The 288,358-nt window shown below is 46.8% G+C and overlaps 3 protein-coding genes and 3 long non-coding RNA genes across 8 annotated transcripts; 3 read left to right on the forward strand and 3 right to left on the reverse strand.

Moving 5' to 3' along the window:
• Window positions 1–16,453: 16,453 nt before the first annotated feature.
• Window positions 16,454–17,509, reverse strand: LOC139706485 (sperm motility kinase 2B-like). The gene has a single exon (XM_071614768.1). The coding sequence runs from the start codon at window positions 17,507–17,509 to the stop codon at window positions 16,454–16,456; it is 1,056 nt and encodes a 351-aa protein (XP_071470869.1).
• Window positions 17,510–31,587: 14,078 nt separating this feature from the next.
• Sel1l3 (SEL1L family member 3) lies at window positions 31,588–131,127 on the reverse strand. 2 transcript variants are annotated; one of them, XM_071614199.1, is made up of 25 exons: window positions 130,870–130,943; window positions 128,746–128,905; window positions 118,352–118,922; window positions 106,852–106,978; window positions 105,118–105,239; window positions 104,356–104,471; window positions 101,478–101,536; window positions 94,666–94,798; window positions 92,791–92,923; window positions 91,136–91,276; window positions 79,499–79,710; window positions 77,596–77,775; window positions 70,098–70,217; window positions 68,207–68,347; window positions 64,084–64,146; window positions 60,778–60,954; window positions 58,433–58,560; window positions 55,706–55,789; window positions 48,361–48,451; window positions 48,144–48,228; window positions 46,871–46,980; window positions 42,983–43,110; window positions 42,310–42,412; window positions 42,159–42,231; window positions 31,588–32,732 (listed from the first exon to the last, which is right to left on the reverse strand). In XM_071614199.1, the coding sequence occupies exons 2-25, from the start codon at window positions 128,767–128,769 to the stop codon at window positions 32,593–32,595; spliced, it is 3,261 nt and encodes a 1,086-aa protein (XP_071470300.1). In that variant the 5' UTR covers window positions 128,770–128,905; window positions 130,870–130,943; the 3' UTR covers window positions 31,588–32,592. The 2 variants fall into 2 exon arrangements, with proteins under 2 accessions (XP_071470300.1, XP_027794804.2); XM_027939003.3 differs by lacking the exon at window positions 128,746–128,905 and having other exon boundaries at window positions 130,870–131,127.
• LOC114095685 (uncharacterized) lies at window positions 129,978–153,798 on the forward strand. Its single transcript, XR_003583300.3, has 3 exons — window positions 129,978–130,272; window positions 152,473–152,528; window positions 153,679–153,798. It is a non-coding gene; the product is annotated as an uncharacterized lncRNA (long non-coding RNA).
• Window positions 147,281–153,878, reverse strand: LOC114095680 (uncharacterized). Its single transcript, XR_003583299.3, has 2 exons — window positions 153,793–153,878; window positions 147,281–149,194 (listed from the first exon to the last, which is right to left on the reverse strand). It is a non-coding gene; the product is annotated as an uncharacterized lncRNA (long non-coding RNA).
• Window positions 153,879–171,415: 17,537 nt separating this feature from the next.
• Window positions 171,416–173,319, forward strand: LOC139706494 (uncharacterized). Its single transcript, XR_011708119.1, has 3 exons — window positions 171,416–171,812; window positions 171,961–172,137; window positions 172,368–173,319. It is a non-coding gene; the product is annotated as an uncharacterized lncRNA (long non-coding RNA).
• Window positions 173,320–176,347: 3,028 nt separating this feature from the next.
• On the forward strand, window positions 176,348–184,669 carry Smim20 (small integral membrane protein 20). 2 transcript variants are annotated; one of them, XR_011707960.1, is made up of 4 exons: window positions 176,348–176,536; window positions 178,735–178,859; window positions 183,184–183,240; window positions 184,019–184,050. XR_011707960.1 is itself a non-coding variant. In XM_027938997.2 (3 exons), the coding sequence occupies exons 1-3, from the start codon at window positions 176,428–176,430 to the stop codon at window positions 184,054–184,056; spliced, it is 204 nt and encodes a 67-aa protein (XP_027794798.1). In that variant the 5' UTR covers window positions 176,348–176,427; the 3' UTR covers window positions 184,057–184,669. The 2 variants fall into 2 exon arrangements, 1 of the variants encoding a protein (XP_027794798.1); XM_027938997.2 differs by lacking the exon at window positions 178,735–178,859 and having other exon boundaries at window positions 184,019–184,669.
• The last annotated feature ends 103,689 nt before the right edge of the window (window positions 184,670–288,358 follow it).

Below are 288,358 nucleotides of genomic sequence, written 5' to 3' on the forward strand. Positions count from 1 at the left end.
CGGTCCCAATCTGGTACTTGGGATTAATGTATCATGAAAGCAATGAAGTGTGCAGATGAGGCCAATTAGGAAGTCAGCGGTGTTAGGAACGCCAGTCAGCAGGGTTTGCACCCCGTGGGGCTTTCCGGTTTGTCCTGCTGTTGTCCCTCCTGCTTCCCCTTTAGTCCCTGCTCTACTCCAGCCCAGAGGGAGTGCAAGCCATGGGGGAGTCTTAGGAGGAAGCCAAATGTGGCTTTGAATTCTAGATCTGCCACTGACCATTGGTGAGAAACAGGTTGAGTTGTTTAACATCTGTGAGCCTCAGTTTGCCCACTGCAAAATGGGGACTATAAACCCACCCAGAAGTGGAATGTTAAGTGGGGGTAGTGGTTACAGAGCATCAAGCAGGTTGTAGAGCCACTGATGCTAGTCACACCAGTGAGTTTAGCAAGTCTTTTTTCTTCTTTTCAAACGAAGGGCTGATGATTTTTATAAACTTAATAGGAATGAAGGAGGAGGTAACTGCATTGGAACTTTTTGAAAAGATTTCTAGTGGGTTCTCTGGGCAAGAATTCATAATAACGATGACAGATGACTTAGGGAGCATTTGCTGTGTGTGCAAACCTGGTCTAAATACTTACTCAGGGTCCCCACCAGCTCTGTGAGGCGAATCCACACAGATTTAAAAATGAGCAGAAATACCAAGGTCACTTAGAGCACATGTTCACCTTTTTATCTCTCTTGGAATGTTCCTTTGTTTGTTAAAGAGTGGTTTTATGCCTCTCCTGATTTCTTAATAATGTACTGAAGTGAAATTCCCATAACACGGAATTAGATATCTTAAAGCAGACAGTTCAGCAGCATTTATATATTCACACTTCAACCCAACCACCACCTCTAGTCCCCAGACATACCCATTATTCCAAGTGGATCCCTACCTAGTAGGCAGTTTCTCTCTCTCACACTCTCCCCTCCCCAGACCCTGGTGACCACCCATCTGTGTTCTGTTTCTATGGGTTTATCTACTCAGGGTATTGCATACAAACAAAATCATATGATATGTGACTTTTCTCCTTTTTTTAGATTCATCCAAGTCCTAAGCTGCATCAGAGCTCTACTGTGCATGTAAAGCATGACTTCTCCATTCATGGGTTGATGACGATAGGACTCTTTCCCCTCTTGGCTATGAATGCTGCTGTGAACAACTGTGCACATGTACTTTTTTTACCTGTTCTCAATTTTTTTCTTTTTCTTGGTACTGGGTATTGAATCTGGGGGTGCTTTACCCCTGAGCTACATTCCCTGTCCTTTTTATTTTGATACATCTTGCTAAGTTGCTGAGGCTGGCCTTGAATTTGCAATCCTCCTGTCTCAGCCTCCTGAGTTTCTGGGATCACAGGTATGTCTCACCCCGCCTGGTCCCCATGTGATTTTGATCTCTCTGGAACAGGTATAAAGACACATGAAGAAAAGCCAGTCATTTCAAGCCTTGGACTAGGAATGAGGGGAGATGTTAGGATGGGTGACTCAGCATGCCAAAGGGAGGGAAGAAAACTTCTACAACTATATCTCTTCCTGTTAAGTGGGAGGACTGCTCTCTGTTTATGATTTTATCAAAGATAAGTTGAGTGGCCCTTTGAAATAATTTATTTGTAAAGCCCAGTGGGAAGAGCAAATGGTACAAACCATGTGGCAACATCTAGAGCCCGTCGGAGCTTAGTGCAGGTTACGTATCTATGCACAAAACTCATCTTTGTATAGGGAAGCAAAATGATTTCCCATCATTTGAATAATTTACCTCCTCTGTTGATTTTTCTGATATCCTGAATGTGAAAACCTTGTCCAGGTTGGTAATTTTAATGTAGAATTTTCTGGTTTTCGAGACATGTTCACAGTCTGTTGTAATAAAAAAGACTTGACCTGAAATAAGACTCCACTCTAATTCAAGGTGGTCAGTGACCTTGAAATAGTGAATAATGCACTTGAGAGGAACTCCACGTTTATAATACGTCAACCACACCAGACTTGCTGCTGGATGAAGAGAAGAGGATTACTGTTTTCTAAGCATTTACCACTGGATGCAAAACCTTTGTTTTCTCATTTAATCCTTGCAAATGCCTGTGAAGTAGGTTTTTTTTTTTTCTTTCTTTCTTTAAGATATTCTTATTTCTATGTTACAGATATGGAAACTGAGATACATCGAAGTTAAGGCTCTTGTTCTAGACAGAGTTCTAAGAAGTGTAAGAGCCAGGACTACATTATTTTCAAGTCTACATATCATCTTTTAGAGTCAAAATATCAGCAGAAACACAGGTTAGTTCAATTGTAACAAACAAAAATGAAAACAGGCCCCCAAATGACCCAACTAATTCACATGGAACGTTCTCTTGCCTACATATATTTAAACTAATTAAGCTGAACAGTGTATGAGTCTCTGGTGGACTTGAACAGAACTAATATCATTTCACAGCTTTATGTATTTATTCATTTGTTATTTAGTTAACTAGTTAGGTAGGTTAAATTGTATGAGATGATTTTTTTTTAAGTACTAGGGATTATACCCAGGGGTGCTTAACCACTGGGCCACCTTCCCAGCCCTTTCTATTTTGAGACAGGGTCTTGCTAAATTTGTTAGGGCCTTGTCAAGTTGCGGAGGCTAGCTTTGAACTTCTGATCCTCCTGCCTCAGTATCCTGAGCTGCTGGGATTCTAAGCGTGTCCCATTGTGCCCAGCCCAAGATGATATTTTGATACTCATATACATAGTGAAATTATTATAGAAAAGCAAATAACATAGCCCGCCCCCCCCCCCCACCCCATGATTGCCTGCTTTGGTATGTGGTAAGAGCACCTAAAATCTACACTCTGAGCCAGTTTTCATATACAACATTGCCAGCTCCTTGAGTCGCTTACTCAAATTGCTGATTGTAGAGGGAGTTTCATTTTCTCCTTCCCCCCGGAGGTTTCCAGAGCAGGTTCCAGGGTGACGTGACAGTTCTAGGGTGCAGAGGGCTCCCAGGATTGCCGTTCCCTTGAGGCAGCTTCCGGAGTTAGAGCAAGAGAAGAGAGTGTTTCTGTTCCCTGAGAATCCAAGGCCAGCCACCTGCGGTGTCCTAGACTATCACTTCACCCCTGGAGGCCAGAGAGACTGAGAATCTGGCTGGAAATCCAAGCATCTTAAGGGAGAGGTCTGGCCAGGTCCAGCCTGAGGCCCCCTGCAAGCCAGCCACCATATTCCATTCCCAGGCACCTACCACCCAAGCCTGAGAATTTATCCCAAAGGAATTAATATGGACATAGTAAAGATTTGATTACAAGAGTTTACCCCCTTGAGATTGATTATAAGAACCAAAGGTCAGAGAGAGCATAAAGATCTGTAGTGATGCAAATAAATAAGCAAAATGGGGGAAAATCCATATAATTAAATAAAATTCATCCATTAAAAATATAAAGGAAGAAAAAAAAAATAAAAAATATAAAGGAAAGGTAATTTTTTCAGCATAGAAAGTCATTCTGTTTAAGTGCAAAGAAAGAACAAAGTCCAAAATATTACAAAGCAGTATCATTTGTCTGTTAAACCCATCCCCAGTCCTCTCCCAGTACCCATCTCCAAAGGCTGAAAGTACAAACCCTGTTAACCATGGAAAACCCCTGCTATAGGTGATTATGGAGATTTTTGTTCTTTCCTGTTCTCTCCAGATTCTCGGTAAACTACATGTTAATTTTGTAAATGGTGTGAAATTTTTTTAAAAAAACAAAATTTAAAATAGAGCTAGAGTTTCATGTTTGAAGAACATAAAATGAGAAGGCTTCAGTTGAATTTGCTTCCAGGGATGAGATTTTAAATGTATGTTGAGGCCACAGCCCTGATCCACCTGCACAGCTGAGTGCAGATTAGGCCATGGTGCTGAGTTTCTGGGGAGCCCCCCTCCCGGTTCCTCAGGAACACCACCATTCGTGGCATCAGGCCCCTACGATTGGCATGTTGGGGAAGATTCTAATGCTGTGCACGGGACTCCTGTGTTTGGAGTCCTGCATGTTAGCTACGGCTAGGCTCCTTGACTGTCCTCAAGGCCCCTCCGTAGCCAGGAGGGAGTTCTACCTGCACTCCACAGTTACCTCTTCAGACAGAGGAGCTCTGACAGTGTCTAAAAGGCATTTATCAAGATGAGACACTTTTTTATGTTTCATTTGTATTCATACTTGGCATTACAGGGCTGGCCTTGGTTTGGGGGCATTAAACCACCTATTCCTGGAAATGCAGGGAGGAGACTCTGCTAGCTCTTGAGGACATGGGGACCCCAACCAGTCAGCTTGGGTTTGGAGGCAGGTAGGGAGCTTGCTTACATCACACTCTGCATCCGGCCTGCAGATAAACTCGGGCAGCTGCTCATCTCTCTACGACTCTGTTTCTGCATTTAAAAGCAGAAAAAATAATCCTCACTGCACAGGGTTGCTGTGAGCTTTCAGTAGGATGTAAAAACATGTGGGCCTCTTTGTGTCACAGATTCCATGGTCTTTCAGTGTCTACCCACCTCCTGACTTCTCTCCAGAGGACCCCTTGTGAGTGTGTGTATGGTGTTTTAGGATCTTTTAAAAACCATTCTGCAAAGGCAGAGCAGTGAGCTTCCATCCCAGCTCTGCCACTACCAACTGGATGACCCTGGGCAAGATGAATAACTTCTCAGTGCCTCAGTTTCTTCATCTCCAAAATGGGAGTGGTAATAGGACCACTTAGTAGGACTGTTTTGAGTTAGAACAGGTACAGTTCTCAGTGCCAGGCTCTGTAAGTGGTAGCTACTTGTACCAGTCTCCCCCTCCATGAAAATGGAACTTGATATCTAAAGAGTCCCAAAATTAATCTATAAATTCATTGATTTTAAAATTATTTTGGAAGAAGAAAGGCAAGCAGAGTAATTAGGACAAATTTGGAGAACAAAGAGGAGCGATTTGTCTTGCCAGACAAATATCAAGATGACATCAGACCAGGGAAGACCTAGAAAAGCAGATAGCTCAAACCACAAAATAAAATATAAATATGACCATTTGCATGAGAAAAATGTCAGTATAGATGAAAGACCGGTGAACCATCTGGGAAAAAATGAACACTTCATACCACGGACAGAGCTCTAATTTCATTAATAAATAACTTAATGAAGTGCCAATAATTTGATGGGAACAGGCAGACCACGGAGAAGTATGAAAGAGGACTCTTAAAAATCTAAGTTAAATTTTTGTGGCTTAAGTTCACTAATAGTAACAAAAATGTAAAGTAAAGCCACGTTGAGATCCCATTTTCCATCTATGAGATTATAAAAATCCAGATGTCTGACTGATGTCAGTGTCCATGGAAAAGGAAATAGACCTGTGGTCAAAAATCAAAGTTACTCAGTTTGTAACAGCAAAAGGTAGGAAACTGCTAATTATTCACCAGCAAGGAACTGGTTAAATATGAATTACAGTACCTTTATATTATGGAGTTTATGGAGCTGTTAAAAAATTTGAAAACTCTGATGTCTGAGTGGAATAACCTCCAGGATACACAGTAAAGGAGAAAACCCCTCAAGATATGTATAGTGTCTACAGTATGCTAATATTTGGGTTAAAAAAGTAAAAATGTTTATTTATATTTTCCTTCTGTGTGCATAAGATAATTCTGGAAGGGTACCAAGGTATGTACAGTGTTTACAGTATGATAACATTTGGGTTTAAAAAAAAATTTATATTTTATGTCTATAAGCAAGATATGATAATGTAATTGTGCATAAGATAATTCTGGAAGGATATTAGGGGCAACTGGGTGACTTAGAGGAGTCAGGAGAGACTTTGATGTGTGCTTTTGGTACCTCCTGAATTTTGAGCTATATGCATGTATTATCTTTTGAAAGAAGGAGTAATATATTTAAACTTAGCAAATTACATTGAAATTAAAAATTTCAATACCATAAGAGAAATTATTAGAAAGGTAAACAAGTAAATAACATAATGGGAGAATATATTTCCAACACACATAACTTGAGAAAATATCAGCGCCCAGAGTTCCCAGTCAAAAAGCAAACCAATCCCATAGGAAAATGGGCAGAAAGTACCATGAAAGCAGCCACAGGACACTCTGCTGCTTCTAACAACCAGGAAGCCATGGGCTGAAATGAGCTGCCATTTACCCCATCAGATTGTAAAGTAGATAAAATTCTGACAATACCGGCTGGCTGCTGAGGAGATGAGGAGATGGGAGAACAGCCAGACCTCCTGGGGGAGTGGGCGTGGCTTTCACCACCCTGGAGAGCTCTAGGGCCACGTGGTGGAAAACAAGCATGCTCTCTGACAGCCTGCACTTTTTAGTGTATTCTAGGAAACTTCTAGAACATACGCATAAAGAGGACACATATAGAAAATACTCACCAACACATAACCAAATCCAACAGAGAATGGATAAATAATGTTATTTAATCACACTGAATTAGAAATACTGAACAGAAATAAAGGTGGCCTCTAGGTAGAGAGGGAGGAATTATGGGATATTTTTGGTTTGTAATTCTTAAAAAATTGATCATTAAAAAAATAAAAAGAAAAAAAGCCCCTTTTTATTTCAAAACTGGTTGATGGGTACCCTAGTATCTTCCACACTTTTTAATGTTTGAAATAGTTTATGAAAATTAAATGATCACAGTAGGAACTTAACATAGAAAGCTCAAGAGCAAAGATTATTTTTCCAGGATTTCCTTCCCAACTTCACCATCTTGTAAGTACTGGGACGCAGGGAAGGTTACAAATCTCTTTAAGATGGATTTTCCTCAGATGCAAAAGGATAATAATTATACAGTAGAATCTAGAAGATGAAGTAAGATGAAGAACAAAGTTGATGGATGAATGACCTGTGCACAGTGAGGGAAAAGTAAGCATCGCCAGCATTAGCCTCATCAGTCTGAGAGGGAAGCCTTTCCTGAGTTAGCTTCCAGATCTTGACTGTTCAGGTGAGATTTTGGTCTCAGGTTTGCATGAAGAGTAACTCAGAATAAGGTTATAAGTTTAGAATTCTTCCTTTCTTCCCTCCTACCTTCCTTCCTACCTTGTCTGCTTTTAATAAGCCGAGTTCTGGCAAGGAGCTGCTAATTAAGTCTTCCAGGATACAGTGCTGATTAATCTAGCCATACCTGCTGATAGAAGATGCTCCGACATAATGAAGAGCTGTCAAATTCTCCCATCACTGTGGGGCCACAGTAATGTGCTCAGCTCTTCGGGGCTTGTTTCTGTGGAATCTGCCAGGATATTCCCAGTGGTACATACCACAGGTTTCTTGGTAGGAAGGTAGGAGAAAATGCACCTGACCAGTTCTTCTACAAATTATGGACTGGGGGTACAGCTCGGTGGTAGGACACACACATTTTCCATGCATGAGGTTCTTGTTTTGATTGATCTTCAGGATTGCAAGAAAGAAAAAAACAATACCATTGCCATTACAATTACTCACTGTGTACCTTCTCTCAGCCAGCACGATCAGTGCTAGGGTGACCCAGAAGTGCCCTTGATGAAATAACTCAAAAATTCTACTGGGGACACAAAGCAAACACCAAAGAACTAAGACCTGAATAATGTGGCAAAAGTATGTAACTAATTGCTTTGTTGGGCAGTAAAGACAACAAGCCAGAGGAATTCCTAAGGGGGGGCCACAATGGAAGCAGCTCCAGCTTTGGTATCAGACAATGGAAGCGTTAAACCAGCCCCTCTCCTCTCCGAGGGAGGTGTGGCCCATGACTTGACTTGGCTGCATTCTTGTGCTTTGGCCAAGGGACCTTTAGTGGAAGTGACAGGAACAAAGCCTTCAAATGTGTGGCTGAGTTGTGCCTTTGATCCTTCTGGCCATGAGATTGTTGAGAAAGAAAAACTTTTCCTCCATCTTTTTAGATTCATTCCTGGAGGTCTGTAAATTTAAAGGTAACAAAAGAGATGTACAGAAGAAAAGGCATATAATTTTTATCAGTATGTTACATGCATGGAAGTTTATAGAAAAAAAAGTGAAATTTAAGTGGTCAGCCTTGGGGCCTTACGTACCACCTTAACAAAGGAAAGGGGGCTTGGGCTTGCAGGAGGGCTGAATCATGGGGAAGTGACTGGGAAATAAACAGGGTAAGGTTGTTTCTGCAGAGTGACCAGGAGCTGGCTTTCCACCTCTGGTCCTAGAGTCTCTCCTCTTTCTGGTATGGGAGAGGTAGACCCTTTCTCAAGGGAAATTTATGCCCTGATTTTAGGCAGAAAATGGAAGGAAGAATCCTCTTCTGCACCCACGACTCTCAGAAATTCTTACACCCAAGTGGCACATTTTTTTTGGGCAGGGGGTGGGTACCCAGGATAGAGACACTCAGCCACTGAGCCACATCCCCAGCTCTATTTTTATTTTATTTAGAGACAGGATCTCACCGAGTGGCCTAGCACACCGCTTTTGCTGAGGCTACAGGCATGCACCCAGGTGGCACATTTTTACCTGACATATTTAGGATGAACGTGCCCTAGCTGCCTGCTGATCTCAGAATAAAGGACACACAGAGCATGGCTGGACACAGCCCAGCCTGGACCGGAGCCTTGCTGAGTGCAGCCAGATCCACTGAACCACAGCCAACCTGCAGGTGTCTGGTGAGAAAGACATGTTCTAGCTATGTGCCTCTGAGATTTGGTGGGGCTTGGCACTTGCATTGTTGTGCTGAAACTTTATTCATCTATAAAATGGGGATGTGTCTCTCTTTTAACTTATGAGAATTAAATGAAATGTAAACCTAATATCGCTCAACACTCAGAATATAACTGTGGGCACATTAATATTGTCACATGATTTGTAGCAGTCCTTAGGTAGGATAGAAAAAAATAAAAATAGGTAGAAAGGAGACATAAAGAAAGGACAAGAAAATAAAACTTAGTCAGAAGTCCCACCTGCTTTTCCAGGTCTGTCACTTCCTAAGCCAGTCTCTCTCCTAGGTCTGTTAACTCCCAAATTCCTGGGAAATCTGTAAATCTACTTGTGCACTGTCAATTATCCTCACCTACCAATAAATTGATGAAGTCAAGAGAGATATGATATTTTGAGATAATTCAGGGGATCCAGTACTATCTACTGATCAGATAATGAAGACAAGGTCAGCCTGAGGATCTGAAGATTGACCAGCTTACCAGAAACCATCTTGAGATCACCAGACTAGTGTAGTTCCTACTCACCTTCCCATACCCACCCCTCACCGAGTTTCCCTTAAAGGAAGAACTGGGAACCCGAAAACTGTCTCTCTCACTCTCCAGATGGCCCCACCCTCCCTTGAATGAGAACCTACCTTCCTGAGTAACCGAATGTCTACACTTCTGTTTTGTGCCGAGATCCTTATGCCAAGAAACCCCTCTCTGGGAACTCCTCGGACCCTTCTTTGGAGGAACCTCTTCTCCCATGACAATTCCCCTAGGCATGAGGAACTTGCCTTCCCAGAAGAGAGTCCCAATGTTGCTCAGCCTTATGGGGTGCTCCCCAGTGCCGTCGCCAGCTGCTGGGCCTCACACGTCCTGGAGTGTCACTCAAAATTTGGGTCAGCACCTTTTGATGGACTTGGGCTGGTCATCTGGGGGAACTACCATGGAGAGTCATCAACCGACAGCGGATGACTTGAGCTTCAGGATGCAGGAGAGCCCCATTCACTTGGTTACTTAATACCTACCATGTACCTATTATGGCCAAGCAGGGCACAGGGTCCACCGAGCCAGGTTCTGGACTTAGGAGAAATTCCTCTACTAAGGAGAAAGAGGAGTACAGAGGAAGGAGAAATTCCTCTACTAAGGAGAAAGAGGAGTACAGATATTAGGTTCCTCATTCGCACTCAGTAGTGAACTCCATAGCTGGTCAGGCCCCTGGAGTCAGAATCAAGGGAACACCTCCTTCAGTCTTGAAGAGTTTCCAGAATGGCAGGCTTGAGGAAAGATCCTGGGAGAGTGACAAGAGCTCACCAGACCGGTTCTCTGGAAGCCCTCGGGGCTGGAGCTGGCCTGGGCCCAGGGCCCTGGGATCCTCTCCTCTGCACCTCTGTGGGTCCTTCCCAGAAGTGGTCCTCAGCTCTGTCAGGCCTGTCTGTGAATGCTGGGTCCCAGCCATGAACAGGGGCGCAGATATTTTCCCAGAGGGTTTTCTAGTCTCCAGGTAAATCCATTTACAAATAGCTTCTGGGGTACCCTGGGTGCTCCCAGGGCACAGATGGGGTCTTGCTAGGACTTTCGCTTACAGAAATTAGTGTAGACAGCCCTCAGAGGGTGGGCCACAGCAGCCCTCTCTTCCACGCCCCGAGGGAGAGAAAACTTGAGGTGCGTATTGGAACATTTGGATTGAAAAGGGGAAGGGCCAGAAGTCTCTGTGCCCGTCTTGAGGGGGCAAAACCCAACTGTTGTACTTCAGGACCTGGGGTGGCGAGCAAGACCAGGAAGTGAGCCTGGGTGCCGCCTCGGAGCTGCATGATCCCGTCCCTGGATCCCTGCGTGGGGTGATTTCCACAAATGTTAATTGATGTTTTCATTTAAACCAGTTATTGATGTTTTGGTTGCTGCATTTCTACTTGGGGGTAAAGCAGGACCCTCATGTATAACTGATCATGTTGGGAGACACTCCTGTCTTCCAGGCTTGTCCCCAATGAGCTCGCCCGTGGTCCTGCCCAGACGGCTCTGTTCCTCGTCAGAGCTTTGAGCCTCCAAGTCCACGGGCTGCTAGTGCCAGCCTCACCAGCAAGTCACACTGGCCGCAGGTGCAGACCGGAGCCTGGGGTGCATCCCACAGTAGGCAGTTGGGGTCAGAGGGAGAGAAAGGGACAATTCAAAACAGCCCCAATGGGCAGGGCCTCGCTGGCCCACACCCGCCTTATCCTGTGGCATCCCGCAGGATGGTCTTCCTGCTTGACTGAGCAGCTCAGCCATGGAGGGGGTGCAAAGTGTGGGCCAGGCCAGTCGCTGAAGATGAAGATGAAGAGAAACTGGAGGATGGAGCTCCCCTGACGGCCAGCTGGCTCTGGTCTGTCCCTGGTTCACTCATGTCGCTGCCATACGAAGAGGGGAATGAACTTTGTGTTCCCAGCGTCTCAGACTCACCCCCCAGGAATGACCTCGGCTTCTCTAGGTGACTCGCTGAGGCTGTTTGAGATACCAGAGGGCCACTTCCGGCCTCTTCACACCCAGAGGACGATCCAGCACTCGGCTGGCCACAGCCTCGAGCTTTTTCTTTGCAGTGTTTCCAGAAGGCAGGGCCAGGCCTGTGGGGAGGCTGCCTTTTGTGAGCTCACGCACGGCTGGTTTTGGTGTGTTCTAATCACTGGGCCACAACCGGCTCCCCTGCTGATAAGAGCCCTCTACCCCACTGGTCCCTAAAATACCTTGTACCCCTCTCACCTCCATGTCTTGCTCAGGCAGCCCTCCCCATCTGACATGTCCCTGGCCCAAATCCTGCCACCTGTCAAGATAGCCCTTACCCGACACTGTCCTGCACTCAGGGCTGCCTCTCATGGCCACTCACCTGCTGCCATGGAACACGTGCCCTGCTGTCTGATGGTGTGCTACCTTGAGGGTGGGCCTGCAGATTGATTAGCACAGCACTCAGCCGTGCATCTGGAATGCATTTTCCTTTTTTCGAGGTACTGGGGATTGAACCCAGGGGTGACCTACCACTGAAGTACACCCCCAGCCCTTTTTAAAAAAATTGGTCTAATTAGTCATACAAAACAGTAGAATGCATTTTGACACTTCATACATAGTGGAGTACAACTTCTCAGCCTTCTGGTTGTACATGATGTAGAATCACACCACTCCATACAGTCATATATGCACACAGGGTACTAATGCTTGATTCATACTACTATCTTTCCTACCCCTGACCCCCTCCCCTCCTTTCACTCCCCTCTGCATAATCCAAACTGACTCTATTCTTCCCTAGCCCCACTCCCCACTGTGAATTAGTATCCTCATATAGAGAAAACATTCAGCATTTGGATTTGGTTTTGGCTTATTTCACTTAGCAATGATATTCTCCAGTTCCATCCATTTACCAGCAAATGCCAAGATTTCATTCTTCTTTAAGGCTGAGTAATATTCCATTGAGTATCTATACTACATTTTCTTTATCCATTCACCTGTTTAAGGGCACCTAGGTTGGTTCCATAGTTTAGCTATTGTGAACTGATGTGGCTGTCACTGTGGTAAGTGATTTTAAGTCCTTTGGGTATAAACTAAGTAGCGGAATAACTGAGTCAAATGGGTCCATTCCAACTTTTCTGAGGAATCTCCATCCTGCTTTCCAGAGTGACTGCACCAACTTTCAGTGCCATCAGCAGTGTATGAGTGTGCCTTTTCCCCACATCCTCACTGGCATTATTGCTTGTACTCTTGATTATTGCCATTCTGACAGCGACCAACATACACATAGGGAGCATATCACCTGGAGAGGAAGGGGCCTTGGAGTGGTGCATCCATACACCCGGGAAGCCAAGGACTGCTGACCACGCCCAGAGTCAGGGGAGTGCAGGAGACAGAGGCCCCCACAGCCTGCAGGAGGAACCCACCCTGCGACGTGTTGATTTCAGACATAGAGACTCCAGAACGTTGGAAAAATAAATGTGTATTGCTTCAAGCTTCCAGTTTGGGATGCTTTCATGGCTGTCCCAAGAAAGGAGTCCATCCTTCACCACCATGGATACTGCCTTTCTCCTCACCCCTCGCCCCTTCCCTCTCCGCAGTGCTCTTTCCAGGATTCCACACAGGTCCCTGCCTTAAGGTCCCTACGCCCACTGCACCCTTTTACTGGAATGACCTTCCGCCGCCTGTTCACATGAGCCGTCCTTACCGTGACACTCCTGTGATGGGAAGTATTGAAGAACATGTTGACTCCTGGGACACTCTGTCTTTTGGGAAATGAGCAAATGCCATCCAATATAAAAGCAACACCTGAAATCTCAATAAATACTCCAACACATCACCCAGGAGTGTCTGTCCCCCATAGCTATCTGGCCTGGTCCCAGTCACCCTCACTCCTTCAGGTGATCTGTTGCTCTGCTAACGCCAGAAGTTGTCCGAAACTGAAAACTGCAATATGTCCATCAGAAACATCCTTGGCCTCAGAATTTGTAAAGAGAAGCCAAAAACGAACATCCAGAAAATACAAAGCTCTTAAGAAACCCACAGACTTATTGGGGGCTGTGGCAGGAGTGAGAGCAGGAAGAAGACAATGGAGCAAGTCAAGAAGAACACGATGACAGGGAAATGAGATCAAAACCTCCATACCATAGGGTGACTACTCCATACCACAGGGTGACTACTACCCCAACAAAACACAAAAACAAACAAAATACCCAGGAAATAACATGCTGGTGAGGAGGTGGAGAAATGAGAACCCTTAGGCAGCTGGTAGGGATATAAAATGGTCCGACTGCTCTGGAAAACTGTGGTGATTCCTCAAAACATCAAACACAGAATCACTGTATGACCCAGGCATTCCACTCTTGGGTATATACCAAAAATAACTGGAAGCAGGGTCTGATGTTTGTACACCACATTTAAAGTAGCATTATCCTTAACAGTGAAAAGTAATCCAAGTGTTCATGGACGCATGAACAGATACCAAAATGTGGTCTATATTGTGCATAAATAGAATAATATACAACCATTTCTAAGGCAAGCAACCTGACATCCTGGATAAACCTTGAAGACATTAAGTGAAATAAGCTAATCAAAAAAAGACGAATTCTGGATGATTCCACTTACATGAGGCCCCTAGAGTAGCTTAATCCATAGGGGCAGAAGACTCAGGTTGTTTCATTGGTATGTTTTAGATTTGCAAGATGAAGAGAGTTCTGGAGATTGGTTGTACCATAATGGGAGTGTACTTCACCATGGAATTGTACACTTAAAAGTGCTTGCGATGGTAAATTTCATGTTATGCATATTTTGCCACAGTTATGTTTTTAATTTAAAAAGAAGCAGAAGAAACACAAGGTCTAATATAAATCTGGGAATCCCTTGGCCACCACGGAGCTGGTGTGGTCAGTGACCATAGCAGCAGTGTCACATGGGACCACTTGGGCCTGTCCCTTATGCACACTCTAGAGGAGGTGGGTCCAGAAGAAGGGAGGTTTAAATGAGGTGACCCCCTCCAAGCTGATGCCCCTTCATAGCTCAAGAGCTGCTCTAGGCTAGAGATGCCCTGTTTTCAATTGAGGGATAAACCATGGCCTTTGTCAGTTGTTTTTTTTTTCCTTTTTCCTTTAGCACTGCATTGAATAGGTCCTACACACATATTGTCCCAAATTCAAAACGTACGAGACACGTATGCAGGGTAAGTTTCTGTCTTTCTCCAGCCTAGCCGCCAGTTTCTCTCCTCTCTGGTTTCTTTCCTATTCTAGAGGAAGGTGATTCACACACATGTCCCTTTTATATGCTCCAAATGGTCTATGGCCATTGTCCTGGCTCTTGCTTTACTTCTAAAGATATGATCCTGGAGATCAGTACACACCAGTGGGGAGACGGCCTCACCCCCTCACCTCTCCTCACCCTCCTCGCTCTCTCACCCCTCCTCCTGCTCTGTCTCTCTCCTCCAGCTCCTCTTCCTCTGCCTCTCTTCCCCTTGTAGAGAAATTTACTTATTAACTCAAGGAAGGGGCACATACAGAGGCTTGGCCCGAGACTTTCTGAATGGCCAGCTTTTTACACGGCTACCACATACCCTCTGCTAGGGTGTGAATGTACCTCAAAGTTCATGTACAGGACACTTAATCCCCTAATCTCTGTCCTGATGATATTTGGAAATGAGACTTTTAGGAGGTGGCTATGACTAGGTGATCAGGAATTGATGAGGTCATGAGAGAGGGGCCCCAGATGGCTTAGTGGCTTTGTAAGAAGAGGCAGAGATCTGAGCTGGCAGGCCCCTGTCCCTCATCATCTGATGCCATTTGCACCAAGAGGTCCTCACCAGGTGCCAGCCACTGCCTCTTGGTCTCTCCACTCCCAAAACTGTGAGCTAAAGAAATTTGTGTTCTTTATAGATCATCAGGTCTGTGGCATCAAGGCACAGCAGCAGACGGCAGGGTAAGACACACTTGCATTGTTTATTTAAACATTTAAACAAACATTAGGCCCTGAGTACAATGGGCACCATCAACCCACAGCTCAGGCAGATTTATGTTTTCCTACTTAAAAACTTCTGGATTCTGTTCTTGACTGATACTTTTTATATCCTCTAGAAAATCAATTTTATTATACAATTTGTGAGAAACAAACTTGTTAAGAACAGTTTCTGCTCTCACAAAAGTCACGGTGAGGAAGGCCAGGGGAGAGCGGGTGGGGGGGTGAATGTCCAGGGAAGAGCCCCTGCAGTCCCCAGGGCCTTCCCAGAGGCGTCTTCTCCAGCACCTGCCACCCACCGCTCACGGAGCTCAAGAAGGGGCCTTAGGACAGGAAAGAGATCCTGCCTGGCCACATCACCCAGCTAAAACGGGATCAAGTCCAGAGTGGCTCAAGGAGAATCTGTCTAAACTGGGCAAGACAAGGGAGTCCCATCTACACTGGCTCAAGGCCAATGTCCACAAGGAAGCCCACCAGTCTTCACCTCCAGGGAGCAGCCGAGGGGGCCCAGTGGTCCAGGCCTGGGCGGGACGGCTGCTGGGCTCCTGCTTCTGCCCTGAGGCCTCTTAGTTTTGGCTTTTTCTTTTCAAATTTTCTCTTCTGTTTTAAAACCTGTCTTCTTACAACAAAGCAAAACAAAAGAGCCTTTGGGACATCAGTTTTATTATACAGTGGGGGAGGAACAGACATATGAAGAACCCTCGCTGCTGTCCCAGAAGCCTGGGAGGAAGACTGGGCAGAGCAGGGCAGGGGGAAGTGTCCCAGGGAAGAGTCTCTGGTGTCTGTGGTAGGAGGGGGCAGAGGAGAGTGGTGGTGACGGCCGACCGGCTCTTGGCTGGAGTCCGAGGGGAGGCCCAGGCCAGTGGGCGTCCCTCACTGCTGCAGCGACGGGTGCCGACTCTGTGAGGTCAGTTTGCCAGAGATCGGGGTCTTCTGGTTGTCCCTTGGTCTGTGTGCCTCCTCAGGGCGCGTCCACTGGGGCCACTCTGTTTTGGAACCTAGGGCGCCTGTGGCCTCCCTGTCCGCGGAACCAGGGCACACAGCAGCACAGTTGCTGGAGGCAGGTGGCGATCCTCCTGGTGACCCCCTCCAGCCCCTGCTGCTGTCAGAGGATTGGCCTGAGGAGGGCGCCTGGGAGAAGGAGCTGGGGCCTTCTGCAAGGTACCTGCAGAGGACCCTCCATGGGCTGGGCCTGGGGTCCTGGGGCCTGTAGGGCACAGGGTGACACCGGGAGGTTGGGCTGGGAGGGGCTGTGCCCACGTGGAAGAAGTGCAGAGGGATGGCGGGCACGCTGGCACTGGCAGGCTGGCTGGCGCACCTCCTGTGGCGCAGGCCGGGACCTGAGGGAGGCCCCACTAGCCTTCTGCGCACAGGCCTCGCCTGGAGCGACCACCCCGCCGCCACTGGGTTCTCTGGTGCCGGAGGATAAAGTAGGTGGCCACGGCCTGGTCGTATTTCCACTGGTCCAGGGACACCCAGGCGTGGTAGGGGTCGTAACCCATGTCGAACATGATGGTCATGGTGGGGTCAGGGTGTCTGGGGAGCGGGTTGCTGCGAGGACTGGGCGAGGGCTCCCTGCCCTGGCTCAGCAACAGGTGCCCCATTACCTGCTCCAGGGTGGCCCCCTGCCAGCGGTCCAGCCTCAGCATCTGCCGGAGGAGGCTGCAGGCGTCCTGGGAAAGGTATCTGGGAAGGTAGTAGCTGGCCTGCATGAGGACGTCCTGCAGGCGCTTGGCAGCCCTCGCCTTAAATGGGCGTCTCCCTGTGAGCATGAGAAACAGGGTGACCCCCAGGCTCCAGGCGTCCGCCGGGGGACCCTCGTATTCTTGGTGCTGTATGATTTCAGGGGCATGGTATGGGACAGTGCCCCAGAAGCCATTGAGCTTCTGCCCAGGCGTGAAGGAGGCGCCCAGGCCGAAGTCGATGAGTTTGACGCTGCCAGCCCTGATGTCCACCACCATGTTGTCGGGCTTCAGGTCCAGGTGCACGATGCCCCTGTCGTGGCAGTGGCGCACGGCGCGCAGGATCTGCCTGAACACTGGGTGGGCCTGATCCTCCTGCAGGCCACCGACCTCTGGGATGCAGTGCCACAGGTCTCCCCCATCTGCATGCTCCATGACCATGTAGACGGTGCGCGCGGTCTCAGTCACCTGGAAGAGCTGGATCACGTTGTGGTGATCCAGGGCCATCAACCTCTCTGGTTCGCAGAGGACGGGCACGTTCCCCTCTGTCTTGGGCACCACTTTCACCACCACCTCTGCCCCGGTGAGGAGATGGCGGGCCAGTAACACCTGGCTGAAGCCCCCCTGCCCAAGCTCCCTCACCACCTGGTAATGGTCGGTGAGGGCCACCTCGTAGAAGAAGCTGGGCCCCCGTGGTCCTACACTATTCTCACTACTCTGACTCTGCATCCTAAAGCCGGAACACCAACTCAAATAAAAATAACAGACCCAAACAAAAGAATAAACCAACAACCAAAAGACAAAACAAACAGAATCCCCCCCAAAAACAACAACAAAAACTAGCAAAACACCGCAACCACCAACCACCAACCTCCAAACGCGCTAACCATCTGGGAGTCCGACAGGTCACCACCAAGAGCTTCCTGTACTTATGGACAAAAAACCCAGCCACAGCCCCCCTCTTATATGGCCCGTGTTTGAAAGCCCATCACGGTGGCTCCTTGTGAGATCTAAGCAAGAGATGATTTTTCTTCTTGCTTTTTAGAAAAATGTTTCTAATTAGTTTTACATTACAGTGGACACACTGCCCACAAACGGAGCACAACTTCTCATCCTCGGCTGTACGCGGTGCAGAGTCGCAGTGGTAGCGCAATCGTAAGTATGTAGGGTAAAAGTGTCTGTCTCCATCCACCGTCCTTCCCATCCGCACACCTCCCCCCTCTCTCAGTCCTCTCTGCCCAATCCAAAGTTCCTTCTTCTTCCCTACCTCACTTCCTCATTAGGGATCAGCAACCGCTGGCTGGTCAGAGAGAACATTCAGTCTTTTCTTTTTCTGGGATTGGCTTATTTCGCTTAGCATGATTTCCTCCAGTTCCATTTACATGAAAATGCATGATTTCATTCTTTACAGCTGAGTAATATCCTGTTGTGTACATTATCCATTCATCTGTTTAAGGGCAGCTAGGTTGGCTCCATAGTCTAGCTAATTGTGAATTGAGCTGCTTTGAACGTTGATGTGGCTGTGTCACTGTAGTATGCTGCTGATTTTAAGTCCTTTGGGTATAAACCGAGGAGTGGCATAGCTGGTTAAATGGTGGTTCATTCCAAGTGTTCTGAGGAATCTCCAGGCTGCTTTTCACAGTGGTTGCACCAATTTGAAGTCCCACCAGCAATGTATGAGTGTATTTTTTCCCTACATACTCTCCAACATTTATTATTGCTTGTGTTCTTGATAACTGCCATTCTGTCTAGAGTGAGATGAAATCGTAAGAGTAGTTTTGATTTGTATTTCTCTAATTGCTAGAGATGACGAACATTTTTAAAATACCTTTTTTGATGGATTATATTTCTTATTCTGTGAAGTATCTATTCAGTGCCTCAGCCCATTTATTGATTGGGGTATTTGTTTTTTTGGTGCTAAGTTTTTTGAGTTCTTTATATATACTGGAGGTTAGTGCTATATTTGAGGTTCATATGGTAAAGATTTTCTCCCATTCTGTGGGCTCTCTCTTCAGTTTATTGTTTGCTAAGAAGCTTTTTAATTTGAATCCATCCCATTTGTTGATTCTTGATTTTCCTTCCAGTGCTTCAGGAGTCTTGTTAAGGAAGTGAGGTCCTAGGCTGTCATGGTGAAGATTTGGGCCTACTTTTTCTTCTATTAGGCACAAGGTCTCTGTTCTAGAGCCTAAGTCTTTGATCCACTTTGAGTTGAGTTTCATGCAGGGTGAGAGAGGTTCAATTTCACTTTGCTACATATGGATTTCCAGTTTTCCCAGCACCATTTGTTGAAGAGGCTCTTTTCTCCAATGAATGTTTTTGGCACCTTTTTCTAGTAAGATAACTGTATTGATGTGGGCTTGTCTCTGTGTCTTTTAATCTATTTCTGTGACTATGGCTCTGTAGTATAGTTTAAGATCTGGTATTGTGATGCCTCCTGCTTCTCTCTTCTTGCTAAGGATTGCTTTTGCTATTTTGGGTCTCTTCTTTTTACAAATGAATTTCATGACTGCTTTTTCTAGTTTTATGAAGAATGTCATTAGGATTTTAATAGGATTTGCATTAAATCTGTATAGCATTTTTGGTAGTATGACCATTTTGAAAATATTAATTCTGCTTATCCAAGAACATGGGGACCCTTTCCATCTAAGGTCCTCTTTCATTTCTTTCTTTAGTGTTCTGCAGTTTTCATTGTAGAGATCCTTTACCTCTTCTGATTGATTGATTCCCAAGCATTTTATTTTGTTTGAGGCTATTGTAAAGGGTGTAGTTTTCCTAATTTCTCTTTTAGTGGATTTATCACTAATGTATAGGAAATCCTTTGATTTATCCCAGTCTTTTTTGATGTTTAACTTTGAGACCGTCTTGCTGCATTGCTAAGGTTGGCCTGGAACCTGCCATTTCTCCTGCCTCAGGTTCCCTAGTGGGGTTACAGGCCTGCACCGCCCAGCCCAGCTAGGACTCAACTTTTTTGGAAAAAATAAGAATGCAACCATAAAAGGCAAAATACTAAGCCAACTGCAGCAAAGTAACTGGCCAGCCTGCCCCCCACCCAGCATCCCTTCCATTAGTTCTTCCCAGAGTTGCAGCTGGGATTCAGGTGTGTGCCACTGTGCCCAGCTTGCCACGTGTTCTCTTTATTTTCCTATTTTCCTTGCAATCCAGCCTTTCTTTTAAGCCTGGGTTCTCCGGGTATCCATGGGCTGGGTTGGGGGGAGTGGGCTGGGGAATCGACTTGGTCCATGGCATAAACCAATTCCCTGCCTGTGGATGCTCCTTCCCTATGACAATGCCTACTCTCAGAATCCTTCACCACGCCCACGATTCCCCACCTCCAGGTACAGCTAATGTATGAATACGGAGATTGAATTTCCAATACACGAACATGTTTAGCCCGGGCCTGGGCAGGAAAATCAGCCAGTCTGGCACATTCCAGTGGCGAGGACAAATGTCTTTATGCCCAGGGCTCCTCTGTGTTTAAGCATCAGTCTTCCTGGGGGCTGAGAGTGGGGAGAAGGTGTTGAGAGGAATTAAAACAAAAAACAACCGTTGGGCTCAGTGGCCCACGCCTGTAATCCCAGAGACTATGGAGGCTGAGGCAGGAGGATCACAAGTTCAAGGCCAGCCTCAGTAACTTAGTAAGAACAGGATGTAGCTCGATGCAGTACTGCAAAAACAAAAACAAAAAAGCCCTGGCATCTGCTTTTGTCCTCTAAATTCTTTTTCTGTTCTCTCCCCAGCCCCTCCTTCAGACCAGAATCAGTGGGTTCTCCTCCTGCTTTCCCTAGTCTAGTCTCTCAGCCCAGTTCAAGCTGTCGTAAGTGGAAGGGACCAGCTCTACCGAATGTAGAAGAGCTTGTGCTGCCATCCTCCACTCTGTTCCTTGTAGGAAAGCCACTCCCTCCAGCCAACTGGCGCTAAGCTCAGTGTGCTGCTAATGAATACTGATGTCTGCTCTCCTGGGCTCTCTGTGACAGCCTTCGGGGCTTTCCCTGAGGAAGAAGGTTGCACAGGGATGTGAACTGTAAGGAAAATTAAAATACATGGCTTTACTGTTTGCCAATCTCATGCCCCGTTTTATCTTGTTTAACACTGTGCTTTTATGTAACCTTTTGTATTTGTTGGTCTTTTCAAGTGAATAAAATGCTCATCTTATCTGCCCTGGATTTCTAGAAACGACTGTATTCAGAGTAAACGTACACAAGATGATTAAAAATCAAATTACTGGATATCTTCACTGAGGTGTAACTGATCTGTAGGAACTGCCTGGCTTAAAGAACACCATCTGATGGGTTTGACGTATGCACACACCAGCGAAGCCATCATCACAGTCTGATAATGACCGTGTTCATCGCTACTGAAGGTTAAAGGCCTCCCCCACCCCACCCCCGCCATCTGATGGGCTCAGCCCCCCACCCCCACCCCCGCCATCTGATGGGCTCAGCTCCCCCCCCCCCCCAGCTTTCTGATGCTGTAGATGGGTTTGCATTTTGTATTACTTAAACGGACTCTTTCGACATGTACTCTTCTCTGGTGTGGCATCTCGTCGCCCACCGTGATGACTCGTCCACGTTATGTGTTGTCTTGGTCCATTTTCTTTCCTTTCCCCTCCCTCCCTGGTTCCTGGGAATAAATCCCGGAGCCCCGCACATGATACACAAGGGCTCTGCCGTTGAGCCGTATCCCCAGCCTGCTCATATAACAAAACACCCGAGGCTGGATACTTCATAGAAAAGAGACTGATTTAACTCACAGTTCTGAAGCTCAAGAGTATGGCACCGGCATCGGCCCAGCTCCGGGGAGGGCCTCATCACAGTGGCAAGAGCTCTGGGGAGACTAGCAAGCAGGATGAAGGGAGATTCAGGAGCACCGGCCACGCGCCCTCAGAACAGCTTCTTCTCGCAAAAAGCTAAGCCAGTCTCGCGAGACCTGCATGACTCCCTTCTGAGGGCGGAGCTTCCATGACCTAATCACCTTCCGGTTCCGCCAACTCAACGCTAGCACAGTGGAGACCTTGCCTGCTGCCGGTGAACCTCTGGGACAGACCATATGCGAACCACAGCACCTGTGTATTGACGGTTGATTCTTTTTTACTGCCGAGTAGCATTCCATTGCATCAATATGCAATTGATTTATGCTGCTCTTTGTTGATGGACATTTGAGCTTTTTACAAAGGACGCTGCTATGAACTTTGGTGTACAAGTGGACGTATATTTTCATTTTTCTTGGCAAAATATCCAGCAGTGGAACGTCTAGATTATATGGGAAGTAAACTCACCAGATTTAGCAAGTAAAAATACAGGTTACTAAATTAAATTTTAATTTTACACAAACAACCAGTAGCTTATAAGAATACATATCTCTTGTGGGGCTGGGGTTGTAACTCAGTGGTAGAGCACTTGCCTGGCACGTGTGAGGCACTGGGTTTAATCCTCAGCACCACATAAAAATTAAAAAAATAAAGGCATTGTGTCCATCTGCAACTAAAAAGTATTTTTTTAAAAATGTGTCTTGTGCAATATTTAAGACTGATTGAAAAATGAGACACTGTCTGAAATTTCAATTTAACTGGGAGTCTTTTTTTTTTTAAATTTAGCATATAAATAAAAATAAATTAGAAAGCATATGCCTGAGTTTTAAAGAATCTGCCAAATTGTGTTTTCCATAGTGTTGGTACCACTCACATTTCCACCAGCAGCTAAGGTGAGATCAGCAGCCTCACAGCACTGCTTGGGATGGTCTGTCCTCTTGGCTTTGTGTAATGGTCTCTCAATGTGGTTTTAATCTGCGTCTCCACAGTGACTAATGATGTTAAGCACAGTTTTGATCTGCTTATTTACTATCCCTAAGCTTGGTGAAGAGACTGGTCAGTTCCTTTTCCATTTAAAAATGTTTTTGGAATGGGCTTTTGATCTTTGATTATTGGATTGTAAGTGTTCTTTGTGTTTTCTGTTTATAAGTTCTCTGACCTGTGTATGTTTTACAGATATAGTCTCGGGGCTTGGGTCTTTATTTTTGTAGCACTGTTTTTTTTTGAAAAGCAAGAGTTTTCCATTTTGATCAAGTCCAATGTATTGATATTTCTCTTTTCTCGTTCATGGTGTTTTGTGTCCCATTCAAAAAGTCCTTGCCAAGTTCAAAGGAATAGTTTCTCCTAGAAGTTGTATGATTTTAGCCTGAACATTTAAGTCCATGATCCTCATGTGTGTGATTCTATTTTGTGTATCTGTATGTTTATATTTATGCCAACACCACACTGTCTTAATAATTCTAACTCTCTAGTTAAAGTCCTGAAATCAAATAGTGTCAGTTTTCCAACTTTATTCCCCCATCCCAACATTGCTTTAGCTGTTCCAGGTTCTTTGCATTTCCTTATAAATTGTCGACTTCGGCTGGCAATTTCTACAGAAAGCAAAAATCCTGCTGGGATTTCGACTGGAGTTACATTAAATCTATGAAATCAATTTGGAGATTACTTACATCTTGAAAATATTAAGTCTTTTGATCCATGAAAACAGAACATCTCTCCATTTTATTTATGGTTTTACCGTTTGTCCTCAGTACTGAATATAGGTCTTACAAATCTTTTGGGGAATTTTCTCCCTAGCTCTTATTTCCTGATGTCTTGTAAATATTTTTATTAAAATTTTACATGTTAGTGATTTATTGCTAGTTTATCGAAACATGTTAACTTTGGGAACGGCAACCTTTTAAGATCATTTGATTTTTTATGTTTTTTTTTAAAAAAATATTCCTTAGGATTTAAATTTTTAAAAAATTTGACACAGGATTTCTAGTACAATACTGACTAAAAGTGGTGAGAAGAGGTCATCCTTGCTTTGTTCCTGCTATGTTTGGATCCTAATGACCCCCAAAGGCCGTGTGCTGTAGGTTTGGTCACCAGCCTCTGGCTCTTTTGGGAAATGGAGGAACCATTAAGAGGTGGAGCCTAGTGGAAGGAAGCTAGGGCACTGGGAGCATGCACTTGAAGGGGATGTGGGACCCCAGCCACCATGAGGTAAACAGGCCTTCTCCATCATGGGCACCCTCCATGATGAGTGTGCCACCACACGCCCAAAAGCAACAGGGCCACCTGACCATGGACTGAAACCTTTGAAACTGTGAGCCCAAATGAACTTTTGCTCCATGTAAATTGATTTTTCTCAGGTATTTTGTCACAGTAATGTAAAGCTGACTAACACAGTTCCAAATCCTAGGGAAAAAGCATTCAGTCTTTTGCCATCGAATATAATGTAGCCATAGGTTTTCTTGTAGATACGCTTTATCAGACTGAGAAAGTTCTCTTCCTTTCCTTATTTCTTGTATATTTTTATCATAAAGGAATATTGGATTTTGTCAAAGGCTTTTTCTGCATTTATTGAGATGATCACATTTTATCCTTTGTTTGACTGTTATCATGATGAAATATATTGACTGACTTCAAATGTTAAGTAATTTTGTATTCCTGTGATAAGCTATTCTTGATTATAATGTTTTATCATTTTAGTTAATTGCTTGTCTCAATTTGCTAATATTTAGTTAAAGATTTTGTGTCAATGAAGGCTATCAATCTAAGTTTAGGATTCTTTTCTTGTAATACTTAGTCTGATTTTGATAATAAGGTAATGTTGGCCTTATAATTTCAGAAGTATTTTCTTCTATTTTTCTGAAAGTTAGCAGTACATTTTCCTGAAATGTCTGATAGAATTCAGCACTGAAGCTATCTGGGCTCAAAATTTTCTTTTTATGATTTTTAAATTATGAATTCAATTTCCTTAAACCTGTAGACTTTTCAAGTTACCTATTCTTAAGTTAACTTTAGCAGTTTTATGTCTTTCAAGAAATTTTCCATTTTATTTAATTTGTCAAAATTATTGGCATCAAGTTTCCATAATGTTCTCTTATTACCCTTTTAATGCCTGTATGATTTGTAACAATGTCTTCCTTTTATTCCTGCTACTGGTAATTTTGTGTCTTTTCTACTAAGAGTTTTATCAAATTTGATTTTTTCTCCCCAAAGAACTAATATTTGGTTTCATTGATTTTCTGGTTTTAATTTTACAGATTTCTTCTCTTTATTATTTCTTTCCTTCTGCTTACTTCAAGTGTGGTTCCATTTTTTTCCTCATGGCCTGGAAGACCACTGGTTAGAGATCTACCTAACTTTGTTATAAACGTTCACGTTATGAAGTCCCACAAATATTGATATATTGTTTTTATTATCATTTAGTTAAAAATATATTTTTCTTTCCCTTTGTGATTTCTTCTTTGTTCAGTGGATTGTTTAGCAGTGAGTTCTTTATTATAGTGGTTTTGGTTTTGTTATTTCTAATGTATTTTCACTGTTGTCAGATAACATATTCTGTAAGATCTCTATATTTTGAAACATCATGAGGCTTGCTTTACGGGTCTGGATAGGGTCTACCTTGGTGAACATTCTTGTGCTTCTACAAAGAATGTTTATTTTATAATTTTGGGGCATAGTATTTCATAAATGTTAATTTGATTAAGGGGGTTGATAGTGTCACTGAGATCTTCTGTATACTTACTGCTTTTAGTTCGTTCTATTGCTGAGAGAAATGTATTAAAGCCTCCAACTATAACCACAGATTTGTCTCTCTGTTCTAATTTATATCAGGTTTTGCTTCAGACATTTTTCATTATGTATATGCGTATGTATGTATATATATGAAATTTTCTTCATATACTGATCTTCATGCCTCTTGTTGATAAAGGCATCTAACTTTCTTATTCACTGTGTCTTTTAATAATATGTTACTCTTAGACAACTGTATTATATGCTCAGCCTCTAAGAGCAACATACCACAGACTGGGGTTTTAAAACAGCAGGAATGTCTTTCTCACAGTTGCAGAGGCTGGACAGTCCCAGGTCAAAGTGGGTGTTATTCTAAAGTTCTGTCGGTGGGACCTTAGGTGGCTGCCATCTTGTGAGCTTGCGTGGCCTCTTGTGTCTCCTCTTCCAAGGGCGCTGATCTCATTGTGAGGCGCCACCCTCATGACCTCATCTAACCCTAATTACCTCCCAGAGGCCCTGATTCTAAGTCCCATCACGTTGGAGGTTAGGCTTCAACATATGAACAGGGTGGGGAGACATAAACATCTCGTCCATAACAAAAATACTACACATTTTCAAAGGCTTGCTTTTTGGATTTTTCTGAGTACCAAATCCAGTTAAGCTCATCAGATCTGATCTTTTCTCACCAGATTGTTCTCTGCCTGTCTGTTGGTTCATCAAGCACCATCTTCCTGACATGAGAGCTTTTGTATCCTGTGAAGAACTCTTCAGCATAACTCATTTAGGAGAAACGAAGCCTTCCTCATTCTGCTAAAGTCACAGTGAAAGTCCAAAAGCCAGAGAGTCTGTGGCACACCAACGTCCTTGCTTCCCAGAATAGTCAGGCTGCCTGATGTGACTGACACAGCATGGGAGACTGGGCTTCCCGTGTGTCTTGTCTTCTTGGCTGCCTTGACCGGCTCAGCACTGCATGCAGACATGTTGATCATTTGAGATAGTTTTGTCCAAAACGGTAACATAGGGTAAACTTGGCTTACACCTGCAGAGTCTCTCTCCCTGCTTTACGGTTAAAACACCTGCCAGTCATCATGCCCAGAATTGCCGTCCATGACAGAAAGGACAAGAGCTGGCGCTTGAGTTCCTGGAAGAACGTGAATATTCCTCCCTTTATCACCCTCTCCCTTTCCCTCATCATCCCTCTCCTGTATCTGTGACCCTTCAACCTTCTGGAACCGAAAAGCTGATTTGTGAGCAAAGCTCCCTCTTCTCCACTCTTGGGCCATTAAATAAAGCCTTTTTTTCCTCTCCAACATTCGTCTCTCAGATACTGATTTTTTGTGGGATGAGCCTCCAAACTTGGGCTCAGTAGCACTTGGTTACCTCACTAACACTCTCAGTTTGACATGCGATTTAGGTCTGTGGTTCTGAACCAGGACAATTTTGCTTCCCCCAATCCCACTCCAGGGGGCATTTGGCAATGCCTGGAGATTTTTTTGGTTGTCACAATTTAGGGGGTGCTACTAAAGTACTCAGTAGAGAGGGGCCAGGGATGTTGCTAAACATTCCGTGATGCTCAGGGTAGCTTCCCACAACCAAGAATGGTCCAGCCCAATAGCTCTGAGGTTAAGGAACCCAGGTTTACAGCTTGTGTGTGTGCTGAAGAGAAAAGCATGTACGTGCGTGTGTGTGCATATGTGGGTGTGCATACGTGTGTACGTGTGTTGTACAGACATACTGTGTTAGCTTTTTCACTGCCATGACTGAAAAATCCAACCAGCACAAATGTACAGGAGGAAAAGTTTATTTGAGGGCTCACAGTTTCAGAGGTCTTAGTCCATAGAAGGCTGGCTCCATTCCTTAGGGCTTGAGGTGAGGCAGGACATCATGTCGGAAGAGTGTGGTGGAGGGAAGCAGTTCACATGATGATCAGAAGGCAGAGAGAAGTCTTCACCTTGCAGATACAAATATATACCCCAAAGCCAGGTCCAATGCCCACCTCCTCCACACCCCACCTGCCTTCAGTTACCACTCAGTTAATCCCATCAGGGGATTAATGTACTGATTGGGTCAAGGCTCTCACAACCCAACCATTTCTCCTCTGAACCTTCTTACATTGTCTCAGGTGAGCTTTGGGGGGACACCTCACATCTAAACCATAACATATACATACAAATGAATCTCTGTGTATGTGTGTGTGTGTGTGTGTGTGTGTGTGTATTTGCTCATGCGGGTATGAGTATGTGTGTGTACACACATGCATTTGGTATTCTTTCAGGGTTTGGTCTTTAAACAGACCAAAATTAAATTAAATTCAGTTTCTCACTTTTTTCACTGCCAGCATATTTTTAATATCTCCGTTTTTATAAATATGGTCTCTCACTTTCTGCCTGGTGCATCACTTACCCCTGGGCCTCAGGGGCCCAGGTGACTCCGTCTCCTTGCCCTCTCAAACGCTGCTGGGATGTCATCCTCCCTACACGGATCTCTTAGTGGGTCTATGAAGACTGGGAGGCCTCTGTTTGGGGCTGGGCTTCCCAGGTCATGACACCTTCCTAAGGTAGTTTCTGCACAACCCATGAGGTACGAGAGGTTCTGTGTCCACTTATTCTTAACGTGTTCTCTGTATTTCTGTGATACGGTGGGCGTGAACTGCTCTTTTGATTTTAATACTTCCTTGACTTCAAGTTAGGTGAAGCAGGCCTTCATCCTCTTTAAGTCATGGTGTCTTTCTGTGAATTGCTCAACCATGTGCTTGGAATCGTCTTTTCTCCTGGGTTTTCCACTTGCTGCACAGCTGATTGATGAGCAGTCTTTGTTCTTTGTTGGATGTTTTGTAGAGATGCCTCAGTCACCTACCCAACGACGCTGTTGGGTTCTTTCTTGAATAGAAATCCCTCATTTACAAAGAAGGGAGCTCCACTTATATTTGCATATTGTTTAAGAAATTCTTTTCTCACTTAAAATGCGTAAAACATTCTCTTAAATTCTCTACAACTAGCCTTGTAGTTCTACCATCACAGCTACGTTTTTATCCACTAGCCCTTTATATCTATAACAAGAGAGAGAATTTCAATCTTAATTTTCAAAATGTAATTGGCCAATTTGCTAACTATATGCTAAATATTCTTACCCCCAATTAATTTGTGATTCCATTTATTGTACAAAATTCCCATCTGCTCCTAGGTTCTGTATCCTTTTCCCTTAATCTAGTCTTGCACTACTGCCCTGCTATTTCTGTTACTGTGACTTTGTACTATAACAATGTGTGGCAGGACAATTCCTTTCCCTCATTTTCCTTCAAACTTTACATTGCTGTCTATGGACTTCTATTCTTTCATATAAATTCAAAAATCACTTTGTGAATTCCTCACATATTCACAAAATCAGGACTTTGGTTGGAGACCCATAAATTTATGAGTGAATTCTGAGGAAATTGTATACAGACTTGTATGTTGTTATTCTATCTATGAACATGGTATATTATTTTATTTATATCTTCTATGTTCTGTAGTAGAATTTCAAGATTTTCTTGGTAAAGCTCTGAGTTCATTGTTTAATTACTAGACCCTTTATAGTTGTAGATGAAACCTTATTTACATTTAATATTGCTTAATATTTCATTTTCTAATCAAGTTATTGCTGGTGTCGGAAAAGACTATTGTTTTTTTTAATTTATTTTTTATTTTGTGGGTGCTTTACCACTGAGTACATCTCCAGTCCTTTTGTACTTTGAGACTGGGTCTTGCTAAATCCCTCAGGTGGGCCTCAAACTTGTGCTCCTCCTGCCTCAGCCTCCAAGTCCCTGGGATTTCAGTGCACCACTCACCTTGCTATTGATCGTTTTAAACAGATGTTTTGTCCTGAAACTTTGTTGAAAACTTTATCAAGATTCTGAATGACCCACAGCTTGGCATCTTCCTCTCCCAAAGAGTGGAAGGGAAGACCACCACTTCTCCAGCTCTCCGAGGATTGGCAGCGATCAAACAATCCATGAATCTGGAGGTCTCTCTGAGACTTGCTGAAACGAAGTCATTGGTTTGAAGAGAAGGAAGTCCATGGGCTGTAACTTGAAATGCTTGCATGAAGGGCATAAGTGGCCTAGGTGTAAGGCAACAGGAAGTGGTGGGGCCTGGGGCAAGCCAGAAAGCACCGGCTCTATCCAAAAGGGAAGGATCTCTTCAGCCTCACCTACTTCTTGCCACCCAGTAGCAAAAGCCCAGGTTTTTCACACCTTTACATTTTTAAGGAGAACCTCATATGATGGATTATAACATGTTGGCAACTAATTAAAACTTTAAAAGTTACCAGGTGGGCCCCCCCAAAAAATCATATCTATGGGTTACATTTGTTTCCCGATCGACTGGCCCACAGCCTCTGGTTCAAGGATGCACGGAGTGGAGGGACAATAGGGCAGTAACCTAATGTCACCTTTGAACCTGGCCTTTCCGTTCCCTCTTTCCTTTCCACCCACTCTGCGCTGTGTTTTCTGGGCAGGTTTCTACTCCAGCCACTGGGACACCAGCTTTGGGGAACTGAGCCTAGAACTTAGGAGAGAAGGGGACGGTCAAGGCAGGAGAAGGTGTGGGTTAGACCCAGAAATTCAATCTTGAGGGGTCCCCAGAGAACAGAAGTGTAAGAGGGGTCTGAATTGACAATTAGTCCTCCAGCTTCACGGAGGTGGCTGGCCCTGGAGCTCTGTCGGCATTTCCAGCCTCCAGTGGACAACTGGAGCAGGCCGGGCTGGCTCCATGTGTCCACGGTCTGCACTTGAACCATCCTCTCCTCTTGTTCTAGGTGGGACAATAGACTGATTGTCCCCAGTCCCTTAGAATGTGACGGTATTTGGAGATGGAGTCTTTAGAGAAGTGATGAAGGTAAAATGAGGTCCAGTGTCTGGACACTAATCCAACGGCACTGGGGAAGGATCTATTCATTATTAGAAGAGATTTGGGCCCACGCAGGAAAGACCATATGAAGACACTGAAGAAGACCATCTGCAAGCCAGGGAGAGGACGAAGGAAGAACCACTCCTGCCAACACCTTGATCTTGGACTTCTGTTGCCCAGAAGTGTGATAAAATGAATTTCTGTTGTTTGAGCCCCTCTGTAAGTAGGGCTTTGTTACGGAAGCCCTCCCGAATGAATGCACTTGGGTTTCTTGGAAACTGGAGTACAGAGTTGGGTGTGAGGACTGTGGGGAAATCCTGTAAGTGAGGAGGGTACAACTGGGCACAGTGAGAAGTTGGGTTCAGTGAGATAGAGTTCTGGAGTTGTTCTGAATTGAGGCATGGGGACAGTTTTCCCATAGGAATCATTCTCATGAAGGGAGAGGGTATGATCTTACTCCCAGTGTCTGGAGACACTCTTGGCTGTCACAACTGGGGGAGGAGGAAGGAGCGAGGGAAGAGGGGAGTATGTGCTACTGGCCTACAGTGGGTTGAGGGCAGGATGCTGCTTAACATCCTGTCCTACAACACAGAGCCACTCGTCTCAAGTGTCAAGAGTGCTGAGACTGAAAAACTCCCGTATCAGCAGCCATGGGCTGCTCTTGCAAGGACGTACCCCTGGCAGATCCCACAGCTAAGGGAGATGCCCAGCGAGCAACCTAGGTTCCCAGTAGCTGGGGAGTGGTGTGTTTGCCTTGAAGAGTGGTTCTGAGCAGGGCAAAGAGCCCACTGTCTGGCCCCTGAGATTTCTTTTTCTAACAAATGTAACAACCAACCATGTTCAGGGTACACACATGATCTCTGTTAAGCCTCATGTGAAGCCCAAGAGGTGATAAGATACTCCTACTCCCATTTTATAGTACAAGAATCCGTGACCCAGAGAGTAATCATTCCCCGAGGTTACTGAGCCAGAAGGTTTCAGAACCGGAATTTGCACTCCGGACAGCTAGACTCCAAAGTCTGGCTCTTTTGCAAATCTCAAAGGCAGCCTTTGTAAAACAGAGCAATTAACACAGCAGAAACAGGGCCAAATGCAGGCTTAACCTAGATTAACATAAAGCCCAGCCTCAGAGCAGCCAGAGGTCCCTGAACAATATGTGACACTGCAAACATCACGGGGCTAGACCTTGAGCTCAGGGTTCCTGGAAAGAAGTTTCCTGCCACCTTTATATCCACAAATGATAATGGGTTACCAGAAATGATCTCTCATAAGGAGGACTTTTTCTTTCTTCTCTCTCTCTTTTTTTAATCCCACTCAGGGAGAAAGCATGAACTTAGCACTTTGTATGATAACCGCAGAAACTATAAAAAAAGGGCACTTTCCAGTAGTCGATTGTATAAAAATAATTTTATTTACTACTGTAAATAAAGTAGTGCAAAGAGTAGTTTAACCCCACAATATTGCATTACTGATTTATTTTTACTACCTTAACAGCATACAGTATAATGACACTCTGCTCTTCCTTGCCCTCTCACACACACACACACACACACACACACACACACACACACCCACGCACACCCCTATACAGACTCAGGCAGGCATCAGGGGTGGGGATGAGACTATGAGCTACAGGCTTGGTTTCTGCATATTCCGTTGCGGCCGGTCTATTCTAATGGGTAATTCGTGGAGAAGACTACACTTAAATACTAAGAATTTTCTGGATGATATTTTATGGATTGCAATTGAAACATAAAAGATATCCAACAATGTCATCAAGTGGTTTGGAAGCACTATGACCCTAGAAAAATTCAAGGAGAAAAATGTAAACCAATTTACAAAGCCATTATCTTCCCTGCACTTCCAGCCATAAACTAGTTCTTTCAAGGTGCCTTATAACCTCTGGGTTTTGGAAGTCAAAGATTAAATTGGACTTTGAGGAGCAGGCTCCGGCAAACATGGGCACTGAAACATTATCTACCTTGTGCAAAACTCAGTTTTCTGTTCTCTGATAAAAGAGAATGAATAAAGGACGAAGACTCTTCAAAATGCCTCTCTGTGTCAAAGAATCCAGATGAGCCACAAGCAAAACTGTGACTCCCCAAACACACGATCACGAGAACAGAAGTTTATGGGGTCCAGTGAACCTCCCCAGATGTCCCTCTGACCAAGATGTTCCTTGGATTTCTTTGAGAACTTTTGGTATGACCACTGTCTGCTCTGGGTACTTCCTTGTAATTTAAGTTTTTTTAAAAAAACACACCAAGTGCAAAATTTGCATACAGTGGACAAGATTTTTAAGGTGTTTATCAGGGTAATGCTCTGGCCCTAGCCTCCCAATACCGGCTGTCGAAGGGATCATTGCTCTAGTGGAGAGACCTGGAGTGCACAGTTCACCCACGTGGCTCTGGGTTATTAGTGACTGTGGACTGGTCCTGGTCAGAGGCGTCAGCAGCGGAAGACACAGCTGGAGTTGCAGTGGAAGAGGTGGGGCCTGGGGGGGCCCGGGCTGGTGCTGGAGGAGAACCACTGGCTGCAGAGACACATGCACAACAGGGCTGAATATTCAGAACAGAACCTTTAGGACACCCAACCACACCCAGACTCTAGCAAGCCCAGGAGATGCTTCTAGCCCAGTGCCGCTGACACTAAGCTGAAGGCAACCTTGGAGTCATTCCCTAGGTTCTTGGGACTTTGGTGTCCCCTGCTGTAAAATGGTAGACTGGAATGGATGCGCAAAGATCTCTGATGGTTCTGGCGGCCTGGGAGTCTAAGTTACTGCATTTATGCCAGAACTAACAGGGCACAGGGCTTCTGGCCCATGTTCCATCCCCACCATGATGCAGACGCAGTGCCAGTCATACATCATAGCAAGCAATGAGAAAGGGGGGTCGTTTGACTCACACTCTTATTCCGTTTGGATGATGTGCCAAACTCAAAGCTCGTTATTTAAATCCATGCGCATAAGGCTTGGGTCTAATGACTTAGCAGTCTGCAATCCTGAGGAGGCTGGGCCTCTACCAGTCCTAGTGAAGCTTACGGTTTTATACTTGATGTCTGCAGTTTCTGAATGACAGTGATTCTGCCCCGAGAGGACAGCTGACAGTGCCTGGAGACATTTTTGGTTGTCATTCGCCTGGGGTGGGGTGGTACGGCTAGCAGATAGTGGACAGAGGCCATCCAACCCAAATGTCAACGGTGTTGGGCCTGATAAACCCTGCCTTAGGTGCTGAACCCGAGAAGAGCCCCCTGTTAAGACTGTGGGCCCTGGAACCTGTCTGCTTTGCTCTTTAACAGCTGTATGACCTTGGACAAGTTACCCACCCCCCACTGCCAACCCCACCTGACAGTACCCCTACCTTCTGGAGCTTTTTCAGGGCTGAATGAGTTAATGCTTACAGAGTGCTTGGAACAGTGCCTGGCACATGCTACGACTAAACCTGGTCACCGGGCCAGTGTATTAACCTGTCTTGATTTCAGGTGTGTGGCTTCCAGGACTGATAAGAGCTGGTGCATTTCTTTCTGGGATGCCTACCCCCCCCCCCACTTTTTTTGAGACCTCAATAGCCTGAGACAATGCATACAACAGTTTGCCTTTAAGCAGTGATATTAATTAAGCTCAGCAATATTTTTTTAGTCTTGTGCAGGTTTTAGTAAGTAGGAACACATGTCCACCCTGAAATGTATAGATTTTAAAAAGATGTCACCACATACTGACAATCTGACTTCTAGATAAAACCCTTCAAGAGTCCATGCCCAAGTAGCTAGGGTCATCTCCCAAGGAGGAGGGTGAGGAAGGGGCCCCTGAGCCCCTGGCTCTGTACAGGACTTCTGTAAGGGCTTCTCCCTGGCTCCCCTCCCAATAGCTGCAGACTCTGTGGATGCAGAGATGTCCTGAAAGAATACGACAGTGGCAGGGGGACCCCAGGGTGTTGAAGAATGCCGTGACATTTCTAGGGTCATTAAAACCATCACTCTGGCTGGTGATGTGGTGACTGCAATCTGGTGATGAGATGTAAAGACCATTTCGCTGCAATCAGGAGACCTGGTCTTGGGCAAGTCTCATTTATCTGCCACTAGATAATAATAGGTGACCTTAGCATAGGTACAGAATGGCAAATGTTTCTCTCTAAAGTGCTTGAATTTTGTGGGCCTGGCTTTCCCCACCTGTGAATCAGGGGCTTTGAGCAGATGGTGCCCAGACCCCCTCTGACCCTAGGACCAACCTGCCTGATGATCTCTGAGGAAGTTAACACGGCACTAAAGCAAGTATTTTTAACTCAGGGACTGTGTAAATCACCATGGTAACAAGATAAATCAGCAATCAGTTTTCCAATTAAAACAAAAAATGCCAACGTGTAAATGTAGAAGGAACGCCTAATCAACTCGGCCACCACTTACACCTTCTGGTAAGAGCACAAAAGAAATGCCGGTGCTTCCACAGTCAATTTATTACCGTGGAGTTAGGGATCTCGCTCCCCTCAGTGGGGGTAGCTGCACAAGCCCCCCCATAGCCCATCCTATTTGTAAAGTGGCCCCTTTGTCTCTGCCCACCTGGAATGTGTGCTAATTTCGTTACTGGACTTGGAGTCAAGGCAACCAGGAAAATAAGCGTGCTGTTTAAAAAATTACAGAGTATATTCCAGAGCCAAAGAGAAGTGATTTGTGGATGACTGGCTGCCTGGGGGACCATTTCCTGCACATTAGTGAGAATAATCAGGAGCTGGCCCCACTGCAGCCGTGGCCACAGGCAGCTGTTGCCTGCTTTTGTATGGCTCTGGGTCTAAAAATGGTTTTTACATTTTTAAACGGATGAGCGAAAATTCAAAGCAGAGGAATATTTTGTGACATGGGAAAAAATATATGAAATGCAAATGTGTCCACGGGAAAGTTTTATCAGAAACCTGGCTGGAATGGCTTCTTCTGAGCGCTAGTGGCAGGATTGAGCTGTGACAGGGACACCCCTGAAAGCTGAAAATGTTTCTTACCTGACCCTTTATGGAAAAAAGATTGCTAACCCCTGTTCTAGAACATGGTCAGAAAAACATCTACAGGCCAGCTGACCAGATGTGGGCATAAAAGAACACAGGGGAACACAGTGTGTTAACTCTGAAATGGCAGAACCTTCCCAAGAGGAGGTGCAAGGGAGAGGAGCTTGAAATCTTACGCTAAGATCTGGCTACTTCACTTGGCCGTGGGCTCAGCAGGGCCCTGTGCAGGTGTAAGATCACTGGTCACCTAAAATATAAGGTTCTTTTTTTAAAGCACTGAAACAAAGGCACTGGCTCATCCATCGAGAGCACTGAAACCTTTCTTCCGAGTGGAGGTGCTTTGGAGTATCAAGGCGGGTACTTTGCGGAACCTCACCATGAAGTCTCCCCAGCTCAGGCTTCTGTTTTTCTCATGGGCACCAGGTTGTGGCATTTTACTTTAAGTAGCAATATCATTAACTGGAAGTTTAGAGAACAGGAAAAGGGTAGGGAAAGGCTTAGTTAATCTTGCTTATATTAGCTTACTCTTTTTTATTTTTTTGGTACTGAGGATTGAACTCAGGGGCGCTCAACCACTGACTGAGCCACATCCCCAGCTGTTTACATTTTTAAATTTTGAGATACAGTTTTGCTAAGTTCCTTAGGGTCTTGCTAAGTTGCTGAGGCTGGTTTTGAACTTGTGATCCTCCTGCCTCAGCCTCCCAAGCCACTGGAATTATAGGCGTGCACCACTGTACCTGGCTCATCTGAACTCTTTTTAAGAGAATATCAGGCTAACCACTTGGCTGGATAGGAGGTGTTGGCTTACATGAGAAAGACACCAACCGGACTGGCCTGGCCTTAGGTTCCTGGTGGTACCTCAGAGCTGGTGGATCCATAAAGTTTATGCTGCTATTACAGGCTGGGTATCCCTAATCAGAAATGCTCAAAACCGGAAGTGTTTCAGGCTGCAGATCTTTCTGGATCTTGGAATACTTGCACATACATGACATATCTTGGGGTGTGACTCAAGTCTAAGGATGAAATTCATGCATGTTCATAAAACCCTATTCACAGCCTGAAGGTCATCGTGGAGGATATTTTCAGGGCACCTGTGTTTTGACTGCGACCCATCACAGAAGGCACATGTGGAACTTTCCCTTTGGGGCGTTATGTCAGTGCTCAAGAAGTTTCCGATTCTGGAGGCTTTCAGATTCTGGATGTCTTGGATGGGGACTCTCAATGGCCTTTAAGGAGGCAGGAGTCTGTCTTTGAAAGGTGGTTCCTGTTTTATCCCTCTGCCATCCCTTTGCCTTCCTTTGAGCAGCCCGTGGGCTCCAGGTCTTTTGCTTGGGGGGAGGTTTGGGGCAGGCAGAGGTGAACCAGGCTCTAGACATACTTCACTTTGGGATTTTTTTGTTTTGATTTTTAAAGCCTGCTCCATTAGGGCAATTATGCTTGGCGTCCTTGACAGGGAGGGAGAGGGAGAGTGCTTTTGAGAGGAAGCGGGGCAGGGAAAAGAGCTTTCTGGAGTCTGGAAAGGGGCTGGGCCTGTCTGTGGCTGGACCACAGCAGGCCCTCTCCTGGCCCCTGCAGCAGGACTCAGAGCAAAGGCTGATAGGGCCAGACTTCAGCAAGGACTGGAGCTGCCAGGTGACCCATCCAAGGGACATCCAAAGGACCTAGAGGGACAGAGTAGGCCTGGGGCCATGTGTGTTCTGCGCTTAGGCCAAGGGCAATCAAGTGCCCCTTGGGCTGTCCAAAACCAGGGACCTTTGCACTACTCCGTGAGGCCTTAGTCTCTGGAAAGAGAGAGCTCAGGGGAATGGAAGCCGGCCGTCAGCGAGGTCCCTTGAAGGGGCCTTGAAGTGCAGTATTTGTGGAGTGCCTCTTGCTGCTCTTGATGGATGAGCCAGTGCCTTTGTTTCAGTGCCTTAAAAAAAGAACCTTATGGAGCCCGACCCCACAGTATGTAGATCGTAGCCAACTTTTTCTTCTATCAGACGGCATGTCTCTGATTTGATATCAAGCTCCTTGATCCATTTTGAATTCACTTTTGTGCATGGCGAGAGAAAGGGATTCAGTTTCATTTTGTTGCATATGGATTTCCAGTTTTCCCAGCACCATTTGTTGAAGATGCTATCCTTCCTCCATTGCATGCTTTTAGCCCCTTTATCAAATATAAGATAGTTGTAGTTTTGTGGATTGGTTTCTGTGTCCTCTATTCTGTACCATTGGTCCACCCGCCTGTTTTGGTACCAGTACCATGCTGTTTTTGTTACTATTGCTCTGTAGTATACTTTGAAGTCTGGTATCGCTATACCGCCTGATTCACACTTCCTGCTTAGCATTGTTTTTGCTATTCTGGGTCGTTTATTTTTCCATATGAATTTCATGATTGCTTTCTCTATTTCTACAAGAAATGCCATTGGGATTTTGATTGGCATTGTATTAAACCTATAGAGAACTTTTGGTAATATCGCCATTTTGATGATGTTAGTTCTGCCTATCCTTGAACAGGGTATATTTTTCCATCTTCTAAGATCTTCTATTTCTCTCTTTATAACTAGAATCAACAAATGGGACTTACTCAAACTAAAAAGTTTTTTCTCAGCAAAAGAAACAATAAGAGAGGTAAATAGAGAGCCTACATCCTGGGAATAAATCTTTACTCCTCACACTTCAGATAGAGCCCTAATATCCAGAGTATACAAAGAACTCAAAAAATTAGACAATAAGAGAACAAACAACCCAATCAACAAATGGGCCAAGGACCTGAACAGACACTTCTCAGAGGAGGACATACAATCAATCAACAAGTACATGAAAAAATGCTCACCATCTCTAGCAGTCAGAGAAATGCAAATCAAAACCACCCTAAGATACCATCTCACTCCAGTTAGATTGGCAGCCATTATGAAGTCAAACAACAACACGTGCTGGCGAGGATGTGGGGAAAAGGGTACACTTGTACATTGCTGGTGGGACTGCAAATTGGTGCAGCCAATTTGGAAAGCAGTATGGAGATTTCTTGGAAAGCTGGGAATGGAGCCACCATTTGACCCAGCTATTCCCCTTCTCGGTCTATTCCCTAAAGACCTAAAAAGAGCATGCTACAGGGACACTGCTACATCGATGTTCATAGCAGCACAATTCACAATAGCAAGACTGTGGAACCAACCTAGATGCCCTTCAATAGATGAATGGATAAAAAAAAATGTGGCATTTATACACAATGGAGTATTACTCTGCATTAAAAAATGACAAAATCATAGAATTTACAGGGAAATGGATGGCATTAGAGCAGATTATGCTAAGTGAAGCTAGCCAATCCCTAAAAAACAAATGCCAAATGTCTTCTTTGATATAAGGAGAGTAACTAAGAACAGAGTAGGGTCGAAGAGCATGAGAAGAAGATTAACATTAAACAGGGATGAGAGGTGGGAGGGAAAGGGAGAGAGAAGGGAAATTGCATGGAAATGGAAGGAGACCCTCAGGGTTATACAAAAGTACATACAAGAGGAAGTGAGGGGAAAGGGGAAAATAATACAAGGGGGAGAAATGAATGTCAGTAGAGGGGGCAGAGAGAGAAGAGGGGAGGGGAGGGGAGGGGAGGGGGGATAGTAGAGGATAGGAAAGGCAGCAGAACACAACAGACACTAGTATGGCAATATGTAAATCAATGGATGTGTAACTGATGTGATTCTGCAATCTGTATATGGGGTAAAAATGGGAGCTCATAACCCACTTGAATCAAAGTGTGAAATATGATATATCAAGAACTATGTAATGTTTTGAACAGCCAACAATAAAAAATTTTAAAAAAAAAAAGAACCTTATATTTTAGAAAGAGTCACACAGCACAGAAAAAAGCATGCAGCTCTGGCAATGCTCTGCTACTGAGGCCACCCAAACTCCTGAAGTGCAGGCGCTACCTGGTTCAGCATGCTTCAATCCCAGGTGAAACACCTGGGGGACATTCCCAGGGGCTCCCAGCTAATGTCCGTGGAATCCTCAGTGTCGCCAGACTTGGTCCTCTCAGCTACGACAGGCGGCAGGTGCACTGCTCTGCGTGCTGTTTGACAGAAGAGGAACCTGAGGTGCAAGAGGCTCCCTCCCTCGGCCAGAACCGCAGCCTGATCCTCACAGCACAGGGGCTGCTCACTGCTGTCCTGCACCGCCAGCCTTCTGAACGCAGGACAGTTCCATATGACAAAGGCTGTGGCGTGCTGGCTGTATATTCCAGAGCTGGCAACCCCAGCAGGAGAGTGAAGGGGGTTGGAGCTGGACACAGAATGGACGGCGAAAGCCTCCATGATGAATTGTTAATTTTTAAAAACAATTAACTGGAAAAAAGGCAAATCATGACAAAGATGACTGTCTTCTGGCAGCAGTCCTGAGCCTTCTGCTGTCACAGGTTCAGCACTGTGCTTACCCTCCGTCCCCACCCTACGGCTTTGGCCAGCACCCGCTGCTGTCCTCCCCTCCCGTGGGGCAGGTCCTGGGCCCTTGGGTGCCATCAGCTCCCTGGAGAGACACTAGCAGCAGAAGCTTTGGCCCCTATCAGCCCAGCAGCTGCCCCTCCTCCCTCCTGTGTCTCTGTTACCTGCCACATCACTCCCAAGGTCACCTGCTCTGCTGTGCTGATGAAGAACCTCCCTATTTCACAACGACTGACACTTAGCATAAGTGCAAGTCACAGCAGGAAGGTACCCAGGCCCTCACTCCGTGGTGACTTCTGTCGGGGTGGCAGGTGCCCCTGTGGGGCCCCCTTCTGTAAATGAGAGATTTTTTCCTTTGACTTCTGCCCTTACTGGCCAAAGTCCAGGCTGTGGAACAGCCATGTGGGCATCGCCCTGGAGCAGGTTAGAAACGCCCCCAGACCCCAATCAGAACCTGCCTTTAATACAATCCTTGTGAGATTCCTGTGCACATAAAACTAAGGAGCTAGAATTTACATACGGAAAAGGTTATTTTATTAGAATTGATTTCTTTGGATTTCTTTATATTCCTGTTGTGGCATTCTATTGGTGTAGGTTAATTATCAGGATTTCACTTCAAGTGGAAAAGTATTCCAGAATATCCTTATGTGAGGGAGCAGTGGGTTCAAGACAGTCGATAATCATTGTTTTAAAGTATTGTGATTCTGAAAAATTGTCAGCCAGTCTGTGGCCCTACATTTCTCTCGCCTTTATTTGGTCTTTGGGAAACTATTTCACCTCTTGGGCCTCAGTTTCCTCATCTGTCTAATGAAGGGCAAAGAGTGAAATGGTTTTCAAGATCTTCTCTCGTTTGGTCAAGAGGAAAGGAAGCAAGCGCCAGAAGAGGCAAACGAAAGAGTTGAAAAAAGCCAGGAAAATGTGTGAAAGAAGCGAGAAGACGCTGGCAGGGCCTGGAGGGACTGGGTGACCCGAGTGCGGAGACGGGAGAGGGGCCGCCTCTGACGGCAGCAATCCCCGCCGCCCATGAATTTTCATGGCCACCAGCTGGCACAGAATCATAAAGACGATTTCAGCGCCTCTGATGGAGCCACATTCGTAATCATCAGCACAATATTTCCACGGAGTCAAAATGACAAAGATAATTTGAAATGGAAAACAGACAAGATGCAAAATAAATGTCTTCTACCTGGTGACAAATGTCGGGGTGGGGGGGGGGAATGTGCGTCGGGGTGACTTATCGCCCAGCAGTGGAGGAGGCAGCCAGCCTGGGAGGACCTGGAAGGGCTTCCTGTGACTCCTCAGGCAAAGCAGGGAGGTGATCAGGGACAGCAGCTCCCTTCTCACCAGGGACAGCAGGGGCCTTGTTCCTTTCGCTGTTCATCGTTTGCTACACAAATAACGGCTAGGCCGAGGCTCCCGGGCCTTTCTCACCCTAGTTGACCCATTTGTGAATGTCACTGTTGGCCTTTGTGAGTCACCATGTCCTTCTGGAACCATCCAAGATGGCGGGAAGCTGGAGTTCTCACCAAGAGGTGTCTGTAGGTTTGAGTACCTGGGAGGTGGGAGCTGCTTGGCAGGACAGGGTGGGTCCCCCAACTCAGCCTACAGTGCGACAGGGGAAAATGAGTAGCTCACCCTTATCCAGAGGGCCATGGATGCCAGAGAATGAAAGAGCAGGCTTTTAACTATGCGTGTCTTTCCAGCAGTGTGGTGCATTCAGCCCCTCCCCACACCCACGGCAGAATCTGCATTTAGTATTATTCCTGCAGGATTCTTGCACCCATTAAAATTCAGAAGCACTAGGCTAAAATTTTACATATGGAAATGGATACTATTTTATTATAATTTTAAACATTTCCCTTTATATTGCTATTAGGGCATCTTCTCATTTCACTTTTCTTTTTCACGTTTTATATCTCTGGAAGTAGCAAGTATTAGATGAATGAGGAATTGGGAGATGAGTTAGGTTAAGTAACTCACCAGAAGTCACACAGCTAATGAGTAGCCAAGTCTGGACTTTAAGCCCAAATAGAAGTGACTGGGACACCGCTCCCCTAACTACCAACTCAACTTGTACTGGCTCAGAAAAGTAACAGTGATTCAGTGGAAACACAGCTAAGTGACGTCCTCCTCGGCCCCTCCCTCCGTGTCCCCGTGGCTGGGGAGGTTTGTGCGCTGTGTATTTGCTTGTCTCCTCACGCCTTTGCTTATTGGACTGGAACAAAAGGGAAGGCCTAATGCAGGAGGGGCTTTTGAGTTGGGTTTGCAGAGGTACAATTTTGCTAGACGATGTATTTTCAACAGGAGAGGATATTTTGGTTACATTTCTTTAGCTTTTTAAAAAATCCTTACTTTGAAAAATCTATTAGTTTTGTGACCTCCTGGAAGCCAGGGACTATGACATGCTCCTGGGGGTCCCTGTGCTGTGCATGCCCAAGCTGAAGACGGGCCATGGCACTGTGAGGGTGTGGGAGGGAGTGCCCCCCCCCCCCCTCTGGGACGGAGTCCCCCCCTTTCCACCCCTCGGTGGCTTTGAGAAGGCTTTACCCGAGACATCCCGGAAGTGCTGCACTGTCCCAGCGATCACCACGGACAGCAGGAAGGTTCCCAGAAAGTAGATCTGCAGACACCAGAAGCACACCTCAGATGACTGACCCAGGCAGGGGCCACAGGGCAGGGCTGTGGGGATGGTACCTACCAGGGCAGAGTGCAGGACAGCGCCCCAGATAAGCCGCAGGTGGAGGTACCCCCAGGCCAGGGAGCAGGGGCTGAAGGACTCCTCGCTGCTGTGGCTCCAGCACCTGCCGACAAAGCCAGGCCTCCCGTCAGGTGGGCGACTTGGGGGCCCTTCCCACGACTGCCTCTCCAGAGCTCACACCCGCACGCCTCTGCTCTTGCACACTCGAGCACACTTGCAGTGAGGGGCGTGGAAGCAAAGGCACTTCAGTACTCTGAGCCTCACCTGGATTTCTGAGATCCTCGCAGAAATCTGAGGAAAAGGTCACCTGCACCTTCGTTATGAAGGATCACATGGAGCATGGGGCCTGTTAGAACAGCATTTCTGTCCGAGTGTCTGTCCAAAGTCCAGAGACAGGAATGCCTCCCTATCTTTCAGAAAAGCGCGGGCTAATCAGATGTGTGGCTTTTTTTTTTTTTTTTTCATGGAAAACCTTGGTCAGCACTTGAACTTCAGATCAAGCACATTGTATATCATGAGCCTCAGAGACTTTGGCTAACTGTTCACTACTAGAAGCAAATCCTGGGCCCTTTCTCTAACAATTGACATCACAAAATAAGAACTGAGTCAAGAAACAACTCCCACCTCCTTGGGTCCCCCAGATGCCATGGCATAAGGGCACCTCTGAACTCACCGTTCGTATAGTTCCCGGAGAATGGAGATGTTACTAGAATGGAGTGATGGGTCAATTTCCAAGAAATCCAAAATATGGTGTGGGATGATAGCACCTTCCTCAATTAGCAGGGCCAGGTTAAAAAATCCCTAAAGGTAAGGCACAAACCAGACCCATCAGCTCCTCGTAATAAAACCCAGACACACACCCTTCATCAGCATGTAAACTTTTAAAACCTCTACATATTTTTTCCCAGCCCCTATAGCCAGATGGTTTAGTCATCTTCATTGATGAATTGTTTCCCTAAATATATGCATCTCAGAAATTTATTTGCAGGAGAACCGGGAGACTTTCAAAGGATGCTGCGTCCCATCTGCTCAGCAGCCAGTCAACCGGGAGGTCTGTCCTTTCCTGTTCACACTCTCAAAACAGAACGCACTGAAAAACCACAGCACCGCGTCGGAGGCGATGTCCATCACGGACGGTGGCCTCGGTCACCATCAAATCTGACAAAATATTTCTGTGGCTGCACACTACCTGTGACTGACATTCTAAGGTCAAGCGTGTCAGAGTCACAGATGGCACTTGCCTCAGCTCTCCTGGGTCAGCGTGGAAAACCTCATGATTTCTGTTGGCACAGACCTTCCTGGCCTCTTCCTTGGTACCTTACTCTTGACCCTCAGGGTGGGCCCGCCTTAATGGACTGTGCAGATCCTGGTTCAGGATCCCGACAGTGGAAATGTGTCACACAGATGGGTGCGAGATGCCAGCTGGAGGTCACTGGCCATCATGAGCTGAGCATGCGGCCAGACCACAAAGCCAGCAAAACATGAGTGGGGCCCACCACGAGGAGCCTTTCAAATGGAGCTGGACTGTGGCCCTTCGAGGAATCCATGGTCATGTATGAATGGCTCCCATCCTCCCTCTGTCTTGCCCTTCAGCTGCCAAGACCACAATCTAAATGAAAATCACGAACTGCCAAGTCGTACAACCGGGACTCCGGAGAGCATCCTGCATGGCCACCATGAAAACATAAAATAGTCACATTTTCTGAGTGCTTGCTGTATGCGAGGCCTCACTCCCTTTTGTGTATGTTCACTTAATCCTCACAACAAGGAGTGGAGATGGACACTACTATCCTCTGTTTTACAGATTGAGAAGCTGAGGCACAGAGAGGTTAAAGAACTTGCCCTTGTTCACACAGCTGGAAAGTGGCAGAGCTGAGATTCAAATATAAGCACATGGTGGGGTCCAGGTTCTCTAACCTCCACCATGTTGTCAAATAACCTCTAAATGGATTTAAATGTTAAGTATCTTCAAGACGTAGACACACACACACACAGCAGCAGCAGCAGCAGCAGAGCACAGGATATTCTCTTCTCTTTGAAAAGAAGATACTCTTAAAACTTGAGGTATTAGCAGAAAAATGACTTTGTAACATTTTAAAGGTTCTTCTAATCAGTGGAAACATATTATGAGAATAAGTGGTAAAATAGTCTGGGGAATATTTGTATGCAATGTAATAGCTTTAAGGTTCATTATCTACTAAGCAAATAAATAAAGAACTAATTATGGCTTGAAGAAGAAAAAAGAATGAAGACTCCAGTAGATAAAGACTAAGAATAGAGAATTCACCTAAGATGTGAAGACCAAACAACCATCAGCAAGTACAGGTAAAGGTGTCTGTCCTCTCTAGTCATTAAATAAATGCCATCCAAAACAACAAGGAAACATTAAATTGCAGTTGTCCCATTTGCAAAACTCAATCGTCCAGGGCCGACAGGATTTCAGGCAAGGCATCCATCAGAAAACAGCCTCAGAAAGCAGCTCAGCGGCGCCATCGCGGAGCCGTAGAGGCATTGGGACCGTGTGCCTTGGTAATGCCGTCTCAGAATGTAACTAAATTATTCAAGTGAAAAGTCATGAAAGTGCTCAGGCCAGCATTAGCGTGGCCGCTGCCCCCTGGCAAGCAGCCTCCACGTCTCCCTGGGTTGACTCTGAGCCCCACGAAGGCAGGAGGTTGATTTTCACCTCGTGCCCTGCCACTAAGCATTGCCTCAGACGTGGCGGGACGGGACACAGAAGGGCTGAATCAGTGGGCAAGCTAGAGACGGCAAGCAGCAGCGCCCGGCAGCAGGGGAAGCCCTGCAGCTCAGCAGAATGTGGGGCCCCTGAGAGCCGCGAGCAGAGAGACTAAGAAAACCACAGGGCGGTCCGAGTGGCGCGCACACTAGAGGTCACCTTGCAGGTGCATGTGCCAGTGAGCAGGGACCAGAAGTGACACAAGGACATGAAGAAGGAAAAGCCTCTGCCACGTAATGAAGGATCTTTTGATTTTTTTTTCTTTATACGTTATCCCTTATTGTTTTTGTATCATTGTCTTCCTAAAAAAATGATCATCAAAAATGAAAAACAAATTATCCAGGCTTCATTTAAAATGATGGCCGACATCATCTAAGGGAGTTTGTTTCTGTACAAATCCCTGTAGCAGAAACTTCGACTTCATTCCAGAAGAAATAGCAGATCACGCTCCAGTTAGCATCCTGGGTGTTGGGGCTCAGCACCTCACTTATTCCTCACCTCCGAGGAGGGGATGCTGTTATCTTCCCAGTCCACAGACGAGAAATGGAGTCTCAGAGATTTAGTGACTCCCCATACACAAGCAGCTGGAGAGATGAGTGGAGAGATGTAGGATCTTAACCTGGGGACCAACCCCTCCGATGTAATATCCCCACTAAGAAAAAAGAAGGGAGGGGGAAGCCAAGGTGAGGATGAGTCTCTTACTTCCGCTCTGTGATCAGACTCCAGAGCACAGTCGGAAACTATTCCAGTTTCCACTGCAAAAAAACCTGCCCTGGGATCCTCAGGGAGATCCCAATTAGCAAACGGAGAGAGAACGAGGTAAGTCCTAATAGTGGTTGCCGGCACCATCTGTTAAAATTCATAGGCAAAAATTTTGAGGACAAGCAGGATATCTGCATAGTCTCAAACTATCTCCCCAAGATATTTATAAATTAAAAATGAAACAACGTGAACTTTACAGTGGAGAAACCTAACAGAAACCAGAGACGCTTAACCTCACCAGGGACGAGAGTCACTGACACCACACAGCCCTGATGTGACACGCCAAGGACACGTGACATCTCTACCGTTCCTGCCCCAAACACTCAACCTCAGCGGGTTCATGAAAAAACAGAAATGTCCAACCACTTGATGAGAATGAAAGATGAGAAAGCAACTAGGTGTAATGTGGGACCTTGCACTGAATCCCAGAACAGAAAATGGGTATCAGTGGACAAACGTGAAATCCAAATAGTCTGAAGGGTGGGTACGGATATTGACAGTGGCATGGTGGCCATGCAGAATGTTAACGTTAAAAGAAGCTGGGCGGAGGTGTATGGGGATGCTCTGAATCTCTTTTGTAACTTTTCTATAAGCCTAAAGTGATTTTAAAATAAGAAGTTTCAAAAAAAAGTCATTGAGAAAAAGTCCTGTCACTTAAATATTGAGCTCAATCGCACATGGAAAGCACGTCCTGTAACAGCCACTCTTTTAGATCCTTGAGTTTCTGTCTGTGAGTTATTTTGACAGAATTCAGTAGAAAACACCTCAGGATTGGAGCTAGAGACCCAGGTTTAGGCTCTGGCTGTTCTATTTTCTACGTGATTATCTGGCCTGGAACAATTCATTACCTTGCTGTGGCTCTAACTATGACATAGGTATAAAATCTCCAGGTCCATAGGATTGCTTGGGGACACAGTAGGCGCTCAATCAAGGTCCCCCAGGTCCTCATGGAGTTGTCTGAAGGACGTGTGAACGTGCATGGACAAAGACCAAATCATGCTGTGGAAGTACACAGAGAAGACTGCTAGGTCTCTGGGCCTTCAGAGCAGGCTTCGCTGTTTTTACCTGGGAGTCTCCCTCCAGCGCGGCCTGGGCGTACATCTGCACAGACAATTCAAGGTCTTGTGACTGGTTTTGGTGGCCATAGTAGTACAGGTCTCCCATTTTCAAATATGCTGCAGAACGCAAAACATATCCACTTGTCAAGCAGTTTTATTTTAGGCTAACATTGTCAATTACTGGGCCATTCACTCAACGGAGTGTATCCTATTAAAATTTGAATGCAGAATATTTTTAGGTTTCCTTACTGTGTCAGGAAAAAACAAAAAAGGTTTTCTTTTCTTTCTTTCTTTCTTTTTTTGTTTTTTTTTTTTTTCCTGGAGCACCCTATCTAGACACTTTCCATACTCTAGGTAGCTCCCCTGAGCAGGTCTGTTTGAGACTCTCTGACAGCGAACTCAGCCCAGCGGCCAAGGTTGTCCCTGGCCCTCTATTCCACATCTGAAATGCTGCTGCTGTGTTTGATGTGTCTCATATCTCTTTGCTTTGCGTTAGCCGCATGTTTCATGTTTACTTTGAGGAAACACATTTGAGAGCATAGGTGTCAGTCAATATCCAATCAGAAAATCCAGAATCCACCTTGGGTAGCCCAAAGAGGGATTTTTATCATGGGAAAGTAGATGCCTGGGTACCGGAAGAGACAGAAGGCAAGTGGGAGATGGAAGGAAGCTACTGTCACCCCCCAGGATGGGGAAGTGGGGGTGGCTGTGAGGTTCCCAGAGCTTCCCAGTCCCCTGGGAGCTGGACCAGAGAGGGCGGAGTTACTAGGCAGGGGCTGGAACCATGGGACATGTGGCCACTGCCAGACAACTGGTGCAAAACAGAGAGATGGGAAGAGAGAGCTGGGCTTCCCCCCTCCTCCCACTCTGCAGCCTTCCCTGGTGCCCACCACTGGTGATGCCCATCAGAAGCTCCTGGGACAAGAGCCTGGCACTGCATTCCTGGTGGCCACCCCCCTCCCACAGACAGCAGAGCAGAGCACAGGGCTGGGAACACATCTGAGGGCAAAAAGCAAATGACAGGCCAGGGCGTCCCTTTATAGTAGGATGGCTTTTGTGTTCTCTTGGTTTGGAGGTGGGTCTGGTGAGTGGGACAAGGTGCTTGAGTGCCCTGCAGGGGCTAAGAGCAGGTTAGCCAGGGCCTTAATAGCAGAGATTTTTCACTTTCATTCCTAATTGTTTAGAAATATCACACTTCACACCAAGCTGTTAGATGTTCCCTGTTACTAAAGATTAAAAGCCTCTAACGCTTAGGTTAGCACCGTTTTTTCTATACATACCAAATGAAGGAGCATCGATTTGAAAAACAGAGAAATTATAGTATCTCCAAACACAATTAACACCCAAGTATCTCCTGGCCAGGTCCTAAGAGGTAAAGGAGAGAGAAAAAGTTAATTCATTAATATTTTGGCCAAGTGACTAATTTTGCCTTGGTAAAGCTTAATTCATTATCTTTAACCTTACAGCTTCTGCTTGCAGAAGAATCCATTTACTTACCGGCCTTTCCTCACAGATGTGTGCTAAATTTGTCTGTGACACTTCAATTCCAGTTTCTGCTGCTAAAACATAATACAGCAAAGCTTCATGCCTAAAAATAGATGATTAATAATAAATTTCATATAGTGGCTCTTACTAATATTCAGAGAGCTTTATATTCAAACATAAGAGGGCACAAAATAAGCAGTTTTTTAAAACCACAAAATCATGAGTTTTTTTTTTTCTTTTTAAATAAATACTGTTGTTAAAAATACTGCATGCACTGATTTATTTCCTATCTTAAAGGCTGAGCTCCCAGATAAGGCTGGGGACCTAGTTGGTACAACAGCTACCTCTACTGGCCGAGAGGCGTGCGGAACGCTGGCTGAGGACTTGTCCATTAGTCTTTGGTCCTTGAATCTTTCCTTCCTCGCTTAGAGGAGATGAGTGGTATTAAGAAAAAACCCTGGGCTTTACAGTCCCCTGTTTTGTGAAAGGCTTTACAGGACTTAGGATTCGGAACAAGCTTAATTAAAGCTGAGCTTGTGTTGTGCATTAGAAGTTTGGCAAAGAAGAAGCAGTTTACAAGGGATTGATGACAGTGGCCAAAACACATGAAAAATAAATGCCCGACAGCCGTAGCGACTGAGCAAGTGCAAAACAACGAGAGACCACTTTTCATCGGTTGAAAGTCGGGCACAGGATTCACTGATGGCACAATGACAAGGACCCGGGGAAATGCACGCACTCCCGTGCCCGCGCTGGAGGGCCAGTGGTTGCAGTGAGTCTGGGGTCAAGGAAGGAAGTCTGAGAATTCACACACCATTTGTGCCTACTGCTCTCCCTTGGGGGTTTATTCCAAAGAAACCAGATATGTGCAAGGATCCCGTTGCCAAGGGGTTTGTGATAGGGCTGATGGCCAAAAGCTGCTACATCAAAGCAAACTCGAAACAAATACCTGAAAGTCACAGACTAGGATCAGTGAACCTCGTGCAGCCACATTCAGATGTGGCCAATAAAGACAATGTCATGGAAGAGTATTGAAAATACTTGTGCAAAACCTTGTAATTAGCATCCCAAAAAGGCAGAATATAAAATTGCATCCCACTTTTGCAAAACACAAATGGAATTAAATATGCACATGTGCATACACCTGTAAATACATATATGTAGAAGAATAAATTCTAAAAACCATCTAACAAATGTTAACAATACTTATCTCTTCATGGTTAGAATGCAGTAATTTCTATTTCTTCCTTTTATCTATCTGATTTCCTCAATTTTCTATGTTACCCAGTTTGTGCATAAAATTTGATTTTCACAATAAGTAGTTATTTCTAAAGCTTGTTTTTCATTTTAAGTAGTTGACACAAATGATGCTTTCTTAATTTGAGCCCCACCCAGAATCTGGTTTAGGGAAGGATGGGCGAGAGAAAATGAGGTAACAGATTCTGAAATCACCTTTCTACAGTGCTCAAAGCACCTACTGGGAGACCATTTCATGGAGACATACAGAGGTGGCTGGGAATCAAATTAGGACAGGCAGACCTTCCGTGAGACAGGCTGCAGGTCATGGGACACATGGCTTCTGAATGAGTCAGTTCCCAGTCTCTGAGATACCTAAGGTGGCTGACCAATTAGCTGTGACTCGTGCTAACAGAGACAAGGTCACCTAAGCAGTGTCCCCTGCTCAGGCAGTCAGATCACAAGGCCACACTGCAGGTGCAAACACCACTGAAAAGATGCCTAGGGACTTTGTTAAACAGGCTGCAAAAATCATTTTGGGGCATCAGAATCCTCAGAGCTCACCTGACACCAAAGAGGCACCACCGGGAGGTCCTGCAGAAGGTCCCTATCCTTTTATAACAGAACCCTGTTCCCAAGATCTCAAAACCTCAAGTTTCTTCACATACACATGAATGCCCACTAGTGTCTCAGTCTCTACCAGGGATGCTTGAGGAAAGGAGATGGGGCAGACCTGTCCCCCAAAGTCCAGTACTGGGCCAATGCCCTGAGCTGCCATGACTAGCTAGTATGTGGCTCAGATTACTGAAGTGTCACATAATGAGTTCTTGGACAGCAGAAAAACAGCCAAACTGGCTGCTAGAACTGAGGGGTGGGGTGGGAGCTGGTGGTTGACACTGTCAGAAGGCTCACTTGAGAAGCTTCATAAGACAATCTCTTGCCTCTCAAGTAACCTTGGCAGTAGGGGAGGGAGAGGTTTTATAGGAAGACTTCTATTGTTCAATTATTACATAGACTGGGAGGAAATACTGTAGAATTCTCAAGCTTTTCCATCAAAGGAGAAACTAAATCCATCCAAATGTGATGTCTAAAAACATTGCTGTCAACTCCTCCTGGCTGCATCAATCACCCAGGCCTGTGCATGCTGATGTCACCACCACCCACTTTTATATAGTGAAAGAGTAGGCTCTAAAAGGGGGATTGACGCTTCCCAGGCCAGACTCCCCAGCTTGTTAAAACTTTGAGACATGACACTGATGCGGAGGCCCGACCCACATGCAGCCTCCAGACACTACTTAACTGTGTTTCAACAGAAACCACCTGAAAGTATTAATTACAGATATTTCTACACTTATATTCTGGAACAAACATTTACTCAGCACTTGATAATTGCAGGAAGCCCAAAGACAGACCTCAAAACACTCCTGTCCTTCCAATAATTTCTTCAAGCTTTAGGAAGAAGACCCAAGCTTCAAGTTTTATTTCCAATGCACTCAAGTGAATTGTCTTCCAGACAGACAATTTTGTGAAAGATGGGGACTAAATGCAAGAAAGGAGGGGATTTATAGGAATGAATTGAGAGGCACATTTGCTTCCCTCTCATTTTCAGACCTTGGACAGACATTCCTAGCACTTTTATAATGATAGGTCTTAATAATCAATTCTTCGACCCCTTGCTGTGAATTGTGAATTTGAATGCCTCTGAGCAGTTGCTGGAACAATTATGTTATTTCCTCTGTGCTCTTTTCTTCTAATGCCTCAGGCAGTTCAGATGGGAAAGAGTAAAAAAGAAAAGTCCTGGGGTCTCGGTGGAATTCACTGCAAAAAGGTGAATCTCTTTCAACCGGAACTTTGCATGTCTACTTCTCTCGCCTCAAGTCCACTAGAAGCTGCTAACCTCTGGGGTTAAGTATTTTGGGTACATTTAAGACAAAGCACAATAAAACAGTAGCTCGCAGATAAAACACACATAAGGCGGAGAGAAATGAAACATGACAGCCGGCCTTTCCCTGCTAACGGCGGCGGCTGGTGTCCGAGGACAGCCTCAGGCATGACAACATCATCTTCTGTCTTACGCTGATCCAGCAAAAAGCCCCTTTTTCCATCACGCTCCTCTTTACGCTCCCCCACATAAATCTTGGAACAATACAGGAAGGCAGAAGCTCATCAAACTGACACATGTAATTTGAAAATAACGTCCAGAATAAATTCACTCACACAAAAATGAAGAAGGGAGATGGGCCGGAGACATTGATGGATGATTTTGTTCTATTAAGGGAAAATAGATGGTACCCCCAAAGCCACACTGTGGTGTGAGAAGGCCAGCAAACGCCTATTTCCTATTTAAGCCCTGGGCAGGGGCTGGAGACTGGAGGTGCAGGAAGCAATCAGGATGCGCTTTGCCCCAAACGTATTTTGACAAAGATCTTCTCATTGTAATGGATACTAGATGTTTTTTCTTGTTGATACTAAGAAGTCTTGAAGCCAGGCTGAGATTTACCTTTAACCATTCTTAGCATCAGCACCAGGATTGGCAAGGATATGGAGAAACAGAAATCTATAGATGGTGAGCAGGACAGCGACTTGGTAAAACCACTTTGGAAAACAGTTGTCTCATAATGCTGTCCAGGTGCCATTCATTGACACCCAGAGGCCCCACTCCTGAGTTGATAGGTAAGAGCAACTCTTCCCTGCAGGTCAGAGAAGAAATTAAGAAATGTTTGTGGCCGTGTGGCACAACAAGAACACAAGAAGGGGGTAGGGAGGGAAGAACAGAAGTTCACTGGATTAGAAAAGTCCTGGGGTCTCAGTGGAATTCACTGCAAAATGGTGAATGAAGGGAAGGGAGTGGGGATGGAAATGGGAGAGACAGTAGAATAAACCGGACACAATTTTTCTATGTTCATGGATGACTGCATGTCAGAGGCAACTCCACATCATGTTCAACCACAAGAATGGGGAGTTACACTCCATGAATGTGTGATATGTCGAACAAACTCTACTGTCACGTATAACTAAAAAGAAAAAAAAAATTAAAAAGTGAGAAAAAAAAACCAGTAACAGCAGCAAAAGGGAAATAACACAAATATGCATTAATATAAAATTAATAAATAGCAGCATATTATAGCAGTGAATATGAATGACCCACAGGTACAGGCATCAAAATGTATGAATCTTAGAAGTGTAATGTTAAGTCTAAAAAAAGTTGAAGATTATATATGATATGATTTTAATAATATAAAGGTCAGAAATAAGCCAAACTAAATCCATTGCACAGGAATATATCCATATATAGCAAAACTATACAGAAACCAAGAGGTGGATGAGTAAGACTCAGGCAATGGTGACTTCTGGGGGTTAATCTGGGAGGGGCACGCAAGGGCCTCAACAGTGCTGGCAATGTTCGATGTTCGCCCCGCTAAGTAGGGTGAAAAGTTAACAGGGGTCCCTTTTATTGTTGTGCTCTTGTGTGTCACATTATTACATACCACATATTATTTCATATGTGTCAACTATTACCTAAGAAAAAACCCTCAAGTGGCAATGCCACATCTTTTGGCTCCAATGTTCAGCGCCTTTTACCTGGGTCTGAGCCAGCCCCTTTCAGGGTCTCCCTTCCTATCGCCATCACACTCAGCTGTTTGGTTTAAACATCTTCGAGATGGGCTTTGTCAGTGACTACCCTCCACAACACTACCAATGGCTCCCTGCTGCTTCCTAGACCAAGTAAAAAGTGTATCACCTGCCATTCAAAATCCCACCCAGTAGCATTTCTTTGGTTTTGCCCTGTAGGTTCTCAGTCTCACCCCCATGGCAAACTGGATGGCTTGAATTTTTCTACACTTCCTCAGGCTGTTCCTACCTCTTTGCTTTTGCTTCTGCAATGCCCTTGCCATTAGCGCTGTTCCCTGTGTGGCTAAGAGGAAACTCTATTCATCCCTCAAGGCCCTGTTATCCCTACTGCATTGTCAAGCTGACCTAGGGCTCCCCAGTGAGAGAGCAGCCTTCCTCCTTCCATTCCCAGGGCTCCCACCTCCTGCTCCTGGCCCCTGAGTTGGCTTGTTCTGACTGTTTGCTTCCATTCCTCCACTCGTTCAGTAGTTTCTGAGCACTCCCCGGCGTTTCCATGTGCGAGGCCCTGGGACACAAATCACGGACAACGGACAATAAAATGACTGTGATCCCAGGACTGGGCAGGATTCCTAGGTAGAGGAAGTAGCAGGTGCAAAGGGTCCGAGGCTAGACCTAATTCGGGCCATGTGACAAAATGTGCATGGAGAAGAGGGACAGCAAGCGTCCCCAACCCCGACTGGTGACATCCCCTGCATGTGAGTGTGCACAGCAGAACCTACTGAACTGAATCAAAAACACACACAGTGCAAAACACACGTAGTAAGTTTTCCTTCCCCGCTACCAAGGGACGGGGTGGGACGCCCACATTGAAGCTGAGAAGTCTAAGGCAGAAGTCAAGCCACAGGGGCATTTTCATTCAACTAACCCTTCATGGCAAAATTTCAGCTGTCTAGTGAAGGGCTTTCTGTTAAATGCCAAAGTAGGCAAGAAAGCCAAGCTACTCACCAGGTTTTTTTACTCATTCTTTTTCTGGGGGGAAAAAAAGTGTCAGATACCTTTGTGTGGCAAGGGGGCATGTAGGTGTGAATGTGTGTGTGTGTGTGTGTGTGTGTGTGTGTACAGACCTGCTCCCCTTTTTGGAAAACCCCACATAAAAACCGAGGGGTATCTTGAAGCATTTGGTTCCCCCTCGGAAGCTTATGGGGAGCGGAGAGCATGAGCCTCCTGCGGAGGCTGGAGAGAATGAGTTACAGTCAAGTATCTGGAGTTTTATGAACTGAAGTTCCCCCGGGAAGCAAGACACCACAGAAACTCCAGGAAAACAGGAAGGTACAGTTACAGTCGGGAAGAGGTAATTTCCTTCAAAGAAATTCCTTTCTGTTTGTGCAAAGTGAGGCCACAGATAATAAACTTTCACAGGATGATAATAACAAACATTTGTATTTGGTGATTTTTTTCCCCTCTGGGCTCATTTCCCTGCACTCTCTAATTTAAGACGCTTGCTTACGGAGATGCCATCTGATGCGTGCGTGACCAGCTATGGACCCAAGGAGGAAATGGCACCTTTGGGGGAATATTTTAATTTTTAATTACAGCTTGGATCCGCGTGTGATCAATGGTAGGTCTCACCTAATGTCTTGGAGGCAGTGGACCGAGGGCTATCTGCTGATTTGCATGTCCTTTTTAGTTATTACAGAAATACCCGGATCATTTAGGCAATAAAACAGCCAAGCAAATGTGGCCCAAAGGAAAATGAGGATACAGTGTGAGAACCGACAGTGTGGAAACGGGTAAGTCTGTAAGTCCTCGTCCTCAGTGTCTCATCACTCACAGGGCAGGTGAGACATGCCAGCTCCTTGAGAAGCCTAGGAGGGGACATCTGTTTGGTTGACACCGGATACCGGTGAGCGGCTTTGGCATCCCCAGCTCCTGGTCATGGCTGAAGATAGTCAACTATCTATGAAAGGAGGTGGCCTGAGCCGGTTTTTTTGTTTGGGTACTGGGCATTGAATCCAGGATCACTCTACCACCGGATGACACCCCAGCCCTTTTGATTTTTTATTTTGAGATAGAGCCTTGCCTGGTTGCTCAGTCTGGCCTTAAACTTGCTATTCTCCTACCTCAGCCTCTCAGTTGCTGGGATTATAGGTGTGTCCCATGAATCAGGTAGAAATCCTGAACTTTCTGTGGCCTGACAGAGAGAAGAAGATCTCACCTAAGGTCCCTCATGTGTTGTCCCTAGACTCTAAAGCCAAGAGGAACAAACTCGAAGGAAAGAGAAGTCAATGTATTTGTGTGTCTTTCAACTTGATGAACGTGGCCACCCCTCCAGAGAACTAATTTTTGTGTATAATTGAACATGGAAATGCTATGTTTTCCAATCAACAGCCAATCAGTCCGTGATACTCAGAATACCATTACTGGAAGCTGTGATTTCCCTGCAAATTGCTCTTTCAGTTACATTTTAAGATTCCATCTCCTAAGACTCTAATGACAGACTGAAAGTTCAGGGCTGAGGAAGTTCACTTTCAGGTGGGTCCAAGCTTACCATGAGCCCTCCAGGTAGGCGTTGAGGCCTTTGCGAATGACATGGCCCAGGTAGCCATTTTTCTCAGCTACGTGCTTCGCCCATCTGAAAAGGAACGGGAAGAAAAAAATATGCAAACTGTGGCAAATTAAATAATCACTTTTTTCTTCATATGATCTCAATAAATCCCACTTGGGGAATATTTTGCTTGTTAGAATTTTTATAAAGCAACAAACCAGAACTGAATGTTAAGAAGGTGAAGAAAATGTGTTTTGAGAGCTTTTCACTCAGTGCCCCTTCTTATGAACGCTCAGTAGCTTGTCTTTTATGGAAACAAAGACATGCAATATACATAATGAAAAATGCCTACCGAGATGAAAAAATAATCTCCACCAAGACTTCTAGTAGTCTTTCCATGAATATATGTTTTTCTTACTCTGTTCTTGTCCCCTAATGTATCCTAGAGGGGTATATTAATAATGAACCAATCTGGACTAAAATCACTAAAAGAATAGCAGAAGAATGCAGAACTAACAAGCTCATAGGAGGGGGAAGAGAATAATATTTAAACAGACTTGATTAATACATAGGAAAGAGAAAAAAAAGACACAAAGAAAGAAAACTAGGTGGGACAAATAGGAAGTAATAACAAAATGGTAGATTTTAAAAACGAATATATCCAGAACTACATTACATGTAAATGAACTAAATACACCAATTAAAAGCTAAAATTGTGAAATAATGTTCAAAACCCCAATTATGTGCTACTTACAAAAGATATACTTTTAAAGTAAAGGACAAAATAGAAAGCAATAGTGGGAAAAAGGTACATAACACTCTTAACAATAAAACCTGGTGTAACTTCATGAAAAACAGAAAAGAAAGAGAAGGAGAGAGAGAGATGAAGGAAGAACCATCAACCGAGACAAAGAAATTATAAATGAGGAAGCGGTCAACCAGAAAGGCAAAACAATCAGCATCTGTGTGGCCCAGGAAAGTAAAGTGTCTCCATGTGAGGCCAAACCAACAGAACTAGACACAGACACAGCTATCCACACCTGGGGAATTTTAATGCAACCCTTTTCAATAACCGATATGGCAAAACATAAAACGTCAGAAAGGACATGGAAGAGCTGAACAATAGAATTAATGAACTTGCGGTACTGATACGTAGGTAGACATTGCACCAACTCGTTTAGAAATCACAGCTCTTTTTTTCAAGAGACGGGAAAGCATCTACCAAAATTGACCATATCCTGGTCAGCAAGCAAGCCTCAGCAAATGTCAAAGGATTGAAGACATCCAGCTATGTTCTCAGACCACAACGGGAATTAAACTGAAAATCAATAACAAAAGGATAATGAGAAAGTTCATGAAACATGAGTGTTCCACACCAGATAGCCTTCATGACAATGATAAAGAGCTCCGAGACCATTCAAGGTAAGTTCTATGCTGCGCTGAGGTCAGGATGGGTTTGACTCCATGCTGTGCAAACAGCCTTCTGGAGAGCCAGTCTGTGGGTGTCAAGTGGCCTGAGGAGAGGTGAACAATTTTTTTTTTCTATAAAAGGCAAGATCACAGGTAATCACTGCTGCATATTCATTTTTCTTTGCTTTACAACCCTCCTCAACTATAAAAAGCATTCTTTGCTCTCAGAGCCAAACAATGGGTACAGAGCCACACTGCAGCTGCTGGCCCTCGTTTGCCAATCTCTAGACAACATTTTAGATATGCAAGACCTCAAAAATGCCTCCTGCTCACCATCGTGCAGGAAGCTACCATAGGATGTATCCTTCCAAAATGTAGGTGCAGAGCAAGAAGAAAGGGGCTCAGCAGAGAGAACATAAACCCCCCCAACAGAGATGGAAGGGAAGGAAACCCCCACAACAGTGATGAAGGTGCTCTGGGGTGATAGCCGTGTCCTGAACAAAGACTCCAGGAGAGACGTGGGCAAGAAGAGTAACTGAATAGAATACAGGGCGACATAGAGAGAGGAGACTGACATCTGGAAGAGATCGAGGTGGAGATCAACTACCTACAAAGTGATGAGAATATACAGCTAAGCAAATAAACAGCAATAAGAAACAATTACTGTTGTATAGAATAGAAAAGTTTTGCAAGAAAAAAAAAGCAACTGTAATATTCTGCATGGTTCAGCCACTGACGGCATTTACATGGATGTAATGATGTGAACTCTGATGCTGAGCTGACCACCAACATATGCTCATTGGGAAGATGAGAGCCGGCAGGACGTGTGAGCGTGTGGGACAGTGGGAGGTGGCAGAGGCACAGAGGGCTGCAGCCTTGTCTCTCCCCGGGGCATCACTAGACAAAGCCCCTGTACCAAGGCACAGTGGAATCTGCCTGCTGTTTAGAGAGAAGCAAGTAGAGAAGGAATAAAAGATTGAAAGTGATTTACTCCAGGGAGCAGGAAACAGAGGTTGGGGTGGGGTGGGGTAAGGTGGGAGTAGCGAGCAGGATTCCCTGCCTTTCCTTGTCAAATTTTTTTCTTATTTCTAATTTAGAAATTTTTAAATTTTGGTCTTATTAATTAATTTGGCGCTTTAACCTATATGCATGTATAATTAATAAAAATAAATTTAAAAATGCAAAAAAGGGAGGGAGGGAGAGGGGAAGGGAAAAGAAAAGAAAGAAAGAAAAAGAAGAGAAAAGGAAGTCCATCTTCTCAGGGTCGGTGAGTGGAGGACATGGATTTTCCGTCACGGGTGACACTTGACAGATTCTTACACAACCGCTTTCTCCGGGTCCCTCGGGAAGGTGTCCAGGTTGCCTGTGATATAGTAGAGAGAACACCACAAGGTCCCTTCGATGTGTCCCCCTTGTGCAGCCTTATGGAAATATTCACCAGCTAAAGTCTGCAGAGAGAGACAAACAGACGTCACTGTCATTAGCGAAAGGTCCCCTGGCAGCGCTGGTCTCACCAAAGCCAAGGTGGTGCAGTGCTTGAAGTCCGATATTATCACTGGCTTGAAACTTCTGATACTTGAGAAAACCAGGTCAAGCAATAGTTCCAGGAAGACAGCTCATCACCGAAGCCAGCCTCCGGGATGTATGACCTCGCCAAAAGCTATTCTGTTGATTAAGTTTAGCCAGGAGGGACAACGACAGGTGAAGGAGGGTACCATTGCCTTCTCATTTGATCCTCACATAACCCCTGTGCGCTCCACCAAGACTGTATCAGGAGTCACACCAGGTGAAAATTCAAACATTTGCTTTCCTAACCTTGCTCAATACCTTTCTTCAAACTCCTGTTCGAAAACTGCACTTCCAGTAGGAAGGTGAGAATTAGAAAATGACAATAAAAAATCGTCACTCACAGATGTGTGGGAGGCTCACCAGACATTTGCAATGCATAAAAATATCAGCCTCGTGGGCAATCAGACGGAGGCGGAGGGAAAAAAGAAAACAAACACTTAGATGGGGGTTCAAGCTTCCCCTGATTAACATGATTTTTTGGAGGCAGTTTGCTATTATTTTTAAAAGCATGGGCTCGCGAGGCAGGCCGACTGGGGTTCAAATCCCAGCTCTGCTCTTGATGAGCTCTGTGGCCTTGGGCTTCTCAGTTATTCTCTCCAAACATCATTTTCTGCAATTGTAAAATGTGGCTGCTGATTGTCCCTAGCGGGAAAGTTTGGAGTGAGAATTAAATAGAACACCATAGTCGCAAGGCTTAGCCCCCGGTGCTTCACGGAGAATAAGCTTCCAATCCGCTCTCCTGACCCCGCCAGTTCTGGTAACCCCAGTCTCGCCCATTCCCACCAATGCTACCTCCCTTCTCCCATCTCAATAAATGCCAAACACCTCCCCGCCTCTCATGCCCCACACCCCGCCCACCAGCAAACCCTGTCCCCTGGCCCTTCAGAATATCTGTAGACGCCTTCCCTGACGCGACCCTGTACTGGCCGCTGCCCCCTCTCACTGGGACTCAACTGCTCCCACCCTGCCCTGTCTTCAGTATCTGCTGGGACCCAGGAGGAGGCTCTTCAATCGCAGCCTGGCATGTCCCTCCAAGACTGTCAGCAGTTCCAGCAAAAGCTGAGTCAGGTGGCCTGGTCAGCGCGCGCTTGGCCTTTCTCCATCTGTCCTGCTTTCTGCTCCTGCTGTCCTGGCTTCCCTGCGGTTCCTCTCGCACACCAAGCCTACTTCTCTCTCGGGGCCTTTGTCCTGTGACCTCCTTCTGGAATGTTCTCCCTGATAGCCCCAGGTCTCCTTTGGGAGGCGGTCACTTCACCAGAGAGGCCTTCCCTGGTCTCCCTTAAAACACAGTTTCCCTCAGGGTCCTCCCTCTGGCTCTCCTTCTCTGTTTTATTCTTTCCCATAATACTTTCTCCACTTGCCCCTTTTGTTAGATATTTTATTTTCTTTCCCTCCTACTGAAAGCGAAACTTCACGTGAGCAGGGACTGTTTTGCCTGCTCTGTGTCCTTACTGCCCGGAAACGTGCCTGGTGTAGGTGGGTGGCCAATAAACGCAGTGGGATACGGTGGAGCTGGGGGGATTGTCGCCACATGGATATGATTTTAACACAGGGGCTCCATTTCCCACAGAGTCCAGGCCCCGGCTCGACTACACACACGACTCCAAGTTACTCAACCCTCAGTTGCCTCCTCCATAAAATGGACACGATCAGAGAAGACATTTCAGGGGCCTGGACGGTGCCACGTGGGGCACAGAGGAAGGGCTGAGAGGCACCAAGGACGCCAGGGCTTTCGTTATCATGAGGTCTGGCCTCACACGGGCACCCCACCTGGACTTGGGCTTCTAGTAGGATCAGTCCCAGCTTTCACCCTCAGCCTGGGTCACTTCCTCCTCTCGCCCTGCTCCAGCCGCCTTCCTCCGTGGACCCTGCGCTGGCCTTCCCTGTGTTTCCTCTCCACGTGCCACATGTGGCACCTGGCTAAACGCCTGCCTTTGCTCTTCACTCTCTTCCTCAGGGCACTCTGAGCTCCTGGAGAACAGGGCCTGCCTTCCCCTCCCGGTGCCTAGTCCAAGTTTGGCCCAGAGGACGCCTTCCATCCACACATCAGGGCAGGGGGACTGTCCAGCTGCAGTGCTGGTCTCCAGTCTGCTCACCAGATTCCTCCCAGAAACTCCTGGGAAAATGCCATCCAAATACAGGACTCCAAGATTATACGACGCGTCTGGGTTCCCCATTTCTTCTGCTTTTAACCAGTACTTTGCTGCTTTGGCGTAATTTTTCTTGAATTTGTGGTAATACCATCCCAGGCCATTGACTGCCTGATGCAATCCCTAAATTTTTAGAACAGGAAAGAAATTACTTTTTTTTTTTTTTAAAATAAAATGAAATCTAAAGAGATGCAGAAGCAACTGCTGTGAAACATTCTGCCCAACTTTGAGCAAAACCTTCTCTTTCTCTTTTTTGGGGGCAGATGGCATTAAAGAAAAGCTAAGCGCAAGAAAACATGAGTCCGCCTGAGAGACTTCCCAGGTGGGTTCTGCCGGGCTGCTGCCGGGATTTCAGCCTTCCAGCTCAGCAGTGAGGCTGGCCCCCAAATCACCGCTCAGCGCCTGGGACCCTGAGGCCACGCCCTTGTCTACACTAGCCTCCACTGCCCGGCAGGGTCAGCAGTGCCCTTGAAATTCCTGAGCACCCGACTGTGGCGGGAGACCTGGAACCTGCAGCTGGGAAGGTTTCTAGGTGATCCGCCTGCCCATTCCTCGGCCCTGACACCAACAGCCCCTTGGAGGGACGCAGCTGCTACAGCCCACGTGCAGAGCACTGGTGTTTTGTGACTGCTGGGCTTCCCCATTTCTGGTTGGGCTGAAGCAGAAGGGGTGGGTAGAGAAGGAGGAGGGCCTCAGACCCTGCTGAACTCAGGAGCTGGCGCTGGGGAGGGGCCACTCTAGCCTGGAGCCCTCGTACCTACTGAATGCATCCCATCAAGCACGGGCTGTGCTACACTGCCATGGGAGCCCAGGGGCCTGGTAGGGCCTCCAGCCCACCCAGGAGACCCCTGTGTGCACACCTGGCCAGAGAGTGCACACCTGGCCAGAGAGTGCACACCTGGCCAGAGAGTGCTCTCGTTCCTCTTTCCCACCTGACCCACGAAACCATGAAAACCAACAGCAAAAAACGATGTGAGGGTCAGACAGTGGCCTCGCAGCAGTGGACTTGTGAAGTCAGAGTCTAAGTTGGAACCACATCTCTTTTGACTCCCCTTTCCCCAGTGAAGACCAGGTGTCTCTAAAGAGCAGGTGATAGGGTTCTTGCCTGCAGCCTGGTCAGTCAGCAGGGGCCTAGAAGGCCATGCCTTCCAGTGTTTATGTTGTAACCTGGGGGTCAGGAAGTTCTGGAGAACAAACTAGCAGAGCCCAATGGAGTGGAAGCTCCCTGAGGGCTGGACTTCAGTTTTTATCCCAGGCACAGAGCAGGCACTCAGTACATACCTGCTGAATGAATGGGAGCGCTTTGAATGCCAATGAGAATCAAAAGGGATTCCAAACTCTATGCCCTTAGGAATGGAGAGTGGGGTTTGGACCCATAGGCTACCAAAGTACCCACCCTGAGAGTGCCACTTGGGAATTTCAGGGCCATTGACCCAATCATGGAAGCATTCTTCTTGAGCCTGTGATGAGGTAAGCTCCCAGTAAATACTGCAGAATGTGTTTATGAAGTAGTAGACCAGGTCATAAGTGACAAGAATCTGCTTTGGGATATACCTACAGAAGGGACCCATGGAAATGACTTTTGCAGTTCTTAACTCAAGTGGCCTTAGCTATATTCAGAGATACCTGCCACTGACCAAAAACTTTTCCAAACTGCTCCTCTAGGAATTGGTTTGGGGTTTAGGGGTCCAGAAGAAATTCTGTTTTATTGCTTAGTACTTAGACTTTGCCTAAGTGCATTTACTCGGTTGGATCAACAAGATCTGCCTCTGTGTGACTTCTAATTCCAAAAATCAACTATATGCAACCTTTACCACAGTCCCTGACAAATAGTAGGGCCTTAAGAAATCCTTGCTGAATGAATGAATGAGAATCACAAAGCACTTTGAAGAACATGACTATGCCAGACCTCAAAACTACATTTCCCCAATAAGTTCTGCAAAAAAAAAAAAATCTATTCAAAATAAAGCAGATTAGACTTTAATTCACCACTAGAGACCTGAAGACATGCAAATTTCACACCTGTGAAACCCATCACTATCCCACTTTAGAATATTCTGGAACCAGTACTCTAAATGACCACCATTACGCTCCTGTTCTATTTCTGCCCTATCCTTTCTGTCAGGTCAGGAGCAGGTGTGCACACTGGCAAGTCCCTCTTCTTGGGCCATGTGCCCTCTGAACAACTCCCATTCTGAGGAGAGTCTCTGCAGTGTCTTATTTTGGGCTCCACTTTCCTGCTCTGGGGAACAGGACATTCTGGCCCCGCCCAGGGAAAAGTAAACAGGGATAGAAAGTCAATAAGGTTGCTTCAGGAGTCTTCATAGATAAGGCCATCATTTGCAGCCTTGGGAACAGAGGCACATCCAAGACTCACAAGGGTATAAAGTGTCCTGTCAATGCCAGGTGCAATGGCTCATGCCTATAATCCCAGTAATTTCGGAGGCTGAGGCAGGAAGGTCATAAGTTTAACTCCAGCTTTAGCAACTTAGCAAGAGACCCTAACTCAAAAGAAGAAACAGAAAAAGGGCTGGGGATGCAGCTCGGTAGTAGAGCAACCCGGGGATCAATTCCCAGCACTGAAAAAAAAATCCAATTAAGATGTAGAATTAGAGTGGTTTCTACAAATCTATTAGTTTGCAAATCTGTATGCAGGCTCATGTGAGTGTATGCGTGTGAGTATGCATGCATTGTGTGTGTGTGTGTATGCGTGTGTGTGCGCGCGCGCCTCCTCTCAAGAGCTTTCATAACCTCCTTTCTGTAGTGCTACATAGAATCTGGCTGGTAGCATTAGAGTGAAAAATAGGGACAAAAGCAAAATAATTCCTAAACCTGCTAATAACCTTGGTAAACAGTCCCCTTATCAAAGCCCAAGAAGCCAATGGGAATTGGACAGGACGGGGTTAACCTCCTAAAGAATTATAGACTTTTGGTTTTCCTAATTCATTGGCAGTTTACACCATTCAATTTCAAGGAGCCCCCGCTGCTTGTTATCAGGGCAGCTCATGATTATAATTTTAGCCTTCAAACAAAATCAGCCTGAATTCTATTGACTGGAAGGTGAATTCAGCTTTTGAATCCGACTGTCCCCATTGTGGCTGGATTCTGTTAAGTGCAGCAACTCAAAAATGATGAACTGCTGCAGCCCGGACCCTGGCCACCCCACCTCCAGTAGGATGAGCTGCCTTTTCCCTCAGCCTCTGAACGCAGGGGTGCAGGGTGCACTGCTCCTCCCACAGCTGCCCGAGGTACCTTGAAAGCTGCTTTCTTCATCAGCTCCAAGGCGAGCCGTCTGTTCTTTTTCACTCCTTGACCCTAAACATTGATAAACAGCAATAATCATTCAGGAAAATCAACTATGTGCACTGACAAGCATCACATAAAATACTTACAAATAAACCCCCATCCTAATTAAGAACTCCACCTTAAACATTTCTATGCTCAGCACCGATACGTCTCCATTGCCACCAACACCGCCATCGTCATCATTAGGATTTTGCTCATATTTGTGGAACAGAGGCAGCAAACCTCAACCTTAGCATCGGTACAAAAATCCCCCTTGATCCCCGTGTGAATCATTTTCTCGACACGCCCGGGGTCCTGTCGGGAGAAGCCAGGAATCGGGTTAACTGTGTTTGGTTTCCTGGATGCTTTCCTCCGGGATTATCTAGTATGCCAGCCAGACAAAGCACGTTATCTGGGTTGGACAGTCAAGAGTTGTTGGGCAGTTGCTGGTAGCCTCCTTGGTCCTGGCTCCAGACCCCAGGGTGTGACGCTGTGGCTTCAGAAGCAGCTTGAGAACCTGCTGCGAAGGAGATAGGACCCTGTGAAATTGGTTGCCTCAGAGGCAAACGACAGACACTAACAAGGTTCTTCCAGCAAAATCATGATTTTCCAGAAGAGTTGGTTTATCCTTCTGCAGAGACATGGTCTCTGAGGCTCTTGTTACAAGAAAGGAACTCCGTGGCCCAGGCTGAGGTGTCTGCAAGACCACGTGCAAAGTGGTGGGTCTGAGAGGTCTCTGGGGACACAGGTCTGACAGTGAAGACGCCGGGCACGGGGAGCCAGGTGGCAACGCTGCTGCTCCAAACTCACGGAGAAGTCCAACACCCTCAATCCTCCAGGGGCCTCATGGGGTCTATTACTGTTTGGACCTGGAATGATCTCCCAAAGCTCAAGTGTTGAAAGTCTGAGCCCTAATGCAAACGGTTCAGAGGTGGGGGCTTTCAGGCAATGACTGGATCCTGAAGATTCAATTAATAGGATGATGGATTAATCCACGGATAGCAGAAAGGACGACTGGGAGATGGCATCTAGTTGAAGAAGTAGGTCACCCGAGGCGCGCCATCCTTCTTCCCTCCCTCTGTCTCTCTCTCATCTTTCTGCTTCCCACCTGCCCTGTGCTGAGCGGCATTCCCCCACCATGCCCTTCTGCCATGTTTCTGAGATGGTGTCAGCTGACCATGGATTGAGACCTAGGGAACTGTAAGCCAAAATAAAGCTCTCCTCCTCTAAGTTGTTTTAGTCAGGTATTTTGGTCACAGCCATGCAAAACTGACGAACACAGGGTCCTTCTGGACTCAGACAAAGTCAACAGGGTCACGTGTGAGGTGAACGTGAGAGGCTTTTGCAGGAATGCAGCTATTAGCTCTGTTGAAATGCTTAAGTTCTCGAGCAAATGGAGGCGGCACTAAAAAGTGCTCCTGGGTTGACTAACATGGGCCACCAGAGTCCTGTCATCATGGCAGCCCACCAGAGATGACACTGTCATTCCCACCCAAGAAGCCTCTAAGAGTCACACACTGTGTGAGGCCCAGAGCCAGGGTTTGGACCCGGGCAAGTGAACTTCTGAGTCCAGGCTTGTAACCGTTACTCTTATTTTCTCCTGTACATTTCAGCTCTGTGGTGAGAAAATACAGTGATTCATAATCTCCTGCAGGATACAGGAAACACATAAGGTAGGCTGGACTCTGTATTTTCCAGGACCCCAAATAACATTATGAATGGAACTAAAGGTGAAATTATATGTACCAAGTTTCGACTAGACTTTAACTTACCTACTTAATAAAACTGATGGGCTGAAGCAAAGGAGATGATGGAAATATTTTTCAGAAGTGCACCATTACTTCACTTAATTACAGAAGAAGAGGAAAGAGAAGGACACAGAAGGACGTTTGGAATAACTGGATAGGGAATGGGATAACCTTTTTTTGGACTGCTGGAAGAGTATCAGAAAGGCCAGAATCACAGAATGGCAGAACCTGGTTGAGCTCAAAGCTTATCTTCTTCAATTTTCTGTTTCGAAGGAATAAAAATGGGGCCCAGAGATGCTGGCTTGTGCAAATCTATAAAGTCACAGCCACAATCGCAACCCAGACATTTCAGTTTCTCAGGCAGGATGTTTCCCGTGTACTTGCTATTTAATCAGAAGTGGGATGGCTTCTTGTACAAAGCACTGTGCACAAATCTGAGTAGTATTGGAAATTGTTAAATGTGGGAAATGTCAAGTCCTGGCACAGAGTGAGTCTCAGTAATTATCTACTGGAGGCATCGAAGTAGGACTGTTGCTACAGTCAAAGTCAAGGCTTCATCCTCCTGTGGATACAAATGGGATGCACCTGACTGCCTTGGACTCTCCACAGCTACCATCCTGGTGCCATCTTTGCACACAATGACTTAGGTGCCCCCACACTGCCAAATGTGTCAAGGACACAGCTGTCCTTTACATTTGGAAAACCCATTTTCCACTGGGTTCTTTCACATGGAATACACTGGGAAAAGCCTCTTAGCGAGGTGAAAATCTTCCCTGAGATGCTGATAAAGGGCTTCCTGCCTCCCACCCAGAGATAACTTAGCTAGGATGCAAGAAAACAAAACAACGAAAAAGCTTTCAGGTTTGGGAAATCGGAACCGAGAAAACATGTCACCAGCAGAATCATTTATTTATGTACGTGCCTTTCCTGCTCAATAGCTCCTAGAACAGAAAAAATGTCTGATGCATGCCTTTATCATTTCACAATTTGCACAGTGACCAGTCCCAACTCTGTGGGCAGGTATCTCTCCTCTGTCCTCTGCCCTCCCCTCCAGTGTATGCACCCCCTGGGGCCAGGGATGTGACTCATGCACCCATATGTCCCTCCACCTCGTGCAGAGTCTGGCACTTTGTCAGCCCTGAGTAGATGCCTGCTGAATAAACACATGGATGCATTGGCATATGGCGAAGATTCAAACAATTTCTATGTTGATTTGATGCCTGGAAAGAGAAGGTCCAGGCTCTCAATTTGGAAACCATAACAACCAATAGCATTTCAGGCTTTGATGGGGTTTAGAGGGTAGAAATGTAGCAAAAGTCATGGTTGTTAATCAGTAAGTGTCCACAGCTGTGGTTCTGGAGATGTGCCTCGCCATGTGAATACACGTCCTTGTTCGAAGACACTGGCTTTTAGGGGCAGCTGCATTCTTTGGGCATGGAAATAAGGACCAGGGGTTTCCTTACTACAGCCAAAGTGTTCTGTTTTTCCAAGGTGGGTGAATTTATGACTTTATTTGGGGGTGAAGAGCACAGATTGGGAAGCCAGTCTGCCTGGATCCTTATCCCAGTCCAAAATGTTCATCTGGGCAACCTTGGGTAAGTGACAAAATCTTCCTGTGCCTCTGTTTCCACAAATATAAACTATGATCATAATACACTAAGGCTCCCTTATACACTGTCTGTGAAGATTAAAGGCATTAATTCACCTAAGCGCAATCAATGAGTGTGAACGATTATTCTTTTGTATAAGGTACACACATTTCACAGTTCTCCAAGCTCACTGATCATGTTATCACATTCAATCCATGACCGTGACCTCGTCTCATGAGATGAGATGGTTCCAAGGACATCCATGCTTGCCGAGGTGGGACTGTAACATCTCTGTCGGTCTCCTGGATTCTTCCCAGGCCCTTCTCCTTACTCTTCCACGGGTTCAAAACCAAGATCTTTGTTTTCTTTGGTGGGATTGGTGAGATGGGGCCCCAACCCACACTTTGTTGAAGCAGCAGTTCACTGAGAACGCTGGTGGCCAAGTGCAGCACCCGCTGTCTGGCAGCCCTGCACCAACCCATAAAACGGGGGGGTCTCCCTGGGAAGGCCACAGCTTTTGAAAAGTACAGAGAATCCAGGTGACACATGTAAGATTAACAGTAAAAAATGCAGCCAGCGAAATGCTGTGCCCCTGCCTCTTTCGCCAGTATCCCTCTCCATCAGGAGTGAGGCCGGGGCCGGGGCTAACTGCTTCCACCACAGACTCCAGGTTTGCCTGCTCGACCCTGGAAACTGCTCAGGAAGACGGGCAGTACGACCGCACAATTCCAGGACAGTCTAAGTGGTTCTTACCTTGAACAACACAATGGCATAGTCGTAGATCAACGCGGGATCCTCAGTCTCCAGGGCTCCCTTGGCGTACCACTCGATGGCGGCTTCGGGATTCTTGGTCACACCTTGCTGCCCCCAGAACAGCATCTGGGCCAATCGTTGCTTAAAGACAATAGCAATTTACAACAGTGCATTTCCTGTTTAAATCCTAATGTAAGAGTTAAAAGTGGGGGCAAACCTAGTTTAAAATGTTTTATGTGAAGAACGAGGAATCAGAGAGACACACTCTGTCTTCCAGTGATGGGGGCAGGGCGGGGGGAGAGCCTGAAGGTGGATTTGTATTAATTCAGCCCCCAACAGTGGTGCCTGTGTGTGTGTGTGTGTGTGTGTGTGTGTGTGTGTTTACTGCTGTGTGTGTGTTTGCTGGCACCCAGGGCCAGAGCTGGACAGAACTTGACCCACATTTCACAACTCTCTTTTTCTTGTCTAATACCCACTCCTTTGGGAGGTTCTGCTATCTTTCTGGACCAGTGATCACCATGGAGATGTCTACAAATCTCCACTGCTCCGCGATCCCTCTAGAGCACTGAGCACAGCTCCCGTCCTGTCATCTGTGGATGGATCCACCATCAGAGTCAAGGCTGGGAGCTGTGGAGCAGCGAGACCCTCAAGATCTTTTTAATCTTTCTCCCTGCACCCCCGCCCCTCGTAGAAGTTCACAGAAACTTCTCTGCCAAGAGTTTCTGAAGCAAAGAAGAAAGAAGTATCCCTTGTGAGGGAGGCGATGTCAGTGGAATTTCCAAAATCACACACTGGACTTCTCAGAACTGGGAAGATGCAGCTCAAGGCCAGATGCCAAAGACAGGGGCTGGGTCTGCGGGCAGCCTGGCCCCATGGCTCCCTTCCTGCCTTGGCTCCCTCCTGCTCCGCCTGTCATCTCCTTCTCTTCCCTTTCCCCCCCAGATACTTTCATCTTTCAGCGAAGTATCTGCCGACCTGCTGGGGGATCTGTAGGAGGGCGGGAGGCCCATTCCACAGGAGGCCCTGAGCAGGTGGCTTTGTTAATATCTTTCATTCTCTTTTTTCTTTCCTTTCCCCCTTGCTGCTCCTCTGTCTGCTTAGCAGCCAGGGAGGCTGCTGGGCTCTGGGTGCACTCAGCAAAGGCTGGATCCCTTGGGTAGGAAGGAGGCTCCCTCCCCGTGCAGTCACCTGGCCAGGCTTCTGGGGGGGGTGGGGACAGCACTCTTCACAGTGAAATCTAAGCAAGGAATGAGACAGAGGACCCTGCCCCAGTGTGCTGCCCTTCCTCGCACATCTCACAAGTCCATTTAAAGAACATGAGATGTTTGAGAGACAAGGTCGATCCGTTTGGCTTGACACACCGTAATGATTTTCTATTGTTCTTCCAGCTGAATACATGGCCTTCTTTTCAAAGCCCATCTAGTTTCTCCTGAACCCAAGATGCTTCCTTGTTTTCTATCTGATGCATCCAAAATATCTGAAAGGAACCTGCAGGGCTGCTCACAAAGACTGTGGTGCTCTCCTTCTGGGTGGCCACTAGGACGGTACTCTGTCCCACCTGACGTCAGGAGCAGCCATGTGACTTGCTTTGCCAGTGAAACATCAGTCGTGACCTGTGCCACTTCTAAGCAGAGGCCTTAGGAGCCAGCCTGGGACACACCATGGCGTGGCCCTGCTGCAACGGCTTTGGAAGCATATGTGGAAAAGCCTTGGTCAGCCTGGGCTCCAAGGGACTGTGAGAGCAGAGCCCTGGCCAGGCCCCGCTGGACAAGAAATCCTGTGTTGTGAGCCAGAGATACACTGGGTTGTTTCAAGTCCCGGAGGTTTGAGAGGTTTTGATGGCCTGATCCACCTCGGCCAGTGGGATGTCTGAGACGGGGGAGCGTTTTACCTGGGCTGCTGCGTTGCCTCGCGAGGCTTCGTGCTTCAGCCACATGAAGACGTCCCCATCTTCTTTGGTTTGCACCTTGAGTATTTCATCATCTTTTAGTCTAATGGTTTCAACATATGCCTAAAAGGAAGGAAGGAAAGAATAAGGGAAGGAAGGAAGGGAGGGAGGGAGGGAGGAAGGAAGGAAAGACGGACAGGCAGACAAACCCATATGCTATGGGCATGCAAAAGACCTGAGGGTAGTTTTAAGGCAGCAGTCAGTTGCTCCAGCACAAACTACGTGAATAACCGAAACAGGAGGCGGCCCACCATGCCCCAAGACCACATTCTTTTTAAACAAACGTATTCTGTCTCACTTCGCCACACGCGTGTGTGCTCCTATCAAAGTGTTTGCACTGAGAGGCCGGATTTTTTTCCGCTTCCACTTCTAATATTCAAGCTTGTTTGGCAGTCCATCTGGTAGCACAGATTTCAGAGCCAGAAATCACACACACACACACACACACACACAGCCTCAAAAAAGGTAGATCAATATTTTCTGAATATGACCTTAGTTTTTAATCCCAAAGTATTACTCTCCTGCATGACGAACCCTTTTTATTTTCAGGCTCAGCTTCAAGTATCTTTGGGCTATTTCCCAAAATCTGAAAATCTACTCTGAAAAGAAGAAGGCATGTTAATTCTCAGAATTGGAGAAAGAATGTTCTGGAGGCTCTACAGATGGACCCAAAGGGAGAGTTCACGAAGTGTTTTGAATTTGCACACAGCCTTTGAAGAAAATAAGATTCATCTTGATGCATGAATTTTGGCTGTTCATTAGAAGTCTGGTCCCATTGTTCCAGGCTCCCCCCCACCCCCCGCCCCCCTCAGGATGACCCTGGGCCAGTGCCAGGGGGGGATCCTGAAGAGCACTTCCATGCCCAGCACTTGCCGCAGGCAGGTGCCCAGGGGCCCAGGCCTGGTTTCCCTTCTGACTTCGTTGGTAGTTTAGGAAATACGCAGAGTCCCTGACTCTGGGCCACAGCCCCAGTCCTTCTGTGTCTCCCAGCGGCTCCTGCACTGTGCCTGTGGAGGCAGGTCTCCTTCAGGGCATCAGAGCTCTATCTGGCTTACTCTTTGCCAAGTGACCAGTGTGTGCAGAGGGTGCAGCCTGAGTGCCCTTCAGCTAAAGCTCCAAGGGACACTCTGTTCTCTGCGATGAGCCTGAAATCAGGCAAAAGCTCGAGGAATTCCCTAATAAGGGATTCTCAATGGGAGGGTTTTCGTTCATCTGGAGAACTTGGGTGTTCTGATTTTTCGATTTCTTTTTCTTCTTGTTTTATTTCCTCCTCCTCCTCCTCCTCCTCCTCCTCCTCCTCCTTGCCATAGGACTTGAATGAAAGAAATAACACGGGAAGACACTGGTTCTGCCCTACAGGGAGGCTCATACCCTCAGGTCTTCCTGCCCATCTCTGGCATTGATGACGTATATCAGAACCTGCCTTACGGCCTGCTTGGCACTGTGCCGACTACTTGCCCAGGTGGATGCATCGAATCTTTGTAACCTGGTAAGACAGTCACTCTGGATGTCCCCATCTCACACATGTGGACACTGAAGCCCAGGGAGGTTAACTAACTTGCCTGAGATCATATATTCAGTTCTTAGATTTAGGAGTTTGGATCCACGTTGCCCCACACTCTGCACCTGGCCTTGGTATTCTGTAAGGAAGAAGCAAGTGGCGGCTTTCACTGTCTCCCAGGTACCTAAGGAACTCCACTGAACTGGGCTGTGGGAGTCTGGGAAGAGACCGTGTCTCCAGGGGGCCCCAGAAGCCATGCGTCACTGTGAAGAAGGAACACGTTTGTCTTTTGTATCCCTGACCCAGCCCTTGCACTCTTCTGGGTGGTGCCATTGGGCTTTGCAGCAAGGTAGGGCCATTAGGAGCACTCTTAAACATGTGACATAGGGGACTTGAATTCTAACTCACCACCAACTACTGAAGACCTGGGCCAGTTGCTTTATTTATCTGATACTCATGTTCTGCACCCATAAAATGTAGCTTAGCATGGCACCTGCTATGTCAAAAGCACTCAGCCTACTAACCATTAAGTTTTACACTGCAAACAGAAAGACTTGGCTTCAAATCAAGGCTCCACAAATTATTTGTGGTGTGACATTGGGAAAGTTTTTTAGTATCTCTGCATCTCAGTTGCCTCTTCCATAAAATGGGAATAATATATTGAGCTTATAGGTTAGCATGAAGATTGAGTGAGAAAGTTCATGTGTGAGCTCAGCCGCTCCCGGGTGCAGGGCCTGCTCTTACTAACCAGAAACATCATTTTTAGGGCCTTGTTCACTCTAAAGTGAGAAGCGCTGACAGCAGTTAAGAATGTCAGCCTTCCTATTGGTATTTGCAGTTTTGTACAGCTCAAAGCCTTATTTTGTGGGGATGAAGATCTACATAGGGAATTTTGTGCTTAGAAAATGGAAGGAATAGAACTTGGGGAGAGAGTGGAAGGTTCTTTTGTGGCCATTTATAAAATCAATGTCTCCAGAATGAGCACGGAGGTTCACATCTTATATTGCAGGGTTGAAACCTGCTGCCACGTCCCCGGAGGCCCAAAGTCTGGAAACTCTGCAATCCTCAGACCACCCTGGGCCACACGCCGGAGCAGGCGCCAGGCTGTCCTGGAGATGCTGGTGCTCAGGGCTTTACCGCCTTGCCCTCTCTCAGCCTGCAGGCTGCCATCACTGATTTCAGGAAAATCCAGACGGGGGAGGGTAAAGGAAGGGAGCAGAGAGGGAGGGAGAAAGGAGAGAGAGACAGGGGAGAGAGAGAGGGAGGAGGAAGAGGGAAGACAGGAAGACAGAAGAGGCCAGGAAGATGAAAACCCTCCAGATGTGGAGCTGGAGAGGCTCTCAGCAGCCTCATGTTTTCCAGAAGCATCTGCCTTCTGCAGGCTTGTGAAATATAATGGCTCTGCCGGCACTCCCAGGAGCACTGAGCAGCTGGCAAGAGGAACGGGCGGTTTCATAGCCTCCACTTAACCTGCCTGCCTCTGCTACCTCCCTTCAGAGCCCATCAGAACTGCCACAAAGAACCTGCCTTTTGAAGAGCTGAAAATCAGCTGCATGTTGGACTCCCAGTAGGACCGTGTGTTTTCTTTGTTGAAATTTAACATTTTAGTACTTTTAAAGTAAAGATGGGGAAGTATCAACTGTAACTGAAAAGAGACAGAGAAACAAGATTCCCCAAATGTGGGATGTCAAGAGACGCAGGGTTTAAAGCCACGTGCTGTGGGCACCCACCGTCTGTGATGAAGCCCTTGTCACATCTGAAGGCGCTGGCATCAACAAGACACAGTTGTCACTAGCTATTCATCCCTGGATGAGCTCTGCCCTCACACCCCTTCCATCATTCCATCAAGGTAAACACTGAGAGCCAACTGCACGTCCATCAGCGTGTGGCTCTAGGGTCACCAAGGAGAACAGACAAGGTCCCTACCTTGAGAGCTTATGGTCTGAGAGGGAGCCATCTCTGTAACCCTGGGCACAGGAGCCATGACAGACATGGGCTGGGCTCTGTGGTGACATTGCAAAAGGAAGATCCAGGGAGGAAGAGGTGACAGGTGTGCCACTATAAAGGGGGAGGTCCCCAGGGGAAACAGGGCGTGGAGAGAGGAGGAGCCGGGCAAGGCCAGGGGGCAGGAGCACCACAGTGTGGCCAAGATTTGCTATTGCCAGAGCTGGGGCCAAGCCAGGGTGGTTAAGAGCTGAGGATATGGAAGAAGAGGGTGGAGGCATGTCGATGTGCTCTGTGACCAGCTAGCTGGACTTGGTTCTCCGGGGTCAGCGCTTCTGAACCCTGGCTACACGCTGCACCCACCTGAGGAGCTTTAAATACAAATACTTGCAATCATCCCTCAGGAGCCAAAGGGGGTTTGTTTTGCATATAACCTAGGCACATCCCCCACATAGTTTCAATCATCTCTCTATTACTTTTCATACTTCATACATTGAAAATGCTATGAAAATGGCCATTAGACTGGCTCGTTTAGGGAATAATGACAAGGGGAAAAGTCTGCACATGGTCAGTACAGACACAGTTTGGTTTTTTCTTTTTTTCTTTCCAAATATTTTCAGTCTGTGGTTGGTTGAAGCCGAGGGTATGGAACCTATAGCTATGGAGGGTTGGGGGGTCACCAGCACTCCTGGGCCCTGCCCCTGTTGCTGCATTGAGACCCTGGGGTGGAGCCTATGCACAGGTGTTCTCTGAACCCCTGCTGATTCTGACACTCAGCCAGGTAGAGAACATCCTCAGTCCCTTGTGAGAACAGTGGGAAGGGTCAAGATGACCGGAAGACCAGAGAGGAGGCGTGTTCTCTCCTGTGGTTGCCACACACTGGGTGATTTACCAACAAAAACTTATTTTCCCACAGCTCTAGAGCCTGGAAGCCCAAGATCAAGGTGTTGGCAGGTCTGATTTCTTCCAAGGAGGCTCTCTGTGGTTTGCATATGGCTGTCTTTTCTCAGTGACCCAGCACAGCTGTCCCTCTGCACTGTCTGTGTCCTAATATCGTCCTAAAAGGACATCATTCCTATGCAATTAGGGCTCATCCTAATGGCCTCATCTAAAAGCATCACCTCTTTAAATATCTTATCTTTAAGCATAATTCCATTTGCGGATGCTGGGGATTGGAACCTCAGCATACGGATTTTTTTTTTTTTTTTTGTGGTTCTGGGGATAGAACCCAGGGCCTAGCAAATGCTAGACAAGTGCTCTACCACTGAGCTACATCCCCAGCCATCATATGGGTTTTGAGGGGACACAATTCAACACATAGGAGATGGTGGCTGTTGTAGCAGCTCAGTGGAGAGAGGATGAAGGACAAAATCAGGCTGTGGCAGCAGGGATGGAGACAGGGAGGAGAGAGAAACTGGCATGTAGAGCTGTTGGGGGTTGTTGACGGACAGGATGATGGGGCATCAGAGACGATGCCCCAGTTTCAAGTATAGACCATGGTGCCACCAGAGGAGGTGCTGCAAGGGGTGGGAAGGAGGAGGAGGAGGAGGCTTCCTTTGTGACGCCTCTGACTGCAGACAGGGACATGTAAGAAAAGCCTCAGCTGGAGACGAAGGGTGGAGTGTCATCAGCACTCAGACAGTCGGTATAGAGAACCCCTGTCCCCCCACCACCCAGAAAATGCAGAGGGAACAGGAAGCCACCATCAAGCCTGGAGGGAAAGCAACTTCTAAGGAGTGGGCAGAATAGGAGGAACTCATTCACGACGTGAGCCACAAAAGCAAACAAACAGAAACACTAGCCATGTTCTTTCTGTTTAATCTGAAGCCGAGTCCCACTAAATCATAAAGAAGTGACATGGAGCGAGAGCCCTAATAAAGAAGATGAAATGATGTGAACCACACATTACATAAAAGAGAAAATGAAACAAGAATCAAGGAGGGAGTTATTGACAGATCCTTGGTTTGTTAATTAGAGGTCTGGCTTTCTATAGCTCCTCATTTGCTACATTATGCTGGTGAATTAATAGATGTCTCAACAAAAGGACATTTAAATCAATGTATGACACCTGCTTAAATTCTCAAGAAGCCATTAATTACACATTCTTAAGAAAATGAGCTATGACACAACTCTTCTAAGTGTATAATTCCTATCTGAGATCCTTAATCATACGACTTTTCAGCTGCAAGATGGATCTTTTCTCTGGTTCTAACCAATTAAACATTTTCTTTCATAATCATAACATTTCATATGCCAAATCTTCAAAAGAAAAGGAGCTTGTTAGCAACATACCATTTCCCGTTGCTAATTTATGCTGAATTAGAATTCTTTAAAGTATAATATAAAAAAAAGTATAACATGAGACATATAGGGCACTATTAACACATCCTGGCTCTATGGAAAGACAAAGGAAATGTTATTTTTGGAGCCTGGTTTTGTAAAAATGTCTTTTTTCAGGGTGATTCTTTTAAGATACTTTATTAATAAGTTAATTCTTATTGAATGGAGGTCAAATTTTGCACATGGTTTGTGTACACTGAAAGAATATTCAGTACAAATAATAAGGGGGTGTGAGTTTATTCAGCAGGAATCATTTTCTAAAGGAATTAAAATGTCTCCATAGACGGGCTTTGGTGGTTATAGCTTCACTCATGTTTAATGTTCACTGACAGCACATATCTTTGAGTTGTTTATTTCATAACCGTACAGTGGCCTCTATGGATTTCTTTTACGAAAACCATCCATTCCCAAATATCAAAGCATGCATTTTTTGCACTTTGGGTTTCTGGTACAACCCAGCAGCGCAGCTGGGGACCCAGTGTTCTGATTCTCAGTTACCCACTAGCCCAAGATTCGCCATCCTGACCCTCAGGCCTGCTCACCAAGCAGGGGAAAAGCAAGTTATGACACAGATCACAGCCAAATCCTGCCACACGGTTATGTACCGTCCCTGCCTGCACAAGCCCAGGCACCCCGTTCTGTTTCATATTCCTGTGGCAGAGTAGAGTAATTGCAAGGACTGTCTAGGCAAAGTCAAAAATATTTACTATCTGGCTCTTTAGAGGAAAAAAAAAAAAAAAAAAAATATATATATATATATATATATATATATATATATATATATATATATATATATATCACACTTCCCAACTCGAGCAGCTCATGTGCTGTGACCCTGAAGCCAACCTCCTGTCTGCTGTCCCATGACGCAGGCTGGTGTCATCAGGCCCGAGCTCTCCTTTTGTCCCTTACTACTTTGAGCCTGTTAGGTCTGGAGACGATCCCTCTGTCAGTCTAATCTAACACGTGGCTTTGTTTGGTTTTGGCAGATGTGAGCCACTGATTTCTTTGCCCAATGAGTCAATAAGATTTGGAAGCCTGCAAAATGAGGGGCTGGAGTTGGTGCCCCCTCCTCTAGTCCTTAGTCCAGGATAGGACAAAGTCATCAAACATCACCTGCTGTTGACGGTCACCCAGGAGCACGGGGCCAACGAGGTTCATGTGATGGAGACAGACATTTCTCAAGTGTGTAGCACTGGGAGCCTGGCTGGGTGTGGCACTGACGTCTGTGTATCGTAGTCCCTGCTTGCTCACTGCATTATTGATAAGCACCCCAGGAGATTAGTGCCTCTCACAGTTGGACTCAGTCCTTCCTAACATCTCCAGACCTTGCCATTGCACACAGTTTTGGGAGAAAGACAAGAGGCTTATGCTCCTAATGCACTTTTTTTGTTTGTTTTTGCAAAATCCAAATCTGTCCAGGGCCAAATCTCCCCTGCACATACCAATCTACCCACTCATGGAAAGTTTCCTGTGTACGGACGTGGACTGTACATCCTGAGAACAGAGTCAGAAAATGTAAAATAGAGAGGGCAAGAAAGCTTCTCTCTTCATTTGATCATGCTCGCTCACCCTCTGAGACAAGAAAAAACCCTTTATAGATAGTTCAGAAACACTGGTAAACAGCTCCCTCACATTTCCACCCATCCCAGGTACCTGGTCTCCTTGCAGCGTGTGCTGGTCAAGGGGTGTCTTCGTGGCAATATTGCTGTAGTAGGCATACGACAGTTCCCAGTCCAGGGGGTAGCTGTCAATACCCTGGTAGTGCTTGTACCCAAGATTCATTGCAGACAGTCTCTCGCTGCCCTGGCCTCCAACCAAGCTATACAGCATGCCCTGTTAGGGAAATTGGCAAAGTGTTCACAAGATTGAGGACAGGCTTGTAAAATCCTAATGCTGAAAGGTCATCCAGCTCAATCCCTATATATGATCCTGCCACTTCAGAAATTGTGAACTTGCCTTTGAAAAAAGTCCGTCTCTAGTAAATCAACTAACCCAGACCTCTTATGGCTTACAAATCCACAGCTGTCATCCTTCCTAACATCTAGTATCTTAAAATGAGAAATGGGGACCTTCCTGAATTCCTTCAGGACTTTCTTGCCTCTCAGCCAACTGGTCTAAAGACCCCTGTGCTGCTTCAGCTGCATTCCCTGTGAACACGTGCTCTGAATGTGGGCACACACCCCAGCCCCCACTCTCAGAGTGTCTTTATAGGCTGGCTGGTCCAACAAGGTCATTTCCTATTTGAGGAGATAGAGACCTAGCAAGGTAGAGCACCCAGCCACTGAGTGGCACAGAGAAAGCTAGAATTTTCTACATTCGTCCACCTTTGTGGGGACGGCTTCAGGGACTCAGGGAAACATTCTATTGATCAGGAGCATCTATAAACCAGAGGCATTGCAAACGAGTCATTGAAAAGGAACAAGGAGCCGTCTGAGTGTGTGTAAGAGGATGGGTTTCCCCAAATCAGGGACAATCACGTGTGCCAACATGAAGATTAAAGGTGACCAGGGAGCATTTAGCGCTCTTTCTTAATTTCTCTCTCTCTCTCTCTCTCTCTCTCCTTTTTTGAGATCTCTCTGTATTGCTGAGGCTGGCCTCAAACTCTATCCTCCTGTTTCAGCCTCCTGAGTAGCTGGGACTATTGGTGTGTCCTGGACTCAGTCACATATTTTTGCGATGATGGATTTTATCTGTCAATTTGTCCAAGCAATAGGGTCCCAGTTTATAGGTTATTTCTGGGTGTGTCTGAGGGTGTTTCCAGTGCGGTGGACTGAGCACAGCAGATGGCCTCCCAGTGTGGGTGGTCCTCATCCAATCCCTTGAGATCCTAAATAAAACCAAAAGGCAGAGGAAGAGGAATTGTCTCTTTTTGCTTCCTGCCTGTCTGTGTGAGCTGGGACATTGGGCTTTTCCTGTCCTTGAACTGGAATTTACACCATCAGCATCCCTAGTCCGCTCTGGCCTTCAGGCTTGGGCTGGAAATATACCACCAGCCAATATGAGCCAATTCTTCATAATAAATCCTTCCTATATATATAATCCCATTGGTTCTGTTTCTCTGGAGAACCCTGACTAATACACTTATGAAAATGTGACTTTAAATGTTAGGCAAGTTGCATAATCAATTTGGATTCCAAAACCCCAAACAAAACTGTCTGGGATGGCATTTATTTTGATGGTAGAAAGCTGGATGTGACAATGCTTTGCTTAGAGACCTAAATGACTTCTCTTAGCAGAGAAGGAATATGGGATAATGGTCTCACCCTCAGAGTAGTCACGCTCATGGGGGAAGAGGACACTGTTTTTTGAAGGAATGGGATTCTGGAAAGCACGGATCAGTGTGCTCCCAGCGCCGTGTGCAGAATGACACAGAGGGCTCTTTTCCACTCCCTGAAAGCAGGGCATCCTGTGTTTACGCAGCCCCACGACCCTTCTCCTGGGCGTAAAGGTCTTTAAAGCACTCCAAGGAGGTGCGACACGTCCGGTTCTGGCCAGGGTGCTGTTCTGCAGACACAACACAGGTGGCCGATGCTCCTGGAACCCACGAGATGCTCACCTGCAGCTGGTCCCGAGGCACACTTAATCCAGTTTCATAGAAGACTGCGAGGTAGTAGGATGCTTTATGGTATCCGCAGCAGCTGGAATCCATCAGAAAGGGGGCGACCGAGCTAATTTGGTGAAGACCATCAGAGCTGGAGAGCCTCTTTACAGCCTTCTCGAATATCCTCCTACCGATTTCTAACACAGACTCGCTCTGGCTCCTTGGCCCTGTAAATAACACAATTCACAGCACACGGAATTAATTACCATGGGATCAACAGGGCTTTAGAAAGAAGAGAGAAAAACCAATTAAATCACCTGAGTTATCGATACGGCGGGTTCCACAGTATCTTGAAATATACCACCTTCCAGGGAGGTAGATGAAACCCTTTAGGGATGCCCGGGCGTCATTCTGTAAATAGCTTTTTCTTTGGCACTAAATGACAGCCTAGTCTCCTGGGGAAAGGATGGGCCTCACAGAGCTCAGCGAGTGCCTCAAGAGGGTAATTTACCCGGTGTAATTCACCACCCAATCAGGACTACTGCAACTTCCACAGAGACGCTTTCGTTCTAAGACTCTCTGAAGAAGAATGTGTTTTATCCCAGAAATAGTTCTTAGGTATTGCTCTAAAAATCTGAGCCAATGAACCTGATTTTGACACCTCCTGCCTGCCTTTGGCCTCCTGTTCCTCTTGTGGGTCTCTGAACACAAAACAACGGGCAACTTTCATGGGGGGACTTCTAGCCTGCCAGCAGAGAGGTGTGTCCTGTGTCCTGTGCAGATTGTCACTGGATCCCTACAACCTTAGGAGGTCTGTGCTATTATTAGCCTCCTGGGTTTTCTCTGGAACAAGGCTCCCAAGAACACTGAGGCCTAGAGAAGTGAACGTGACCATTTGTATATGGGACTTGGGCATATAAGACACTTGTTACTTGGTCTAGTAACTTGTCTAAAGTTACCAAGGGATTGAGGTTGAGCCCACCCTTGAACCCAGCTTTGCAGGTCACTAAGGCCTGAATTCTCAGTCAATCTGCTGCATTCACCCCCTGACAGGCAGGCAGCAACTTGTCACTGTGAATAGACACATGTCACTCAACTGCCCTGAGCCATGATGCTTCATTTTATAGAATTCTCCCCTAAATCTACAAGCAGACCAGCATCTAAGCCCAAATGAGCAAGTCTGAAGGTCCTATAATGTAACTGTTAGAGTCTTCTAAAATCAATCCACATTAATCAGCCAACAAATATGCCCTTTCTAGGACAGGTAAGGCGCTGTTCCAGATGCCATGTTACAAAGGTAACACAGGATTGCACAGATGTTATGTACGTATAACTTAGGACTTAATTACATGTAAATAATGTCAACCTGAATGTGAAGCTAAATGTCAAGACTAAAATTTCACCTTCCTAAGAACTGTTACATTCAACATTCTTATTTTCTTCATCCTATCCAAAATAAAAGTTATTAAAAAGCAAGTTTCAGAAGGCAGCAAGAGACCCCCCTCTTCTCAGCCCTCCATCAGGGAACGGGCAGAGGTGTCCACATGGGAAGGCTTGGCATGGGGTTTATTTCTGGGCAACTCACTTGCAGAGGTCTATGCTCAAAGCAGAGGTCAGAATCAGCAAGGTCCAGGGTGACACTGTGAAAGCTGATACATTGTTTACGAGCTGGTGCTGGTCCCTGTGGGCAGGGTGGGCTGGCTGTCCCTGAGAGGGGACAATGTACCTGCACTGGCAGTCCCTCGAGCTGTGGTGTCTCCCCTCCACCGCTGTGCTTTGTCTCCCTTGATCCCAAGCACCCAGAACATAAAAGGCTGAAAAAAAATTATCTTACTGAACAAACAGTCGACCCATTTCCTACATCTTTTTTTAAATAGCTGCTTTTTGCGAGAAAAATCAAACCATGCAGATTTGTATAAAATAAAAACAGAAGTGCCCTCTTCCCCAATCTTTCTTTAACAGTGAAGATAAAAGCTTGGTATGTATGCTTTGAGACATTTCCTTTTAGCATATACAATAATTCATACGTACATTCATTTACATACATTCATATACATTTTCTTTCCCAAAATGGCATATTATGCTATTATGAATTCCAACTCGCAACTTTTTTAAAAAAAACGAACTCTACATTATTATTATACAGTTGTCAGAAGCTCATTTTTTCTAATGTCTCAATAGAACAGTCATCCCGTGCTCGCCACGGGTGACTGCTTCAGGACTTCTGCAGGTACTAAAATTCTTGGGGGCCCAAGTCCCACATACAAAGTGGTCTAGTGTCTGCCTTTAACCTACAACCTCTTCCTGTACATTTTTAATCATTTTAGGATTACTTATAATGCCTAATACAATGTAATTGCTATGTAAATACTGGTTACTCTGTATTGTTTAAGGACTAATGACAAGGAAGAAATGTCCGTGTTTATTATTATTCTTTCCTGAGGCCCTTTTTCCCACCCACTCAATGCTGGAGGATAGAACCCAGGGCCTTATGCATGCATGTTAGGCAAGTGCTTTGCCACCAAGCTACTTCCCCAGCCTTCTATTCTTATTTTTGTGGGTGCATGGATCAAGCTGCAGATGCCGAACCCACAGGCACAGAGGGGCAACTGTCTTGCATTTGGAGCTGTACCATTTCCCAAGCAGTTGTCTATTTTTAGACTCTTGGGCTGCTTCCAGTGGTCTTGCTCTGAGCAACAGCATGGCGGTGGACATCCTCGTTCGCCTGCGTTCGCCTGTTGGGATATATCTGAATGATAACAGCCTTTCCCATCAGGAGTCTGGGGATTGTTTTGGATTTTCTTTGTGTAGTTGAGGTAGGAATCCCACCCTCCTCGACCATTAGCCGCCTTCTCCTCTGGATTCAATATGCACCGTAGCGTTCAGACAGGGTTGCAGCATAAATTCTACTGCTACTTATTCATATATTTACTTTTAAATATGTTCTCATTTCAGGTGCCCCTCTGTGCACAATCTCAGCAAAGCAGCATTAACATTTTGTTAACGATTCATTCCTGCCTCACCTGCTTTGCCAAATGCCTACCTAAGAAGATGGGTTTTGCCTGAGTACACACAGATCTGAGCTTTGTGGGCTCAGAGGAGGGAAGAGACTCTAAACAAATGAAGCTCCACATAAAACACTTGCCCTGCTGACCCCTGGCTTGGAATTCCAGAAATCATTAACAGGGCTGCCCAGGAACCTGGGATCCCTGGAAAATAAGGAACCAAATCAAATCCTTCACAGCGCTCAGCGAAAAACTTTGCGGACTGAAACATGGGCAGATTGTAAGGGCTCCATTATTTCTTTTGTATATTATAATTCTTAACTCCCCCCAAAATATTGCAATCACTTTTTGTCTGCATAAGAATCTAAACAACTTTCTGCACCAGTGACTATAATAGAAACTAATAATTCTAAGGTAAAATTGCTCATTTCACACATTTGTTAAAGTTTAAGTTCCAACTGTTGCCGAAAATCAAAGCTGTGATGTCTTTGGTGATATTGTGAAACTGGCGATTTTAAAGTCAGTTTAATGAAACTGTTAATTTCACCCATCTGGTTTAGCATATGCATTTTTTTTTTAGCGGATCTGCAACTAAAACATGCCTTGTTTATACAGATTAATGGGGGTAACGAAGAAACAAACAAACCACATAGGAGCCATTTCCCCATGCTCTGTCTCCCTGTACTAGAAGCTAAGGGACAAAAGTCACAGCCACCTTGAATTCACCTCTAGTATTTTCCCAGGGGCATAGCATCATTTATTTTGCCTTTTTTTTTCTTTTTGACAATAATGGCATAAGGTCCCCATTTGTGTGCTCATCATTAGAAGAGGCAAGAAGCAAACTATGAGAAGGTGGCCACTTGCCGAGGGCCCCGGTGCTGGAGCCAGCATCTGATTGAGAATTCAGAAGGAGAAAGGCACCCTCGTTTCCTGTGAGAGGGGACAGGGACATCAATAGGAAAGTCATTTTTAGTTTCAAGCTTCCGAAAGGCACACTGCATCCAAAGTAGAAGTTCGAAAGACAGAAAAAAAGGAAAAGGAGAGAATGTCACTAAGCCATTAGAAGGAGTGTTCATCAAGTTTACTGATTGAAACACACAGCGCGTCCCTGGTTTGCATTCTGATTCAGTGAGCCCCAGGGGCTCCCCAAGCTTTAGGGGCTGGTTTATCTCTCTCTCTGGTACCTTTCAGCACTGTGTAAACTTCCTGATCTCATACGAGTAATCTCCCTCTGTCCCTCTCTCCTTGTCCTCCTTCCTTCCTCCATCTCTCTCTCTCTCCTTCAGGTTATTCTCTGGGTTGGAAAATCAGAGCTCATTCTTTGTGTTGCCCCTCCCCCACCCCCCGTGTATTTTTTAAAAACTAAAAAATTTATGCTTTAAAAAAATAATAAAGATGCTGGTTCTTCAACAAACACAAGTGAAACTACTCTTAAAAGAAAACAGTGTCCTGGTGTTATTCCACAACATCATTGCATTTTGACCACATCCATGCTTGCATTATAGGGTCTCCAAATAAACGCTGCGGTCCTTGGCAAAAAATGAAATGGAAAACAAAGTAGCGTTTTGCTAGTGAAGCCGGTAACTACTGGGCACCTCATGTGGGGACACCTCTTCCCTACATCAGCACTCCAAAGCCTGGGGCAGGAGGCAGCAGTGGCCCCAAAAGAACCAGGCAGATGGTGTCCTCCCTGGGAAAAGAGCCCAGCCTCAGGCCTGGCCTCCTCCCAGAGAACCATTTATTGGCAGATCTTGGACTTCCTGTAGCCACAGGCACCAGCTCCAAGGTACCCAGGAACGAGGGCAGATGTCCCCAGAGACATGCTGTCCATCTCGCCTGTCTTCCTCCCCCATCTCTCCCTGCTTCATGTCATCTGCTTAGAACCCTGGACCCCGCCTGCCTGCCTGCACCTGAGCCTGAGTCCTTCCCGCCTGCTCCCTGTGCTCAGGTCTCCAGCTCCCTCGCCATTGCCTTTCCTGCAACCTCCCTCCAGCCTCGCTTTCCAGGATGTGAGCTGAAAGGGGTTTTGAATTCAAACAGTTCAGTTTTGACAAGAAAGGTGTGACAGGAGAGGGAAAGAAGTAGCCAGCACAACTCTTAAATAATGAAGAAGCATGCATACTAAACACGCCTGTACCAGCACTAGAAAAACCCAAAGGCTCCTAGGGCGATTCCTATGCCCTGGCAGGAGCCATTTTACTAGAGAATCAGAAGCTCCCCAGGAAACATCGCACAGGTTGACTGATCCAAACGCCCCTGGAAGTCCTGATCAGGGGTCTCTTGTTGGATGACACCCCAGAGCCTGGACAGATGAACGTGAGGACAGAGCCGCACAGGAGAATTCCCCGTTCCAAGCTAAGATATCAGGATGCAAAGCACCGGCTCTGGAACCTCAGGGGCCCGAAGGTCTCAGGACCCATCTATATGCACTGCTGCTGGGAGCCCAAGGAGCACAGCCATCTTTAATTCAGAGGCTTGCCAACGCTGGGAGGTGAGGAGCACGTCCTGTTACACCTCAGAGTGGGAGCACCATGGGAACAGCTGTGTTCTCTACCAGGTTGGTACATCAGCTGTCAACCTGTAACGTCTTCCCCTCTGCACCCCTGGCACTTGGCAGAGAGAGCTGTGTGGGGGCTGCCTCTGCTGTTCACTGCAGCTGCCGTGGGGCCTACCTCGGTGCTGGGAGAACCCAAAACATGGCTCCCAGATCGAGTTTGTATGTACCACGGGCTCTTCTACCCCGGACACCTGTCTATCTCAGACACGGATTATAGACAACAGGAAAGCCAAAACCATGAGGGCCACATTTCTGGAATTCTTTTAAAAATGGGTGTGCAAAGATCGGAGAAAGAGTCTGCTACTTTGGTTGACAATGGAAAGCTGGCAGCGCTGGGAAACAGACAGGACAGCAGCTCCCCAAAGGGAACGGGCTCAGGAAAGGTGGAAGAAATGGGGGAAAGGCAGGAAGGAGAGTAGCCCAGTGTGCTCTATCAGTCTGGACTGGAGTTGATTTAGACCTTGAATCTGTGTCTCCTGGAAGGCACATTCTTCATCCTTCAGTGACTCACTGGCCCAGCGAAGACGTTTGGAGCACAGCACTGAGGTTCCCTGTGCCTTGGGGAGTGCACTGCAGCTCCACAAAGGTTTACCGAGGTGAGAGTCTTCGAAAAACCCTAGAAAATCTAGAAACGGTTCCAGATTTGAGGACTCTAAGTTCTAGTGTGGAATCAGACCCATCAACCATCATGTGGGAAGATGGTTACTTTAAAGGGATACATACAAAACATCAAGGGGGGCAAGGGCAGAGCAGCTGGGGGCCTGGGAGACAGAGAGAAAACGTGGGGGGGTACCCGAGTTGGGACAGGAAGGCAGCATACCAGGTGAGCAAGCAGAGCCATGGGAGGGTGCGGTGGCTCTCTGAAGAGGATGTGGGCCCAGAGTGCTGTGCAGGGTCACACGGAAGAAGGATGGATTCCATGAGCTGCTAATGTACGCCCAGCACCTTTGCAGGTGGAGAATTAAAAGGACAACCTGGACACCTCCACCTGCCGTGCTGCCCTCAACGGGTCTGCAGCTGAGTAGGTGACAGCGACACGCAGACTCCAACAGTTCTAGTCGAGGCAGAGTCTCCTCAGGCCCACAGGGGACTTTCCCTCCAGGAAGCTCTTTCATAGACACGAATCACCTCTAAAAGCCTTCCATTCATAATTCCCATGAACCTACTATGAAACTGTTGCACAAAAATGGAAGACACATCACACCTATGAGGATGGAAGACAACAAGTGCTGGTGAGGATGTGGAGAAACCAGAAGCCTGGAGAACCGCTGGAGGGAACAGAAAATGCTGGAACGACTACAGAACAGTACGGAGGTTTCTCAAACAGATTTGCCACACGATGCAGCCCCTCTGCTTCTAGATGCATCCCCCCAAAAACTGAGAGCAAAACGTCTTTGAAGAGAGACATTTGTACTCCCCTGTTCAGGGCAGCATTAGTCCCAATAGCCAAGAGGTGGATGCAACCCAAGCGTCCATCCTAGAAGAATGAGTGAACGAAACGTGCCACATGCCCAGAATGGAACATCGCTGGGTGTGAAAAGCGAAGGGAATTCTGATATGCGATACCATGGGCGAGGACGTTGTGCTAAGTGAAACAAGCCTGCCACTGAAACATAAAAACGGTGCCACTCTACTTACGGGAGCTACGGAACGTTGTTAGACTTATGGGAACAGAGAGTGGGATGGTGGTTTTCAGGGCATGGGGGGAGGAATGGTAGAATTCCAGTTTTCCAAGAATCAAAGAATTAGAGACGCATGGCAAGGCAGTGTGGACACACTTAATGCTACTGCACTGGATTTAAAAAGGTAACTTGAGTGTATTTACCACCATCAAAACTTCAACACGCAACTACCGCCCTCAGGAGCAGAGGTGTAAATACCTGGCGATTCTCCCAGTTTTGGGGGGATCCAGGTATTCTGGGAGCACCTGGGAGGCGCTATCCCTACTGCTCTCGCTGGCTGGGGGGTGGAGGCCATTCTCCATGCTTGTTAATGAAGCTGAAGCCGGGCCACTCCACCCCTGCGGTCCTTTGAAGTATGCTGTTGGCTTACACAGAGAGCAGATGATCCAACTAAAATCACACAGTGTGGGGGGAAATCGCTCTAAGTCTGCCGCGTGCGTGTGTGTAGCAGCCTGGAACTGGAGTGTCGGCCATGTATATGGGGAGATGCTGCCAAGAAAGAGATGATTCCCTCCTAAAGAATCAGAAATAACAGACCATCATCTCCTACCATCCTATCTGTTAAAAAATCCGGGAAGAATAATCTCACAAATTAATTCCCCTGGGGGAATCAAGGGAGCTGATGTTTTCTTTATATTTGGCCTAACTCACTCTAGCTCAAAGCATGGATTTTGTTGCATCTTGGCTCATAGGGGGCACTCAGTCAATACTTCTTTGGTGAATGAATGAATGAAATATTGGGAGTGACTTAAGAGCCCACTTAGATGTTTGTCTTTCTATTCTGCTCCTACAGCAAAAATTCTAGGCACTGCACACCGATGCTCCTGTCTGTTCTCAGAACTTGTCTCAGGTATGAAAATGCAATGTGAATGCATTAGTCTGTTTGGTGTTACTATAACCAAATACCTAAGGAAGGCTAACTTCATAAGGAAAGAGGTTTGGTTTAGTTCAGAGCTCTGGTGGTTCAAGGCATGGTACTGGCATCAGATGGGTTGGAATATGAGAGAGAGGGATAGCACATCACCAACAGGAAGCCAGAGAATGGGTCAGGAGTTAGACTTACTCGTAACTTACTTTCTCAAGAGCTCAGGGGTCCCATGGCAATGACCTTAATACCTTCCAAGGTCAGTCTCTGCAATGACCTTAGGACCTCCGACTGGGCCCCACCTCTTAAAGCTTTCCTCATCTCCCACAAGGCCATGCTAGAAACCAGGCTTCTGACACATGCACCTTAGAGGACAAACCACATTCCAACTATGGCAAAAGGATGTTCTAGTAAAGTCTATTAATCAGCAGGACAGGACAGGTCAGGACAGCAGCAGAGAACAGGACCTAAACTAGAGTGGTCTGAGGCAGGCCAGGGCCAGCCCGACACTATGCCCTTGGAAGGAAGGATCTTTGAGAGACCAGGAGCAGACGGTCATGCCTGTCTTACTATTATTCTTTTATAAAATGTATGTTAAAAATGTAAACCCATTTTTACCCTCAACTTGTAAAATCAGATTTTCTACCTATTTTTCAGTCTTGTTAGGAAGCTGGGTACAATGTATGACACCAATCTCTCCTGGGTTAGCTGGAAGATGCTCTTATAGCCCCAAGCAGTGTCACTGTGCTAGTGAGAGAGATGAATGAGAAGGAGCGTGGGCCTGGCCTCTGCAGGAGGCACCCCAGTCCTTCCAACGTGACCCAGAAAGGCAGGCACTGAGGGAAGAATGGGGCCTCCTCCGCTCCCCTGCCCCCTGCTCCCAGGCCACCAGGGCAAGGCTGAGACAAGCCGGTGGCTGCACGGCCCAGGGAGGCGGAGGCCTTGGCAGGGGAGGGAGACACAGCAGGGCCAGGGGGTATGGACACTCCTTGATGCTGTTCTAATTTGGCCCCAGAAGCACCTAACTGACGGGTCTGGCACACACGGTGGATCCTACAGTGGTCACCCAGCATCGGGGCTCCAAAGCCAAACCCAGCCTGACTGGATGCAGCACCTACATCAGGAAGTCTTGTGGCTAGAGAGCTCCGGATTTGAGTTTTTACCCAGATTCCATATCCAGGCCTCCATGGAGAATAAAATAGCCCTCACTTCTCATAAACAAAACTTTGAGCTGTAAAAAAATTAATGTGAAAACATTTTTATTGAGAGTATTTTCTTTAAAAAGAATGTATTGTGAAAATGATTCACTCCCATTCCCAACAAGCAACACTATATTTAAAAATGATCAGAAATCTCATAAAAACAATTTGGAGGTGGATGTGGTCATAGCTCATTTAGCTTCAATTAGTCAACGTTCAACAAGCACCTCGACTCCCGTGGGTCTGTCTTGGGGAAAGAGCAGGGGCAGCCCATCCAGGCGACCAGGAAAACCTGGACTCACCTCTGCCCAGTGACCATAGCAATGACACTGACACTGCGGTTCTCAGCCAGAGGTGCTTTGGCCTCCTTGGGGGCATCTGGATTTGGCAATGTCTGGGGACACTTTTGGAGATGAGGGGATGATGGGGGAAACCCTATGGAAGCCAGAAACACAGCTGCATACCCTACAATGCACACGAGAGGCCCCCAAACAAAGAATCCTCTGGTGCAAAATGTCTAGTCGGTAGCACTGAGTTTGAGAAGCGCTGCCTCTGAGGGGCCTCCTGTGTGCTGGGACTGTCCCCAGCATTTTAGTCAGATATCAACTCACTGAACCCAACACCAGGAGACACAGGCTACTACCACCCATTTTGCAGATGATGACACTGAGATTCAGAGAAATTAAGTCCCTTGCCAAGAGCACACGATTAGTGAGTATTGGAACCATGGCTGGAGGCCACGCTGTCACAGGATGTAACACAGCCTCTCAGCTCCTTGTCCTCCCTGCCCACATCCCTGCAGCCATAGATCCTTGGGGGCCACTCTCTTCAGGTCCTTTAGCTCTGTCTCCGTCACTCTGTCCCACCCAAGCCTGCGTCCTCTCTTCCTGGACCACGGCCATCCTCTCCCCACTTCTGGCCCACACTCCTCTAGCTCACCTCTCTCTCCCCCACTGCCACCAGAGTGACCTCTAAAAGCCCCATCTGATACATCTGCCCACTGCTTGAACACCTCTGGTCACCTACCAGGAAAAGCCAAAACCCTTCAGGCTGGTGTCCCTCTCCAGGGCTCCTTGGGCCTCCCCAGCCCTTCCTGCTGCGTTCAACTTGCTGTGCTGCCCTCCCCTCTCTGCTGTCTTTGGTCTCCAACACCCACTCCGGAAGACACCTATGACCTTTCAAGAATCAGTCCCAAGGTCGCCTTCTCCAGGAAGCCTTCCTGGGATACCTGGGCCCTCCTGGGTAGAAATGACCACTCCCTTCTTTGTGCCTTTATTAACATGTGTTATACTTTCCCTTTGCTTTCAAGTCTGTCCCTCGAGGGCGGGGACCTTGTGTCATTTCACTTATCTCTGAAGGTGGCCAAGTAACCAGGGAGTCGCTCAGTAAGTCTTGAAAGAATGAAATAAAAATCCCTTACAGCTCAAAATTTTCCAGGACAGCAGAGTTGATATCTGCAAAGAAAAACTATGCCACTGGACACGGTCATTCTTAGGAGGCTGGTTTCTAGATCACCTTCACTCAGGAACATCTTGGTGACCCCTTACCACCAGGACAGTTACCCTTCACCCTTGGTCTCCCCTTCCCCTGGCTGAGCCTCTCAAGCTTCATCTCCTCTTCCTAACAGCCACGGTTTTAAGTTCCCTTGTGACCCTACAGTGTGTGTTTAATTAACTGAGCAAACCAAAATAGCTATGGGCCTAAAGAGAACCTTTGCAGCATTTAGAAAGGATTTGTAAATTCCTGAGATGATGCTTAAAGTGGAGTTCAAATCAGAAGTCCCAAATCTAAATGCCTAAGGGCCCAGGCAGTCAGACCCCTGAATGTAGGAGGCAGGAGGGGAGAAATAGAGAAAAGGGGCACAGGATGGTCCGACCAGGCCCTGGCCACGCCCCACCTCCAGGATCATGGCCTATAGGAGTGAAGAGTGAGGATTACCAGATCTTTGAATGTTTCCATAAAAAGCTAGAAATGTGCATTTTTTTCCTACAAGTTTTTAGATACTGATAATCAATTTTTTTTTTTTAATCCGCAAAAAGGTACTTTGCAAACTAACTCCATGTGGGAGCCGGCTCCAGCCGCCGGCTGTGTGCATTTGTGGCCTTGGCTTTAAAGAATTGCTCAGGCAATTCCTAAATTTAAGTTTTTGTGTGTGGAGTTGGAAATATGCACAGATATATTGAGAGTTGTGGACATACAAGGGCAGAATTTAAATTTGAAATTAAACTAGAACACTAGGGTTAAAAATAACATTGAGGCATAAATCACCAAAGAGGTTGAGAGAAACAGAAAAACAGGGAGCCTCTCTAGCCAGCAGCCCAAACTCAGGCAAAAGCTCCATTACCGGCCAACAAATTCATCTCCAGCAAGGCCTGGAACAAACTGGGGTGCTTGTCTTTCAGCTCCTTCTCCCAGGGGAAGGCTCTGCACATCGAGGGTCTCCCGTACCGGCGCCTGAGGTCCAGGTAGGAGTTGTGGAGGTCACCTGCAACAGAAGCACAAGAGACCACACCCGTCAGAGAGGCCAAGCCTTCGCCCTCTAAGACCTGGGAGCCAGGAATAAGAGGTCAGACCTAACATTCCCGGATGTTGGCTGGATCCTTTAGGGATTTGAAATTGGACACCCTTCCTTTGCTTAGGGTCAATATTCAGAGCTGAGTCCAAGGGAAACGTGCCAGAGCCTCTGATGGCTGTTGAATAATTCTACGGAATGAGCAGCTGGCCTCTGGCTGGGCCTCCGGAGGCCAATATCTAGGCCATTTTTGTTGGCGTATGAGTTGGAGAGCAAAGCCCAAGGACCCCCCCCCCCCCCCCCACCCCGCCCCGCCCGGGAGGTGAGGCAGTTGAAGATGTTAAGAAAACCTCCTTAATGCCACCCAACAGACAGGCACGACAGTCTGGCTGTCCGATTCACAGTATCTCTCCTGATATCACGGAAGTTGCCCAGATCAGTTTCTCTCCTGTTTGCCACATTACCAGGCCCCTGGATCTCGCCTCTCTGCTGACCGCGTCACATTTTCTAGACAGCTGAGCGGTGAGCCCAGCTGTGGGGCCAGAAGAGCCTCTTCCTGAACGGAGCTGCAGTTCTACCCTTGCACACTTACCTGTGGGTGTCCCTAAGCCTGTGTAAACTCAATGGGACTAGGGGACTGGGCTGTGATGGACACATGTGACCCTCCACCCCCAGGGCCTGGAATGGGATATTCTGCTCTAGGGATGGTGAGACACGTAGGCAGGACTGAAATACTCAATTCCTGTTTGCTGATGGCAGAGACTCACAGGAATTTCTCTTCCAGAAGGAACATATGTGACTAACTCTAGTGCCACCATATCGAACAGGAAGATCTACAGCACAGAGAAACGTGTCAGTGCCAAATCCAAGCTGGAACACTAGAGACAGGACTGGACCACGTTTTGTGACTGATCAGCATCCCGGGTGAGTGGAGGGGGTCTGTGCACATATGACCACGCACGAAAGCTGTCTATTTCAAATTCATTCCTTCTGTCGAAAATTTCCCATATTACCCGGAGTTAGTTGTAAGGATTTAAAAAAAATAATAATAAAACAGAGCCCCAAACAACAAAGTCAATGTTCAAATATATGAAAGCTATTATTCAGATATTAATAGCCTAAGACAAAAGTGCACTGATGAGAAAACATTTCTAATGGTTAATTTATTTTCCAATTCGTTCTTATTTTTTTCAGCCTGGTATCATGGATAGGGATAATGCCACACAAGGCTCAAAACACTCTCATTTGTATTCTTAAATAAGATTAGGTGTGGAGGCAGTTGTGAGCCATGCTTTGGTCTTTCTGGAATCCAGGTCGAATGCAGACTCTCACCCTCCTCCCTCTATGGAGGCTCAAATGTGCACTTGTCCCCACTGGTATTGGAGCCAGGTCATACGTGCTGTATTTTAGCCCCGTCCGGGAGAAGCTCCCTGTGTTAATCTAAATGCACAAAGCTTAAGGCAGCCCTCCTGACCCTCAGTACTCACATGCCTCTTCTCTGTCACCCCCGGACTGTGCGGCAGATGTATACACAGATATGATTTCTTGAACCTCGGCACACCGTTCATAATATAACTTGATTTGTTCAGCAAGTTGCTTCTCGAGGAGGGGATTAAAGATCTAAGAGAAGTCAAGAAAACCAAATGAACAGCTATTGTCATCAAATACTCATTGACCGAGGTCCGTGAGGATGTGTTCAGGCTGACTTCATCTCCCATTGACGCCACCGGCCGGCTTGCTTGTGCAGTATCCTCAACTCTGGATTTGTAAACCAAGGTTCTTAGTATTAGTTCAAGGCCATGCCAGTTCTGGCTTCTTTGGGGCTCATGTTTCCCTCTGCAGAGCTTTTTAAATGTAGGGTTTCCTAGAGACCAGGCTCCGCCCCCTTCCCCCCAACCCGTAGCCTAGAACATCCCATTTCTCCCCACCTGCAATTCTCACCTAGGGCTGTGGGTTCTACCCATGCCATGCCAGCTGCCTGGGACCCCCTCTCTCATCTCCTGCATGGCTCAGCCTCCAAGAGCTGGATGCAAGTCTGTGTCATGGGGACAGGCTTCCCTGCCAGCCCTCCCCACCACGGTCACTGGTGGGCAGAGGCACAGCCCCTGCCTCAGGGCGCCCAGAGCTGTGCTCACAATGAATGAAACCAGTCTTGAGTTCTTTTAGGACTTACCAATCGAAGCTCCAGAAAGGGAGCTTGTCAGGATCGGGCGACTTACCTGAACTCAGTGTGTTTCAAAAACGCAGGTTTGGACCCAGTCGAGGGCCATAAAATGATGTTAGTGCTTTGTAACCAGTCGTTGGATAGTGTTTTGTTTTTATAAAGTAAAATACAAAATATCAGAGTACATTGAACAGAGCAAGGGTAAGAACCCTTAGTCGAATTTTTGTCTCAGTTTTGTGTGTGAATATATATACTCTCTTATGTATGTGGTATTAATGATACTAAATCAACTACCTTCAAAAACAATTGAAAGCTGCTCTCTGAATCCCCCTTGCTTGCCATAGTACTCAGCCCAGAGCCTGTTACATCACAGGTAGGCAGTATTTATTGTACAGTGAATAAACAAATTTCCCTTCTTCATTTTCATAGAGATCCCTCAATAGCAGCTCTGTGACATACCCATGGGCGGTACGGCTTTCCATTTTCCTAATTAGGATCTTGTCTAGTGAGTCCTGCTTTCTCCAGAACAAACTCTCTGCAGGCAAGGGATGGAGAGAATGTTCCTCTCAGGTATCACGTGGGGGCTCCTGATCTCTTCCACACTGCCAAGACGCTAACTGTTATGAGGGCTCTGCATAGGAAGCCCTTGACCCTCGGCCTAGCTGGGGGTCTCCTTTGTGGTGGGTTTGGATGTGAGAGCCTGGTGCAGGAGACTCCACTGGGAACGCAAAGCCCTCTTCCCTCTGTACAACCAGAGCCAACAGCCCCTGGACCCCCCGCAAGCCCACGCCTGTGCTTCTGCAGAGAGCAACTCGTGGTACCAGGATTTTAATTTGCTGGTGCCTCTCGTCTTCTGATACTTTAAATAATAGCGTGTAAGAGAAGCTTTACCAAATAACTAAGAATCTCTCCTTTCATTAGCTTAATCACTGGATAGGCAACAGCCTGATAAAAATCTACTCTATAATTAAGCTAGTAGTTATTAAAACAGAGGAAGTAAATGGTTTCCATTTTATGAGTGCTAAATGAACCAAACATTAACAGAAATCTATTATCGCATTGGCTGGGGTGGGGGGAACCTAATATTAATTATGCTTGATGTCCAGCTGGGGTAAATCTTTTGTTTACACTGGGTCCTGTGTTCCTGAAGGCACACCTACTACCCAGCCCACTGCAAACTTCTAGGTGCGGGGCTCACCTGTGCTGGCTGCAGACTGTGGAGGCGATAGTACTTCAGGGGTCCAAAGAATCCTTCGATGCCAGCCACGTACCTGCTCCCTCCAATAATGAAGTACCCAGCTGTGTCATTGTAATGGAAATCCTCTCGGAAGCTGGAGAAGAACAGAAAGGACTGAGAGAGCCCTGGACAGGAACCAGGTTATTTAAAGAGACTTTCATTGACCCTCCTTAACTTAACCCAAATTGCCACAAGCCTGTCACTTCGGGTTTCAGCAGACAAGACCACCTGGGGTCAGGAAGGCTTGGGCTACATCCCAATTCTGCTACTTACCAGGTATGTGACTGGTCCAGTCACCTAACCTCTCTGAGACTGTTTTCTTTTATAAAATGATAGTGCCTGATCTATTGGATTGTCAGATTAGGTAAAGATGTCAGTGTCTACCAGAGTGCCCCACCTGCGGTACAGTACATGACTGTTGGTATTGGCGATATGGTTTGCAATCAATGGAATTATTTGAAATTGTTGCTCTTAAATGGAAATATTTTGCTCTGCCAGGGGGGAGAAACTTGTGGAATAAATAGAAGCTGGTTTGCGGGAAAAGTAAAGTGCAGACATTGATGAGCATAGAAGCAAAACTGGGTTAGGAGGAGGAGGAGGCCACGGCAAGGTCAAAGGCTTGGCCAAGGACAAGAATTCAGCCCAGGTGATGTGTTACAGGTCCGCCTTGCCCTGAAGGGTCTGAAGCATCAGAGACACAATGAAGGAAGACAGGGGTGGCAGCATTGCTTATATTGCTCATACTGGGAAACCCCAGGTGTCCATCACTGGCCCTTCCAACCAGGGAGCTTTATTTACAATGCAGCTTACAAAAGGTACAAGAGGACCTGAGAGATCTCCAAAATACACTGAGGGGGGAAAAAGTGACAGTGTGGTATGTACCTACAAAAGAGAGTAGATTTTTTTTTTTTTTTTTTGTATTAAATCTGTACTTGTAGACAAGAAACCATTAAAAGTCTATGAGGAGAGGGGGTGGGGTGTATGGGAGCAAGACATTTAACTGTATTTTCATATAAATGTTAGGTTTTTTTTTGTTTGTTTTAATGTCCTTAACCATTTGACATTTAACTGTATTTTCATATAAATATTAGGGTTTTTTTGTTTGTTTTAATGTCCTTAACCATTTGCATTTATTACCTATTTGACAATTAAAGCAGGAATGATAGGCCGAGGTGTGACCGGAGCATATGTGAACCGTGGGGGTGGGATGAGAGTCAAGAGAGGACAGGGCCAAGGAGCACAGAGGGCAGGTGTGGGCACCAGGGAGACAGCAGAATGCCAGGCAGACTGCCAGGAGCCAGGGAGCAGAGGACTGGGCCACAGCGCCAGCTACCCACAGAGGGATCAAGAAGCCGGCCACCCAGGGTCATTCCAGGACAGGAGATGGACTGCCTGCCTCTCAGCAAAGAAGCAACTCCTAGCAGGTGCATCTGGCTGGAGAGGAAGCAGGATGGGGTGAAGCAACCGGCGAGCTCCCCAGACATCCACTGACAACAGCAGGAGCGAGCTCTCGGAAATTAATTAGCTTTATGCAAACACAACCCAAATGGAAAAGAAGGGCTTTATCTCCTGGTATTTGTCCTTTTGGAATCTCGGCCTTGAAGGACTGTGAGGAGATGAAGGTCTCTTCCCCCTTTTTTCAGGAGAGAACACGAAGTTATCAACTCTGAGACTGGGAATTGACCCTGTTTTCCAAGACCTTGGTAAGACTTGAATATTTCAACAGTTCCCGTGAGACTACACCCGGCACTCGACAGCTGGAAGCAATGTTTCTTGAAGTTTTCTAAGTGACCTCTGTTTCACCAACTCACAAGCCTACCTGAGGTCCCCACTCCTGTCAAACCTACCAACTAATGCCCACGACAGCTGGATGCTCCCTTACTAGACACCATTCTCCGGAGCCTTCATGTTTTAAAAATGGGAATAGTAGTAATACCTACCTATGTGGTTGTTGTGAGGGATAAATGAACTACAGGTTGCATGACCCTTACCCAGAATTCTTGGGAATGAAAATGTTTCAGATTTTGGAGTTTTTTGGGTTTTGGAATAATTACATAGACTATACCAGTTAAGCATCCTTCACCTGAAAATCTAAAATGCAAAATGGTCTCACAGAGGAAATTTTTTGAGCATCTAAAATGTTAAAAAATCTGGTGTGATGCTTTTTGATGCATTTTGGGTTTCTGATGTTCAGATTAGGAGGAATTTGCTCAACCTTGAATACAGGAACAAAACATTTAGAACAGTGAACATAGCAGGCACCCACACTACCAGCCACAGTTATTACAGTTGACCTTGTCCTCTGCTGGACTTCTGCTCCTTTTGAGCTGCATTTTTAGTACGAAATGTGGACTCTCAAGCCAGTCAATGGCAAATCTGTGGTCCTAATCATTTACTATTGACTTCAATCTGGTATCCAATAAAACAGGAGCGAAGAAGAAAGGGTGGTTCCTTTTATTAAAACTAAGTTGAATGTTTTGGTAGAGTCTGTAGATAGGGGTTACACAAAGCTTGGTGAAAGAAGCGGAAGAATTGAGAAGGGTTTGGGTCTCATTATTTCACAAGTATCTGTTTCTTTTCATTTGGAAGAAATAGATATTAGGCATTGTCTATGCCAAAAAGACTCACAATTTTCCGGTCAAAGGAAAGGCCCTATTTAGAAAAATAAGCAAAAGAACACACACTTATTTAGTACTCCCCCAGTATCTATGGGGGACACATTCAACAATTTCTAGTAAATGACTGAAACCTCGGATAGTACGGAAATGTATATATGCTGTGTTATTGCCCTCACATCCTATATACCTAGGATGAAGTTCCATTTATAAGTTAGACACTACAAAAGATTAATAATAAATGATAAAATAAGTACAGTAACATATACTTTTGTAATAGAAGTCATGTGAATGTGGTCACTCCCTCTCAAAATACCTTACTTCTGTATTTATGTTACCTACCTTTCTTGTGATGATGTAAAATGATATTTAAAGGAAGCACTTTATGCCTTCTCTTTGGCATTTCTGAATTGCGAATATCACTACTGTTGTGTTCTGGGGCCCTTATTAAGTAAAATAGGTGTTAACTTGAACACAAGCACTTCAATACCTTGACAGTTTATCTGAAAACCAAATACTAGGTGGGTAGCATATACCCATGGAAACATGGACAAAGGGGTAATTTATGTCCTAGGAGGGACAAAGCAGGAATTCATCATGCAACTCAGAATGGCATGCAACTTATAACTTATAAAATGTTTATTTCTGCATTTTTCCACTTAATATTTTAACTGACTACAGTTGATTATGGGTAAATGAAACATGGGAAGCAAAATCTTGGATAAGGGAGGCTACCGCATTTTTTTTTTTTTAGACTAACATGTTTATGGTAACAATCCTTTTATGGATCTTTGCTTTAACTGAGTTTTTCAACTAATAAAGAATTACTTGGTCATTGTGGCACTGGAATGTAATTCTTAAATTGTCATTATTATCAACCATCAGGAGATCTGTCTGGCTTGGTCTCCATCTACATCCCTATATTGATGTTTCCACATCTTTCTCCTCTGAAATTCTCAGTGTCTGCACAAAGATTGCAAGAGATTTCTTGTACTGTGCATTGTTTGATGGTCATCAATTTCACTGACATAATAGCTGAGCTAGACTGTTCCAAAGCCCAAACCAGTCTCTTTCGAAAACCTCAGACATGCTGGCAAACTATCTTTACTCTTATCTGGACACTGAGTGCCCTGGTTTATTACTGCGGAGGACCAGTGGCCTGAAAGAATTGCTGATATTGTTAGATGGGCCTTACTCAGAGGCAGGAAAGAGATGGGCTAGAGGGTTCTTGGGTAGGGGAACTTGGAGCATTGAAGTAGCTGTCCTCTCACCCCTGAGAGTAATTCTCATCTGAAGTATCACTTCCCAAGTACCCTGTCTAAATTCTGACCCCCTCGTTATCCTCTCAGCTAGCCCTATTTGTTTCCTTCCAAGCATCCACTACAACTTGTACTTTTAAATTAATTTGTAAACTTATTTATTTAATCTCACTCTCCCCTGCTAGATTTCCTTTAGCTCCCTGAAGGCAGGGACTCTGTTCTTTTTGTTTATTGCTGCATTTCCAGAACTGAGCACTGTGTCTGGCACATAGTATATGCTCAATAAATCTGTGTTGAATGAAGGAAACACTCCAGAGGCCTGAGGCCGTTGCCTGTCACCCAGTGTCACTGATGGCCCTCATCCAAATTGTACTCCTGAGCGCTTCATCCATAGTCTTCCTACACCACCTTCATGGGACAATAGCCAGCATTGTTTACGTCACAAGGACGAACGGGAGGGCTAAAGGTCTTCCTCAGAACACCTGTGGGCAGGAAGCTGAGCTATCTCATCTTCTGTCCAGGCCCTGGCCAACCCTGAAAGCAAGTTTTCCCGCAAGGACAAGATCCCCAACGTATAACCAGAGGAACCCCAGGAGAGACATGCATGTCCTGGGGGCCTGCTCCCCTCCAGCTGCTCTGGACACCTGGGGGCACGATCAGGGCTGAGGAGGTAGAGGTGTAGCCTGCTCAGGTCTGGACACTGCTAGTATTATGATGTCAGGGTTAGTTTGATGCTTTAACTGGGATGTTGCCCTGTCGTGCATTGAAAACCAGTCCTGATCCCTGTAATCCTTCATGATCAGATTGGCCCTTTACTTAAAATTTTGATATTTGGTTCATTATGGCTTCTTGGCTTTCATTCTGATTTTTTAAAAAATATTGTATTAAAGGGTTGTTTTGCCATGATAACTGTCGAGTTACGTTGTGATCCTCCTCAAAGTCTGAAGTCCTGTACCTTACTTGGCAATAGGGTCATTGCAGATGCAACTAGTTCAAATGAGGTCACGCTGGACGCGGGTGGCCCCTGATCCTTGCGACTGGTATCTACTGAAGGGGAACATTTGGACATAGACATGCGCATGGGGAGAGCACCATGTGAAGGCTGGCGTTACACTGCTGCAAGCCGAGGAGCTACCAGAAGCTGGGAGAACGGTCTAGAGCAGATTGCTCCCTCGCACCTTTGGGGGGGACGTGGCCTCACTGCACCTGTGATTGGACCTCCAGCCTCTGCAGCTGAGAAGACAAAGCTCTGCTGTTAAACCCGCTCCCTCTGGGCACCTGGCTCTGAAGGCCTTGGTGCTGAGCGCTTAGGGACTCCCTACCACCCTGTGCTCCAGGCTCATCCCTCACCAGCCTCACCCTGGCCCAGCCCAGATCACACCTTGATCTGTCTATGTTTCACCCACGTCCACCTCCACATTTCTGGGATTTGGGAGGAAAGAAAGTCTTCCATGGAAAATGAAAAGGAACCTGTGAAAGTCAAGCGGTTTCCTACAGCTGGAGTGGGTGATGGGGGGAAAGAGGCTGGTATTTTAGATTTCACACCCTGAAACAGAACCCCTGAACTTCTAGGATCTTCTTCACAGAACGTTGCACTAGGAGAGATTCCCAAAGGAGCTACAGAACCTCAGTTCCTCCAGAGAGAACCCTCCTGTCCTGTGTATTCTTACACTCACCATAGAAGCCCCACCGCCATCTACAGTAACAAGAAACCTGCCATCTGTGGACTGCCTCCTGTGACACAAGCCCACCGTGACGCGCCTAAGACTTCCGCCCTTCTTCACCTCGCTGTCTATGCTTCCCTGCAACTATCAAAACCCTCTCAGACCCTCTGTTTGCAGGCAAAGGTATAACTCTCCTTTAGCCTTTCTATAAATCCCTAATCCTTTAATCCAGCATGAAAATAAGAATTGTCCTAGGAGCCCAGAGTCTAAAGGAACATGTTTGACTTAAATCTAAACAGGAATGGTTTGAAAAAGAGTGTACCCTCTCTACCTCTCTCTGCTTTCACTTCTTTAATCATCAGTTTCCAAAAGAATTGGGGCTGTATGGGGCTGGGGACCAGGAGCCTGTCTGGAGAGGTATCCTCCGTAGGCTACAGAGAGACAACCAAGCACTAGAGTCGTACAGCATTTCCCCACCCCACAAGTACCCGGCTGTCCTGACACATATTTCAAAATTATATATTACAAAACTGGTAATTTTTATCTCTGATCTTTACGCTTATTCTTCAACACTGAATTATACATATATTCTGTAGCTTTGATGGGGTATCCCAAATTCCTACTGAGGTTCGCCTTGCTCTGACACTATAAAACCTACTATTATATGCAGATCTAGAGGCAAATTAAAAAATCATGAAACACAAAGCAAAGGACTGAACTCTCAGTTTCTGTAACTCTTGCAGAGAATGGTTACATAAGGATGAAAAGTTACACCAATATCAATTGTTGCATACATTTCAAATCTAGATTATGAACATAAATATAAAGACTGCCTGCTTTTATGTTTTGCAGTAAGCCAACGTCACCAGCCATGCTCAATAAGTAACAATAATACTTTGATTTATCATTTTTTTTTCAGAATCCTTCGTAGGAGATAATTTTCAAAGAAAATGAATTATGAAGTGCCGTGAAAGGAAGAATTTACAATGAGATCTGGAAGAAGGACTAGTTTCTCTTGCTTAGAAAAAATAAAATGTTGCAGGAAAATGAGGAGAGTTTGTGCCTGAGAAAAGAATAAAGAAGTACAAAGGCTAGCTACAAGGCAGAGGGGTCCATGCTTGGAAAGCTGAATGGGGAGGGGACATGGGAACAGCACTAGGGTCGAGGCCTGAGGTATAAAGATTCCTTAACCCTTATGCAGCCAGAGTTTGAATAAAGGGAAAAATTGCACTTACCTAATTGTCTGATTATGGTAACCAGTCAACTCTGGTCCAATGCTGGTGGTTACTACTATCTAAGTTAGGAGAGAGAGAGAGAGAGAAGAGTCAGTCATACCTTAACACCCCACAGTACAAACACACTCCCTGGCAAAATTCCTCATAGAATGTGCTGGACAGTCTTTGACCTGATCGATTTCTGCAAAAATAAACAGTTTACTAGTCCTGTGCATGTTTTACAACTTGGTAGATTCAGCTTCCCCAAATGACTTGATGTGGTTAAATATATCTACAATGCAGTTTCTTCCACTGGATCATTCAGATGCTTCCAGACTCCAAGACAAAGTTTCATTTAATGTGTTTGCATATACAAGCTTGTCGCATAAAAAGACAAATGTGTTTGGCAAAAGAAGGAGTTTTTGGAATTTCACTCTGACTCTGTGAGAGCCTTAGGGGAAAAGCAAGGTGGGTGCCGTGTTCTTCATACCCAGCTCTTCCTCCTCCCTTTCCCTGGGCACCAGGGATCGGTGGGGACAGGGCTTTGTTTCACATGGTTCTTCTTGTGTGCTGGACTACACAGGGAGCCCCTGGACCTAGGGACCACTTGGACTCCCTTAATGTCCCACAGAAAGCGTTTAGCAGATTCATGGTGGCCTCTCTGGGTCCTCAAGACGTGGACACCACACCATGTCTACTGAAGACAAACTCAATGAAAACCAACTCGGCCCAAAGTGGGTTCAGAAAAGAAAATGACTCAAACCAGTCATTTCCCTGAACCAACCATTTCCTGGAGATGATCATGACAGTCCCAACCCAGAGGGGGACTCTGTGTGGGAATCATTAAGCATCGCTAGGTCCTATGTGTATCAGGAAGGCAGATGGGAAAGGAAGACAGAAAAATGGGCAAAAGTCTACAAATGCGGAAAACAACTGTTTTTTTTTTTTCTTTTTCTTTTCACCTTTCTGGCCCTCCTAAGTCTTCTCTCCTGCTTTAGCTCATCATGCCTTGTGCCATTAAATTTGTGTCTTTAAATAAAGGACGGCTTTTATTCTTATCTGTTTGAAAATCTTCCACAGCGGCCCCCTGCCCCATTGCCAGTTAAAGTCCAAATCCTCTGATATTCAAGATTCTGCACGTTTTAACCCCAAAGACTTTCCCTCTCCTTCTATTAGTTTTCTATAATGTGCAAATTTCTACTCCAGTTGCAATAGTTTGAATGTGTTCCTCAAATGTTCACGTGTCCTAAACTTAATCCCCAAATTCCTATGTCGATGGTATTTGGAGGTGGGGACTTAGGGAGGTGATTAGCATGAGGAGTTGTGAGGGTGGGTCCCGCATGATGGAATTAGTGGCCCTAAAAGAAGGGGACCAGAAACCCAAGCTTGCTTGCTCTAGCTCTCTGGCTGTGAGATATCCTCGCTGTGTGATTCCACAGCAAAAAGCCCTCACCAGATGCCAACAACTTGATATTGGACTTGGCAACCTCCAGAACCGTGAGAAATAAGCCTCTTTTCTTTAGAGATGACCCCAGCTTAGGTAATCTGTTGTAGCAACACAAAACAGACTAAGACCCCAAACAGGTTTATCTCTTAGCTCCAACGATATGCTTCAGCGTCCCCTCCTCTCTTTTCTGTCTACATTCTGCCCATACAGAGAAACTTTTTTCAGGAAGCCTGCATTGAGCATCCCAGTATGAAACACTGTCTCCCTTCTGGAAATCAATCTGAGTCATTTGGCAATTAAGCTTGCCTTCTGACTTCTCCTCACGTGCTTCATGTTACTTCCATAAATAGTCTATAAGCAACTGGAGCCTGGTGCCTTACATACAGCAGGTGCAAAATAAGATCTATGTATTTGCTCTGACGTGTGATGCCTGTATCAGTGACACATGGCACGGAGCTGACCTTCTCCTCGGCAGAAAGCAGCAGCCACGCCACAATACCATCATAAGACTCCAGTGCAGGGAGCGAAGACGCGGGCCACAGCTATGTCACCTCACATTTCTAAGGAAACAAACAAATAGACAAAAGCTGCCCTCTAATGTTTTACAGAGTCTTCTCATGGAGGCAGCAAGAACTGACCTGATTTATTTTCTTTTCAGAAAAAGGAAATGTGATAAACCTAAACACCAAAGAAAGAAGGTGTATTGTCTAATGCAGGAGACAACAGAACGCCTTTGTTACAGGAAAATCACAAATCAATAAGAAAAGCTGATGAGAAAATCAAGTAACCAGAAAAGGTAACACCCTGGCATCTTGTGTATGGAGCAGTGGAATTGTCTTCAATTATAACAGATTTGCCATAATCCATAAAAGCTGTATTATGAGAGGGTGGAATGGTTATGTGCAATGTTTTATGTGCAAAGTAGATAAAGACCCTCCATCCCACCAGAATTATCACTTATGTTTGTTGGTTATTATGAGTGTGTTTAATGCCAAACATAAGCAATTGTTTCAACTGCCAAGAACAGTCAAACCAGATCTTAGCTGAACCAGCCAATAAATTTCCTTTTTTGAAAAAAAAAAAAGTTGTAGATCTGATAACACAGCCTGAACATGGCCGATGCTGTTTTAACATTTATCTCCACAAAGCCCATCTCCCTAGGGGAAAAGGACCGAATTGCTCAGATAATTGTGGCTGTAGAGCTGGCTATATTATTTACTCATTCACAATATAGTCGAAAGAAAGCACTTTAAAAGTTAATTAAATGGGATGAGATTCTTATGATTTAAACTTGCATCTATTAAAGTTTGATTTAGCAAGTGCATAGTTGCAAAGAGTCTATCATTTCGTACAAATTTGCTTACAGATTTTGTTGCTGTCTGGCATTATACTAATGCTTGACTTGGAGTGAAAATGCTGATGGGATTCATGGCGGAGCCTCTACCCTCATACCTGGCCTCCATTAAAAGAGATATCCAGCCGAAACCACTCCCTCAGAGGTAGGGTGAATTTAGTTTTTACAGCAAGGTCTTCTCCTTTGACAAGATGCATTTGAATATGCAAATGACCTAAGAGGAAAATCAAAACTCATGAAAATGACCCAAAAAAACATCTAGAAGTGAATGACAAAGATGTACCTTTTTCAACAACATTCCTAAGAAGCTAAAACTAAATCCCCTTCCTTTTTTTTTTTTTAAACAAAAATGAAGCAAAACCAAAACGCATTTTTTTTTTTAAATAAATGAGACATTTGCTTTAAGCTTCTAGGAAAAAGAAGTTTAAAGTTCGCATTTGGTTTCCTGTGGCCTTTCTTGTATAAACAGTGCCCGGTATCTGTTTCTTCCAAATGAAAATAAAATAAGACATTTGTAAAAACTATCTGAGCCCAACACCCATCCAGATTTCAATCTATTTTCTCAACTGTTTCTAGCTATCTTACTTCCCCCACCCATTTTTAGTAACTCCTCTTTACCGAGTCTACCCCCAAATAATCAACTCGTTTTTTGTAGAAAGAACAGTATTAACATATTTAAGTAAATGGCATCCCGACAAGGCCCATACAATTGCCATCGCCTGGTCGGAGAACAAGCACATCTCACACTTGTTGAGCAACCACTTGGACAATATCATCCTCATTCTAGACAGATATATCTGCCAGTAGACAGAACGTCAGAAAAAGACGATATCACTTTAAAGGTTCTGCTTTATACTTACCGTCTTCAGTAAGAAACACAGAAGGTGTGCCGTACATCTCATTAGAATCAACAAAATACAGAATCCCACAGAGATTGGCCTTGCAGTAATGGAGTAAATAAAGCCACATTGAAACAGTAAACCTAAAGGAGTGAGGAGAGAAAAAAAAATTGTGCAGATTGATATCATCCAAGAACAGGTAATTATAGTTAACAACGACCAAGTAAATTGCTTTCTTTCCAACGAAGGGATGGATTTGCTTTAGTGTTCATCATGGGAGATCAGTTCGCAAAGCCTGAGTTTTGAGACAAAGGAGGTAGTTATAGTAACTGCGGAGACGGGAGTTAAGCCTCATTGTACAAAACCACAGACAGTCTTCCTTGCACCAAAACCAGCTTCGCTGCCTCTTAGATGAGAATCTGACCTGCCTGCCACTTGAATTCTTGATTATGGCTTATAAAGTCAGATGTGGGACAAAAATATGGATTTTAATAAGAGGTGATTTGATAAGAAGCTATTCTAATACCTATGATTAAAAGAAAAAAAAAACATAATTAGGGCTTTTTGAGCAATTTTGCTTCTTTCAAAGATAAAAGCCCCAAGGTAGAAAAACATACTAATCTGTAAATGGCATTACCACGGGGTAACTGGGACACATACAGACTACCTTAATGATCACATTAGGCTGCTCCGAGACCCGGTTCTGGCTGACCAATATGAAACAACTAATCTAATTACTCTATTTCTGGACTGAGGCTACTTAGGTGAGAAAATATTGTACAAATTTTGTGCATCTGTGATTTGTGGAGTGAGGATGATATAACAGTATCCAACTTAACTAGGGCACATTCAGCTAAATGTGTGATCCATCAATCATTCAGAAAAAAAATTTGCTGGACACCTGTCTATGCTATGCATTGAACTGGAGGCCAGTAGTTCCAAGAGAAGGAGCTGGGAGTAACCACATTTCACCCGGGAAACCGACTCAAGGTCACACAAATACATCAGGTTCTCTCCACTTACCCCCCTAACCAATTCACAGTGTGGGTTAAAGTGGCAGCAGCCCCAGGTGTTTTATCCATATCCAAACAAGTCCTTTAGAATATTCTGGGCTTTATAATCTGGCCTCAAAACCAGTGGCATGAAATGCAAACAGATGGTGTCACGAAGCTCCCTCCTGACCCACCCAGCTAGCAAGCTCATGAAGACAAGTTATTACAAGGAAGCTTAGCAAGAGCACATGCTTGGTAAAGCGACTCAAGATCTTTCTACAGCCAGCAGCACGGGAAGAATTAAATCACTCTGCTAAATCCATCTGATCTGGGGAGAACCAGGAACCGTTTTCAGCATCTTCAATTCAGCAAAAGGAAAAAATATATATGTGTAGATTTTGCTGAAATCGATGGAGGATACGGAAACTGGGAGACTGCAAGCAGCTCTCCCAACCCTCCAAGAAAGAAAAGGCAAAGCCTGGCTGCATCTGCGTGGCCTTGGATGGCTGCAGCTGAAACCTCCCAAGGCCTTGGGTCCAACACCTTCAGCTTACTCCCGCCATTCCTGGATCTGTATATAAAGACCAAGGCAAATGGGTGGCTCCTAGTGCAAGAGTAATACGAGCCTGTTTCCAGGTCCACAAATCTGTCTAAACCCTGTAGATCCCAACATCTGTGGATCTAAGGAGCCCTTCCCAGAGCCTGCCCTGCTCTGCAGATAAAAACCCATCAAGAGGCCAGCCCCTGGGCTGCCCTCCCTTACACGGGGTAGTCCACGCGCTGGCGTCGGGCGGCCTCCAGCTCTCGGTTCCGGAACCTCAGGAGCTTCTTCACAATGCCCGTGTTTTCTCCACTGGAGGCATAGAGATAGCCAAGGAGGGCCACCACATCTGCAAACAGCAAAACAGTCGCTTCCGATTATCTCCGGCAAAGCTATCCCACCCAAGCCACCCTCCTCCTGGCGCCCTCCGCCAGGCTCCAGCCAACACTTAAATGTGATTCCTACAACTATCAGCAAACGCATATGATCACTGGATACTGCCGGGCACCGCGCTGGGCACCTGACCGAGACTGTCTCCCCCAGTCTTCAATCACAACCCTGCGGAGCTGGTTCCATCCTAACATCCACTCTACAGATGGGACACCCAAGGCTAAGTTTGCAAAGTTCAGAAGTGGTAGAGCCAAATGGCAGGTTTCAAACTCAGGTTTCTATGTTCTTAACCCTTTTACACACTGCCCTCTTCATGCCAGGGAAAGCATTTTGAAATCGTTTTTGTGTTACAATGAGAAAGATTCCATAGTGCTCACGATGGTGCAGACACTGAAGCATGCTTTCATGCACTAAACCCTCATTCTTATGCCCAGTCTACAGATAGGCAAATGGAGGCACAGTCAGTTGCCATATGGCAACTGTGAGAGAATGTCATGCAACGCACTGAGCATGGTGTGGGATGATCTCACTGAGTCTCACAACTAACTATGAGGTGGGTCCTTTTACTGTCCCCATTCAACATACCACCAACTGAGCCCTAGAGAAGGTTAAAGAATAAGAGGTGGAGTTGGGATTCCACTCAAGCAATTTGGTTTCAGAATTCGTGTTCTTTAAACTGCACTTTTTTGTTGTTGCTTTGTTTATTTTGTCTTTGGCTTTCCACATACACGCAACACATTACCCTACACAAAAATCACCAACCACTCCCCGTAAAACGGGGTGTGAAAAAAAAAATTTATTTCACAAACGTGGGAGACTTCTTCTCTGTAGTTCTAGAAAATAGGGATGTCCATAACACATCTTGAAGGGGAAAATGAGTTTCAGTTCTATATTTAATATCCACTGCTTTAAAGAGGCTAAGTATAAATTTCCTGTTTTCCATACATCCCCCACCAAAGAAAAGAGAATTCCCTTAACTCAACCTAGGAAGAAGGATGCTTTTCTCTTTCTAAAATGCTCCTTAGTTGAAATACCCCTGGTTAGATGGTGGACACAATCTATGCTCCTGAGTTTCATGGGGAGAGAAGAACTGGCTTCTTTGAGAATCATCAAATATCAACATTGGCACAAATTTGGGGGGCCTCAGTCTGGAGTGCTGGACCTTCAAGCACTCCTCATTGCCCAAAAGGAAACACAGAATTCCACTAAGTAGAGAGGTACTTTGGGTTTAATATAATTTGGAAATCTTAAGAGCAGCATGTGGACTCTCAGGCCCTTGTACAAATGTAATACGATGAAATGAGCCAATTTCCCCCAAATGTCCATCAATCTACCTAGAGACACATTTGGAAACCCAAAATGATGGACATAGTTCCAACAGAAACAGTGGAGCCTTTTAATTTTCTTGTTTTAAACTTGAGCTCAATTCGGTAACATTGAACTGGCTGGTCTGTTGTGAGGGATTAGAAATGGAAATATTGCAAAGATGTCTTTGAAATCTGAGGGAAAAAAATTCACCAAAGAGGTCGACAGGAGCTCAGCCTTGGTTTGTTCTCCATTCTTTCAAGTGGAGCAGAAGAGATCAGATGGCCATCCCAGACCCCAGGAAGGCTTCTGCCGGTGACTGCTGTTCTCTAGTACATAGTAGGAATATTTATCCAAGCAAGTGAGGCTCAGTTCTTCCCAGCCTCACACTAGTAAAAATAAACTCGGTGAAGCAGGATTCCAAAGTGTAAGGAGTTAGAAGCAAATACTAGCGAGCCCTTCTCTCATCCACGGATCCCAGCCTGAGGGGTCCTTTAAAGCACTCAAGACAAAAGACAAAATTATAGAAGGGAAAATCTCAGAGACCTGAAATAATTTTATAAAAACACATGCTGCTTGTACCCAGCAAAACCAAAGTAATGGTCATTTTCTTGTAAAGTCTGTAACTTTGATGGTTCTGCGATGGGAGCTCTGCTATAGTTCTCCCTCAGTTTAATGCTGTCTTCCATTATGATCAGAAGCAAGGAACAAGGATGAATTAGGGAGCAGGAAGGACTTCAGAATTCCTTTAGCCCAGGAAAACATATATTCTTATTGTCTAATCACTGACTGCAGCTGCTGGGAGGGCCCAACAGATGCTCTTTAACTTAGGATGTCAATAAATATCAACGGCAAAAAATGCATTTCCTACACCTACCCTACCGTAAGTAGGTTAGCCTGGAGTAAGTAAGGCTCAGAACACTTGTATTAGCCTACAGTAGGGCAAAATTATCTAACCCAAAGCCCATTTTGTAATAAAGTGTTGAATATCTCATGTGACTTATTGAATACTGTGTAGAAAGTGAGAGACGGAATGGTTGGGAGGGTATGCTTTTCCATTGTTGTACAGTCAAAAGCTCCTAAATGGAATGATCATAAATCAGAGACTATCTGTGATTGATTAGTGATGTCTGCACGGAAGCAGAACAGGGAGTATCAGCACCAGTGCCATCACCATTAAAGAATGCATAGGTTGGAAAACTTAAAGAAAAAGATTTAATAGCTTGCTTTTTTTTTTTTTTTCCTTTCGTGTATTCCATGAGAGCAGGGACCTTACTTTGTTCACTGTTTCATTCCCATAGTCCAGAACAGTGCTCAGCATTTGATAGGGACTCCATAAATATTTGGTGGATGGATGAATGAACCTAACCATGACCTGGTCAGGATTAAGCCGGTTTCCCTTTTCCTCAACACTTCCCATAATTCCATCGTGTTCACCACGCTGCCTAAGCCACACAACAGTCCCTCTCCTTTCAATCCTTCTCCCAAATCCAGGTCTTTGACTTTTCTTGCATGAGGAGGTTGGTTGGGGGTAGGGGGAGTTGTTAAGACATAAACGTAAAAATAAAATGCCAGGAAAACAACGCGTTTTGAACTCTTCCCCATGACTGTTTTTGTCTTAGTTCCTCAGATTTTGGAGCGGGTGAAGACCCTGGGTGTTCTATGGTACAAAGCCCTTCATTTGGAGATGAGAACACTGTCCGAGTCTTATTCTGCTTAGGTAACAAGAGGCCTGGCTGGGGCTCACACCTGGTTTCCCCAAGAACAGACCAGTGGTCTTTTTATTAACCACACTGCCCCTCGTTGCACCCCAGAGAAGTGTGGCTGAAGTCCAGCTCACCTGGCCCTCCCCGCGTGCTGCCTGGCTGCACTGAGACATTTCCCCACTGCTTCAGGAAGCACTGCTGTCCTCAGCTCCCAAGGACCCACCTTCAGGTGAGAGCCAGCTCAGTGGGCCCTCCAATGCCCCTGCAGCAGCACTGGGGCCAGCGCCCAGGAGGCAGACTGGGCCCCTCTCCCTACTGGCTGGTAAATGCTTTGAATCCCACCGCTGGAGAGGGTGTGTCTGGGGGATCCTGTAGCCTACTCCCTGGTGCAGTGGGGGGAAGGTCCTGTCTCCATGGAGCGAAGCCCGTCCCAGAACGTCTACACCACAAGGGCCCCGCTGACTCCTCAGCCCGCAAGCCGAGAAGTGAGACGAGCCCCTCTGCCAGCAATCACCGAGACTCAAAATGACTGCGAGGGGCCTGGGGAAAAAGAAAGTATGATTTTTAGTCTAAGAAGTAAAGCCCGAGCACAGTAACTCAATAACACTTTCCAAACACAGGACACACAGAGGCTGGGCCGGGCAGGTGTTTTGTTTTCCTTAAGGCCAAAGACTAAGGATAAAAAAGCTATATATTTTTTTAAACAGAAATGATTTAAGTCAGAACTTCACCCAAAGAGAACACTGGGCCGTGAAGTGGTTACTTTGGAAGTCTGTGGAATATTCATTAGCAGGAGTCTTTGAAAATGAAATAAATTCTGCTTCTAGTCATTTATCTCCAAACCTGCTTAGATGCATGCACAAAGATACAGGCACAAAGATGTGCAGTAAAAAGCTTGGCTGTTGAAAGCAGAGGATTCAAAATGACCTGCAGGACCATCAACAGAAGGTGGGTAAGTAAGTTGTGCATGCTTAGCATCTGCTGAAAAGCACGGGGCCGAGCAACACGTGCAGAAAACCCTCCGAGTGCCCGGCACAGGTTCCGGATCCTCTCTTGTGCATGAAGACAGGGGCTAAACTTACTGCTTCTATGTGCAGAGAATATTTCTGGAAGGAGACAAGAAGCTGTTGTACTGAGTTTGCTTCTGGGCAAAGCACCAGGAGACTGGGGGATGGGGGTGGAACATCTTCTTCCCTCTAAACCTTTTACACGATTTAAATTTTTTTACCTGGTACATGTATTACTTTTGTGGCTCAGAAAGAACAGGACAAAAGCCCTGAACATTCCCGCCCGGGCAGGCAGAAGGCACCGACCGATTCTGCGGCCTCCCTACCCTGGGCTCAGCCCCATCAGCTGCAGAGACAACGTCCAGTGGGTGAAGGAAGAGGATGATTCACATCGATAAAAATTCAACTTTAAAAAAAGTATTCCTTCTAATTTAGAACCTGGGTTAGGACGGTATTAGCATATTTCAGAGAGGCGGCATAGCAAAGTCGAAAGCATCAAGAAGTTTAGGCCCTAGTTAAATAAACTCCTTGAGTCCCGTTTTCCCCTTCATAGACGAGAGGATGACAATAATACCGTCTTTCCCAGGGGACTAGCCTGAGAAGTTAGCGCAACAATGTGCACGGGAAGAGTGTTTTGAAAACTGTAAAGGGCAATGCAGATGCTAGGCAGTAATTAGTGTTATTACTGAAAAACTCAGAATACTGTGATTAACTGGAAAAAAAAAAGAACTAGGTCTGTGATGGTTTTATTATTTTTTTTTTTGAAAGTACCAAATATCTAGCTTATAATTAGAAAAAGTATCATCACATCGTTGGGTTGAACAGTCCTGCTGCACAAACTGTTTTTTTTTTTTTTAAATTTTCTCCCCACATATGCAAGTCAAACCTGGCTCCAACATTTGATAGGACTTTCAATCATTTCATTGTAATGGGGTTTTGTTATAAGAAATCATGCTTCCAGTCTCTTGAAACTGAAGACGGGAATAATTTTTAGTGGAAGGAAAAGAGGATAGAAAAGAAGGAAAGCGACATGTTCTCCAAGAGATTCTTAACTAAGAGGGAGGGTCAGGGAAATATTCATAAAGGTGGACACTAGGGCAGAGTATTTAATAGCCATTGGCATGGTGCTTAAGAACATTCGAAATGTGCTCCTAACCCCAATTGTCTGTCTGATTTCCCCGAATTACACCTCCAAGTACACATACATACCAAGCCCATTACTGCTCCCCATTTCCACCCTGTGATGACGCTAGTAATCAACTGACCTGGCCCTCTAGCTCACAAACGCACACTCAGCCCCAGAATCCCTCTCAACACTACACTCCAGGAAGCTACCCCCCATCAATCCAAGTCGGCCCGCAAGATGAAACCTATCTGCCTTCACTCACATCAAGGGATGCATGTGATAAGACCTCCCGGGCCGCGACCCCTCCGTGTCCTCATGCTGTCACCTCTGCCTGGGAGTCCCCCACGTTCCTTTCTGACTGAAAATTCTGTTCATCATATTGGTGAGGGTGAGGGTGAAAGTTCACTCATCCATTGCTGGTGGGACTGCGAATTGGTGCAACCACTCTGGGAAGCAGGATGGAGATTCCTGGGAAAACTTGGGATGGAACCACCACCTGACCCAGCTATCCCACTCCTGGGCATAGACCCAAAGGACTCTAAATCAGCATACTACAGTGACGTGGCCACATCAATGTTTACAGCAGCTCAATTCACAATAACTAAGCTATGGAACCAACCCAAGTGCCCCACAACAGATGAATGGATAAACAAAATGGGATTTATATATATACACAGTGGAATATTGCTCAGCCAAAAAGAAGAATGAAATTGTGGCATTTGCCAGTCAATGGACGAACTGGAGACTATCCTGCTAAGTGAAATCAGTCAATCCCCCAAAACCAAAGGCCGAATGTTCTCTCTGACACGTGGATGCTAACACACAATAACGGCAGCGGGGGTGGGGGTGGGGGAATAGAAGTTCCCTGGGTTAGACAAAAGGGAATGAAGGCAACAGAGTAGTGTGGGAATAGAAGACCATAGAATGAACTGGACATAACTTTCCTGTGTCCTGTGTTCATATATGAATACACGGTCAGTGAAACTCCACATCGGGTACAACCACAAGAATGGAAGTTATATCCCATGTATGTATGATGTATCAAAATGCACTCTATTGCCATGTAATATTAAAAAGAACAAATAAAATTTTTAAAAAAGAAAATTCTGGGGGGCTGGGCTGTGGCTCAGTGGCAGAGTGCTTGCCTAGCAACTGTGAGGCCCTGGGTTCAATTCTCAGCACCACATTAAAATAAATAAGTAAAATAAAGGTTCATCAACATCTAAAAAAGAAAATTCTGCTTATCCTTCAAGTCTCTCTTCAGCTATCACCTTTTCCACGAGGAAGCTTAGCAAAGGGCTATCTCATTAACTTTTTTCTGTGCTTAGTACCTTAAAACATTACAAATAAATAGCTCCCTGCCCTCATGCAGCAGCAAAGCTTAATGGTTACATGTGGGGTTTGGGAATCAAATTCTCCAGGTTTAAATATCATCTCTCTCATTAATAGCTGTGTGGCCTTAGACAAGTTATTACCTCTCTGAGTCAGTTTCCTCCTCTGTAAATATGACAGTACAGTATTGGGAAGATGCAGTTAGATACACAGAGGCACACCAAGGCTGGCACCTAATGAGTTCTCATCTCAGACGGAGGCCATGACTGTGGGAGCTGCTCACCTCCCACACCAGACCTTAAAGAGAGGGACTGTGTCTCATCTCCATCCTTGAGCCTCCAGATTTCAGAGAAGAAACGGGAACATAGTAGCTGCTCAATCTTTTTCTCACTGAATTGAATGATGTGATATTATGTGAGAGCCACCAACAGAGGGAGTCCAAAGGTTAATTTCTGAGGGTGGAAATTTATATATATATATAAAATTCTATTTTCAGGGCATGGGGGGGGAAAGGTGGAAATGTGAGTTGGATTGCAATAGGAGCATGATTTTGCCCATTAGACATGGAAGGGGCAGTGGCGGGAGGTTGGCTCTGGGGTCTGGGTTGGCCGGGAGATTTCAGGAACACTTTGGCAAAGGCACAGCGGGGGAGCCGCGGACTCCCTGACCTGGGGCTCGCTGGAGCTTACCTGGGTTGCAGGTGGGTGGCGACCCAGGTAGGAGTGCGTGAACAGGGCCCGCAGCCTTAACCTGCATCGCCCACCAGGGTTCCACCTGGGCAGCCGTGGTGCCCCTGCAGGGGCCCGCGGGGAGGGCACACAGCCACCTCCCACCTCCTCGCTCTTCCAGGGGCCACACAGCCATGTGAGAGTCTCAGCCTGCCATCGCCATGTGAGGTTCACAGATCAGCACGAGGGAGACACACGTCCTAGCGGCACCGCTCATTCGGTGGATGGCTGTGGGATGCCCACTGTGTACAGGCGCCACGCGTGGCACCAAGCAAGCAAAGACCCTGACCTGGTGGAGCTTTTTGCTCTAGAGCGGGAGACCGTCAGCAGCAAATCAGCAATTAAGTCTATTACATCCCCAGGTGCAGGAGTGAAGGGCTGTGAGGGGAACTAACGGCGGGTCATGAGGGAGCGGCCACCAGGCGGTCAGGGAAGATGGCTTTGGGGCAGAGGTCTGAGTGAGGTAGGGCAGCAAGCCACACAGCCACCTGGGAGAAGAGCGTTTTCAACGGAGGAAACGGTAACCCTAAAGTCCCAAGGTGGGGCCGGACTTGGTCTAAGAAGTGAGCGGGCAGGTGTGGCTGGAACAGGTGTGCAGGGGAGCCCGGCAGGAGAGGGAGCTGGCAGCGGGCAGGGACAGGCCAGAGGGAGGGATGCTGCCCACCATGCGGCCAGCGCATTGGTTTCATTAATGAGGTTCTTGGCATAAAAGTTAGCTAGCAGAGATCGAAATAAAACACAGAGACTCAGTTACCTTTTTCTATGACCAGGTCCGAGACGGCTCCCCTCTCTGGCTCCAACCTCGAACCACCCGTAGGGCAGCAAGGATTACTCAGGGCTAGCAGGAGAGAGAGAGCGAGCACGCCAGGGAGTAGCCTTTTATTGGGGAACAAGAAATTCAGGGGAGAATTCCATCCAATGAAGGTTGAGGGGGGCCACACTCCAAGCTCAGGGTCAGTGATTGGCCCCCGGGGTCAGTGGTCAGTCACACCCCCACACGGACGGGTTCTCTCATCAGGAGAGGGCCGGGAAAGCTCCGACACAGATTAGTCAGAGCGCCTCAGACCCAAACCGGGAGTCGCCCAGTCACGTGTGAGAATGGCTCTCCACAATGCTGGATAATGCTAACTGTGAGCAGGCTGCACTGCCAGGCCAGGGGCAGAGCCAAGAGGCCCCTCACAGGCAGGCAGTGGCCAGAGTCCATCAGGGTGATGACAAACCAGGGCCACAGCAGTATAGATGGTGACGAGTGACTGGACATGTTGGAACTGTGACATACATAGGCTGAGGCTGGAGCCAATGACACTGATGGATTCTCACCTTAGGGTGTGGCAGAAAGAGAAGTCCGGGTCTGAGTCACCAGCCTGCGTGGCTGGTTTTTTGTCTGTGTGTTTAGGCATGAGTCAGGAGCTCATGTGGCTCATTGGACAGCAGATAATGTCCATCCCTCCCTCAAGGAAACACATAACCATAGTGGAGCCCCAGGTGTGGCCTGCTAACCACCTATGGCCCACATGCCTGCAGGCAGGGACAGGGACACAGAAGGGCACCTGGCTGGGCCTTTGCACCCACATCTAAAAAGCTGCTGGCTCCTGATCAGGGTCAGATTTACTGGGCAGGCCGGATAAAACTCTGCTCCATCAAAACCCAGACCAACAGCCTGGCCAGATCCTGGCCTAGGAGATGACTGGCCCAGGGGTGGGTCTGACCACACACAGCCCTCACCTCAGGACAACACGCCAGGCCGGTGGCAGAGGGCACAGCAGATTTTTTCCCCAGAAACTGAAAGTCAAGGAAGTGATTCGATTCAGAGACAGGACCATCCTGGGACACAAGGCACTGGACACAGAGCCCACTCTCCAGGCTCCTTGGCCATGGGCCCTGCAGTGGGTACCAGACACGACAGGTGCCCCGAGGCTCAATTCTGCTGTCTCACATTGTCCCTTGACTCTACTCACGGAGAGTGGCATAAAGAAGCCCCTGCTAAGAACAAGCCAGAGGCCAGGCCCCTGCTGTCCCACAGCCCGTGTCCAGAACAAATGTAGCTCACACTTTCCAAGAGATGGCCCAGGCTTTTAAAGAGAGCAGGAGGAAATACTTTTCTTGGAAAACAAATCACAGCTTAGCGACAGAGCTGGTTTGGGGGTGCATGGAGCCCCCCATCCCATTTCCAATGCTTTTTAGCTCTTATGAAAGATTTTCCATTGCGTTACGATTTTATTCAATGGGTTTTCACTCCAAAAATAAAGCTCTGCCGAGTTGGGGAGAGAAACCCCGCCGTGCCCTTCTGGAGTCTTGCGAATGCGGGAAGGAGCAACAAAGGAAAGACACTGCACATTTTAAGGGCTTGTTCAGGTGCCCTGAGAACTTAGTAAATGATTTCATTTGAAAACTTCCAACTTGCAATTCAATCATTCTTCAATGAGAAATATATGATTTTTTGCCAAACATGAAATGGAATCATTAAGCCCTGACGAAAAGCAAAACGGTGGCTGTGCGTGTCCTGTGACTCCCTCTGCTCAACAAATTAGGGGTCCCTGTGGAAGGCACGCGGTGCTGCCCGGAGCAGGGATGCACACTGGTCATGCAATCACATGCAGCTCAACATATGGCAGACATTTAATCACCCACCCCACCCTATCTGCCGCACGTGCACACACACGCAGAAGGGGAATCTGCCTCCTCCTAGGTGTCTCAGTACCCAAAGCACCACACAAAGACAGAATAAACCATAATGTAACATAAAATTGTGTAGAAACACACACACACACACACACACACACACACAAGCATGAGCACTGGCAGAATTGAATTCAAGTTGGTAGTCTGGTGGACACTATTAGATCACATTGGCTCCCTGGTTTTGACATTGTGTTATAGTTATTGAAGATGGTACCGAAGGGCAAGGCTGGATGAAGATGCACAGGGCTCTCTACCATTTTTGCAAACTCCTGTGACTATAGTTAATATAAAGTGTTTTTAAAATGTCCAGTGGGCTGATGTGATGGCAAATGGACCAGGACCAATGGAAATACACGCTCACACATGTCCTTTACATTTCCGCTAGATGCCCACTTTGGCATAGCGCCCAGAAATCACCATAGCCGTTGTTTCATGAAATTATGCCCCAGAGGTGACAAGAAGTTGATCATTAGAGGAAGAATGTAGAGCACGTGTCCTTAAGTCACCTTGTCCCAAACCAGGCCTGGTGAAGACCGATATCCTGGGCAGGGGCCTCCTGCTCACGACATGGGCTTCCTCTAATGCCAAGCCTACCTGGGACCCAGCCAGGGTAAGAGAGGGTTCAAAATCCCACTGGCCCAGCCCCTGAATGATGAAGGATGGAGCCCGGGAATTTGCATTTATAATGAGAGTGCTGGGCAGTACCACCATGGGGGTCCTGGGGCGCCACTTTAGGAAATGGTACAAGCCTGGGCAGGGGTCTGGGAGCATGGCTTCCTTGGCTTCCTGATCCAGGGCAGGGAGAAGAGCTGGGGTGCTCAGCATCCCAGAGCCAGGAAGAACTTCAGACCCCAGAGATGCCCAGCTCCTGTGCAATGCCATCTCAGTCAATCCTCACTCCTCTGCTCCTGGGGAATGGTTTTCCCACTGAGCAGATGAGAACACTGAGGCTCAGAGAGGTCCCCAGTCACAGAGTCAGAGGGAAGCCAGGCAGGGGTTTCCCTTCTGGGACGCGGCCTCCCTGTCTGACACAAAGCCTCCTTTAGGGCTCGTATCCTCCCGGGCAAAAGTCCTGCTCAAAAATAACAGAAACTTCAGGGCTTCGGGGGGGATAGCGGGGAAGGGGAAAGGTCACCCCAGTCCTTGTTCACGGCATCAGTGCTCCTTCCCAAGGCAGAGCTACACCTCTCAAAGACTCCCTTCCACGGCCCCTTTATCCCTCCCTGCCTTCCACCTTGGGTCCTAGTCTCTCCTCATTTTCCTCCTCTCTTCCCCTTGACCCTGACTTTTTTGTTACTTTTCTCCTTTTGTCCCTGAAGTTCAAAACCACAGACTCGACATGCCCCTCCATTTTTCGCATCTCCCCGACTGCTGATGTGAGACTCTCCGGGGCCACCCCATGGCACGAAGACACAAGAACAGGTTCCTAGCCAGGCGATGACCTACCGTCTTCCAGGGGACACTGTGGGATCTTGTTTGCCCAGAGGTTCCAGATGTAGTCCATGTTCCACTCGAGGCACACCCGATGGTCCTTGAAGGGGCGCTCAAAGGGTGGCACCGTCTTCAGCAGAGTGTAGTTCTTGGCCACGGCGTGGAGCAGGTTTTCCTCCCACTTCACATTCGCGTCTCCGCCACCGCGTTGGTGAGAAATCCAGGCTCTCAGTACCACCGTGGAGACGGAGATGGAGTGCCTGATGAAATAGTCATCTCGGTAAACCATGATGCTCGGAAATCTCACCTGGACCCTCTGCGTCCTGCTGGTGTGCAGATGCTTCTCGTTCTTCCACCGTTTCTTGTACACAGGGATGCTACTTCTGAACTCGGAGGAGACCACGGCCTCCAGGCTGACCACACAAGGCTGAGAGCACAAGTACTCGATGGAGACCTCGGAAACATTACGCACGTTTCCTTCCAAGACGGTGAAATAAATAAAGTCTTTGTAAGTTGCGCCCTGCTCGGCTTTGGGGACCACAGACGTTGTCAGGGAGGTCTGCCTACCCAGAGACGGCACGAAATTCTGTAAAGGAGAAAAATAAAAAAACGTGAGAGATACAGAAGGTCAGACATGATCATGTTAACACAAGCGCACACATCATTATTTTCCTGGGATGCAAAACACCAATCTACATAAGAGATGTCGAAAGCACCATTAAGGATTGGAGAAAATACAACACACGCATGCACACACACACATTAAACCCTCTCCCGGGCTCAGCAGCATCTGCTGGTCAGAATGTGACTTTCAAAGCTACGTGGCAACCATTCCAAAGCCCGATTCCCAATGGAAGAGTGAATCCACGGCAAACCCATTAGCAACTAAAGCTGCCTTAGAGCGACAAAGAGACAACCTGGCTTCAGACATTTCCAAACTATTGTCCTGACTTCAAATGGCAGTCAAAGGTTGCCAGATCAAAGGTGGCACAAGAGTTCAAAGTGCACCTGCCAGGCAAGAGGGCAGGGATGCCAGCCTGTCCCCAGTTCTCCTGGAGGTGCAGACAGGACACATCTGCATGAGGGACCGACCCACAGATTCCCACAGCTCCAAGTCACACTCAGGAAGCCAGGGCCACGAACTGTGGTGTCTGAGTCTCCCGCCATGACTGATGCCACATGGACCAGGAAACGTCTTAGCTGTGTGTTTGCTGAGCTTGACTTTAAATGATCAAGCCTCTCACTGTGGACATTTCTTCCAGAAGACATCCGGGAAGCTTGGTTATGAAGTCAAGGCAATGTTTGAAGCATGTGGTACTGAAATAGGGGTGCCAGGATCTCTTCTAAGTCTGGCTTTGTGATTCACTGTCCAAACCACTGTAGCCCAAAGGTCACTTTGGATCACTTCAGACCCATGAGAAGGGCTACTACAGGAGCAGAAGGAGGAAGAGGAGGAAGAGGAAAGAAAAATAGAAGATAATGCATGTTGGTGGGGAGATGAAGAAATCAGAAGCCCTGTGCACTACTGGTAGGTGCACCTGCTATGGGAAAAAAGCACAGCAGTTTCTTTTTTTTAAATGACATGTCTAGTCGGGCAAGGAGGTGCACGTCTGTAATCTCAGCTACTCAGAGGCCTGAGGCAGGAGAATCACAAGTTCAAGGCCAGCACCAGCAACGAAGCAACCCCTTGTTTCAAAATAAGAAGTTTTAGAAAGGGATGAGGATAGAGCTGAGCAGGAAAATTCCCCCGGGTTCAATCCCTAGTGATGAAAAAAGAAGAAAATTAGACACACAAGTAGCACCCGAGCTGATTCAGCGATTGTACTTCTGGGTATATACCCGAAAGAGATGAAAGCAGGGCCCGGAGGGGAGGGCTGTGTGCTCAGCATTCTTCACAGTAACTAAAAGCAACTCAAGATAAACAAAGGCGGAGAACACGCACTGGGATGGAATGAAATTCTGATACATCTATGACACCGAGGAAGCCGGAGGACTAGCTAAGAGAAGTGAGCAGCCGGACCAACAGAACAGAGAAGTGAGCCGGACCAACAGAACAGTGTGGTGCGATCCGCTTACATGAGCGGATCACAGAGACAGGGGACAACGGGGTTGCCAGGGCCTGGCGGGGCCAGGGCAGCGGGTGTCGGAGGGGTCAGAGTTTCGGTGTGGGATGACATAAGTGTGCCGGAGATGGGACGTGCTGGCCGTCACACAGCAACGTGAATTCACTTAAGACTACCGAACCAGACGCTTCAACATGACTAAAATGGCAAGTTTTATGTTATGAAAAAGGTCACTCTGGTCTCCTCCAAAAAAAAAAGAAGAAGAAGAAGACCAAGGAAGGTGCTGTAAAAGAGGGTGGTGCGTCCCTTTTAAAGCAACTGACAGCCAATCAGAAACATAGCCAATGATCCACAGGAAAGGGAGCAACTGCTGTAGCTCATTGATAAGTAAATTCTCACTCAAGTAAGAGGAAGGCAAGTAGAAACCACACCGGGGTACCGTTTTTAACCTAGCAGACTCACTGATCACAACTTCAGGTTGCATGTTACTGACTGGAGTTAGGAAGCATGCTCTCTTAGGTATGGCTGGTGGCAGTAATCACCGAGGACAGACGCTAATTCCATTCTAGGAGCTTATCTTACAAATGTATTCAAACCTGTGTGAAATGATGTACACACAGCTGTCTCACACCAGCACTGTTTCCACAGCAGAGGATGGGAAATTTCATCGAGAGGGGCTGATTAAATTATAGTACATCTGCCGGGCACAGTGGCACATGCCTGTAATCCCAGCAGTTGGAGAAGCTGAGGCAGGAGGATCACAAGTTCAAAGCCAACCTCCGAAACTGAGGGAGGTCCTAAGCAATTCAGGGAAACCCTGTCTCTAAATAAGATATGAAGGGGGAAGGACAGGGAATGTAGGTTGGTGGTTCCGCACCCCTGGGTTCAATCCCTGGTTCAAAAAAAAAAAAAATTATAGTACATCCATTCCTGGAGTACTATACAACTGTGAAAAGAGGAACATCTTCATGTGCAGACCATGGGATAACCTCTAAAGGGTTTTTGGTTTGAAGTTTTTTCTTTTGTTTTGAAGCAGATTCAAAAATACCATATTGAGTTTTACACACACACACACACACACACAAGGTAAAAAAAAAATTCCTTGAATACACACAGCACTGATTGTTCACATGGAACGAGGACAAGGATAAGGTGACCAGAGACAAGGCAAGAGGGTGCTAGGCCTTGTGCTCTCTTCTTTATCCTTGGAATTCTGCACCACATGAATATTCAAAGAGCAGGGAGAGCTACAGTCCTGAAAGGTGACAGTGGAAAATGCAGTTTCTACAAATGGCAGAGAAGAATGGAAGGGCGGGCCGTTTCCTCTGATTAGTCATGGGAAACCTGTAGGAAGAAATATGTAGAGTAGGTACAGTCCAAACTGTGGTCCCCCACAGGGAGCGATTGCATTGTTTTATGTTCTCATTTATGCTGCCAAATTACAGGGAGAAAACAAATATGAAAACGATCTGATAATTGGAAGAGGAGAACCTAGGAGAGGGGAGCCCTGGGTGGCGCCTGCCCACGCCCTCAGACTGCGAACCAGGAAGCCACAACTAAGAGCGGAGTCTCACGCGTGGCCCAGTTGCTGGGTCCGCAGACGTGAGCCCGGCTGCCACCGGATGCCACCGGATGCCAGGCCCCTGTCCTTCACTGCCAGCCCCCCGCCCCCCATGCGTGGTGCAACTCGGAAGACCCACTGCTTCTCGGTGGCCAGGACCACGCAGCTCTGCGTCAAGCACTTAAGCGCGCCCCAGAGCTGCGCCCAAAGCCACAGCTCGCGGTGCCCCTGACGCTGAGGGCGGCTGGCCCAGAAGAGCAGCCGAGGGGCGGCCAGCGCGTCTTGATCCCACAGCAACCGGCCAGATGCTTCCCTGCCAAATTCAGCTCAAGGAGACGTTTGCTTATTTAGTGAGACAACAGGGAGTGCTGAGCCCAGGACATGCTATGGTATATTAAATATCAAAAATCGTGTTCTTTTCCAAAGAACGATTTCAACCCCTTCCTCCTTCGTTTTATTTGTACTTTAAAAACTCACCCAGGCCCAATTCTCCTGCTTTGCCCTTTTTTTTTTTCCTTCCTCCCTCGTAATGGCTTTAATGCGGATGCAGCTAACTCCAATGAAAACCTCTTTTAAACAGAATGCTGGCGAAAGGCCATTTGATTTCATGAGATTTCATCGCAAAGTGCAGTTAATAATAATCCACTTCATTATTTTACATCTGATTGCTAAACATGCACCCGTCACACTTTTCCACATTAATAAGCACAGCAGCCCTCTGGCCTGGTTTCAGTTGGCTTGGTGTGTCACACATACCACTGTGCATGAGGAGGTAGAGACAAACCTCACCCGGGTCCTCTCTGGGTCCTCTCCGGGCCTTCTCTGCAAATTCTGTTCCCAAGAAAATCTTCATACACTCCAATATGAAGATTATTTTATTTTCACCTGCTTCAAAGTCTCAAGCACGGTAAAAGCACACCCAGGGACAGGAGTTCTAGACACAGGCTACCCAACATGGCAGTCCCCTGGCAGATTAGACACTTGCAAGGTGGCTGGTCCTCACTGAGATATGCCCTAAGTATATCAGACACACTGATTTCAAAGCCTCGGGATTTAAAGAAAGACTTTGAAACATCTCATTAATAATTTTATATTGATTGCATGTAGAAGTGATAATATTTGGATACCTCAAGTTAAATAAAATATTAAAATCAATTACACCTGTTCTTGTTGACGTTTTTGATATGGAAACTACTGAATACAAAATCATATTATGTGGCTTGAACTTTTCTACCGGACGGTGATATTCTACATTAGAGGCTAGCAGATTTTTGCTGCAAAAAGTGGCCAGATGGTAAATGCAGTCATCCCTCCGTAACCATGGGGGACTGGTTCCAGGACCCCCAAGGACATCAAAAATCTGTGGATGCTCAAGTCCCTTATATAATGTGCTCATTTGCATATAACCCAGGCACAGCCTCGTGTACACTTTAAGTCATCTCTAGGTTGCTGGCAGTAGCTAATACAACTCAGGTGGTACATACACAGTTATTTTTCTGTATTGTTTAAGGGATAATGACAGGAGACATGGTTTTAGGGTTCAGGGGATATTTTTTAGCCTCCATTGAACCTGAGGCTTATTTGAAGTATTTGGACCAGTCAGTGTTCTCTGCTCTGCTGCAGTGTGAATGCAGCCACAGACACAATCGTCCCACACAACTTTGTTTACAAAAACAGGCAGCTGGGTGGCCTGGCTTATGAGCCCGAGTTTGCCAACCACCGTTCTAGATTATCAACTTTTATACTAGATGGGGTTTTGAAGCACATAGAGTGACAGAAGTCATGCTTTGTATGGAGCCATCACCTAAGAAAGGGGAGGAATAACCCCACAAGGAACATTTCATGCCCAGCTAGGCAACGGGGCTTGACGCCAGGTGTTTCTAAGGTGTCCAGGTAGCGGCTGCTGACATCTCGCTCTGGTTTATTTCAGAAAAACTCTAAATCAGATGAGAACCCAAAGCCAGGCTGGGGACAGAGATATAATTTCGCAGACTGAGAGGCATATTTGAGAAGCAGGAGAAGCGGGGTGACAAGTGAAACACAAAAGAAAAGTGACATCAGGACCAGGCAGTGTCTGAAACAGGATAGGTGCTTCAGTATCTCCTGGTGTGGTGGGAGCGGAGCGTGGTCTCCGACCCTCCAGAAGGCCTCAGTCTTCAGCTTTTGGGGTCCCTCTGGAATGCAGGAAGCTGGCAGCTTGTGAGTTGAATCCACCTCGTGGGTGGCTGCTACATCATGAGTTGTGGCTACTTCTACTATGTACCAAACCAACACCGATTAGCAACACCTCATACTCCAAATATTGATTAAGCTGAAACTGATTTCCTGGCTCAGGTCCTCTGTGTGGCTCTCAGCTGCTTCCTGCCAGGAAAATAAAGCAATGAACTTGAAGAGTTCCGGCTACAGGCACGACACGTGTCCAACCTTCATAGGTATTTTCACATGCCAGGTTGCATTAACATAACCTAAAAGATAATCCCACATGTTCCTTCGTCTGGAAACTGGGAATTCAGATCGGCACCATTACTCTGTCTCCAGCTGCTAGACTAGAGCTTGGCACACAGGAGGAGCCTAGTGTTTCTTGCTGCAATAAGGGATTGGGCATGCGTATTCCCACCAGGTGACTCAGTGACCCCTCCTGCACCAATGCTGCTCAGCCCTGGCGGGACCTGCATGTAAGTCAAAAGACTGGATCCAATCTTGAGTACCCACTGTCCTTCTCTAGCAGTGGGGGTGGGGTGGGTGTTTTATGCATCCAGTCTCATCAACTTACCTTTTGGCACCCCACCAGGCCCCTGGAGTCAGAGTGGACCTAGCGACTCTGAGAATGGGGAAGGTGGCACTCTTGACACCACACACCCCGCCACACCTATTTGGGATGTACTTCTGTCAGCTATTTTGTTCCTGCAGACCTTTCAGACGACCGCACTACCCTCGAGAACATTTCCATTTCTCCACACCAAAAATACAAATTAAATTCTAAACATTTCCCATCCTGCTAACCCTCGGCTGGATTCCTGTTCATCTGGCAAGTTCACCCATGTTAATGTGATAATGAAAAAACACTGAGGTAACGTCACCTGCTGCATTTCTGTGCCAGCTTTGCGAGAGGATGCTTTAAAAGCACAGTCCAAATGCACTGCAGCTCCAAGCAAGAGAGGTGTAGTGAAGGGGGGACCCCTGCACCCCTCTGATGATGACATTTAGGCAGCCACGTGGAGGTCCCACCTCAGCACTGCTGATCTGCTCTGCACACACAGAGCTGGAGCTAAAGGACACCTGGGCCCTCCAACATCCGCTCAGCAGAAGTGAGGCCTAACCAAGTCAAATTTGACATCACACTGTCACAAAACAGACTTCTTTTGTCTTTATGTATGTATTGTGATTTAAAAAAAGGGGCGGGGGGGAGAAATGGGCCAGTTAATTTGTGTTCATAATAGAAGACCCAAATTTGGAGACCTAAATGCATTAATTCATCTTGAGAATAAAAAAAAAAAAAACAGATGAATTTATGTATCTGGTGAATGGAAAAAACCAAAATTCTCAGCACAGCCTAAACAACTTCTAGGATGACTGCATTTGGTTCCTTTAAACAAAATCAATAAGGAGAGACTCCATTCAAATAACCCTGTTTCAGAGAGCTGGGAAACTTGGCTCTTTCTCTGTATGGCCCATGAGCTATTTAAAGAAGAAACAGAGATTGGAAAATCTTAAATCGTTCACATCTCACTGTGGCAAGTTCATGTAGACTTACATGTGTAGGTGCGTAGGTTTGATACGCAAACAATAATTGAGTGTCTCATTTCTACCCATTTCTCCCCATCAGCCACCTAAGAAAACCTTGGCTCGTGAGCACTCTCCATACTGGCCCGATCGAACTTCCACAGATCAAAAAAGTAATTGTATCGGTCTAAAAGGGCCTGGTTTTTTGATTTCTGCTGACTAGACATAAGCAGAAATTCTGTTTATGTCAACAAAGCATGCAATTAAGGAGAATGGACGATGATGTCAATATGGACTTTAAAACCACCATGTACCTTGGGAAACATTTCCCAGTCAAGCACCACTCCTTCCCAAACCTGAGGGCTAGCCAGAGAAATGCCATCACAAAAATGATCCATATTCCCGGTTGTGTGAGATCCATCCCCCACTCATGCTATTGAATGTGTTGTTTCTTTGCAACTCAAATCGCCAGAAAGGAACTGAGGTTGGTTGGGTTCACCGAGGCCCTACCGCGTGCTGGACCTTGGGACAGGTGTGTTGAATCTTTCTTCTCATCCACATCTAGCCTTATCCTCTCAGATACACCTTTGTGGAGATTCTCGCTTCTAACCTAATCCCCGCAACAGGCCCGTGAGGGAGACGGCATTCCAGTTTCACAGCTGAGGGCATGGAATGGACTCAGAGTGGGTAAGCAACTTGCCCAGCATCAATCAGCTACCAAAAAGCAGATCCAAGATTCAAATCCTTGTTGGTTGTCTCTAAAGTCAGAGGCGATGTGCATCTTTCTGTCCAGAAACACCCAAATGATGCTCCCACTCATCCACTTGCCCCTGGCTTCAAATGAGGGACTTTCATTCCCATCTTGAAAGAGTGGGGGAAGGGGACTACAGTTCCATCTTGTCAACATACCTCAAGTCTCGGGAGAACAGATGTTGCCTTGCACACAGGACGGGGCCAACGGGCCAGCACGACTGGGCCCTGGCCTGGGTAAGGCTGGGGGACATGAGCTGCAGCAGCTCCTGGGCTGGGCCCCACGCAGCTCTGCCTCCCGCCCTCGGCTCCTTTCCCAGGAGGATGGGACCAGCCAACAGGGCAACTGAACTCACCAAAGGCTATTTATGATCTGCGCGAGTCTATCCATCTTAGTGAATTGCCTGGGTTCTTCATCTCTTCCCTTATGCCTTTCCCCTGGATCTTTCCTCTGCTCCCAAACTTCTGCCAACAGGCAGCCAGAAGACACAGAAGGCACATGGGAGCGCCGTGATGGAGTTTAGGAGCACCAGGCAGGATGAACGTGGATGCTCTTGGAGTTTTGAGGTCATCTCTGTATTTCAAACGCCCACATCATTCTTCCTGCAGCTGACTGACTGAGGGTCTTCCTATGCTGTGCATTGCCCACGGGGGCTAATGAATACCCCTGGATGGCTACCTGACAGGATGTGGCCACTTAGAGAGGTTCCTGAACAAGACGAATGCAGTGACCGTCTGGCAATGATCCTTACATATACCTGTGCTGCTGATGTCCTCATTTCTTTGTCCCCTGCTTGTCTAACAAGCGCGAATGTCCATTCTGAATATTTCATCTCTACCGCTGACATCAATATTGGCCATTAAGAGATTTATTCTCTCACTCAAGAAAAAAAAAATCAGACACTGGAGACTAGAGCTGAGGGTGGACAGAAGGGGCTGCTAAGTGTTAGTGGGGTCGGTGGGGCAGGGTGGGCGAGTCCTGCATCGAGCAGGCCTCTCAGCGCCGGGGACCTCAAGGGAAGCCACTCCAGTCCTTTGCTTTCCAGGCCCTCACCCTCTGGGGGGAAGCTCCCTGCATCTTGACCTTTGGTGACCTCAGAATTTTCTGGCAGTCGCTGGAACCAGGGACCATCTTTTCAGAAATCTGCTTGGCGTCGTTCCGTGACTGATCTTTCAGGCCTCATCACAATTATCCATGCTTTGGCAGTATCCTAGCTACAGTCACAGTCCTCACGGGCTGATGTGGAAGGTTGCTCTGTCCCAGCTGGTGGACAAGGCAGGATTCCCTGTCCTCGTTACCCTGACTCTGGGGGCATGCTCCCCAAGGGGACAGGGGCTCAGGGCCTTCTGTGGAGAAAGCCACTTTCAATCTTTAGCTCTTGTGAACAGACTGACACAGAACAGGGCCTGGTCCCCAAATCATTGACAATTTGGCTCTGAATGCATCCCAGTGAACACTTGCTAGACACCGGGACACACAGCCACACAAACTAAAATGCTAGCCGTCCAGTTGCCTGGGGACTATATAAAGACCCACTCCTTTACCTCTCCATTATTGATGGCAAACATTTTCTGGTTTGTCTGTCTGTCTGTCTATTTTTTTTTCCCTCTCCCTAACATCCTGCTTCGATTCTGTGGCCTGTGCTTCCTGCTTTGTGTATTTCAGTTTACTTTAGAAATGACCTCACATCCTGGCCAACCACACAGTAGCTAATTGCTAGAGCTTTGCTAATGGACCATACATTATGCACGAGGGGAATGGGTTTCATGCAGCAAAATCCAGAAGGCAAAAAACTAGCATGGGTTAAAGCCAGGGCTCTAGAGTTTAGATAGATTTGGGGTTAATTTCAGACTGTGTGGCTTGGGGCAAATGACTTAACCTCTCTGTGCCTCCCTTATCTCATCTGAACAGAGCATAAAAGCTCCTACTTCACCAGGTTGTTGCTAAGAATCATATTAGATAATGCCTATAAATGACTCAGTACAATACAGGCTATTGTTACTTTGTTTAGGCTTCCAAATTTCAGAAGTGCTTTCTCACTCCACTGTCTACATATACTTGAGATCCTGACTGGCTTTTTCTGCTCCACTTCTACCCTCCGCCTGCCCACTTCTATCCCCCTGAACAATTTCCTCCTCCAGGGAGCCTTCCTTGGTTCAACAGACTGTTCACAATGATGCATCTGCATTGCTTCTCAATCTTTTCACAGTGCTCATCACATAGCAATACTAATATTTTCTCCAATTCACACACCAAGCCTGTCTGGGATCAGGAGGCCTTGCCTTTTGGAAGTGCCTCAGTTAGGACACACCTGGAGAACAAAAATCCCGAGCATGTGGCCAGACACTGGAACAAACTAGAGACAGCCTTCTGAGTCAGGCCTTGGCTTCCCAGGGTGCACAAAACCTTCTCATTCCGTTGCACAATGGCCCTTCTTGCTTATCAACGTCTCTCTTTGGTATCGTGAGCCCCTGGGAAGGAAACAAACACAAGCAGAAAGCACTGACAGGTCCCCCTCCATGATGATCCAAAACTCATTCCTTCGCCGGCTGCAAGACATTCGTCCATGCTCTAGTTATTTTCCACATTACAGTATTTCTATAATCTCTTTCCGGAGCTCTACCTCACCGCGTCCCTATCTCATTCCAGTCTACCACGTCTCCAGTCTATCATTTTCCTTCGCTGTGACCCCTTCTCTCCAGTCCCCTCCGCCCGTGCAGAACTTCTGAGCTGTTCCATCCTCTGCCTCGGATCAGAATCACTCAGGCCATTAGGGTTTGCACTCGTATCTCTTGATTTCTAGAACTCTCGAGAAGTGGTCCCTCCTTGCCAGCTCTAGAGATTTCCACGTGGAACTTTCCAGACCACCTGTACGTGCATGTCTCGTGCTCAGCTCTACCACATCATTTCTGCTTCTGTTTGGATAACCAGCAGGGCCTTGTGGACAGGGATCATCTGTTTAAACTGAAACCCTGCCATTTGTTGTGGCAGTTTTATTTATGAGCTTGTGTGCTGTAACCCTGTGGCATAAATATTAAATAATAATATCCTCTGGGCGAAAAAAAAAATCACTCATGTTAACTGACAACTTCTTGTGAAAACATGAACTAAATCCAATCACGGAATTTGGTATTGGCTAATTTTGAAATACGAGCGAAAGCATGGGTTGCTCAACAGGTAGATACAAAGGCAGAAATACGATTTGCATTTTTACACTCTTGCTTCAAGAAATGAAGCATCCAATAAGTAGAGTGTTTAAAAAAAAATCTTCAGCTGAGTGGCAAATTTCTTCAGAATCAAATTCTAATCCCTGCCAGTATCTCCTGGGGAGTTTTGAGCTGCTAAAAAGAAAGACTCCAGATAATGACAATGATACATAAGTGAAAAGAATTCTGGACAATGACACTGCTCAATTTTTTAAAAAACATTCTGTGAATTTCCTATTACATCAGTTTCATGATTCAGCAGTTTCCATTTCATTTATTTACAGTAATATATGGCGAGATAACCCGGGGTTTCTGCAGGATCCTGGAACATAAAGTAGGCTGGGCAGCAAGGGTGTCGCCTTCTGTAAATCTACTATTGTTTGGGAGAATTCAAAAACAGGAGAAAGCAAGCCATCATAAAGGAACTGAGGAATATTTCCCCACTGTGTTCTGAGGGTCTCAATAACTCTGATATTTAAAATGAGTTGGTTCTGAAAAATAGACTACTGCCATTTAGTTGATGAGTAAAACAGGAGCCAAGAAGTGGGCAAATTGCAAACTGACGTACACAAGCCAAGCACATTCTCTGAAATGACAACGTTCAAGACGCAGCTAAAGTCACCACTCTGGCGGTAAGCGTGTTACAAAGAACTAGATTTCTTTCTGGCATCCGCAACTTGGCTGGAGTGACCACGGACGAGTTAAGGAGCGCTGGAAACGGGAGGTGCGTTGGCACAAAACCGTCCGGGCCATGAGGACCCGGTGGAAACTAAAAAGGGTCGAAGCGGTTGGTAGGTGCTGAAAGCCAGAGCCGAACTTGAGCACCGGAGGGAAAGGAGCCTGGAGAAAATAAGAGGGAAGCCCAGGAAGGCTGGGAGGGGGCTGGAGAGCAGTGCGCGGTGGGGCGGGGAGCGATCTCCGGGTTGCGAGGTTTTCAGACTGAGTGGGGGACAACAGGGGATCCCGAAGGGGACCTGACCCCGGTCTACGACGAGTCTGAGAGGGAGAGCAACAGACACAAGCCGACAGAAGCAAGTCCGATGCACGCGCCCGGGTCCGCGCCCCGGTACCCATCCCAGGTGCCCGGAGCGCCCGGGGCGCAGCGGCAAGGAAGAGAGAAAACTAGCAGCGCCGTCCCCACCCCGTACGGCTGGGGTCCCAGGCCGCCCCCACCCGCGTCCCGGGAGCCCCGCGCAGAAGGGAGGACCCGAGCGGGGTCCGGCGCTCACCAGGTAGCAGAGCAAGAGCAGCGCGCAGGCAGGGCGGCCGCCGAGGCCCGGGGGGACACCGCCGCTCGGGGGAGCCATGGCTGCGGCCCGGGGGCCGACCGCGGGCGGCGGGGGTTGCTGCTGCTGCTGCCGCGGCCACCAGAGCCCCGTGCCGCGCCGCTGCATGGCGAGGCCGCCCGGATCCGGGCCGGAACAGGTCACCTGGTGCAGGGACCGGCCCCCGCCCGAGGCGCCACCTTCCCGCCCGCCCCCGGCCGGGCCGGCCGCCGAGCGCGGGGCCACCTGCCGCCACAGCCGGACCCGCCGCCGCCGCCACTGCCGCTCCCGCCGTCGCCGCCCCCGCAGCCCCAGCCGAGCGCCGGCTCCTCCCCGCCTCCTAGTCCCCGTCCCCTCCCTCCCCTCTGCCTTCCAGCCCAGCCCGCCTCCCGGCCGCTCCCTCCGGCCCCGGGGCTCCCACCGCTCACGGCAGCGGGCGCCCACGCAGGTGGGGACAGACCGGGTCCCGCCCCCGGCCGCCGCCGCCCCCGGCGCGGTGCGCTCCGCCGCCAGCCGGCCCCTTTCTCTTTCTTTTCTTTCCGCCTTCGCCCCCCTTCCGCGCCCTGGCTCTCTGCGACCCCCGCCTCTCCCTGCGTGCCCTGCTTCCTCTCCCTGGCTTCTCCTGCTGACCCCCTCTTTCCCCACTTTCTCCCGTGTCCTCTCTCCCTAACTCCCCTCCCTTCTCCTCTTCCTCCCTCTCGCCGTCGCCCTCTCCCACCCACCCCTTCTGGCGGCCGCGCAGCCCAGTTCCCGCCCGTGCAATGGGTTTTGTTCGTTGGCTTTTGGGCAGGGGCGCCATTCCCGCAGGGCGAGCGTGCCCCCTGGAGTTGTGCCACGCAGCGGCTCAGCTTCAAGTCCTCAAGGATGGATTTTGACCCCTGCCAACCTCCACCTGTCCACCTGCAGGGCTGTGGCCGCCCTCCGGCTCTCGCGCTGTCACCCGGGCTGCGCCCCACCCTGCAGGCTGATTGGTGACACGTTCTGGATGTTTCCCGAGGGTTTTGTGCGGTGCAGCCGCCGCTGCCGCCGCGCTCTTTGTTTTAACTGTCCAGAGTATTGGCGCCCGGAGCGGGTTTGTATTTGATTTGCATCCCTGGGCTCCGGCTCCCACTTTAGACTGAAAAGAAAATGAATTAATTAGGCCAGTCCAATCGTACCCATACCACAAATGAAAGGGGTGAGGCCCTTGAAGTGCACCAACAGCTTTTAGAAAACCAGGACACATCCTTGGCCTCAGGGACGCAGGTTGGGACTGGCTGCTCGCCGGCCCGGGTTCTGTGGCCAAGTGGAGAGGGACTTGGGCGCCCTGGAGTCCGGGAAGCGCTTGGCCGCTGGGACAACTGGTTGGAGGCCCAGAGCTGCTGCTCTGAGACAGTTAAGCTACCTTCGAAAGTTCGCAGAAGCTTGCCTTTGGCTCTGGCGGATTTGTGCCGTTTGGAACTAATAATAGACTGGGAGTCCGTAGAGTTGCCACTACTGTGGGTCAAGTCACCACAGGAATAGGGCCTAGACTGGTGGTGAAGATGCCATGCCCAGGGTTGAATAGAAGGTCCCCTGAGCCTGGGCGTGCCCCCAGCCATCTCATCCCAGGCCTGGCAACACTGGCGATGTCTGGCAGCTGAGTCATCCCTTACATCTTTTTTTTTGTTTTTTTAAGTAACCTAAGAGCTGTTGCCCTGTGTGAAGCCCCTGGCCCCCAGGTTCCATACTCCAAGGTATTTACACCAGTGTTTCTCAAACTTCCACCCTGACCAAACAGCCGGAAGGATCCTTAGAATGGGTGACTGGAGTCCGCCCACAGAATTTCAGGTTCAGTGGTTCCTGGGTGGGGCTTGAGAAGCTGGCTCTCTGCAAAGCCCTCAGGTAGCACCCATGAGTCCAGAGACCCAACTTCCAGAACCAGTGGCTTGTAGGAAAGGGGACTCCTGCCCTTTCTTAGCTAGCTGCCACTGGGAAAATACTTGGGGGGGGGGGGTTGACAGATGTTCCCACTATGCCTGTCCCACTTCTGCAGAAACAAAGCATTTAAAATTCTCCCATGTATGTAATGTAGAAAACTATTTATTCTGCTGAGTGTCCAAGGGAACAAAAGAGTAAGTGGCTTTGTCCCAGATCCTATCTATATTTTTTTTTTTCCCAACAGGCCAAAATACAGACCATACTTAATGCATGTGTGATGAAGCTCATCAGCGGGTTCAGGAGAAGGGGGCTTCTTCGCACTGCAGTGTTCCTGGGGTTTCCACCTGTCTTCCTGGGTATTTCTCCTGAATTTTTCTGCTCCCTCCTTGCACCCAGACTCCCTTGGTCTGAATGGTTCCCTGCGGTTGTTTGTAATCAGGATTCATGGAATTGCAGTTTTCAAAGCTTTTGTGGGCTTTAAGCCTTTGCATTCACTCAAGTGCCCTCCATGCAGAGGAGCCCTGCAGGGGGCTGGCTATATTTAACCTGGTTCTCTACTCCCAGTTGCTCACTTATCTTCTATTGCTTCCCTGCTGCACATGGGGCACCACCCAGGGCCCTGGGAATCCAGGACCATCCTCTCTGCCAAGAGCAACAGGCGTGCAGAAAATTGGCCTCCAAAGTACTGGAGTCGTCTAAAAGGGACTTTGGGGTGGCTGTGCTTCCCAGGGAGCCGAGGCTGACAAATCCTGTATGGGAGAGGGCAGAGAGAAGGAAGGCCAGGACCTCTTTTCACAGTGGAGCATGACATTTAGCTCTGTGAGACAGTTGCTTTTTCTTATGGTTTGTTAGTCATTTGAAGTGTGTGGTTTGATTCCAGAAGATCCTGTATTTAAAAATAAATATGTTTCTCCCATCACCCCGTGGCAGGGCTGATATTCCACCATTACAATTCATTGGTTTGAATTAAGTTTTAATACTGCACTAAAACCCAAAGGCCCCAGGGGGAGAGTGAATGAATCTGGCCTCCTTCATGCCTGTGAGCCACTTTATCACGTCCCCTCTAAGGAGACAGGAGAAAACAGTCCCACACCCCAACACAGAAAGGGACCATGGCAATGAATCTGGAGGAAGGGTGGGACCTCAGTCTAGGCAGCTCAGGAGGAGGACGAGTCAGAAGCCTAAAGTAGAAGAGGGAAAGAGGCCCACAGCTTGCCTCGCTGGACCCAGCATGGCACCCTGGGCCAGTTGCTCTTAGACTCTGAAATGGCCTAAGACGAGTCAAATTTCGGGAGCTGATGCAGTCGGCCGACTATTAACTTGTCAAGTACAAATATATTTTTTAAACATCTAAAATATATTATCTTCTACCAACATAATTTTATTAGAAGGGGAAGGGATTTTTATCATCAAAAAATAGAAAGAAACCAACATCATAAAAGCTAGTCTTGCCAGGTGTGGTGATGCACACCTATGATCCCAGTGGCCCAGGAGGCTGAGGCAAGAGGACCGCAAGTTCAAAGCCAGCTTCAGCAATGGCAAGGTGCTAAGCAACTCAGTGAGACCCTGTCTCCAAATAAAATACAAAATAGGGCTAGGGATGTAGCTCAGTGGTCAAATGCTCCTGAGTTCAATCCCCAGCACCCCCCCCCCAAAAAAAAAAAATAAAAGATAGGCTTTAACCAGAATATAATTGTACTGTGAAAACTCCTGAATTCTTCTTATCCTTCTGGGTTAGCAGAAATGTGCCTTTGGACTGGCAATGTCCACATGGGCACTTAGAAACCATGTTAATTGGTGCTATGGATGTTTAAGGTAAAGGGATTTGTCCTCACAGAGACAGCTGACCTCTGCGCTGGAAGAGGTGTGGGGGAGGCACTCTGTGGGAGTGAAAAGTGTCCCTTTTACCCACTTCTCTCCTACATAAATGGCTAGGACCCAGGCACATGCCACCAGCCCTAGGGAGTAGTCCCTTCTGACCTCAGGTCAGGGCACAGTTGGTCAGTTCTCTCTGTGGCCATTGGCCAACTCTGCCAGGTATTGTGGTCGGTTGGATTGCTCTCAAGTCTCGAAGTGTCGTGAAAGCAGGGCTTGTTTCTCAGTCACCTCTGTGTACCCACGCCATGGCTTATAAACACAAGGTTCTCAGAGGTACTCCTGGCTAAATGGAACCCATCCTCTTCATTCCTGTTACTGTTTCCCTCCCCGCCCCCACCCTTTTTAAACCCACTGTTACCTCCTGGTCTATTTCTACACTAAGGTTCTCTGGGATTCTGGAGTCCTTTTTGCCTCCCCCCTCCCCCTCCTCCTTTCTGTGATTTCAGTTATTCAAAATGAAGATGAATGAATGGCGACATTTGCCTTTCATATCAAAATAGAAGAGAAGAAAGCAAAAATAGAAGAGAAGCTTGCTTTCAGGCTATATACTCACTAACCCAATAAGGAAACGGTGGCCTTTTCCCCTCCCTCTGCTTAGGTGACCTCTGGAATCTGGCTAAGCCCTGCGTGCCATTTCTTCCTGTCCAGCGTTTTCATTGTTGTTCAGGACCCTCGACTCCACCTTCCCTAGATCCATTTCCTGGCTCTGTTCTTTGTTTCACATTTACCAGTCCCCTCTTGTTCCTTCTTCAGAACATTCCACCAGATTCCGTCCTCTTCTCCTCAGCCTCAGCCCCATCATCTGAGCCCCTAACCTGCTTGGGGCTCTGCGTGGGGGCCACAGAGAGAGCCTGGCTCTGAGCAGCTGCAGGGAGGAGTTGGGAAGCGCCTGTCTCTTTGCCCCAGAGCTCTCCCCGGGTTTTTATGGGAATGTCTAAGGTCTCTGGATTCACTGGGTCGGCAGCCCTGGCATGCTCCAAAATGAGCTCTATTTCTGGGCCTGTCAGATGAAATGCTGTTGCTCCTGGTTATTTTTGGCTCTTTGCCCTTCTGAATAGGTGCATATTCAGCTCAATTCTGGCCCCACCCTGAGCCGGGAAAGGCAGGCAGCTTCCCTGAGCCCAGCTTTCCGGGTTAGTCAGGAGCACTAACCAGGAGCTCTCCAGGCTGGGCATGGGTTCTCAGTGCAGTGTCCAGGTGGGCAGCAAGGGAATCCACTCTCTGGCCCTCTTGGGCCACTGATGAAGAGCTTTGTGGGCTGAGCATCCCTGGGAGGGTGCAGCCAAGTGTCCAGAGCCTTCTTGCTCATCCACAGTCACAGTCTGCTTCTTGCCCTTCTGGGCATAGTTGCAGAAACTCTGAACATCTTTGGGGGATTTGGGATGTGATGAAGGCAATTTCAGGCTCAGCCAGCATAGAAATACCTGAGAATCTGAGAAAGGAGGGTACTTGGGATGCAGAAGATCAAGGGCGCATGTCTGCAGATGTAAGGGTGTCTTGGGGCGAGTGTATTCAGATCACATGTGTAAAAGGAGTGGGAAGAAACCCACAGATCCTTTTGGGACAGAGAGTGAGGGGAGAGAGTGACTGGACACATGGGAGTTGGGGGGGAATGTCACTGAAAAGAGAGCAAGCGCGTGTGAGGCATTAATATCAATTTAGGACTTTCAGTCTATCTGGTAATATTCTATATCAAGCAAAACAAAACATCAGGAGCAGCTGGGATACTTAGCAAGAGCCACATAAAATCAAGAAAAACATAGAGAAGGGACAGCTAGACAGGGTCCTATTAACAGCTACAACTCTTGACTGAGAGGTTTTTTAAAAGTTCTTATTAAGTATTGCTTTGGTTATTAAATCATTAATCTCAAGGACAATTCTGAGGGGCAGGCACGATCACTATCACCAACCTCATTTTATAGACAAAGAAACTGAATCATATGGAAAGTCTCAGGTCCACGGTCAGGAAACAACAGCCAGTTTTGATTCTGGCAAATGTGCTTATTTATTCATTTATTTATGTATGATTGAACCCGGGGTCATACGCATGCTAGGTAAGGGCACTACCACTGAGCTATACTCCAGCCTGAACTCTGGCAATTTTGTTCAAGGGCTTCACACCAAACCACCATTGCAAAGGGTGGATGGAGAGGCAACCTGTGCACAGAGATATCACACGTGGGTTTTGGACTTAGATCTTTGCCAGCACTTCCCCAGGTGCTTGAGAGCGCAGGTAACACCTGTCCAGGGACCAGCCCACCTCTTCCTTGAATGAGTCACTAGTTACTTTTAAATCTGAATTTCTATGTCTCTAAAAATAGGAATCAAGTTGCTGATCTTGTCCATTTGCTGAAGCCAGGTAGTGTAGCGTAGTGAGAGGCATGGTGTCTGTAAGTGGCAAGCTCTACACAAGAGCAGAGCATTGTTTATATATTACTCAGGCTTGTCAATTTCTAAAAAAGGCTCACAAAGAAAGATACATCTCCTACACATATTGGAAAATAGAAAAAGACTTATAAATACCAGTGGTAGCATGTCTCCAAAGATGACGCACCCATGAACCACATCCCCCACTGTAATCTTGACACAAGTATCCCCCTATATTTCCCCTGGGAGAAGCCAGCCGCTGTCTGTGAGCTGTGACTACCATCATGATGCAAGAAAGACGGAGTACCCCGTGGAAAGAGAGAGAGAGCTGCTTAGCCAGCCTCCAACTTCCAGCCTCTAGCCTCCAGCAACATGGCACACCATCATGAATGCTAGAGAGTCCCCAAGCCAGAACTGCTCAGGTAAATCCTGTTAACTCAATGAATCATGAAGGATAAAAATGTCATTTTGAACCACTAAGTTTGGGGGTAGTTTGTTCACAGCAATAGGTAATATTAATATTTTAACTGAACTGTATGGTTAGCTCTGAGCTTCCAAGCATTCAAAGCAAAAAGGGGAACAGGATGGATTGTATGCACCTATTATCTTGAGGTCCTGTGATTGACTTGAATGGAGAGTTCATCTGTCTTCTTGCAGTCAAATCAGAATGAAAAGTAAACTACCTTCATTACCAGGAAAATCTCCTCTATCTTTACCAAACTTACAGTGATACAAATTCTATAATTTGCCCTACTAGAGAAAACCAAAGAATTGCAGTTATCACAAAGAAAATGCCCCTTGTTTCTGGTCCAAATCTTTCACGTTGTAATTCAAGCCCATTTGCTCCTATTGGGTTCTCGGTACGGCCTCTGCCTATTTTCATCCCAAATTAAGTCGCAAACAGGCTCGTTGACTTCGGGGTCCTAAGTAGACAAAATTAATGATGAAAATAGAAATGATGAAAATAGTTGAAACTGAAGTAGATTGGATGATTTATTCAAACCTTCAGGAAAATTACTCTTCAGCCCAGAATTGAAATTTAGACCTGAGGTTCCTAATCAGCTAGAATGCGACTCTTCCCTGGTGCTAACCCCCAAAAGGAAAAGGGAAAATTACAAAACACATGCATGGCTGTCCTTGGGTCCTCTGCATCTGTGCTCTGGGAGGTTGGCCCATGTCCCGTGGGCCTCTGGGCAGCTCAATGGTTGCACATCACTGGTGCTTATTAAGGCTTTTCTTCATTAAGTGACCTTCAAAGTCACAATAAATGACTTTGAAATCATCTATGCAACAAAAGGTATAAAGATAAAAGAGAACTTGTGAGTCCCATTGTCCGCAGTAGGACTTGGGTGAGTGCATTTCTTGCCTGCTGGTCCCATTCTTAGAAGTCCAGGTTGCCACATGAAGCATTTGGTGTCACCTCCTCCCCTTGGGACCCAAACTAGGCCCAGGATACCCTTCGACATTTCCTGTTGTGCCTTGACCTCATTTTCTGAATTCTACCCCCTTATTAGTCTTCATACCCCTAAATGGACTGGATCTCTTCGTGGGTGGCTGATGGGTTGGGAGAAAGGGCCAGGCTCAAATCCCAGCTGAATTCCTCATCCTGCATTCCCATCGTCCAGCTCCTTCACATCCCTGTTTCATTTCATTCTCTCAAAAAGTCTATGAAGTAGGTTGTTGTGGGTTAAGCTTTCACCCCAAAAAGATGGCTGGAGTCCTGACCCGGAACCTGTGCACGTGACTTTATTTGGAAATAGGGGCTGTGCAGATGCTGTGCAAGTTAAGATGAGGTCACAGGTGGGCCCTAATCCAGGATGACTGGTGCCCTCATAGGAAAAGGGACATCTGGGACACTGACATGCACGGGACGTGACAGTGTGCAGACACAGGAGGATGGCGGTGGAAAGACGGAGGCAAAATTGGAATTTTGAGCCTGGAGGCCAAGAAATGCCTGGAGCCACAGGCCCTGGGAGAGGCAAGGAAGGGTCTTGCTCTGGAGTTTCACAGGGAGCCTGGCTTGGCCAGTACTCAGTTTGGGGTTTCCACCTTCTAGAACTGTAAGAATATGAATTTCTATGGTTTCAAGTCACCCCATATGGGTACTTTGCTCCGGCAGACATAGAAAAGTAATATTTAGCTGAGTGTTAATTTCCCACTTTTATCCACTGTGATTGGGCACCTACTGTGCACCCGCTCTATGCCCAAGTTCCTGAGCCTTCTGATGAGTGTCCACACTTGCTGTGCTGTGTCTCAAGCTCCAGGCAGTGTCCTCATGCCCAGGCGCCCCCACCCATCCCCACCGTTTGGTTTGTGTGCACAACCACGGCTGCCTTGGAGATGCCTAATGCTGGGTGGGACTGAGAGCGACTCTGGAGATCTGGTCAATCCCCAGTTTTCCAGTGGGCCAGCTGGTCCAGAGGGGTAGGGTTGCCAGCAGAAAGGCAGCGCTGGCCTGACTCTGCTCATTCATGTTGTAAATAAACTCAACAAACAGCAAATGTTTTTTGAATACATACTAAATTATTAATGACAGACAAGGACAACATGTACCACCCCGCAGAGGTCTTTGCGTGGAGAACGACCCCTCGATTCAGAGAAGTGAATTTCTAACAGCAGAATGTGGTCCTGGGAGTGGAAAGCAGCCGGGGAGACCTGGGACTGAGGGCAGGGTCTGTAACCTGCCCTGTATCCACAGCCTCACAAGCAGCTTCTGTTGTGTGCTCCTCTAGGGCTGGGTACCTTGGAGAATTCTGAAAGGGGGCCGAGGAGGAGCTGCTGTCCTATGCACTTTGCGAGGCCAGTGTGGGCTGTGACCAATGCCCTCCTGGATGCAGGAGTGGCGCCGGCCTCATTATATGCCTGTACCATGACTGCTGTTCTAAACTCCAATACTGCTGAACAATTCAGAAATAGATCCATTATAGGTCTGCTTTAGCCCCAGGGCTTTAACACAGGTCACTAGAAAATCCAAGATTTCACAGTAATTCAAACTCTTAAGAAAGAAAGAAAGAAAGAAAAAAAAATCTCAGCACTTCCGCCCCTCTCTCTTCCCCCACCCCCGCCTCCCAGGGAGCGCCTCTTCATTTCTGTAGTGCTTTGGAATAAATAGCTCTTATGTTGAACTTGAAGTCTAAATTTTGCTCCAGCTATTAATTGATAAGAGCAGCTCATTTTACCTCTCATGCTCTGAAGTAAGATTATAGTGTAAATAAACTGGGTCAGGTTGAGCAGGCCGGACGTGAACTGTTCTCTAATTCTTCTTAATCTTCAGTAAAGGAATAACTAGGATTTGGACGTCAACATTCAATAAGCAATTATGTCGCTCCTTGAAACTCCATCTAAATGAGTCCACTGTTTCCTCAAAGAAAATCCAGCGAAGCCCCAAGCCTCACTCTTAAATTGCAATCTCCTCGTATTGTTCTGACTGATGAGAGAAGAGTCTAGGTTAGTGGGGGGGACGGGGTTTGATTGGATTTATATCAATTTTTAGACGATCAGGCTTCTCATGTTTGATTTGAAACACATCAGGGAAAAGGGGTCACTAAACAAGAGTTTCCTGATAAGACTGCTGATAACCATGCTGTGCTCAGCATTTCCTGAGTCAGGCTTCTCATTTTCAAGGCACATTAGAATCATTATCTAATTATTAATCTCACCCCAGAGTTCTTAGGAGCCTGTGAGGCCGGCTGAAGTTAATGGAGGGCTTTTACCTATGGATCTGGTGCTAAGTCTCTGTGATGGGCCAAGTGCCCACCACCAGGGAGGCACAGATAGAACTGACAGAAGAGAAGAAGAAGAATTCAACAGAAGGAAACTAAGGTCAGGAAGGAGAGGAACGTGCCGGAAAGGAGGAGGGAAGAAAGCAGAAGACTCTGTGACTTCCAAACACCTCATTAGGAAAACGGGGTAGTTAAGGCAGGACTCGCCAAGTAATCTGTTTAAACTTTAATTAATTATTCATTTATATGTATTTATGTGGCACACTTTCTCTGGGGAACCCAATGTGCTTGGCAAACATATTAAATAATTAACTTGCTCAAGTGTGAGTGAAGTGGAGAAACATGGCAGAAACACTCCCTAACTGGCCAAGCGCCGGCCGGAGAGAGTGGCCGCCGACATCTCCTGTGCCACTCATGAGGGGCCACGCAGCACAGGACCCCTCCAAATGCTGCCGGGGCCTGACCTGGCACCATCTATACAGATGGTTGATGTAGATAGACGGATACCCGGTTAGATCGCTGTAGAAACCACGTATATTTCGAGGAGGATGTTATTAAAACAGGTTCCAATGGAGTACTATTTTTTTTCCCCAAAACTGCCTTCAAGACAAAAACAAAAGTTAGAAAGTATTTCAAATCAAGAATGTCAATTACAACATTATATAAAATGAAATTGCAAAGGCAAAATTTATTCAGTTGTGGTTAAACATATTTTGAGTTCTTAAAATTGTATCTTCTATGTATCACCAACAGGAGACATGTAAAAAAAAAATTACTTTTAAGACAAATGGCTTAAACATCTTTCTGGGAAGTACAAATGTATCTAAACTTAGTAAAGGGCAAAACCACAACACCAGGAAACAAAAATCTGAACAATTCAGAAATAGATCCATTATAGGTCTGCTTTAGCCCCAGGCTTTAACACAGGTCACTAGAAAATCCAAGATTTCACAGTAATTCAAACTCTTAAGAAAGAAAGGGAAAAAAAATATTCTCAGCACTTCTGCCCCTCTCTCTTCCCCCACCCCTGCCTCCCAGGGAGCGCCTTTTCATTTCTGTGAATTAAAAGAACAACAACAAATAAAAAATGAGCGCACACACCTATAATCCCTAGACCTCGGGAGGCTGAGGCAAGAGGATCGCAAGTTCAAAGCCAGCCTCAGCAACTTAGCGAGGTCCTAATCAATGTAGCAAGACCCTGTCTTAAAACCAAAAAAATAAAAAGCCTGGGGATAGAACTCAGTGGTAGAGCATCAGTGGGTTAAATTCTCCAATGGCCCAAAATTCGTAAATAAATGGATAAAAAGCAAACCCCTCTGTTGATTCCTAATTCCACCTAGAATCCTGTTTTCAACTTTTATTTTATTCTACCTTTTTTTTTAAATGGAAGTTTTCTTCTCTTCCTTCTCTCCTTCCCTCCTTCTTTCTTTCTTAAAGTAACTTGGTATGTAGGATGGATTGGGTCTAGTGTAGACCACACCAATTCTTAAGCAAAGGTCTTTGAGCAAGCCCCTTGACCTTCTGAGCCGGCTCTGTCCATTGTAAAGGACAACAACTGTCAAGATTGTCTGGAGGGGGGTTAAATGGTGGAGGAAATGTGTTGAATTATTAGTATGGTTTCTGGAAATGGATGAGAGTCTTCCTGGTCAGGGCAGGCAACACTCCTCCACCACCAGCCATGAGACAGACATCCAATGAGGCTACCACTGAATGTTCTGGAACCCTGCTCCCATCTAAAAAGATGTTAGGCTTATTTTATTACTTGATTTACCCTTTGGACTAATGCAAGTTTAGTGGGCTAATTTCAACATTAGCCAGGGGTCAGTCTTTAGCCTGAGTATAAACCAACCAATATTTTCTTGCCTAATCCTCTTTATTTCCAGCCACACAGAACCACAAAATGTAACAAGAGAAGTTCTCCCTCTCTCCATATGCCTTCAGGGGCTGAAGATAAATTCTCCTTCCCTAAGATATGCATGCAGGATGGCAGGGGTGACTTCTCTAGAACTTGGTCATATTCAGATCAACGAAGGTTTTCTAACTCCATTTCAGAATTTAGTAGTTGTGTAGGTCAGAATGTGTATTCTCTTCCCCTCCCCACTACCAAATTCTTCTGTTGAATCCGAGTCCCCATGGTCTTAATATTAGGAGATGAGGACTTCGGGGAGGTATTCAGATTGGATTAGTGCCATTATAAGAGGGATCCCAGGGAACTCCTTTGCTCCTTCCACTCTGCAAGGACACAGCATGAAGCACCATCTATGAACCAGAAAGTGGACCCACTAAACACCAAATCTGCGGGCACCTTGATCTTGCGCTTCCCAGCCTCCGGAACTGAGAAATGAATTCTGCTGTTTATAAGCCTCCCAGTCGATGGTATTTTGTTGTAGAAGCTTGAGCTGATCAAGACCGGCAAATACAGCTAATCCGAATTACCAAAAGCCTTTTGATAATTTCAGGAAGTACTTTATTATTCACATTACGAACCTATTCAAGGATATTTATTCTAACAATTATATATGTGTACACATATGTGATTTTATGTTATATAAAATCTGTCTGTATCTATCAAGTATCTATCATCTATCCATCCTGTTCATGTAACCCCACCTCAACTCACCAGATTTAATTTATGGTGGTTAATAGTGCTTCTGTGGCACCTCTAAATCCTGCAACCAAATATATAAAAGAACCCTCTGCCTGCCCAACCAATTTAGCAGAAAGAAGGAGGAAGAAGAAGTACAGACTGGGCGACCTCCAGGTGGAAAGCCATATTCCCGAATGACAGCGCGGGGTCCCTGCTGCAAAATCTCATCAGTCCTCACGTGCACTGAGAGGCGCTCAGTCCCTGCTCTCCCTCTTATTTTCAGGAAACGGACGGTGGAGATCCAAAAAAGACTTAGCCATCGTTCAAGGTCACACACGGACAGCATGGTAAAGAGGCAGAGAGCTGATCATCCCCAGCCCGCGTGGTCACGCAGCCGCTGGGCAGTGATTTCCTCCCTCGCTGAGGACTCTGGGCAGCTGACCCCTGTCAGAGAGCTTGGGTCTCTTGGGAAATGTGACAGTCCTTCCCCAATCCCTCCAGACTCCCGTTAGGCATCCAAATGATTCTATTACGGCTTTTAATACCCTCCCATCTCCTGCCAAAGTGGAGGTGGAAGAAATATTCAAAGTCTCAAGAGCACCAAGAGCAAACAACCATTTCCTTTCTTATTTCTCTGAGATGGAAGAAATATCAAAGCCACTTTTGCATCTTGAAATTTAAATTAAAAAGCTGACCTGCTGGATCCAAAGGTCAACTTTCCTCGGTGGCTAGAGCAGAGCTGCCCTGGGTGGGGGTTTAGAGTAAGGCTCCCGTGGGGTCACTTGCAACCGTGGCTGTGCGACTAAACTGGTTTGAAAACTAAAGACGATGTTAGTTTGAAAAACCTCTAACCACTTTCTGTCGGAATTTTCTTATTTAAAAATAATCCTCAAATTATTGGCAATATTTGTTTTCCTTTCACGAAACCTTACGCACCAGCTGTGTTAACGATGAATCTTCTATTACAGTGATTCAGAAAGGGAGGGAGCTAGTCCCCCAAGAGACACTTGGTGATGCCTGGAGAAAACTTTGGTTGTTACAACTGAGGAGGGGTGGTGCGCTGGTGTCGTCTAGTGGGTGGGGACCAGAGATGTTGGTAAACATCATAGGATGCAGAGCGCTGACCCCACAAGGAAGAATGGCCCAACCCAAATCCTCACTGGTGGTGGTGGGGGGGAGCCCTGCCCCGGGGCAGTGTCAGTGAACCTGTGAGCTCACACTCAGTCCTTTCCCCCTCTTCTGCCCTGTCCCCCACTCCCGCCCTTCCAAGGCTTGTGGCTGTTAGCAGGCTACATATCATAATAGCTTCAACCAAAGGATATTTTCCAGATCTTTCAAATCTCCAAATGTTGAATACCTGGAGTATGAAAAGGCTATTGCGGTTCATTTTATTATCAGCATTATAAACGGAGTCCGGAGTGCTTCTATTTTGAATCTGTCTGTATTCACTCTCGGCTGTGAATGGAAGCCCAGCACACGAAGGCCACCCGTTACCCTTCCTGGGAGAGGTTATGCCAGCTGGTTGGGCGCTCTCTGTTCTATTAAGGTTGAAGCCAGGCTTCCCCGTCAGAACATTACTGTGAAACGCATTTGGATCCGTGAGCAGTGAGCCCAGGCTTCCGTCCCAAATGGCTCACTGTGAGCAGAGCAGAGAGCGGATCTGGACCACTGGAGCATGTCCCTCTGCCACCCCTGAGCATCCTCCCTATTATCCACTCAGACCTGGGAGAGCTGCCTACCTGACAGCTAACAGCTGCTAGGGGACACCTGTAACTGTGTCAGGATGCTGTCTAGGGACTGTGCAGAGGCAAGAAGAAAAAGTCCTAAAACCCTCTTCTTTGTATGCTTCCAATTCCCACAGCCCATGCTGTGACATTGGAGCTCTCTGTCCTTCACCTGTCTTCCGTGTGTTGCCAACTTTGCTGTTGGGATGAGGACAAAGCTCCTTCAGTGTTAGCAGTCCTGCCCATGCCCTTTGCTCTCTTCACTCCTGACATGTTGACCTTGGTGTCCTCATGTAAATCACATTCTGTCACCACAGGGCCTTTGCACAAACTGTTCTTATATCCTCTTCTGCTTTGCCCTTTACCTAGTTAACTCACTTGCTCACTTAACAGCTTTCAGCCCAGTTATCACATCCTCAAAGACACTTCCTTAGCTTCCCTAAGTCAAATCCTTCTAATACACATTTTTTTTTGTGGCACTATGTTCTCCTTTCAGAGCACTCACACTGGTACAGGTTTACGATTATGTGCATATTCATTGAAATAACATCTGGGGTTCAGACATATCTTTGCATCCTAAACTCCAACCCCAACGCTCTGCATAGAGTTGTTACTAGGTAACTACTTCTTGCCTAACTACTTAATTTAAAAAATGAGCAAATTAATGAGAAAACACACACATAAATGAAAGAAAAATCATCCTAAGATCTAAAATCAGGAGCCGAGTTGTAGCTCTGAAGCTGTGTGCACGCTGAGTGGACTGTCAGTATTTGGTAGACTGTTGCATGGGGAAGAGGAACCTTGCCTACAAAACATGGAACTCAGAAGACATTGTAGACCTCTCTTAGAGCACCATTAGGTTAGAGAACAACTCCCACACTGTGCTCTGTGATGAAGCCAACATCCAGATTCTCGTTGCAAACTTGGCTCCCCTGGAATTCACCATTCTTCCTTCTCCTGTCCTTGTTGCTTCCTCTACTTGAAGAATCCCCAGCTGCACCATGGCTTTATTTTTTTTCCACTGAGGTGAACCTTCCATCTTCAGTGGTATGTTGTGCAATACCCACAGGCCAGAGCTACTGCGTGAGATACTTAAATATGGCTCTGAGAAATGAGTCTGTCTTAGATATAAAAGCCTACAGTCCCATGATGAACATGACTGCAATGTTTAAAATCCCTAAATAAAGAGATGCAGCACTTTCTGCATATTCATTGCTGAAATGAGCATTATATACGATGCTTGATTTTGTAAGCATTCAAATACAGCAGAAGGAGAGAATGTAGATTTACTTATTTTTATCAATGAAAACAACTCTTCTTGACCAAAGGAAGAATTGTTTCCTCGAGTACAAAGAGCAATATGTACACAGAAGGCAGTTCTGGGTGTTAGTCTCCAAGCAAAGCTTTATTTTCATATTATTGTGTCATTTTATGCACAGTCCCCAAGTGCCTTGTCAGTGGCAGCCACTCATTAAATCATTTGAACTATCATATAAAAATAAAGATGGATTTTAAGCTACACTGAGCCAGTCAGTCAGTTAGCAAATACCGATTGCTCCCCGTGGGATCCCAAGCGTTCTTTCAGGTGAAGGAAGTACATATGAAAGAAGTACTTGGTCCGTTACCTTGAGAGGGCTCAGGGACTAATCGAAGTGAAAAAAATAGATGAACCTGCAATCAAAATAAAATTACTCAGATAAATGCCGTCTTTGCAAAAGGGATTGAAGGTCAACAGTGGATCAGTATTCAGACCCAACCAAAATGGCGGCAGTTCCTCTGCCAAACAGGTGGAAGTTGTTCCATGAGTTTGCAACAGATTTGGTGGAAGATTTGGAAGCTGAATGAAGAACCTCCAAGGGTCAACTTGCTTAGTAAAGGGTTGAGCTTCTCCAAACTGGGACCGGTGATGCCCCAGGATAAACTTGGTATAACTTCCACAAGTATCATCTCCTCATCTGATCAAAACTTGATAAATTTTCAACATGGAAACAAGTGTGACTCTCAAAGGGAAGAATAAAACTTCTAGAAAAAAAAAGACCCCTAAAAATGTGGAGCAAGAGAAGAAGAGAGAAGTCAAGTTGGTTTAATCCCTCTGGAAAACTGGAAAACTTGACTAAGTTGAAGTATGTCAAATTTATCACTTTGCAATCCACCTCTAGGCATATACAGTCCAATTCATATTCATGTGTACCAACCAATATTTACAAGAATGTTTATTGCCGTGCTGTTGATAAACAACCAACCATCGGGTACAACGTCATCATCAATGAGATGCATACATAAACTTAGATGCACTCCTATAATAGGAATACTACCTAGCATTAAAAATTGGTGACCAAGAACAACACACAGTGTCGCAGATGAATCTCATATACATATTGAATGAAAGAAGCCATGCATAAATGAATTTATAGTCTTTGGTTCTATTTACATTAAATTTAAAAAACAGCAAAACCAAACAATAGTATCTGTGGCCAGAAGAGTGGTTTGTTCCCTTTGGAGAGAAGAGAGCGGGGCACAAGGCAGGGGTCAGGGGCATTTGTTTATCTTATATTCGTATGTTTTAACAATTCACAAAGCTGAATGTTTATTTTTTAAATGCATTTTGAAGTTCGTGTTCTACATAAATCATATTTCAATGATCAGACCTTTTCCTTTAAAGCATGTAAAACTCTAAAAATAAAAACACTGGAACTCAAAGAAATGCATTGCTAGTGGGTGAGACTCCCTCCTACTCCAGCTGCCCCAAATCTGCAGAAGTAGGCTTTGGCTGGTTATGATCGAGGTCAAGAGCCTCGGATTGGTGAGGGTAGTCGGGGTGAGGTGGTGATCACCACAGAAGACCCGGGAGCTGGAAAGCAGGGAGCCACTGACCAGGTTCTCTTCGCTTCCCAGGGGGCGGTGCCAGAAGTAGGCACCAGACCAGTGTTTGCCTGAAGAAACTGAGGAACTGGAGAGAAGCCGGAGGGCAGAGCCAGGTAAATGGACTGATGGCAGACATAACTGGTGAGGCAGGAAAGAGGAAGCAACTGCAGATATGTCGCCCAAAAGTCCAGGAACAGGTTACAAAATGGAAAGATGTGTTGACCTCTGGGGGAAGGGGGCTACTGGCTGGCTCGCCCTGTTGGATCAGGTTGTTGCACTGAGACTCAAGCAGTCTTAAGAGTTCTGAATTTGACCCTGGGCTTGACAATAAGGTATACTTCTCAAGGCAGGAGGATAGGACACAATTTATGAAGCTGTTTGGTAGCTTGATTTATGACTTGTACATATTTGGGCCTGTGCCTGGCTGGCCTGCATTTGTACTTTCACCCCAGGGCCTGGGACTCTGGAGGGAAATTCTGCCAGAGCCCTGTGTTCCGCTTTCAGGAGAGACTGCCTCTCAGGCAGATGCCTATTTTGGCCACGGCTCTAGCTCACCCAGAGTCCTTAGGAACACAGAATTTGACATATCAATGCTAGTTGTCTGCTGTCCCTGGGCCTCACGGTGAACAAGGTCCACAATGATAAGCATGGCTTCTGATTTGCGATGGTTAGAATGTTCCTTCCCAATCCACCTGCTGGAGAGTTCCCAAATTGATATGGTGATGATATTAGAGGTGGAGCCTTTGGAAGGTAATTAGGATTAGATGAGGCCACGAGTGTGGGGACACCATGATGGCATTCGTGGCTCTTTAGAAAGGGGAAGAAAGGTCCCATCTAGTACACATGCTTTCTCGCTGTAGGATGCAGCAGGAAGGCCCTCGCCTGGTGCTGAACAGACACTAGCTCCAGGTTTTGGAGCTTCCCAGCTTCCAGAACTGTGAGCCAAATGAACCTCAGATCTCTATAAACTACCCAGTCTGTGCTACTAGGTTATATCAACAGCAAGAAGACTGTAAAATGTTGAACAGGGCATGAGAAAGTCCATGGTCTCGTGGCAGCATGTTAGAGATCCCCCTAAGATTGACATCCGCTCCTTCACCCACATACATTGGAGGTGGTAGTGTGACCAGCAGAACCCCCAATCAGTTCCGTCCTATCCAAGAGGATGTGGTGAAAAGTTTTTGAACTCTGCTGAAATCAATACACGTGGTGTCTCTGACAGGCTGCTGTCCTCATCCTCAGGGCTCCTGCAGAGAAGAGAGAGTGGCTTCATCAGAATGCCCTGGTTTCTGGTGCTCTCTATCTCTGTCCATTCCATAGTGGATCCTCTTGACACAGGGATTCAGGATAAAGAGCGAGAAATACTGAATCTTAAAGAAAACTCCCACAAGCCATTGAGATGCAGAAAGCACACTTGTAAATCTCGAGTAACATGCTCTTGGCCATGCCCTTGTTAAATGAGGGAAATACACAAGCACAGGAAAAACTGGCATGAATTGTGCTTCACCCTGGTCCCACCTCCAGTCCAGCCCTTAACTAGAGCCAGTTTATAAATATCAGACCCCAGCCCGAGGTGGGGCTCTCACTCTTGAGATAGCCCACATTGCCTCTTTAGTGTGTATCTACCTTCCTAATAAACCTCTGTTTGTGTCTTTTTCTGGCTTATGCTGCAATTCTTTTCTGTGACATATGCCAAAAACCTCTCTCTTCTGGGAACCCCTTGAGCCCTTCTCTAGAGACACCTTTTCTCCTGACACTCCTACCATGTGCTCCACTGAGTTGATGATAGCAGTTGAATTTGACCACCTAATAAAGGTGGAGGCACTCCAGGTAATGAGGGAATCTTCAGGGTGGTCTCTGAAGTTCCTGGTGCAATGGAAAAGATGATGATGATGCTGAATAGGCCAAGGACAGAGGTCAGTAAGCTTTTTCTGTAAGATGCCAAATCACAGGTATTTCAGGTTTTGACCGTCAGTCTCTGTTGCAACTCAGCTTGGCTGCAAAATCGGTCATAGTACTATCACCAGCCATCAACAGCATTGAATCGAATGGGCAAGGTTGTGTTCCAATAAAACTTTATTTACAAAAATAAGTGACAAGCCAAATTTGGCATGCCAACAAGTTTGCCCACCCCTGTTCTAAGTACAAACACTCCTTGAAAATAAGCAAAGAACATTAGGGAACGGATAAATTTTCTGAGTCAGAGAGAGAAACAACCATGATAATACCATGTACAGCATCTCAAGGGGAGCTCAGTGAGCCCTGCAACCTGGAGGTTATCTGAAGAATCTATGGAAAGCACCAACCTCCCTTCTGGGCTCCCATTCGCAGAGTTCCTCCAATCACTGCCTTCTTTCCCAGCCCCTCCCCTTGCCAATGTCCAGGCACTGTGCTGTCTAGCCACACAGCTCTCCCCTGTTCCCCTCTAGCTGTGTTAGATCCAGACTCCAAACCTTTCCCTGCTCTGCTCCCCTCCTCGTGGCTTACCAACCCCTACCCATGGTCCTTCAAAAGATCCTTGAGTGCCTTTGCTTTGGATTCTCCCAGGCACCTCAAGCTGGGCTCACTTCCCACTTCCGTGTGGGCAGAGTGCTTTGTCCAGAGCTGGAATTCATCAGTGCAACGTCAGAGCGACCTCTTCTAATCTCTCTCTCATGGCTCAACCTTATCTTGTGCAGTGTTCTTTTTAATCTGCTCATCCCTCACGGGGTTAAGAGCTCCTTTCAAACTTGGGATATGCCTTATTAGTCTTTGTTTACTCCAGGGTCAGCTCGGAATCGTGCACAGAAAGGATGCTGAGCGCACGTGTGCACACTGGTTTAACTCGTTAGTAGAATCTGATGGAGCAAAGGCCAGGGGATCCCATGGAATGAGTCACGGTTTAGGTTGTCTGCTACATTCATAAGACACTTTCAGTGACTTAATAAGCAACTCTTGGGAACTGTTCACAAATGATGGAATATTATCAGAATCTAATCAGGTTCAGGGGTGAAAATACAAATCTCTCCTCCACCTATGTCCTATGTTTCCTTCAAGTCACACACACACAAATAATTGTTTTAGGTAATGTGTATTGTTTTACACAGGCATTTTCTCTTTCAAAGGTATCTTGTGGAAATCTCATTCTCATATTGGATATGGGACTATGTTACATCTTTTAAAAAGATTTCCGAGAGCTAACGATTTGATCTCCAGTTCCGCATAGAACACTGGAGGGGTAATTTATTCTGTGGAACCCCAGTGGCCTCGAAGTGTGCCTGCAGCTTTCCAAAGCACTTCCTAGATGATCTCTCAGAGAGTTAAATCCGGGCAAAAATCGGGCCCCTGACATGACAGATCCTCAGACCTGCTCCTACATTGATTATCCAGGGAAAAGGACAAACTGGTGTTTGAGATTTGCACACATGAGGTTGGTAATTGAACCCTACCACATCACCAGGTTCTCGGCAGTGTTTGCTTTCCAGGTACTGTTCTTTCTGAACAAGTAAATAGGACAAATGGCCCAAGCAGGGCAGGGGTGGGTCAGATGCGTAGTCCTGCACCGCCCAAGCCTCACCCCACGGGTGATAGGGCCACTTCCCCTTACTGTACCGTTAATCCTGGCTTTGGACTTGGGGTAGGGGCTGGGGCAGTGGGGTCACTTTTTTGTACCTTGTAGGCACCTCAGAGACCAAGAGCAGGCCAAGGAAGTCCAAGGCGAACACCTCAAAGGCTTGGCATGCCCATACCTTGGTGGATCCTCACTTCCTCTAGAACTGCAGAGGGCTCTTTTTACTCCTTATTTATTTACTCCAAGAATTATTAGGCAGACTTCAGGCCTGTAGGAATCTTCTCCGGCAGCCGGTGTTGGCTGTCCTGCCCCACTTGGGCAGCAGCATTGTCCCCTCCCCTGTAGCCCAGTTTGTCCCTCACTGGCCCCACCTGCTCCTCTGGAACCCGCCTAAGAGATCTCCCAGGCAGCTGCCATTCACAGGGGCCACCTCCTCCAGGTCAGGGAGGCCACAAAAACGAGTGAGGGAAAGCGAAAGGGTGGAAATTAGTTTCTTTTAGCTTGTCTGATCTCCTCTGGGCCTGGGATCGGCAGGGCATAAATAGATAATCAAAGATTTTTACTTGCCAGGTAGGAATTGTATAATCAGAGGCCGTGTCTTCCTTTGTGTTTCTGAAACTTCGCTGGAAGAAAATTCTCCTGAGTTCTCAATTCACCAAGCATTCTGCCTCTGCTTTTACTTGGAGATTTTTCAGCTCTTTAAGCTAACAGGGTCCAAAGCTAATCAGAGAGTCTTGTGCAAGCTAATAAACATGCTGGGGCTTTAAAAATACATCCTTTAGGATCTCTGTGTGTGTGTGCATTGTGTGTGTGCGTGTGAAGAGCCATCACACAATGACACAGATAACCCATTTCAAAAATAGCCTTGGCTGGGTTATAACCTAGCTCCGTGGTCCTGGGTTCGCTCCCCAGCACCAAAACAATGATAGAAGCAACAACAACAAAAAACAAAAATCATCTTGTTTCCTTCTCTAGGATCCACTGAACCCAAGAACATGGACCCTTCCCCTCTCCACTCCAGAGTTTCAAAGGTAAAGAATTGCTCTGCTTCCAGTCCATTCTGGGGAAGGGGGACTTTTCAGTTCGGGGTCACTGAGGAAATGATGTCTTCTCTTGGTGTATTAATTGCATTCCCCATTGCCATGACTCCCAGCTCCACACTCCACCCTAGACCCTTTTATCCACCCTCCTCTGGACACATCTGCCCATCCATCCTCAGGCATCCCCAGCTCACCTTGTCCAGGGGGAATGTCCCCTCTGTCCCACCCTCTCTGGGCCCAGCTTTTCCTCTAGCATTTCCCATGACACTGCAAGTATTTCCAGTCATCTGAATGAGAAACCTGCTGCCCTTAGTCAGAATTATTTTCTGCACAGGAAATGAGTCTTATTCTCTGTGACTAGTCTGGCCCACAGAGCATTGGGCACCCAGGGAAGCCTCCTGATTCTTGCTTGTATTCACATCTGGGCAGTTTTCTCAGTTCCATTCCCTCTCCTCTGGCCCTGGTTTGGCACTTTGAGTCTTTCCTGGACCTTAGCAGATGCTGGGTGGAAGTGCAGTTCAGAGCATCAGCCCCCAGGACCAGGATACCTGTGTTCAAGCTACCTCGACCCTGTCTGCTCGGTGACCTGAGTCACATCACTGAACAATGCCTCCTGGGTGCTTGGAAAGAACAGGGAAACTTCTTATAAAGGATCAAGCAGTAAATATTTCTGGTTTCGTGGTTGCAAAGCAAAATTGAGGCTGTTATTTAGGTACTTATAAAACTAGAGAAAAAAATAAATATTTGCAACATAAAAATCACTGACAGAATTAATGCTGTCGTCACTGGAGTGGGTTCCTGATGAGAGGGTCAGCCTTCTCTGCTCTTTCTCTTTTGTGCTTTTCTTGCTCCCGTGGTATCTCCTGCCACGTTATAGTGGAGCAAGAAGCCCTCACAGATGTGGCCCCCTTGATCTGGGACTTCCCAGTCTCCAGAACTGTGAGCCAAATAAAGTTCTGTTGTTTATCAATCACCCTGTCTTGGGTGCTCTGTTATAGCACCACAAGATGAACTAAAACAAGTTCCTTGAGAGACTTGCCCACTCCCTCCTCAAGGCACTGCTCAGCATGGCCCTTTGCAGAGCCGACCCCTGCCTCTCTAATATTCAGTTGTTGATTCTTCTTTCTCTTTTTTAAAAAAGGGAAGTAAAAACTGCAAGCAAAGATTCCGCGTTGCTCACAACATCTCCAGCTCTGTGCCTGATTATATTATGTGCTCCTTAAATACTGGCTGAATAAACAAATGAACCTCCTACCCTCAAATGGATGACTCGACAGAGAACCTCTTTGACGGCTCCAGTTCCCCGGGAAGTCTTGCTCTTTGAGTAATGGATGCATTTGGTCCTCATTGATTTTCTTAGAGGAGGAGACACCTTATGGGATAATGACGAAGAGCCTTGGCTCTGGGCACAAACTCCAGCTCCACCACTTCCTAATTTTGAAGTTTGCACAAGTTCCTTAACTTCTCTGAACTTCCGTTTCTTTGCTGCTAAAACGGGGATGTCATGGTCTATTTTCTGCTGCTATCACAGAATGCCACCGAGAGAGAAAAGGACAAACAATGGAAGTTGATTTGGCTCAAAGTCCTGCAGGATGGTGAATACGAGATCAAGGGGCCACATCTGGGGAGGGCCTCTTGCTGTGTCTAAGCATGGCGAAGGCATCACAAGGTGAGAGAGAATGAAAGGGAGAGAGAAAGGGAGAAAGAAAGGCCAAACTCCCTCTCTTTAAAACTTCTGTGACAACATTGATCCATTTAAGAGGACTGAGATCTCATGACCTCGTCACCTCTTAAAGGTCCCACCTCTTAATACTCCTACAATAGCAAGTCATCGCGACATTAGTTTTTGTGAGACATTTAGACCACAGTCGGGGATAATGGTCATCCCCATCTCCTTTGTTATCAGCAAATTGGGCGAGATAAAGCCGAGAAGAGCTTCGTGTAGCAAGTGTTCTATGAACGTCTGTTGCTTTGCTCATATGCATTGAGCCATGACCACATTTTAAAGCCCTTTCATTAATTTGTTTATTCCTCCCAAACACACTATGAAGTCATTACTATTGCTAGTCCCATGTTACAGATGAGAAAACGGAGGCACAGACAGGTTGGATGACTTGCCCAAATCACACAGACAGAGTGGCAGAGCCAGGGTTCAAATCCAATCCACCTGAATCCCAAAGGGTTGCTTGCCCTTGTTCTAAGTGTCTTTCCCTGCATAGAGATGCAGTTTTTAAGTCCTTTGAGAGTCAGGAATGAGGTCCACCCTTCCCAGCCTCCAGCACAGCACCTGCACTTGGAGTAGCTCACATCCATCTGTTAATTCATTCTCTCATTCTTCCTCTGTCCTGATCCAGGATAGAATGTTCTAGAGAGATTTCCTCCTGGCCAGGGGTAATCACCTATGAACACCTTTGTGTCTTAGAGAAAGGGACAGGAAGGAAAAAAGAAAAGGAGAGAAGCATAAGGAGGAGGTGCATGCTCAAAAGGCAGCGGTGGAATCAGAGCTGACCTCCTTCTGGTCCCTGCCTCCCGGGGAGCACCAACCCCACCACCAGTGAGCGGCTCTGAGCGCCCGACCAAATGCAGGCTAACTCCACTGATTGTCTGTAACACGATTGTCCCTCTTAATCAAAGTGATGTCATTCTCTGATTTCAAAAAGTGAAGGATGGCAAAATTAACGATGGTTGGAGTGGGCTAATGGTCGCGGGCGGCCGAGGGGCTGCAGGCTGCAGAGCTGCTGCATTTCAATGATGTGCACCGGGATTTCTTCGCTAACAAGGGTGCCATAAGTCTTAATTACCCAGAACTAAGGCCTCACCTTGCTGCGTGTCCCCTGGGAGCTCCCTGTGAAGTCAGTGGGAGCTTTGCCTGCAGTTCAGCCCCGTGAAAAGTTGCCTGCAAATGTTTGCAAATTGCCTTGAGTGCCTCTGAAGGAAACAGGAGGGAATTATTTATTTTTAGACTGTTGGCATAGCCCTGTCCCTGGCTTGCCTGTCACAGACTCCAGTGTGACTCAAATCCCACTCCCTTTGCCTCTGATTAATTCTGAACTGCGGGCCTCTTCTTCATGGTTGATGGAGACACCTTGGAGGTCCTGCCCCCAGCCAAGCCAAGGAAATGTCCTGTTGCTCCTGCCTCTGACTTAGCAGACACCTCTAAAAAGCCTAATGCGTTTTCCATTAGAGAGACTGATTAGGCCTTCCCTTCTCAGCAATGGAAAGCAATCTCCCCCATGCAGAGGACATCAGGAGCCCCCAAAACAAAGCAAACCTGTTTCCCTCCAAAAAATGGTGGTAATGTCTCTGGGCTCCTGCACCCATCCCCCCTGCTGTGATTGTCACCCGCTAACAGAACACAGCTGTTCCCTTCTCTGGAGACTTGCCCTGGGAGAAAGGCGTCACTCACCTGAAAATGCCTGGGAATGGGGGTTGCCTTCCCTCCAGAGACAGCTCACAGTCACATCTGCCTGATCAGAGGGCACAGAGGGGCAAATCTGCAGCACCGTGCACTCTCCAGAGCTCCCCTGGGAACTGGCTGAAGCCAGGCAGCATGGTAGCCTGCCCTGTTTCCCTGGTGCTTTTATAGGCTGGCCTGAGAGTGCTCCCTCAGGAACCCGCCTGCCAAAGAGCCCTGCTCAGACTCAGGCTCTGGGCCACTCACCCAAAGGGGCCTCCCTAACCACCCCCTTGCAAGCAAAATAATCCTTCAAAACCTAAAGGCTTCAGTGCTTTCCACAGCCCAGACTCTAGAGCCAGGTTCTGTTTCTTCTTCCAGCCTCACCTCCACTGGACCTGGGGCCTCACTTTCTCCAGACATTCCCCCACCCCTGCCACCCTTGGACCTCCCTGCTGACCCATGCCACAGATTCCACCGTGCTAGAGCTGTGGCTTCCTTGTCTTTTCTCCCCTCCAGACTGCAAACTCCCCCGGTGTTCCTACAACCTACTGTGCATCCGGTGCACGTGAGATCTTCAATAATTATCTCTTGATTGATGCAATTGAACCCATGAATGACGGAACCAGATACTTCATAAATGTTTCATAGTAACAGCCAAATTCCAACTTCAAGTTAATATAATATCAATATTTGCTTCCTTGTGGGTTAAAGCTCTCCTAAATAGAAAAATTCACTGGGAATATATTAAAATAATTAAATGCTTTTCATACAGGCATGTATGTGGCTTGGTTAAGATGTCCAGTACAATTATGTCCAAATGGATGCTGACGCTCCCAGTTTTTCTTTCTTCTGGACCCTGAGCTGACAATCAAAGCCTTCCCAGCCACCACTGACTAGAAGCAATCCTCTGTTGAATTTTAAGCCCCAACGTTGTTGCATGCTCCCAATGACAATAACCAAACAATCAGAAAACACGGTGCAATTCCAAGTGCCAGAACAGCTCTGCTCATCTGAGGAAGAAACCCTTGAACGTCAATGAACCGTGCTTCAAATCTGCCATCTCACTGCTCACTTTTCAGAAAAAGCATCACCCTGCGATTAAGTTGCTCTTGAATGTAAACTTGGTGATGGCCAGAACCCTCTGAGGTTCCGACTTGCCTGGTGGTGCTCACTTTGGCATTGGGTGCCCGGCCGGTGGAGGTGCATTAATTCTCCGCATGGTGACAGGCTGAAACACAAGCGGCATGAACAAATTACAAGTGATAGATATGCAAATGAAACGAGGACAAATATTAAAACAGCCCTATCTCGCTGTGCCGCTACAGCATCTTGTCCAACATTCGTGGAAATATTAATCCTTCTGGAATGCTTAGTAATGCATATAGGGGACCGTTCTTGAGGAAGCTAATAATTATCCCTTGTTAGCGAGATCAACTAACTGCAGTCTTTCACTGCGGGGACAGAAAAATATTGTGACTTGCTATGCTGAGTGAAACACGGCGGCAGAATAAATTAGATCATTTAAGCTAACAATAATAAAGACACACAGCTCTACCCCCCTTCTACATATAATTGACAAAATTAACAGAATATAGATGCAGCATTAATAGAAGAATGTATTATGGATGATTGGTGAGACACAAAGGGACAGATCATCGTCCACAGCTATGTCGGTAGAGCTAATATTTATTAGACAACCACTGTGTACAGTACGACTCTTATCAGGAACAAGGATAATAATAAATTACCAGCTGTCAACCACATGTACAATAACTTCATTAGGTGACTAAGCAGCACCCTTATTAAGTCTTTGCAATCTATTAAATGTCTCATTTTGAAAGAATGAACCAAGAGGAATTTATGAATTGTAGATCCCTAGTATTAACCCAAAGGCTCAGCCTTAGAGAGGAAAAAAAAGATCTTAAGGAAAAAAATTTCATTTCTGCCAAGGAAAATCTAAGAACATAAGTTAGCAGGCTCTACCAGATGCCTCCGGCTGTGCCGTAACAGAGATGAGACAAATATCTAATTTTGCAGGAAAAAATTTATAGACTAGACTTTGAATCAGGCAGAGTCCAAACACCTTTCCTGCCAGGTTCCCAATCAAATGTGAAAGAAATAGCCATGTCCTCACACATCCCAGATCCACCTCTGCTCTCTGGGTCTGATCAGTATCGTGTCCATCACTTCCAAGGGTGTATCCAGACATAACTCACCGACCCCATCACTGGCTTCATTTGCATAGTGGATGCGGTCGATTGTTTGCAGAACTGGCCGTCCTCAGGTCAGTGTATGAACAACTCTCCGCCATGTGGCTTCGCACTGATTCCCGTTAAGAGGTGGGATCTCTTCCTCCTTGCCAGGAATCTGGGAAGGTTCTTTAAGCGCTTTGACCAAAAGAATGCCACCAAAGTGATGTTTTGGCAACTTCTGAGCCTAGGCCTTGAGAAGTCTTGCAGCATCCATTCCTATGCTCTCAGAACACAGGAAGCCCAGGCTTGCCATCTTGAAGATGAGAAGTCTCACTGAGAGAGAAACCCAGCCAACAGCCGCTGTACCAACTGCCAGCCGGGCAAGGCCATCTTGGACCATCTAGTTCCTGTTATGCTGCCAGGTGAGTAATTGACTCCAGAAAAGACCATCCAGTTTATCCCAGAGCAAGCTGCTGACCCTCAGAACCATGAACAAACAATCGTATCCTGAACCACTCCAGTCTGGAGCAGATTGTTAGGCAGCGATGAGGATCAGGTAATGAAGAGCGTGGTGGACGCTATGGCGTTCTGTGCGATGCTTAAAACAGTGAGTCCACTCTAAGCCCTTCTGCGGAATGCCAGCCTCCAGGACTGCTGAATTGTGAAGCAAAGGAATTTCTTCTCATTTCTTCCCCATCACCTCTCAAAGCAATTCACACCGAGACTGAACAGTTCAACCTTCCCTCGCCGAGGGGATAAATAAAAACTAAGGGCTCAGAAATGCCCGTTTGGGGGTTGATGGATAGTTTGTTGACAGTGAGATGTGTTCCAAGGCAGCCTCGGGTCTGCGTGAGATCTACATGGAGTAGTGTCAGCTTTGACATTGCCATAGCACCAGAGCCAGGGCCCTGGGTCTACAGGAGCGTCCCTGGGACCACTGGATGCTATCTTAGTAGGAATCATCAGAGAAATGAGATCAACAGAATGTATACAGATACCCACAAGGGATGGGTTCCAGGACCCTCCCCCCACACCTCAGAGATATGGAAATCTACAGAGGCTCAAGTCTCTTATGTAAAATGACATAATATCTTTATATAACCTACACACTCTCCCTTATACTTCAGGTCATGTCTGGGTATTGCTTGTAATACCCAGTACAATGTAAACACTATGTAAATAGTTGTTAGACTATATTATGTAGGGAATGGTAACAAGGAAAGTCTTTACACTACTGACGCCATTCCTTCCCTAAACATTGTTGATCTGTGGTTGGTTGTGGAACCTTCAGGTGTAGACCTTCAAGTCTATGAAACCCGTGGAGTGGGCTGGCGGGGCGGAGAGGCTGCCCAGGGTTTCAGTTCAAGTTCAGAGGCAGTCTGTGGGTAGAACTTCCTCTTCTCCAAGGGAGCCTCATCTTTGTCTCTTGAGGATCATTGGCTTCACTCAAGGTCTCCTGGTTTATGTGTTCACATCACCTAACACACGGAGAGTCTTCACAGAACTACCTAGAATCATGTCGGACCCCATTTCCCGGTACTGTGGCTCAGCCAGGTTGATACATTAAATCAACCATCACAGGTGGTCTTGGGTCGTACCCCCACAAAAGATGCACTGAAGTCCAGCCCCTGGGCCTTCAGGAGGTGCCTGGTTTGGAGATAGACTCTTTACTGAGGAAATCAGGTTAAAACGAGGCCACGGTCAGATCCAATGTAATTGGTAACCTGATGAAGAGGGGAATGTGGACAAGAGCAGACCTGGCAGAGGGCAGACAGTGTGAAGACACCCAGGGAGAGATGCTCGAGACCTGGAGAGATGCATCCGATGGCAGGGAAGCACCCAAAGCCACCAGAGGCAGGGAAGGATCCTCCCTCCAGTTGCCTTGAGAGCCTGGCCCAGCTGACTCCTTAGATCCCAGCCCCCAGAGCCGGGGCAACAGACTCCTGTTTTAAGCCTGGAGCATTGGGAACCTGTGTCCAGGTGGGGTAGGAGAGCACAGTCACCTGTATGTACCTCGCCCGGGCATGCAGCTGGGGAGAGACCTTCTCCTCTGGAGCCCACGCCACGGGCCTTTGATGAGCCCCAGGAGACAAGCCCAAAGGGAGTTTGGAGAGCTCCTATTTCCTCCCAAGAAGCAAGGATGTTCCCTAGATCTCTGGGCCAACTGGGTGGGAGTTTGGGGTAGAGACCTCTGCCTGGGCAGCTATGGAAAGATTGAGCCATGTCCAGCACATGGCCACTGGCCCTATATCCCAGCTCCTTGTGGGGAGAAGCCCCCCTTAGGAGCAACCTAGCAGAAGTCACCCTGAGCTCTCCAAAAGAGCCACTGCCTGGGCTCCGGAGGCAAATGAACCTGCGCCCCTGCTGGCCCGGTCAGCCATCTGTTGATGATAATGGCTGTCTTTTTATTGAATGCTAAGTGCTTCAGTTACACCATCCCCTTGACGCATTCTAACAGCTCATTTTACAGTTCAAAGGACTGAAGCTCAGAGAGGTTAACTGAATCCCCAAAGCTACACAGCCAGCTATGATTCTAATCCAGGCAGTCTAATCACCAAGCACTCACGCCCAAATTCTTAATCACCATACCTGATAAAAGCATGCCAGGGACATCATGACCCAGTTTCAACTCTCGTACTTAGTTAAGCCAACCAGCAGGCCAGAAAGTACCCACACTGGTAGAAGTTATTTAAAAGTACTCAAAACAGCAAGATTAGGGCTTTGCCCTGGGGGTATTGACAGTCTAATTGGCAGGAGGACACCCACTTGGGGATAATATCGAGTGGCATTGCCCCCTTCTTAGGCAGTATGGAAAGTTTAAGTTCACCCACGGGGAAGGCTTTAGCTACTGGGGACTTCACCATTTTTAATGAGTTGGCATTTTACCCTCCAAATACATCTGCAGGTGAACGCATTTTATTAAGAGAGTTCTCCCAGCCCCGAAAGAGAGTAGAAAACTAAAGGAAGTTGGGCCATTGCTTAAAATGCTAGGCGGCAGGTCTGAGTCGTAGCTAATCACTACCCTAGGCAAATCACTGATTAATTCAGATTCTCTCTCCCCTCACTCGCTGCCTCTGCTACCTACCGGACTCGCAGGAATCGGGGTGAGGGCTGGTCAGATAAAAGTGCTGTCACCGTCAGCAACCAAAGCCCGTGCGTCTGCCTTCACCATGTTATTAAGACAGTACATCAAGAAATGGCTTCCACATTAATCACAGAGGAGAAGTCAGGAGACCTGCATCCTGGAAACAGGACAGCCTCGGAATGGAGAGAAAGGGCCGCGCCCTGGTGCTGGCTGTCCTCGGCCTCCACACACCTGCTGTCCAAACATCCAGAGCAAACAGTGGGGCCCGGAAGCCACTGGCACCAGGCTGTGATCTAAGGAGACAGCTGTCAGACGGGGCAGGCCCGGGGTCAGGTGCACTGGGACCTGGCAGCCTCACGTGGCTCAGGGGACTGTGGCCCAGAGGATGCCACCTGCGAGGGATGGGCGGGAGGTGGGACCGTGGCTGCAGAGGTTGTCTGGGGACTGCTGAATCTGGCTCACACTGGGCTCCAGGAGGCCTCACGGTGGAGGCTGAGGAGTTTCCTAGGGCTGCCGTGAAACAGCGCCACAGACTGGTTGCTCAGTGTGGAGACTGGAAGTCTGAAAGCCGCCCTTGGTGGGGTGGATCCTCTGAGGGCTCTTAGGAGAACCTGTCCAGGCCTCTCTCCTAGCTTCTGGAGAAGACTTGGTTCTCTTGCCTGGGGGATGCCTCCTTCCAAACCTGCCTGTTTTCACATGGCCTCTGGAGCAGCCTAGCAAAAGGCTGCCCGGGTCTCAATTCCCCTCGTCTTAAAGGACACTAGTCACACTGGAGTAGGGTCTGCTAGAGTTTGGGACTGAAATGCGCCCCCCCCCCAAAGGCCCCTGTGTGTTGCAGGCTTCGTCCGCAGGAAGGCACTCCTGGGAGGCTGTGGAAGTTTGAAGAGGTGCAGCCTACTAGAGTGTCATTAGGTCACTGGAGATGTGCCCTCCAAGGGGACAGTGGGACCTTGGTCCCTTCTTCTTCTTCTCTTTCAACTCCACCCTTGGCTCCTGCCGCCACGTGCTGCCTCACTACAGGCCCAAAGCAATGGGCCAACCGCTCGTGGACCGGAGCATCGGAAACCATGGGCCACAATAGCCCTTTTCTCTTTATAACTTGATTACCTCAGATATTTGTTATAGTAACAGAAACTAACACAGGGCCTATCCTAATGACCTCATCTTGACTTTACGACATTTGTACAGAACTTATTTCCAAAGAGGGTCACATCCACAGGTACTGGACATCAGGGCTTCAACATGTCTTTTTGGCAAAATTCAACCAGAAATAATGACCCTAACTGGACTATTAGACCCCCTGGACTGAAGCATGGGTACTATTTTATTCATCTCATATTTGCAGGGACTGGCACCCTGCCTGGACAAATAACGAATGCCCAATTAGTGCTGAAGTAATGAACGAGCAATATCTGTTTCATGGGTTACTGGGTAAAAAACCTGAGAGCAAAATCCTGGCTCTGCCATTTCCTTCCTCGATGGTCGCTGGCGAGTCATTTAGCAGCTCAAGACCTCAGCTTCCTCCTCTCTAAAATGGTTACAATTTGACAAGAAGCCAAGAGGATCTCATGTATAAACTGCCTGACACATAGTAGGATGTTCAGCAATGGGAGGTATTAGTTTAAAAGGAAATTCCAAATTCAACCTTGCTTTGCTACCCTCTATTTTTTTTGGGGGGGGGCCATATTCATTTCATCATATTATTTTTTTAAGGTTTAAAACAACCCCAACACATATTAGGCAAATCTAACTATATTAATCATATAAATGCTTTCAGTTTGCAGTAGCAAAACCCCCATCTCAATGCCATAACTTGCATAATGCCCTACTACACTAGCTTCAGGCAGGGCTTGATCCAGAATCCAAAATATGGGATTTCCTCTGCCTCTTGGGCAGCCGTTATCAGACTGAAGTCTTCCCCTTTTCACAATGCCAGGGGAAGGAGATGCCTTTTTTATTGCAACATCAGAAAAGATCCAAGGAAGAGCCTGGCTTGAATCATGCGCCTATCTCCGAACTGGTTATTATGGCCAAGAGCATAGAACATGTGAACTGGTCTATTTTGGGTCATGTGAATGGGGAAGAACAGAGTCAGACTTCTGTGCAGTGGGTTCCCTGTGGAAATGAAGAGTTCTATTTCCAAAAAGGGTACTAGAAAGATTTAAATAGGAAACTCTCTGACCCTTGAAACTGCCCACAGGCCAGAAAATAAATGAGGCTAAAAACAATCATGTTTCTGGAAAAGTACTGAGTAATTTTCAAAGTAAAAATAAAAATGGAATCCATAACTTACAAACAGTGACTTGCTGCTTCAATATAAAAATGTTTCTCTGCCTCTGTGACCCTTGTAGCTGGGTCAATAACTGCCGGGGGTGGGAAGGGCTAGCGGGTGTCACATGGACTGAGACAGCCTATCAATATCTCAGTGGAGGTCCCCGCAAGGGAGACCGGAACACGGCCGAGTGGGGTATTCCTTGTGGATATACTGAGGTCCCTCCAGTTATAAGTGGGGGAGCAGAGAACGGAGTCCAGGGGCGGGACACCCATGTGCCCAGGGGCTCCTACACAGGAAGGAAGAGCCCTGTCCGAATCCACTTAGCCGGGCCTCTGACTGGTTTTCCACTTGTTAGTTTTTACTATGGTTTTATGAAAAATAACCCATAACTCAGGTTTAATTTCCCTTGGGGAGACGGCTTTGAAATAACTATCAAATCTTTTTTCTTTTCCCCTCTTTTTTTTTTTTTTTGCTACTCTAAGCAAACTGGGAAATATTTCCCCCTGAGGGACCGAAGTCCAGCCATTCATGCCATAATCATTTTAACACTATTTGTTTCTTCTTCTTTTAAAAAAATAAATTCCAACACTGTTAGTGTACAGTCCTTCTCATTCTATATTTCTGTTAGTTTTTTTTTTTCATGAGTGACACAGATAACATGTGTATATTTTGGTTTTTGGAAAAATTCGACTTAACATCCCAGCCAGGGGTAGACTTGCTAGCATTTGTTCAGTGTTTGACTAGGGGTTTGTAAGTGTCATTTCATCGACAACCACAAGAGGCATCGTGCCCACTTTATAGAGGAAAAACTGAGTCCCAAAGAGACAAAAGCTTATGAAATTGTCCCAAATAGACTTGAGCTGAAATCACCTGACCAAAGAAAAATACCTGACATTTCCTGTTCTGAAACTTCATGCAGTGTCTCATTTAATCTTCTCAAGAAAACCTGTAAGCTAGATAGGACCATCATCCTCATTTTACAGATAAATCAAGGTTTAGAGGATTAAAATAAATCAGTAAGTCTTATACCTGGGTCTGTCTTTCTGCAAGTCTGCATTTTTTTATCTGCTCTTATTAGTTACACATAGAAATCAAATGTATTTTGACATACTATGTGTATAAGGAGTATAATTTCTCGTTCTTGTGGTTGTACCTGATGTAGAAGTACATTGGTTGTGTAGTCATGTATGAGGAAAGTTATGTCCGATTCATTCTACTGTCTTCCTATTCCCATTCCCCCCTCTTCCCTTCATTCTCCTTCGTCTAATCCAAACTACTTCTATTCCCCCACCCCCACCCCTGCTTGTCGTGTGTTACCATCCACATATCAGACAGAACATTCGGCCTTTGGCTTTTTGGAACTGGATCATTTCACTTAGCATGATTGTCTCCAGTTTCATCCATTTACTGGCAAATGCCATAATTTCATTTCTCTTTATGGCTGAGTAATATTCCACTGTGTGTATGTACCACATTTTCTTTATCCATTCATCTGTTGAAGGGCACCTAGGCTGGTTCCCTGGCTTAGCTATTGTGAACTGAGCTGCTATAACCATTGATATGGCTGTGTCACTGTAGTATGCTGACAGAGAACTCACTTGCTGAGAAAGCTTCAGATCTGGGGAGGTCAAAGTGAGGGCAGGACTACAGACACCGAATAGAGCCTGGGCAGGCTGGCCCCACCTTCAGGCCAGCTCTGCGGATGGACTCTCAGGCTGTGGTAGCTCAGGATGCTGAGGTAGCCTGGATGGAAGCCCAGATGCTCGATGAAGGTGCCCAGTTGACAAAAGGCCAGAGTGAGCTGCCTGCCAATCTGACCTGCTGCACACTTGGGGACCCGACGTGCACCGAGGTCTTGCAGGCCAAAAGAAATGTCTGGTAAGCAGAGAAGTCCCAACAAGCCCATCATCCACTGCAGCCTGCAATCGTGACCAGGCTCGTGCCTTGCCTTCCCCTGAGGGGAGGGAAGGATGTGGGGCAGGCCCCCCCAGGCAGCCCCGGCATCCCAGCAGCCCTCGGCACCCTTCCCCCACCTCCTGGAAGTGACAAAACTCCCACTTACAAGTTAATCAGAATCCTGACAGTGAATGAGAAAAAAATAATACTGTTAATTAAAATCTCAAAAGATGCCAAGGGTAACAGAGTGCAGATGCTTGCTTCCTGGGCTAATCCTACGGGAAGACCAGGCCTCAGCGAGCAGCGTTAGAATCGCAGGTGCTGTGATTAGGCCTGAGAGCATGTAGCTGCCACAAGCGGTTAAGAAGTTTTTAACCTTCCTGAAATCTCGAGCTTTGGAGAGAATTATATAATTAATGAGGAGCAGGACTTTCCCTTCCTTCCCAAGAGAGATTGCTTCCCGGCATCTTCCCCGTGTAACACCCTCTCTCGTTTGTTTGGACAACTTGAGAAGTGAGTGTCTGCAGTTATTCAACAAACATTTGTTGAGCACCTACTATGTGCCAGGTACTCTTCAAGGTGCTGGGGACCCAGCAGAGAGGTAGACTCATTGAGCTTACCTACTACAGTGAGGGACAGCAGTGGACAGTTACAGGGGTCGTTTAAGGGTATTGGAATAGAAAGACAGAGGAGGGTTAGAAAGTGAAGGGAGGAGAGGACTCCTTTAGACCTGCGGCCAGGGAGGGCCCTCTGACGTCCCTGTGAATGAGAAAGAAATCAACCTGTCTTCTGTTGCTGTAACTGAATAGCACAAACTGAGTGATCTATAAAGAGTAAAGATTTATTGGGCTCATGCTCGTGAAGACTAGGAAGCTCAGGATTGGGAGGCCGCGCCTGGCGAGGCCCTCTTCTTGGTGGGGACCCTCTCCAGAGTTCCCAGGCAGCACAGGGCATCGCAAGGCTAAGCAGAACACCTCTGCTCAGGTGTCTCCTCCTCCTCTTCTCGTAAAGCCACCATCCCTCTGGATTAGGGGGCCACCCTTATGTCCTCCTTTAATCTTAAGGACCTTCCAGAGGCCCCGCCTCAAATACCACAGTCAGATCAATTGCCCACCCACTTACTGCTTCACGGTGGGGATTGTTTTGAGTATGAGCTTTGGTGGGGACTTGAACCCCAACTGAACAGATGCTGGAATAACAAGTGAAACTGGGCCCAGAGCACTCCCTGGAGAGGAAACCGCAGTGCAAAGGCCCAGAGGCCAGGGCAGACTTCAAGGTTCCAGGAACAGCAGGAAACCTGTGAGGTGGGGAGCAGATGGAGATGGAGAGGGAGGCAGGGCACACCACCTAGAACCTTCTAGGACAGAGCAAGATGTCGGAACACGATTCAGAGTGATCCAGAAGCCTTCGAGCAAAGAGCCCTATATCTGATTTCCATTTCCTAAAGGGTACCCTGGCTGCAACAGGGAGAATGGCCATGGGTGTGGGTGGCAGAGAAAGAAGGCACAAAAGTATTTCAGGAGGACCCACAGTCCACGTGATGATATTGCATCTGAGGTAACCCTGGTGCCATTTTTGATTGACCTGAAATACACAGTAGTTGGTATTTTCAGAATGGATTTCCTCTAGTTCTTGGCAAAATTCCATCATTACAGACTTTCCGGGGTCTCGAGGCAGTATTTTTAATACGTTCATATACCATGTTAGCCTCCCAGGGGCTAAGGAGTAGGCTCGGAGAACTGGCTATAAAGTTTTAAGAATGTCGGCTGAACAGACTGAGCAGGTAAACATTTTCCTAACCCCAAAGATGCATAGAAGCTGTGTAACTGCCATTTAAATACGAAGGACACACTTGTTTTGTAATGTCCAAGCACAGGGCCATTATTCACAAATGATGTCCTTCAGGAATGGTGTGGGTAGGGGTGGGATGTGATCCTTGAGTATAGAAGCCACAGGGGAGAGGGAGAAAAACAAAAAACAAAACCCATGCTTCCAGTTTTTTCACGACTGTTCCAATTTACATTGCAGAACTGAAGTTATTTTTCCCATTTTGTGCCCAACAACGCCCGTATATTCATAAAAGGACAGGAGAAGAAGAGGCTGTTTAATGTAAAACATGTTGAGATTTTATTTGCTATCTCCTTGGACATGAAGTTTCCACTTATCTTAGTATTGCCTTCTTCACAGAGCGTGGCCTTGTGTGCGCAGATTGATACTCTCACGATAAAAACAGAATCTTCTAAAACTACCACCTCACCAAGCGGGGAGATGGCGCTTGTTCCTAATGGCAACTAAATCTAGATTCACTTCTAGCTGGGAGGAAGGAGGCCAGAAATTCAGAGTGGTTAGGCCCTGGCCCGGGTAGATGTGCTACGTGAACCATAAGCCTCCATCACTTATCTTGGCAGAGAGAAAATTGGAATTTTGGAGGAAAGTTTTGCATCAGGCGCTGAGATCCAATAAATACTCCCATTCCTTGTGGAGCTCCCAAACGCGGCACAGATTAGAGGACTGCCTCAGGATGTTCAGCACTGAAACTCTGGTCAGTGCCTTGATCCCAGGCGCCTGTAGCAAGGGCTGATAACTCCAGCTCCCTCTCGCTCTCCATATTGTGGTCTTTGTTCTTCCGCCCGGTGACACTTCAGTAAATCCATGTAGACTGACTTGTGCACACTGCCTTGGTGCCTGCTATGGCGTGAATGTTTGTGTGTGTCCTCTTTTCCCCAGTTTTTCAGAAGTCTTAGTCCCCCCCCCATATGATTATATTGGGAGGTGGCCCTTTAAGAGGTAATCAGGTGATGTGGGTGGAGCTCTCAGACCGGGATTAGTGCCCTTAAAAAAGAAAACAGGAAAGGGCTCTTTTACTTTCTCTCTCTCTGCCTGATGAAACTACAAAGAGACAGTGGCCATCTGCAAACCCTTTACCCAGCGTGGGATCTAGCAGCACCTTGATCTTAGACTTCCAGCCTCCAGAATGGTGAGAAATAAACCTCTGTTATTTAAAGCCAGCCAATTTTGGTGATTTGGTGTTGCAGCCCAACTGACTGGGACAGTGTCACAGTGTGAACATCAGAAGAGCGAGAATAAGAACCCAGGGTTCAAATCCTGACTCTGCCACTTATGAACTTTGTGGATCTGGGCGAGGCTGACTCCTCGGGCCTCAGTTTCCCCATCTGTAAAACAGTGCTAATGTCTGTCCTTCAGGGTAGAGATTGGAAGCGATCGTGTGTGATATTAGTTGAGGTCACCGTGCAGAGCGGAAAGACTTCATTACTGTTTGTTGTTTGTGTGGTTATTACATTGAAAGCGTTGGATTAAATAAAATACGGTGTCTCATCTGGGGCTTAAAACCTTGTGAGACAGACACTAAATAACTGCTATGCAAGGCGAACAGTCACAGTCACCGTAACTGGAATAATGGAAAAAGCACCATGAGCCATAATAGAGTGAGGACACCGTAATAGAGTGAGGACAGAGGCCAGGTTCCCTGTCACTGCTCCCCTCAAGAGGTGGTGTCTCCTTCCCCTTCCCTTGAAACTGGTCTGGTCCCTACAGCATGCAGTGGTGGTGACTGTGGGTGACCCCCAAGGCTAAGCCATCAGGCTCCTGATTCTCTGAGGTGCCCCCTCTTAGACGCAAGCTGCCATCCTGAGACATGTCACCTATGTGTGATATAGTTGACACCTCAAGTGAGCATCAACCATCAGTTGCAGGAGTCAGCTCAGTTGGCCAGTCCGGCCAGCCGAGCCCCCAGATGACTTCAGCGGTCCCAGCACCCAGCCACACTTTGTGTTTTGGAAGAATGTCCAGTCAGGCAACAGAACTGTAAGAGACAATAAATCATTGTCACTTTTTTTGTTTTTTCTTTTTGCACCATAGATTTAACCTAGGAGCACTTTACCACTGAGCCACATCCCCAGCCCTTTTTATTTTTACTTTTATGAGACAGGGTCTTGCTGAATTGTTTGTGCTCCTCCTGCCTCGGCCTCCTGAGTGACTGGGATCACAGGCGTGCACCACAGTGCCCAGCTGAATCGTCGTTATTTTTAAGCAGTTAGTTTGGGGCAGTTAGTTATGCAGCCATGGATGATCCAAGTAGGAGTTTAGGAAAGAAGAGTTAATATCACATCAGGTAATAATGGGATGGCTCCTAGAGAAGTGGGATTTGAGAGTGTCCTTGGATAGGAAGGTGACTCTCGGGAGGCTCTTGGGAGGAAGTTATTCCAGAGAGAAGAAAGAGTGAGCATGGAAAACCAGAGGCTGCCCTCAAACAGACATGAGCTGTGGGCGGACCATGTTCGCTGAGAGGAAGGAAGGAAAGCTGGGAGGTGGTCAGGCCAGACCAGGTGGCCTCAGGACCTTCTCTTTGGTTATCAGTAAGCAAAACTTATTCTTGCTCTTCTGGGTGAAGGGGTCTTATGGGAAACAACGGGACATTATGGGTCAGGGAGGCAGCGAGCTGTGGAGAGAACACAACCCACAAAGCATCTGGACCTGTCAGAGAGACGCCAGAACCAGAAGGTTGCTGTGGTGGCTCCCATCTCAGGTGGTCCCCTGGTGGCTCCCATCTCAGGCACCAGGAAATCCCAAGACCTTCATGTGGTTCGTGAGGCCCTTGGCAATGGGTCTCCTGCCCCGGCCTACTGTCCTTCGGTGTCCCCTTTGCTCACTCCCCTGCGGTCACCGTGACTCCTTGGTCATCCCTGAAGAGCAAGCCCATTCCTGACTCCACGCTATTCTTGCTTTCATAGGTCTCTCCATCTGGGTCCTAAATACCACGTCACCATTTTGCTTAGCTCAGAGAGCGGATTAGCTCTTCTTCATTGGGTACTCTGGCATCTCCTAAAGGCTGGTTGCCCCCCCAGCCCCCTGGCCTGCTCTACTTTCTTCCCAGAAATTAGGACTCCCTATCATTGACCTTTGAAACCTCTATCGTTGCCTCCCCAGCTGAACTGTATACTCCGTGACGGTGACGCCTTTGTCTAATGCCTGGAGAAGTTCTTGGCATGGAGCAGTGCCCGACACAAATGGTAGAAAACGATGAATGAATACATGAATCACAGGCAGCCTAGGGCTTAAGGTATCTGTTACTCTCCGGCAGAAGGAATTTGTGGATCTTCATTTTAATTCTCCTCCGTCGTTCTCTGCTTCCTGCTATTTCCAGACAATCCCGCGCCATCAACTCAGTGAGAGCTCTTCCCTCCCAGCTCCTACTGACTCATAACCCGGCTCTCTCACAGCCCCCCGCACACTGCTCCTCCTCTCCCTGCATCTGTCCAACTTCTGCTCCTGCGGCCTCCTCCTCCTCCTCCTCCTCCTCCTCCCTGGCTTTCCAGGTGAAATTCCAAGATGGAGACTCCAAGTGCGTGGGCCCACTCTCCATGGAGCCCAAGGTTTGGCCCTTGGACAGTGTTGTGGGTCAGATGCCCATGCTGACTCAGTTAGCAGTGGCCACAGGCCCAGAGCATGGCCGCCTAGCTGTGGAGAAGTACTGTTTCACTCAGCAGAGGTGCATGGAGGAGCAGGTGTCTTCATGACCTGTTGGCTGTAGCCTGGAGGCCATGCTGAGGGAATCCTACCCTAGGGAGATGCTTAAGTCTTCTGAGCAGGGCAGTCATGGAACAGGTCTGTGTTTTCAAAAGATGACTTTAGCTACTGCTATGGTTTAGATCTGGTTTGACTATGTTTCCCATAGACTCAAATAGAAGCATGGTCCTCAATGTGGTGATGTTAGGTGGTAGTGAAAGTTTTAAGAGGTGAATGGTCATTGGGGACATTGCCCTTGGAAGAACTGATAACATGACTCTTGAGAAGTGAGTTAGTTATAGTTATAAAAGAGTAAGACTTGCCTCTCTCCACTTTCTGGCTTCTTGTTTCACTATGTGGTTACTTTTAACAGGTCCTCTCACCGTTGTGACCCTCACTGGAGCCTAAACTGAATTTTTAGTCTCCAAACTATGAGATAAATGAATCTATTTTCTTTATCAAGTCCTCAGTCTCAAGTATTTTGTTAGAACAGCAGAATACAGACTAACACAGCTACCCCAATGAATAATTTAGTGATAGAAGAAGGTGCTGTGTACAAGAATGGTTAGGAAGTCATGACCAGGGAGAGCAGATAAGGCCACCAACCCTGTTGGGATCAAACCTGATGGGGAAGAGGAGCGAGGAAGTGGTCTTGAACCTGAAGCTGTCACTCGGCATGTGAATTCAGTAGAAAACTGAGTCTGAACTCTCTGGAATCATAAAGACACAAGTTAAAGCTAGCAGGTGCAGAGCATGGTAGGGGGTGAGTGAAGACAGACACCTGGGGATATCTCTTACATGGAAAGGGCAGGCAAAAGAAGAAAAACTAGACAAATGGTCTAAACTGGAAATACTTTCACAGATAAATAGAGACTCAGGGAGCCACAGCACCCCATAAAAACAGGTAAGCAGTTTCCCTATTTCTTATTCTCTGGCCTGGAGGATCTTGCATGAGACCTTGCTGTTCCGTATCTGAAGCGTCCAGGCTGTTTTCCCACAGCCAGGAAGGATTCTTCTTGGGAATCCACAATATTCTAAAAATATATCTGCAGGGCTGCAGTGCCACAATTAGTGTAGCTGCTGTCCCAGGAAACCCTCGTCACCATTTTGCTTAGATCAGAACCGATTAACTTTGATGTCTGTCTGCACCCCTTGCAAGACACCACCGGCGGTCTGCTCCCTGCAAGCATTCAATCTTCACATCCAAGGGAAGAAGGAGAAAGTGCCGGGTAGGAGCCCAAACCAATTTTTTTTTCAGTGATTGAGATGAAAATATGCACCCTAGGGGGCCTGACATATTTGACTTACATCTTCTCTCCAACTCTCCCCCTCCACAGAAGTACCTCCCCCAGACCCAAACTTCCTTTGGCTTTACCAAACATTAGCACAGCTCAGAAGCCCCAAGCCAGCATCTGTGCCATATGTCCTAAGTAATCGTGTTGATTTCTGTCTCTGTTAGGGCTCCTGGCGGCGTAAACTGAAACTGGCTCTGACCATCTTAAGTTCAAACACAGTTTACTGGAAACACATGGGAGTCCTGTAGAGCATCATGATCACTTGAGAATCACCCTGCAAAAGAGGTTCCAAGGGCCTAGGCAGGCAGGAGAGGGCCACAAGCTCATCAGAACATTAGCAATGGGATTAATTCGCTGTGACAATGCCACCTATATTTGTGTCACTGTCGTCTGAATTCTGGGAGAAAGAGATGAATAGGACTTGGTTGGGCCATGCCCATACCCCACAACACAGGCTCACTGACTGTGCAAGGTAGTTTAGATAAGGGGTTAAGAACTGGTCTCTGCAACCAGGTTTGAACCCTCACTCTGCCACTTACAAGCCATGTGACCTTGAGCAAGCCACTTTTGCTATGCCCCAGCCTCCTGCTCTGAAGGAGTCAATTATCCTCGTGACTGCACAGGGCAAGGGTCCTGCAGGTCCTGACACTAGTATTCTACTGCATGAGCAGTGCCCCCAGTGCAGGATTTGCTGGCCAACCAGGAAGGCCGGCCTGAAGAGTCATTCTCCAAAATACACCAGGAGCTGCTACCCGGTGAGGCAGAGGGTCAAGCAGCAGTCACTAGGCTGCCACATCTTCTCCCTCCACCAGGCTGGGATGCCACGTGGACAGCAGACACTGCTGCTTTCTTTGCTGCCTCCCCCAACACCTGAGCTTCTGGCACGCTGGATAGGGCTCAGGGAGCCACTGTAGAATTCAAGAATGTTCCTGAGCTGTCTTTATGAGAGATCAACTACTCCAAGGCTCTGCCCCGAGGAGGCACACAAGAACTACTTGCTGATGGAATTGATAGGATGGTGGGTGATGGAAAACCAGGGGAGTGTGATATTCTAAATAAACCTGTGCACATTGGGATCAAAGAAGAGAAGCTGCGTTTGGGGATCTGGTGGCTGGCAAGTGGTAAGTAACGGTGTTCTGGTGTGGTGAGGCTAATGATAGATGCTAATGACATAGAGGGGGTACTCATTTCTGCTGGACAGTTAATGCTTTCAGGTCATTATGATGAAGACAGAGAAGCCACTAGTCACTTGCCACATTACCTTGAGAGGGGGTGGCTCATCTGCCACAATGTCCTGTCTCAGCCTGCGAGGTAGTCATCAGAATGTCCCATTATCCTAGTCTCTTCCATTCTGACTGGTTGGTGGGTGGCACTTGGTTGGTTATTCTTCCAAGCTTACTCACAGAGGTATCAGGAATCCCCGATCCCTGAACCCTGAAAGAGCTCCATTCTCCGGCTCTCAGTGACGCGGTCTAGACAATAGAGCAAACTTTGCCTCAAATTCTCATACAAGTGTGAATCAAGTGAAATCACATCCATGGATATTTCATCTTCTGTTTGGAAAGAGACAGCCCAACTTCAACTGGCTTCTATAAAAGGGAGATGTGACGGCTCATCTGAGCAACCTAGGAGTAGCCTGTTTCAGGTACAGCCGGCTCAAGTGCACAATGAGCATCTGGTTTCTGTCCATCTCTCAGCTCTCCTGCTGTATCGATTTCATTCTTAGTCCCTAAATTGTGCCCTCATTCCTTTGTAGCTACTATATCTCATGCCCTCAAGGTCAGGTCCAGCTATAGTAGAGTTGAGATAGAGTATGGTTGGCTAATGTGGGTTATATGACCAGGAAGATGAACTGCATTGGCCTCAATCCTATGCCAAACAATCTATGTATTATGGAGTTGGGGGTCTCCCAAGAAACTGAGGCAGAGCAAAAACTCTCTTCAAACTCTGATTCTTGGGATCAAGTCAGAAAGATTTCAGACATGTCACTTAGAATAATAGGAAGGAGTTTATTGAAGGGATCAGGAAATGGGAAAGGGGACACTCAAGGGAAAGAGTGGGTCCTCTCAGAGAGGAGGGTCAATGTGCCTCTCCTGTGCTCCAGTTTTATTGGGGATCCCAGAGAAGTTTCCAGAGAGTCCTGTACAGGTCCACCTCCAGACTTTTGACTGACAGCAGGGTGCCATCAGACTTTCAAGTCCCCACTGTTGTAGCAACTTTAGGTCACCTGGTCCCATGCTGAATCGTTCTAATTGGATTCTTAACCATATATTCTTAAAGATTTTTGTGGTTAGGAGAAACTATCCTTCTCTCCCAGAGTTTCAGGATCTGGTCACAAAAGTCTCCTTCAGGGTAACTTGGATTCCTCTTATCAATATTACTTTGGGCCTGCATTTCTCCTGTAGATAACAAGTAATTTGCTGAGGAATGTGACATATCCTGTCCACTGAGGCCAGGCAGGGCTGCAGGTAAATTGCTTCTTGAAAAAGAAAGCATGTGGGGGTCAGCACAGTGGGCCCATTTTATGAAATTATTCTCTTAACCTAGTGTTCCCACCATCCTCATCTGTCTGTTCCCTACACACAGGCAAGGAAGCGTGGCTGGGCTTGGCAATGCGCTTAACTTTCAGAGCTGGGAAGAAGTAGGATGGTGGCAGTGGGGGTGGGAGGAGCAGACCAGGAGTGTGAGGGGAGTGGTTTCCCAAAAGATATTGGGGCACTATTATTGGGAAAACGGGAGGTGGATCCTGGGTGCTAAAATGACAAATGCCCCTTACACCTGGGTGTTTTCTGTCATGTGATGTAAAGCATGTATCACAGCTTCCCTCTTTGCCGCGAAGACTTTTCTCCGTATCCAACAAGCTCCCGCAGGTGCCTGAGGAGCAGCCACCTCACTACACAATCATCTGTCTTCCCCGTCTGCACTCCGTAGCCCGCAGGCCTGTATCACTCATCGGCAATGGGCTGTGTTGATCATTATTTATCTTTTCATGTATATGTTCTGTGGCAGGATCCTGGAAAGCAGGGGTCACATCTTATTCATCTTGTGTCCCCCATGGCACTTTGCCTGGTGTTTGGGGCATAGCGAATAGTCTATAAATCTGCCAACAGATCAAACAGCTGATTTATATGCTTCCAGAGCTACAACAGTAGATGGTAGCTTGATTCAACTACCAAACTTCAAAGACAAAGGAAACTGTAGATCTCCTCACCATTTCGAAAAGATGGTGAAGTCTACCACGAGCTGGACGATCTCTCAGCTCGCTGGTTTAATCCTCGAATCAGTAGGCTCAGTTCACTTTTCTGGACTAAATAATGGGGTCAAGATAAATATCCCCTGTGCTTCCCAGCCCCAGCTGCTGGCATCATGTCTATCTACAAAGGATTGGGCGAAGGCCCCTTGGGCAGGTGGTGTTCAGATACAGCCCATCTGTAAGGGGCACAGGTGCAGAGGATGGCAATCACAGAAGAGGAAGCAGAAGTCTGTCCTCAGTGGCCTCCACCTAAGGCAATGAGCCAGAGCCCCATGGTCTCATCCCTAGGACTGGCTGCTGGCTCTCTGCCCTTTTCAGATCCCCAATTATCTCCTATCGTCCTCAGGAATCCTGATATCTCAGTACAGGGAACAGGGAGAGCAGGGGACCCTCAGGGAAGCCCAGGGACTTGTCTGAAGCTGTGCATGCAGCCATGGTCCCCTCACCGGTAAACTGAGCCTGCTGACTTGAGGATTAAACCAGCGAGCTGTAGAGATGGTCCAGCTCGTGGCAGACGTTCACTAAATGACAGACAAGTGGGGAAGGACAAGAGGGCGTGGTTGGTAGTGGAGGGAGTGAGGTTTGGAGGTGGTGAGTGGAGCGGTGGAAAGCGGAGCCCGGCCCCCGGCAGGGAAGAGGGCCGGTGAGATTCCGCGGGGGATGAAGCTCAACAAGAGCCCTGGCAGCAACCCAGCCCTCGCGCTCGGCCCGCGCCAGGGGCAGTCGGGCAAAGAGGGGAGGGCGGCTGCGGGCCCGAGGCCCCGCCCAGTCCCCGCCCACCCTAGGCCCCGCCCCGGCTCCACCCCGACCCCGCCCCTCCCCAGCTCCGCCTCCACCCCGCGCCCCGCCCCAAGGCCCGGAAGCGAAAGCCGCTCCGCCTCTTCCGAGCCGGGTCGCGGCCTGGGCGGGCAGAGCGAGGCTTCCGAGGGTGAGGGTGCCCTCGCGGGTCTGGGCAGCCCCCGTCGGGCAACATGTCCCGGAACCTGCGCACCGCGCTCATTTTCGGCGGTTTCGTCTCCCTGGTCGGCGCCGCTTTCTACCCCATCTACTTCCGGCCCCTAATGAGGCTGGAGGAGTACCGTGAGTGACCTCTGGCCCCAGTCACTACCCCCTTCACCCCCACCCGACCAGTCAGTTCCACGTGGTGTCTTGGAAAGAGCTGGGCTGAGTCGGGCAGAGCCAGGTTCGAACCCCGCAGCATACAGCTTTGTGACTGCGACCAAGTGGTTCAACCTCTCAGACCCTCAGCCTTCTCTTCTGAGGTGTCTCTGCACCATCAGTAGTCAGCTTTTGGGAGCTTCGGAGATGATGAGATATATGAAATCAGTCTGCACATAGTAGGTCAACCTAATGTTGATTCACATTCATAGTTAACACAAGGTTTAATATGCTATGTCAGATTAGGTGTAGGTTGGATCATTTAATTTGTACAACCTCCCTTGAAGTAGAAGTTATCACCCATTTTACAGATGGGGAAACTGAAGCCCAGAGAGGTGGTATAACTTGCCCAAGGTCACACAGTAAGTGGCAAGGCAGATATTCTAACCCAGGCTTCTGTTGCAACCTCTTCCATACACCCAGGCTGGGAATGGTGATATAGCAGGGAGGCAGATGGAACTCCCCTCATCCTGAGCTGAAAGGTGTTGGTATTGCCCTTCATTTCCATTCCCAAAGATGTTTTTGAGTGGAAATATTTCAAACCTAAGCTGCTAACCTGGTTTTTTAGCGTTTTTTTTTTTTTTTTCTCTTTTTCTTCCTCAAATCGTTTTTCAGATTGCACTGGTTTCCTTCATTTTAAGCTGGTTGCTCACATGACAATAGTGAATATCCTGGGAGTAATTTTCCTCCTTAATCATTCAAGTCCTATCATTCTAAAAGCCAAACTCTCCTTCCTTGAGACCTATACCTCAGCAAGGATTAGCACTTTGATACATCTGAAACCATCTGTCAGAGAGAAAATATTAAGCATTAGAGGCTCATTTTGTTCTCCAGGAAACCTGAATCATCTTGAAGATGGAAGAGGGCCAGCCCTGCCCCTGGAGAATATTAGTGGAGGCTGAAAGCTTGGTGATTTGAAGGCAAAAGCTCCATGTAAATGTTCGGCCCATTACAGATGCTACAGCATTTGATTTCTGGAGGCAGAGCATTTAGTACACACTCCAGTTTCCTTGTAGCTGCTTTCATCGGCCAGGTCTGAAATGGCCTCTGTACGTTCTGCTTCCAGCCTGTCTGCATGCCCCTAACTGGGAGTAAATATGGGTCTGCATAATCTGCTTCCGTTTATTTACATCCTGTAGAATTGAACTTGGGACAAAGCGTCTGCTTTGGTCCCATTAGAAAGTTTCAGAGCCAGCATCCAGCATCGTGGTGCACACCTGTAATCCCAGCAGCTTGGGAGGCTGAGGTAGGAGGATCGCTAGTTCAAAGCCAGCCTCAGCATCTTAGCAACTAAAGTTGCCCTAAGCAACTCAGTGAAACCCTGTCTCTAAATAATATATGAAAAAAGGCTGGGGATGTGCCTCAATGCCCCTGGGTTCAGTCCCCAGTTCCAAAAAAAAAACCCCAAAAGTTTCAGTTGTGAAGACTAGAGCAGTGGTTTCCAACTGGGAATGTTTTTGTCCCCGAGGACGTTTGATCCTATCTAGAGACATCTTGGTCCTCACAACTAGGGGAGGAGTGGGGGAGTGTAGTACAGGTATCTACTGGATAGAAGCCAGAATACCCTTCTGCAGTGCACAGGACAGTCCCCTGTGGCAAAGGATTACCTAGCCCCAATTGTGAAAGGTACCTTGATCTAGGGAGAATGGTTTTACCTCCACTGTTGCTGGGAGGGATGGGGAGCCAGGAGAGACTGGGTCAGGGAAGGTACTGGACAGAGACAGTCCTCGAGGAGAGTTGGTATGAACTCCTAATCTCATGCACAGAACTGTCTTGGCCACCTCTTCTACCAGCTCCCTCTGTTCCTCAGGGTTGGGGCATACTGAGGAGAAGGCCACAGTTCTTGGAAGGTTAGGGCAGGAGCCCAGTACCTGAAAACTGGATTACTAGTGAAAAACAGGATTTGAAGCCAGAGGTTGCAGAGAACAAGCCCCAGCCATGAGCTGGAACATCAGGTCACTTTGGATCCTTTGGTGGGGCCAGTTGGGGTTTGGGGAGTATGGGGACAGGAATGTTCCAAGGTCACTGCTGGAATAAGCAGAAAAGGGGAAAAAGAGTACTTGGGTAAAGTAGAGCCAAGGAGCTTTTCCGTGTTTGCCAATCAGCGGCCACTGTCACAGCGTGCCTTACAGGACTTCATGTTGACGTTCAGTGCATCCGCAGCTCCTTCATTAACTCAGCAAGACTTTGCCCAGTGTTGCATGAAGAACATGGTCAGTTCTGTAGCTGATACTCAAGTACTGCGGTGAGCACTGGGGAGGTGGCAGTTGGCCTTGGGGGTCAGTGATCCCAGACCAGAAGTGTGGTTCCAGGTTTGCTGTTCTCTGGCAGGAGCCCTGGACGTTGCTTTCAGCTTTCATCCTGTTGCATAGCGTGGTTTGTCTAAAGAGCACTTTTAGGGAACGGTGCAGATGGCTGGAACTAGAAGCCTAATTTGTTTGAATTCTAGAACCAGGCGGTGATCCTGAACATGGCCTTTTAGAAAGAACATGCATTTTAGGCATTGAGACCAGCTGGTAGTAAACTGAGAATGAAAAATCATTTTCATGACCGTGTTCATTTTTAATTTTAATTAGATGTGCATAAGCATAAAATCAGGGTTGTTTTTTTTTTTTTTGCCAGAAGAAGCTTAACTCATCCATTCCTTCATTTGGGTGACTCATTCAAGGTCACCCAGCATGTTAATTGCTGAGTGGACACCAGACCCCAACTCCCCCACCCTTGTCTGCTAATGCTTTGTCACAGTGTCTTTAAGACAATGAAACATGTTCCAGAGTCAGTCCCATTCTTGGGTTGCACCCTGCTGCCCCGTTTCAGAACAAGGTGCAGGAAATCCATTGCTGTGGAAACCTTCTTGCCTTGCAAGGGCATTTCCCATCACATGCTAGGGCTTAGAAAGTGCTCTTCATTCCTCTTACCTTATAACCAGCCGACACTCACAGACTCCAGCCTTGGATTCTCGCTGGTGTTGCGAAGCCCCCCCCCCCCCCCCAATAGTTCACAGTGTAGAAGGAGCCTGTGATTCAGGTGGCCCTTTGGCTCCCTTCACCCAGCTAGTTCACACAGCTATCGTGGCGGGTGGATTCTTCTCAGCCTCTGGCTCACAGGTGCTCTTGTGGCCATCTGGGCTCTTGGCCTCTGGTTCACACTTGCTAGTACTGCCATTTGCTCCTGTTAGCCTCTGTTCTCATTTGCTGCTGTTGTGGTGTGGTGTGTCCCTGGCCTGTGGTTCACGCCTGCTGTTAGGGCCACTTGGTTCCCCTTAGCTTCAGGTCACGCGTGCTTCCAGTTCTGGACTCCCCCGCAGCAGGGTGTGTGCCAGACACCACAGCAGAATGGGAACACAAAGTATCTTTTCTAAAAATTTGTGTTTTTAAAGGATTACTTTGAATTAATCAACATGGAACAGTCTCACTGTTGTTGGGCTTTCTTATATGTGTGTTTTACTCTTGCTTTTTTTTTTTCTAATAAGAAAAACCCAAACTAACAGAAAAATTCCAAGAATAGTACAGTAGGTTGCTCTGTCCTTCACTGAGGCTCACCAGTGGTTAACATTTGCCGCATTTGCTTTCTCCCCTGTAGGTAATACACACATGCATACAGGTATTTACACACACAGTTATAGTTACGTATGTATTACAATTACTGCTACTGTTTTGCTTAACTCTGTGAGACAAAATTGAAGACAGTGTGAGCTTTTGTTCCTAAACACTTTAGCCTTTCTAAGAACAGGGACCTTCTCTTACCTAATCACAGTAGTCTTCCAATCCAGGAAATTCAATATTGATAACAATGTTAGCATCTAATGCATATCCATATACAAATTTAGCATTTTTTCCAGTGATGTCACATTATGAGTTGCTTTATTTCAACTCATAATTGGCAGGAAAAGATGGGGGGGGGGAGAGAGATTGCCAAGGTCCTATTTTGTACCTATTTCTGTCTTCCCACTGCTCTTTCCTTCTTAGAGCACCCCTAGCTAGTAGCTCCCAGGTTGCTGAGGGAACTGGCCCTTAAATATATTGCATTTGTTTGTAGGGCTGTCAACGTTAAATATAGTAACAAGTCACACACTAGATTTATTTTCTAATATGGACATTTAATATAAGGATATGTTTTCATTTTCAAAGACTTAAAATTATTAGGTGGATTCTCTTACTACTGTATGAAATCAGCCACCTGCATGTGTAAACAACTTTAATAATAGGGCTTGGCCCTTTGACTAGAGATAAGGATTCTCAATTAAAACTACAAATCAAACCACTGCCTTAGCACCAGGGGGCAGAGTCGGGCTTGCTGAGACACCAGAGTGGGGAATTTTTCCAACCCAGAGTCCCATAGTTGGCTTTTAATCATTTCACTCAGGATAGAAACATGCTCATGACTAAAGTCAGTAATTAGCTTATTTGTCCATGCCATTAAATTCCTGGCTTTCACCATTGCCCTTTTCCTGTGGTTTTTATAAATTTGCGATTTCTCCAGTGATAATAGAAATCTGTCCACCTCATCAAGTTGTACTGGCTAAATCCTGAACGAGTTTGAGTTTCTGTCTTCCTTTTAGCATATTCTGCATTCACAAATAAGGTGTCTTTGTGTGGAATCATGAATTTACATAAGACTGCTTTGGCCTCAGAGTATTTATAAAACATTAATGGATTAAAGAACCAGCGGATGTAGATAGGATGCTAATACCTGGGTATTGCTTGGTAGGGACTGGTTGAAATGCCTGTCCAGGCCAGACTGCAGAGGTGTCTGCATTAGGACAAGGATTAGAAAGAGATTATGGTCTATTTAAAACAAATCCTCAGCCTCTTTCCAGCCTCATTAGCAGTTAGCAAGAAAGTGTGGAGACAGGGATTCCTTTCTCTTCACTTGATTCTCCATTGCATCATAAGAGGTTAGAACACAATTAGGCATTCTGTCCCTGCCACCCGAAGTTGGCTTCCTCTCATGCTTGGCAGTCTGCCAGCGTGTTTGGCGTCGCAATACCTGCTAAAGAATGTTCCGGTGTACCAGGGTGACTGCTTTTCTTAAATTTGTACATCTCAAATACCTTCTGACAATTATCTTTCAAAAGGCATCTCTGCCCTCTTTCATTATATCAGAGAATAGGCCTTTTAGATCTGGAAAATTATCGGGTTTTGTTCCTGGCAAGACTGATGACAGTGTGTGTGATCTTTTATGAGTTGGCATTTTCTCGAGCATGTTTGGGACATCCATACTTTGAGACTTACATATGGCCAGTGTGGTCGGGCTCAGTCCTACAAGGGTTACTGTCTAGGCAATGAGAACACCTTTTGTGTTATCTCAGAAAGTCTAACACCTTATCACCCACTTGTGTCGGAAAAAGTCTCTTGGCATATCTAGGTTCAGAGGGTCTTGGTTAGCCACCTGCTGCTTTCAGAGAGGTGGGAAGGCAACCAGGCCATTGTCTCTAATTGGTGTCTTCTCCCTCCCCTTCTTAGAACTGGATACCAAGATCCCCATCAGCTCCATTGCCCAGTGTTTTATTTGCCAAAGCAATACTTAGCGCTGATAAAACTATCTGGTCATTTAGGATTGGCTTTCTGTCACATCACTTAGAAGCAAGTTCAGTGAATCTTAAGACTGGGGAAAACCCTGCTTCTTGTACCTTTATGCTTGTGTAACTTTATGAGAATCCAGAGGCCAAAATAAAGAAAATAGCCTAATATTAAATAAGAGCTAAATGTGGACTAAAGAAATGCTTGTCTGTCTGATTAAAACAGAGGTCTGATTACAACATTTAATTACTATAATTTAGTAGTAAACATTCTTTGGCTCCCTGAGTCTTTCTTCTAAAAAGCTCCCATTTGTTTGTCAAGATACTTAAAATAATAAGTCTTTTGTTGTCACAGTCCTCGGGTTTATTCTCAACCACTTAGAAAGATGTGTCAGAGCTCTTGAAGCCCACAGTCATAAAATGCCCAATTTCTCTTGGCCCTGGCCTGTTGGACATCTCCAAAGAGATCAGCTTCGCCGCCTAGCTACAACGCGCTTGCTAATTGGCACAGCACCTGCAATCAATTAGGGAAGCTTCAATTATCCAAACCAAAGCCACCCACCCAAAGATTAATTTTCTGCTCTATTTCCTATCAAAAACATAGCATATTTAGCTCTGCGTCTAGTCCTTCAGTGGAGTGCGTTTTAGACATACAAACGACATCATTTTCTTGTTAATTGTACTTGTTCCTTCATTTCAGCAGCCTTCCGCTTGTAATATCACGCCCACCAGTTCTTTCAAAATTGTTCTTTTTCTGTTGTTTTGTTGCCTTTCCAAAATGCTGAGATCACAGGAAAAAGATGTTAGTTGGGAGCTTTTCTTTTGAAGTTGGGAGCTTGTTTTTTTTTTTTTTTTTAATTGAAAATACCCCATCTTTTTGCATTATAGGATCTTACTTCCACAACCTAAAAGCCTTGAGTAGCCACATCTCTGAATTTAATAACACATAAATATTGTTGCTAATTGTCCCATGTCATAGGCTGATGTAAATACAAAGATTTCTCTCTCTCCTCCTCCTGAAGAGTAATTGTTCTGTTGTGTTTCTCAGAGAAGGAACAGGCCATAAATCGGGCTGGTATTGTTCAAGAAGATGTGCAGCCACCAGGTAAACTAAAGAAAAACCAATCCAAACGGAGTCCCCCTGGTCCCTTTGTGCTGTGTGGTTTGTGTGGGCTTTGCCATGGAGGGGCGAGAAGGTGTAGAAACTAGATTGTGATTTTGCTACTTACTTCATAATAGTTGCCATTTTTTTTATAGCTGTTATCTAAGACTTCATTTTCAGATTTCACTGCAGAATACTTATTGCAAGTTTGCCGGTCCCTCTGTTGCATCTGATAAATAAGCGTAAGAATGTAACAAGTATACAGTTAAACAGGAAGCATGGGTAGCTGTTTTGCAGAAGTATTTACCATGTACCTATTTAAACCCTGCCCTCACAGGAAAATCGCATTTACTTGTGAGCTATTTTAATTGATGTGGGATTGGGCTTTATGCAAAAGCCCAAAAAAGCTCCCTTCATGGCTGAGTAGGTCAGTCCTTTAAGATGATCCAAGTTGGCTGAGAATGAGAGGTTTCCAGCTTATTAACCAAAACTCTCATAATCTGTGGCAACATTCTTTCTTTCTTTATTTGTTAACTAGGCCAGATCTGTATCTTCCTGTTATGGGGCGATTTCTGAGCTGTTTAGATGCCCCTTGTGGCTGCCGTGTGGCTGGGTGGCTTCCCAGTCATTTCACTCCTGGGTTCCAGCAACTGGCTCTTGCTCTCAGACCCCATGGGAGTCGCACTACTCAGTGCCATGGATGTCGTTTTGTTGGTTTGGATTTGAGGGGGTGCTGGGACATTTATAATATATCTTGAGATATTCATGTTTCTTCCTATAGGGTTGAAGGTGTGGTCTGATCCCTTCGGCAGGAAATGAGAAGGCCACCACCAGCTTTGATTGTGGAAGGAGACATCTGCATGCTTTTGACTCAGCATTGATAGAGTAAACCACCTCACTAGAGAGATGGCTGGAGGAGAAAGTGAAAGCTGTCAGTAAGAGGCCTGTAATAAAGACTGTGCACAAGGACTGACATTCCCTCAAGAATCAGAAAAATCCTGGAACACACTACACCATTAGGAAGGTTTTCATGACTCGGCTGACTTTGTTGCACTCTTGGAAGGCCATTCGCAGGAGATTTGCTCGTCACTGAGTCTTCATCACTAGCCGAGCTGTGCTACAAATGCATAGAACTCGTGGGCTTAAGGAGGTCCACGCCTCTTTGCCCCTCCAAATGAGAGATTTTGAACTGCCTCCTGTGGCTCTTTGAAAATGGTCAAGTTGATAAAGCTCTTTGAGGACAAGGTACTTTGTGCATTTTAAAAATACCCCATTCATCTCAACCATCTCTTGTTAAAAGATTACTCCATGTTAGAAAAAAAAAAATGCAAAGTGAATCAAACTAGACCAGTGCGCATGTGTAGAAGAAATCAGTGGTGAATTAACAAAAGTGAAAATGTGTCTATTAAAATGATTTATTTTTACTTTGCAATGGTGTATTATTTTTTCATAAATCTTTTTGTAAACTAAATTATACACCAAGAAGTACCGTTTGATTAGACATTTGTGAAGTGTTCACCTGTTTGTTTGCATTATAAGTGAACATTTTAAAGGTAAATAGCACATTTGTTGAGACAAACATTGAATTCTCTGCAGGTACCTTCCCAGGTGCTGCAGTAATGAAAGTGAGAATTGATTCTTTTTTCTTCTTTCTGCACTTCCCTCCTTCCATTCCTTTCCTTCTTTCCTTTTATTTTTAGTGTCCTGTCCTTGTGCCCTCGTAGCCCCTTATGAGATTGCATGCTTCTGAAGAGTCGTGGTGCCTTGCATATTATTGTAGGCTCTCCTCAGAGGAGATTATTGACGAGGTTAATTTTATGATTGTGAACTTAGCATTTTCTTAACAGACAACTGGCCCAATTATATAATTATTGTCAAAAAGAAATAAGATTGATATGTCCAAAACCAAAGTCATCATTTTTGGTAAGTATTCCCCAACACTTAATTGACTTGCAGTTAACAACTCAACAGAGGAAGTTGACTAATTAGGGGTACATTTGCTCTGTTTTCCTTGGAGAGGTCACCAAGAAGTTACAGAACTTAAAGCCAAACTTCTGCAGATGCTTGATATTTTGTTGTGACTAAGGCAAGTGCCTGGTACCATCTGCTTTGAAAGATGTCTAAGCTAACATGACTGTGACTTCTGCAGAGGAGAGCTGTGGGGCCTTGATTGACTGTCTTTGAGGAAACAGACCTAGATTGGTTTCCTGAGTGGGATCTTTGTCCTGGGCCTGTCTCTGCCCTTAATCCACCTCTTTGCAGAAATAAAGGAGCTGTGTGTCCTGCCCAGTCGTTTTGATGTTGGTAACAGAATCACTGTTCCTGCTGTCAGACGTGTAACTTCAGACTGTTATCCACACTTGACAGAAGCTGAGTTGTAAGAGATGCTGTTCATGAGGATTGACTGAGGGCCTTGCCAGTCATCTGTGAGTTCCCAGGTGCGCCCTGAGGATAATAATAGAAGCACTTGAGAGGTGTCTTAGTCAAGACCATTCAGGAAACAGAATTATAACACTGGTTAGGTTTATTGGCTTCTAACTTGTTTTCCAGGAGAGGCATTATAGTTCCCAAATATATTGGATCACAGACCATTTTCCACTTTACCTTCTGGGATTTTTGACAAGCAATGTCCTTTGGGGAAATCTTCCATCAAACTAGCATTTCTTCAGCTTTTTAGCCTTGGGACACCTTTTCATTCTTAAGTTTTCAGGAACTCTAAAGTGATTATTTATGTGAATTGTTATGTCTATAGATATTTACTATATTAGAAATTAATTTTGAAAAATTCTATCATTAAAAAAATATAATAACCCATTAAGGCATATTTTTGCTTGAAAATTTTCTTAAGACAGAATTTGCAAACTTCTTAAACATCTGGCTAATAAGACAGCCGAGTTCCCACATCTGCTTCTGTACCGATCTGTTGCAGTATCACCAAGTGGTCTCTAGAATACTCTGCTCTCCTAAGGGAATGAGAGCAAAAAAGACCAAAATCTTTCTCAGTACCAAGAAGATGGTCTTGGCCATGCAGATGCTCTGAAAAGGTTCCAGAGACTCCCAGAGGTCCCTGGACCATACTTTGGAGTCCAGTTTTCCCCAACACCTTGTATCTTAGGGTTTTAGTATGTCCATATTGGGGGAGGTTATAACAGGAGGGGAGAAACTGACATTTCTTATTGTTACTTTTGAAATAAAGCTTGGCCCTTTCCTTTTCAATGCCCAGAAGACCTAGATTGACTTTTTAAAATCCCACTTGGTACTTTAATCCTGTGAACATTGATTTATGTAACTTGATTCCCTCTCTGCACTGGCTGATGGGAAGCACAACCGCACTTGTGGTCCAGCTTTAACAGTAGCTACAGCTCTGTGAAATATATTTGGGCCATTGTGTTCAATTCATCCTTCTCTTTATCCTATCAGTTTCCTTCCTCTTTTCTCACTTCAGTTTTCCGTCTTATGTTTTAGATTCCCTCATTTTAAGATGTGGGAGAGTATAAGTAATATGTATTTGATCAAAAAGCCATTTATAGTTTAGTAGAGCAGATGAAGTAAATTCACAAATAAGATTAAAATAGTGCAGAATATTAAAAGTAGTTATCATCTACTAACCCTGGACATAATGCAAACCCAGTGTTGCATTGGTTCCTATTGCCAGCTATTTATGCAGCAGAAATGCGTGCCCAAGTTCACCAGCAGACATACGATAGAATGTTTATAGCAGCACTGGAGACCACCCAACCACCCACCTAGAGGACAACGAATGAATAAACGATACACTCAGGTTGAAGTACGATGCTGCAATGAGAGTGAACAAAGCTGAATGAATGAACAAAGCCAGTGACAAGACTCAGCTTTACAGCTGGAAGCCAGGGTAGTGGTTGCTCTTAGGGGAGGGGAGTGACAGGAAGTGTCGGAGGAGGTGTTCAGGGTGTTAGGTTCTCTTGTGATCTAGGAACAGGTGCATGGTCATGTTGAGTTCCTGAATATTCATAGAGCTCTGCAAATAGTAACTTTTCTAAAAACGAATTCAATTAAATCATTGAATCATTTATTCAATTAAAAGGTTTTAAGAAGAGGTGCAAAGATTGACTTTAGAAGTAAAAAGGTTGTGTCTAATCATGGAATCAGAAAACTTTCTAGGGAACCAGGTTGTTCAATGGCAAAGGGATGGCCAAGTCCTGTGGGGTTGCTGGGAAATTAGGAACACTGATATGGTCCTGTCACAATATCTAGAACATGGCAGGAGACGGATTGATGACAGCTACTATCATAGGGGCTAGCTGACATTTGAACAGATCCATTGCTCTGGTATGAGTGTGTTCCCCAAGGTTCACATGTTGGAGACTTGGTCCTCTATGAGGAAATGTGAGGTGAAGGATCCTTTAAGAAGTGGGGCCTAATAGGGGTCCCAGACATTACTGGGAGCACCATCCTCAGAAGGGGTGAAGGTACCTCTTTGGGGCTCTAAAGGTCAGTTTGAATAGTCACCTTGATTGGATTAAGAGATGCTGATGATTAAGAGGCTTCTGGGTCTGTCAGTGAAGGTGTGTCTAGGAATGATTGGCATGTGGGATAGTGGACTGAAGTGGAGACCCTCCCTAAGTGTGGGCAGCACAGTCCGATAGGATGGTGGCTTGGATGGAATGACAGTTGGAAGAACAAGGAAGCAGCTGCAGATGCAAGCTCAATTCTCTTGAACCAGTTCTTGATTGCTGCTGCGATCACCTGAGGACATCAGACTCTCGTTCCTTCACTCTTCTACAGCAGACTCTGCCAGTGATTCTCCAGGGAGTTTCTAGAAGCCTTTGGTCTCGGACTGGGGTAGCACTGTCCATCCTTCTTGTTCTGGGGCTTCAGCCTCTTGGGCTGCGTAGCTACTGGTTCCTCCAGCTGTCCAGCCTGCAGATGGCCACTGTGGACTATCCAGCTTCTGGTCAAATAAGCCAACCTAATAAGTCCTCTTTTTATAATCATAGCAACTGTTGATTCTGTTCCTGCAGAGAACCCTAATGCAGGGACTCTGAGCTCCAAGGGAGCAATAGGAGTGAGCCTGACCCTGACTCACTTTCAGGCTTCCTGTTTTATAGTATGTGCTCCAGCCATGATGCTGTTAGGCCCTCCCCAGAGGCCCTTTAGCCTAAAACTGAGCTAATAAACCTCTTTGTAAAGTTACCCTGCCTCAGATACTTGGATATAGTACAGAAAAACAGATTCGTGCAGCCATGAGAAGGTCCTGGGGCTCCGACGTGCAGTGAGAAGGCTGTAGAGTCTAAAAGTCACGCACACGTTTGAATGATGGTTTGCTTTAGGTGGAGATTTTTATGGGGTGAGTACTATACAGTGCCTCAGCTGTTACCTTGCACCTGGTGTGGTCTTGTCACGTAGTAGGCACTCAGTAATGGTGGCTCGCATGATCAGCTGAAAGAATGAGTGAGTGAATGAAAACATGGCAGGTAGGACCACATGGTGGACACCTTTATGCCGGGTTTCTGTTCTCGCGACTAAAAGGCTCAGGGGTCACTCTAGTTAAACTGGGCTAACTGGGCTGCACGAAATAACCACACAAGAGACACAAATACCTTTTTCTTTGGGGTCGCTGTGACGGCTCCTCTGACCTTAAGGGTCCGCAGAAAGAGAGAGCGAGAGCACGCGCTGACCCCTTTTATTGAGGAGAAGCTATTCAAATGAGGCAAGGGGTCAGGTTTTAGGGGGCTGAGTCTATCTTCTTGATGTCCACTGTCAGCAGATTGACTGACACCTGGGTAGGCCACACCCAAGGGCACAGTAAGAGGAGGGGACACACACAAGGCACTTCCATGGAAGATTCTATCCTAAACAGGGCAAGGGGTTATATTACAAAGGAACAGGTGAGCATAGCTTCACCCATGGGGCTGTAGCAAGACACACCCATTTCTGTGACTGAGCGCCTCAGCACCCAGCTGGGGAGTGTAACTCAGTCACCCATAAGGTTGGCCTCCCACACCTTTACATGTCAAAATGATGGTTTTGACTTAATTTAAGAGAAATGAAGTATTTTAAGTAAGAATTAAAAAAACAAAACAAAACACTTCAAAACATAGCCCAGGGCTCTCCCCACAGCTGTTGTAATGAGCTGGTAGCCAGAGCAGTTGGAGATGTGCTCCACATGAGGTAAGTACAGAAATGAAGACACACTTAGAAACTTTTGAATCTAGTAAAAACTTGGGCTTGCATTTTGTGTTTTTCTGTGTTTTCAAATTTCCAGTACAATTAAATTTTGTTACATTTTTTAGTAGTCCATGACAGACTGGTAATCAGACAAACACAAAACCGAGCTTTGGCCCATGTAGTTTGAGAGCGCTGAGCTCAAGGCTGGATCTACGAGGTGTTCCTGGGCATTCACCATTGGGGCTTGGATGTCCTGAGAGCTCACACTCTGGAAGAGTGCCCTGTGCCCGGAGGCAGCCATGTTTTGAAGCATCAGCAAACAAAAACTTATTTCTCAAGTCTCAACAGGACTCCACCACGGACAGGCAATTTCACTCTCGTGAACTTGACTCACACTGCAGAGGGCAACGATTCTGCCTGTTGGTACTGTGTGCAGCTCATTGGCACTAAGGACAGTAGGCAGAGCACCTGGGTACGCTGTGTGCTCATCTACCTTCTGGGCACCTGCAGGCAGGCATGAACCCTGCACCTCTCAGGAGCAGGGATCTCAGTCAGGAGAGGGCAGCTGGGTCACCCTTCCCAGGATCTCCCAACTGATTGACAACAGCAGAGTGACCTTCCCCCTTCCACTTAGACTCAGCTGTGTGGTCTCCCCCCCCACTGTATGGTCTGAGCACATTAAAGAGAAATGAGGACTCACTGCTTCTCACCAGACTTGGGGGTCCTCAATACAGAAACTCCAAAGCAGTCTCTTCTCTTTTTTTAAAGGAACACATTTCCCAGACTCTTAGTTACAAGCAACAGAAAACCAAATCCCAAATAGTGGTGCTAAGGGAGAATTTACTTGTATAATTGAGAACTCCAGTCACTACCAACTTTTTATTGTCACAATCATTTGTGAATGTAAAAAGTAGTTTCACTGGTATCAATAGTTTTTAAATATTTATATTTTCAAACTTCCTCTTTTAGGACTGGTTTCACAAATTGATAATCTTAGGTACATTTTTTAAAAGTATATTTTTAAAAATGTACATTTTTAAAGGTACATTAGGTACATTTTTTAAATGTACAAAAATGTTTATAGAATAACAAAAATGTGGAAATAATTGAAGTAGAGAACTATGTAAATTTGATAGTCTATGAGACAGTCCTTTTAAATTGTGTTTCAATTTTCCATATATGTTCTGTTTCTTATATTTTTAGGTGAGTATGTATTATTTATAAAGATATACATATAGTTATTCTTATATGCTGACATGGGAGCATGTGGGCTTGGAAGGATCTGAAAACATTACCAATTACCAATGAATTACCAAGAACTCCTTTATTTATTAAGCATTCATCACGTAGCTAAAAAGCAAGGGCTGGGGTTGTGGCTCAGTGGTAGAGCGCTTGCCTGGCATGTTTGAGGCACTGGGTTCAATTCTTGGCTCCACGTGAAAAAGAAATAAAGTTATTTAGATTTTTAAAAAGCAACAAAAATAATTTATACCCAGAGGCTTCAAGAAAAAGTCATTCTGTATATGAGGGAGGTTCCCTGTTTTCCCTGTCCCGGTAGCCATCCACAACTCTTTGCCTGACATTTTGTCCCCTCTGTCATGATATCACCTCTCCCATCATCTAGCCCCACTTGTGCTTCCTGGTCTCATTCTGTCTCTCTGCTATGAGTGCAGCTGACTTCATCCCCTATACCAGGAGTAGGCATGTAGTCCAAGGTTCGCCAATCAGAACACCAGGCATACTCCCGACCACGGGGATTGGATCCAGGATGAGTACAGGTTAAATTTACCTGTCCATTTGTGTGGTCAGATTAGAGGAGGGTCTCTTGTTTATCAGATTTGGAGCTATTGGCAGCCATCTCGACACCATGAGGCCAGTCAGTCTGAGACTAAAGGTAGAAAGGATCAACAGGAGACAGAAGCCTGGTCCTGACAATGTTGTTCAAATCTCCTGGATTCATTTGCATCTGAAGCAAGAATATCTCTGGATTAATAAATAAAATGAAATTCCTTTTTATACCAATTTTTTTTAATTACAACAGTATAGTCTTGACATGGCATCTCAATTTTGTATTTTACTTTAATCATTTTTCTGAAATGTATTCCACATGTTATTTCCACTTTAAATAAAAGACGTTAGGGGCTGGAGTTGTAGCCCAGCGGTGGAGCATTTGCCTTGCATATGTGAGGTACTGGGTTCAATCCTCAGCACCACATAAAAATAAATAAAGATATTGTGTCCATCTACAATTAAAAAAAAATCAGAGAAAAAAAAGATGTTAAACATGGTTCAGCCTTCTTATGACTTGGGCTTATTGTTATTGTACCTCTGTGCCTCAGGGGCTGTTGGGGTGGGTCACTTACCAGTTCCTTCCCTGGTGGGAGACACTGTGCTGTGAGATTTCTGGCTTTTCTGGTTTCTTATCTGTGCCCTGCCTCCCAACTTCAGGGACAGGTTTTAGCTTCCTATCTGATTTGCACTTCTGGTTCACAGTGAGCCTGGAAAGCAGTTAGCCAAACACTAGAACCTGGCATCAAATGAAAGTGCAGGCCTTTCACGTGGGTTTAGAGGCTGTGGTATGGATAAATAGCAATGGCTTTGTGACATTTTGTCTACCCGCGGGGTATTTTTGGTATTTCCTTTCCCTTTCTACATTGTTCTGGATAGATGAGGTTTCCTAACGTTTCTGATGGTTGAGGGGTTTTTTTGTTTTGTTTTGTTTTTTGGTACAGTAACAAGATTTTCACACAAAGATTGTGCAGCATGAGCAAAAGGACTCAAAAGAGGTGGAGTTGAAATGTTTTGTAATTTAGCAGAGTTATTTAGTTTTCTTCAAAGAAGGACCAGTAACCCCCCAGCAGTACTCTGAACCTCAGGTTGATCTTTAGTTTATTTTCTTCTTTTCTAAAAAAGCCCTTTTATTTCTCAACCTCTAATAGTATACGTGGTCTTGCACAGGATGGGTGGAGGTGTTGCTTGTACTAGCGGGAGCAGCTTAGTTAAGGCAGATGTGGAATCAATTTGGGGAAATGCGAGTCGTCAGCTTCTGTACTTTTCTGCTAAGTACATTCGCCCTGGAATACATCGGGGCCATTAAGCCTCATGAAGGCGATGCTGGAATATTGGGTAAACCTGTGGAAGGGGCACGCAGCTGGCTGCCTTTGCTGTATTGAGGGAAAGCCCAAAGGGTGCCCTCCCTCGGAAAAGCTCAAATGAAGACAACTATGTTTAGGAAAAAAACTAACCACTGTCTGGTTTTGAAATTACTGGGAAAATGGCAGCTCTGGTGATTTATCACATGAAATAAGCAAAATCGACTTTCTGAAATGGCTATTTTTTTCATTTGTTTGTTTTTCCTCTCTCTCACTGTGGACTCACATGACCAGACATAAAATGCCCAAGCACAAAACCATGTATTGTATTTTTTTGTTTGTTTGTTTGTTTGTTTTACATTCAAGAGAGTGGTACTTGGGTTTTGAAAGTAAGGTCTGTGGCTTTGGGGAACACGTTAGACAGGGGCCTGAGGATCCCCAAAGGGGCGTCCCTGTTTGTTCTCTGGCTGAACGTTAACTCCTCGGTCATTTCTGGATCTCCATTAATTCTGCACCAGCTCTTGCCAGCACAGTGGCTTTCTGTGACAATGTGAGTAATTGCAGAGAGTGAGTGTCAGAGGTCTCAGTGCAGCGAGTCCCCAGGGCCCTGGCCTCCTGGATGCATTTCCAGTAAAGGAACAGGAAGACAAACGAGAACAGGGCTTCTCTGGTGCCCAGCACGACTGCAAAACATGGTAGGTGTCCTGGGCTGCATTGTGTCCCTTTAGAATAAGCATGTTGAGGTCGTAACCCCAGAACTTAAGAATGTGACTGTATTTAAAGGCAGGATCTTTAAAAAGTTAATTAAGATAAAGCAAAGTTCTAATCCAAGAGAACTGTTACCATTACAGGAAGAGGAGGAACTCAGGGCACAGACACAAGGAGGGGCGACCTTGTGAACACCCAGGAGGAGGCAACCTCAGGAGAAACAGCCTGCTGACTCCTTGATCCTGAACTTCTGGCCCCCAGAATTGTGAGAATATATATAATAAATATCTGCGGCTGTGATCCTTTGTCACTGCAGCCCCAGCAAACTAATCAGCAGGTGCACAGTAATGTCAGCCAGTAATAAAGTCACAACCCAAGGTGGTCATGCTGTCTTCCAGGAGATGAGCCAAAAGACCTTAAAAAAAACGGAGGGAAATGATTCTCTTAAGCCAGTAAGATCGAGGGAAGCCATTTGTGAAGGATAAATTTAAAAGAAGTGTGGAAATAACTGCGGTGTCTAGAGAAGTGAAGAGAAGGGGTGTCAGGGATTTCAGGTGGGCAGAGGGCTGGAGAGGCACAAGGCGGCTGGAATGGGACTTCGACAGGCGTGAGTGAATTGGCTAAAACATTTGTGTCATTTTTAAGCTGTTAAATTTGCAGAAATCTGTCACACAGCACGGGTACCTGAGAGAACCCCTCCAGTCTCTTCTTCACACAGTAGTCAGAGTGGTTATCTTGGGGCACAAGGTAAATCATGTCCCTCTTCTTCTCTAAACACTCAATGTCCCCCATTACTATTGCAATAAAAGCCAAACGTCCTGGACATCTCTGCAATCCTGGCCTGTGCCCTCGGCTCCTGCCCAGTGGATTCCTGACCATTCTGGGAAGACATCAGGCAGGCTCCTGTTGCACCTGAGGGAGTTTGTTCTATCTGGAATCCTCTCCAGCTGGATTTTCCCACGGCTCATTTCACTATCTTCTTCAAATCTTTCCTCAGTCACTGAATTTAAATGCAATGTCCTTGACTCTGAACGACTACTTTTCATTCCCTTCCCCTCTTCTGGCTCTGTATAGTTTACATATTTATTGTTACTATCATCCTGAACACTGTGCAATGCACTTATGTATGTTACACGTTTTTCCTCCTGTTAGAGTGTACACTCGACAAGTTCAAGGACCTCCTTCTGTTCGCTCATGTATCCAAGCACTTAGAAGAGTACCTAGCAACCAACGTTTGCTAAACTAATGGATGGATAGTCATTGTGACTTTGTATGGTGACATGCGCTCTATTTAGTCTCTGTGGAATACGTGTTGATGTCCTGCCCACTTCCCCTTCACCTATCCTGGAGGTCATCTATTGATAGTTCCTCACAAGCAGATGAGTCCTGGGTCTTTGACTGTGCATACCTGGGGTAGGTCTGAAATATGGGGGAGTCAGCCCAAGGGGCAGCCTTCAGCTGGCTGGGACTGGAGGTGGAGAAGCACTCCCGCGTCCCTGCCTCAGCAGTCACAGCAGTAGGCCATGCACCAGTACTCCTGAACTGGCTCACTCTTCCCTGTCTCTTCTTATCTCACCTTCCAAATAATTGACACATACTAAATCCTTGTTTTGGGGTGTGATTCAGCCTAAAGGAACCTTGAATAAGTTAGATTCCCATCCGAAGCATTCAGATGGCAAGTCACATTCTTAAAAAATAGGCTTCAGGTTTGATCAGCAGATGCAACCTCAACTATTTATCTCTGAGGAAGCTTATGGAATTCACCCTGTGTTAGTCAGGGCTCTCTAGAGCACAGAATCAACAGGAGATATGATTATAAAAAGGAGGATTTTTAGATTGGCATACACACTAGAAGCTGGATAGTCCACAGTGGCCATCTGCAGGCTGGACAGCTGGAGGAACCAGTAGCTGAGCAATTCAAGATGCTGATACCTCAGAACAAGAGGGATCAATGGTGCTACTCCCATCTGAGACCGAAGGCTTCTGGAAACTCCCTGGAGAATCACTGGCAGAGTCCTCTTTGGAAGAGTGAAGGAGTGAGAGTCTGATATCCTCAGATGATCGTAGCAGCAATCAAGAACTGGTTCAAGAAGAATTGAGCTTGCATCTGCAGCTGCTTCCTTGTTCTTCCAACTGTCATTCCATCCAAGCCACTATCCTATCGGACGGTGCTGCCCACACTTAGGGAGGGTCTCCACTCCAGTTTGCTGTCCCACATGCCACCCTCAATAACACACCCAGAAGCCTCTTAATCATCAGCATTTCTTAATCCAATCAAGGTGATAATTCAAATTAACCGTTATACACCCCCTTAAGGATATTAGAACCTGAGGGACTGTAGAAATCTTTTAGCCCAGTAGATCCCAAGACTTCTTGGAGTGGGCTAGGGACAGTGCTCCCTCGAGGTAAGGATGGAGGGCAGAGAACTGTTCTCAACATTCTGGTAGCCCGCCCGAGAGAATTCATCCATTTATCTATGTCAGAGCCAAGTGGGCTGAACGTTAACGCTCTCTGTTGGGGCTGGAGCCTTGTCTCCCTATGGCTTGCTGTTCTGATTAAAAGTTATTACAGTTATGGATGTGTGATTAATTTTTACAAAGAAGGGAGATAATTAATCAAAGTGTTGGTGTTTGCAGGATCTTTCTAGGCAGAGGCTTTTAGTGCAAGCACGTTTAGAAACCACCCACCTAATCCAATCCCTTCATTCTGCCCAGGAGGCCTGAGGCCGGGGAAGGTTGAGGGACTAGGCCAAAGGTGCTCTGTCAGGGTGCGGGGCCGGGACCAGCAGTTGGGCCCGAGACTCCTGAGTCCACGTTCTTCTTGCTTTACACCAGAAGGGAATGACATGCCTTGGAGGAATCTGGAGTTGTTGTGTCATCTGGAGAATATTTTGGTAGAGCCAAGTTTTTCCTTGAAAAGCACAGTGAGCGAATTTTACCCATTAGGAGATGAATTAGCTGCAGTGCAAAAAATGCTGAGTATTTCCAACATCAAATGAGCTTCTCCGTGGGAAACGGCTGCATGGCATATGAAGAACAGCATAAGGACACATTCAGTCGCTCCAGAAGCAGTGTGGCATAATCACACGCCTAGCATGGTGCCTGGCATGTGGTCGGCCCTCAGGGCCCAGCTCTCCTATCTAGGACAAGTCACATGGTCCCCCGGCCCCCTTCCTCCTGGTGCCTGACATGTAAGGATGTGCAGCTCACAGTCTGCAGGGGAGACTTCGAGTCTGGCTTTAAGGCTCAACTTTGCTGTGGGATCCTGGGTAAGTCACTCCTTCGCCTGAGCCTCAGCCTCTCCACCTTTGTAAACGGAGAATTGCTTACAAGTCTCTAAAGTCCCTTTTAACTAAAAAATCCCAAGTTTCACAACCTCGACATTCTCCGGTATCCTTTCCAAAGCTTTGAGGAGGGGGGACAAGACAGGGGCTGATCAAGAGGCTTGCAGATCTGGATTCAAATCATGAATCCACACCACTTAGGACTTGTGGGAAACTCGAGCCTCAAGTGCGCAACTTCTTGGAGCCTCAAATAATGTAGCAGAATGTGGCCTCCAGGGCTCTCCCAGCCATGGCTATAGGCAGGCTGCTCAGGTGTCTCTTTATGTCCACAATCTCTGTCTCAGACATGTGCAAAATTCAGTGTGTAGGGGGGGCCCACAAGGGCTAGGAAAACTCATGCTAAGGTCAGTGATCGTGTATGGAAAGACGGGCTCGGCCACCAGGCCTGAGTGTTGGGGAGTGTGGCCCCACACTGGACCTCAGCCCCAGCCTGGCCATCAGTGTCACTGCCCTGGAGCTTCTGCAGCTGACTGGGGGGGCCACCTGCCCCAGGTCCCGCTGCCACAGAAGGCAGCACAAAGGGGCATCCTCTTTATTTCAGGGTGCCCCCGTCTCTGGCATTGAGGCCCAGGGATTTCTCAGCTCTCATGGTACCCAAGAAAGGGAGGCAGAGCGGAGACCGTCAGTCTGGGCCACCTCTCCCTGGAACACTGAAGAGCAGAGGGCACAGCGGGAGACCTCACTCTGAGTCGTGGAGGGACAAGGACAACCAGGTGGGACCCATGGAAAGGTGCAGGAGGCCCCAAGTTTTCCCAGAAATATCTGGGAACAACCCACTAAGCATTGAACTTCCTACAGTTAGGGAGGGAGGGTTTGGTGCCAAAGAAAATAAAATGAGCAAATCTCAAGTGAGCAGCTCAGAGAAGAGCAATGTGTGTCCAACAGACAAAAAGAGGTGAGAGCAACCACGGCAGAACACATTCTGAGTCCTGTTTGCTTTCCACCAAACGTGACCCCTGGGCATTCACCCTCCTGGTGCCATTGTAGGTACAGGAAGCTGAGCGGGACCTTGCTCTATAGATGTGAGAGAAATTGGGAGCAGGAGTGTGGCTGAAGCTGGTACCCATGGAGCCAGGTTCTGAGCTTCCTTTCTGAAGGGAGGAGACTGCCTTAGGGCCTTAGTTGTGCCCACTCTAGAAGTTTCAGCAGGACCCATGTCACCACACTTTCCTGGCTTTCTCAAGGAAGATGCACCAAGGGCAGCCCAGGAACGCTAGCTACAGAATGAAAGCTCCTGTGACTCTTGCACTAAATCCATATTTCATTCTTGATCGTGTGTGTGTGTGTGTGTGTGTTAGTAAAAGAGTCCAATCACTTGTTTTCAGCAGAACTTTTGGAAACTTTATGTCCAAATGATCAGGCACCTTGGTTAGTCAGAGATGCTCTAGGGCAAAAGTCACACCCCAGTGCAGTCACTTGCAAAATTTCCCTCTCAGACTTGTTTTTGGAGTCAAAGGCAGTTTGGGGAAATTTCCTCAATGGTAAGGAGATCTTTTTGTGTTGAAGTGAGCTCAGGAAATTGTTCTGAGTCATTCAGAACAAAGACATGGGGATATGGTGTGCTCTCTGGTTGCTTAAAAGCAGGCAGAATTCCCCTGCCTGGGATATGTGGAAGGAATGGAAGAATCAGAACATTGCTATTTTGCAACTCCTAGAAACAATGGATTTGGACAGCAATCACCAATAAAGAACATGATAGGTGAAAGGCTGATGAGCAACATGACCACGGAGGGATCAGCCTGCCACTCTTCAAACCAGCGATCAATCTTAATGTCATTAAAAGTAGGGTGTGTGCTTCTCTTAATGTCATGCATAAGCAGTGCAGGCTCACCAGAACTATTCTTGCCTTCAATGCCATGCTCCTGGAGCTGACTTCCACTTACAGTGAATAGGGAGGGACTGTGTACAGGAAAAATGACATGTGATACCACAAAGATGTGAATGGACAAAGGCAGAGTATGGGTAATTCACAGGATGACGGCAGGTTTATACAAATCAGTGCTGTGAAATAGCGTGGGGTCTTCAAGATTAAGAGAATGAAGAGACTCAACAACCAAATGGAACACAAACCAACTGCAAATAGAAAAAAAGGACACTTTTGAGACAATTGGGGAAATCTGCTTATAAACGAAATATAAGACAATGTCAGAGAATCACCAAATTTATTAGATGCATCGTGACTGTTGTTTTGTGAAAATAATGTTGACATGTAGTGATGGCATGACCTGGTGTCTGGGCTTTGCCTTAAATCAGATAAGCCAGAGGATCCAAGATGGCAGTCTAAAGGGAATCTTGTTTCTCCACGACTCAGGGTTCAAGCAGAGGAAATACTGTTTTTCTGTTAGGAAACCATCACTGCCCACTGGTCCTCTGCTGTTCGCCTTCCATTTACCCACCACGATTGCCCACCATTTGCCCATTTGCCTGCCTTTTGCTTGCTCTTTGCCCTCTGCCCAACATTCAACTACAGATCACCTGCCATTTGCCTGCAGATCACCTGCTGTTCACTGCTGCCTGGAAGTCCATTGTCAGGGTGGGGTGCTGGAAGCCTTCAGGGACACTATCAGACCACAAGGTGCAACTGTATTGCCTCAGATCTATACCATTAGATGCAAAGACACACAATATGAAAAAACAAGGGAACAATGTACCACAAACAAACAAGATATTCCAACATAGAATCCATAGACAGCAAAGTAGAGAAAATGTCAGAGAAGGAGTTTAGAAGGTACATACTTAGACTGATTGTCAAAATAAAGGATGGTATCAGAGAGGAAAAACAGGAACTGAAAGATCATGTCAATAAAGAGGCAGAAATTATAAAAAGGAATCAAACAGAAACCCTTGAAATGAAACAATAAACCAAATTAAAAATGTAATGGGAAGTATCACCAACAGACTAGATCACGTAGAAGACAGACCCTCAGTCAATGAAGACAAAATATATACTCTTGAAAATAAAGTTGACCACACAGAGAAGATGGTAAAAAACCATGAAAGGAACTTCCAAGAATTATGGGAAAACATGAAAAGACCAAACTTAAGATTTATAGGGATAGATGAAGGCACGGCGATACAAACCAAAGGAATGCACAATCTTTTCAATGATATAATATCAGAAAATTGCCCAGATCTAAAGAATGAAATGGAAAATCAACTATAAGAGGTTTACAGAATCCCAAATGTACAAAATTATAGCAGACACACACCAAGGCACATTATAATGAGAATTACTAACATGCAGAATCAAAAAAATCAAAGAGAAAAAAATCAAATTATGTATAGGGGAAAACCAGTCGGACCTCAGAGGTTTTCTCGACCCAGACCCTCAACACAGGAGGTCATGGAATAACATGACTCTGAAAGAAAATGGATGCCAACCAAGAACTTTATATCCAGCAAAACTAAGCTTCAGATCTGATGACAAAATAAAAACTTTCCATGATAAACAAAATTAAAGGAATTCACAACTAGAAAGCTTGCGCTACGGAACATTCTCAGTAAAATATTCCATGAGGGTGAAATGAAGAAAAAAAAAAATGAAAACCAGCAAAGAGAAGAATTGCACTAAAGGAAAAGTCAATAAAAAGAGAAACTAAGTTAAAAAACAAAAAAAATAAACCACCAATGGCTGGGAATACAAATCATATCACAATAATAACCCTGAATGTTAATGGCCTAAACTCATAGACCAAAGGACATGCACTGGCAGATTGGATGTAAAAAAAAAAAAAAAAAAAAAGACCCAACACTATGCTGTCTTCAAGAGACTTACCTCCTAGGAAAAAACATCCACAGACTAAAGGGGAAAAAAACAGACTGCATAAACAAGCAGGTGTTTCCATCCTTGTATCAGATAAAGTGGACTTCAAGCCAAAGTTAGCCAGAAGAGATAAAGAAGGACATTTCATAATGCTTAAGGGACTCATACATCAACAAGACATAGCAATTGTAAATATTTATTCTCCCCAAAATGGAACATCTATGCATATCAAACAAACCCTTCTCAATTTCAAATAGACCACACCACAATAATAATGAGTGAGTTTAACACACCTATTTCACCACAGGATAGATCTTCCAAACAAAAACTAAACAAACAAACTATAGAACTAAATAATACAATCAATAATTTAAACTTAATGGACATATACAGAGTATTTCATCCTTCAACGAGCAAATACACTTTTTTCTCAGCAGCATGTGGATCCTTCTCTAAAACAGACCTTATGTTATGCCACAAAGAAACTCTCAGCAAATACAAAAAAATAGAAATACTACCCTCATTCTATCGGATCATAATGAAATGAAACAAAAAATCAACAATAAAATAAAAAATAGAAACTACTCTAACACATGGAGACTAAATAACATGCTATTGAATGATGAATGGACAGCAGAAGAAATCAGGGTGAAAATAAAAAAATTCTTAGAGATAAATGAGAATACTGACACAACATATCAAAATCTCTGGGATACTATGAAGGCAGTGCTTAGAGGAAAGTTCATTGCATCAGGCTCATTAGTTAAAAGAATAAAAAGTCAACAAAAAAATGAACTAACATTGTAGTGGCACCCTCTCCTCCACAAAAAGTCTTAACTGGGTTTCTCCAGAAATCTTCACCATGGCTTATTCTAGGACTATCAGCAAAAAAGTCTCTACAAAAGAGTTCAATGTAGATAAACTTCCTATTTTAATGTTGCCCTATTTTACTTGGCCAATGACCAGGAAGAAGTCAGCACTCCTGGTGCTGGACACCCCCTTACTAGTTTTTCACAAACATCCATCCAGTATAGTAGTTTGTAGAAATGTGTAAACAAGGCCTCTGACCTTGAGCTGGGCTTCACAGAGATGTCTACATTTCTAAGATAAGAGAAGCTACCAACTGGGCTCCATGGTAACAGCTGGCAGGGAAAGGAAAGAAAGGGGAGAAGAAGCTCTCCCTTCTCAGGTGTTGTCCTTGAAGGGTTAACTTGCCCAGAACAGTAAAAGAAAAAGCTGCTTTTATGTGAACTTCTGCAGACTGTGAACTTCTGAGCCCCTCCCCTTACATGCTGGGTATAAAACTCTGAAACTACCTGAACTTGGGGTTCAGGGGATTGATTGATTACAGCAAAAGCTGTGCCCTCTGAACCTGGCTGCAGCCAAATAAAGCTGTTTCCTGCTATCTCTGGTGCCTTGCCTCATCTGTCCCTACAACATTACATCTCAAAGTCTTCGAAAAAGAAGAAAAATCCAACACCAAAAGCAGTAGGAGACAGGAAATAGTCAAAATCAAAGCTAAAATCAATGAAATTGAAACAAAAGGAATAATTTAAAAAATTGACAAAACGAAAAGAGTTTTTTTTTAAAGTGTAAAGTTTTTTTAAAAAACTAAATAAAATTTTTAACTATTCTTTTAACTTATCTAGAATAATGAAGAGAAATAGAGCAAAAATTCAAATTACTAAAATTAGTGATGAAAAAGGAAACAACATGATAGACACTACTGAAATACAGAAGATAATTAGAAACCTTTGAAACTTTGCACGGGCATTCCAGGTGCTTCCCACAATCAGGGGAATGGAGCCACAGGACACAATCGGGCCAGTGGTCTATGAGCAGAAATGTCACATGTCACCTACCAGCTCAAGGAGTTAGAGCCTCTCCATCCCTCTGTTCCTTTCACATGGTGGCCGCAGAGCCCACAGTTTCAGTTTCAGCTCCAGGATGCTCAGGTGTGCTCGGCTCCCGGGAGACCTAACAGAAGGGAGAAGAAAACCTTTAATGGGGTAGGCTGGGAGTTTCGTGGACGTCTGTGCTCCGTCACGGCCCAGCCCACCCCGAGCGATGCAGAAATGACCTGGGCCTGGAGATGCCCTTGGCAGTGGAGGAAGAGGCCCTGCTGGATCTGGAAATAACTTAGGAACGATTTAAAAGTAAGAGACAATCACCACTCCACACTCCCCCTCCCTGGGCACACTTGGGAGTTGAGAATCCTGGTTTCAATCCTTGTTTCCTGAGGGTCCCGCTGTGCCACCTAACATAGGGGTCTCAGGGAAGAAGTGGAAGGAGCAGGGAGCAGGGAAACCAGCAGGAGGTGCAGCCCAGGTCGAGAACCAGGGCCTGGAGCAGGGCGAGTGGGGGCTGGGCCAGGTTTGCAGCCTCCTCCGCTGGGAAAGGTGCTCTTGAGGAACAGTGCAGTTGCGCACTGAGCGTGCTCACTTAGGAGCTCTGCTGTGGAGGTAACCAGCACACTCTTTGATGATCTGTTTGCACTGAGAACATCAAAGGGTAAGGAGGGTCCTTTTCTGAAATTTAAATGGAAGGCTTTACATCTGGCTGGTGTTTTAAATGAAAGCCTGGAACATCCTCCGAGTCTCAAAGGGGCAGAAAGGAAGCAGAAGGCCAGACCTGTGGGCTGGACCTGAGGGGCATGTGCTGGGGCCTGTCCCAGGGGAGTCACCACACCCTAGGCCCTGTGGGATGCGGAGGGACAGTTGGTACCAGGTCAGGCTGGAGTCTGGGATATCCAGGGGTCAGAGTGGGGCTCCTGGCACTCGAAGCCCAACACAGGGAGAGATGAGGTCCCAGACACAGTCAGTAGAGGACCTCCCATCTGTGTCCCCTTGGCCTGCCCCCTGTGGATGAGGTTCTGGGTGGGGGATTTCCAGGACCCCAGCATGGCTGGGCGTGACCGAGGGGGCAGAAGTAAGATGAGACTGAGGAAAGGAACCGAGAGAGGACAAGTTTTAAGTGATGGGAGCCAGACGAGGTGTTTTTCCAGGGAGCTGCATGCTGAGCCGGCAGAAGGGCTGGCCTTATAACTGGCACAGCGTCCTTGGCCTCACACGGCCATTGGAATCGCCATCCTCCATCCGCTGCCATGGGAAGCTTTAAGAATGTCAGTGCCTGAGCCACACCCCCAACACTCTCATCACAATCCCAAGGGGTTGTAAGTTCTCTGGTGACCTTAATGTGTGACCACAGCTGGACACTGTTGCATGAAAACAGTGGTCCTCCAAGTGCAACCCCCCCACCAGCGGCATCGATATTATCTGACTGCGGCTGTGTTAGGGAGTCAATATTCGTGTCCCCCCACATTGTGATGGTGTCGGGAGGGGATTCTTTGGGAGGAGATGAGTCATGTGTTCGGAGACCTTGTGACTGGATCCATGCCCTTATGAAAGAGACTGGAAAGACATCTGGAAACCAGGAAGGGGACCCTCCCCCTATAATAGGTCTACCAGGACCAGATCTCGAACCTCAGACCCCAGAACAGTGAGAAACCAATGTCTAAGCCTCCAGCCCATAGTATCCTCTTGGCAGCCTGAAAACATTCAGACAGGAAGGGAACCGGAGGGAGACACATCTTCTCACATTAGCCACTGTTATGGTGTAGATGTGGTGTCCCCTAAAAGCTCACAGATGAGACAATGCAAGAAGTTTGGAGGAGAAATAATTGGGCTACAGCCTTAACTGATCAATGAATTAATCCCTGATGGGATTAGCTGAGTGTTAACAGGAGGCAGGTGGATATGGCTGGAGGAAGTGGTTCATTGGGGGTGTGGCTATGGGTATTATATTTGTACCTGGAGAGTGGAGTCTCTCTCTCTGCTTTCTGATCATCATGTGAGATGCTTCCCTCCACCACACTCTTCCGCCATGATGTCCTGTCTCACCTCAAGCCCTAAGAAATGGAGCCAGCCTTCTGTAGACTAAGACCTCTGCTGTGAGCCCTCAAACTTTTCCTCCTTCATAATTGTGCTGGTTAGATCCTTTTAGTCACAGCAACGAAAAAGCTGACTCAAACAGCCACTAACTGTGACAGCCACTTTAATGGCAAACTCCTATGTTAATGCACCTTTAAAGGATCTTCTCTTTTATTTCTGCTAAAACTTTTTGGAGAAACTTATGAAGAATCTCTCATGATGCTGAGATCACTGAGCCACACCTATTTTAATATCAAACTGAGCATGGTCAGAAGTATTCATGTCTGCCACCTTTGTGACCCTGAATTGAGTGCCATTTCTAAGGGTTGGTGTTTGCCATTTGAATCTTTACCAGGTGTTCTATGAGCTGGAGCTGGACCTGATGAGAAATGCATCTACCTTATTCTTTATCTATGACCCTGAGCTGAGCATGCTCAGGAATGCACCTGCCCCTAAAGTGAATATGTATGGACTCCCAGAATAAACCCCACGCTTCCCTTCTTCTGGGACCACATCTCTTTACAGATATCTCTGGCTTTCTTCTTACTCACTGTGGGTCAGGAATCTTTCTCCGTTTTTATCTAGTTGTGCTCACTGCCTTTGCAATTCAAGGAGCAAATCCTCTGCATTGATTTACAACACCAGGCCACTGATTTCACCTGCCCTCCAGGAGAGCCCCATGCACACAGCAGCTGGAGAATGACTGCCTTTGCTCGCCATCCCCCATCCCTGCAGACTTGCCGCCTTCTGATGCAATCATTGCCACAGTGGGCCTAGGAGCCACTGACATTTGTCAGGACCCTACTGTGAAGCAGGCACTGTGCTGTCTAATGCACCTCAAAACACAAGGAAGAGTGATGATCCCCAACTTACTGAGGGAGAATCTGAGGTTGCCAGCGGCAGCCCCAGGGCACACCAACTGCCCAGACAGGAAGCTGGGTTGTTGCTAGGTCTGATCCAGAATGCCAAGGGTCCTAGCCACTCTGTGGGGACAGGGACTTTGTTTTCTCTCACAATCTGGAAGTATTCTGAGCATGTGATGGTGCAAACGAAGGAAGGGGCGAAGCAGCTGGGCTGCTGTGTGCTGCTTGGGTTTTTCTTTTCCTCAAACCCTGTTGACTCTAAAAAAAAAAAAAAAATACAATACTCGGTGAAGCACAGGGTGTGTTGCTGAGAACAACTGGACCGTTCTGCACTTCCCAGGGTGGCCCTCTGAGAGCACACCAGCTGCTGCTTTCCATCTCAGCAGCAGTCTCCCTCCCAGCCTCACTGGCTCCCAGCATTCTTTGGGACAGGTGTTCCAGAACGGGAGTTCCACACACCTTGGCAGCACCCGGGCTTCTTCTGTCCTCTGGGTGGGCTTAGCATCATATCCCAAGGGGCAAGCAGGTGAAAGATGGCACCTCAAAGGGTGGGGACCTGGGAAAGTTTCCTCTCACCCTTTCTACTCACTGAGCACATCCTGACACAGGAGAAGGGGCTGGAAGGAAGGTTCTAGGAATTCATCTTCTCAAGAAACTTCTCTGGACATTACTGACAATTTGGCCTGGATTTTTTTTCCTCTCTGTGTGTGTGTGTGGGGGGGGGGAGTTTGCTGGGAGCATAGTAGGATGCTTAGCAGCATCTCTGGCCTCCACCCACTGGATGCCAGAAATCTCGCTCCCCTAACTGTGACAACAAAAATGTCTCCAGACATTGTCAAATGTCCCCCAGGGACAAAAATTGCCCTTGGTTGAAAATGACTACTGTGTAGAGCCCTGGGTTGGAAAACCACTCCTTTTCCTCAGTCTTGTTCACTCATGAGTGTCCCTCTGCCTGGCAGGGAGTTGCTCTGGGCGGAGGAGCATGCTCAGGGGACTAGAGGTCATTTGCTGGCACCTGATGGGAACCACCTGAGGATATCAGACAGTGTTGTTCCAGTTAGGTCACAGTCAGACCAGAGTTCTGTGTTTTCAAGGAACATTGAAATGGCAAATTCTGGTGGTCTCTTCACCCAAAGGATACCCCTGGGATATGGTCACTCTCTGCTACTGCCCCTCTTCTCTGGTAATGGACCTCAGGTCCTGGCTGCAGGGTCGGCCATGAGAGTTAAGCTAAGCCAACCAGACCCCCTTGAGCCTCTGGCCCCAGGGATTGGTCCAAGTCATCATCAGGTGACCTGAGTCAAGCCAATGAGAGTTCTTCCCCAGGACTTTTGCCCTTAGCTGGCAAAAGGAGCGTCTTCCCTCCCTGACTGAAAATGTATGAGAATGTAGGTACCAAGTTTAAGAGCAAAATTGTCTCTCGCTGGTCTGAGAGAAGGATATGGAAAAATGGAGAAGAGAGAAAGAGTACAGGTGTTGGAATCCTGTCCAGGAGCCCCTCCATCTTGCTACTTCTGCCCTCCTTGTGGTTTTACTCTGTGAGGTAACAACTTCCAGGTTTTTGCTTAATAAGCTGTGATTCCTAATAAGGTAAATGTGTTTACATCTCATCCCAATTTCTTGGCATATAGCACCTAATTCCTTGGAATCTCTGGAGTGGTCAAAGTGTCCTGTATGCTAATGAGATATCCTGTATGCTAATGAGATGGTTGGTGCCTGGCAGCCCCTGGGGAACTTCAGGATGGGGGCTGGCCACAGGAAAGTCAGAATGGCAGGGTGAAGTAAGGTTGGTGTTCAGTGCCCCCCCCCCCCCCCCCCCCCGCCTCCAGGAAGGGGAGTGGGGCTCGATGGCTAACTTGATCACCAATAATCATGCCTATGTAATGACACTTCCATAAAAACCAAAAAGGACCAAGTTCCAGGAGCCTCCAGGTAGCCGAACACAGGGAGGCTCCTATGTGCCCTGAGGGGCCTGGAAGCCCCCCCTCCTTTCCCTCATGGCTTGTCCTGGGCAGGTCTTCATCTGGTTGTTCATTTGGATCTTCAACAATATCTTTTGCAATAAATAGGCAAACTTAAGAATCCCTGTGTTCTGGGAGCTGTTCTAGCAAATTAACAGCCAGTTGGTCAGACATTCTTGGGGCCCATGTGAAGTGGGGGACTGAGCCCTCCACCTGCGAGATCTGAAGACCTCACCAGGAAGACAGTGTCAGAACTGAACTGAACTGAAGGAGAGGACTCTCAGCTGGTATCCGTGGGAGGACCCGCTGCAGACACACCTCTGGTCACAGAAGTGTTCTGCGTCATGTTATGAGAGTGCATGTGGTAGGAAGAAAAAAGTTGTTTTATTCTACACCTGAGTGTATGCTGGATCTCTGCTGCCTATGTCAAGGCAGGGATGAGTTACACAAGAGGGAAGAAGAATGGGGTCAGGGTTAGTGTGAAGCAAGCCAGGGACTGGGACCCCAAACTGAAGGAGGCTCTTACTCTTGGTATCATGCAAGAGCAGGGTGGCCCCTGAGATGAACGGTCCTGGCACCACTCTTCCTGGGTGGCGATCACAGCAACTGGCCAAAAAAGGAAGCCTTGTCTCTGCCAAGTACCTCGGGGAACTCAAAACTACAAATGTCCCCTGATTCATTTGTTCATTTGTTTAAAAAAGAATTGGATTGGGTGCCTACTGGGTGATGCGTGCTGTGCTACATCTTCGAGTGGCTGAAGATGAGGGTTCTGGGTCCATGAGATGGACAGTCTGGCCAGAAAGACAAATGTTGGAAAATATGATCACTTGAGGGACATGTCTTAAGAGAAGAACTGTGTGTGGTGGGTGTGTGGTGAGAGGACTTGGAAGAAGTGAAGAAGTGGGTGCTTGAGCTGAGAACTCAGGAGGAATAAGACTTAGATTGGGAGGATTGGGGGGAGGGAGAGAGAGAGAGAGAAAGAAACTGCTAGCACATATGTACAGGCACCAAAATAAAAAGGAAGGAAATCCCACATGGAGAGCTGCATATGCTCAAGTTATCTCCATATTCCATCCAATAAACATTGTTCAAAGCCTCCTGTTGGGAACCAGACAGCTTTGGGGATTATAGAAATGAAAATCACCACCTTGCTCTTAAGTTATTGACCCTAACAGTGGAAGGTAATGGGAAATGAGGGTCTGGACACCGAGATCTGGAAGCAACACTTTATTAGTGGCCATGGCCCAGAGGGATAATTCCCAAAGTCTGAGCCCCGAGTGCAGCAGGGCTTTTACTTTTATACATAAGCAATTTTTGGGTACATCAAGGCAAGGGAGTTGGTGCAATTCTATTGGAGGGTGCATCTGACCTTCCCTATATGGGTACAAGCTTGTCAACAGCCTAGGGGCTTTCAGCTCATACATTTTGGGGACTTTTACTGCATTAAACCCGGAGAGGGGGGATTTCTGTCCCAGTTATTTTGTTTTGTGCTTTTGCTGTTGTGGTCATCTTATTACAGCTACCTGTCAGCTGCCATAAGCCTTTGTGGTTAAGCCAGTAAGTAGAGCTACTGTGTGCCAACATGTAAAAGCAGAGCCCATCAGCTCTTAAGCTGCTAAAGTTTCTGTTTTGTTCTACCACAGGAGAACCAGACAAGTTAGTGGCCCTTGGCTGTGCAGAGCGACAGTCCAGAGCCAGGCATCTAGTTCAGCCAGCGCAGGCACAGGAAGGCTTCCAGGAACCCAATGCCTGCCTGAGCTGGATCCTCAAGGATGAGTAGGTATTAATTAGCCAAGCAAAGAAGGGACAGCAAGGCCCACAGGGAAGAGAGGCCAGGGAGCAAAGCCCTCTGGCTGCAGAGGTATAGGACTGCAGCACTATACTCTTGAGTACCAGGTACCCAGGCTAGCCCGTGCAGTCCAATATGAACTCGAAATGCCTTGTCCTTGCAAAGAACAATAATGGAAATAATACTATAGTGAAGGCACATTTACAACATCTTTCAGTACATCCCTTGAACCAGCCTTTCTTTCCAGGATTAGAGCAGATAACTTCCTTAGCTGAACACATGATGAAGCAGTTGGCTTACACTTAAGGATTTATCCTGCATGAAAAGACACAGGTCTTTAAACTAGAATGAAATTCATTGCACTAAGATATCTGTTGCACCATTAGGTCTGAGAAGCTAGATGTGATTGAGATGGATACACATTTAGAACCTCAGATACCACACAATCTTTCCAGGTCCTGGCTAATTGAGAATGGCAGACAATTGCTGCACTTCTGTTCAGTCTCTCTCTGTCTCTGTCTCTCTTTGATTTTGGAGATTTGGAAGTCTGCATATGATGCAGTCCTCCACAGGGAACACAGCTTCTTATGAGAAAAGATACAGCAGCCAGGAGCCTGGGTTTGAGTCTGAAGTCCTCTGGCGAGGTGCTTCTCTTTGCCTGATCTCCTCATCCATGACAGGGATAATACCACTGTTTGGAGAAACAACGAGTGTATAGTTACAGCACTTAAGCTTTTAAAACATGAGTCGTTTGCATTGTTCTTATTGGGTGAATAGGCTCAGAGCACCCATCTTACCAACATTTCAGACTCTTTCTGTGGGAAAGATGGAAGGAGCCTCTCTCCCACCCCAAGAGCCACTGTTGACAGGCTGATGGGGTGTAGGGAAGATGTAGGACCCCAAGGCTGGGTTGAGGGTTGAGAACCAGGTGGGGAGAAGTGGGGCAGTGGGAAGAACAAAATCCTAGGTTCCACCCCTATGCCAGTGGTGGGTCAGGCCTCCAGTGCAGATTGCCAAGTCCACATGGCTCCCTAGTGCGACAGTGCCCGATGGGGTGGCTGAGGTCAGCAGGCCAGGTCAGCTGGCTCCCTAGTGTGACAGTGCCCGATGGTGTGGTTGAGGTCAGCTGGGCAGGTTACTACCAGCAACTCTTCAGCCCATAGCGGACTGGGGCACTTTTGCTCAGAACAAAACACTGAAAGTTTTGTCAGGCTGACCCCAAGTAACTGATAGGCACGTTTTTCTTTGCTGTGACCCCCACACCAAGTCCCCAGATGCCGGCCTTCCTTTTCTCCTGGCCTCAGCCCGAGAAAGCCCAGGGCCTTTGCATCAAACTGTACCTCCTTTCTCCCAATCCACCAGGGACCCAGGCTAAGTCATTCTTCCCCTCTCAGACCTCTTGAACCTACAGCTTTGCTACTCCAAGTGTGCTCTGCAACACTGCAGCCTTGACACCCATCACCTACACACTTTTCAGAGATGCAGAACCCCACTGAACGGAATCTCACCTTGAGAGCATCCCCAGGTGACAGCACGCATGAGGAACGTTGCCTAAATCCACGTGGCTGCTTTGCTTGCTGCCTGCTTGCCTGCTATCCAGTGGCACTTTCCAACTGTCTGAAAACTGGCTCCATCGGCTGAGCAGAGAAAATGGCCTTTATATTACTGTCCGGTCAGGACTGGAGTTCAGCACCCCACACTTCTGCTCTCCAGCAGTGTGCTCTCTACCCCACCAGTCTCAAAACACTCCTTTAAATTTCACAAAGCAGCATGTACCACTTTTACTGAAGGTTTGGCTATTATACTATAGCACAGAAAAAGATATACATATGTATACTTAAAATTTATTTTTTAAGTCAAAATATCACATCAGAGTTTTAAAAGTTAATGGAGGCTAAAAAATACAATGTACAAACAAATGAAAAACAGCAGTGCCTTATTCACCTCCTTCCTTATTTTTCCCCGTTCAGGCAACCAATATTTTAGGTTTTTCTTCTGGCATAAACCTTGATATACTGCCATTTCTTGATCCAATCAATTTTATACTTTATCTCTTGGCTTCCTATTTTTGTGCATAAGGATTTAGCTTTTTTTTCTTTCTTGGTTCTGGGCATTGAGCCCAGGGCTGATCTAGCACTGAGCTACACTTCTAGCCCTTTTTTATTTTTTGTTTTGAGACAGGGTCTTGTTAAGTTGCCCAGACTGGCCTTGAACTTGTGATCCTTCTGCCTCAACCTCCTGAATTGCTGGAGGTATGTGCCACCATGCCCAACAGAGGATTTAGTTTTTTAAAAGTCCCTTCTCAAATAAACTGAACAGATATTTCTCAAAAGAAGAAATTCAAGTGGCTGACAAATATATAAAAATAGTTCAACATCTCTAGCACTCAGGGAAATGCAAATCAAAACTACACTGAGATCATCTTACTCCAGTTAGAATGGCAATCATCAAAAATATAAGTAATAATAAATGCTGGGGAGGGTGTGGCGGAAAAGGAATACTTATACACTACGGGCGGGATTGTAAATTAGTACAACCGCTATGGCAATCAGTATGGAGGTTTTTCAGAAGACAAGGAATGGAACCACCGTACAACCAGCTATACCACGCCGCAGTATTTTTTTTAAAGGAATTAAAGTCAGCATTCTATAGTAATGCCTGCATATCCATGTTTATAGTAGTGAAATTCACAATAACCAAGTTATAGAGCTAGCCTTGGTGTCTGTCAATAGATGAATGGATAAAGAAAATGTTATACACACACACACACACACAAAATGGAATTTTATTCAGCTATAAAGAAGAGCAAAATCATGTAATTTGCAGGAAAATGGTTGGAACTGGAAAGTGTTGTGTTCTGCAAAATAAGCTAGACTCAGAAAGTCAAGGTTTGTACATTCTCTCTCATATGTGGAAGTTAGAGGGAAAAACATAATATAACAAAGGGACCTCGTGAAAATAGAAGGGATACCAGTAAAGTGAGGGGCGGGGTCAGTGGGAAGGAGAAGGAGAGGTAAAGGGGAGGTATGGGGGAATGAAATGGATAAAATTATGTGCAAATACATCACAATGTACCCCACTAAGATGCACAATCACAGTACACCAATCAAAAATAAAATACGCTTATAAAAAGTCCATTCTGTCCCTTTATTCATTAATTTTTGATCAAACCAATATTTGGTGTTTTCAATATTCAAGATATCCCTACAATCAAGAAATTCAAACTTTTCAATTTGAGCAAAATTTTCTGTTTCTGTTTTTTTTAATGTTTCCGTTTACACTGAGTTCACCTTTGCCTCCATTTCTAGAATTTTTATTCATTCATCTTATTATAGTCTATTAATATCACCTACTGCTGAGATATCCAGTGTCCCACTTTTGTGCCATTGTTTATATTTCTGTATGTAGTCACTGCATCATTTGATGACTTTTCTTTGAATCTATGACTGAATTCCCCCTGTCCTACCCTGGCTCTGTGCGACGTCTGACCAAATTTCCCCTTGTTCATACATGCCAAATGGTTGGCCGTCATTTCCCACCCCTTCCCTTAGACATTCTTCCTCTCTATCAACCCCCTGACCACAATTTTATGAAAACTGTGCTCTATATGTGTACTATGAATTGAAATACATTCTGCTGCCATGCATAACAAATTGGAATAATTAAATAATTTTTTTAAAAAGGGTTGTAATCCCTCCCATGCTCCCCCCACCATCTCCATTATGGATCAGCATCCACATATCAGAGAAAACATTCAGCCTTTGGTTTTTTAGAATTGGCTAACTTCACTTAGTGTAATATTCTCCAACTCCATCCACTTACCTGAAAATGGCATGATTTTATTCTCTTTTAATGCTGAGTAATATTCCATTTTGTATATATACCACTGTTTCTTTATCCATTCATCTATTGAAGGACATCTACGTTGGTTCCACAATTAAGCTATCGTGAATTATGCTGCTATAAACATTGATGTGGCTGTGTCCCTGTAGTATGCTGTTTTTAAGTCCTTTGGGTATAGACTGAGGAGAGGGATAGCTGGGTCAAATGGTGGTTCCATTCCCAGGTTTCCAAGGGATCTCCATACTGCTTTCTATATTGGCTGCAACAATTTGCAGTCACACCAGCAATGTATGAGTGTGCCTTTTTCCCCAACATCCTTGCCAATACTTATTGTTGTTTGTCTTCAGAATAGCTGCCATTCTGACAGGAGTGAGATTAAATCTTAGAGTAGTTTTGATTTGCATTTCTCTAATTGTTAGAGATGTTGAACATTTTTTCATATATTTGTTGATTGATTGTATATCATCTTCTGAGAAGTGTCTGTTCAGGTCCTTGGCCCATTTATTGATTGGGTTATTTGTGGGGTTTTTTTGTGTTAAGTTTTTTGAGCTCTTTATATATCCTAGAGATTAGTGCTTTATCTGATGTGTGTGTGGAAAAAGTTTGCTCCCATTTTGTAGGCTTGCTCTTCACCTCACTGATTGTTTCTTTTGCTGAGAAGGATCTTTTCAGTTTGAATCCATACCATTTATTGATTCTTGATTTTATTTCTTGCACTATTGGAGTCTTATTAATGAAGTCAGGGCCTAATCTGACATGGTGAAGATTAGGGCCTACTTTTTCTCCTATTAGGCACAGGGTCTCTGGTCTAATTCCTAGGTCCTCGATCCACTTTGAGTTGAGTTTTGTGCATGGTGAGAGAGAGGGGCTTAATTTCATTTTGCTGCATTTCCAGTTTTCCCAGCACCATTTGTTGAAGAGCCTATCTTTTCTCCAATGTATGTTTTTGGCTCCTTTGTCTAGTACGAGACAACTGTATTTATGTGGGTTTGTCTCTGTGTCCTCTATTCTGTACCATTGGTTTACAAGTTTATTTTTGTGCCAATACCATGCGGTTTTTGTTACTATTGCTCTGTAGTATAGTTTTCTGGTATAGTAATACCACCTGCTTCACTCTTCTTATTAAGGATTGCTTTAGCTATTCTGGGTCTCTTATTTTTCCAGATGACTTTCATGATTAATTTTTCTATTTCTATTAGGAATGCCATTAGGATTTTGATTGGAATTGCATTAAATCTGTATAGTGCTTTTGGTAGTATGGACATTTTGATAATATTAATTCTGCCTATCCAAGAACAAGGGAGATTTTTCCATCTTGTAAGGTCTTCTTTAATTTCTTTCTTTAGTGTTCTGTAGTTTTCATTGTAGAGTCCTTTCACCTCTTTCATTAAGTTGATTCCCAATTGTTTATTTTCTTTTAAGACTATTGTAAATGGGGTAGTTTTCCTAGATTCTCTTTCAAAGGATTTATCACTGATGTACAGAAAGCCTTTTATATCCTGCTATTTTGCTGAATTTATTTATTAGTTCTAAAAGTTTTCTGGTGGAATTTTTTTGGATCCTCTAGGTATAGAATCATGTTTTTGGCAAATAGTGATAGTTTGAGTTCTTTTTCTTCCTATATCATATCTCTTTAGTTTCTTTCATCTGTCTAATTGTTCTGGCTACAGTTTCAAGAATTATGTTTAATGGAAGTGATGAAAGAGGACATCCCTATGTTGTTCAGTTTTTAGAGGGAATGCTTTCAATTTTTCTTCATTTAGAATGATATTGGCTGTGGCCTTAGCGTAGATCGCTTTTGCAGTGTTGAGATATGTTCCTATTATCCCTAGTTTTTCCTGGTGTTTTGAACATGCAGGGGTGCTGTATTTTGTTGAATGCTTTTTCTGCATCTATTGAGATGATCATATGATCATCTTTAAGTCTGTTGGTGTGATGAATTACATTTATTTTTATTTCTGTATGTTGAATAAAACTTGCATCCCTGGAATGAATCCCACTTGATCATGGTACACAATATTTTTGTATTCAATTTGACAGAATTTTATTGAGAAATTTTGCATGTGTGTTCATTAGAGATATTGGTCTGAAGTTTTCTTTCTTTGATATGTCTTTGTCTGGTTTTGGATTCAGGGTGATATTGGCCTCATAGAATGAGTTTGGAAATGCTCCCTCTTTTTTTATTTCATGAAATGATTTGAAGAGTATTGGCATTAGTTCTTCTTTATAGGTCTTGAACTCAGCTGTGTATCCATGTGGTCCTGATCTTTTCTTGGTTGGTAGGCTTCTGATGCCATCTTCTATTTCATTGCTTAAAATTGATCTGTTTAAGTTGTGTTTAAGTCATATGACTCTAGAAATTTATCAATGCCTTTGATATTCTCTATTTTATTGGAGTACAAGTTTTGAAAATAATTTCTAATTATCTTCTGTATTTCTGTAGTGTTTGTTAGTTTCATCACCTATGTTAGTAATTTGGGTTTTCTCTCTCCTTCTCTTCATCAGCATGGCTAAGGATCTGTCAATTTTATTTATTTTTTCGAAAAACTAACTTTTTGTTTTGTCAATTTTTTCAATTGTTTCTTTTGTTTCAATTTCATTGATTTCAGCTCTGATTTTAATTATTTCCTGTCTTCTACTACTTTTGGTGTTGATTTGTTCTTCTTTTTCTAGGTCTTTGAAATGTAATGTTAGGTCATTTATTTGTTGACTTTTTTTTTCTTTTAAGGAATAAACTCCATGCAATGAACTTTCCTCTTAGTACTACCTTCATAGACTTTTTTTTTCTTTTAAGGAATAAACTCCATGCAATGAACTTTCCTCTTAGTACTACCTTCATAGTGTCCCAGAGATTTTGATATATTGTATCATTGTTCTCATTCAGCTCTGAGAAATTTTAAATCTCCTCTTTGATGTCTTCTAGGCCCCAGCCAGTGTCCCAGACTTGGAATTGCCCCACCTAAAGATGGTGACTAAAGTGTCCCAAGATGGAGGTGGCTGCTTTCAGTAATGGGGTGTTGGGTTGGGTCAAACTGAGTGGTGGCGTTGGATGGTGTGTACAAAGATACAGCTCTGTGGTGTGCAGTATTCTGGCTGATGGCTGTCTCTAGACCCTGCCTGATGTCTCCAGGTGTAGGCTACCGCAGGTAGGGGACTATGGCAGTAGTTGTAGTGTCCCAAGATTAAGGTGACATGGGAATTTCCATGTTGGTAGATGGGCGTCCACACGGGAGTGGCAGCTGGAGGTCCTATGTGAGGGCAGTGGCCAGGTATCCTGCGTGGGAGAGGCAGCTGGGATTCCTGCTCAGATCCTGATGTTGGTGGTCCTGCTTGGGCACAGGGACCAGAGGTCCTGCATGGGTGAGTGGCCCAGAGTCTGCGTAGGAGCAGCTGTCAGGGGTCCTCTAATAACCCACTACTAGAATCCCAGGTCATGGAGCAACACAGAATGCAGCCTCCTTCTAGCCCGCCATCTTGGATCCTCTTACAACCCTTTTAAGTAATACATTTGTCTCATATTTTTAATTTCCCAGAGCTCTTTTTTTTCAATCTAAATATTCTGATGATACTCAACTGCCTGTTTTTATTTCAGAACACGGTTCTCAAAAGTTGATTATAACCTCAAAGATTATTAGACTCTCTTGTGTTCAAAGCAGGCAGGGTCCTCTTTAATAGTAGGCTTTACTCAAGGGTGATTAAGGAATCAACTGATTAGTTCAGTGAGGAATATCGAATGTGAGTGTCTGTAGGGCTGTTCTGGATCGGGCGAGGGACGGGGTCAGGGAAGTTGTCACTCCACAGATGTTCATGTTTTTACTGTTCTTGATCCAGCATCTCAGCCCCACCCTCCTCTGGTGTCCTTGAGTCCAGGGCCTCTCTCATTTGTTTTTTCTAGAATTTATGTCTCATCTTTATACTGGAGTGGAGATGGGGGTGGGTGCCTAAGTGGCCAATAGGCGTGGGGACCTGGAAGTCCAACTGCTCCTCATTCATCTTTCCTGAGTCTCCTCTGTAGCTCATGGTCACAGCTTCCCTTCTGGGTGTGCAGCGCCTCCCAGGCAGAGTGGGCAGACCGACTGATTCTCAGCAGTGTCCCCTCTCAGGCAAAATAAAACCTTTTCTAAAGTTCTAGGTGGACATGACTTCAGGGAGACACTATTCAACTCAGCAGAAGTGGTTCAGACAATGTTCTATTAGTGTTTTGCCGTTTCCCAAAGACTCCAGAAGATAGTTCTTTCCCTAAGAGGAACTCCTCTTCTAGTCTTCAACTTAAACATTTTTCCCTTCACCACAGTAATTCTTTAGTCTTAAACCTTTGTTTCTCCAATTATTTTGCAGTGACACCGGCTAGGAGTGGTCGCTGCTGTTTATCTCCCCCAGTGCCTGGCTGAGGGCCGTGAGCATCGTTGGTGCTTAGTGGGGACCAGAAAAGAAGTTCTGTCGTGGTCTTTGCTCAGCGCCTAGCTTCATTGGGTGCTCTGGTAGGGAAGTGATAAACTCATTGTCTCCAAGAACTGAGGATCCTTACCCTCCTGAAGTTCTGGCATTTCAATAGGCTGGTGGACGACCGTCTGTGGGTTCCTAGTGATCACGGTGTGATTCAAACCAGCCCAACACCTAGGCCCTTGACAGTCGGTGTGGGGGCTTCTCTGCCTTCATCTCCCATTCGGATGTCGCTGTCTCTGTCCATCCTCCACACCAGCTGGACCCTTCCCTCCCTCAGCACCTTCCCATGCTCCTGCGGAACGGGCCTTTCTCCCTCCACCCTAGCTCCACGCCTCACTTTTCCCCGTGCCCTTGTCATTGGGCTTCTCTTTTCCTCTAATTGGCTCAACCTTTCTAAAAAAAATCTTATAGCCCTGCTTTCTCATGTCCTTTCTTTATTCACCTTATACTTCTCCTTTCCAAAATGAGCAGCATCTGTAGTGGATGCTTGTGGTACTTATTTGGCTGGAGCTGTTTCTCCTTAAATAGCCGTCTTTTACTAGTCCCACTGCCAACTGCCCTCGTCTTTGCTAGTTTCTCAGTAAAAATCCACCAGGGAGGAATTGGATGGTCCAGCAGTTCTTTTTTTTTTTTTGTCCAGAGCATAAGCCAATGGTTGGCTGCATTTGGGTCAGCTGATCACCCCTGGTCCAATCAGCTGTGCTGGGGACAAGAAATGGGCAGGAGAGTGCCTGAGACTTAGTGGAGAAGGTTCTAGTCCCCAACTCCACTCTTCTATATGGATGATGGATGTGGTCTCAGTTGTTTGTATGTATGGGTGTATCAATGTATTTTTAGTACTGGGGATTTAATCCAGGGGTGCTTTTTACCACTGAGCCATATCCCCAGTCCTTTTAATTTTTTTTTTTTTTTTTTAATTTTGAGAGAGTGCCTCAGTAAGTTGTTCAGGGCCTAAGCTGATGAGGCGGGACTCAAACTTGCAATCCTTTTGCCTCAGCCTCCTGAGTCACTGGGATTACAGGCATGCGCCACCCTGCCCGGCTCTAATTTTATTATAACTTCATTTTCTCCTTTACAATTAGATTGTTCCCAAGTCTCCCATACTGAAATTCCACAGGGCAGTGGGTGTGTATCAATTAAGATAGGGCTGAGAACTGGCCCCCTGTAGGGCTGTGGGCAGTGTCTTCCTTTGAAAAAAAACCTGTGCATAAGAGGCCAAGGTATTTGGCCGGTTAGTGACTTGAGATTTCTGTGAAATTAAAAAAAAAAAAAAGTATTTTTTACATGATTACAAAAAGCTTGGTAAATATATAAAAGCACAAAGGAAGAAAATAAAAGTCACAGGAAATGCCAGCCTTCTGAGATAATCACTCTTTGAATTTTAGGGCCTTTCTCTGTGTGTGTGTGTGTGTGTGTGTACACTTTTAAAGGAAATATTTCTTCTCCATAATAAGAGGATCATCCTACATCCTGCTTTATATAACTGCTTTTTTCACCTTATCACTGAACATTTTTCCGTGTCATTAATTAAGCTTCTGCAGCCTCATTTCAGTGTCTGGCTGGAGTTCAGGCGCGGGCTTCCCGCCCTGCTCAGCGGCTTCCTGGACCCTGCCCACCCCAGGACACTCAGCTGTGAAAGACACGGTGTTATACAGGTAAATCTAATGAGCTCATCTTGCCTCCTCTACCACATTTCAGCTAATCCTGTGCCAACAGCTGCCACATAGGGCCTGCGTCTCTGCAGCCGGAGCCTCCCCGATGGCCCCAGACTCTCGGGGGAAATCACCAGTCAGTGTTCTCCAGCTTCCTCATTCCCCATAAGCCCTCAGCAGCTCAGGACACCGTAAACTCAAGTCATCAAAAACCAGGGCTGGAAGATCCCTTAGGAAGCTGCTCCGGCAGCAGAGTTAGGAAGGAGGAACCAGGGACCACGTGGCTGGCCTGCTGTGAGCCGGAGAGTCGGAGGCAAGGTCAAGACTCATGCTGTACCTGTGGCCCAGCCCCATGGTCTCTTCTTGCCACTACCCCAATGCCTATCTGGGGTTAGGATTCTCCCTTCCACCTGTCAGACCCACAGGGCAGTCCACAGGCATTCCTGAGCCTCGGGAAAAGCTTGTGACTTAAAACCATGGCCCAAGACCGGGCCTGGGGGAACAGGCTTCGGCCCACTGCAGCCCCCTCCTGGATTGCACCCCAGTTTCACATCCCAGGGCATGGTGTGGTCACAGCAGCTGCCTTCCCGGTTCTGCAGTGGGCAAAAGACAGCAGTGACACTGACACCGTCACAGAGACCAAGTGGTGCAGTGTGCGGAGCCCGCAGACTCTCATTAGGCGGCCACAGAGCCCTCCTTCAGCCTCAGGCCCTCTGGTTGGGGTGCAGATGGTGGTGGCTGGAGCAGCCCCAGGAGTCTGGGACACCCCTGCCTTTTTAATGCACTGTTCCTGGAGATACTGGGGGTGGGGGGCAGACCCCAGCCAGTTAGGAGTCTCTGGTTCTCAAGGCAGCCTGGAGGCCACACTGTCCCTGTCATGATTGAAGGAGTCCTGCCCAGAGCATGCCTGGGGGAGCAGCAGCAGCCACTGAAATCATTTCTCGCTCTGCGGAAATTGGGCGAAGGATGATCCCTGCGCCCAGCGGCTGCAGTTCTGAGCAATCTCAGGCTCCTGATTGCAGGAACCCCTGGGGCCTTGCAGTGGAGCAGCATGAACTGAATCCCAAGGCCTCATTCCACCCCCCCCCCCCCAGGGCCCAGGCCTTGCAGGGCTTGAGCTCTTCAGCCCCCACTTCTCATTCTACAGCCAGTGAAGCACCCGTCCCCTGCCCCAGCAGCTCTGCTTCAGCAAGGCAGGCCACTTTGGCCCCGTTGTCTGACTGGCATCTGTCCTGCACCAGGTGAGACAGTCTTCTCCACTGCAGACCCTGTGGAGCTTTGTCTCCATCACAAAGCACTTGCCACCTTCTTGCAGCTTGACCCCACGTCCTTTCTCCTACAGATTTTCTTTCTTTCTTTTTTTGTTGAGAGAGAGAGAGAGATTTTTTTTTTAATATTTATTTTTTAGTTTTCGGTGGATACAACATCTTTATTTGTATGTGGTGCTGAGGATCGAACCCGGGCCGCACGCATGCCAGGCGAGCGCGCTACCGCTTGAGCCACATCCCCAGCCCCAGATTTTCTTACTAGCATTCAGGACCCAAAATTTCCTGGCAGCCACTGTGCCTGCTGAGATCTAAGCCAGCTTCTTACCTTCTTGAGACAAGAGAAGTGAGACAATGGCCAACATTGGGGAGGTGTTCTCTGGGGCGTGATGGGGGAGGGGCACTCTAGTTTGCTGCGTGTTCATAAATTAGTTTTTGTTTCCTTGATGATCATGAGCAAGGCCCAGTACCCCCGATGTTTCACTCAGACAGTCCTCATGCGGGATGCTTTGCGGACCCTCATGCCCCTCTTCTAGGCCTAGGAAGGTAGAATTGTTGCTCCATAGTCATTATGGACCTCCATTTTGCCAGAGTGTGCACTCTTATGTTCAGTCAGCGAGAAGACAGCGTGGAGCACTTCTGTCACCAAGGGAGGAGAGAGAAGACCCTGAAAAAGGAGATGAGCTCTTCTGACAACTGGTGTCAGGCGTACACAGATCTGAATGTGGCTGCTAAGCAGAAGTAGGGAGGTTGGAGGGGCAGGGAGCCCAGGGGATGGGGAGGAGGAGGCCTGGGGAGGGGGAGCCAGTAGCCAGCACACCTGAGCCCCAAGCCCACCCACCTGCTGCATGCAGGGGAAACAGGACAGAGAGAAGCAGGTTCTGTGGGTGGGGGAGCCCCCCACTCCACCCTGCATATGCATAAGACAGGAGGCCAGCAGCCAAGTGCCAGGGAGGGCCAGCTACATTTCTAGCAGGGCCCGTGTTCAGAATTCTAAGTTCAAGATGGAGACCGCAGAGCTTTAAACCAAGAGTAAGCCCTTGAACCTGTGCAGGACCTTGGTCAAGACCATCACGAAGCCCATCCCATCCCTGGTGCTTTGGTGGGTTACTGGGCCCATCGAGATATAATTTGTTGAGGTTAAAAACAAATTTGGGGAGGGATATAATAATATAAACCAAGGAATGGAAGTCATATTAAAAACAACTAATTACGGAGCACCTGCTGTAGGCCAGGCTCAGTTCTAAGTGTCATATGTTTTATCATATAATTCAAAACATATGACAACTACATGGAGTAGATGCCATCATCACCATCATCACCATCATCACCACCATCACCATCACCATCATCATCATCATCGCCTACCAGCTAAGGGACTTGGCTACTGAAGGTTAAGGGATGTAACAGCCATGGCCATTTGTTAACTGAAAGTAACTACTTGACTCAAGGACACAAAGCTCCAAAGAGGTGGCAGGGGATGCAGGTGCCGGGGTCCTAGCCAGTTGACCATGCTGCCTTTGATTAAATATAGAGGACATTTCAGCCAATTTCCTGTGGCAAAGGATGTGCTAAACCGGGACTCAGAGAGTCAGGGCTGGCAACATCTACAAATGGGCAGGAGGCTGCCTTGTGGAGGAGAAGCCAGAGCTGCTGGGGATTTGGACTAAACAACCATCCTAATAATGAGAGTGGCCATGTGCTCAGCATTTGGAATGGGTCAGGCACGGGGCTTGGAAGCACCTAGGAGGAGAGCCCAGGATGTTAGTACCGTTTTATGGAGAAGGAGAGAAGCCCAGAGTCATGGAGCGTGGCTCTCTGAGCCAGGACTCCGCCCCAGCTCCCTCTGCCTCCAGATGCCATTGCTGTCAACAGCCGTCAGATCCAAGATGACTTCTTCAGCCCCTCTCTCCCAAGCTGCGATCATTGTTAACATCCACAGGGAAATGATACTTCATCTGCCTGAGCAGTTTCATTTTAGTTTGTGCTCATTTTTTAGTGAGTGCTGGGAGACGGTGGGGCCCGTGGGATCTGTTCCCTGCCGTGAGTCAGTCCTCTGGCCTCTTGGACCAAACCCCAGCCAGATCGCTCTGATTCTGTGTCCCTCCCATTTTACAATCTGGGTTTGGCTTAAAAGGCAGGGACGGTCCCTATTTCTGATTTCACCTGTGTTTACCGCTGGCTTGTAAGTACCTGCATGCTGCTCAGAGACCTCAGTGAAAGCTCCTCCCTCTCCTCTAGCCCAGCACTTGTGCCTCTGTTTGGACCCCAAGATGCCCCCCGGAAATAATCATAGGGTTAAAAACACAGGTTGAAGACTTTTATTTGGGGTCAAACCAGGGGCTCTTGCAGCGGTCTCTCTCTCTCTCTCTCTCTCTTTCTCTCTCTCTCTCTCTTTCCAAACCAGCTCTGGATTCTGTTTCTGGTCCTGGAACCCCAGCAGATCCCTAAGGATCTGAGGATCCTAAAGGGCACATGCCAGGATCCAGGTCTCTGCCCAGCTAGACACGCAGCACTTCAGAAGATGAGTTCATGTCACCAGTATTCATTTTCTAGGGCTCCATTAATCAAATTCCACAAACTGAGGGGCTGAAAACAACAGAAGTGTGTCTTCCACAGTTCTGGGATTGGAAGTCGGAAATCAAGGTGTCTGAAGGGCTCCTCTAGGGGAGGACCCGTCCCTGGCCTTTAGCTCAACTTATGGTGTTGCCGAGAATCCCTGTGGGTCATTGGCCCACAGCTGTGTCACTCCAACCCTGCTTCTGTCCCCACACGGCTTCCTCCTGTGTGGGTGTCTCTCTCTTGTCCCTTCTCCTCTTCTTATTCAGGACAGCGATCATGTGTGATCAATGCCTGCCCCAACCAGATATTCCTCAACTTAATTATATTTGCAAAGATTCTAGTTTCAAATAGGGTCACATTCACTCAATTTAGCACTTCAACAATATCTTTTTAGGGGACACAGCCATACGCTGCCAGGGGACTTCTGTAGCATTTCCCCTGTGCTAGTCTCTTGCTCATTTAATCCTCACTCCTATCTGTGAGTAGTTCCTATGAATACCCCTATTTTCAGATGAGGAAACAGAGGGCCAGAGAGTCGTTAAGCAGTTTACCTGAAGTCATGCGTGGCAGAGCAGAGCTGAGACTCACTCACAGCCAGGCGTCAGAGCTGTGGAGTCACAGGTATCTCACCAGGGACACTGGCAGCCTGTTGTGGGCCCAGGGAAAGGGGAGCCTGTGTCCTCACTGGCTTTGGATCTGCCAGGGCCAAGGCCCTGGGAAGCAGCTTGGCTGTTCTGCAGGGGAAGCTTGGGCTGTCCCCTTCAGCTTCAGAACTCCTTGCTTTTCCATCAGGTGACTCCTCTGAAAGCCAGTTTCTTCATTTACAAGACAAGATCACAGGCGCTTCCCTACCTACCCCAGAGAGTGGTCACGACTTGTGCTCCCTGCACTCATGCCCTGAACCCTCCTGTGCTGTGACTGCCCCTCCACCTGGCCCTCACCTCCTTCAGGCCTTTGCCCCAGCGCCACTTCATTAGCGGGAGCCTCCCTGGCTGCTGCGTTGAGACTGCCATCTGCCCTACTGTCCCCCTCCTGTCTGCCATGGCTTCACCGTCTCCCCAGAGCTCACATAGAAATTTACGCGTCCTCCTTGTAAAAGCAGCGCTAGGAGCTGGGCCTTTGAAGAGGTGATTAGGGTTCATGACGTCGGGCTCCGACAAAAGGATGAGCGTGGCCCCATTTCCTCTCACTTGTGCTCCCTTGGTTTCCGAGGACATTTTGACCTAGCGTGAAGGCCCTGGCCAGAGGCTGCGCCGTGCTCTCAGACCCTGCAGCCTCCAGAACTGGGAGTGGAATACTCTTCTGATGTCTACAAATCCCCGACCCGTGGTATCTGCTCCAGCTGCAGGACACGGACTAGGACAGGATCTTTAGCTGAACTTCTGACCACCGACATATGTAGAAGGAAAACTCCACAGGTTCAAGGGTTTGTCCGCTTGGTTCCCTGTTGCTATCCCAGGACTTGGGCACCGCAGGCTCTCGGTCATATTAGAACAAGTGGACAGCGTAATGTAAGGTGGCGGCTCCTCCTGGATCACATGACTGGAACCGAGGGGTAAGTTGAACCACCAGCCTGTGAGCTCCACAAGAGCAGGAAATTGGCCATTTGTCATTGGTCTATTTCCAGGGCCTGGCATAAAACAGGGTAAATATTGATAAATATCTATTCAATGAAGGACTGACTGCTGGAGAGATAAAAGCCATGCTGTCCCTTTTCCAGGGACCTGAAAATTCAAAAAGGCTGTGGTTGGCCCTGAGCTGGGGGCTGTTGAAAGACTGGGAAGAAGGCACAGGATCCTGGTAGCCCAGCGCGGCTGTGCGGGCAGGTGTGCAGAGGAGGTGGCGGGAGGGGCGGGGAGCCAGGCTCGTCTGGGACGTCAGGGACCTACCTGATTTGAACAAGGCTGGCATCAAGGGGAGAGAGGCAGGCCGGTCGCATCTGATTCTGAATTTCTTAGATGCTGGCTGAAACGGAACACGTTTTCTTCCAGGCCATAAGCATCAGAGACTCGACTAATGAATGATTTTTAAGTGTGGCGAGATGAGAGCTGTTGAATGGAACTTGTCCTGCCCTGCCCCCTCCAGCATCACCAAAGATCTCACAGGCTCCACAAAGGCCAGGATGAATCTTGAAATAACTTCCTCTCAGGCAATTAAACCATATCCAATTTCATAAGTCTGCATATTTCAGAGGATCCTGTTACCTCAATCTTCGGGCCCGGAGGCCAACATTTTCTCATAAAACCTAACTGGCTTGTAAGAGGAGCCGCCATCTGGGCGATGAAGGGAACACGTCCCCTACCTGCACCTGCCTCTTTCTGATTATTGGTTGCTAAGCAGCTTCTGCCAGTCTCTTTGGGGGTGCCAGGATCTCAGGGACCCAGAGGTAGCTCCCTGCCCTGAGCCCCCCTCACTCCTGCTGAGAAGCCAATGATACCTTTTAACACAGATCAACATTTTCATTCCACTGCAGAAAGACAAGGCCTAAAATTCAAAATGCCTCAGGAGAAGTAAAGCAGGGGTTTAAATTAACACAAAAGTGCAAATGAGTGAGCGCAGGCCTTTTGTCCCCAAGGGCCGATTCTGATGGTGTGCAGAAAGCTAATGGACTCTGCCTGCCCACCCCACAAGTACCTTGACTTTGAGGAAGTTAGCCAACCCCTCATCTATAAAACCGGGAAAAGGAGCTGCTGTGCCTAGACCTGCAGCACACACCTCCCCTCTCCAGCACCCCTCCTGCCATCTCTGTGCCATTTCTTAGAGACCCCTTGGCCTTGAAACTCCCTCTCCCCTTTCTGCATCTGACTCCTCATTTTTCGGCTTCCTTGTGCACCTTCCTAGGGTTGAATGACCAACTCCGGGCTCTCCCAGGGTGTGGTTAGGATGGAGTGTGTCCTCTGAGGATTTGTGTGTGGGAAACTTGGTCTCCAGGGATGGTATTGATATGGTGGAAAATTTAAGACAAGGGCCCAGGGGAAGGTAATTAGGTAATGGGGACTCTGACCCCATGTGTGGACTAATGCTGTCTGGACACAGTGGGTCAGATCCAACGGCATTAGATGGGTTCCTGGGAGAACAGTTGTTATGAAGCAAATTCAGCTGTGCCAGCTCACTTTCTTCTACATGTGCCCCTTCTACATGTGCCCAGTTTTCTTTCAGCTTCTCTGCCATGCTGTGAGAAAGCCAAGGACCTTTTCCAGGACACTAATTGCTAATTGGACCCTCCAGCTATCAGAATAGTGAGGCAAAGAAATCTCCTTACTTTGTAAGTTACCCAGTCTCAGGTAGTTTGTTGTAGCAGTACAGAACAGACCAAGACACATAAAAAAGACAACTATCCACATGTGAAGCTACTCTCACTCTTAACCTCCCCCTAGAAGCTAGTGAGTACCTGGAGAACAGGGACTGTTCCTTCTGCTCCTCCAGGTCACCATGAACAAATACGCAAAGATCTCTTCAATAACTGAGAATGACTTCTGTTAAGAATTTTTTTTTTCTAATCCCCAGTACCACAAGAAAATTTAAAAAAGAAAAAATTTCCAAAACTTGGATATAAAGCAAGGAAATGACAACATGTATTTTTATTTTTCATTGACAATAACTGTATGTACTTATAGGGTTTTTAATGTGAGGATTTGATATATGTTTACTACATATCCTTTCAATATCATGCCAAAGAATTCAGGCTCACCAAGAATTATTTAATTCTCCAGGAGAACGTACCTATAATTGGCTTCACTATTTACTCTCAAATAAAGCTCAGACACTGAACGTCACATGTGAACATGCAGATTTTCGTCCTGTAGAAATGAAAATGATTTTTTCCTGGTAGAAAGGACAGCCTATTAGCCCATGGTTTACTGCCATGTAGAACATTAACCACTTTGCATCTAACCTAGAAATTTTATTTCCATATTCATATTCTCTCTCTCTCGCCTATAAATTTATCAAATGTTATTTAAATATATCTTACTGCTTTTCCATCTTACTGGTTCCCTCATTATTTAATTAGTTGAGTAAAAAGACATTGACAAGTATTCTTTCTGTATTTTATAAGAGCCATGTTTTCAGCTTTTTAAAAACTATATTTTGATATCTTGCAGGGATTTTGAAAGGCCTGAACAATAGCAGCCCACGATTGTTGTGTTTCCTTAACAGCCGAGCACTGTACTCAGCACTTGCAATCTGTCATCTCATTTGATCCTCATCACAACCTTATAAAGCAGATAGTTATTTTGTTAGTGAGAACTCTAAGTCCAAGAGAAACTGAGTCATTTGACAAAGCTAGGAACACACATCGTGGGCCAGGATCTTTATCAACTCCCTTTAATCCTCAGGATGGCCCTCGACCAGGTATCATGAATCCCCATTTTTAGTAGAAAACTGAGATTTAGATACTTGATTTGTAAACAACCAGGTTATGATTGCTGTAGAATTTCTCAAACCAAGTAACTTAACTTATGAGGAAGTCTGTGGTGCCTAGCCTAGCTTATTACTGAAAATGTTAATTTTTCTTTGTTGGAACATTCAGTAGGGAGGAAGTAGGGTTGAGGTGTTAGCCCATGAGGATGTATCCATCTTCTCCTTGTTTCATAAAAATAAATCCCATAATTTTTAACTGTGCCCCGACCATCTCAAATAAAAATTATATTTCTCAGCCTCCTTCGCAGCTGTGTGTAGATGTTGGATTCAATTTTGGCCAATAAGAAGTAAGAAAAACTGTCCCATGTTCTTTTAGGGACATTCCTTGAAAAACAATTAATGAGCACCCTTTTCTCTGTGGCGGGAACCTGGGTGTGAGGTCTGGCGTGGCAGCTGTAACCCTGTGCTAGTGTAACAGAGCTGGGGCCTTCCAAGAAGCTGAGGCAACGCGACGGCCCTCTTCAAACATCACCCTCTTCAAACCCCAATTCTTGCAGCAAGTCAGAAAGATTTCAGACATGTCACTCATGGTAACAGGAATGAGTTTATTGAAGGGATAGGAAAAGGGGAAGGGGACACTCTCAAGGGAGAGAGTGGGACCTCTCAGAGAAGAGAGGAGCAATATGCCTCTCCTGCACTCCAGTTTTATTGGGGGATCTGAGAGAAATTTCCAGAGAGTCTTGCCCAGGTCCACCTCTTGGCTTCTGACTGACAGCAAGAGGACATCAGACTTTCAAGTCCCTACTGTCATGGCAGCTCTAGGTCACCTTGGTCCATGCTGACCAGTTCTAACTGGATTCTTAACTCATACATTCTTACAGATTTTATGGTTAGGAGGAACTATCCTTCTCTCCCAGAGTTTCAGGATCTGGTCATAAAAATCTCCTGGGTTCCTCCCATGGACATTATCTGGGGCCTGCATTTCTCCTGCAGTTTACAGGTAGTGTGCTGAGGAATGGGACATAACCTTCCACTTAGGCCAGGAAGGGCTGCAGGTGAATTGCTCTTGGAAATAAAAGCATGAGGGGGTCAGTACAGTGGGCCCATTGGATAGAACAATTCTCTTAACCTCATGTCCTCATCATTCAGATCTGTCTGTCCCCTAACACTAGGAGGATGATCCTGGACCCAGGGAAAGGAGAGGCATAAACTTCAAGGAGTCTGAGACCCCGAGGGCTTGGTCAGGGCCCCACTATCCTTGGACTTCTGACTTCCAGGCTTTAATGGGAGGGAAGAAAACAATCCCCTTTGTGTAAGCCACTGTTGGGTCTCTAGGGCTTGCTACCCAAAGTAACCCTAACTGGTAGAGCACAAAGAGGTGGAGAGGGAGCCTTGGAGGCAAAGTGGGCATTCACCCAAGGGCCCAGGGATGGCCTAGCACTAAACGCCAATTGGAGCGCCCTATGGAGCTTTAGCGGGCGCTATCAAGGGACAGAGGTTGAATGGGTCCTGATGGCCAGGACTTGCCCTGACTTCTTAGCACCTCCCTCAGGCCTGCCCCACCCACCTGCTCATGGAGTTGGGACCCACCTACAAGAAGAAAAGATGTTCCAGCCCCACCCGGGCACCCACTATCTCTGTCCTGTGAATGAAAATAAATGGCATGTTACCAACACTGTCCTGAAGAAACCTGAGCCCTGCCTGCTCCCTTCAGAGAGCTGTGGAGGAGACACCTCTGTCCAGCTCCTCTGGGCTTTGCCCACTGGCAGTGCAAGGAAAAGACACGTTGGCCTCTTCAAGAGAGCTCCTCAAAGCAGAGTGCGGCGCCTCTGAACCTGCTAGAAATGTAAAATTCGGCTTTTCCCCAGGCTGCTAGAGGAGCAGAACTGGATTCCTTTGCAGATGTAAAGCAGGCCTGGGAAGGCCCGAGGGACACTACTTGAATGTAGAAACCAGTGGAGGGGTCCTTCTCAGTCGGGCTGCACTGGCCTTGGGTAACACCCTAGCATGGCCTCATCCTGGGCTATGTGATCCTCAATACCATGCTCATGTGCCTCAGCTCCTTACCTTAAAATGGAAATTATGACAGCTTCTACCCCAAAAGGCCATTATGAAGACTGAATGAGATACCCCCCCCAAAAAAACTTTTAGGTGCCAAGATCGAGGTGTGGGCAGGGTTGGTTTCTGCTGGGGTCTTTCTCCTTATTGATCACCTTTCTGAAGTCTTCACAAGGTCTTTCCTCTGTGCATCGGTGGACTAATTTCCTCTCCTTGTAAGTACTCTGTCATGTTGGATTTTGTCCATCCTAATGCCCTCATTTGATCCTAGTCACCCCTTTAAAGGCCTTATCTCCAAGTGCCGTAGAGTCACTTTCTGAGTAGTGAGGGTTAGAACTTCCGACTATGAACTTGAGGGAGACTCACTTCAGCACAGAACAGGGTGGGAGATGTTATTATCTGATTTTCAGTTGAGGAAACTAAGGCACAGGGAGATTGGAAACTCTCCCAAATCCTCGGAGAGCAGAGGCCAGGGCTGGGAGCTGAGGGGGAACGCTGACTCCACACCTGGGCACGGAGCCGCTGCCCGCAGCCACCACAGCCAACGGAGGCACATCTCCAGCCACCAGGCTCTTTCTACAACTGAGGAAACCAAGGCTCAGTGGCGACACCTCTTGCCAAGGTCACTTACATGGCAGATGCCAGAAGAAGAGCTTCAGCCCGGGTGTTTTGGCTGTAGCCCAGCCCCACCAACGCCCTGAAAGGGCTCCTTCTTTGGAAAAGGGAACAGCAAGCCATCCCAAGGAGGCAAAGAGGAGTTTAGGAGCTGAGTGCGGTGGCGCAGGCCTGTAATCCCAGCGGCTGGGGAGGCTGAGGTAGGAGGATCATGACTTCAAAGCCAGCCTCAGCTACGGCGAGGTGCTGAGCCACTCAGTGAGACCCCGTCTCTAAATAAAATACAAAATATAGGCCTGGGATGTGGCTCCGTGGTTGAGTGCCCCTGAGTTCAATCCTGGTACCCCCAAAAAGAAGAGTTTAGGAATAAAAGCAGTCTGACTTTCCCAGGGTATTACAGGAAAATTAGTAAGAAAATGGTTCCCTCTAGTGCCTCTGAGACAAGTATGTTGGGAATGGAGCTTGAAGCTCAGGGCAGCTCCAGACAAGCGGGGAACCTCACCTTCCTATGCGATCCCCACCCCCCATGTCCTCTCTGTGCTTCCTCTGGCCCCTCTCTCCTCTGCACCCCACCCCATACTAATAACGCTCCCATATTCCAGTGGTGACTGTGCAGGACCTCTAGGGACCTATGTATTTAATCCTCTCAATTCCACAGGGTGGGGGTGGGGGCATGATGACCCTCCCATGTCGTATATAAGGAAGTTCAAACACAGCCCTTTGCCAAGGTCACTGCACTGGAGCTGGTGCAGGCTTGGGAGCAACCCAGGCACCTGACCCCCAGCTTAGGCGCTCGTCCATGCTCCACGGGTGGCGGCCAAGGAACTAATGGGTTAACACGTCTTCGCGTGTTCACTTGTTCATTCATCCAAGAAGAACTTAGCACCGCTACTCTGCTTAGAGTGCCCCACGATCAGCACTGGGCTCCTCCCTTGAGGGTTTCCAGTCCTGGCGGGGGTCGGGGAGAACTTTAAAGAGAAGACTTGGACCCTCAGTCGATGGATTGTGTTCAGGGTGCTCTGGGGCAAAGAGGAGAGGAACTCACCATCGGAGGAAGTCGGGGAAAGCTTGATAATGGGATCGACAGCCATGTGGGTCGTGAAGGGGGCGAGAGTTGCTGGGCTGCTCTGTGCAGAGATGGGTGGCCTGAGGGAGGAGGAGGACGTGGAGGTGGCACCGGCTGGGTGCCGTGCTCAGGAGGGGCTTCATTCTAGAAGCCATAGCATTTTACACCCTGTGGGGCTTGGAACAACGGGGTCTTGGAATAGCTTCGCATCATACGTGGACTGAGATCCGAAGTCTCCGTTGTGGCCCAGAAGCCGCACACCATGTGGCCTCCCAGCTCTGGCTGCCATCTTCTAGCCTCATCCCTGCTCTTTCCCTGGCTGCCGGCCTCCAGCTGTGCCGGCCTCCACCTGTGTCTGCCTTCTTGTTCCTCCTCCAAAAGGTCAATCTCAGGACTTAGACATTGGATTTGCCGCTCCCTCTGCCAGCAATACTCTTCCTCTTTAGCATCATCCTTTTAAATCAGCTAATGACATCCAGGGGAGCTTTAGCCCCACTCTCAAAAAAGGCTGGTCGGATGAGTGAGGTCTAGTCTATGACATTTCAATTCATCCAAAGGAAGAATACGGAGCGCTCTCGGCTGTTTAATTGTGCTGCATAGTTAACCCAGGACCCGCTGTCCTGTTCCAGCTTCCCTGATCACCTGTTATATCTGAGCTATCCCCAGGTCACCTGCAGAACCTCCAAGCAGGTCTAGGCTGCAGGCAGTGAGGCTGCCGAGCGATTTAGCTCCTTGGCCTGCGGCTGCATCTAACAATCCTGCTGCCACAAACAGGCCTCAGCAGCAGAAAAGAAGCCGTGAAATTGCCTGAATTGAGAAGCTGATGGGAAAGGAAAAGGGGCCTGTCATAACTAAAACACAAAAAGGCAATTCCTTCTAGCCACTGCCAGCACGTTCCAGAGGCTTGGGAAAGGGGAGAGGGCTTCTGGTCTTATCTACACCTCCCTCAGACCCTGCCAACTCCCCCCATCCTGCTGAGGAGTGACGGTGGCCTTAGGACAGAATTAAACAACCGGACCTGTTATTAGAGAAAGATGTTTCTGATAAATTGTGGCTGGTCAAAATAGCAGTAAAGTCTTTGACAGAAAAGACACAGAACCTCCTATTTCTCTCATTGAAAATGGAGTGTCAAGATCAGTTGTTTTGATATTTATGAATTGATTCATGTCCATACCAGGTGCTTGCCTCTCCTCTTTGTTTCTTGTCTAATTCAGAACAACAACAACACAAACCAGTTGCAAGTTCCCAAATGTTGCACCCTAACCCAGTGCTCATTTTTTTCTGCATGCTATTATTCTTTCCTGTCTGATGATAACATTCACTGATTACAACTAAAAACAAGATCCTTTTTTAGAAGTTGCAGCTAAAAGTTAATTTTTCAGGATTGGGTTAGTGGTGGGATGTCTTCACAAACACTGGATGGAACAGCTAAGCCATTTATGCCCAGAATCCTGGTGAAGGAAATTGGGCTTCATGAACACTAAAGCAGTCGGCCTCTTCTCCCTTGTGAGGAAAAGAAGACCTGGCGCTAAGCTTTAAATGTGAACCTGTATCTGGTTTTGAAATCATTATTTACAGAAGAGTATCCGTGGGGACTCTGAGCAGCAGATTCTTCATACCTCGTGAAAGAGATTTTTCTTTTAGGAAAGACTCAACTGTAAAAGGTTCTGAGGATGAAATTTGGCTCCTGAGTTTCCTACAGTGGGAAAATGTACTGCATGCAGATGGTGCGTTTTCAATGTTTAGAAGGTTCACTTTGTATGAGCCTCTAGAGGGTTAGATAATTGCCCAGCAGCCTCTGAGGGTTCTAGTGGCAACGGGCTCAGGAGATTTACTCCTTGAAGGCTGCGAAGCAAAGTGATTTCCCAATATTTGCAAATTGGCAAGCTGCAAAGTTTTTGAAAAAGCAGATGGAGGTTGGAGAGCTGTGAGCTGTGGCCGGAAATCCCAGCTCAGAGAAGGTGCACCGCGTCAGTTCTCCATTCGGACACTAGATGGCGCGAGCAGCCTTCCCGGCTGGAACCACCTTCTCCCGCCCCATTCCCAGCGTAGGGTCCATAAAGAAGAGCCAGAAAGGGCTTCCCCTTGCTTAGCGAGCAGCGGGGGCGGATGTAAGGTGATCGGTTACGCCTCTTCCCTGGATATCCGCAAAGGGCTGGTCAGAAGGTTAAGCCGCCTTGCACTGCCTCCCAGTTGCTTCTCTGGGCAAGGGCAGGTCTCTGTGCTGGGGTGCAGCGCAGCCCACCCTCCTCCAGCCCCAACCCTGTGGCTCCCCAGCTTTTGCAAAAACTGCTGTTGTTCCTTAATGTTTATTTTCTTTCTTTCTTTCTTTCTTTTTTTTTTTTTTTTTGTATAAAAGCTTCCTTGATGTGGGGCTCTGAGCAGCCAGAGGGTCTTGGGTATGGAATTAACGTGTGGGGAGCTCGGCGGGGTTGCGGGGTGGTGGTGGCGCTGAGAGTGTTTGCGGGAAGCCGAGAGCCACCCTACCCACCTCGCCTTTTGGGGTGCTTGATATTTGCGGTATGTATGCTGTGTCTGAAGTCCGATATCATCCCCCATACTTGGGTAGTGTCCCTAAAGTCCAGATTGTAGTTAGGTCATGCTGCCATTCCGGGTCAGTCCCAGGGCTTTCTGTTTGTCTGCTAACTCTTTAATCCCTGTTCTCCACCCCATAGACAAATGCTCTAATATGATTCACAGAGATCCACGAATTCACATTATCAACAGGAAAAAAAAAAATGTTTAAAATGTGTGTGGTGTGTGTATGTGTGTAAAAATGTACAACATCCATATATTAGAAATCCACAGCCCAAGAATAGACAAAGAGCTCAAATTCACATGGGTTGCAGCAGAACTTGGCCTCTATTGAGACCAGCCCTTCTTCCACCACCAGCCTGCATATATTTTTAATTCACATAAATGATTTTTAGGAATTAGTGAGAAAATGAGAAGCCACTCTAGGTCTTTCAAACGGAGAGAATCGAATCTGCAGGGATGGTTACACAAGTGTGGGTAACTTGAGAAGATAAATGTGTGAAGATGAGGCCGCCCAAAGACTGTCAACCACAGAACACCATGTCTACTACCCCTGGGGGCTGGAGGGACGATGTAAGAGTAACATACCAGAGTCCAGCAGCTAGGCTTTCTAGCTGGGCTAGAACATGGGAACTGCCAGGAGGATCTCAAGTGGTGGCAAGAGCAGCACCATACAAGATGCACGGGGGCTGTAGGAGGTAGGATGGCAGAGAGAGAAACACCATGGCACTTCCTTCTTCCTGCCTTCCCGTCTGCTACCAGAGTCCCATTGCCTGAGTCATCCCGGAATTCAGAGGCAAGACATGCAGTTAGTTCCCTGAGATACAGAGACGGGCAGAGGCGGATGGATTGAGAGCGCACTAGTGGTTCACAGGCTGAACAGGGTATGCTGAAGACCTTGCTGTTGTGCATGTACTTGAGTGGGTGTGTATGTATGCTCAGGTGTGTGCAATTAATATAGTAATGAGATGGATATGAGGTTCAAATCTTGGCTCCTCCACTCACTTGCTGTGTAACATGAGCAGGTAACTGAACATCTCTGTGCCTCTTTCTCTGAACACTGATGATACCGTGTACCTCCCTGGGATTTTATAAGGACTAATCGAGGTAAGCTATGTCAAGCTTTTGGAGCAGTGCCTGGTACCAAGCAGCATTTGATGTTGTCTGTTATGGTTTTTAAGGCTTCCAAGTCTGTGTATCTAGTTTGTGATTCCTAACTGCTGCATGGAGCCCCCTAGTATGTGACCTCCACATTTTATTCATCCAAGGAAGCATGATGCAGTTCACTGCTCCCCTGTTCATTTTGATTTGGGATGGCTGAGTGGTAGACGTGTGTTGAATTCAGGCACCAATGTACTTCAGAAATAAAATTAATGCCTACAGTGGGGTGTAACAGTGTACTAAAATCCAGGGTAGCATGTTCACTTCACTAAATCAGCTTTACCTTTTTGTAAATGAAGATACCTTGGCTTTGCTCTTCTATTACAGTATAGGTTTTTTTAGAATCGAGTCTCTGAATAATGTCACCAGCTGATCACCTGCACTGGTCTCCACAATTGCCCTGGGGTAGGTATCATTATCAACCAGAAAATCAAGTTTAAACACCTTACAGTGGCTGAGCCAGGGTTGCACCCAGGCCTGTGCTTAATCCTTCTGCTATACCACCTTTAGGTCAAGGGGGTACTGGGAGTGGCAATTCAGCTGTGGCTTGTGGCCAAGACTGTGGGTTGCTTCCTTGGGCATGCAACTTGGATGAACAGGGCCAGGATCAGTTGCAGACAGTCAAATGGCCACAGCATGACCCTGAGATGGGGTCAGAGCTGAGAGTGTGTGAACAGTGACAAAGGTCTAGAATCATCCAGGGAGATGCCAGGAATCCTTGCCTAAGGGCAGAGCTGGCCAGTGCAGAGGCAGCCACAAAGGGCCGAGGTCTTGGTGGGAGAATGCAGAGTTGGCAGCTTTAGTGAATTCATTGACTGATTATTGCAATGTCCCGTTGAGTCACACTGTAAATGATTGCATGTTGTAATTGGAAGCTCAGCCAGTGTTGAGTGTGGTTCAATTGGACAATTGCTATGCACTTCCAAGGATGGATGTAGACCATTTATCTATGTCTTGTTGTCTCAGCACGTCTAGAGTCAATGCTAATGAGAACAGATCCATTTTCCTAAAGCACCATTTCTATTATGATGCACCTGGGTTAAAAGCCTGCAATGACAGCCCATTACCTACGTGGAAAAGGCCAAATGCCACATTTGGAATGGTGATGTCTCCAGAGCTGGCCAGCCTCTCTCTAGCTTAGCCTCCCTCTGCTTCCCACACATGCTTGATTCTGCCAGGCGGGTACAGCTCCCAAACCCCCACCCTCAACATGCCTCACACTCTCCCCTTCCATAGGTGTTACTCAGTCTTTGTCATTGTGACCAAAATACCTAACGAGAACACTGTAGAAGAGGAAGAGTTTATTTCAGGCTCACAGTTTCAGAGGTTTCCGTCCTTGGTCAACCAACACCATTGCTCTAGGCCCCAGGTGAGGGAGAACTTCATGGTGCTGCTCAGCTCACGGCATCCAGAAAGCAGAGAAAGACAGAAAGATGCCAGGGACAACTGGGATCTTCAAAGTCACACCCCTGGCTACCAGCTTCCTTCAGACCCACCCTGCCTACCCATAGTTACCACCCATCAAGTGGATTAATCCACCGACAAGGTTACAGTTCTCATAATCTGATCACTTCACCTCTGAACATTCCTGCATTGCCTAACACATGGCTTTTGGGGGACATTAAAAAGCCAAACCATAACATCACACCTTTGCCCATGACATTCCCCTATCTCAACACCCTCCTCTACTCCTAGATAAGGGCATCATCACACTGAGTCTGGGGAAACCCTCTGCAAAGTCTCCTACTGTCCCACTGAGGACAAATAAGATGAAACCACACACATTGAAGTGTATTATATCAGCCACTTGCCTATAGGTATGTGCATTCATTTAATGTTTATGGAGTACCTACTGAATGTTGGGTATTGCCGAGTTATAACCATATTCTAATATAGAGTATGTATTATCTTCCAATGGTTAGGTTATGACAAGCTATCACCAACTTGGTAGCTTAAAACAACAGAAATTTATTCTCTCACACTTCCCAAGTTTGAAATCGAGGCATTAACAGGGTAGGCTCCTTCTGGGGTTCTGAGGGTGATTCTCTTTCACATCCGCCTCCTCGCTCCTGGAGGCTGCCAACACTCTTAGAATTCTTTGGCTCGGAGATGGATCACTCTAACTTCTGCCTCCATTTTCGTATCTCCCTTCCTCTGTGTCTTTCTTTCTTTTCCCTCAGAAAGACACTTGTCTTTAGATTTAAGTTCCACCCTCATCCAGGATGAAATCCTCTCAAGATCCTTGACTTAATTACAACTGCAAAGACACTTTCACCAAACGAGGTCACAGGCGCAGTTTCCGGGGGAAGGATGTATTTTTGGAGGACAGCAATCAACCCACCACACAGTGTTTTAAATAAAAAGGGCTTTATTCTTCTCCCTTACTGAGAAGTCTGGAGGTGGGCAGCTACCAGCCCTGGCTTATTTGCTCCCCTCTCTGCCGCTCTGTTGCTCATGAGATGAGAGTATCTCATCCTGTAAGCTAGTCACCTCAGCTCACTATATTGTGCCTGCATGGGTGGTGGCAACACCAGTGTCATTTGTCCGGCTGTCACCAAAGCACAAGCTTTCTTAGAGTCTACCCAGCAGACATCTCCTCTGAAGGAAAAGCTTGGAGAAGAGATTTGAGCTCTCCTGTCTTCAAGGTGGGCAAGGCAGCGGCCACCAATGTCTACCATCGGAGGGGGAATACACAGGGACCAACACAGAGTCCCCAACACTCAGGACAACCTTGCCTTCAGGCTTATTTGACTGCAAGAAACAGACTGTACTATAGTGAACCCCATGTGCACTGTCCCCCTTTAACACAGACCCCATGTCTGAAGGCACTGACCCCAGTCTTCCTTCAGCCATCAGACCCCCATGGGGTCTAACTCATCTGCAGAGGGTGGCCTTGTCCAAGGGCACACCATTTCCAGAGACTGCCACAGCCAATGAATGATCATTTTGACTGAATTTGAACAACTGTGGAGGGCCACTCTGTCAGCAGTTTCCCACGATGGATGACAGAATTGTGCTCCCTTCCTTTACCTCTCACCCCATAATTCATATGTTGAAGTTTTAACCCCTAATACTTCAAAATATGACTTTATTCAGCGATAAGGCCTTTAAAGAGGTCATTAAGGTAAAATGAGGTCATTTTGGAGGTCCCTAATCCAAGAAAAAGAAATTAGAACCCAGACACACATAAAGAAAAAGACCGCGTGAAGAACCTGGAAAAGATGGCATCTTCCAGCCAAGGAGAGAGCCTCAGAAGAAACCAATCCTGCTGACACCTCCATCTCAGCCTCTAGGGTTGTGAGACCCTAAAATGCTACTCCTTCAGGGTGCGTGTTTATGGCCGCCCTGCAAGTGATCCTGCATGGACTGGCCAAGGCTGTGGGCCTTCACCCTGCGGGCCTCTCCCTCTGTCCTCCCCTGTCTCCTTCCCTTCCTCCCCACAGGTGACCGATGTGGCACGTGCTTAACTCCATCTCAGAAGCGCCCTCCGGTGGCCTGTGCCTTTGCTCGTGCAGAGGAGAGGCTGTGGGCTGGGTACAAGGTGCAGAGTCAGCGCCTGGGGTGGGGCAGGGAACACAAGGGCCTCTGACGGCTGGCACAGCATCTCAGCAGCCTGTCTCCCTCCACCAGTCACTGCTTCCCGCCAAGTCTCCTGGAACATCTTCCCCCTCCCGGGCTCCTCCAGCAGGCGCTTCACTAAGGCCCCTGCGTCCCAGCCTGATCTATTAGACGGTCCACCGCTGGGGGCGCTGTTCAAATCTCAGATAATCTGATTGGTCCTGCTGGAGCCCACGTGGCTGTGGGCGGGGCCTCAGCCTACGGGGCCGGTAGTGGCGGTGAGGGATCCTGTGTGTTTCACGTGGGAGGAATGGGACTTGGGACTCACTGCTCTCTTCTTTCCGCATGGATCCGGAGACACTGGGCGCCACTTCCCCAGGCCCAGGAGGATTGGAAGGCTTTGGAAGCCGGGTCTGGGTGTGAGGCTGCTTTGCATTCCTCTTCTCCCTGCGCCCGAACCGTGGCCCGCAGCCAGCCCAGCTCAGAGCTGGTGCTCAATGAACATTTGTGCATTCGAGGCCGGAGGCCAGGATTTCAGATCAGTTTAATTCATTTTCTTTCCCCATCACAGACCCACCTTGGAATCCTTCCAGTCCTCTCTCTACAAGAGGCATGACGTGTTGGTCAGGGGCGCAGCTGCGCTGTGGTCATATACAGTATGAATTTATTTAACATCTTTTTTTCATTGTGGTAAAATATACCTTACGTAAAATGCATCGTATTTTTTTTCATGTTTCAACATACAGTTCTGTGGCATTAAGTCCATTCACCCTGTTGTGCCACCATCACCACCATCCATCTCCAGAACTCTTTTCGTCTTCCCCAGTTGAAACTCTGTCCCCATTAGACAATAACTAACTTCCCTTTCCAGAAGTCTCTGGTTAGCATCGTTTTACTTTCTGTCCCTTTGAGTTAGCTACTTTAGATTTCCCAGAAAGAAGACTCTTACAAAATGGATGGATCTGGAGACAATCATGCTAAGTGAAATAAGCCAATCCTCCAAACCCAAAGGCTGATTATTCTCTCTGATATGTGGATGCTAACACAAGAGGGGGTGGGGATAAAAATTCATTGGATTAGACAAAGGGGAATGAAGGGAAGGGAGGACGAATGGGAATAGGAAAGACAGGAAAATGAATTGGACATAACTTTCCTATGTTTGTATGTGAATTTAGAACCAGTGTAATTCCACATCATGTACAACCACAACAATGGGAAGTTATATTCTATGTATGTATAATATGTCAAAGTACGCTCCACGTATTTTAGATATACATATTATACATCATGTATAACTAAAAAGAACAATTAAAAAAATTTAAGAAAAAAGAAGGACTTATACAATATCTGTCCTCTTTGTGACTGGCATATTTCACTTAGTATGAAGACTGCAAGGCTCATCCATGTAGCCTGTTTCAAAATTCCCTTCCTTTAGGACTGAATAAAATATTCCATTGTATGTACCACATTTTGTTTATGCATTGGCAGTAAACACTGTGTTCCATCTGTTAGTAGCTCTTTTTTAGGAAGAAAAATCAATTTAACTAACATTCATTTAAGCGATGAAATTTATGATATTGGTATCTGGAATTTGTTTCAAAGTATTCCATAATATTTGTGGGGAGGTTGAGGGGTAGGGAAATAAGATTGACCTTGTGAAGATAATTGTGGAAATAGAGCTTTTATGAGACTTGAGAGACATATCAATCAAATGCAACATATAGACACTTTGCTTTGATTCTGATTTAAATAGAACAAGTGTAAAATCAGAATTAGATAACAGTCAAATTTCCGAAATAGGCTAATTTTAATGGGCCTTACAATGAAGTCCCCTATGCCCTATTCTGGTAAAAAAAAGGTAACATGAAGTAATGTGCTCTTAATCAGTTATTTTTCTATTGTTCTGTCTCTCTGTCCCTGCTTTACATGGGAAGTCACTTTAAAAATGACCAATCTGCTTCTTATTCTTCTGTTTCTACTTCTTTCAACCTTTTTCTATCTATAAAACCAGACTCCTCTGCTTGGCTCATTGGAGCACTTATTTTATTTTATGGAATGAATTAAAAGTAAAATTAATGAAGGCCTTTAAACTAAATTGATGTAAGTTGGCTTGTGATAGCACATACAAAGCACTGTATTACTCAAAACACCTCTGCAAGGTAGTTGCTATTATTATTCCCCTTTTACAGAAAAGAACACTGAGGCACAGAGAAATCAGGAGACCTGGTAGAGAGCTGGAAAAGCTGGACATCACTACCTAGAGAGAATCTGTCCATGGCAGAGTTTTTAAAAATTCCAAGAAGGAGACCAAGTGCCAACAGGTTATTTAAATCCTTGGATTTGAGTCCCTAGACTCAACTGTATCATGATCTTTTCCATTTTATGAGGCAATTCTATTTGTTTATGAGTGCAAGCCAGGACAACTCTGAAGGGAGAGGACATGGAGATAGGGTTGTCCAGAGTGGGGAGGTCAAAGGGGAATGGCCACCAGACAGAAGAAACTCTCCTAGACCACTGCTTCCTGGCTGGGGGCAAGTGCGGTCCAGTGCTCAAAGGAACCAGGACTCAGCAGCCAAAGCTCTGGGCACCTGCCGCTCACAGGCTGGAGTGCTGTCCCCAGCCTTGCTTGGGTGGTTGTCTCTGGGTAGTTCACCATGACTCTACAACTTAAAACCCAGGGGCCGGAACTTTGATTACTGTTTCCAGGGACCTGAAATTACTGAGGCCCAGATGCTGTGGTGAGACCTCTGTGACCTTTGCTTCCAAGGATTCTTCTAGAACAAGTCCCTGGGGTTTGTGTGACTCTACAGCCATGGGGGCGGGGGCTCTAGCTCTCCACACCCAGGCACTATTAGAAGCCTACTGGCAGTTTTCCCAGGTTGAATGTGAGAGAAGAAGCTGGCAAATTCTATGGTAGGTTGGCAGGCTAGAAACCCAGGGAGACTAGCAGGGTAGGCCACGTCTGGAGGCAGACTTCCTCTTCCTTACGCTTTTTCTCTAAAGGCCATCATCTTCTAAGAGGGGATCCCAGGTTGTGGAAAAACCACCTGCTTTACTCAAAATCTAATCTTCCAAAAGATGGCAGAATGCGATGGTCATCATTACCCAAGTACATGTATGAAGACACGAGGATGTGACTCTACTTTGTGTACAACCAGAGGTATGAAAAACCTGTGTTCTATATGAGTAATATGAATTGCAATGCATTCTGCTGTCATATACGACAAATTAAAAATTTTTTAAAAATTTTAAAGTAAATTTAAAAACAATCTAATCTTCCAGAGGTTCATCTAGTCTTAAAAATACCTTCACAGTGACATCTGGGCTGGTGTTTGACCAAATATCTGGGTACAGTGGCCAAGGCCACCTGGTACCTTCACACCCACAGCTGTGACCTTCGTCAGCAGCGATGGTGTGTATCTTATTTAATCCCCTCAACAAGCCCAGGAGGGAGAGCCATTCTACAGACGGGGACATGAGCGACCCTAGAGGAGACCCAGGTGTGAGAGACTATGCTTTGCTCAGTTGCCCTTAATCTTCGCCACTTCCCATCTGCTATCCCATCATATTCTGGATAATCAGATTCAAATCTCTACAATTCAACAAAACAAAACTCCCCATTCTCTCTTTCCTCTCTCTCCAGGGAAGTGGCCTTGAAAGAGCTGTCTGTTCCTGGTGCCCCGGGTCTTATTCTTCCCCGCTCACAGCACCCTCGTGTCAGCCTCTACCAGAACAAGGAGACTATGTTGAGCAAGGCCACAAATGATGTGCCCATTGCCAAAGCCAGTGGATAGGACCCTTTGTTTGTGTGCTTATTGTAGAAACTATATTTATGCAGCAATTGTTCATTGTTTTAAAAAAAAATTAGAGAAGCACTTCTGGACAAGATGGTGTTAGTGTCGATAAACATTAGGGACATGCTTTCTGCTACAAGCACACTGCAGTCACAGATAAAACCTTCCATCTGAACACGTGAAAGGCACAGCTGAGCTCACAGGTAAGATCGTCACATTTCATGGATCAGAAACAGGAGAGAAACACTCAGCAGAGGGTGAGGACCAGTGTTGCTGGGCAGAAGCAGGCAGCGTGGGCAGGACTTGGGTTCCTGGCTCCAAGGAAGCAGGAACAGAGGCCACAGAGGCCAGGGCTGAGGGGAGGCTGAAAGGAGGACTGGTGAGCTCTCACTTAGAACAAGACTGACAAAAGAGTTCCTTCAAGCCACTGTCAGAACTAAGCCTGTGTGAAGCTGAATGACTAAGTGGGCAGTGACCCCAGTGGAGCAGGAACAAGGACCTGCCTTGAGCCACCTGCTGGGGGAGTGGGCCACACACCTTGCCAATAAGCCAGAGACGCCATCATCAGCTGCAAGTCAGGTTGACAAGGGAACTGCAAACCCCTAGACCAGGAAAGGTGAAGCAGAGAGAAAGAGAATGGAATCGAGCTCTAAAGTCCAAAACACACGAAGAAATCCATCTCCAGGAGATAATAGGCACTGAATCAACTGTTGACAACTTCTTCTCATTGGGTGAAATTAAGATAATAAAACAATCTGAGTGTCGAGATGGGGCAAAATTGTGACGTATGCAGTGGAAGGGAGAAATAAAGAATGTCCATATGCTTCTGTCCCTTTCAATGCTTTCTTTATTCACTCAAATTACTCAATACACTTTCACTCTATAGGTTCTTAATCAAGAAAATGGCAATCTTTAGTGCTAGGCACTGCCATAGACATAATCAATTCACAGCAAACAATACTAGATTAATTAATCCACAGCAAACAATTCTAGATTAATTCTAAGCACTGCAAAACACTTAATCATGACAGGCTAATGACAGACATTCCCTCCGCAGGCTAAGTCAAAAGTCTCAAGCCTTAGGCTTTAAGTCCAGCAGATGCACACTCACTCAGACTGCAGTGACCAGGTCCGGAACCAAGGCAGGCTTTTCCTGGCATGGAGTGGACAACTGATTGAGGAGAGGGTCGTAGGGAGAAGGTGAGGCTCTCACCAAGGTCCAGTCGAGGCAGTAGAGTTTGAGAGCGGTGAGGATCACACAGAGGATCAGGAAACGATGACAAGTGATGGCATGTCAGGTCCTCATCAGGCCCTCCAGCTCAAGTGCATCCTTGTTTCTGCTGGCTGAAGCCCTGTTCATTTGCTCTATCATTTATACTAAATTTGGGGGCTTTTGACCCCCCTTTCAATCCTTATCAGCTACCACCTGATTTCTCAGTGACATCATTTACCCTGGGGTCAGAAACATCTGGTCTGGTGGTCTCCACCCTGATCTTCTCGCCTTTCTCTCTTACTAGGCAAGGACAGCCTGCCAGGGGCTTCACTCTGTTCATCAGGGTGAAGGGAAGTAACTTGTTTGAGAGCTCCGAGGGTGTGCCTGGGGAGACTGCAGGTTTCAAACTGGAGTTTTTAAAATGGAGTTGCTTAGGCTCAGGCCCAAGACCATCCTAACAGTGAGAAAGAATTTAAAATAAATATGTTTCAGGTATGTAAATAAAGTGATGGGAAAATAAATAAGAATAAAAATTACGAAACAAAATAGGCAGCAGTGAACTTCAAAGAGGATGAAGATGAAAACCAACCCATTAGTAACATTGAACGTATAAAAGATATGTTCTGAAATAAAAAAATCTGAAAGAATGGGTATAAACTAAATTCGGGGCAGTCAGGAAAATAATTAAATTAAAAGATAAAACCGGGACACCACCCAAAACATGGCACAGAAAGACAAAGTTTAGAAAGTATGTAAAAATAAGTGAGGAGAGAGGAGGAAAGAGTTGGTGAGGGCACATAGGGAGGGCAGAGAAGGTGATAGAAAAAGAATAACAAGGGAATGATGGGTCAGCATTTCTTCAAATGAAAGAACAGGCTTCCAGACAGGGTGGTGCTGCAGACCATCCAGGTGGAGAGGAAACCTGCAAGGCAATCAAAGAGAACTAGAGTATTTAAAAGGACCTCAACAAGACAGTAGTTTTTGCATGAGCAACAAAAGATATTGGCGATAGTAATGATGACAGCTAACCCTTGAAGAGGTACCTGTGTACCTATGTGCCAGGTACCTGAGGCACTTGATGTATATTAATGAACTCTCACAACAATGCTAAGACATAGGCTTACTTTACCCTTTTTATAGATGAGAAAACTGAGCCAAACCCACGTTTTTGTTGGAGGCCTCACTGTTAGTAAGTGGGACTTAACCTTATCTGGCTCCCATGGCTCCTACCCCCTGCTCCATTTTGCATCTCACTGCAGAGAAATATGCTCAAGATTGTGACAGAAAACAAATGACAGCCTAGAATTTCATCCACTACTGAAGTCAGGGGTGTTTTGGCACACAGAGATTAAAAACATGTACGACTCAGACATTCGTTAATATTATTAATGTGTGTATTTCAGCAAAATTATCTCAAAGGGAAAAACATAGGAATTGAGAAACAATGAGTTGATCATCAGTATTGGTAAATTTAACTATAAAATGTAGAAATAAATATTTAAAGAAGGGATGAAACTTAGGAGACAATGACAAGAACAAAAGTTAAAGAAACTTGTGTTTCTTTTCATGTTTTAAAGGAGGAAGAAATATTGAATGACTTCAGTCTTTTTTTTTTAATTATAGTTACAAGTAATAATAAAAGATAGAAATAGAATCTGTGGCTTTCACACCAAGAGAGCAAAAGAAAGAATATAGAAAATTTTTATCAATGCAGCAGAATAAATGGAAGGAAAAAACAGAAGCAAAGAAAAAGAATAGCAAATAGAAAGAGCAAAATAATTCTAGGAAAAAGATCTTCAAATATATTAGAAATTACATAAACATAAAAGGAATAAATTCCTTGGTGAAGAGATAGGAATTATGACATTGAATTTTTTAAAATCTGGGCATACTGACAAAGCCATTGTTTTAGTCAGTTTTTTCTTTCCTGTGACTAAAAGATCTGACCAGAACGATTGTAGAGGAGGAAGTTTATTTGAGGGCTCACAGTTTCAGAAGTCTTGGTGCATACAGAGTGGGCTCTATTCTTTGGGGTCAAGGTGAGGCAGAACATCATGATGGAAGAGTGTGGTAGAGGGAAGGTGCTCACATGATGATCAGAAAGCAGAGAGAGAGAGACTAAGCTCAGCTCACCAAATATATACTCCCAAAGGCACGCCCCCAGTGGTCCACCTCCTCCAGCCACACCCTACCTGCCTTCAGCCAACACATAGTTAATCCCATCAGGGAATTAATTCACTGATTGGGTTAAGGATCTCGTAACCCTATCATTTCTCCTCTTAATGTTCTTATATTGTCTCACACATGAGCTTTTGGGGGGCACCTCAAATCTAAACTATAACAGCCATATTGTATGGCTTGCAAACACAAATAGGAAGAAAGCTGGGATTGTAACACTCAAGTCAGATGCTACCAGTTTGGATCTTGAACATCTCCCAAAAGGCTGTTAAAAGACTGGTCCCTAGGTGGCAGTATTGGAATGATGGAACCTTGGAGGGGTGGAACCTACTGAGAGGTGTTTAAAGGACTGGTCCCTAGGTGGCAGTATTGGAGTGGTGGAACCTTGGAGGGGAGGAGCCTACTGGGAGGTCTTTAGGTCTTTGGTAGTGTCCTTAAAGGGGAATGTGCTTTTTGTGATTGAGATACATGACAACAACTTAGATGAGGAAATGTTTATTTTTGGCTCATGATTTCAGAGTTCAGTCCATGGTCATTTGGCTCCATTGCTCTGGGCCTGAAGTGAGGCAGAACATCATGGCAGAAGGATATGGCAGAGAAAGGCTGCTCAGCTCATGATAGCCAGGAGTCAGGCAGAAAGAGAGGAGCCAGGGACAAGATAAATCCTGCCCCCAGTGATCTACTTCCTGTTAATAGTTACCACCTAATAGTCCATTCAGGTTTTCAGTCCATCAAATGGAATAATCCATTGTTTAGGTTATGTCTCTCATAAGCTAATCCTTTCACCTCTTACCATTCCTGCTTTATCTAACACATGAGCTTTTCTAGGAACACCTCATAGCTAAAACCTAACAGGGGTTGGGGGACCAAGCTCTTTCTTCTTCCTCTTTGCTCTCCAGTTTGTGAGACGAACAGTTTTGCTCTGCCACACACTTCTGCCATGATATGTTAACTTGCTACAGGCCCAAAGTAATAGGGCCAACCAGTCATGAACTGAAACCTTCAAAACTGTGAGCCAAAGTAGTGATTTTCTCTTTATAAGTTGATTGTCTCAGGTATTTTGTTCTAGTGATGAAAAGTTGACTAATGCATAGGACAAAAAAGAATTGACAACAACAACATTAAAGGAGTGGTATACAAAGTTGAAAGAAATTACCTTCCTAAGAAGATATAGCTGTCATAAACTTGTATGACCTTGCCAGTACCACCTTATAATATAAAAAGCAAAATGGATCAAATTACCAGGGAAAATGGAAAAATATACTTTTAGAGAAGAAAACCATAAATGATCTCAAGGACATGATTATAAAAAGATGACAAAAATATTTGAGATTTAAATTTAAACAAAACATTCAAAGCTTTTAAATTGGTAAAAAATGTGCAGAGAATACATGTTATTTTCAAATATAAGTAACATTTAAAATTGATCATATATTACATCACAATATTTTCAGAGAAATAAAATTAGGTTCTCATTTTCTGTCCACAACACACTTAAATTGAATGTCAAACTTCCGACAGTTTGGAAATTTAAAAAAAGCACCTCACACAACAGATGGGATAGAAAGAAAAATATAATGGAACAGAAAATATTTTGAACTGAAGAACATTAAAAACATTACTTAGCTGGGCTCAGTGGTGCATGCCTAAGCTCAGTGATTTGGGAGGCTGAGGCAGGAGGATCACAGGCCAGCCTCTAGCAAAGGCCCTAAGCAACTTAGCAAGTCTCTGTCTCAAAATAAAAATGAAAAGGGCTGGGGATGTGGCTCAGTGGTAGAGTCCTTGGGTTCTATCCCCAGGACAAAACAAATAAATAAAATCCCTAAACCATTACTTATCAAAACTGAAGTATATAGCTAAGTAATACTTAGAGGTAAATACCACTCCTTTCCAGCCACCCGGTTCTATTATGTCCTCCCACAGATATTAAAGTATATACAAGAGTATATGTGTAGACATTGTCAAGTGTCAAACATTATCACTATGCCATCATTGGGATAAAAAGTTATAAGAAATACATATAAACTTCAGTTAATAATGCATTTTGAAGATTTTCCCTTTTTTAATGACTGCATAAGGTTAATTGTGAAACTTCTGGGCAGCTTTAGAAATTTTGCAACAAAATCAGAAATAACACAAGGTGCTAGTCAGGTTTTCACGCCTGGGACAAAAGACCAGAGAAAGTCAACTTATAAGAAGCAAAGTCTTATTTTGGTTTATAAATGAAACCAAACGTTTATAAAAAGTTCATAGATGTTTCAGTGCACGGTCAGCTCAGTGGCATTTGGGCCTGTGGAGAGGCAGAGCATCATGGTGGGGAGCGTGTGGGGAAGAAGAGCTGCTGCCTCATGGGAAGCAAAGAGGGAGAGAGGGAGGGGCTGGGTTGCCATATCTTCCTCCAGGGCATGCGCTCTGTGACCCAGCTTCTCTCCATAGGCCCCGCCTCCTGAAGGCTCCACTGAGTCTCGGCAGCACCACAGGCTGACAACCAGGCTTTTAGCTTATGAGTCTTTGAGAGATATTTAAGATCCAAATCTTAACAGATGCCATTCCCAATTAACTATTCAATGTTTTTGCCAACAGAAGACCAGGAAAATAAGTAAACGTCATAACAATTGGAAACGCAGACACAAAACTGTTTTTAATTTGCAGATAACCCAATCAACTGCAGAGAAACCCCAAGAAAATCTACTGTCAAATTATTAGAATGAATGAGTCGACCCAGGTGGCTAGATGCCAAGTCAACATTTTGAAAAACGATTGTTTCGCGTATGCTAATAACCAATCGTGTTTTTATCAATAACCCATTCAAACTTTTAATTAAAAGAACCTATTGATCACCATGAAAAACCAGGAGAGAAGAAAATGGTGCCTACAGGCTGCAGCTGGAAAAATTCCAACGTAGGTTCTCTATTGGGCGCTTCATAGGCCAGTCCTGAGCCTGGGACCGTGTCAGGGAGGGATGCGTGCTGTTGTTATCAGTCCACAGTGGGACACAGGCCTGAGGCAAGGAAGGATCAAACCACTCGAATTGAGTGGGATCCTCTGCAGTGAAGATAGCATTTTTAATCTGCTATGCTCATCTGTCTCCCCTGTGAAAGTCAAGGTCGTTAAGGGCAAAGACTGTGTCTGCTTGTCTCTGCAGCCTCTGGGCTTAGCACTGTGCCTTACACAAGATGGAGCCTCAATAGATGATCAATGAATGAGTCCATGTGACCTCTAGACCAGCAGAGTCTTCTTTCCCAGGACAGTGGAACCCCACAGCTTGGGACAGAGAGTCCTCTGACGGCCCCAACCAGGTGAGTGGGAAATGGGCGTGACTGAGATCAGTAGGACCTTCTGGAGGATGGATGTGGCTGGGATCCAAGGTGCTGGACACAGGAACCTTGGGTAGTCTCTGAACTCTGCTCCCATTGGAATTGGCTGCTTCCCCCAAGGCCAACGGTTTCCAGGAGTCCACCAGGTAGGGTCCTCTGCTCACTGGGAAATGGGGGCAGATTTCCATCCCACCTTTTCCAGCAAGTTCTGGAAAGGGACATGTGAAAGAGATACAGAAGGGCTTCGGCAGCCAGGCAAGATGGCAAGTGAGGAGGTCAGACAGGGCCAGGCCAAAGGAGCATAGAAAGGGTCTTCTGATGAGGTCAACTTCCTGCTTGACAAAGGCATTCCTGGTCACAAGCAGGAGACCCAATCAGACGGACACTTCATATTCCAGCTCCAAAGCGGGGGATCCAATAGAAAACTACAACAGACTCGTGGACAGAGGGGCACCAATCAATAATAGTGAGGAGTGTGGGATGGGGAGGAGATAAGGAAAGGAAGAAATTCCAGAGACTATAAAAAGAACAGGCCAGAACTCTCAGCTCTTGGGGCCCCTTCTTTCTGGAAAAGTCTATGTCTGTTGCTTTTGTAATAAACCTGCTTCTTGCTTGCTATCTCTGTGTCCTGTTCTTCTTTGCTGAACGCAGACAAAGAACCCGGCACCACTAGACAGTAACAAATGGATTCTCTTTCATGCCATGGTTAAGAGAAGTAGGTGCTCCTGCATTAGTAAGTACAGGCAGAACCCCAACCCTACTCTCTTTAGCATCAATACTTCCACTAGGCAGACACAAAGAGGAACAATGAGAAAATTCACATTTGGAGAGAGCCAGGTTGGTGGAGATGGTCTTCACCCTCTCCTGTCTCTGCCTTAGAACCTCATTGTCTTCTCCCAGTGGTAGCAAGTTCTCTTTATTCTTTGAGGCTCAACCTGTATCACACTTCCCTGGGGACATCTTCCATGCCCATCCCTCAGGGCACCTTCCACGACTGTTCTGGACTCTGAACTTCTGAAGATTGTCATGGTAATCTGATTCTCTCTCTGCCTGCATTTTCTCCCTTTTGGGAACCTTCCCTCCTCCCAACACTTTGGGAACCCGATGGGTTGTCATTCAAGCCCCTTCCTGCTCTGTAGCTGTGCAATTCAAGCTGGTCCACCTAAGAACCGCATTCACCCAGCTGGACACAGAGCTTGGTCCAAGGGAGGTGCAAAGCCAAAGTGGGCCCTGAGAGAAGAACCATGGTCCTCTCTCCTTTTAAAGGACCATGCTGGGGCAGAGAAAGATCAACTTTTCTATAAGCTAAAAAAAAAAAAAAAAAAGGTGTCAGGAGAGGAGGCCACACAGAGGACAGCACACTGTGAGCTGACCAGAGTCTGATCATATCTCGAGATGGGTTTAGCTGAGCTGAGAGCCGAGCTACTCTAGCAGCTGAGTTGGCCCATCTCCCCTCTACTTGAACCACTCTGAATTTGGGGTCCTAGCACTTGAACCAAGAATTGTGACTCATTGGACCTTTGATTTTGAAGGCTGCGTTGTTGAGAGCCACAGCTGAAGGGGCCCCAGCAAACTTCCAGCTGCCGGTTGATGATTGGCTCACAGCGGCCCCAGCAACATCTAGCTGATTGGCTCCTCGGCCTCAGCAACATCTAGCTGATTGGCTCCTCTGCGGTGATGCTCATTGGGCTGTTTCCCTGCCCTTTCAGACCACGGAGCTGCTCATTGGGGGACTTTTTTGGCTCCGCCCACGTGACCCAGCCAATCGGCCTCAAGAGCAGGAGGATTGTGGGAGGTGGAGAGAAGCTTGTGTGGGAGAGAGAGGCTTGTGGAAAGCCGGTGGTGGCAGTTGAGGCTCTGAGGGTTTTTCCTGAGAGGCTGTTTTGTTTGGCGTGTGTGGTTCTAAAAATAAAGTTAGTTTCTTTTGACAAGTGGCTCCTGATTGTGCCCAGCCAGACTGCGGCACTGCGTCTTGCCCATCTCCTCAAACATCTCACTTTCTACAGTAACACGTTGCTGATCTCTGCAACGGGTCGGAAGGATGGCCAGGCCCCTGGCTTCTCTCAGTGTCATTCTCCCATTTTTGATGCTTTTTCTCACCACAGGGTTAATCCTGCTTCAGTGTCAAAATAATGTACAAGAGCCTTGAATTGCTTAAGGTAGCTCATGCAGATTCCACTGCTGGCTGCCTTGTCTGGAGCCTTTCCATTGTTTGTTTGTTTGTGTGTGTGTGTGTGTGTGTGTGTGTGTGTGTGTGTGTGTGCTCACTCTGTCTTTCCTCCCCACCTCTCCAACTAGGATTTAGGTGTGTAAACCTCACCACCCCAGTCCCTAAATGCCTCCTTTTCAGCTGGACACTTCATTTGAAGACAGCCCTCAAAGGTTCACAAATCCTGCATAGAAAGGACACTTTTCTCAAGCCTTATGGGACCCCTGGATTTAAGACATCCCAGAAATCTCTGTTCTGGATCCTGAGATGTTACCTCTCACCTGTGGTCAAACGATTTCAAAGAGCAGAGGGGCAGAGGTCTGTCTGATTTTCCTGGTACCCCGCTCAGTCTCCACCTCTCTCATCATCTTATCATATGAGCACTCACTACAAAGCCTACCATGGCTCCCTAGCACCACCACACGAAATCACTTTGCCAGAAACAGTCCTGCTTGGGTGAACATCCCTCCTGCATATGGCCCTCCATATCCCCAGACTGGTTGGCTAGCCCCCTTCCCTTCTTCATAAGAATATCAAGCTAATTCTGCACTCAAGCTTCTGCTCTCCTGGGGCTCTTCCTGTCTGCAATACTCTTCTTCCCTCTTCCTCCCATCTCCAAATCCCACAGACTCATCTTAAGTCCCTCATCTTTCCTGTAGCCTTCCCTGATTTCTTCTAGTCCATGACACCACTTTTCTGAATAAGGTTACCCTATAATCAGGACTATACAGCTGATCATCGAATTGGGGCACCCTTTGGGATTTGAATCCATCTTGCCTTCTAACTGGCATATAGCTTTCTTGAAGGTTAGGACCATTTCTTGAGCCTGTTTTGCTCCCCTCCCCTCTATCTCACATCTGACCAGAAGAGGCGTGTCATGTGCAGACAGGTGCCCCACCTAATTGATCAGAAGCATCTCTTTGGAAATTCGTTTTAGAACTACAGATTTCCTGGCTTCTCCCCTGGAGATTCAGACTTAATAGGTTTGGGGTGAGATACCAGTATCTATCTATATATATTTTCAACCTTATGAAATTTTTTATTGGGAAAGATACATACTCGAATAAGCAGATGCTCTGACATACGCTAAGGAACAGTGATAAAAAAAGTATGCTATGAAGAAAATATGCAGCATACAGTAATAGTGCATAATATGCAGTCTACAGAGCGTGTAGTATAGTGTATATATGGCACTTATGGTATACAGCATATTATAGAACACGGTAAATGTGTGTGTACCATCCTGTCACACAGCAGAAGGCACACAGTATTCAGGGTAAGTACAGCAGGACAGCCAGGGGAGCGCCCTGAAAGGTCAAGAGCTAAAGGATGCTTGACAGTTAACTGAAAGAGAATAGGGGGTGGGGCAGAGTTCAGAGGAAGCAGATTATATACAGCTCTGAGATGGTAAGGAGCATGGTTCCTTTGAGAAATGGGAAGACCAACATGGCTGGAGCACTCTGATCTTACACTGACCCCTATTTTTTTGTTTTGTTTTTTGGTACTGGGGACTGAACTCAGGGGCACTTGACCACTGAGCCACCTCCCCACTCCTATTTTGTATTTTATTAGGACAGGGTCTCACTGAGTTGCTTAGCACCTGGCTAAATAGCTGAGGCTGGCTTTGAACTTGCGATCCTCCTGCCTCTGCGTCCTAAACAGCTGGGATTAGGGCATGCACCACTGTGCCCAGTGACACTTGTTTTTAAAATCACCATGACTTAAAGCTTTGTCAAGACTCATTTGGAAAATGAAAGTAGAGTGAGCAAATTGTCGAATTCTCATCAAGACACGGAGCTGACAGTCCCGAACCCAGACTACTTTAAATGTGCAGGGTCTCCAAGCTCTAGGGTGGGTGTCTCCCTGCACTGGTCCTCTTTCCTGTAGGTTACACAGCATGATGGCTGGGAATGTGGGTTTAGAATCCCACAGGGGCTTGAGTCCTGGCTCATCCACTGGTTGAAGGACTTTGGTCAATACATTGAACTTCCCTGAACCTCAGTTTCCTGTCTGCTCACTGGGTGGTATAGAAGCCAGTTCCCAGAGCTGCTGTAGGTACTAAACAAGGCCCTGCACGTGGAGCACCCAGCTCAGGCCTGGCACAGGACAAGTACTGTCGTGGTGGGCGGCTAAATTGTTGAAGCTGGAGAGTCTGCCAGGTGGTCGGACAGAGTTGGAACACCATCCTGGAGGTCAGCGCACTGCTGCTTTGGGAAGAGCTCTGTGCAGGCCTCTTAGATCTAATGCCAATTTACCCAGCCAGCACTGGGGGACAGGGAGCCCCAACAGCAAGAAGCAATTGAAATTCAGCCTGAGAAGTTAAGTGCTCTGTTTTTATGCAAATGGAGAGTGCTCTGCTGCAGAGGAGCACTGTGCCCTAGTGATTTAGAGATCGGCTTCCTTCCTTCATCCATATTTATGCAGCACCACAAGTGGAAATCATTATTTGTTTTTGAGAGACCTGTGTCTCCTCGTCCTGTCTTTGTTCACAGGAGAATGGGAGAGCAGCCGTGGCAGGAGGGCTGAGGGCCTGGTCTTCTTTGATCCTAACTCCAGAGAAAACATGATGACTGAGACTTGGCCTGGGTCAGGAGGATGCAGTGGCCACCAAGAGGATCTGGAGACGAAATACTTGGGCTTTGGAAAAGCACTGGCTCTGTCTTCTAGGAGGCCAAAGGACAAGATCATAGTCCAGGGCAAAATCCTAGGGAAGAGGGAGTTCCCCATCAGGCTCCCTGCCCTTGACCTTGATTCCTGCTTGGAGCATTTCGTGTCCTCTAGCATGGCCCTGCTGACCACTTCTGCTGGCTATAATTCCAAAATGAGGACTGACTTGGCTCCATGTGCAAGCGGACTCTGGGTTCTAGGGCATGTCATGGTCACCCTAGACTAGAGGAGACTTGATGCAGAATCTTTCAAGCTTCAATGAGCCTAGGAATCATCAGGGCTTCTGTTCATAACACAGATTCCAGTTCAGGAAGTCTAGGTAGATCCAAGGTTCTGCATCTTCACTTGAATCCCTAGGAACAGAGGAACGCTCCTTATGATGACCTCCTGTGCTCACACCTGGAGCTGCTCAGCCTCTACCCGCAGGCCTGGCACTCCCAGGCTCGGTGGTAGGGTTTGGGTGTTGTCTGCTCCCCAGAGGTTCATGTGCTGCAAGCTTGATCCCCAGGTAACAGTATTGAGAGGGGGTAGGACCTCTGAGAGGTGGGCCAGTGGGAGGTCATGAGACCCTGGGGACACCTTCCTCAGAAGGGATGAAAGGCCTTCTCAAGGTCTCATGGAGAGATCCAGCTGTGATAAAGCAAGGTCATCTCAGCTTGTCCTACACAGGACACTTGCTGCTCTTGAATGTGCTCCCACCAGGTGACCTCATTCACAACGTGGCCTTTCCAGATGGAGCCACTGAGCTTGGACTTTATAGCCTCCAAATCTGTGAGCTAAAAGAACCCACTTTTTAGGCAAGGTGGCGCACACCTGTAATCCCAGTTACTCAGGAGCCTGAGGCAGGAAGATCACAAATTGGAGACCCACCTGGGCAATTTAGCGTGATCCTGTCTCAAAAACAAACAAATAAATAAATAGGGCAGGGAATGTAGCTCAGTGGTAGAGCACCCTGGGTTCAGTCCCTGGAACCAGGGGGAAAAGTCTCTTTTACTTATAAAGTACTCAGTCTCAGGTATTTTGTGATAGCAACACAATTAGGTACCCAATATCTGGAGAGACCAATTCTTGGGTGGGATTTTAGGGGCTGTTATTTTCCCACTATGTACTTTGTCTTTTTTTTTTTAACCATATGATTTATTTTTATTTATTTTTTTTAGTCATACATGACAGCAGAACTGTGTACCTTGACTTTATGTCAGAGTTAGAGTCCCCTCTGCATCTTTCCAGCTCCCTATATTGATCAGCTTCTCTGTTTGCCCTCTAGTGTCAAGTGACAGCCTTTGCCCTGGTGTTATGGGCTGAATGCCTGTGCCATCCAAAATTCATACATTGAGGCTCTTGTCCCCATTGTGATGGTATTTGGAGGTGGGTCCTTTGGGAGGCCATTATGTTTAGAAAAAGTCATGGAGGTGGAGTGTCCACGATGAGATTAGTGTTCTTATAAGAAGAGGAAGAAAGTGGGCACAGTGGCACACGCCTGTAATCCTAATGTCTCAGGAGGCCAAGGCAGGAGGATTGCAAGTTCAAAGCAATTTAGTGAGTTTCTAAGCAACTCAGTGAGAACTGGTCCAAAATAAACTATAAAAAGGGCCGGGAATGTGGCTCAGTGGTTAAGCAGCCCTGGGTTCAATCTCTGGTACTGCTCCTCACCCCCCAAAAGAGGAAGAGATCAGAGCTCTTAATCTCTCTGTCTCTGAAATATGAGGACACAGCATAAAGGTGTCTTTCTGCAAGCCAGAAAGAGAGCCCTGATTGGGAAAGTGCATCAGTGCCACCTTGATCTTGGATTTTTCAGCCTCTGGAACTGCAAGAAACCGATGGGACCACCTGGTGTGTGGTGTCCTGTTCCAGCAGCTTGAGCTGACACGTGGGATGCTGGCCCATTTCTGGGCAGCACTGATGAATACAGAGATCTCCTGCCCATTCCTCGAAGGCAGCGCCAGTGTCCCCTCTCCTGGGCTCAGCTGGAAAGAGTGATCTCTGCCTCTTCTGTGTCCCTCCCATTACCTGGGACACAGACACAGCATTAGCCTTGGTGTGACTGCAGCTGTGCAGCTGTGAGCCCACCCACCATTCTCTCCTCGAGGGCAGGAAATAATAGCCTTGCGCTGCACACCACGCCTGTTGACAGAGGCAATTATACTGTCATTCCTGGTCCCTCTTCCTCAGGAGGCCCCTAGGGCACATCCTTGGAGGCTGTCACCAGGGCTCCAGGAGACTTCTCTAGTCCATTAGCTCTGATTTCTCCAACCCCCATCCCTCCTATTTCAGGGGGTTTAAGACACCAGTTCCCAAGCTTGGCTGCTTGTTAGAATTAACAGGGGAGTTTTAAAAGTACTGAGGCTGCCCCTCGGAGATCCTGCTTTATTTGGTTTGGAGTGTGACCTAGGCATTAAGACTTTTTAAAAAACCCTGAAGATGCAAATGTGCAGCCAGGTTGGAGAACCAGGGGTCGGGAGTGTGGGGTAAGAGTCTCCCCGCTCTGGGCAGGCGGCAGCGCCATCCGGTCTGTTCTGTTCAGATGGGGGGTCCTCCAGTGCTCCTGGGCAGGACCTTGCTTTGACCTTGAATGGAAGCTTCTTTGGAGGAAGGAAAGCCAAGGGACACTAGCAAGGGACAAGAGCCTGGAAGAAAACAGATGGAGGTTTAAATCTAGCTACACAATTTAGATAGATGTTTGAGCTGGGATACTTTTCTCAGTGTCTCTAAACCTTGGTTTCCTAATCAATAAAACAGAATTGATAAAATAGAATTGATACCACCAGTTACCAGGGACGAGTCCTGCTTCCCCACATGTTGGAGTTTGAACACTAGAGAAGTTCGCCGAGGCGAGCACATAAAGCAGGGTTTATTTAAAAAGGGGTAACAGACTTCTCCCAGGAGGGAGGAGGGGGCCATAGCTGGTGTCCTGGTATCCCGAGAAGCCAGGTGTTCTGCCTTTTTTATGGTCCTAGGCTTCCTACGTTCTCCTGCCCTCTTCCCCTTATCTCTCTCCTTCCTGCAGACCTGAGGAGGCCCAGGAAATGCTGGGTGGGGGGGCCAAGAGGTGGGAACCAGGTGGGCTGAAGGGGGAAGGGCAGGATGGTGCAGCCCAGGACACATCAACAACCTTAGAGCTCCCTGTAGGGAGGGACAATTCCTGGGACAGGTTACTTTGGCAACAGGTTGGAGCAGGGGCAGGTTCTTGATAAGGGTGGAGGAAGGGCTCTGAAGGAATTAACATTCAATCTCCCAGGGGACAGTCTCCAACTTCCCAGACTCACTCAAAACTGGCCTCCTTGATCCCACCTGACTCGATTTACCTGTCTACACTGACTGTGAAAAACCAGCCTCTACCTCAGAGCAAAGCCTATCCAAGGAAGGAACATGACCTTTGTCCTTGGAAAGACCCACAGAGCACTCCTAGGCACATTCCCACTCTGCTAAGTGGTTTATCTACAAATAACAGGAGAGATCTGCTGCACCAGGTGTCCCTGACTCAGTCAGGCTAGGTGGGGACCCATAGCAACCCCCTAGCAGCCACCAATCAGCATGAGACAGGGAAATACCTGGGATGCCAGATGACCCTCCCAGTAGTTTATGGTGGTTGATAACATGTTGGGAAACCATGTAGTTCAGCATGAACACCCCTCTTGGCTTAAACCAATCAGTTCAGAATCCCCCTCTTGTAGTAACCAATCACCCCTACCCAACTTGTTCCCACCAGTGAATGTGCTAATCATGTTTTAGAGTTGTTTTATGATTTTCCCGCAGTGTGTGATGATTTGCTAAGAGATGCTATGATGTATGTGAAGTCCCTGCCTTCTCCAAAGGATGTATAAAACTGCTGCAAACCCTGGGCTCGGGGCCTCTCAGCATCACCACTTGCTGTGTGCGCGTGGAGGATGGAGCTAGTTTGCAATAAACACCTCTTTGCTACTTACATCGATCTTGGGTCTCTGGTGGTCTTTTGGGGGTCCCCGAATTCGAGCATAACACTGCCAGGGTGTGAATCCCACAGTTCACATCTGCTCACTAAGGCCAAAGAAAGCATCCAGGCAGCCCAAGGCCACTGTGGGAGAGGACTACCAAGGGCGTGGCTCAGCTTCCTATCATTATGAACAGAGCAAAATAAAATCCAGCTCTATTGGCATTCTAGCAACAAGGGCCTACTTTTCCTTTGGATGTATGTGCTCACTGATGATATGATGACAGCACAGTTGATTGCACCAACATGTGTTGTGTGTGTGTGGCGCTGTGTTATTGTTTCCTACAATCAAGGAGAGCAGAAGGGTGGGTTCGTGTCTACAGAAGTGCAATCACACCCTGGCTAATGTTATGATCTGTGTCCCAGGAAACAGGAGCAACATTGACGAGGCAGTGATCTTGCCAGTTGGGCCCCGGAAAGGAGACATGGATGTTGAATTTTTAAGGAATGGGCAGGAGATCTCTGGATTCATTAGTGCTGTCCGTGAATGAGTTGTAAGGATCTAAATGGAGTCACTTGTGTCAGATTCTAACAAAAATAAAGAGGTAAAGCCAGAGAGTGTGAAGGAGGAGATTTCAGGTACCCAAGTCCAATAACAAGAACTACTGAAGCCAGATTTAAAGACCATAGTTAGTGTAGTTAGGTGGATCTAGAGTCCAGGGAAATTGGAAACTGCCCCTGGGAGATTGACATGTTAATGTCCCCAAAGTGGCCTATACAGCCCATCCTAAAGAATTGTTAATGGAGCAACTGCAGAGCAGAAAGGGAATTGCTAATTAATTTGCCCTGGGCCCCCTTCCTGCCCCTCCAGCTCACCAGTTTCCCACCTGCTGGCCAGCCCACCCACATCTCCCCATTACTGTGCTGCAGGAAGGCAAGTTAATAAGACAAAGGAGAGGAATGTAAAAGGACAAAGAAAACTTTCCACGTGTAAAAAGGATGGGACTTCCTCATCCCTTGGATTCCGGCTTTTGGGTCCCCTTCTCCACCTGGAGAAGTCTGTTTTACTATCCTTTAACAAAGCTTCTTACTTTCTACTCTGAGATTGCTTCTGCTTGCTTCTCTGGTGTTATACGTCAGCATTCAGGGAAGCAGCATTTGTCAAGGTAACCGGTACCTGGTGGGATCCCTACCATAACCTTGCACAAAGACCACCACAATCTTACACAAAAAAATAAATGAGGACATGTTCTCAGTGAGGATGTCCACCCCATAACTATGCTTGGCCAACCTTGGACTCACCACACTCTTGTTATCTATCCTTGTAACCAAGGACAGTTGTTTCAAAACCACCATGTAACACCCCTAATTTTAAAAACTCCTGTCTTCTTTTGCCTCCCCAAATATGCCCATTATGTACCATGGCACGGAGTCTTCTGCCTTCCGATGCTCATTCCTGATTAAATAAATGCATTACCTTTGGAGAATCTGTCTGTGTTTAGATTAACAGTGGACACTATATGCTGAGCCCCAGGAGTTAAGTCACTGGACAATCTTATTGTCTCTCAGGCACAATTCTTACTGTAGATGTTTTCTGGCAAGCCATGACATTGATTCATCTATCCACTGCAGAGGTTAATTCATTAATTCACTTATCCATTGTAGAGGTTCTGGGTGTCTCTAAGTGCCAGACATTGCAACCAGGTGTATGGGAAGTTTTAAAATAAGTGAAAATGACCTCTTGCCCCCAGGTGCTTTCTCATCCACTAGGAGAGGCATGTAGGTCATGGGAACCCAGAAGTCAACTTGAACTTCAGATTTGTATCTGTCTGTGTTTTCTCACCTTTTGCCACTGGCACAGAAATCCGGCTCCTTCAGAGCTCCATATAGACAACAGTGCTTGTGAGCAATGTAGACTCCACTGGCAGCTTCACTACAGAAACATAAAGGTGCACTGGGTACCCATCACATCCGTGGGTGCGTTAGTTTGCTTTTTGCTACTGTAACAGAATGCATGAGGCTGGGTAATCTATGAAGAGCAGAGATTTATTTCCCTCATGATTCTGGAGGCAGGAGAATCAAAGGTATGGGGCAAGGGCTTCAATGCTGTATCATCCATGGCAGAAGTGATAGGGCAAGAACATTCCATGTGGGAGGGCAAGAGAAGGCCCAATTTGCACATAGTAGCCTATTCTTACAGTAACGCACTCCCAGGATAATCCCATAATCCATTCTTGAGGACAAAGTCCTCGTGACCTAGTCACCCCTGATCAGGTCCCCCTCCCAACACTGTTACACTAGGATTAAGTTTCCAATGCAGAACGCACCCAAACTACAGTGGTGTTGGTGGGCTTGCACACCCATCAGCTGTTTCTGCTCTTCTCAGCTTCTCAGCTGCCCACCTCCACGAGGATCTTCTGTTCCTACACCCACTCTTCCCTGGAGTGGCCCAGCCTCACTAGCTCCTTTCCTCTGTTATGCAAAGAAGCACAGCTCTCCTAATTCCCCACATCAAAATATTTCTTCTCCACAGGTGTGGTGGCGCACACCTCTCATCCCAGTGGCTCGGGAGGCTGAGGCAGGAGGATCAAGAGTTCAAAGACAGCCTCCGCAATTTAGTGAGGCCCTAAGTAACTTTTATATTTTATTTATCTCTGAATAAAATATTAAAAACGGCTGGGGATGTAGTTCCATGGTTGAGTGCCCCAGGTTCAATCCCTAGAATCCCTCCCCCCAATTTTTTCTACTCCTGTCAGTAAAATTTGAATCCCAAACTTAGAAGAGTAGGAATCATCTTATGTGACTGGATCATGTCCTTTGAGATCTTATCTCTCACTTCCAATGTGTTCCCCAAGATCTCTTTTATGGTAAAAATGTTCCCTGGGCTGGGAATGTGGCTCAAGCAGTAGCGCACTCGCCTGGCATGCGCAGGGCGCTCGGTTCGATCCTCAACACCACATAAAAAAAAAAAAAAAAAAGGTGTTGTGTCCACCTAAAACTAAAAAGTAAATATTTTTTAAAAAATGTTCCCTATCTTAGATACACAGCTCGGTCTAAAATCAAGTATATCAGATGTTGTGCCGGAGTAAGAGGAGGGAGTGAAAGTTTCTAATGGAAGCATGAGGGAAGTCTTCCTGGAGGAGGCGGCATTTGGATCAAGTTTTGATGAAACTCTGTTTAAAGAGAAGGCTAGCTCTTAAACAAAACAAAACAAAAAACTAAGGATTTTCAAACTTGTTCATCCTTCAACGATATAGTCTATTCCTCAGGCTCCTCCCTACCCCCACACGCCCTCTTTAATGGAGAACTGGAGTGAAGGTGCTATCCTCAGTTCCTTCTCTACTGAGCTCTCAGGAGGAGAAAATAGGCCAAACCTCCACCTTCTCATGGCACATGGAACAAGAAAGAAAGAACATTGGCTCCATAGTTTCAATTTCCCCCAAATGTCTGTATGTCATTTGTGACTTTGGTTTTGTTTGGCAGGAATTTGTTGTTGCTGAAATTGCTCAGAGTATGCTTTGGACTAGACTGATCTTGGCACGTAGATGTCCCCTGGCCTCACAGAATCCCCCTGGAACTGATCATCAAAATAAGCCAAGGAGCGCACAGAACTTTCTCCGTAACGACTACCTGATCTCTGTTCTTTGTATCACCACACTGTAAGGGACAGGGACAATTTTTCCTTATAGGAGTCAGAGCTAAAGTAGATGATCTTTAGGGCTTCCAGGTAGCATTTAACTAAAACTGATATTTTAAGAAAGAAAGAAAGAAAGGAAGGAAGGAAGGAAGGAAGGGGAAAAAAGAAGAAAGAAAAAAATTCCTTTTGAGAAAATCATCCCCAGAAGTTAAAAAAAGAAAAAAAGTAATAGCTTGTAAGGGTCCCACGAAACGTCGGAGAAAGAGACCACCAAGTGACCACTCATGCAATTGGCAGAAGGGGATTTATTGAACCAGCATGCTGGGGCTCCGTGCCCACTCAAGAAGGGAAAGCAGCCCAGAGCCCCGAGCAGGGGCTGAGCACTGCTTAAGTACACTTTTTGGGGAGGGCGGAGGGCTTTGTATACATCAGAACAAATCATCATGAGGCGCAGGAAAATTGAACAACAACTCCTAAACATGATTGGTTCATTCATTGGCGGGAACAGGTCAGGCTGGAGTGATAGGTCATTCCTAAGGAGGGGGTTACATTTAAACTGATTGGTCCAGGCCCTGCAATGCCTATGTGCGACCACACAGAGCCCTTATTAAACAACCAAATAGTCAGGGGAAATATTTACTGGGCAGTTCCAAGCATTGTCTTAACAGCTACAGAAATTTCAGGTTTTGCAGGTAGCATAGAAACCTAACAATACCTAATCCTTTACATTTTAACTCAGACCTTGCAGCTTAGAAACTTTACAACACCCTGTCTTTTACCCTTTAACTTTTACGCTTTAACTTCAATTTCTTTTACCCTTACAAGCTCACTTGGAAGATGCAAAAATGTAAGTACGCATCATTTTAAGAGGTGTGTGTGTGTGTGTGTGCTAAAATTTGTTCAGTTGTAAGATTGTAAAGCACAATGAAAGCAACTAAAAGTAGCTTAAGAAAACGGGAATTTTGTTTGTGTTAAGTCCAGGATAGATCAGTCTTTAGTCATGGCTGGATCATGGTGATTCTACGATTGTGCAAGTTCTAATTCTTCCCTCCCAGCTCTGATTTTCTACTGGTTAGACAAACCCTCCCCACGTGGTGTCAATGTCACTGCCAGCAGCTTCAGACTCACTTCTGATCGCTGAACAGTCTGAGAGCAAATGTATGCCCCTTTCCCCAGAGACTTTGCCAAAGGCCCAGGCTTACACTTCAAGACCCTAACTAGGATTCAGCATCTATCCCTACACCAATCTTGGCTTTTCCAAGTTGACTAGGCCTTGATCCCACACTTCTGAAACAGGGTGGATCAGCCAGACCCCAACCAAAGTACATGGGCTAAAATTTGAAGGAGAGTTGGTGACCCAAGAAAAGAGAGGTGATATCACCAGAAAGGGGGCTGGACAGACGCGTGAGCTGCATGGCCATGGACTGCCTGCCCAATGGTGAAATAAATAACAGGAGCTGGGGGAATAAGGCAGCTGGTAGGGTACTGGCGGAGGGCGGTGACTGGGTCTGAGCTGAATGAATTGGGGTTGGAGGCCTGGTTTGCAAGCCAGTTTTGTTGATTAATGGTAAAAACAATATCCCAAGACCTTGAACAGATCTGCTTAAATTTCATCTCAGTGTCCATTAATCGCTGCTGTCACTCAGGGTTGTGGTCATCCGTGGGCAGCCTGGCATGCAGGCAGCTGTCCATCAGGACTGAAGGGAAGAGGTTCAAAGGCTGCTCAGAGAAGTCGGAGACTTGGCTCATGGGGCCCACCACGAAGGGAGGAGGGAGGAGGGACTGTTTTTAATATCCTTGCTTGTTCTGGATGCCAAGCGGTGGAAGCTGCGTATATTGGCTCCTGCTAGTGAGAGCAGAGGGGGAGCCGGCAGGAAACCTGGACAAGATTCTGCACACAATTAAGTTTGTTTGTTTAGGTCTCTTTTTGTTTTCAGATGACTCAGATAGGAATACTGTAGGCCTTTCAAAGCCAAGTGCACGTATGTGAGCTTTGGTTCCAGGGCTTCGCCAAGTGCAGGAAGACTTGGCTCCCCGAGGTTATTTTCCTATCCAGGGGTTTTTCAAACTTTCAAGTGGAGTTGGAAGAATGCTGTTGGGAGCCAGGTTATTTTTCTTAGCAGACCCCAGCTTGGGGTCGTAGGGGGGACAGAGATTGCAAACATACAAACACAGAAGTCCCCCAGGAGCTCACAAGGGCACCTATTGTGCAGATCTCGGCGGCGCTGACTCTCCTTGATGGCTTTACCATCTGCAGCCCTCGGTCCTCTCTGGAAAGCTCTGCATGCTTTTACCTCCCTCTCACCAGACAAGCAGCTTCGGGGCTGGACCCTCCCTTCCTCGCTCCCTGGATTTGTCTATAAACTGTTCCGCTTCAGGAATCTCTCTCACTGCTCTGCTTTGGAGTCTGCAGTCTCTTGTGAAATGCAGGGATATTGACAATCTGAGAAGCTGCCAGGCACCTACCTGGCTGAGCTCCTCCCGCCAAGGTTAGGGGTCCCCTGGGGATGGTTTGCTACTGGCCAGTGGAACTGGCATCCAGGGCCTTGGAGGGGGTTGGCAGTAGCTTTTGTCTTCCTGGATGAGCAAGATGCAAACCGGGCAACGTGAAGACCTTTGCAGTCTCCCTTCTTGGAGGCCGCCTGCCACTAGTTCTGCCTGTGCGTGATGAGCCAGAGGAGAGAGAGAGACGAGTGGTCCTGGTTGTTTGCAAATACTCAGAATTCACAGAGGGAGTAGAAGCAGGTTTCCTGGGCTCCCTGGAAGCTGGAACTCAGCCTAGGCCTCTCTGCCAGTCTCTCTGCCCAGGGGCCATGTGTAATGCGTGGGCGGGGGGTGGGGGACTTACCTTAGTCACTCCAGTGAAACTTCTTGTAACCAAGATGCCTTTTTTATTTTTATATTTTAACACTCCCCTTTCTTTATGACTCTGTCCACCAAGTGTCTGCTTTTGAGATTTTTCTTTTTCAGTTCTCCAGTTTGGAAGTCAGAAGCCTCCTGAAACTTTTAGGAGGAAGTTCGTTCTATCAAATCATACTTTCCAGAAATTTCTTTCTTTCAAATCTCTATCTCCCAGAATCCTCTCCTGGAGTCAAACAGATTCTGCCGACACCCCGCACCTGCTGTGTCGGGTGTAGCAGTGACGACAGGTGGTGGCAAGTGCAGCGATGCCCTTCGTCTGAGCTGACCCCGGGATGGGATCTGGGTGCCATCAAAACATGTCAGGTGGCTGGGGTGGGGGGTCACCCCAGTGTAAACAAAAATCTCAGGAAGCTGCTGATCTGGACTAAGTTCCTGATGGGGCCCCCACAGAGTGGGCTAGAAATCAGGATGGAGTCACACACACTAGAAGTCAAACCCAAACCAGGTTGTTATCTAACCCGAGGAAGTCAAAAAAGCCACAGCCCACACTCCCAGAAGACTTGCTGCCACTTGCATGACAACGAAGTTCCCTCCCCTAGAGAATGTGACCTGCGGCCAGACAGTGGGTTGCTTCTCTGTTGTCCCTGCCCCCACTTCACAAGCACAGTGACTTTGGAAACGTGGATCTACTTCTTCAGAGACAAAGTCTTTCTCTGTCCAGGCCACGGTCTCCGCGGCTCAGCCCATCCAGGCACTTATTTCATGGACCCACGTGTGGCCTGTTTCCAGACTCACCAGGCAGAGCCATCCGAGGGGTTTAAAATTACCTGTTGTAATTTTGTCCTTGGACACCAGGAATCGCTCCGTGAGGAAGGGATCCTTGGGCTTGGGAACCCTCTGAGGGCTGTGGGATGCCCCTGAGATGGCCCACAGGGGTAGGAGGACACTGTCCCTCACAGGTTGAGGTCTGCCTCTGGGCACTTGCGAGGCACTGCCACAGCCAGGGACGGTCCTCGGGCAGAGGCAAGGAGCTCTCCAGAGGCCACTTCTGGGGTAGGCCAAGGGGCATGGCAGGGGTACCAGCTTGTGGATAGGGACCCAGACATCCCAGGCAACCTAGTCATCTGAAGACTGTCCTGTGCTCACTGAGGCAGGGGAATGACTCCATGGAACACCTCAAGGCGTTCATGAAACAGCAGATGGAAGGCAAGAGCTTCCGGCCCAGCCCTCAGTTGCTGCCTGTGCCTTCACCGCTGGCTGTTGGGGCTGGGACACACAGACCAAGCACAGGGGGCCAGGGAAACCCTGGTTCCTGTTCAGCTCGTATGCCCAGTGCGGGGAGGAATGATTACTGCCATTAATTAACATTTACTTAGTAATTTCCTTGTCTCTTGAGCCCTACATCTCCCTTCTTCCGAATGATCATCTTTGGGCAGCTTGTCACCAACGTCTGGGAAGCAAACTCTCTCAGGCAAGGGCAGAAACGCTTTGCTTGGGGCCTGAAGCTTCTGTAATTTGGGGCCCTCTTAAAACAATACAAACTATGAACAGAAAATTAAGAATAAAAGTAAATATTGAGCAGGGTGCAGTGGTGCACACCTGTAATCCCAGTGGCTTGGGAGGCTGAGGCAGGAGGATTGCAAGTTCAAAGCCAGCCTCCGCAAAAGCAAAGTGCTAAGCACTCAGTGAGACCCTGTCTCTAAATAAAATACAAAATAGGGCTGAGGATGTGGTTGAGTGCCCCTGAGTTCCATCCCCAGTACACCTCCCAAAAAATAAAATGAGCATTGACCATGAGAAAAAAAAACCTCAGCAAACTATAAATTGTAGAAGGCGACAAATAAAACAAACAGGGCAAAATCTAGAAGAACAGTATTTGTTATTACTTAGCTATGATGCATTTTCCCATCTTCTCATTTTGGTGCCCGTGGAATGACATGGGCCTTGGGGAGGAAGGAGGATGAGTTGGCACACATGACCCTGGGGCTCTGGGAGCTGCGTTTGGTGGTTTGCAGTCACTTTCCTCTTAGAGGGTTCCCTCAGAGGGTTCCCAAGGCCCAGGCTCAGTATTTACTTTTATTCTTAATTTTCCGTTCATAGTTTGTATTGTTTTAAGAGGGCCCCAAATCCCTGTGTCGTTTAGTCCTTGCTGGGTGTCCAGATGTCAGAATTGGCTTCCCGAATGCTACCCCCCACGTGCTGACTGAGGGAGATGTTGCAGAGTTTGGGGGGAATGTACACAGTCTTTTAGTGCCCGGCGCCAAAGACATGTGGCTAGCAGAGGAAGAGATTTAAGATGCAGGAAACCAGAAGATAGTCTGTGGAAAACCATCCCCGTTATCAGATACTCAAAGCCCTAAGTGGAGACTCGGGCCCCGTCAGGAGGCAAGACTTCTCCCATCAAGCATGTAGTTGCGAATGCAGAGCATACGATTGTTCACGTACCATGTGTTTACAGATCATTTGTGAAAGACATTTCATTAATGTTTCCCCAAAGTTGACAACAATCTAAACACAGGCTGGTAGCCAAAAGTGACTGTAAAGCTCAAAGAAATAAAAAGAACTGTCAATAATAAAAAATGAATTTTGATCACCCACGGTCGAGGGTAGACTGAAATCTACTCTCTCTCTAGAAATGGCATTATAAAATCATCATATACTGAGGTAACTAAAGAATGGAGTTAAAAGTCAAAAAAGTCTAAATGCAATAGGCAATATGGTATCCTTCACTGGACCCCGGAAAAGACAAGGGACTCAAGTAGAAAAAGTGGTGAAGTTGGTGAGTGAAGTTCATGGTGCAGTTGTGTTGGCAGGCTGCATGGTTGCGTGATTATTGATGATGTACAGATTTAGGTGTATCAGCATGCCATTGACGCGGGAATTTGAATATTTGGCCTTCCAAAGGCCAACACTAAAGCCAGAGCTAAGAGCAGCCACAGGCCAACACGGAGGCCCAGGTTTCACTTGGTTGCATCCCTGATGAAACCTATCCCCCGCCATTACCACCTACTCCAGGTGGATGATCACCCGGTGCATGGCATCAACTTGTGAGCTGACCATGCTCATCTCCTGTGTCCTCTTCTTTTTTTTTTTTTAATATTTATTTATTTTTTTAGTTTTCGGCGGACCTAGTATGTGGTGCTGAGGATCGAACCTGGGCCGCACGCATGCCAGGAGAGCGCGCTACCGCTTGAGCCACATCCCCAGCCCCTGTGTCCTCTTCTTTAGGCACCAGGGTTCCAGGTTGGTGGTGTACGTTGGTGATTCGTTACACCCAGTGAGAGTCCGTGTCCATTGGTTATGTCCAGTGAGGGGATGTAATTGCAGCTGGGCATGTTCTTTGTGCATGTCCAGGGAGCTGGGCTCCCCATCAACTGTAACCAGTCATTGCTAAGCATGCCTATGGCTAGTGCCCCGTACAGCTCCTTATCAGCTGCAAGCAGACATGACTAAGTAGTTCAGTGCCTGCTGCCTTATGGACAGCAAATTGGTGAGTTCCAGCATGTCAATGGCAGATGCTCCTGAGAGGGAGAAAGACCCCGAGGTTGGTTTAGGGCCTGTGGAGTTGGATCTGCTGAGAGATGGCCAATGCTTACCTGGCAAGCATACATGGTAGGGACAGGAGTCTATGCTGGAAACAGCCTGGGGAGCCCGGGGGACAGAGGGGATCACAGGTGAGTTTGGAATAAAAAGAGAAGACAAAATCGAGAGGGGCCCTTGAGGGTGGCACCGATGGATCAAGAGGAGCGAGCAAGGGGAGGGGGCAGGGTTGGCTGTGAACACATAGCTGCAAGCAGATATGACTAAGCAGTTCAATGGCTGCTGATCCTTATGTTCAGCAACTTGGTGAGTCCCAGCATGTCTATGGCAGATGCTCCTTAGAGCACTTAGGAGTGTTTCCAGGAAGCCCAGGGAGAATGTGTTAGTCCGTTTTTCATGGTTGTGACAAACTACCCGAGAAGATCAACTTAAGGGAGAAAAGCTCCATTCCGACTCCCAGTTTCAGAGGTTTTAGTTCACACTTGGCTGACTCCACTGCTTTTGGCCTATGGCAAGGCAGAGCATCGTGGAGGAACAGAGCTGCTCACCGCATGGCAGCGGGGAAGCAGAGGGAGGGAGAGGGGGAAGAAGGGGCTGGGGACATGGTAGAAGGTTCCACGATACCCCCCCTCCATGTGACATACTTCCTCCAACGAGACCCCACCTCCCACAGTTCCCAGCATCTCCCAGCAGTCCTGGGAGATGAGTCCATCAAGAGAAGAATCCAGGGACCAGGTCAGAGCCCTGTGGTCCAATCACCTCCCAAAAGCTCCATCTCTGAACATTTCTGCATTGGGGACAAAGGCTTCGACACCTGAGCCTTTGGGCATGTTCCAGGGCCAAACTATAATGGAGACACTTTTCAGAAAGAAGTGAGGAGAGCTCTGCTTGGGGCAGAGCCATCACAGTCTGAGGAGGGGTGCTGGGAGGAAGGACAAAGCGGCTACTGGGAGCCTGGCCCCAGGAGGCTCAGGGCCAGGGTGGGGTTGGGAGGCAGCCTCAGGGCAGGGAGAAGGTCTGAGGCCAGAAAAGCAGGGGGCTGTGCAGCCGTGGGGTCTTAAGGAGAGCAAGTGGGCAGAGAGGGAAGGAGGCTTCAGGAAGCTGAGAAGTGCGACCTAATCTCGAGGAGCCCCACAGGGCCAGGGCTTTCTCCCACACCCCGTGTGTAGAAAATGGTGCACAGAGTTACTGGGAAGCCCAGCCGCCCAGTGGTGACAGGCTCAAAAACTGGGGAAAATTCCAAATCTGACCTTCCATGGACAGAGTTGGGTAGAGAATTAAGAGAGGCCAGAGAGGGAGGGAGGAGAACAAGTGTCTGAACCTTATGAGCAGTCACCTTGTGCCAGGTGAACGGTGCCAAGGCTGAACACACCCTCACCCAGGCCTGCGAGGTGCTACTGTGGTCTCCTGGGGCACTGGCTTTGCTCTCCTCTGATTTTAGCTACCTGCATCAACCTCAAAATACTCATGGAAACTTCCAGAAATAAGCACTTGTAAGTCTTAAATTGCTTGCTGTTCTGAGCAGAATGTTAAAACCCTGCATGTCCCCTCATCCCACCCAGGACATGACCACACCTTTGCCTACTGCATATGCTGCCCTCTGTCCAGCCACTCAGCCACCTCAGTGATCAGATCCACTGTCACCACCCGGCAGCACTGGTGTGCCAACGGTTTCCCTCATTTCCCTTAACAATGGCCTCAAACTGCAAAAGCAGGATGCTGGCAGTTCAGATATGGCCAGGAGAAGCTGACGAGCAAGCGTTTCCTCTACAAAGAAGGGAAAAGTGCAAGAAGCAATTTTGAGAGAGAGAAATCACAAAACTTTTTTTACAGTGTGTTATTATCTTTGTTCTATTTTATTATTAGGTATTGGTTATTGGCATTAAGCTCTTATTGTGCATAATTTATAAAGAGGTATGTATGTACAGGAAAAAACATGGTGTATATACATGTGTGTATGTGTTTGTGTACATATATACATGGGGTTCAGTACTGTGCCTTGTTTTGGGCTTCACTGGGGTTCTTGGAATATATTTCCCATAGATAAAGGGGGCTGTGGTACCTATTTCACCAGTAAAAACACCTGAGACTCAGTGAAGTTGAGTGTTTAGCCAGGGCTGTGGCCCTCACCTGAGTCCTCTGTGGCACTGCTGGTCACCAAGCTCTCTGTGTGACCAAGACAGCAGATGGTCTGGAGAAGACACAGGAGATGTGGCCCGAAGAGGGAGGATGGACTGAAGCAATCTTAATGGAGATGCAAGGGAGGGGCCGCATAGGAGACACAGAGTCACCCCAAAGCATGGGCCAGCGGCCACGCCACAGGCCCCCAACCCCAGCTTGGAGGCAAACCACTCCAGAGCAGAAGGACCTGCCTGCCCAGCATCTCCCAGGAGGGGGCAGTAGCGACGTGAGCAAAGCTGCTGCCTCTGCTCCAAGCCACAGGGTTACAGAGCAGCTCTGGCTTCCAGGGGGAGGGTGGCTCCCAGGGGAGCTCCATGGGAGGGAACCTGCCTCCACACCCTCCTGGCCATCCAGCAGCCCTGTGGCATCTGCCTCCCAGCCTCAGGCTCCCTGGGGAACCACCTCCCAGACCTCCCAGGCAATGCTCTGGCTTCTCTTTGCAGCCCTGGCCAACCCCCAGCCCCAGCCCCCACAGACAGCCCCCTTGGCTCAGGCCCTTGTCCACCAACTCTGCAGCACCTGGGGGCAGGGGTGACCCGCAGCTCTGCCAGCGAGGTCCACCTGCAGAGGCCCCTGTGGGGAGCAGCCAGGGCTTTCCTCATGGGCTCATGGGGCCCCTCCCTGGGTGTAAGAGTTCAGCTTACAGCTGGCCCTGGTGCCCCGAGGACTCCGTGCAGCCAGGGACACGAACAGAACTCTAACCGCCTATGGCACACGAAGGGAAAACAGAGTCACATTATTTTGCTTAGAACTAATCTGGTCTTTCTCTTCTGAGCCTCACCCACTAGTTAGTGGGAAGGGAGGGTAAGTTAAATGTCCAAGCCAGTTTATCTTTGAGCTGATATTTTAAACCTTTCAGATAACCGGGGGGCCTTTGGGATAAAGTCTCAGCATCTCTGACAGCGAGGCACTGGCGGCAGGGAACAAGGAGTCTTTCTCCACGTGTAGCACCTGGGCCTGGGTTCTATGGGCCCATGAAGGTCCTTGGATGTGTGCCAGCTACTGTCTTGGGGCAGAGTCTAATTTTAGCAGGGATCATGCTTGATCTCCCAGCCTGCTCTTCCTCCAGCACAGGCAATGCTGAGTGCCACTCAGGCCACTCAGGCCTCGGGGACGCAGGCTCAGCTGAGCAGCAGCACTGAGTTCTTTCCGTATCCTCCACACACTCTGTAACCTCAGCTCCCATAGGCGTGCCTGCAGATCACTTTGTCTCCTAGGAGCAAGCCGCACGGTGGGCCTGCAGGCTCCCAACCCAGCATCAGCACCCCATGGGATTGGGGGTCCCGGGGTGGTACACATCAACCTCCCCAGGCCGAGCACCTACTTTCTGGGTTCCATTGGGGCCACTTGTGAATGGACTTTCTCTCAGATTCCAGAAGCAGGACAGCTCTGCCAATTCCTGGACAACTATTGATCAGCCCACTTCCTTCTCCCTTTTTGAAGATTCCCAGGTATAGCGAAGGGCTGAGTTTCTCCTCTACTGGTTTCGCTCTTCCTGTCCCTGGTCCATATGTCCTCGGGGACCGGCTTTGGTCTGTGGTATATGGGAGCACGTCCAGCTGGGTGCTTTGGGTTTCATCTCCACATATGCAGGGAGGAGGAGGAAGAATGTGGAAAACCCCTCCTCAGGATCGTGGTCTGGCAGGGGTTTTCTGCAGGATGCTATTTTGAGTGACTGGAGTTGAACATCGCCTGGTCTTTCCCTTGGAATTCCTCCTGTAACCAAAGGGAGAGTCTGCTCACCTAGATCCTCCTCTCCTGCTCCTGCCGCCCCCTGCCTCCTCGTCCTCTGGTGACATGCACATCATTGCTTCCCAGGGCAGAGGAGTATCTTGAGAGAATCAGGGAGAGTAGGACCGGGGAGAGCAAAGCAGACCAGGGCCTTCACATCAGACACCCCCGCCCCTGCCGGCAGCCAGGAACTGATTCTCATCAACTCCAAATCACTTGGCTTTTCTTTTTCTCTTGCCACTGTGATAGACTCCCAGGCTCTGTCTCCTTTGCTTCCTTCTTCAAAGGGACTTGTCAGAGCATCTCTCCTCCAAGATATCAGGTGATGTAGTATATGTGAGTCGTATACGTGCTTCCTAACTGCTCTCATTGCTTCCCAGCATGCCCCAGTGCCCCCTGCAGCCTGTCCCCGCCAGGCCATTGCCTGTGCTGTGTGCCCCCCTCGGCGCTTCATCACCCAGCCTTTTCCCAGGCTCATCTCCACAGCACCCTCTGTGTGCAGCCTCTGCCGATTCTACTAAGCCGATGGGACTCCTCTGTCCTAGGCAGGCCTGTCCAGCTTATTCACAGCTATGTGTGTGTTTATGTCCTACCTTGGAGTCATTCACACAGCTATATATCTTCTGTGTGAGGCTTTGGTTAACCTAAATGGAATGTGATCAGTGACAGGAAGAGCCCTAGATGGAACGGGCACGGAGGCCCAGATGATTGGATTTCTCTGGCCTCGGTTTCCTCATTTGAAGAATCATGGACGGGTTTCCATGATGTCTTAGATCATCTCCCCTCTCTGACCTTCTGTAATTCTGTCCAGGCTCTTCTATGGTCTGTGTGCCTGTGGAGTGTGGGAGCAGGTGGGGTAGAACTGGCACAGGCTCTAGATGAGGACAGACCTGGATCCATAGCCAAGCTCAGTCCCCGCCCTGCTAGGGGATCTGGGGCATGCTACCTACTCTGAGTTAGTTGAAGAAGAAGAATTTGTTCATCTGTGCAGTAAGTGATTTTGTCAGCTTTTCACCGCTGAGATCAAAACACCTGACAAGAACAACTTAGAGGAGGAATAGTTTATTTTGGCTCATGGTTTAGCCTGTGGTTGGTCAAATCCATTGCTCTGGGCCTAGGGTGAGGCAGAAGGGCTTAGTGGAGGAGCACAGCTCTGCTCATGGCTACCAGGAAGCAGAGAAGAACAGGGAGAAGATGAGCTCTTTGAGGGGACTCCCCAAGTGACCCACCTCCTCCGGATACTCCCTACCTGCCTAGAGTTAAGTCAGTCCATCCAAACTGATACACTAGAAGGATTGGTCAGGTTACAGCTGTCACAATTGTCATTTCACCTCCGAACATTCCTGCATTAACACAGAAGCTTTGGGTGGGTGGAGGGACCTCATAGGCAAACCACAACTGTAAGCTTTTACTTAGGGCCTACTAGATTCATGCATTGGGTTGGTAGCTACAGAGAACAAGTGTGTGAGACATGTCCCCCTCTGTTGGGGGCCAGGGTCCATTACTAGATGGAAGAGTATGCAGGACCCAGTGGAAGCCCAAAGGAGGGAAAGATGAATGAGCGGATGACAGGGACTGATCTTGCTGGGTATGGGATAGGATGGCCTCCCTGAGGAAGGAAGGGCAAGAGGGAGTACTTCCAGAACTTCTGGGGGGAAGGGAAGGAGCAAGACATGCCAGGTCTTCGATTGTCTTCGTGAGCCTTCTTCCACCAGCTTTGGTGAGGCGTAGGATTCCTGGATTCTGGATGCATCTCCAGAGAGGTGGTCTCGGTGGACATGGAGTCCTCTGGCCTGGTCCCTGGTCCTGTGGATTTAGTCCCTTTCTCCTTGTAGACGAGTTGTCTCCAGAGGCTGGACCTGAACCTCTGCTTATCAGTGGTGAACTTTGCACCCCCCTCCCTTCTGGGGAAGAGCAGTGCTGAATAAGGCAATTATCACAGGAAGCCACCTTCCCCAGAATGTCCCCTTCCCCGGGTCCAGGAGAAGAGTTTTCTGCATAGAATCCGCAGGAGTTTCTGCCAAGGGACAGACTGAAAAACAGCTCTTGCTGGAGGAAGCCGCTCCAACGCCGTCCCTTTTGACCCTTGGCTGGATCAGCAAGCATCTCTTCCCTGGGAGAGCGGGAAGGCTTCCAGAGTCATCTGCCGAAGGGGACATTGAGCAAACAGACACACTGTTTGTTCATCGCTGTCTCTCTCGCTCCTGCGGAGCCGGCCAGCCGCGCATTTTTGCAGTGTTACATAGGCTCAGGCTCAGCCTCATCAGAGAACAATTAGGACGTGTGTGGGGGAGGCCAAGGGTCAGGGACGGCAGATGGGCCTCCACTTAAGCAGGTTAGAAGTTCATTGGCTCCAGAGGAAGCCGACCCAGTTTTGGCTGGGACAAGGGGCTGGTAGCAAGGGGCCAGACAGGAGAGGAAGGCTGTGAGCCTCTGTTTTCTGAAATATCCGTTGGGACAAGTCTCTGTATCTCAGGCAGTTGTTTCAGTTTTCCATGAAGAAGCATCAGCAGCCTGGCTGAATCAAGAAGCCAGAGGCCTGGTGCCATTCTAAAATAGCAGCAGGGCTGAGTTTTCCAGTGGAGGGATTACTCTTTGGTGAGCCAGAGAGCTTGGAACATCTTTTGGAAGCAAAACCACATTTTGATTTCCAAAAAAAAAAAAAGAAAGAAAGAAAGAAAGAAACTTCCATGCAGTGAAGTCAGAGTTTAACCCTTGAGAGGAAGCAGGTGAAGGCTGGCCCCTGGGTCTGTGCTGGGGGAACCCAGCTCTGAGTGCAGGGTGGGTTTCCCTTGCCTTTGGTGCCTGCCAGGGGCAGAGGGCACCGCCTTTCAGAAAAGCTGGTTAACAGAAGGAAAGGGCTGGAAGTTGGTAGAAAGGGACAAAACGTAGAAAAAGGATTGCATGAGCTACGCTTTGCTGCGTGGTAAACTCCCTCAAAACCCAGAGGCTGAAGACAGCCACCCTTTCTTGACTTGCGAGTCTGGGGGCCCACAGTTTCGTTTGGGCTCAGCCAGGTGGTTCTTCTACTCCTCTCACCTGGCTTTCCTCGGGCTGCTCAGGCAGCAGCTCAGACGGGGTCAGGTAGGCTAAGATGTCCTTCCTCACTTTTCTGGCAGTCAAAGCTGGCTGTTAGCTGAACCGTGCATCTCCAGAGGCCAGCCCCAGCTTCTTCCGTGGTGGCTGGGCTCCAGCAAGGGAGAGGGCAATGTTCAGCTGACAATGTTTTTTTCAAGTCTGCTTGTGTTACATTTGCTGTCCCATTAGTAAAAGTGAATTGTACAGCCAAGATCCAAGATCCAATGTGGAAGGGGAGCACACCAGAGTGTGGGTGCAGTGGGGGGAGTACAGAGGCAGGGGCCTGGCTCCGTGGGGAGCCATTACTGTAACAGTCTACCCACAAGAAGGAAGTCAGTCCCAAGTAGAACCGAGTGCCCTAACCTCAGGGAGATGCAAACCATACGAGTCAGAGTTCTTATGAGCTTGGGCGGAGGGAGGAAAGACCAGAGAATCATCTTGTTGAGGTTTTGGAATGAGCCTGTTGTTTCCTGGGGATGTTAGGGTTGGGAGACACTTGGATTAGTAAGAATGGAATAACTCAAGTGGGAATCATTTTTAGCATCTCAAATTTGTAACAGCATCTCCTTCCTCCATGGACATGCACACACACACACACACAAATATCCAGTCCTCCCTCGTCTGTGGGGGAAATGGTGGTATAGCCATAGAATCTAAAAAAAAAAAATAGGCACCTCTTCCGGTTTCTGCGACAGAGGGAATTGGTTATACTGATGATGGGGAAACAGGAAGCCAAATAGGGGTGAGACAATCCAGGGACGAGCAATGTACGGCTTTATCACTGCTACTCCAAGACGGGAGGGGCAAAGAGAAGACTCTGACTCATAGAGCCCAGGGACCAGGGTGACATGGCACAAGCTGGAGCCATAATGGATCCATCTGGTGGGAGCCAAAGTCACAGAGAAGACAGAGCCACTACTAGAGAAGGGACCCAAGACAAAGAGGGATCAAGAGCAGAAGGCTGACTCTGCCCTTCCTCCAGCTCCCACCTGCCAGGGCCTTTGTTGGCTGAAGCTGACCATGAACCCTCGGCTGCAGAGGCCTCAGAAGTAGCCTGCAAGTCCTAGAGCACAGAGCAGGGCGGGGGTGAGGAATGAACTTGAGGACCAAGAGGCCCAAGCCAGCCCACAGAGCACATTGTCAGTGATCACCTGGGCGTTACCCCTACTTGATGAGCGGGTCTCTTTGTGCCCTTCAAAGTCCCATTGGCCACGTCTGTGCATCTGTGGGGGTATCTCTTGCGAGCTCAAGGAAAGCTCCCTCGACCCATTGATATCCAAAGTCACGGGGATGGGACGCTTTTCTTCCTGAGACAGCCGCTCTGCCCAGGAGGCTGTCCTGTGCCTCCCCGAGGCAGAAGACACTCGATGTGCCAATGTGGCAAGGAAAGACCCAGAAGCCTCCGTGGGATGGAGCCTCCCCAGGCCTCGTAGGAGTGGGGAGCTACCTCTTCCACTCTGCAGTTCTTTCTGCCACACAGCCCTTCATAAAAACAATTCATTCAACTTCTTCCTCCGTGTGTTGGGTAAAGGGCTTCTTCCTGCAGCCCCTCCTGCCGGGTTTCTGTTCTGGCGATTAAAAGGCTCAGGGGTCACTCCAGGTAAACTGGGCTGACTGGGCTGCGCAAAATAACCACACAAGAGACACAAATACCTTTTTCTTTGGGGTCGCTGTGATGCTCCTCTGACCTTAAAGGTCCACAGGAAGAGAGAGAGAGAGAGAGAGCCCATATAGGCTGACCCCTTTTATTGAGGAGAAGCTATTCAAAAGAGGCAAGGGGTCAGGTTTCAGGGGGCTGAGTCTATCTTCATGATGTCCACTGTCAGCAGGTTGACTGACACCTGGGTAGGCCACACCTGTTACGCTCGAATCCGGGACCCCCAAAAGACCAACAGAGACCAAGATCGATGAAAACAGCAAAGAGGTGTTTATTGCGAGCTAGCTCGGTCCTCCACGCACACACAGCAACTGGTGACGCTGAGAGGCCCTGAGCCCAGGGTTTGCAGCAGTTTTATACATTCTTTGGAGAAGGCAGAGACCTCACATACATCATAGCATCTCAGCAAATCATCACACACTGCGGGAAAATCAAATAACAACTCTAAAACATGATTAGCACATTCACTGGAGGGAACAAGTTGGGTAGGGGTGATTGGTTACTACAAGAGGGGGATTCGTTTGAACTGATTGGTTTAAGCCAAGAGGGGTGTTCGTGCTGAACTACATGGTTTCCCAACATGTTATCAACCACCATAAACTACTGGGAGGGTCATCTGGCATCCCAGGTATTTCCCTGTCTCATGCTGATTGGTGGTTGCTAGGGGGCTGCTATGGATCCCCACCTAGCCTGACTGAGTCAGGGACACCTGGCACAGCAGATCTCTCCTGTTATTTGTAGATAAACCACTTAGCAGGGTGGGAATGTGCCTAGGAGTGCTCTGTGGGTCTTTCCAAGGACAAAGGTGATGTCCCTTCCTTGGACAGGTTTTGTTCTAAGATAGAAGCTGTTTTTTCAACCCAAGGGCACAATAAGAGAAGGGGACACACACAAGGCACTTCCATGAAAGGTTCTATCCTAAACAGGGCAAGGGGTTATATTACAAAGGAACAGGTGAGCATGGGGCTGTAGCAAGACACGCCGGGGCACGAAGACAGTTATTCTAACCCTAGAAGAGTGGGGCAGTCTAGCAGCATGGGTGCCTGATGCCACATCGCCCAGCAGGGGAGTTAACTCAAGTCACGTCACGTGCTAGGTTGGTCTCCCACACCCTCCTTGGACACTCATCTCTGGAACCAAACAAAGGAGAATGTTTGAGACTGGCTCCCCTTTTCCCATCTTGGTCCATCTAATCAAACGATCCTCCTCCGGAAGTACACAAGGGTGACATGGCACAAACCCATTCCCGGAAGTCCACCTACCCTTTACCAGATTCGCAGAGGAATCCCAGATGGGTTCAAGCTGGGATTTCACAGTCAAACACACATGCACACACTTTCCTGCATACTCACAAGCATGTGCTCACAATGTCACCACCCATCTCTGCCAAGTGCAGAAGAAATAATTAAAATGAGAGTTGATTGAGCACCTCGGGCATGTCACATGCTTTATAATTGATTCTTTTACTCCTGAAAACACCCTAACATAGGCCTTATCCTCATTTACAGGTAAGAAAAGGCACACAGAGGTTCTGAGGCTGGCCTGAGCTCACACTGCAAATAAACAATAGATCAAGGAGTTCAATTGAGTCCACATGTAGCTCCATAGTCCACATCCTTCCCCTACCGTGCTGCTTCTCGATCTACATAAATGGCATTTTATTCTTGTCTTGGCACTATTTCTTATTTTCCTAGAAAGACTTGAACAAGCAGTTATTTCGAAGGCATTTAGCACCTTTGAGTATCAAAGAGTGCCATCTCCTGGAGTGGGCCCTAGATTTGAGTTCAGGGACTACCTACAAATGCTCATACCCATATGCCATCGCACAATCCCATGTGGTTTCCCAAGGACTGCCCTTGTTTGAAGATGAGCGTGCTGGAGGATAGTCCCCAGAGGTGGCACAGCAGGGGCATCTGGAGGCAATTTAGCATTGGTGTTGAGAACACAAACTCTGGCACCGGGTACAGACATGGGAAAGGAATTTTCCATGTGCACACAAAGCTGCATTGTAGCTGGGAGTGTGGGTGACGCCAGCTCAGGACTCACAGCCAAGGCTGGCCAGCCCTAGAGTCTCAGGGACAGTATAGATTTGGGGAGGCCCAGAGAGCAGTCATTGTAATGAACGGTCCTCATGAGAGGGATGGAGTGGTGACCTTCTGGTTCTAGATCCAGGCTTCCTCTACCTGAAGGGCAGATCTGAGCAGTACAGCAGTTGGTGATAAGCAATGCTGTTTCCGGAGAGTGAATGTCCTCCTGGCTCTCCTGATCATGGTCCTTCAAGTCCCTTGAAGCTTCCCATGTGCCCTCAGATAGCCAGGTCTGATCCTGAGGGCTGGGAGCTCACCTGCCCTGTACACCACCTTATCCCAGGTGTCTGTACACAGAAGGTGCTCAATAAGTGTTTGCTGACTAGAAGTGCAAATCAATCAGATCCGTTTGAGAACCCATCATACTTTTCATCCACACACACTTTCTCCCTGTGACAGTGTCCATACTGTATAAGGCAGCCAATGTCAATTCACCTCATTTTAAAAAATGTTTTGACAATATTAAGTAGGCAACATTACAGAAGGCTTAGAAATGGAAAGCAAGTCTCAATAATCTCCACTTTGGAAGCCATGCACGTTCCTCTCCAATCTTTGCTCCTGTGATATTTAAGTTAACCCATTTGCTTTTATTCGTCTATTCCATTTGTTTCCTCTGTGTTCTTTTTATCCAGACAAGTCATGCTGTGAGTCTGCTGCCTTGTCCTGCAAACGATGGTCTGCAGCACCTCCTTGCCAAGTCCCGTCTCCACAGGTCCAACCCCTGCACCACCTAACGCCCCTCCTCCCTGGGTCCCAACACAACCCTTCTTTTCCAAGCGTCATCTTCTGCTTGCCTTCAAGGGGATGCATCTCTCAGTGTTCACCGCCACCCATTCTTCTCCTTTCTCTGGAACCGTCTGCACTGGGCTTTTGTCCCCACCACTCCACAGATTGCTTGTGTCAAGGTCCCCAGTGACCTGGTCAGGTTTCAGATCTCCTCCTGCTGGACTTACCGGCAACACGGACCACAGGCTCACTCCTCCTCGTTGAAATGCTTTCTTTTCCTTCGTCTCCTCACATCCCTGACTGCTCCTTCCAGTCTCCTCCTGTGGGCACATTTTGTCTGTGGAGTCTACCTTTCCTCTGTCCACACTCACTCCCTTGAGATCCCCCCATGCTTCTGCCACCCTTGTGCTCCACAGACTCCACAGAAGCCACAGCTCAGACCTTGTCTGCACCACAGACTCTCAGCCAAGCGCCCACCCAGCATGAGCACTTGGGCCACCGATAGGCACCACAACCTGGATGTGTCCCCAAACGAAACTCCTGGCCCTCCCTTCTCCTTTTCTTGCCCAGTCTTCTCCAGCACCGTACACAGAAATCCTTTCTTTCCAGTGCTCAGGTGAAAGTTCTTGGTAAGTTCTTTCACTCTTGCCTCCCACCCACCCTCCACCTGAAGTCTAATCGTCAGCAATCCCAATGGCTCTACGTAAAAAAAAAAAACATGAGAAATCCCGTCATCTCGTCTTCCCTGGTCACTGGTCAAAGCCACCCTCCCGTCAAACCTGAGTTACTTCAAGAGCATCCTAACTTCATCCAGCTTTGACCCCTATAGTATGTTCTCAATTTAGCAGCCAGGGAGAGCAGCTATCCACCTATGTCACATCATGTCATTCCTCCAACACCAAAGAGCTGTAAAGAGAATGAGAGTCAAAGTGCCCTCCGTGGCCTGCAGAGTCCTCACCTCGAACACCCCACAGTACTGCTCTCCTAGTTTATTCCATCACATTTAATCTGACCTCAGCAGTTCCTCAAGAGCTATCCTTCTACCACAAGACCCTTGAACTTGCTGATTTCTCTGTCTGGAATGCTTTTTCTAGAAATACCAGACCTTTCAACTCTTGGGGGTATATTTTTCAAAAATGGGAGTTCTTCCCCAGGTACTTTAGTGGAAATTGCAACCCAGTCCCCCTGTGCTCTGTTTTGCTGGATACCTTTGGTTTCTCACTACCTCGCTTACTTACTTATCTGTACTGTGGGCTTCTCTCCTCTAGACTACAAGACCCTCAGGACAGAGAGTTTTATCATTTTTATCTGTTGCTTTATATCCAGTGCCTGGGAAACTCTCTCACATGTATTTGTTGAATGACTCGATCGGGATCCAGCATCTGAGAGTTGGAAATGTCTTGCCCTCATGACATGAGAGAGCCGCACACACGTCGGAGTTTGTGGGCTTTCTGTCCCTCGTGTCCATTCAGCACAGGGCGATCCAGCCATCGTCATCCGGCCACAGGACACATGGTGAGCTATGGGAGGGCAAAGACCTCAGTATTCGGGAATTCTTTCCACCCAGCACAGAGTCACTTAACAAAATTCAAGTTCATTAAAAAGCAAGAAAAGGGCTCCTGGAAACAGTCTGGAGGCACGCATGACCAGCTTTATCTGCTTTCCAGATTTGCCTCAGGCCAGCTGTGTACTATATTTATTCTCTTATTTACTTGGTCAGTCAATGAATGCAGCTTTGCAAGTCATGTGATTGTTATTATTATAAACAGTGCTCCTCAAAAAGAAAATAAAAAGAACTATTCCTCTCAGGCTTCCCTAAAAGCATTTTTGTTCCAAATAGAAATGTCAGTGCCCCCGTTCAATCTGCACGGATCCCAGATGCACTGTCTGGCCAAACACAGGGCATTTTTAGCTCCCCATCCCTTCTCCAGAGCCTTGGAGAATGTTTCCCTAAGGAAAGCCTTTCCCTGCCCCTCAAGGGCAAGGCTGGCTGCTCCCCACCCACAGCAGATGGGGCACAGGCTGTTTGGTGGACAGACAGAATGAAGTGTGCACAAGTGAACCGACAGCAAACAGCAGGAGCCCCAGAGTGGCGAGACGCGGTGCCCGCCCCACTTGCAGGAGGCTGAATCCACTTTCCTTCTTCACTCCTTGGTGGTTCGCCACAGCTGGGCTAAATGTCCAGTTAGTGTCACCAGCCCTGTCTTCACCAGGCAGTAAGAGAGAGACAGACGTCAGCCTGCCTGCAAGTGAGTGGCACCATCCTTCATGGACCCCAAGTCCTGCACCTTCAGTGATTGACACCTGAGCGTGGCTGAGTGTGCTACTCTCTGGGGAGTTCAGGGACAGTAGATATTTTGGCCAACACTTCCTTTACCGCTTGAGATGAGAGCAGTTGACTATTCTTGAAGTGTCTGTCTTGAAGAATTGATTCCAGAGGAAAAGGAACCTGTCATTCTCATATGGCTCGCTCCTCACACCAAAGAAACCCATTCCAGCTGTGCTTTTGGTCCACGTCACTCAGATCTTTGGGGCTTGCTCACTGTCATATTTTACACACTGACCTCTCGCCTAGCATCGCGGAGTTGAGCTCCCAGTGCTGTTGTCTAGACCCACGCTGCTACAGCCGGTGCTGACTGTGTGCAAACCACCACATCGAGTGGTCTGGGAAGGAGACGAAGCCGGTCACGAGAGCTTCCAGACTGTTTTCAGGAGCCCCATCCAGTCCCCAAGAACACTTGTCTGAAGACACTTTTGTTGTCACAGTTGGAGACGGAGGTGCTGCTGGAATCCAGTGGTGGAGGTCAGCCCACCAGCACTGGACAGACCCCATGACAGGGACGATTTGGCCCACAAGATCCATCAGTGCAGACAGTGAGGAGCCCTAGGACAAGCGAGAAAGCAGATTCCAGAGCTGCCTACTGTATACATCCATTTATGTGACAAACTAGAAAAGGCCAATCTATAGTTGGCCCCCCATATCCAGGGGTTCTACAGCTGCCAATCAACCACTCACAGATCAGAAATACTTGGGAAAAGACATTGCATCTGTACTGAACACGTACAGACTTATTTTCTTCTCATCATTCCCTAAACAAGACAAGATATAACTGTTTACACAGTATTTATGTTATATTAAATAATTTACATGATACAAGGGATGCATATGGGTTATATTCAAATACTAGACTATTTTATATACGGGACTTGAATATCCATTAGTATTTGAGGGAGTCTTGCAATTGAAACCCCCACAGATAAGAAGAGACAACTATATACAAATAGAAAATATATCAGTGGATGCCAGGAGCCAGGGACGAAGGTGGGAGATTGACTCCAAACGGGCACAGGGAGGGTGCACAAGATGAAAAGGTGCTGAATCTCCTTGGGAAGGTGGCTACACATGTGCATGTGTTTGTCGAAACACACAGGACTATGTATGAAAAAGGGTGAATTTGGCCATATGGAAATAATCCCTGAAACAAACATAAACCCTGCTCTATGTGGACCAAAGCAATTTGAGAGAAAATCTAAAAGAAAAAGGAGCCACCACAAAAAGAAAAAAGTGAAACATGTTAAGTGTTAAGAAAGAAATGGAGGAAAACACAGAAAGATTTTTGCTCATTTTTTGAGTGGAAATTAGTTGATTCTCTCTTGGCAAATGACAACTTAGAAAAGTCACTTTGTGGTTGTTGACCTACACGTGTATAAATTGGCTTCCCTGAGGTGGGCCTGGGCAGTGAACAGCATCCACACTGGATGGGTTTGGACCTTTGAATCTACCAGCTACCCAAGGACCATGACCCTAAGAACATAGCTGTCACCCCAGTTTCCTGTCGTTTCTTTGTGGGGCTTCCAGTCACTCCTCCCAGAGTCTCAGCACCCACCCCGCCTCCAGGGCTGCTGTGCTCCCTCATCTCTTCAGGTGGGGGAGGCCATGCAAAACCCATGGCCCCCCAGCAGAAAGCCTGGGTCTGTGCCCATGGGCACTGCCTATTCTAGGTATGGGGTAAGATGGAGTCAAGGATAGTAAGCGTCACAGAAATGGGAATGTCCCCTCTCAATGCTTCTTGAATGAATGAATGGATTCACCAGATCTGTGTGCCTGAGAATCTAACCTTAGAAACAGGAACAACCCAAGTGAAGGATACGGACACAAACAAAAGCATCCGTGGCACTGAGCATAGTGAGTACACGGTGAGTTGATTATGAGGACCGCACGCATCGCTCAGGGGTGGGGTGCTGACCCTGCCTGGGCAAGGTCCTGGCTTGATCCCCAATACCATCAAAAATTAGAAAATAAATAAATAAACTTAAATACATCTCAAGTCATTTTTTTTTCTTCCCCACAAAACACACTCTTCTTCTTGAGCATTATTTATGGCTGGACCCACTATTCACTTAGCCACCCAAATCAGAAGACATGGACATACCCTCAGCCTCCACCATCCTTCAAGGGCTCCCTCCATTCCACAACTCTAGTCTCAGGCCCTTGCCTCCCTTTATCTCCACAGTGAGCTCCAGCTCCCGTAAATCGTCACATGGCCACTGCGGCAGCAGCCTCCTAGCTGGCCACCCATCTGGCCCTGCTTCTGTGTGGTAAAGCTTTCCTAAACACCATGCCTCTCTCGTTCTCCAGGACCCCCAATGTCAGCCCCGCCTCCCCGGGTGGGAGACTGCTCACCACTCGGAGCACACAGCCTGGTCAGTCTCGTGCCCACACCTGAAGATCAGCCCTTCCCACACTCTCACCTTCAGTTTGCCGTTGCAACCCATCCTGGATGTGCAGTTGGGAAGCACTAAGTGCATTCGCGTTGTGGCACCCCCTCACCACCAGCCACAGTCTTCAGAACTTTCCCTCTTCTTCAACTGAAGCCTTGCACCCCATAAACAATACCTCCAGCTCCCTCTTCTCCCCGACTCATGGCAGCCTCCATTCTAGTTTCTGTCTTGATGAATTTGACAAGAAAAGTACCCTAGATAAATGGAATAATATGCCACTTGTCCCTTCAGCTCATTTCACTTGGCCTATTTCGCATAGACCAGAACTTCATTTCTTCTAAGGCTCAAGAATGCTCCGTTGTCTACTCACACGACGTTGTGTTGACCTATCACTTGTGGATGGACAGTTGGGTGGTTTGCGTCTCCTGACCACTGTGAGTAGGCTGCTATGAAGGCTGACACACAGGTTCTGTTCATGGCCCTGCTTCCGATTCTTTTTCTCCCCATTTAAAAAGAAAAAAAATCAGAATTTCCTCCTGGCTCGAGAACTGGCCCAGAGCATCGTCCACCCCTCAGTCTGAGGAACTCCTGTTCATCCAGCAAGACTGAGCGAATCCAGGAGAGGTAGCCACGCCCTCGCTGGCCCTCCTCTGCCCTCTGCACACTCCACCTTCTCGCTCCCTGAAATCACAGCTGTTTCTGTCCCGTCTTCCCGGCTCACTAGGCCACCCTTTAGCAAGAGCGGAGCCTCCTTTGTTCATTCTCTCCAGATCCTATGCCTGGGCCATTTGAGAACTCCAAAAAGACACAGAACAAATATTTCAAAGACTTCTTTGGGTTCTTCAGGCCCAACCTCTACGAGGATGCAGGAATATTGTTAATCAGTGTCAACTGTGACTTTTTCTCTTGGCTTCAGTGGAAAGAGTCAATGGGAGTCTATCGTTGGACACACTTTCTGGCAGCCACAGGCTCTTTCCTTCTTGGGATGAGTGAGGAGGTCCAACACCTGAAACGCAGCCCCTTGGATTGTGCTACTCTCCTGCCTGCTCTGCTGTGGACAGCTCCGCACAGCTGGCCTTACATCCGCCTGCCCTACTGGGCCCAAAGGGGAGGGCGGAGGGAGCAGAGGGAGTTCAAGAGTTGGAGTGACCTTCCAGCTCCAGAACTGAAACGCATTTTCTCAGCTCTCCTAAGAGCCACTCTAGTCACAGGCCAATAATTGTAGAGGAGCCCCATCCCCTCTCTCACCCCCTTGTCCTTGTCCCTGCTCCTCCCTGATGACTTTGTCTCCCCACCCCTGAATATCCTAGAGTGTATTCTTGGTGTTTTCCTTGCCTGTGACCCCAACTCTCGGGAAGAGACAGCATCCCTAGGCTGCCTGGGCTGACTCGTGGCCGCCACCTCACACGCCCGGCTTCTGTCTGCTCTTCCATTTGCTCACAAACAACCTCTCATCCTCCAGCTGCAGGAATCCAGGCTTCTGCTCACATCTGAAAGGTCCAGGAGTACCTGCATGTCCCTCCCTTAACTAGGGAAGTCCTGCACACAGGTAGACCCCTATACACGCCTTCAAAGAAAGTTTTGTCAAGTGCCATGGTCCATCCCTATTTGAGTTGCCAGAGTGTCAAGGAGATGTGAGTGGACTCCTAGGATAACTTGACTCTTCCCCATGTCCCATTACCGTCTAGGTTACCGGACTAACCCACAGTCACCTCTCAGCCAGCAAAGACGCCCGGGGAGCTCTTCCCTGGAACCTCTCCCATGCCCTTCCAGTCCCTGGACCTTATGTCTTCCTCTTCCTGCCCTTCCCACCCCAGTCCGCCAGCCGCCACTGCTGGATGGGTGTCTGAGGAACTTGAAATATTGCACACAGAGGAGGAGGAATAAAACGCTGAGGTAGAAGCTAGCTCTAAGATTGTCTTGTCTGGAAAAACACGCCAAGCATAGGCATCAACGGGCCAGCAGAGGTTCAGTCCCTGAGCCGACCTCAGGTGTCTTCTTAGAGCTACATTATGGAAGTGTTCTCATTCCTTAGCCTTCAGGGGAACCACCACAGGAAATGGGAGGAGGAGGAAGAGGGGAGGAAAAGCCCACCCTCTCCACAAGGAAGATGGAGTGAGGGGGGATGCAGGAGAGGCCTAGAAGGCGATGGCCGCTGCATCTGGGCTGGCGCCCTACCTTACCTGGTTCCTACCTGGGCGTGTGCTTCCCCTCGCTCCTCTGCAGTCTGTCTTCCACTTTGTATTCTGAGTGATCACCTCCAAGGCCACTCCGCTCAGATCTAATCAGGGGCCCCTCGGTCCTCTTAGCTGTTGTCCAGATTCCTCAACATGCCCTGTGGTACCCTGTGTGCATGATCCTGAGAGACCTTGAGCATCACGAGGGCAGGAAGTATATCCGTCTTGTTCTTGACTCCCTCTGCAAAGCCTGGCACATGGGTGGTTCTAGAGTTAGAAAGTGGAGGAGAGAGAAAGAGACAGAGACCACGAAGAAGATTGAATTAACATTCAACTGGAGATTATGACGGCAGAAAATTTGAGCTATGCGTTTGGGGCTATTCACACAGGAGGAGTAAAAGAAGATGTGGAAATACAGGAGTTTGCATAGAGTGAGAAGAGATGAAACCGGGGGACAATGACAATTCAGGTGACTGCATAGTAAGGAAGGAGAAGCAACCCTGCAGGCTCAGTGGGAGCTTCTCCACACAGCAAAGACCCGGCAGAGAGTGTAAGGCTACAGGAAGGCATGGAAATGCTCTCTAGAGACGCAGAGGTGGTGTTTGTAGAGGGATAAACTATATCCCACCAGGGAGGAATGCCAAAGCACTTCAGAGCATGGAATACTTACAAGACAATAGGAAGGTCTCTTAAAAAATAAATCAACATTTCTTTTTGAATTTTTAAAATTTATTTTAATTAGTTATACCTGACAGTACAATGATCTTGACATATCATACATTTGAATCAGATAGGGAATAATTTCTCATTTTTCTGAGAACATTTCTTTTTTAATATAAGAAGTTAAAGAAGGCTCACCTGTAAAATGCTTTTGATTGGATCCTGCTTTATTTTTAAAAATGACCTCTGAATTTAGCTTTGTAGATATCTGGGGGAGAAAACTTACAAGGAGAGGAAGCAGCAGGTGCAGATGTCCCAAAGGAACAGCAGGAGGCGGGGAGTGGCTGGAGGAGGTGAGCACTCTGGGGGAGGGTAGCTTGGGGAGGGTCTTGGAAGCCATTGTAAACACCTTGGACTTGACCCCGGTTCAGCATGTTAAGCTGGAACAGCTACTCAACATCCTAGGCAGGCGGTAGGGTCTGCAAGTCTGAAGTTTGGGGGAGAAGCTAAGGAAGACATAAAAATTTTGGAGTCATGGCCATATTAGCTGATTTCAAAGCCATAGACTGGATGAGATCACAGAAAGAATGAGCATAAAGGAATGACCCCGGGGGTGAGCCCTGCAGAGTCCCAAGGCAAGAGGTCAGGTCGCGAAGGACCAGCCAGGGTGGAAGAGGACAGAACCCTGGAAATGGCATCCTGGAAGCCAGTGTTTCTGGGATGAGGTGTCCCCCTTGGTCCTCTGTGACTGGTGAGTTAAGGATGAGGTGCTAGACCTGGATTTATCCACATGCAGTCACGCTGACCTTGACCTTGGCAATGCTGTTGTGGTGGAGCAAGGCGGGCAAAAGCCAGATCAGATGGGGTATAGGAGAAAATAGGAAGGGAGTAATTGGAAACAGGGAGTCCAGGCAACTGAACCGAGAACAGAGAGATGGGGTCACAGCCAACGGGAAAGTGGGGTCAAGAGAAGTTTTCGGCTTTTTGCTTTAAGATTGGATAAAACATACCCAGTTCCTATGTGGATGGACTCCGTGAGGGAAGGAAGGAGTGAATGGGTGGGTGAGTAGCCAAGAACAGTACCGGTCAAGCAGGGCTTCTGTCCCACATGGGAGAGGTGTGAGTGGGTTTATAAACTGGAGAGGAGTCCAGGAGGGGAGCGATATCCTAGGGAAGGGGTCTCAGCCTGGAGGGGCCCTTGTGTTCTTCTTTGGTTGACACCAGAATCTCATCAGCTACTTTGCCTGGAGCTCAATTAGAGCAAAGACACAAATTTGCCCGGCCATGGCCCCACAAAGTCTGGCCTCAGGGCCGCAGCCCATTTGGAAAACGTTTTAATTTCATTTGTGTGTTTTTTCAATTTGATTATTAAGTGCCGTTTACACATGGACAGGGGAAGGCCTGTTTTTATTCGCAGATCCCCCTTCCTCCCTGGCCTGCGTGCCTCCCTGGTGAGTAATGGGGAGGTTGCTTTTCTGGAACACAAGGGAAAACTTCCAGCAAATTGCAAAAGCATGTTCCTTCCTTGAAAAATCCTTTCACACTTGTTTTTTTCACTCCATTTGTAAAGTTCATGAAAAAGCCTCCATAAACCGTACTTTAAAGGGCCTTAACTTTCTTTGTTCTCCACTTCAAACTTTCTTTTTCTCTCTTAAGGGGGTCTGCAATTTAAAGAATAACAAATGGAATGCAAAGCTCGGGGAGGGGGGGCAGGTGGTGTGCGGAGGACGAGGCCCACTTTGAGGACGTCCCAGGATGGCAGGTTGGAGGTGCCCGGGCAGGGAGATTTCCATCTGCCTTTTCAGAAGATGACAGGACCTCTCCCTCTCCCCCTCGGGTTTATTTCTGAAGTTATTACCATTTCACACAGGGCTGGGGCGGCTGCACAGACAGCAGGAGCGAACTAATAAAGGCTCTGGAGGAGAAACAAATCCTTTTAGGTACATTTCAGCAGCCTGAAATATGAGAGGAGGAGGAAAGGGGAGAATAGGAAAGAGTGTTGGAGTGAATTTACTCAGAAGAGTCCCTCCTGAGGGCCAGAGTGGGGTATCATCTGG

This window comes from Marmota flaviventris, chromosome 7 (assembly GCF_047511675.1).
Source record: "Marmota flaviventris isolate mMarFla1 chromosome 7, mMarFla1.hap1, whole genome shotgun sequence".
NCBI classification, from domain to species: domain Eukaryota; kingdom Metazoa; phylum Chordata; class Mammalia; order Rodentia; family Sciuridae; genus Marmota; species Marmota flaviventris.

Excerpts from the sequence above, each read along its gene's own strand:
- LOC139706485 (XM_071614768.1), bottom strand. The coding sequence starts at position 17,509 with ATGCAGAGTCAGAGTAGTGAGAATAGTGTAGGACCACGGGGGCCCAGC.
- Sel1l3 (XM_027939003.3), bottom strand. The coding sequence starts at position 131,034 with ATGCAGCGGCGCGGCACGGGGCTCTGGTGGCCGCGGCAGCAGCAGCAG. Across the intron at positions 64,147-68,206 it reads ATGCCATTGTGTTGTTCAAG|GGTCAAGGAGTGAAAAAGAA; the intron begins GTAAGAACCACT and ends ATCAATGTTTAG. Across the intron at positions 46,981-48,143 it reads AATCGATGCTCCTTCATTTG|CATATTTGAAAATGGGAGAC; the intron begins GTATGTATAGAA and ends TGCGTTCTGCAG.
- Smim20 (XM_027938997.2), top strand. The coding sequence starts at position 176,428 with ATGTCCCGGAACCTGCGCACCGCGCTCATTTTCGGCGGTTTCGTCTCC. Across the intron at positions 176,537-183,183 it reads AATGAGGCTGGAGGAGTACC|AGAAGGAACAGGCCATAAAT; the intron begins GTGAGTGACCTC and ends TGTGTTTCTCAG. Across the intron at positions 183,241-184,018 it reads AGAAGATGTGCAGCCACCAG|GGTTGAAGGTGTGGTCTGAT; the intron begins GTAAACTAAAGA and ends TTCTTCCTATAG.